Consider the following 288,358-nt stretch of genomic DNA (forward strand, 5'->3'; position numbering starts at 1 on the left):
AAAAAATCGCAGTATAATACCGTTATACAAAAACCCGGAGCCTGAAGAGTATATGGCTGAATACAATATGCTTCAAATATGAAGAGACTCAGAAAGGTAAATCCAGTTGATACTAAATATAATTAAAGCAGATTTATAGACACATTTGTTGCATTCACAATCATTTCTAATGACACTTCTGTAATGGAAACATTGACGTACAAACTGTAACTCAGGGGCAGATGTATTAAGCCTGGAGTAGTGATAAAGCAGTGATAAGTGCAAGGTGATAACGCACCAGACAATCGGCTCCAATATGTAAATTAGCTGATGCATTATCACCATGCACTTATCACTGCTTTCTCACTTCACCGGGCTTAATATATCTGTCCCACTGTATCAAAAGAGTCCTGGTGTTAGCAATTAATTAATTCCTTTTGTGTGATAGCAAGTGATACTTTGTATCTGAGGTAACTGATTATGTGTCAGGATATAAATGTGGTGTGAAACAAATGTGAAACATTGCTACTTATTGGAAATGAATGAAATGCTCAGGATGCCACACTCAGGAGCGGTTCTTGGTGCGGGCAAGCAGTGCCTTCGCCTGGGGCGCGGCCGCAGTCACCCTGCAGGCACCGCCGCCTACCCCGCTCCCCACTCCCCGGCTGCAGCAGACGCCGTGGGCTGTGTGGCCGTCCGCTGCAGCCGGCTCCAGGGACAGACACTAGAGGTCAGTATTGACCTATAGTGTATGTACGGCGCTGCTATGGGAGAGACGTCATGACGTCTCTCTCATAGAGAGGAGCCGGCGGCCAGGCGGAGCAGCAGCAGCGGTCGGGAAGCAGGAGCGGGGCAGTGGTAAGTATTGTTTTTTCTCTATCGTCCTAGTGGATGCTGGGGTTCCTGAAAGGACCATGGGGAATAGCGGCTCCGCAGGAGACAGGGCACAAAAAGTAAAGCTTTTCCAGATCAGGTGGTGTGCACTGGCTCCTCCCCCTATGACCCTCCTCCAGACTCCAGTTAGATTTTTGTGCCCGGCCGAGAAGGGTGCAATCTAGGTGGCTCTCCTAAAGAGCTGCTTAGAAAAAGTTTAGCTAGGTTTTTTATTTTACAGTGATTCCTGCTGGCAACAGGATCACTGCAGCGAGGGACTGAGGGGAGAAGGAGTCAACTCACCTGCGTGCAGGATGGATTGGCTTCTTGGCTACTGGACATCAAGCTCCAGAGGGACGATCACAGGTACAGCCTGGATGGTCACCGGAGCCGCGCCGCCGGCCCCCTTGCAGATGCTGAAGTCAGAAGAGGTCCAGAATCGGCGGCTGAAGACTCCTGCAGTCTTCTAAAGGTAGCGCACAGCACTGCAGCTGTGCGCCATTTTCCTCTCAGCACACTTCACACGGCAGTCACTGAGGGTGCAGGGCGCTGGGAGGGGGGCGCCCTGGGAGGCAAATGTAACCTATATAAAGGCTAAAAATACCTCACATATAGCCCCCAGAGGCTATATGGAGATATTTAACCCCTGCCTGATTTCTCTAAATAGCGGGAGACGAGCCTGCCAGAAAAGGGGCGGGGCCTATCTCCTCAGCACACGGCGCCATTTCCTCTCACAGCTCCGCTGGTCAGGACGGCTCCCAAGTCTCTCCCCTGCACTGCACTACAGAAACAGGGTAAAACAGAGAGGGGGGGCAAATTTATGGCGATATTTTGATATAACAAAGCAGCTATAAGGGAGCACTTATTATAAGGCTATCCCTGATATATATATATATAGCGCTTTTGGTGTGTGCTGGCAAACTCTCCCTCTGTCTCCCCAAAGGGCTAGTGGGTCCTGTCTTCGTTAGGAGCATTCCCTGTGTGTCTGCTGTGTGTCGGTACGTGTGTGTCGACATGTATGAGGACGATATTGGCGTGGAGGCGGAGCAATTGCCAAATATGAGGATGTCACCCCCTAGGGAGTCGACACCAGAATGGATGCCTTTATTTATGGAACTACGGGATAGTGTCAACACGCTAAAGCAGTCGTTTGACGACATGAGACGGCCGGACAATCAATTAGTGCCTGTCCAGGCGACTCAAACACCGTCAGGGGCTGTGAAACGCCCTTTGCCTCAGTCGGTCGACACAGACCCAGACACAGGCGATGACTCCAGTGGTGACGGTGACGAATCAACCGTATTTTCCAGTAGGGCCACACGTTATATGATTTTGGCAATGAAGGAGGCGTTACATTTAGCTGATACTACAGGTACCACTAAACAGGGTATTATGTGGGGTGTGAAAAAACTACCTATAGTTTTTCCTGAATCAGAAGAACTAAATGACGTGTGTAATGAAGCGTGGGTTGCCCCTGATAAAAAGCTGATAATTTCAAAGAAATTACTGGCATTATACCCTTTCCCGCCAGAGGTTAGGGAGCGCTGGGAAACACCTCCTAGGGTGGACAAGGCGCTAACACGCTTATCAAAACAAGTGGCGTTACCCTCTCCTGAGACGGCCGCACTTAAAGATCCATCAGATAGGAGGATGGAAAATATCCAAAAAAGTATATACACACATGCAGGTGTTATACTACGACCAGCTATAGCGACTGCCTGGATGTGCAGTGCTGGGGTAGTTTGGTCAGAGTCCCTGATTGAAAATATTGATACCCTGGACAGGGACAATATTTTACTGTCGTTAGAACAAATAAAGGATGCATTTCTTTATATGCGTGATGCACAGAGGGATATCTGCACACTGGCATCACGGGTAAGTGCTATGTCCATTTCGGCCAGAAAGTCACTCCCCAACAGAAAAAGGCACCGACCTTTCAACCGCAGCCCTTTCGTTCCTTTAAAAATAAGAGAGCAAAGGGCTATTCATATCTGCCACGAGGCAGAGGTCGAGGGAAGAGACAGCAACAGGCAGCTCCTTCCCAGGATCAGAAGCCCTCCCCGGCTTCTACAAAAGCCTCAGCATGACGCTGGGGCTTCTCAAGCGGACTCGGGGACGGTGGGGGGTCGTCTCAAAAATTACAGCGCGCAGTGGGCTCACTCGCAAGTAGATCCCTGGATCCTGCAGATAATATCTCAGGGGTACAGGTTGGAATTAGAGACAGATCCACCTCGCCGTTTCCTGAAGTCTGCTTTACCAACGTCCCCCTCCGAAAGGGAGACGGTTTTGGAAGCCATTCACAAGCTGTACTCTCAGCAGGTGATAGTCAAGGTACCTCTTCTGCAACAAGGGAAGGGGTATTATTCCACTCTTTTTGTGGTACCGAAGCCGGATGGCTCGGTAAGGCCTATTCTAAATCTGAAGTCCTTGAACCTGTACATAAAGAAGTTCAAGTTCAAGATGGAGTCACTCAGAGCAGTGATAGCGAACCTGGAAGAGGGGGACTTTATGGTATCCTTGGACATCAAGGATGCGTATCTCCACGTTCCAATTTACCCCTCACACCAGGGGTACCTCAGGTTCGTTGTACAAAACTGTCACTATCAGTTTCAGACGCTGCCGTTCGGATTGTCCACGGCACCTCGGGTCTTTACAAAGGTAATGGCCGAGATGATGATTCTTCTTCGAAGAAAAGGCGTATTAATTATCCCATACTTGGACGATCTCCTAATAAGGGCAAGGTCCAGAGAACAGCTAGAGATGGGATTAGCACTGTCTCAAGAAGTGCTAAAACAGCACGGGTGGATTCTGAATATTCCAAAATCCCAGTTAATGCCGACAACTCGTCTGCTGTTCCTAGGGATGATTCTGGACACGGTTCAGAAAAAGGTTTTTCTCCCGGAAGAAAAAGCCAAGGAGTTATCCGAGCTTGTCAGGAACCTCCTAAAACCAGGAAAGGTGTCTGTACATCAATGCACAAGAGTCCTGGGAAAAATGGTGGCTTCTTACGAAGCAATTCCATTCGGCAGATTCCACGCAAGAATTTTCCAAAGGGATCTGTTGGACAAATGGTCAGGGTCGCATCTTCAGATGCACCTACGGATAACCCTGTCTCCAAGGACAAGGGTGTCTCTTCTGTGGTGGTTGCAGAGTCCTCATCTATTGGAGGGCCGCAGATTCGGCATACAGGATTGGATCCTGGTGACCACGGACGCCAGCCTGAGAGGCTGGGGAGCAGTCACACAAGGAAGAAACTTCCAGGGAGTATGGACGAGCCTGGAAACGTCTCTTCACATAAACATTCTGGAACTAAGAGCAATATACAATGCTCTAAGCCAGGCAGAACCTCTGCTTCAAGGAAAACCGGTGTTGATCCAGTCGGACAACATCACGGCAGTCGCCCATGTGAACAGACAGGGCGGCACAAGAAGCAGGAGTGCAATGGCAGAAGCTGCAAGGATTCTTCGCTGGGCAGAGAATCATGTGATAGCACTGTCAGCAGTGTTCATCCCGGGAGTGGACAACTGGGAAGCAGACTTCCTCAGCAGACACGATCTTCACCCGGGAGAGTGGGGACTTCATCCAGAAGTCTTCCACATGCTGGTAACCCGTTGGGAAAGACCAATGGTGGACATGATGGCGTCTCGCCTCAACAAAAAACTGGACAGGTATTGCGCCAGGTCAAGAGATCCGCAGGCAATAGCTGTGGACGCGCTGGTAACGCCTTGGGTGTACCAGTCGGTGTATGTGTTTCCTCCTCTGCCTCTCATACCAAAAGTATTGAGAATTATACGGCAAAGAGGCGTGAGAACGATACTAGTGGTTCCGGATTGGCCAAGAAGGACTTGGTACCCGGAACTTCAAGAGATGTTCACGGAAGATCCGTGGCCTCTACCTCTAAGGAGGGACTTGCTTCAGCAGGGTCCCTGTCTGTTTCAAGACTTACCGCGGCTGCGTTTGACGGCATGGCGGTTGAACGCCGGATCCTAAAGGAAAAAGGCATGCCGGAAGAAGTCATTCCTACTTTGATTAAAGCAAGGAAGGAAGTAACCGTGCAACATTATCACCGAATTTGGCGAAAATATGTTGCGTGGTGCGAAGATCGGAGTGCTCCGACGGAGGAATTTCAACTGGGTCGATTCCTACATTTCCTGCAATCAGGATTGTCTATGGGTCTCAAATTGGGATCTATTAAGGTTCAAATTTCGGCCCTGTCGATTTTCTTTCAAAAAGAATTGGCTTCAGTCCCTGAAGTCCAGACCTTTGTTAAGGGAGTGCTGCATATACAGCCTCCTGTGGTGCCTCCAGTGGCACCGTGGGATCTCAATGTGGTTTTGGACTTCCTAAAATCTCATTGGTTTGAACCACTAAAAAAGGTGGATTTGAAATATCTCACATGGAAAGTGACCATGCTTCTAGCCCTGGCTTCGGCCAGGAGAGTGTCAGAACTGGCAGCTTTATCTTACAAAAGCCCATATCTGATTTTCCATTCGGACAGGGCAGAACTGCGGACTCGTCCGCATTTTCTCCCTAAGGTGGTGTCAGCATTTCATCTGAACCAGCCTATTGTAGTGCCTGCGGCTACAAGTGACTTGGAGGACTCCAAGTTACTGGACGTTGTCAGAGCATTAAAAATATATATTGCAAGGACAGCTGGAGTCAGAAAATCTGACTCGTTGTTTATATTGTATGCACCCAACAAGATGGGTGCTCCTGCGTCTAAGCAGACGATTGCTCGTTGGATCTGTAGCACAATCCAACTTGCACATTCTGTGGCAGGCCTGCCACAGCCTAAATCTGTAAAGGCCCACTCCACAAGGAAGGTGGGCTCATCTTGGGCGGTTGCCCGAGGGGTCTCGGCATTACAACTCTGCCGAGCAGCTACGTGGTCAGGGGAGAACACGTTTGTAAAATTTTACAAATTTGATACTCTGGCTAAGGAGGACCTGGAGTTCTCTCATTCGGTGCTGCAGAGTCATCCGCACTCTCCCGCCCGTTTGGGAGCTTTGGTATAATCCCCATGGTCCTTTCAGGAACCCCAGCATCCACTAGGACGATAGAGAAAATAAGATTTTACTTACCGATAAATCTATTTCTCGGAGTCCGTAGTGGATGCTGGGCGCCCATCCCAAGTGCGGATTATCTGCAATAATTGTACATAGTTATTGTTAACTAATTCGGGTTATTGTTGAAGGAAGCCATCTTTCAGAGGTTCCGCTGTTATCATACTGTTAACTGGGTTTAGATCACAAGTTGTATGGTGTGATTGGTGTGGCTGGTATGAGTCTTACCCGGGATTCAAATTCCTCCCTTATTGTGTACGCTCGTCCGGGCACAGTACCTAACTGGAGTCTGGAGGAGGGTCATAGGGGGAGGAGCCAGTGCACACCACCTGATCTGGAAAAGCTTTACTTTTTGTGCCCTGTCTCCTGCGGAGCCGCTATTCCCCATGGTCCTTTCAGGAACCCCAGCATCCACTACGGACTCCGAGAAATAGATTTATCGGTAAGTAAAATCTTATTTTTTATTTGTGTGTGTGTGTGTTTGTAAGCTGCGACAGGGGGCACAGCGACAGGGGGCAAAGCAACAGGAGGCACAACTACTGGGGGCAAAGAAAGAGGGGGCACAACTACTGGGGGCAGTGGCGGATTTAGCGGGGGGCGATCAGGGCGAACGCCCCCTACATATACCGGCAGCGGGATGGAGGCCGGGTCCCGCTGCGGTATTGGGAACGGGTTGGAGAGCGGTGCAGCGCGGCGGCAGACGAGGAGAGAGAGGAGCGTCCTGACGCGCGTACAGTGACCTCTGATCTGAGCACGCCCCCTCCTTCCTGTACGCGCGTCAGGAGGACGCTCTCTCTCTGTCTTCGTCCTCCGCCTCGCTGCACCGCTCGGCACCCGTTCCCAATATCGCGGCGGGACCCGGCCTCCATCAATGATTAGGTGTGTGTGTGTGTGTGTGTGTGTGTTGTGTGTGTCCCATTTCTCCCCCCTCCTCTCTTCTCCCGGCATTATGTCCCTGCATTCTGTTGCCTCATTCAGCGTGCTATAATGTGCACTTCGGCTCATACAGTGTGCTATAACATTGGCTCATACAGTGTGCTATAACATTGGCTCATACAGTGTGCTATAACATTGGCTCATACAGTGTGCTATAACATTGGCTCATACAGTGTGCTATAACATTGGCTCATACAGTGTGCTATAAAGTGAATTTTGGCTCATACAGTGTGCTATAACATTGGCTCATACAGTGTGCTATAACGTTGGCTCATACAGTGTGCTATAACGTTGGCTCATACAGTGTGCTATAACGTTGGCTCATACAGTGTGCTATAAAGTGAATTTTGGCTCATACAGTGTGCTATAAAGTGAATTTTGGCTCATACAGTGTGCTATAAAGTGAATTTTGGCTCATACAGTGTGCTATAATGTGCACTTCGGCTCATACAGTGTGCTATAACATTGGCTCATACAGTGTGCTATAACGTTGGCTCATACAGTGTGCTATAAAGTGAATTTTGGCTCATACAGTGTGCTATAAAGTGAATTTTGGCTCATACAGTGTTGTATAAAGTGAATTTTGGCTCATACAGTGTGCTATAACGTTGGCTCATACAGTGTGCTATAAAGTGAATTTTGGCTCATACAGTGTGCTATAACGTTGGCTCATACAGTGTGCTATAATGTGAATTTCAGCTCATACAGTGTGCTTCAATGTTGAATTTCTTTGTAAGAATATCCTTGTGTCTATCCCATGCATGTTTAAATTGCCCTACTGTCTTATCCTCTACCACCCCTGATGGAAGGAATGGCGATTTGGCAGTCTGTATCACCAGTGCGCAGGGTTCTCTCCACTAACTGGCAACATTTTATTAGTAATGGCAACAATAGGAAATTTTAGAAGCGAACGGGAAGGGCATTACTAAGTGGGAGGGGCTATGATTAGGGGGAGGAGTCATAATTCTTAAACCGCCCCCCCTAAAAGTTAAGTCTAGATCCGCCACTGACTGGGGGCAAAGAAACAGGGCACAACTACTGGGGGCAAAGCAACAGGGGGCACAACTACTGGGGGCAAAGCAACAGGGGGCACAGCGACGGGGCACAACTACTGGGGCAAAGCAACAGGGGGCACAACTACTGGGGGCACAGCAATGGGGCACAACTACTGGGGGCAAATCTACTGGGGGCATAGCTATAGGGGGCACAACTACTGGGGTAAATCTACAGGGGCATATCTAATGGGGCACAGCTACAGGGGGCATATCTACAGGGTGCATAGCTACAGGGGTCATATCTACTGGGGGCACAGCTACAGGGGGCATATCTACTGGGGGCACAGCTACAGGGGGCATATCTACAGGGGGCATAGCTACAGGGGGCACAGCTACAGGGGGCATATTTACTGGGGGCACAGCTACAGGGGGCACAGCTAGTGACCACACAAATCTGCTGTTGATAAATGTCTATTATGCACACAAGAAAATGATTGAGCCTCAGTGTTTGGAGCTATAAAGTATCATGATGACATAAAAAAATCATTGGGGGTAATTCAGAGTTGATTGCAGCAGCAAATTTGTTAGCAGTTGGCAAAACTATAGAGGTCATTCCGAGTTGATCGCTCGCTGCCTATTTTCGCAGTGCAGCGATCAGGTAAAAAAAAACTGCAAACCTGCACATGCGTATGTACCGCAATGCGCAGGCGCGTCATATGGGCACAAAGAGCATCGCTGCTGTGCACGGGATCTAGCGATTCCATTCGCAGTCGATCACAAGGAGATTGACAGGTAGAGGGCGTTTATGGGTGTCAACTGACCGTTTTCTGGGAGTGTTTGGGAAAACGCAGGTGTGTCCAGGCGTTTGCAGGGTGGGTATCTGACGTCAATTCCGGGACTTTCATTGCTGTAATCATCGCAAAGAATAAGTAACTACAGGGCTGGTCTTGTTTTGCACAAAATGTTTTTGTACCACGCAGCTGCACAGGCGTTCGCACACTTGCAAAGAGAAAATACACTCCCCCGTGGAGGGTGACTATGCGTTTACACGGCTGCTAAAAGTAGCTAGCGAGTGATCAACTCGGAATGACCCCCTGTGTGCCCTGCAGGTGGGGCAGATATAACATATGCCGGGAGAGTTAGATTTGGGTGGGTTATTTTGTTTCTGTGCAGGGTAAATACTGGCTGCTTTATTTTTACACTGCAAGTTAGATTTCAGTTTGTACACCCCCCACCCAAATCTAACTCTCTCTGCACATGTTATATCTGCCCCCCTGCAGCGCACATGGGGCCTAATTCAGACCTGATCGGTGCTGTGTGTTTTCACACAGCAGCGATCAGGTCTGAACTACGCATGCGCCGGTGCCGCAGTGCGCCGGCGCATGCCAGACAGTTGAAGGCTGTCTCAGGCCTGCGATCGCCTCTGCCTGATTGACAGGAAGAGGCGGTCGCTGGGTGGGAGGGGGCGAGCTGGCGGCGATTGGCCGCTGTTTAGGGGGTGCAGTACGGGCAACGCAGGCATGCACAGACAGTTGAGGAGGCAGGCCGCAGCGGCTGCGTGACATCACACGCAGCCGCTGCGACCCTCACAGCGACGAGTAGCTCCCTGCCAGCGCACATGAGCTGCACTGGTGGGGAGCTACTCTTCAAGTACAAAAGCATTGCCGCTGTGACGGGGCAGGGACTGACATGTGGGGTGGACTAGCTCTGTGCTGGGCGTCCCCCCGCATATCAGGGAAGCTGATCGTAGATGTGCTAAATTAGGCACATCTACGATCAGGTCTGAATTAGGACCATGGTTTTGCCCAACTGCTAACAAATTTTCTGCTGCGATCAACTCTGAATTAGGCCCTCAGTCACTAATGAGGTGCAAGAAATGTTACAACAGGTCATTTACCATTTTTATATACTGTATCATTTACTTATTCTGGTGTGCCAAATGTAACAGATATATAAGCAGGCACCTAATAACTGCTTCCAAAGCAAAGGTATAGCTACCGTAAATGCAGGGGGTTTGGCTGCTATGGGGTATGTCGCCCGAACCACGCCTACCCTAAACCAGTCGTTCCTCTCACATATGTATATATGTATATATATATATATATATATATATATATATATATATATATACATAAAAATGAACCCTAGTGTGAATGTGTGTGCGTGTAAATGTGTTAGGGAATCTAGATTGTAAGCTCCACTGGGGCAGGACTGATGCGAATGGACAAATATTCTCTGTAAAGCGCTGCGGAATATGTGTGCGCTATATAAATAACTGGTAATAAATAAATAAATAAATAAAGGGAACACATTTCATCCAGATACCTTCATCTTTACATTCAACATGCACATCGCCATCTAGTGATAACAAAATATGTTGCAACTTTAAACAAGCAATGTGGCCACTATAACATCTAGGAATATGGGTCCTCATTCTAAGTTGATCGCTCGCTAGCTACTGTTTGCAGCCGTGCAAACGCATAGTCGGCACCCACGGGGGAGTGTATTTTCGCTTTGCAAGTGTGCGATCGCATGTGCAGCCGAGCGGGACGAAAACGTTTTTTGCAGTTTCAGAGTAGGTCTGAACTTTTCTCAGCCCTTGCGATCACTTCAGCCTGTTCTTATCCGGAATTGACGTCAGACGCCCACCCTGCAAACGCCTGGACACGCCTGCGCTTTCCCTACCACTCTCAGAAAATGGTCAGTTGACACCCATAAACGCCCTCTTCCTGTCAATCTCCTTGCGATCACCCGTGCGAATGGATTTGTCGCTAGAAGCATTGCCCGGCAACAATGCTGTTTGTACCCGTACGACGCACGTGTGCATTGCGGTGCATACGCATGCGCAGTAGTAACCTGATCGCTGCGCTGCAAAAATCGGCAGCATGCAATCAACTCGGAATGACCCCCATAGGACCTTATTCAGAGGTGGATGCAGATCTCAGCCAGATCTGCGTCCAGCTCCTCACATGCTGGGGGCGGGCCAGCACAGGGCAAGGCCGCCCAGCATGTGTGACAAGCCACCTCCCAATGCATCTATAATGACATTGCGGACACATGAAATTAAGATTGACCATTGGCAGCGTATCCTGCGCTGCCAGAGGCCATCCAGCCTCTCCAAAAATGCTCCCAGCCCGCCACTGTTCGGTCTGCCCCCCCCCCCCCCCCCTGCCAATGCTGCATCACCTCCCTGTGAACACCCGCCGCTGTCAATCCCGGAAGGATGCGGCCACAATGTGTGAGCTCGCGCAGGCATAATGCAGTCACAGCGCATGCGCAGTTTGACGAAGCAGGCAAACTGCACTGAATTGGCCCCATAGTTTTGTGTGTGTGTTTTCTAGAAAAGGACTGGTGTCATTATTTTATTGCTCTTGTTATTCCTAGCCCCCCATCCAGGCTATTTGTGTTGCCTTTTAAAAATGGCTACATTTATTAAACATGTATGCCAAAAGCTGGATACAATTCTCATTTGCAACTATCCTATATTATAATAGTCTAATGCTGCTCCTCACCTCTATGGGGGAAATCAAGTGTTCTGTGCAACTGGTGCTCCATTCTGGCGCGCACAGCCGCCTGCACTGACAATACTGTTATGTTGTTCTGTCATTTTGATGGACTGGCAACTAGTCACATATATTTTAGTATAACAGAATTGCTTAGAACTGTGGTTCTCAATCATTTTTTGAATCACGGCGCCCTAGAGTATCAGAATTTTTTTCACGCCACTCCTAGGCCAAAAGTTTCATAATAAGAAATTTAGAAAGAAATATTAAATTAAGTAAAATTGTGTTTATATGTCATCCTTAGGGTCAGTTATGTGGTGAGGGACAGGATTCACTTCTGTTTGTCCACATATTTTATGATTGACAGCCACCGGCACTGGTTTTAACTATTGGCTTGACCATCAATAATTGTAAGTGGTCCTAGTGGACCACCAACCCAGAGGACCCCTGCAAATGTCCTGAGGCACCCCAAGGTGCAGCAGCACACAGTTTGAGAATCACTCGCTTAGTGTAAGAATGCTCCTTCAGCCTTTATATTATCTTTGTTGTGACATTAATGTTTTATCTTTGTTACAGGCAAATGTTAGTGGCAGCAAACAGCCAGCTGGAGACTTTGGAGAAGTGCTGACCTCTGCTGCCAACGCCAGTGCTACAGAAGACCTGACAGAAAAGGATCTCGAAACCCAGTGAAATCACCATTGTATTCAGCCAACACTCAAAGATGCTGCAAGAAAATTGAAAGCACACCCAGAGCGCCCTCTTGTGTTCCCAATGGACATATCCCATGTCTTTAGTTCTCTTTGCCTTGTGTTTTACATTTGACATGTACTCATCACCTATTCTCAATAGAGGCAGGTATCTGTCAATTCACTTAATATATATTATCAGTGTTAACTGTTCTGCTTCTGTTATCATTCTTATGTGGATATCTCTTACCTTATAATAATTGACATACAGTATATCATAACCTCCCAACTGTCCCGATTTCAGCGGGACAGTCCCGCTATTCGCACACTGTCTCGCATTCCCTCCCGCTGTTCGCAGTGTCCCGCTGGTGGGGGGGGGGGGGGCAGTTGCGGGAGGCTTTGTTCACCCGCTGCTTTGCTCTGCAAAGCAGCTGGTGATCATTGAATAGATGCCGCGCGCGGCATCTATTCAATGCTGGGAGGGAGCAGGAGGCTGCCCAGCTGCTCGGGAAGCGCTGGGCATCCAGCTGCTCGGGAAGCGCTGGGCATGCCCCAAAAATGCCGAAAACGGGTCCATGGCGCTCGACCACGCCCTTCCACGGCAAGCCACGCCCCCTTTTTGGGTCGCGCAGGGGTCCCTCTTCCTCCCCTTTCAAAGTTGGGAGGTATGGTATATACTGTATTTGTGCAGATACATATGGTTTTTTGTTTCTTTTAAATGATTATCTGACCCCCAAATCTATATATTTAAATGTGAAAGCCCTCACTCACACAGTCATTCACAGTCACTCACTCACTCACTCACACAGTCACTCACTCACTCACTCACTCATCACTAATTCTCTTACTACCAATATGTTAGGAAGCTGAAATTTAACATAGGTATTCTTCAGGTGGGAAATAGGAAAACTACGTACAGTAATTCGAATTTTAACAAACCTCCCCTAAGGGTATGAAAAGGAGGTTGAAATAATGACATCAGCGATGCATGGCTTGCGTTGCATGAATTACACCCAAACAGACAATCGGATCAAAATTTGGATTGCAACCACAGTGTGTAGAATATAATAAACTACAAAAATGCTCCTGTCGATTTTTACCGTATCAGCTAAGGTGCTCCTTGGGTAGCGCCAAGAACCATGGATTAATATTTACTTACAGTAAGACGTTTCAAATTTACATCCCTATAGATTTACCAAATTTTTAGTACTCCTGTATATTGACAACCGTGAAAATCAGAAACTCTCGTGTGAAGAACGGGTAGAACAGCTAGTGTGTAATATATGGAAGGGAGATTTATAGGGGAAAAGATACTACAGTTTTGAGTATAATTTGTAGGAAAACGTCTTCTGCTCTAGTCTTCTTCTTATCTAATAGACACAATGTAAGCAAGCTGGTTAGTTTGTCAAAGATCAATAAAATCAATGTACCCCAAACAGTATTATTTCTGAGGGGCCAATAATTCATCATCATTAATGGGCCCATTTCAGTGTGTTTTCTGTAAGGGATGGGGCCCATTCATTATTAGGTGTTTCATGGGGCATCCTAATATTCTACGAACTGAATGTTTTCAGAAATTTCCTGTGAGAACAAACGCCATCTTCAGATGGCGCTGGTTCCCAGAACCCAGCTCTTTCCAATTGGAAGGAGGCTCTGAGTTAAAAAGAAGGATCTGATTGGATCCCTACACTTCCTCCGCACTGCATACCATCCGGCAGTGTACAGTGTGAACTCAGATCACGTACTGCGTACTAACACTCTACAGCATGTAGAAAATGGAGTGGACAGACTTTAAAAAGTTTCAACAGAGCAACAACAGCCAGATTGTCGGTAAGTATGTATATATTATATATATGGCACCCCTAAACATGGGCCCCTACAACTGCATTGTCCCGATGGGCTCTTCATGCCCCAGTCGAAGACTGCATCTGTCCCACCTGCAGCGCAAATGGTTTTGCCCAGTTGCTTTATTTTTTTTGTTTACTTCCATACATGAATCAGTCCCTTCATTTGATTGTGAAAACATTCCTCAAATACTCCTTTCTTACCCCTAACAAAAAGCAATGACCTATCTGAATTGCTCCAGTAATATGGTCTCCGATGCTGCAAATCACATCAGATACCAAACTATCAGGGCACGTTTAAGGCACATTGATGCATATGCTCCTTAATGCGTAAACGGGAGAGATTGTACATGGGGTAAAGAGATTGTACATGGGATAAGATCACTTTTCCAGTATCCCTATGACTACAGCTCATCCGTTCCCTAGTTCCTACCCGAGAATCTGCACATTTATGAATATTGCGTAGCCACTTCACTGATGATTTTCCCCCACAAAACCGCTCATAAATTGTCGGCTTTTATTATTACTTATTAAAGATTAAAAAGTATTTTTCATATTATATTATAATTTTTTATTAAAAAGTAATATGTCTAGGGGGTGTTTAACTCCTCATGTCCATAGGCCCCCATTATAAAATAACTTCCCACCCACAGTGGTTATAAAATCTAATAATAGTACCCCCCACACACCCTTTGTTGCACAAAAAAAACGTTTAATAACCCCCCACCATGTAAAAAGCACCTTTTTTTACACACCCCTACCCTGTGCCATGTATTTTTTTCTTATTATTTTAACCCCCTTACTTCATATTCCCCCTCCCCAACCCCCAATTGTTATTGATCCCCCACCCCCACAGGCATATACTACCCTCCCTCCCCCACATGCAGAGAGCAGCGGAGCATGTGTCAGATCCCACCTGTTGCAGCTGATCTCTGCACATGCAGAGATCAGCCAAATTGTGCTGGGAGAGGAACTATGTTCGCCTCCCCACATTGTGCTTCCCCGGAGCTGGTCGCACGGCATTCCGGTGCGCGATTCAAGAAGTGATAACGGCGGTCATAGACCACCTAAGCAATGCGACCGTAATAACCCCTTCTTTGGTGGCCGAGCGCATGCACAGCTACCGTCCTGTGCGTGCATGGCTGCCGAATGCATTCGGGCAGCAGCAGGTGCAAAAGCCTCTGCCTGATTGAGAGGCAGTTGTATTCATACGCAGGCAAGGGGCCGTGCCGGAAAACGTGGGGTGGGCCAACTTTTTTGGGGGGATAAAATAGGATTTTACTAACCTACCAGTAAATCCTTTTCTCGTAGTCCGTAGAGGATACTGGGGTCCATTTAGTACCATGGGGTATAGACGGGTCCACTAGGAGCCATGGACACTTTAAGAATTTGATAGTGTGGGCTGGCTCCTTCCTCTATGCATCTCCTACCAGACTCAGTCTAGGAAACTGTGCCCGAGGAGACGGACATACTTTGAGATATAAAGGATATAAAGGATAGTGGTGAGATTCCAAACCAGCACACACATACAAGATGAAAGCCAAGCTAACCAAACTTAAAACAGGAACCGCAATGGCTGAACCAACATTACTTAACCAAGTAACAGTGCAGGAAGAACGAAGCACTGGGCGGGCGCCCAGTATACTCTGCGGACTAAGAGAAAAGGATTTACCGGTAGGTAATTAAAATCCTATTTTCTTTTACGTCCTAGAGGATACTGGGGTCCATTTAGTACCATGGAGATGTACCAAAGCTCCCAAATCGGGTGGGAGAGTGCTGAGGTTCCTGCAGATCTGATTGACCAAACTGAAGGTCCTCAGAGGCCAAAGTATCGAACTTGTAGAACTTAGCAAACATGTTCGAACCTGACCAAGTAGCTGCTTGGCAGAGCTGTAAAGCCGACACACCCCGGGCAGCTGCCCAGGAAGAACCCACCGACCGAGTAGAGTGGGCCTGTACAGATTTTTTACGTGGCAAATTTGCAGTGGAATAAGCATGCTGGATAGTAAGTTTGAACCAGCGTGCAATAGTCTGCTTAGAAACAGGACACCCAATCTTATTGGGATCATAAAGAACAAACAGGGAGTCCGTCTTTCTGTGACGAGCTGTTCTTTTCACATATACCTTCAAAGCCCTCACAACATCCAAAGACTTTGAAGTAGCAGAGGTGTCATTGACAATTGGAACCACAATAGGTTGGTTAATGTGAAACGCAGGCACCAACTTAGGAAGAAATTGCTGACGAGTTCTGAGTTCAGCTCTGTCCTCCTGGAAAATCAAATAGGGACTTTTGTGAGACAAAGCTTCCAGCTCCGACACACGTCTTGCTGAAGCCAAGGCCAACAGTGTGAGTCTTCCACGTAAGATATTTTATGTCCACCTCCTGTAACGGCTCAAACCAGTCCGATTGGAGGAAATTAATGCACATCGAGATCCCAAGGTGCCGTGGGAGGCACGAAGGGAGGTTGGATGTGTAGAACACCTTTCAAGAACGTCTGGACCTCAGAGAGAAGCCAACTGTTTCTGAAAGAAAATGGACAAGGCCGAAATCTGGACATTTATGGAGCCCAGACTTAGGCCCACATCCACTCCAGCTTGTAGAAAAAGCAGGAAACATCCAGGATGGAATTCCACTGCAGAAAATTTTCTGCTCTCACACCAAGAGACGTATTTCTTCCAAATACGATGGTAATGCTTAGACGTTACCCCTTTCCTGGCTTGGATCATAGTCAGGATAACCTTGTTAGGGATCCCTCTCCTGGCTAGAATCAGCCATTCAACTTCCATGCCGTCAAACATAGCCACGGTAAGTCCTGATAGATGAACTATCCCTGTTGCAGAAGATCCTCACGAAGAGGTAGAGGCCACGGATCTTCGAGGAGCATCTCCAGAAGGTCCGCGTACCAGGCCCTTCTTGGCCAGTCCGGAGCAATTAGAATTGCTTGAACCTTTTCCCTTTTTATTCTTTTTAGAATTATTGGGATCAGAGGAAGTGGAGGAAACATGTACACCATCTGATAGACCCATGGAGTCGTCAGGGCGTCTACAGCCACTTGTGGGTCTCTCGACCTGGAACAATACAGCTTGAGCTTCTTGTTGAGACGAGAGGCCATCATGTCGATCTGTGGATATCCCCATCGATTTATCAAGCACCTGAACATTTCCGGGTGAAGGCCCCACTCCCCCGGGTGCAGGTCGTATCTGCTGAGAAAGTCTGCATCTCAGTTGTCTACTCCCGGAATGAAGACCGCTGACAACGCCACAGCATTTCTCTCTGCCCAGAGGAGAATTCTTGACACCTCTGACATTGCTGCTCTGCTTTTCGTTACGCCCTGTCGGTTTATGTACGTTACTGCCATCACATTGTCCGACGGTACCTGAATGGCCCGATCTTGTAGAAGATGTGAGGCCTGCAGAAGGGCATTGCATACAGCCCTGAATTCCAGAATGTTGATTAGAAGGACGACTTCCTGACTTGACCATCTTCCTTGAAACTGCACCCCCTGAATGACTGCTCCCAAACCCCTGAGGCTTGCGTCTGTGGTTAGCAGAATCCAGTTCTGAATTCCGAACCACCGACCCTCGACCCTCGACTACAGAGAAGTCTGTAGCCACCACAGAAGGGAGATCCTGGCTTTTGGCGACAGACGGATCCTCTGGTGCATGTAAAGATGCGATCCAGACCATTTGTCCAACAGATCGAGCTGGAAGGGTCTTGCGTGAAACCTTTCGTATTGAAGAGCCTCGTAAGAGGCCACCATTTTCCCCAGAAGGTGAATGCACAAATGCACTGATATCCGGGTTGGCTTCAAACATCCCGAACCATCAACTGGATTACTAATGCCTTTTCCAACTGAAGCAACACCTTCTGCGACTACGTATCCTGTATCATTCCCAGGAATGGAAGCCTCCATGTTGGCTCTAGGTGAGATTTCGGAAGGTTCAGAATCCACCCATGATCCTGGAGAAGTTTGGTTGAGAGAGCAATGCTGTCCAGCAACCATTCCCTATACAGTGCTTTTATTAGCAGATAGTCCAGGTACGGAATTATGTTCACTCCCTGTTTGCAGAGTAGAAATATCATCTCTGCCATCACCTTGGTGAACACCCTCGGTGCCGTGGAGAGACCAAATGGCAGGGACAGTCCTGCAGTGCAAACCGTAGATAAGTCTGATGAGGCGGCCACAATGGAATATGAAGGTACGCATCCTTGATATCCAGAGACACTAGAAATTCCCCCTCCTCCAGACCTCAGATCACCTCTCTCAGAGACTCCATCTTGAATTTGAACACACGTAAGTACGGGTTTAACGACTTGAGGTTCAAAATTGGTCTTACCGAACCGTCTGGTTTTGGCACTACAAACAAGTTGGAATAGTGCCCCTTGTTTAACTGATGAGGTGGAACTGGAACAATGACGTGAGTCTGTACCAGTTATTGGATGGCATGTTGTAAAGTTATTCTTGCCTCTTGTGAAACTGGCAAGCCTGATTTGAAGAATCTGTGAGGTGGGAGCACTTGGAACTCCAGTCTGTAGCCCTCGGAAATAAGATTTATGACCCAGGGATCCTGGCACGAATTTGACCAGATCTGACTGAAGAATTGTAGGCGTGCTCCTACCTGACAGCCTTCCAGGCATTGCGGTCCACCGTCATGCGGAAGTCTTTTAGGAAGCAGAGCCTGAGCTCTGTTCCTGAGCACCTGCTGTTGCTGGTTTGCGTGGTTTACAGAAAGGACTGTAACTTGGAAGCTGAATAAGTCTTCTTGGTTGGGGGGGCTGCGGAAGAAAGATACGTAGACTTACCCGCAGTAGCTGTGGAGATCCATTTGTCTAATCCATCTCTAAACAATGCCTCTCCTGTGAATGGTAGGCCTTCCACGCCTTTCCTGGAATCAGCGTGAGCAGTCCACTGGCGTGGGTGTGGCTCATTAGATCGACAGTGTCTAGGTCGACAATGTTTAGGTCGACCACTACAGGTCGACAGTCACTAGGTCAACAGAGTTTGAAGGTCGACAGGATTTCTAGGTCGACATGTCAAAAGGTCGACATGAGTTTTTCATGTTTTTTTGGTGTAGTTTTCTCCGTACAGTGACTGGGAAGCCCAATTAGTGCACTGGGTGGCCGGACTGACATGCGGGGTGGACTAGCCCTGTGCTGGGCGTCCCCCCGCATGTCAGGGAAGATGATCGGAGCTGTGCTAAATTTAGCACAGCTATGATCAACTCGGAATGACCCCCTTGCTGCAGGAGTAAGATAACATTCTCCCAAGATAAGGAATCCAACCCCTCAATTAGGCTACCTGACCATTTAGTGATGGCTTTGGTGATCCACGTACATGCAATTGTGGGTCTTTGGGCCACCCCAGCAGCTGTGTACAATGATTCGAGTGTAGTCTCAATTTTACGATCAGTCGTGTCTTGCAGGGAGGCTGCACCAGGAACAGGCAATACAATTTTATGTGACAGCCTAGAGACTGATGCGTCCACTATTGGTGGATTTTCCCATTTTTTCCTATCCTCCAGAGGAAAAGGAAAAGATGAGAGCAACCTTTTAGGGATCTGATACTTCTTATCAGGATTAACCCATGATTCTTCGAACATGGTATTCAATTCCTTTGACTTAGGAAAAGTGACTGAGGACTTCTTTTTTACATTAAAATAAGATTCCTCACTCTCTTCTGACACCTTATCGGGAATATGCAGAACATCTCTGATAGCCTCTACAAGAGCCTCTATTCCCTGTAGCAGAGCTGCATCACCCCCCCCTCCCCCCCCTGAGTCCACCCCTCCCTCCTCCATGTCTGACAGGGGCGTCTTAAGAGAGGAGGGGGTCTGTGTGCACACTCCGGGTGGGCCCCCTCCTCTCCACCTCACCGTAGGCTCCGGCAATATGCCGGAGTCTACTGCGCATGCGCAGGTCTCCCGAAACATGGTGCACGCCATGTTTTGGAGACAAAAATTGAACTGCGCATGTGCGGCGGCCATTTTTCATGTGTTCTTTGGCCGTGACGGCTGCCGCTGCAGCGCCTGTCGGAGGACTTCGGACAGGTGAGTATGAAATATGGGTGCAATATGTGCTGTGTGGGCCCCCCCTGGACCGCACACATTGCACCCATGATAGAAACGCCAGTGATGTCTGACCTGTCAGCGTTAGAGTCAGACTGCAGGATATGGGTCAGAGATCGCTTTTGTGGACAAATGGGAGGTGACGAGACACTGTTTTGGGGACTGAGTCTGTTCATAAACTCATCCACAGTTTGTTTTAAGTATTGCGTCTCTTTCTCATTGCGGGACAATGTTGTAGAAAGAGATGAGATCATTCCCTTAAGAGAATTAACCCATTCTGGTTCAACCCCGCTAGCCTGTGAACCCTGAGTACCCAGTAGTGAGCCCCCCGGTGAAGAACACTCTGCGGTACAAGACACACACTCTTTGCCTGACATCAAGTACATCAAGTAAATGTGACAGCACACACACAGAGGAAAAAGTTAAGTACAATAACAAAGAGCCCTTCAGTGAGACACAGAGTTGTTTGGAGCCAGCCCGTACCGCGCCCTTATCGCTAATGCCGAGCTTAGCCGGATCGCAGACCAAGTACCCTGATAGGGGACTTAGTACACCAATAATCGCTCCCCCCCTGCTATGACCCCCTGGTACCACTGAGGTAATCTGGAGTCACACTGGAGGAGCTGCGCATCCCTGTCCTGTCAGCGTCTGTGTCCACTGCAGAGTGAAAATGGCGCTGGTGAGCTGCTGGATCCTCTCATAGTGAAGCCCCGCCCATTCAGTGGTGTGCGGTCTTCCCGTCTTTTTTATACTGGCTGAGGAAACTGGTGCTTAAAATGGAGAAAACCGTTTTAAGGCTGTTGTGCCAATATGGGTACTGTGTACATTGAATGAGGACGCAGTCGTGTACTGTGTCCAGAGACGCATTCCGCCCCGTGTAGAAGCCGTGCGTCTCCATACCCTATTGCCGCCATAATGGCCGGTGCACCGCTAGCCAGGGCGCCGGCTCAGTACTCACCACTCTTCATTCTTCTGGCTCTGTTAGGGGTGGCGGCATGCTGCAGGACTATACTTGCCGTGGTGGGCTGCGAATAGGTCCCTCAGGAGCTCAGTGTCCTGTCAGTGGGGAACAGGACCATTAACCCTTCAAAAGGTTGGGCCGTTCCCCCCCTTAAGTCCCATGAAGCAGGCAGGTTGGTGCCAACCAGTCCCACCTGAAAATAACAAACAGATAAAATACTGTAAATGCAGAAAATTTCCATAACCGTGACCGGCTCCTCCTGGCACATTTTCTAAACTGGTAGGAGTGGTATAGAGGGAGGAGCCAGCCCACACTATCAATTTCTTAAAGTGCCCATGGCTCCTAGTGGACCCATCTATACCCCATGTTACTAAATGGACCCCAGTATCCTCTAGGACGTAAGAGAAATGACGGCTGACCGCCTGCATACGCAGCCTAGCTGCGGCTGCAGTGGGTCATCCACAATTGCTGTAACCACAATAGAAATTGCGGTCGCAGCTGGTGGCTGCCATTTAGCATACTGGATGACCTTGCTCTATGATGGGCGGCCCCCAGCATGCGAAAGAACGGATTGCAAATACTGAATTTTAGTAGAATTGTAAAGTGTGAGTGGTTTTCTGGAAAAGTACTAAATAGTATATTTCACCAAGATCTGAGATAGATAGATAGAGAGAGAGAGAGAGAGAGAGAGAGACATATCATGCGGACTAGGCGCCCCAGGCAAAGTGGAGGGATTGATGCCACCCCCATCATCCATACATAATTTTTGTATATAACCTGCCCATCCATTCCCTATAGGGCATATTATGAAGACCCTGGGTGGTGTTGGGGGGGGGCTTTTTGTTCCTCAGGGAACTGAAGAGGATGAGACTGTGCAGTAATAGTGGTAGGAAGGGTAGGGTGCTGGACAGCAAGGATAGGTAAGAGAGGAAACATCAGAGGGGTAGTAGGATGGCGCGGGAGGAAGGGGGGAGGAGTGAGGGGAAAGATGAGGCCTTGAAGGATATACGCAAACATGTGGCAAATTATAGAGAATATCAGGAGAGCATGAACCTGATTTAAATTGTGGAAAGGTGAGCTAGACCTGAAGCAGAATCAGTAAAGATGGAGCATTACCTAGTGGAGTCCATTAGCTCCAAGCAACATGAAGGCTGTACTGCACCAGTCAGTATTGCTTTGGAGGGAGAGGGAATATTCTAAACTTAGCACTTATCACATGCCTCCAGGGGTATATCTAGGGGCCCAAGTGCCCCTGGCAAAGTAAGGGTCTGGTGTTCCCCTTATCCTCAATAGGGACAGCATTGAAAAAGAGGTATAGCCTTGTGGGGAAGGGGCATGGCCACACAGTAATATCCCCAATACAGATTATGCCCCACAGTAGTACCCCTTACTCACATTAGACTGTATAGTGGTGTCCCTTATTTACATTACACCACACTGTAGTGTCTCTTTATTCACATGACACCGCACAGTAGTGTATCTTATGCCCATTACACCACACAGTAGTGTCCTTTAATTACATTACTCCACACAATAGTACCCCTTATACACATTACGGCACACAGTAGTACCCCTTACACATTATGCCACATAAGTGTCCTTTACACAGTAGTAGTGCTCTTTACACATTAGGCTATACAGAGTAGTGCACACACAATAGTAGTCCCCTTTACACAGTATACCCACTGTAGTGCCCCTTACACATTATGCCATGCAGTACTGCTAATGACACAGTATGCAAAAAGTAGAAGTGCCTTTTACACATTATGCCCACACAGTGGTAGTGCCCCTTACACTTTATGCCCACACAGTAGTAGTGCCACTTACACACTGTGCCACACAGTAGTGCTCATGGGCATAGCCAGAACTTTATGGCCCCCATAGCAATATTTTGAAGGGACCCTTTCCCCAATGCTTCTAGAGAGACACATTATGACATACTGGGGGAAATTCAATGAAATGCGCTATTGAATAGCACTAGGAATGAGTGCCCAAAGCTATCAATTAGCCATGGATTTCTGCTTGCACGCCCACATGAGGGTGTGCCATGATATGAGCTGCCGGCTTACCACCAGGGCTAACAGCATTGTGCCCAACACTTAAATCAGAAAATTCTTTTTTTTACTGCAAACTTACAGCATACTTTAGGGGCAGGAACCTGCATCTCCTAACTGAAGTGTGGGGCGCATGTGGCTAATTGAATAGCTGTGGACACTCATTTATTTATTATTTATTAACAGTTTCTTATATAGCGCAGCAAATTCCGTTGCGCTTTACAATTGGAAATAACAATGATATAACAAACTGGGTGATAACAAACAGTCATAGAGGTAGGAAGGCCCTGCTAGCAAGCTTACAATCTATAGGGAAATAGGCATGTGTACACAAGGAAAGGTGCTATCTATTGCATAGTTGTCCGCCAGATTGCAAAGGTTCTTGGAGGGCTGTATGATATGGTCATACAGCAATGATGAACCGGGTTCAAGAGGAAGGGAAAGGGAAGAATGAGAAGACGTGTGAGGATATGTGTGGACTGTACAGAGTGGATGCAATTTAATAGGAAGGTTTATGAAAGTTATGTGGGCGGTCCTGTAATTTGATATGCTTGCATAAAGAGGTTAATTTTCAGGGAACGCTTGAAGGTTTGGAGACTAGAGGAGAGTCTTATTGTGTGTGGTAGGGCATTCCACAGAGTGGGTGCAGCCCGATGAAAGTCCTGCAATCGTGAGTGGGAGTGAGTAATGGGCCTAATTCTGAGTTGATCGCAGCAGCAAATATGTTAGCAGTTGGGCAGAACCATGGCCCTCATTCCGAGTTGTTCGCTCGCTAACTGCTTTTAGCAGCATTGCACACGCTAAGCCGCCGCCTACTGGGAGGGAATCTTAGCTTAGCAGAATTGCGAACGAAAGATGCGCAAAATTGCGAATAGAAATTTCTTAGCAGTTTCTGAGTAGCTCGATACTTACTCTGCCACTGCGATCAGTTCAGTCAGTTTCGTTCCTGGTTTGATGTCACAAACACACCCAGCGTTCGCCCAGACACTCCCCCGTTTCTCCAGCCACTCCCGCGTTTTCCCCAGAAACGGCAGCGTTTTTTCACACACACCCATAAAACGGCCAGTTTCCGCCCAGAAACACCCACTTCCTGTCAATCACACTCCGATCACCAAAACGATGAAAAATCCTCGTAATGCCGTGAGTAAAATACCAAACTTTTGAGTAAAATAACTAAGCGCATGCGCTCTGCGAACCATGCGCATGCGCAGTAAGCGACTAATCGCAATATAGAGAAAATCGGCAACGAGCGAACAACTCGGAATGAGAGCCCATGTGCACTGCAGGGGGGGCAGATATAACATGTGCAGAGAGAGTTAGATTTGGGTGGGGTGTATTCAAACTGAAATCGAACTTGCAGTGTAAATATAAAGTAGCCAGTATTTACCCTGCACAGAAACAAAATAACCAACCCAAATCTAACTCTTTCTGCACATGTTATATCTGCTCCCCCTGCAGTGCACATGGTTTTGCCCAATTGCGATCAACTCAGAATTACCCCCAATGAGTGTAGATGAGAGACGCAGGTCTTGTGAAGAGCGAAGAGGTCGGGTTGCTAGCACTATTCAATAGTGCGTTTATTAGAATTCCCCCCACGGTATCCTCAGTTTATATTATGCAACATTACAGTGCTTTCCCCATTTTTATATTATGCCACACTGTAGTGCCTCCACTTCATATTTGCCATATTACAGGACACCAGTCCACATTATGTAACATGATAATACTGTCCAGTTCATTTTAAATCACATTACAATGAGCAGATCCAGGGGCATACCTAGATATATTGTAGGCCCCAAGGTAAAAGTTTGTAAGGACCCCTCTGTACCACCCAATGGTGAAAAATGTATATAACCAGGGGCGTCAGAATGTTTTTTGGTTGGGGGGGGCAAGCTAGTATCTCAGTTTGGTGCCCCTAGCTCATGGCCACCTTTGACAGTGGCCATGAGCTTGTGGTGCGGCTAGGCTTGTGAGGAGTCCACTCCTACCTCGAGGAGTTATGGGGGCGGGCACACTGTGGAGGAAGGGGTGGGGCAATAAGAGAGGAGGAGGCAGCACCATGGAGGAGGCCAGGAGTTTTCAACAGCAGGAGATGGAAGGAGGCGGTACAGTGGGAGGAGCAGAAGTGGCCGGCAGAGCACAGTCATAGCACCAAGAGAGAGCAGAGGTGGTGAGTCCACCATCCAGCCACTGGGACCATTGGGAAGCAGGAGGCTGTGCATTATAGGAATAGGCTCTCGCTGCATGGCCCCTGCACTGCAGAGGAGAAGGAGATGTAATGTGCAGCAGCGACATTTCACCTGACCGCCCGCTGCTCCCCTGCTCCTCCCATATTGGCACCTCATGTTTGTCCCATTCCAATGCCCCTGTATATAACACATGTAACTTTGACAGGGAAGGTGGACCCCTCTCAGCTCTGGGCCCTATAGCAGCTGCACTCCCTGTACCTATGATAGCTATGTCCTTGGTAGAGCTCCTTATACATTATGTCGCACAGTAGTGCTCATTACACATTATGCAAACAGTAGTAGTGCCCCTTACACATTATGCCCACACTGTAGTAGTGACCCTTATACTGTACATTATGCCACACAGTAGCGCTCCTTGCACATTATGCCCACAATAGTAGTGCTCCTTACACATTATGCCACACAGTAGTGCTCATTACATATTATGCAAATAGTAGTAGTGCCCCATAAACATAATGACCACACGGTAGTAGTGCCCCTCATACCTTATGCACCACAGTAGTGCTCCTTACACATTGTGCCTACAGTAATAGTGCTCCTTACATATGATGCCACACAGTAGTAGCGCCCTTTATAAATTATGCCGCACAGTAGTGCTCCTTACACATTATGCCCACAGTATTAATGCCCCTTACACATTATGCCACACAGTAGCACTCATTACACATTTAACAAACAGTAGTAGTACCCCTGACACATTATGCCAACAAAAGTAGTGCCCCTTACAAATTATGCCCACACAGTACTAGTGCCTCTTACACATTATGTCCACAGTAGTGGTGCCCCTTACACATTATGCCCACAGTAGTAGTGCTCCTTATACATTATGCTCACACAGTGGTAGTGCCCCTTACCCAATATGCCACACAGTAGTGCTCCTTACACATTGTGCCCCCGCAGTAGTAGTACCTTACCAACAGAATGGCTCCTTGGCAAGGCACTGTGGATGAGAGTCTGGATTCTGCAGAATTGTCATGGTATCCTGATGTCTCTTGCTGCAGACACTGCAGGAGCCAATACTTTTTTCCTGTGTCATTTCACATTCTTACACATTAGTTATTGGCATCTATGGTTTGATTTCTTTACATGTGTGGATTGCATGGGTTGTTGATGACATTTGGTGAAAATGTCCTTACAATAGCCCCATTACAAATATATTTACAGTGAAAAATGTTCATGTGTTCAATACTTATTGTACCCTCTGTATATAATATCTTCATTGTATTTTGCATATGATTTTTATAGACAAAACTTTGGCGTGTACTGGATCATGACAGGTGAGGCTGTGCATGTCACTGATGGAAGGATTGGAAGTCTGACAGTTTTATTCTGAACTTGTGCTCCAGGAAATTCCTTTGGTTATCTATGGGGGGAATTCAATTGGGTATAAGCTTTAGCAAGGTTAAAACCATTGTATACCTCGGCCAAATTTTGGATTACTGTAGGTATGCGCACTCCTGATACCCGCTGGTATCCAATAAAAAAATGGTTGCAGATAAACGCCTCAATAAAAATCAAATTACAAAAAAAACAAAACAGTTGCAGGATTTTCAGCGTGACGTCAGTATGAAAAAGGAAAAAGAAAAGATACTCACCTGTCCGGTGTTCTCCACGGCTCCCGGTGGTTTCCCCTCTATCTTTACACTGGGGAAGGGGCTCCTGGGAATCCCTGTGGGCTGGTGAGAGGCACAAGGGCTGCTGGAAGATATAGTTCTCCCAGCAGCTGGCTCCGGGGGCGTGGGGTCACACAACCTGAGGGTCACTCACATACATTCACACAACACTTCATACTCACGCTGAGTGGAAGACCTGGCTACCGATGTTGGATGCAGATGACACCGCTTTGGAAGGTGAGTAATTACTAAATAAGGGGAGGGGGAGGGGTGCGCTGCCAGGGTGCCAGAGCAATACCCAGTGAGTTTTCCAAAAATTAACAATTTTAGGAAAAATCAGACTTGCTCTAGAGATGTGTGAAAAAATACGTGATTTCTATAGAAAACACCCTGTCCCATTTTCTGTCCTCTAATTGAATAACAAAACCCAGCAGCTGCGGGAAAAACAAAAAACAAACTGAAATTTGTACTTTGGACTGTTAAGTGTGTCCTTGTTTCATAAATTGCCTCCCAGCATTTAAGTTAATGGACAGATTGTGACATACAGTAGAGGCCCATATAGACGGGAGAGATGTGTGCTGAGCGAACTGCTCAGCACACATCTCTCCCGCCGCTCAGCACAGCGCGATGTGTGCTGAGCGTGCGGGTGGAGACGGGGGGGGGCGCTCATTTCACCCAGCGGGTGAAATGAGCGACCTGCTAGATTGGCCTGCATGCAGGCCAATCTAGCACCGGCGATAGCGATGTGCGGGGCCGCGCATCGCTATCGCTGAGGGGGGTACACACGAGTGATCTGTGCTTAAAATTTAAGCAATCTAGTCAGATTTCTTAGATTTTAAGCATGGATCTCTCCGTGAGTAAGTACCCCCCTTAAAAATGAGCATACAAACTCTAGATACTGTGCATTTTGTGATCTGATCCTCTTTGCAGAGCATGAAGCTGTAAAAACACATCTGTTTCGGAAGAGAAAGTACTGTAAGTATGCAGTTATTTAGTGTGCTTGTATCTCTCCCTATGGCCCAAATGTAATAACCTATGATTTGCAGGCACAGGCACAATATAGCTGTTAGATTTAAAGCACAATTAGTTTTTAGGCAAAACCAAGTGCCTTGTGGTTCAACAAGTATCAGCATGCCATTACAGTTAATGGCTGTACACAGCTACTGGGGACAGTATCTACTGCTAAAATTTATTGGGCCCAGTTCTCTGTTATGCACACCAGTGCCAGCAGGAAAGTACTGGTGTCAGAACTGTTATGCACTCCAGTGTCTGCAGGAATGTACTGGTGTTTGAACTGTTATGCAAAACAAATGGACTCACAGACAAACTGGGGGATATGACATAACGTACACAGAAGGTGATAGGGTAACAAAATACACACAAAGTGAACAGAGAAGCCCAGAGGCTAAGGAACTGGGTATCTCCCTTGTATTAGAACTGCTAAGATGGAAAAAGCAAGATGTTGTGTTTTAATACGTAGAGTACCCGAAATGCTGTTGCTAAGGGCAACAGCAAAACCCTAAAGGGTTACCAACGGGTGTGGCAGTAAACTCCTTGGTCAGAGATGGAATGATAGACACAAGGAGAATCTCCACAATCCAAATTCTCACTTGCAGTGCACAGGTTTTAGCTTACTGCCACTAAACTGACCCCTGACACCTAGCACAGTGAGACAGGATTAGACAGGCAAGTCTTAGAATACAGCCGCAAACTTGCTAAGTTCACAGAGTAGTAACAGAACCCCAGCAAGCTAAACGACTGACTCCAGTCTTACTGCTAGGTCTGGATTGGCAGAGTGTAATACCAAATTCCCAGGCCTATTTGCAGTAAGCAACAAACAAATACAAAGCTACACAGTACTGGCTAACGTTCATGAACTGACTAACCAACAAAGATTCAGCAGCATCTGCTTACCCTGAAAAGAGGCCTTATAAAGCAGGTGCTGTCCACGCCCCACTCAGACCTCACAGACTGTGAGCACAAAAACCAGCACCGGATCCCCTGCCGTGCACAGAGCCTATAACCACTGCACAGCAAAAGACCCGAACCGGAGTATCAGCTGCGCTCAGGTTACTCCACTAGCACTTGTCTCCCGGTTGCCATGACGACGTGGCAGCACAGGGCAGGAGACCCTAACATTCTCCTGTTTGCCAAACCCTGCGCTTTTCACTTAAAGTCCAGTGAGAAGACACTTTGATTTAATTAGGGCATACTTGCCGACTTTTGCAAAGTCCGCCCCTGGGAGAGCCATGTGGGAGCATGGTGCCGCAGTTGGGTCATTGTGGCTCTGCCCACTGTTGGTCAAAGCTGCAAACTGCATCATCAAACTCCCTGCAGCCCACTTTACTCAGGACGTGGACATCATAAGGGAGACTGGTCCACCCTTTCAGAAGTCGATGAGCGCTCCCTTCCCTGAAATTGGGGACTCTCTTGGACATTCGGGGAGAGTTGACAAGTATGATTTAGGGATTGCCTTGGCCATGATAAGTGGAGCTTTGTGCATGAATGGACTCACTACTTTCATATCCTCAAAGAGGTCTACATATAACATTACAGTGTCAGCTGCGCTCAGGTTACTCCACTAGCACTTGTCTCCCGGTTGCCATGACGACGTGGCAGCACAGGGCAGGAGACCCTAACAGTACCCCCCCTCTGACGAGGGGTCAAAGAACCCCTACCACCGGGTTTATCGGGGAACTGCGAGAAGAAAGAGCGTATCAGTCTGGGGGCATGAAGATCACAACTGCGCACCCACGACCGCTCCTCCGGGCCATACCCCTTCCAGTGCACCAAAAATGACAGCCGACCCCGAACCACCTTGGAGTCAAGAATCCTTTCAACAACAAACTCCCTCTGGCCACGTATCAGAAGAGGGGAAGGTCTTCCACTGGTAGAAGGATTACTAATCGCCCGTTTTAAAAGGGAACAATGAAATGTTTTATTGATACCCAAAGAACGGGGCAGATCTAACTGAAATGCCACCGGATTGATAACCCTGGTGATCTTATAAGGGCCGATGAACCGGGGCCCTAACTTATGAGATGGCTGTCTCAACTTCAAATTCTTGGTAGACAACCAGACGAAGTCTCCTAATTTGAAGCTGCAGGGTCTTTTCCGCTTATCAAAAACCCTTTTGGTCACTAATGACACAGACACAAGGGCTTTCTTCACTTTCCGCCAAATACCTCTAAGGACCGAAACCACAGAGGAACCACCAGGCGTGGAGTCCACGGGGTCAAAAGAATTGGCCTTAGGATGATGCCCATACACACAAAGGAAGGGAGAGATCCCTGTAGCAGAGTGAGCCGCGTTGTTATAGGCAAACTCCGCCATGGACAGATGAGCAACCCAGTCAGTCTGACACTTGGAGACATAACACCTGAGGAACTGCTCCAAGGACTGGTTCACCCTTTCAGTCTGCCCATTAGACTGCGGATGGTAGCCTGACGACAAGCTGACAGAAATCTGGAGATCGGAACAAAATGCCCTCCAGAATTTGGCCACAAACTGGGATCCGCGGTCAGAGACCACATCAAGTGGCAACCCGTGGAGACGCACAACATGCAGCATAAATAATTCAGACAGGCGTCTGGCTGATGGCAGCCCAACCAGTGGAACGAAGTGCGCCATCTTCGAAAACCTGTCAACGACAACCCAGATGGCTGTCATCCCCGAGGATTTGGGCAAGTCCACCACAAAATCCATTGAAATGTGGGTCCATGGCTTAGATGGGATAGAGAGTGGATGTAATGGGCCAACAGGAACCCCTCTAGGAGTCTTATTTCGGGCACAGATGTCACATGCCCGAACCCACTGATCCACATCCTTAGCCACCGAGGGCCACCACACCGCCCTAGATAGCAACTCCCGAGTTCTGGCAATACCCGGGTGACCTGCCGACTTCTTGGCATGGAATTCCAGGAACACTCGCTGTCTTAACCTAGGAGGCACAAACAAAAGACCTACCGGAAGGTCTGGAGGAGCCTGCTCCTGTGCTCTAAGGACTAATGATAAGAGGTCCTGGGTAATGCCCACTTTAATACATGATGGGGAAACAATGGGCAACGGCTCCTCGGTGGTCTCCTGGATTGGAGCAAAACTCAGCGAGAGCGCATCAGCCTTGATGTTTTTTGACCCAGGGCGATATGTTATCAAAAAATTAAAGCGAGCAAAAAACAAAGCCCATCGTGCCTGCCTGGCATTGAGACGCTTCGCTGACTCTAAATATGCCAGATTCTTATGGTCAGTGAGAATTGAGACCACAAACTTAGCCCCCTCAAGCCAGTGTCTCCACTCCTCGAGTGCATCCTTAATAGCCAACAATTCCCGGTTACCCACGTCATAATTCATCTCGGCAGGCGAAAATTTACGGGAAAAGTAAGCACAGGGATGAAGGCGATTATCAGACACTCCCATCTGAGAAAGCACTGCCCCAATACCCATCTCAGAGGCATCCACCTCCACCACAAAAGGACGCTCTGGATCTGGGTGTCGCAGCACCTTGGCCGAAACAAATGCCCTTTTGAGACGGGCAAAAGCCGCTTTAGCCTCACAAGACCAGTGAGCAACATCCGCCCCTTTCTTAGTGAGTGCCACCAAGGGCGCCACTATAGACGAAAATCCAGCGATAAATCGTCTATAAAAATTCGCAAAGCCCAGGAAACGCTGAAGCGCCTTCAAACTAGTGGGCTGCACCCAATCCAGGACTGCCTGTACCTTGGAACCCTCCATTTGGAAACCTTCTGGGGAGATAATATATCCTAGAAATGCGATTTGCTGAACTTCAAATTCGCACTTCTCCAGCTTTGCCCCAAGCCGGTGGTCTCTGAGTTTCTGGAGGACTAAGCGTACATGCTTCCGATGTTCCTCCAGGGAATGGGAGAAGATTAGGATGTCATCTAAGTATACAACTAAGAATCTATCCAAATATTCCCTGAGCACATCATTCATGAAATCCTGGAAGACTGCCGGGGCATTACAGAGCCCAAAAGGCATCACCAAATATTCATAATGCCCTGAGTGGGTATTAAAGGCAGTCTTCCATTCATTCCCCTCTCTTATTCGGATTAGATTGTACGCACCGCGTAGGTCAATCTTAGAAAAAATGGTGGCAGTACGAAGCTGGTCAAACAAGACCGAAATGAGAGGCAGTGGGTATGAGTTTTTAATCGTGATACGGTTCAATTCCCTGAAGTCGATGCAGGGTCGCAACGAACCGTCCTTTTTACCCACGAAGAAGAACCCCGACCCAACTGGAGACTGTGAAGGTCTGATAAATCCCTTAGCCAAGTTCTCCTGAATGTACTCTGCCATAGCCTGAGTCTCAGGACGTGACAGGGAGTACAACCTGCTCTTGGGAAGCTTAGCATTTGGCAACAAATCAATGGCACAGTCATAGGGGCGATGGGGAGGTAGTACCTCTGCAACTTTTTTGGAGAACACGTCCGCAAAATCTGCATAACACCCTGGCAATCCTGGCAAACTTAGCTGCGAGAGCCTGACTGGAAGGCTCAAGCAACTCCTGAAACAATCAGTACCCCAACTAAGAATCTCCCCAGAGACCCAGTCAAATTGAGGATTGTGGGCCCTTAACCAGGGTAACCCCAACACCAATGGGGCAAAAGTACAGACAGTCACATAAAAGGACAATTTTTCAGAGTGTGTGGCTCCAATAAACAAAGAAATCTGGCTAGTGCAAGAGGTAATTTTACCTTGGGATAATGGTTCCCCGTTTAACCCACAAATCTCAATTTCCGATGCCAAGGGTACTAAGGGAACAGAGTGTTTCAGGGCGAATTGGCGGTCCATAAAAACCCCGTCGGCCCCACTGTCCACAAAGGCCTCAGTCTTGACAGTTTGACCGAGGATCTTCAAGGTCACCGGAATGATAAAAGTCTTCTTGGGAAATTCTGACTTCTGGCCTGACAGGATATTTCCCATCACCCTCAGGCCCTGAAGTTTTCCGGCTTTTCTGGGCATGATACTACCACATGACCTTTATTCCCACAGTACAAACACAACCCCTGCTGTCTCCTCCGCGTCTTCTCACGCGAGGAGAGGCGGGTAGCCCCAATCTGCATAGGCTCCTCAGAAAATTCCTCAGAGTCTGAGGTTCCCTTGGGAAGGAAGGAAATCTCAGTCTCCCTTTCAAGCCTACGCTCTCTCAGCCGTCTATCCACCCGGATGGATAACTGCATGAGCTGATCCAAGCTATCAGGCAAGGGATATTGTACCAGTTGGTCCTTTATCTGGTTAGAAAGACCTCTTCGGTACTGGTGTCTCAGGGCTGGGTCATTCCACTGGGTATCATGGGCCAACCTCCGAAACTCCGTACAGTAAACCTCAACTGGCCTGCGCCCTTGCTTAAGGATCGAAATCTGAGCCTCGGCTGAGGCCGTCTTGTCAGGGTCATCATACAACATGCCCAGTGCTGTAAAAAAAACATCAACACTTTTAAGCGACGGACAGTCAGGCTGCAACCCATATGCCCAGACCTGTGGGTCTCCTTGTAGCAAGGAAATCACTATGCCCACCCGCTGAATCTCCGACCCAGAAGACTGAGGCCTAAGCCGGAAGTATAGCTTGCAGCTCTCCTTGAAACAAAAGAACTGCGAGCGATCTCCAGAAAAACGATCCGGGAGATTTACTTTCGGCTCCTTAACCCCTGCAGGTGCTGCTGCGGGAGCTCCGCCAGCAGCCTGGGAGGTGTGCATTTTAATGGACAAATCATTAAATTGTCGAGTCAGGACCTGCACCTGATCGACCACCTGTTGCAACGTATTTTGAGGGGTATGCTCCATATTCCCACAAAATTTCAACAGGAGTATTTGGCATGCAGGCCAATCTAGCACCGGCGATAGCGATGTGCGGGGCCGCGCATCGCTATCGCTGAGGGGGGTACACACGAGTGATCTGTGCTTAAAATCTAAGCAATCTAGTCAGATTTCTTAGATTTTAAGCATGGATCTCTCCGTGAGTAAGTACCCCCCTTAAAAATGAGCATACAAACTCTAGATACTGTGCATTTTGTGATCTGATCCTCTTTGCAGAGCATGAAGCTGTAAAAACACATCTGTTTCGGAAGAGAAAGTAAGTATGCAGTTATTTAGTGTGCTTGTATCTCTCCCTATGGCCCAAATGTAATAACCTATGATTTGCAGGCACAGGCACAATATAGCTGTTAGATTTAAAGCACAATTAGTTTTTAGGCAAAACCAAGTGCCTTGTGGTTCAACAAGTATCAGCATGCCATTACAGTTAATGGCTGTACACAGCTACTGGGGACAGTATCTACTGCTAAAATTTATTGGGCCCAGTTCTCTGTTATGCACACCAGTGCCAGCAGGAAAGTACTGGTGTCAGAACTGTTATGCACTCCAGTGTCTGCAGGAATGTACTGGTGTTTGAACTGTTATGCAAAACAGATGGACTCACAGACAAACTGGGGAATATGACATAACGTACACAGAAGGTAATAGGGTAACAAAATACACACAAAGTGAACAGAGAAGCCCAGAGGCTAAGGAACTGGGTATCTCCCTTGTATTAGAACTGCTAAGATGGAAAAAGCAAGATGTTGTGTTTTAATACGTAGAGTACCCGAAATGCTGTTGCTAAGGGCAACAGCAAAACCCTAAAGGGTTACCAACGGGTGTGGCAGTAAACTCCTTGGTCAGAGATGGAATGATAGACACAAGGAGAATCTCCACAATCCAAATTCTCACTTGCAGTGCACAGGTTTTAGCTTACTGCCACTAAACTGACCCCTGACACTTAGCACAGTGAGACAGGATTAGACAGGCAAGTCTTAGAATACAGCCGCAAACTTGCTAAGTTCACAGAGTAGTAACAGAACCCCAGCAAGCTAAACGACTGACTCCAGTCTTACTGCTAGGTCTGGATTGGTAGAGTGTAATACCAAATTCCCAGGCCTATTTGCAGTAAGCAACAAACAAATACAAAGCTACACAGTACTGGCTAACGTTCATGAACTGACTAACCAACAAAGATTCAGCAGCATCTGCTTACCCTGAAAAGAGGCCTTATAAAGCAGGTGCTGTCCACGCCCCACTCAGACCTCACAGACTGTGAGCACAAAAACCAGCACCGGATCCCCTGCCGTGCACAGAGCCTATAACCACTGCACAGCAAAAGACCCGAACCGGAGTATCAGCTGCGCTCAGGTTACTCCACTAGCACTTGTCTCCCGGTTGCCATGACGACGTGGCAGCACAGGGCAGGAGACCCTAACATTCTCCTGTTTGCCAAACCCTGCGCTTTTCACTTAAAGTCCAGTGAGAAGACACTTTGATTTAATTAGGGCATACTTGCCGACTTTTGCAAAGTCCGCCCCTGGGAGAGCCATGTGGGAGCATGGTGCCGCAGTTGGGTCATTGTGGCTCTGCCCACTGTTGGTCAAAGCTGCAAACTGCATCATCAAACTCCCTGCAGCCCACTTTACTCAGGACGTGGACATCATAAGGGAGACTGGTCCACCCTTTCAGAAGTCGATGAGCGCTCCCTTCCCTGAAATTGGGGACTCTCTTGGACATTCGGGGAGAGTTGACAAGTATGATTTAGGGATTGCCTTGGCCATGATAAGTGGAGCTTTGTGCATGAATGGACTCACTACTTTCATATCCTCAAAGAGGTCTACATATAACATTACAGTGAATGGACTGCTTATCTGCAGATCAGATTCCCTACAATACAGTATTTGACTCTTCTTGATCACTGAAACTAGGGCATTCTTGCTTCTATAGATACCAATTATTACATAGTTCTAGAAATATAAGTCTATTGAAAACTCTTGCCAGCAATATTACCTGAAGCAACCTGCCATACTGTAATTGTGTCATTGTCAGTGCAAGCAACAGAGAGCCTAATCCAGACCTGATCGCTCCATAGAGAGTGATAACCCACACCGTGCAAGTGTGCGAATGCATGCGTACTCATCATCGAATGATTTTTCCAGTCTGTGCAATCTGCTTAGCCTATGACTTACTCCTACAGTGCGATACAAATAGGCTGTTCGGCGCCGGAGCTGACATCACACATCCTCCCTAAAAACGCCTGCATTTTTCCAGATCCTCCCAGAAAATGGGCAATTACTACCCCCAAAATGCCCGCTTCTTGTCAATCAGCCTGCGTTCACCTAGCGATAAAAAAAAGCAGGATTTTTTGGCTGTTTGGCATCACGCCTGCACATTACAATCCGTATGCACGCGCAGTCATCGATAATCGTCCGATTTCAAACAACAGTGATCAGGTCTGATTTAGGCCCAGAATTCTATGCACTTTGTCCACAGTAACAAGAAAATAAAGATATATGTACAGGAAGTGATTTGTATCATATTCAGCAAGTCATACATTACATATGTGTGCAATTTATATTTCCCATATGTTTTTACAATCACTGTCAAAGCAAAATACAGTACTATCTGATCAGCTGTCACCAGGAAGTTTTTGACAGACAAAACAGTATGAAACCTCCTTGTTCCAGTAAAGGGATGGGAGGAGGGAACGGCCAGTGCTAGGCGGGACTGTACCCTGTATAATGGTCATTGTTTCCTCTAATATCCCAATGACAGCTCTCATCTCCAGAAGCAAGAGACAAAGGGGCTAGTCAGGTAATTGGATTTTGTACTCTCTAATTATTACAAAGCATCTCCTACATCTATTGCCTTTATGTTTACTCATGTCCTCTGCTTTCTATCATTCTTTTATGTGTTATTTATAGCTAATTTTAATATTTATTAACATAAATCTACTGTTATATATTTGTTTAGAGAAAATTAATGTTCATACAATTAAAATCTGAATAGAATATACAGTATTAATCCATGGTCACAATGAAGCTAAAAATAGCCAAAAATACTGGTTATTTTTACAAATAAATCCTTAGAAATTACTTAGTTACTTTGGAGGTTGTTCAATGCGTTCACTAAAGAAATTGTAATTATGTGCATAAGCGAAGTGGAAAGTATTGCAGAATACATGTAGGTTGGCTCCAGTAGCACATGCGCCAGGTTTATATTAGATGTATGTTTGATTTGTGAAACTCACATTGTAAACCTTTGAAATAGAAGTGTGTAATACAAATAAACAAACAAAACATAAATCGCTAAAACGCATAAATTCATAACAGGATCAATTGAACACTACTGGTCTGACGCAGAAACAGCGATGTAGGGGTTCCGTAATGTGCCATTCATGGAAAGCGATGTACGGTACATCACAACTAATTGAATTGACCCCAATATACGCACAAGCCAGGAAAGAACCTATCAGCATAAGTGAGTGATGCATTCACAATCAGCCAATCACAAGCATCTTACTAGTGCTGGAGACCATCATCATTGTTGTGCATTTGCCCCTGCCCTCAACCACACCTCTGACCTGATGTATATGTGTTTCTGTACAAGTCTGCATCAGCTTACCACTGTGCAAGCACGCCACTGCCTATGCTAGTCTGCCCCTTCACATCACTGCCACAATTCTCTAGATGTAAGAGGTCATAGTCACACAAATCTGCATAGATGTAGGCAGCGTCGGACTGGGGCATGTAGGGCCCACCGGGGGAATGCAGTGGTAGGGGCCCATGTTTAGGGGTGTGGCCAGTCCGCAGAGGGGGTGTGGACTGCCACCACATTGGTTTGACTAACCATTAGAGAGTGCAACACCTGGACCCCTTCATTAAATTCAGTAAATTCAGCTGCTGCATGCATGATAATGTACCAGATTAATGCCAGTTTAATAACAGCAATGCACTGTAGAAAATACACCATAGTACAGTATAAGGTAACATATGTATAATGTATAATTCAGGTGCACAGTCTGGAACCTGATCCTTAGAGCAGGAGGTGGGCCCCCCAGGCAGTGGGACCCACCGGTGGTTTCCCCTGTACCCCTGTGGGCCAGTCCAAGCCTGGATGTAGGGGTCTATTTTCATTAACCTTGGATGGTGATAAAGTGGACGGAGATAAAGTACCAGCCAATCAGCTCCTAACTGTCATGTCACAGGCTGTGTTTGAAAAATGGCAAGATCTGACTGGCTGATACTTTATCTCCGTCACTTTGTCTCCATCTGACGCTTATTAAATAGACCCCTCAGTGTGCTATTGTACATATTTTAATTTCCCCAGCCTGACCTCAGTGTCACTGTGCATAAGCGCCTCTGTTGGTAGTTTACATGGTTCTAATCTACAATTCATAGAATTGCCTTATTAATAAAATTATGTAGCATGACAGGGCAGCCATCTTTAACATATAACAATATAACTTATAGCATATCAATCAAATGGCCGTGTATTTAAAGCAGCGATCATTTACAAGGTAAAACCAGGTTGCTTTTGTCTTGTAAATGATTGCTGCTTTAAAAAAACAGGCAGACTCACACAAAGTCCAGCACCTCTGAATTTGACTAATGAAGTGCTCTCTCCATGTCCATGTAACTCAGTTCACGCATGACATGTGCGGTGACATTGCCTTGTCAAAGCCAGCAGTGTAAACTATCGCAGCTACGAATGAGCAGTGAAAATAGCAGTGACAGGGCCCATGGGGAAAGCTGCTTTTCAAAATAGTTAACCCCACACGAACAATACTGAATTGCTCTGGTAGTATGCCTCCCAACTGTCAGCGGGATTGTCCCGTTTTCCTAGGACTGTCCCGCTGTCCCAACCGTGGGCCGCAGTGTCCAGTGGTGGTGGTGTGGGGGGTTGTTGGGGGTAGCAGACATAGCAGGTATAGTAGCATACTTGTTTATCAGGAAGGGGAAAGAATTGGTTTTGGGTGGCGCACAAAAGTAAATAATCAAATACATAAAATATAACTTTTATTCTATTTCATTTAAGAGACCTATAACTGTGAAATATTAAAACCAACATACATTGACAAGACAAAGTGTAACATATATTTGTATAAAAACACACGCTGTACTCAGAATATCGTGCACTGCTCTTTTAATTATTGGGTACAGTGACCTCTAAAAGTTTTGTGTGTATTGTCCGATGGTACGTGAATAAAAATATCCAAGTTGCAAATGGTCTTTTTTTATTTCAGTTACTTTTAACCAAGCTCACCACTGTAATCCAAGATCTTATATCTCACAAGGAGTTCTCAATGTGTCTACGTTTTTATGCTCAATCATTGAGGATTTTATTAGCTGCTGGCTAGTAATCCCCTTTCTCACCTGTCCATTTAATATACTCTGCCAGATACATGCATACAGTCTTAACCGATTATATTTGACTCAACTGTACTTTAGCAGGTAAGATGGTGTCAAGTGATTGTCACCCTAAACAGTCAGTTGGGATTCTATCTTATTGACTAACGCTCTCAATCCTAGTAGTCCCCCTGAACAATTTCTCACAAAAATTATTATTCCCTGACAATAATTAAGTGTGCCATAAAGGAGTATACCTAGCACACCAGGGATAATATATGCATAATAAGTGGATGTCACTCAAACTGGGATTCTGTGTGGTGACCACTGTAACACAAGGTGGAAGGTACCAATAATGAGATACAAAATATTTTTCATGATAATAAATTAAGACATTTTACTGACAGTGCTGACTACTAGGATTGAGAGCGCTAGTCAATAAGATAGAATCCCAACTGACTGTTTAGGGTGACAATCACTTGACACCATCTTACCTGCTAAAGTACAGTTGAGTCAAATATAATCAGTTAAGACTGTATGCATGTATCTGGCAGAGTATATTAAATGGACAGGTGAGAAAGGGGATTACTAGCCAGCAGCTAATAAAATCCTCAATGATTGAGCATAAAAACGTAGACACATTGAGAACACCTTGTGAGATATAAGATCTTGGAATACAGTGGAGAGCTTGGTTAAAAGTAACTGAAATAAAAAAAGACCATTTGCAACTTGGATATTTTTATTCACGTACCATCGGACAATACACACAAAACTTTTAGAGGTCACTGTACCCAATAATTAAAAGAGCAGTGCACGATACTCTGAGTACAGCGTGTGTTTTTATAAAAATATATGTTACACTTTGTCTTGTCAATGTATGTTGGTTTTAATATTTCACAGTTATAGGTCTCTTAAATGAAATAGAATAAAAGTTATATTTTATGTATTTTATGTATTTGATTATTTACTTTTGTGCGCCACCCAAAACCAATTCTTTCCCCTTCCTGATAAACAAGATTCCTAACATTGGTACCACCAAGGTGTGTGGCAGCACCGCCATAATCAATTCAAATTTATGAAAGAGAAAATAATATGGGGTTCGTAGAACAATAAATAAATATACTATAATACTAGTGCAGTAGTTTTCCCATTTCCCCTTCCCAAGAATAGTGATAGTAGCATACTTGCCTACTCTCCTGGAATCGCCGGGAGGCTCCTGAAAATCGGGTGACCCTCCTGGCCGCCCGGAAGAGCAGGCAAGTCTCCTGATTTCTGGGGTCACCCCTGCCCGGCCGCCCACTTAGTGAGTAACATGAGCGGTCCGGGCAATCGATGACGCGATTCTTGTTGAATCATGTTATCATATCCACGCCCCCTGCAGTATAATGCTGGTAATAACGGCATTACACAGCGGGGGGCGTGGCTTACATGATGCGATACATCAGCCATGCCCCGTTCCACCTCCGCTATGCCCCCGTTCCGCCCCCTCTTCACGTCATGTCACTGCCCCGCCCCCTGCTTAGCCGACCTGGCTGCTCTCTCCTGGAGAGAGCAGCCATAAAGTCGTCAAGTGTGGATAGTAGGGGGTGAATAGATCTATTCACAGTGTAGGGGGAGCCTGGGGGCTGCCCAGCATCTCGTGGCAGCGTGTAGTCGGTGATAGGTATTTGCACAGCAATCAGATGTTGTTGCTGTGCAAATACCTATCACCGACTACACGCTGCCTGTTTTGTGCCTGGACCAACTGGACCTTAATCCAACTTTTGCAGTATCACTGTTTGGTGAACGGAATCGCTTCCTTGGATCATTTCCCACGTATATTCCACTAAAAGGCTCCGCAAACTGGTGAGGACTCAGGACCTCGATACCAATTACCGTCTAAGGAATTCCTTCAAGGGACTTTGCCTCCAGTGCGTGTGTGGTAATGTTAACATTGGACTGTGCCAACAGCCATTAATACAGATTCCTACACCTATCTGCAGTCCAGTAAACTTAATAAAGGAACGGACACGTAAAATTAAGAAGTCTATGTCGTTGTCATATTAATTTTTTAACTGTTGTTTTATGAATTGTTTTTATTAAATTTATATATTTTTCATCCAATCCATCTGTTTTTAGATATTTCAAAATCAGCGCTGCAGCGCTGCTATCTGTGTTGTATGTATAATGCCTTGTCACCATCCTGCATGCCACAGTTTGTGCCACCTGTCCCGTGGCATCACTTTACTCCATCGGCCAATCGAGTTTCAGCAGCCCCAATAAAAGTGCTTCCTGTACACTGGCTCATTGCCAGTGCACAGTCATTTCCCAAGACACCATCCTGGTTTTGAGCACCGAGTTAATACTGGTTCCAGTCCAATTTCTCTGGTTCTTCTGATCCAGTTACCTCTCTGGTTCCAGTCCGGTTACCTCTCCAATTACAGTCCATTTGCCTCTCTGGCTCCAGTCCAGTTTCCTCTCTGACTACAGTCCGATTGCCTCTCCAGTTCCAGTCCAGGTTTGCTGCTCCAGTTCCAGTCCGGTTGTCTCACTGATTTCAGACCACCTACAGTGCCTTGCTAAAGTATTCACCCCCCTTTGCATTTTTCATGTTTTATTGCCTCACAACCAGGAATTAATATGGATTGTTTGAAGTTTTACATCATTTCATTCACAGAACATGGCTACAACTTTGAAGATGTTTTTTTATTTATTGTGCAGCAAATAACAAATAGGACAAAATAACAGAAAACGTCAGCGTGCATAACTATTCACCCCCTAAAGTCAGTACTTTGTAGAGCGACCTACTGCGGCAATTACAGCTGCAGGTCACTTTCGATAGATCTCTATGAGCTTGCCACATCTTGTCACTGGGATTTTTGCCTATTCCTCAAGGCAAAACTGCTCCAGCTCCTTCATGTTGGATGGTTTCCGCATGTGAACAGCAATCTTCAAGTCTGACCACAGATTCTCAATTGGATTGAGATCTGGGCTTTGACTAGGCCATTCCACCACATTTAAATGTTTCCCCTTAAACCACTTGAGTGTTGCTTTAGCAGCATGCTTCGGGTCATTGTCCAGCTGGAAGGTGAACCTCCGACCCAGTCTCAAATCACAGGCAGACAGAAACAGGTTTTGCTCAAGAATATCCCTGTATTAAGCACCATCCATCTTTCCCTCGACTCAAAACAGTTTCCCAGTCCCATGGTGTTCTTGGGGTGATGGGATGTGTTAGGTTTGCGCCAGATATAGCGTTTTCCTTGATTACCGAAAAGTTCAGTTTTAGTCTTATCTGACCAGAGCACCTTCCTCCATACATTTGGGGAGTTGTCCACATGCCTTGTGGCAAACTCAAAACGTGCCTTCTTATTTTTAACACTAAGGGGGAATTCAAATGTTTGAAAAGTCAGTTGGGTGTCTGTTTTTTCCTATCTAATAGACAGGAAAAAAACAGACACCCAACCGACTTTTCAAACATTTGAATTTCCCACTTTGTAATGTCTTTTTTTCTGGCCACACTTCCATAAAGCCCAGCTCTATGGAGTGTACGGCCTATTGTGGTCACATGCGCAGATACACCAGTCTCTGCTGTGGAACTCTGCAGCTCCTTCAGGGTTATCTTCGGCCTCTGTGCTGCATCTCTGATTAATGCCCTCCTTGCCCGGTCTGTGATTTATGGTGGCCGGCCCTCTCTTGGCAGGTTTGTTGTGCTACCATGTTCTCTTTTGGCAGGTTTGTTATGGTACCATGTTCTTTCCATTTAAAGATGATGGATTTTATAGTGCTCCGGGAAATCATCAAAGATTTGGATATTTTTTTATAACCCAACCCTGACTTGTACTTCTCAACAACTTTGTCCCTGACTTGTTTGGAGAGTTCCTTGGTCTTCATGGTGTGATGCCTCTTGCTTAGTGGTGTTGCAGCCTCTGGGGCCTTTCAGAAAAAATGTGTTTATACTGACAGATCATGTAACACTTAAATTGCACACAGGTGGACTTCATTTCATTAATTATGTGACTTCTGAAGGTAATTTGTTGCACCAGAACTTTTGAGGGGCTTCATAGCAAAGGGGGTGAATACATATGCATATGCCAATTTTCAAATTTTTATTTATAAAAATAATTTTTTATATAAATTTTTCTCATTTTACTTCACCAACTTAGATTATTTTGTGCATATCCATCACATTAAAAAAATAATAATAATTACAGGTTGTAATGTAACAAAATAGGTAAAAATCCAAGGGGGGTGAATACTTTACCAAGGCACTGTACACTACTAGAACCAATTCAGTTATAATCCTGGTGCCCACTTTATTATTGATCTCAGTTCAGCTATATTATCGGATCCAGTCCAGCTTAATAAGGACTCCAGTCATATTTGGGCCAATCAGATCAGTCCCAGTAAAGGCTAATCCTAAACTAGTCTGGTCCTCATACCCTTATGCAGTGACTCTAATTCCTGGTCTCTACTCATATTGTTCTATAACTCTACGTCACATTAGTTCCATGATTAGGAAATGGATCAGGCCTCCCAGTTTCCCACATACTACCACCAATCCTGTTCCAGCCACGTAACCAATTCCCGACCAAACCAAGCCCTCAGTCGTGACACAAATTTGTGTTATTTATGTTATGATATTTTACCTCATGCTCTGTTCGCATCATTATTGTGTGTGTGTGTGTGTGTGTGTGTGTGTGTGTGTGTGTGTGTGTGTGTGTGTGTGTGTGTGTGTGTAATGCATTGCTGCATGTATAACATATTAAAACAATGCAGGTCTGTATATATAGATGGGTAAAGGGTAAAGTACAGGGTGATTCAAAAGTCACAGTACACCCTTTATTTTCCAAAACTGTGCAGAAAATGGGAAAACTGACTTAGGAGGTCATTACGAGTTGATCGCTCGCTAGCTGTTCTTAGCAACCGTGCAAACGCTAAGCCGCCGCCCTCTGGGAGTGTATCTTAGCTTAGCAGAAGTGCGAACAAATGGATAGCAGAGCGGCTGCAAAATAATTTTGTGCAGTTTCAGAGTAGCTCCAGACCTACACAGCGCTTGTTATCACTTCAGACTGTTTAGTTCCGGATTTGACGTCACAAACACGCCCTGCGTTCGGCCAGCCACGCCTGCGTTTTCTCGATCACTCCCTGAAAACGGTCAGTTGACACCCAGAACAGCCCCCTTTCTGTCAATCACTCTGTAGCCAGCAGTACGACTGAAAAGCTTTGCTAGACCTTGTGTGAAACTGCTTCGGCTGTTGTGAAAGTACATTGCACCGCATACGCATGTGCAAAAGTGCCTATTTTTGCCTCATCAGAGCGCAGCGAACATTTTCAGCAAGCGATCAACTCGGAATGACCCCCTTAGATTCAAGATGACCAATTTCAAGATGGCGTCCATGTTCAGTACATACCCTTAAAAGATGGCCCACCTCACCCATACCTTACTGGAGTATTCTGTTTTCCCATTTCCTGCACAGGTTTTGAAACAAAAGTGTGTAATGTGACTTTTGAATCACCCTGTACAGTAGCTTCTGTGTCAGCCTCTGTGTGTCCTAGGAAGACAGTATGCCCACTGTCTGGGGGACTATTCTTATGGATTGCTTGACCAAGGTGACCCTAATATTTTCTGAGTCAAACTGAGTCAAACTGAAAATCGTACACAGCCCTAACATCATACAACATACTAATTCAGACACCAACTCTAAGGGGGCCATTTAATATTTATCGGGTTTTAGACCTTATAAATAGAATTTCTTATCGTTGCTAATTGCTATACACAGCAATAATAAAATTCATTTCCGCCCAAATGTGTTACAAATCACATTGAGATACAGGGGCTCAAATAAAAGCTGGTCCTTCTGATGTGTAAAGTAAAAGTGATTGTATCACTGATCCAAGGGTGTAGCTACCATAGGTGCAGGGAGTGTAGCTGCTATAGGGTCCAGAGCGGAGAAGGGCCCTCCTTCCCTGTCAAAGTTACATGTGTTATATACATTTTCCACCACAAAAATGGGGGCGTGGCATAGTTTTCACAAAGCCACACCCCATTTTTATGCGCACACCTTTCGGTTTGACGTTTGTACGAGTATGACCTTGTGTCATAACCCCATTTTTTTTAGTCATGTTGTACAGTGCCACATACATATAAAAACACCAAAAAATGGGTGCCTCCACAGTACCAAATATATATATGCCCCCACAGTGCCAGATACATATATGTCCCCACAGTGCCAGATACATATATTCCTCCACAGTGCCAGATACATATATGTCCCCATAGTGCCAGATATGCCCCCACTGCCAGATACACATCTCCCCAGTGCCAGATATGCCCTAGTGCCAGAAACACATGTCCCCCCAGTGCCAGATATGCCCCCACTGTCAGCTACATGTCTCCCCAGTGCCAGATATGACCCCAGTGCCAGATACACGTCCCCCCCAGTGCCAGATATGCCCCCAGTGCCATAAACACATGTCCCCCAGTGCCAGATATGCCCGCAGTGCCAGAAACACATGTCCCCCCAGTGCCAGATATGCCCCCAGTGCCAGAAACACATGTCCCCCCCAGTGCCAGATATGCCCCCAGTGCCAGATACACATCCCCCCAGTGCCAGATATGCCCCCAGTGTAGGATAGACATGTCCCCACACTGCGCGCCCCCCCCCCCCCCCCCCCCCCCAAGTGCTGCTCTGCTCAGTCTGCTACTTGTGAGGGGAGGAGAGAGCAGCATGCGCTTCTCCTGTCCCTCAGTCTCCACTCTCCGGCGGCATTGATTTTCTCTAATTAGGTGCCGGTCCGTGAGCCAATCAGAGTTTGCAGACCGGCTGCTAAGACTCCTGATTGGCTGCATTTTCCTGGGAAATTGTGTGATATGTAGCCCATAGACTCCAATAGCTCACGTCATCTTAATATGGTGTTATTTAATGGGACCAAACTCTTGGTAAAACTCACAATATAGCAGCCCTTAAAGAAACCTGTTACTGAGATTGGAAACAAGCTAATAGCTGCTGTGAAACCCCAGAAATACAGTCAGGGGATACATACATTTTCCTGGAATCCCCCCCAAAATGGTTGCTTTCAGCAGATATTACCAGCAAAATGTATGTATCCCCTGAATGATGATTTCCCACAAAATGTGTATAATATACAGTAAGTATAAATAATATGAAGTGCTTTGAAAGGATTGTATTGGCGCACATAAAAAGTAAATTGTCAACTATTGCATCAGCTCTCTCCTTCCATCTAGAAGACGCTTCAGGTGTATTAGAACTAGAACATCTCATTTTGACATCTGTCATCATTAGTCTTAATTTGACTGGTGATTTGTAACCTATATGTGGATGACCTGGATCTAAATTTTGTTGTGCTTTTTTAAGCAATGACAATAAAAATATCTATTATATGTATAATAATATGGTCCTAAGTCCTGACCATAGGCCTTTAACACTAATTTAAGCATTATTTCTATATCCACAAAGTCTGAAAATGTAGCTTAAACACACACATAGCATACCAGCAGAATGTAATGCTCTCTAGAAACCTTGGTGTCCTCTATGTACCATTAACACTAGGGAGACAGTATTGGGCCCACTAATGTAATGACCGTTGGTGGAATTGTAAGTGTGTTGTGTAGGTATTTGTTGGAAGATATTATACTGTGACCTTTTCTTATGTTCCACAGACCATGAAAATAGATACACAAGGAAATAGTTGCCTGGTAAGTCATCACTGGTCATTTTTCCCAACAGCTGAAGACTTGGCCAGTGGGCAAAGACATTCATACATAACGATCTGATATTAACAGTATGTCATGCCATCATTACTTAGTGAAATGTTTATTGGGGGTAATTCCAAGTTGATCGCAGCAGTAAATTTTTTAGCAGTTGGGCAAAACCATGTGCACTGCAGATACAGTATAACATTTGCAGATAGAGTTAGATTTGGGTGGGTTATATTGTTTCTGTGCAGGGTAAATACTGGCTGCTTTATGTTTACACTGTAATTTAGATTGCAGATTGAACACACCCCACCCAAATCTAACTCTCTCTGCACATATTATATCTGCCTCCCCTGCAGTGCACATGGTTTTGCCCAATTGCTAACAAAAATCCTGCTGCGATCAACTCAGAATTACCCCCATTGTCAGTTACTAAAACAGTGTGCAAACCCTGTAACATAGTCCTACCTGAAGCACTGCAGCTTTTATTGTATTTACACTAACTTTAAAAATAAAACTATTAATGTCAACTTTTGTTGTTCATTTTCAACTGTTTTCTGGTAGAGATACTGTACACTAATGATAGATAGATAGATAGATAGATAGATAGATAGATAGATAGATAGATAGATAGATAGATAGATAGATAGATAGATAGATAGATAGATATGTATATAAATAATATGATGAATGCAAATAATATTCCTGACAACAGTCCTAATTGTCCCGGGGCAGTTCTAATTTTCATTATTGAAAGTGCAGTGGCTTGTCCAAAAAAAAAGGTGTGGCCCTGTGTGGAGTGAGGTGAGGATGTATTACTGAGGTGGACTGGGTATACAGTATATGTTAGCTGATATATATATATATATATATATATATATATACTTTTCAGCCATCATCCCTTTCTTTACTCAGCGCCTCTGACTGTCCAACTACAGTACCTAATTTCCAAGTTCACCCTCCTAGTTACACCCCTCCCTCTTAGCCTTCAAAGGCAGGGCCCTCCCTCTGGCACAGTTCTCACCTCCTGTTATCAGTTCTGTATTTGTTCTTTGGTCTTCATTTTTTCAAATGGTGACTCTGATCCTGTCTGCCCACAGGCTTAGTAGATACATGGTTTCTGTTTGCTCCCTGCTCCCCCATGTGTGCATCAATTTCAAGCCTTAGTAGTGGTCTCTCTATGCTACCACCTACCCCCCCACCCTTCGTCACCACTGTGATAGTTTATTTGTATTATGGGGCGGGATGTACTAAGCGGAAAATGCGGTAAACCCCCTGTTTACCGCATTTTCCTGATGTACTATCCCCCGGCTGTCAGGCAGCGCCGCGGCGGGGTTCGCCAGCTTTAGCTGGCGATAGTCCATAGAAGCCTATGGGCTTCTCTCCGCGGCGCTGTGTGAGGGATCCGATCGGATCCCTCCCAGCATGCCCTGCGGCCGCCCCCGTCACACCGCACATGCGCAGACTGACTCCTGGGGCCGAATCACGGAAGTCAGGCTGCCGCTGTGCATCGCGGAGGACAGCTCTTATCGGAAAAGCTGTCCTCCGCAATGCTGATCGCATATGTTAGTACATATGCGATCAGCATCGTGGCGCAGGGCGGCGATGGGCGGCGATGTACATTAGTACATGGGAGGGATGTACATCGCCCCTGTACATCGCCGCCCATCGCCGCCCTGCGCCACGATGCTGATCGCATATGTACTAACATATGCGATCAGCATTGCGGAGGACAGCTCTTCCGATAAGAGCTGTCCTCCGCGCTGCACAGCGGCAGCCTGACTTCCGTGATTCGGCCCCAGAAGTCAGTCTGTGCATTCGTGGGGTGACGGGGGCGGCCGCAGGGCATGCTGGGAGGGATCCGATCGGATCCCTCACACAGCGCCGCGGAGAGAAGCCCATAGGCTTCTTTGGACTATCGCCAGCTAAAGCTGGCGAACCCCGCCGCGGCGCTGACCTGGCGGCCGGGGGATAGTACATCAGGAAAATGCGGTAAACAGGGGGTTTACCGCATTTTCCGCTTAGTACATCCCGCCCATGGTGTTTTATCTTAATTCTTCTGATATCTGGTCATCTCAAAGTGCAGCCGACACCTCATGGTACCCTGTAAAAGTTATCTATCTATCTATCTATCTATCTATCTATCTACATACACTATTTTGGTCCTGATTACGGGTATCATCCCCCAAAACATTGAAAAATGAACCACCCATTTTTTTTAGCTTCTTATCTTGGTGTGCCGCCCAGCACTATTCAGGCATACAGGGGTGTAATTTACACCATGGGAGGCCACCCAGGTACAGTAAAATACAGGGCACTGCTTACCCAGGAAGTGCCCAAACTACAAATTGCCTCCCAGCCTGCAGCCAGACAAGTAATGCTGATTGATTGATTGATTGATTGATTGATTGATGGATGGCTGGAAGAGAGAGTCTGCGCAGGAACACAGTATAGGTAAGTTATGATATTTTTATGTATTTATTCCTGTGAATGGGTGCATTGCTTTGCTCAGGGCCTACATTGCTGTTAAGACGGCCCTGGGGGGAGGGAAAATAAGAGGTGGGGAGAAATTGATGTGGTTGTAAAGAAGGAAAAAGGCCAGAGAAAGAGAGTGTGTGTGTTGGGTGGTGACGTTCGGGGGCATACTTGCCTACTCTCTTGGAACCTGTGGGAGATACCCGATTTTCTGGCTAATCCCCCTACTGAAGTGGGCAGAATGGAGAGATTAATATAGACATATCCTGCAGTGCTTGAGGAGGGGGCGGGGCCTAGTGATGCATTTATTTGAAAATGTGTCATTTTGCCCCTGCCCATATGCAAATATGTGGCAATCGCTGCAATTTTCTTATGAGGGGGTGGGGCCCAATGATATAACTGAAACAGCCCCGCCCCCATCACCACCCACCAGCATCTCCTCTTTGGGCTTTTCACAGGGGAAAGTGGGGGTGGGGGGGGGGAGAAGGTGAAGGGGTGGAGTGGGTGAAGGCGACAAAGAGAAAACAGTTAAGGTTGGGCATTTTATATAAAATATAAAAATATTTTATTATTTTAAATATTTTTTTTTTTAATCAGCTATTCCACTGACTGATTATATTATTATGGGCAGCCCTGCCTTCAACACATTTTCCTCAGCCAGACAGAGTGCTCTCGACTGATATTGTAAGCCTGACAAGATCTATAGTAGGCCTGTTGCAGTGTACTATTGTGTTTTATGTTTTGTGGGACAAGAATATTGTAATCAGAGACAAGAGATGACGAGGGCACATTAACAAAGATGTGGCAAAGATTTTTTTTCCTTTCCAAAAAGGAATATGATTTGAACTTGCGTGGGTATCATCTTATACTTTTAGTGGAGCACATTATGAATTTTCTGACATCTAATTTATACCAACAATGAACACAGTCAGCGCTGTTCCTCTGTTATGACGTATGTTTCGCCCTGGAGGGCTTGTTCACATATTCAAGCTGGTGACCTTTTAATTTAACCTCCATTTATGGAGTACTGGTGTACCAATATTATATGAGAATTTATTATATGAGTGCAACACTTAAACAGAATATCCAACATATTATAAAAAGTTTGTTTTTCTCATATATTTAAATGCTACATGGAATGTTACACATTATATTTTATTGTGACCACTCGGAGCTTTCAGACAAATTAAATTTCTAAACACTGAGTTGTAAGACAGGACATATCTATATACCTCCTCCTTTTATTCCTGTGCCTACAAAAATCTTGGTACCAACACAATATGGATGATGTTATATTATCAAGGGTGTTATTATACTGAGATTTAATATTTTGCCCTATATTTCTTTCTTTTCTTGGGACTGTTAGTCCTCAAGGGCCACAATATTCAGGATTGTGATTCAGGATTTTGATAGTAAAATAAAGTGCCTCTGTCTGAGACTGACTGTTTTTCCACAGTCATGTTTGTCACTTTATTCTAATGGGGCTATAAAGCCCTTCCACGGTGTACATCTGTGCATCCGAAATGCAAGGATGGAGACATTAATTTAGAGTGTCCATAGGTGCTGTATTACCAACAGTCGCACCATCAAAATTTGAACAGTAATATAGAATGGCAGCTGCTCAATCAATTTAGTAATACTTCTATAGAGCATGAGAGGGAGGGGTTATTCTAAACATGAGAAAAAAGTTTTCCTCCAGCACACCAAAAAGTATCAGCAATAACACATGAACCAAACATGATAATAGAAAATTCAGAGATCCTAGTTTCATATATTTGCAAATATATGGTTAAGCCACAAAGCTGCATCAAGGCTTCTCTGATACTGGTGGCCCCTAATGCTATATGATAATAGTGTTAGACAGTGGATCACTCTGTGGTCTGTATCTGTTCCCAGCACTAGAGGCAGCTTCCCTGCTCTAGTGTTTTCCCTCCTAGTGTTAGCTCAGTGCACGAGGAGGTGCTTAGTGCACAGTCTGAGAGAGTTCTTCCTGAGAGAGACAAACTGCACAGACGTGCAGCTTCTATTCTCTTGAGCAATAACACATGAACCAAACATGATAATAGAAAATTCAGAGATCATAGTTTCATATATTTGCAAATATATGGTTAAGCCACAAAGCTGCATCAAGGCTTCTCTGATACTGGTGGTCCCTAATGCTATATGATAATAGTGTTAGACAGTGGATCACTCTGTGGTCTGTATCTGTTCCCAGCACTATAGGCAGCTTCCCTGCTCTAGTGTTTTCCCTCCTAGTGTTAGCTCAGTGCACGAGGAGGTGCTTAGTGCACAGACTGAGAGAGTTCTTCCTGAGAGAGACAAACTGCACAGACGTGCAGCTTCTATTCTCTTGAGCGTGGGACCTTGTCTACCCCACAACAGCATCCTGTGTGTACTGGGATGCTGTGTTACCGCTGTACTGCTTCACATGTATACTGTGAGTTCCTGCTGCTGCAAAATATCTTCTGTATACTACAAGCTGTTATACCAATCATCCTGGTTAAGTGCATTTGTGTGGACTAACATCCCTATCCGACACTGCGACACTCTGCCAACAGGTTATGGGCCCAGGACCCCAAGTCAGAAAAGCATTCTAAAACAGAGGTACATAAGAAATAAAAGTGCAGCTGATTAAAGAAGGAATACTTTTATTAAATATAGAGAAGAATGTACAGTACAGGGAACAGCGTGAACTTTACAAAGCTAAAAGGCTCAGATAATTACACAACATGGAAATTCGCCATGGAGATGCAGCTTAAACGGGAAAAGTTGTGGAAAACACAATTGAGCCAGGAGCTGACTCAAACCCAGTTAAAGTGGATAGAGCCATTGGGACGATAGGCTTGGCCATGAAACAACACCTCTACTCCATTATCAGTGGGAAAGAGACAGCCAAAGACATGTGGGCAGCTCTGCAAATGGCGTATGAGGGCAAAGGTGTGATGAGAAGAATAAACTTGAGGCATACAGTATGCTATACAGGACAAAGTTAAGTGCCTGTAAAGACATGAACAATTATATTGATAAAATACTGCCAATAGCTCAGCAGTTGACATCTGTGGGGACAAGGTGGATGACAAGGAAGTGGTGATGGCGTTGTTACAAAATCTGACACCAGAATTTGATTTCCTGGTAGTAGCTTTGGAGTCTAACAATACCAAGCTGACAAAAGAGCCAAGCTGCTGCATTTCCAAGAACATATTCCTGTCGAGACACATGCTGAGGGTTCTGCCTTATTCACAAAAGGTACTAAGTCCAGATAGCTCAAGTTCAAGTGCTTTATATGTCACAAGGTGGGACACAAGGCCTAAGACTGCAGACTGAGAAATTGCAGTGGTACGCAAAAGAAGCATGACAAACCAAATGAGTCAGCATTGTATGTAGCAGATAGTCGCAATAAGGATTGCCGGTACATGGACTTGGGGGCGACGAGGCATTTCAGTTGTGTTCAGGAATGGTTCAATTCACTGACAGCATGTGAACCCATTACTGTAAAAGTGATTGGAGACAAAGTCCTTACTGCTTCAAAATTTGGGACAATCACAGTGCGTCTAGAAATTAAAGGTGAAACTGTTAGTACAGACATCTAAAATGTCTTGGTCATGCCAGAATTGGGAAGCAATATCATTGCTATAAGGATCCTGGAGAGAAAGGGTTACAGAGTCCAGTTTGCAAAGGGCAAATGTATGGTGAAAATGAGAAAGTGACTGTAATTGCTTCAGCAACCCGGTGCAACCAATTGTATGTCCTGGAGACAGAGCAGTGTTCTGCAAATGGCAGCCTCTGATTCAAACCAGTCGATGGAACTGTGGCACAGGCTATGGATATGGGATATGATAACGTCCAGAAACTACTTGATGGAATGGCAACTGGAATCACTGTGCGTAATGCTGAGAGACCTGTGTGTGAGAGTTGTATAAAAGGAAATCAGACTCGCACCCCATTTCCTAAGTCTACTAGTAAAGTGGAAATACCACTAGCCCTAGTGGAGATGGAATCAATGAGTGGCTATGAGTATTTTATAACATTTATTGATGATGCCACAAGGATGACACGTATATTTCATGAAAGCTGAACGTGAAGATGTCAATAAAATTGTTGAATACAAGAACCTGATGGACTCAGATGGGTCTGAAATTAAAAGTCTTGAAATCCGACAATGGCGGAGAGTATGACAACAGAGTTTTAGCACAGTTCCTGAAAAAATATGGCATATAGCATCAACTAACAATTGCTTACACGACAGAACAAAACGGTGTGTTTGTACAATTGTTGAGATAGCACGGACTATGTTGAGTGATGCAGGCCTGGAGAAAAGCTTTTGGCCAGTAGCAGTGTCTACTGCGGTATATCTTAAAAACTGTGTGCCCACAGTAGCTGTAAAAGGTAAAACGCCACTGGAGGCATGGTCCAAGAAAAAGCCAGCTGTCAATCATCTCCGAGTCTTTGGCGGTAAAGCTTATACACATATACCTAAGGAGAAAAGACGGAAATTAGAACCAAAGTCAGTGGAAGGTATTATGCTAGGAAGAATGCAAAGGATACAGGCTTTGGGACATTACTAACAAATGTCTTCTAAAGTCAGGAGATGTGGTGTTCCATGAGACAGCACCAATCACTGGAACAGTGGAACAAGAATCACAGCAGCAATATGTATCACTGGATGTACAGGCAGCGGAAAGCATGTCTGAACCTGAAAGTGTTAATGGAGATACCCAATCAGGAAACAGAAGTTCCATGAGAAGAAATAAAGGTGTTCCATCCGAAAGATACAGTGAGGATTATGCAAATATAGCTTACTGTGAACCCCAAAATATACAGGAAGCAAAATCAAGTAGCAACTGGAAGAAATGGAAGTCAGCAATAGATACAGAGCCATCAGTTCTGGATGATAACAGTACATGGACTGTAGTTGACAGGCCAAATAACCATAAGACAATCAAGCTGAATGCGGATGGGACTATTGCTCGTTACAAAGCCCGCCTTATTGCTGAAGGATACACACAAAAATCCGGGATCGACTACAGAAAGATCTTTTTGCCTGTCGCAAGGTACAGCACCTTGAGGTTAGTCATTGCCATTGCTACACTTCATGATTTATTGTTATAACAGTTAGATTTTGATTCTGCATTCCTAAATGTATAATTAATTGAGGAGATTTATATGGTCCCACCTGAACATTATGATGAGAAGGGTATGGGACTCAGGGTCGACACCCATTAGGTCGACACCTATTGGTCAACAGTGACAAGGTCGACATTATAAATAGGTCAACACTACCATTAGTGCAACATGAACAAGGTTGACAATAAAAAAAGGTTGACATGAGTTTTTCATTTTTTTTTGGTGTTGTTTTCTTTGTAAAGTGACCGGGAACCCCAATTAGTGCACAATGTCCCCACATATGGCGAGTGAGCTTCGGGCAAGGTGCCTCACTCCGCTACCACTGCGCTCGGCACAGGTTACCATTCCCAATCATAGTCCATGTGAATCATAAAGCATGAAAAAGAAAAAAAACACAGCTAAAAACTCACGTCGCCCATTTTGCATGTCGACCTTGTTTATGTCGACCTATTTCTAGTGTCGACCTATTTACTGTCGACCAATGGGCGTCAACCTAATGGGTGTCGACCTAAGTGGTGTCGACCCAGAATCCGGATACCGATGAGAATATGTTCCAAGAGGGAAATGTTTGCCTTTTAAAGAAATCTTTGTACAGCCTAAAGCAAAGTGCTCATTGTTGGTATGTAAAGCTGGATGCTGTGCTGCTAGAGATGAACTTTATTAGGTCAAAGACTGATCACTGCTTTTATTAAAAAACCTATAGAAGAAAAGCGGTTCATCATAGTTATGTATATGGAGGATCTATAACTAGCAGGACAAGAAGAGCACATTACTGATGAAAAAAAGCAGCTGAAACAAAGATTCAAGCTAATGGAATTAGGCCCTGCAAATCATTTGTTAGGAATGAGAATTGTACAAAACCTGAAAGATGGGACTGTTACAATTGATCAACAGATATATACGAATTTGCTGCGCTATATAAGAAACTGTTAATAAATAAATAAATATTGAACCAATACTTCGCAAGTATGGAATGTCACATGCAAAACCAGTGAGCACTCCTACTGACAAAAGCATAAAGATGGTAAAGGCCATGTCACCAACCAGCCAGGAGGAGACAGAGTAAATGAGAGAGATTCCTTATCAAAATGCTGTTGGTAGCTTGATGTATGCAAGTATTGGGACTCATCCCGATATCACGTATGCAGTGAGCCGGGCAAGCCAGTTTGCAATTAACCCTGGGAGGCAACGCTGGATTGCAGTCAAAAGAATCTTAAGGTACTTAAATGTACAAGTTCATTAAAGTTGGCGTTTACAAAGTCAAAAGGTACGACTTTGGAAGTTTTTTGTGATGCCATTTGGAGATCAGATGAGGATGACAGTCGATCCTATATGGGATACTTGTTAATTTTGGCAGGTGCAGCCGTCAGCTAGGCGTGCAGAAAGCAACCCACTGTTGCCCTATCCACCACTGAGGTGGAGTACATGGCACTTACAGAAACTGCACAAGAAGCTTTATGGATAAAGGAGACTTTATGTGAGCTTAGCCTACTTTACTACAGTGAGACTACCAACATTGCGTGTGATAACAAGGAAGCAATTGATTTGTCTTCCAGCACCAAGCATTATGGACGGTCCAAACACATTGCCATTACACATCACTTTATTCATGAGTTAGTGGAGAACAAGGCTGTCAATGTGGATTACATAGCAAGCAAGAGCAATGCTGCTTTGTGCTCAGCGCGCCAAGTAGCAGCTGGGTTAATCAGGGTCTGGGGGGGCTGGGCTGCGTGGTTCGCCCATGATTGGTCGGCAGGGCCGTTTCATATGAGGTAAAGGACAGTGCAGCCCCGCCGGTGATAGCTTCTTGTGAGACAGTCTGCCAGCCTCTGGTTACTCTCCAGTTCCAGCTCGTACTCAGGTATTCCTGTTCCCCGCATCAAGTCAGAGGGATAGAGCTCAGCTTGTCTCCTGTTCCGCTTCCAGTGGAAATAAGTTTGATTCCAGAATACCTCAAAAATCCGGTTGTCTCTGTTTACACCTCTCGTGGCACCGTGAGTCCAATGGCTCTGCCGCACTTTGTGACAGATGCCGCATCCTCAGTTTCTATTTCAGTTGTGTTGTTTCTGCGTTGGTTTCTGCACAGCCTTTATTGCTTGTTCGCGATGGAGTTGCATCCTGTAGTTCGACCGCTTGCCTTTCTGTGTTTGGGTTTGGGCAGCAGTGTCACACATAATCTGTTTGTTATTTTCTCAGTATTCTCACCCGTTTGTAGTCACGTTAGTCTTAGCTAGCTTACTCGAATTCACTCTCAGTCTCGGTTGATGCCTTGTTACCTTGTAAGACCTGGGGGCATCGGAGTCTGGGAGGACCTAATTCGCCCATTCAAACGTGGCTGCTAAAGGAGACTAGCTCTGCAGGCACCAATCGACTACCGGGAGGAATAATGGAGTTAGTGGCTACAGTAGGTGTAGCTGCAATTATCTATATCCAGCTGCAGCTCCACATGTGAGTACTGGAACTCTCAAGAGTTCCAGATACTTAGTTCATAACACTGTCATCACACTTGCTGAATATGTTCATGACAAAATGTGGACTGGAATACTTTTGAGAAATGTTGTTTTACTGTTTCTTACCATGCTTTATTAATGTGTTTTCGGTTACAGAGTGTTATGCAAATGTATGTAACCGGAGATAGCCTTGAGTGGGGGGAAGGGGGGTGTTAGACAGTGGATCACTTTGTGGTCTGTCCCCGTTCCCAGCACTAGAGGCAACTTCCCTGCTCTAGTGTTTTCCCTCTTAGTGTTAGCTCAGTGCAGGAGGAGGTGCTTAGTGCACCGTCTGAGTTCTTCCTGGGAGAGACAAACTGCACTGATGTGCAGCGTCTGCTCTCCTGAGTGTGTGACCTTGTCTACCCCGCAGCAGCACCCTGTGTGTACTGAGATGCTGTTACCGCTGTAGTGCTTTACATGTATACTGTGAGTGCCTGCTGCTGCATAACATGTTCTATATACTACAAGTTGTTATCTCTGTTATATGAATAAACCAATCAACCTGGTTAAGTGTCATTGTGTGGACTACCATCCCTATCCGACACCGCAACACTCTGCCAACAAATAGCACCCACTCTGAGTCATATAATTGCTTATTGTTATGTTACATGATAATAGCACATGTAGAATATATATAGAATGAGAGCCAGCTCGCCCGGAGTGACCCCTAGATCCTCCAAATAGCACTACAAGGACCAGCATGTCCCCCCAAATGTTGGTTCAATCCATGCCTCTCAAAACAACAATATAAAGTGGTAGCTGCTCAATCAATTGTCTGTTTGTGTGAATGACAGAATAGCGTCGAACTGAGAATCAGATCCAAAGTCTTCTCATTTGTCACTTATCTGAGAGATTTATGGCAAAGCAACATTGCAGTTTCCTGCATGCCTGGCGGACTGTGAAAGAAAATCTGTGATGCTTGCGGCCACTAGGGAAGTATTATGAATGCTGGCAACTAGCGACCTTCCCTAAGAACTGAACTGCCCCCTGATTTTAGGGGTTCTGGCATTATAGGAGAGGCGTGGGTTTTTACATGGCTATGTTGGTATTATCTCAGCTTCAATTCCATGATGCTAAATTGAAGGGTTTACAGGCATGAAAAATGAATCCTGACTGAAAGAGCTTAGGACAGGCTCTGATAAAACCTGTGATTGTGACTAAAGACAATCCCAATCATTACAGGTTTGAAAAATGACAGTTAGGAGCTGATTGGCTGGTGCATTATCACCTTCCACTTATCACTTCTTTATTACTGCTTTATCACTTCTCCAGCTTAATACATCTGCATATGGTTTTTCACTATCAACAGAAAAACCATTGAAAACCAATGGAAAAGAGTCCACGGTGGCACATGTGCACAGTAGGAAACTCTAACTGTGGTCCAACAAGGCCGCAACATTGGTGTTTCTCACATATTATACAGGAATACAACACTTGCTTCGGGGAAATACCAATATAATAGAAGCCACCTTGGGGCCCCGCATCCTGTATAATGGCATGGTTTCCATATGGTAACAATGCCTCACTAACTAATACCGTAACAGTAGATTGTTCATTATATATAGAGTCTCAGTTTATGGAGCACATTTTTATGTCAATGCATGTTATGAGGTTCCCAAACTTGGTCCTCTAGGTCCTAACATTCCAGGCTTTAAGAAAAACCGTGCTTGAGCACAGGTGACTTAATTAGTACCTCAATCAATTTGATTTAACCAACTGTCCTCAACCATGGATGTCCATAGAACCTTGACTGTTAGGGATATATTTACTAAAGTGCGGGTTTAGTTGCGCATAGCAACCAATAAGATTCTGGCTATTATCTTCTAGAAGGTGCTAGATAAATGATAAGTAGTATCTGATTGGTTGCTATGTGAAACATCTCCACTTCAGAAAACAAACACTTTAGTAAATATACCTCTCAGGGTTCCTTGAGACGGTTTGGGAACCACTGGTATATGTACTAATGAGATGTAGTTATGTGACCGGCAGTCAGAAGACCGCTGGTCACAATACTTCCCCCTACATCCTGCCCCCTTACAATCCCAACAGTCGGCATGCTAGGGACTATTCCCACTCGTGGGTGTCCACGACACTGAGCCCGCAAGAGCCTTGTTGCGCTCACGCCCCCCTACCGGCCATCTCGATGCCGGGATACCGGCGTCGGTATGGTGACCGCCAGTCATGCATGCCGAACATGCACTAACAGGGATACTTAGAGAATGTTAATGGAGTTGAGTACACCCAAACACTTAATGACATTTCTCTCACATTGTAGATTTTCATTCATCGATGTCTGCTGTGGATTTGCTGTTTGCAAAGAGGTAAAACTATAATGGCTTTGTCCCTCATTTATGGACGACTCCATTCATATTATAACTAGTAGTACAAGGGATGATTTCTGATATACTAATGGTTGCCTCTGAAAATGTATAGCCAACCTTGTCAAGTGCAAGAGTGAATAGAAAAGTGCATTATTTGACTGAAGTGACCGGGGATGTCCTGTGATGACGCAAAAAACATAATCAAGTACATCCCATATTTGTGTACAGATGACTTCCAAATTAGCGTAATCATACAACTTGGTGGTGCAGATAGTATCAAGTGGTGTCCACCGCTGCTGCTCCCTACCTCTCCCTGGTGGGTAGTACAGCAAGGCCAGTGTAATATAGCGGGAAACTCTGTTAGCAGCTGTCCTTACCGTGAACTTGTAGCAGTCACAACCCACGGTAGGCCTGCAAGCCCCACATACCGTGGATTTCTGTTCACACCCTCCTGGGGTGTGGGAATATAAATCTGTGGTAAATAGGGCTTTTTGCCCTTACCAGGATTGAAGGGATTGCATTAACCAATAGCTTCAGACATTTAGGGGGTAATTCCAAGTTGATCGCAGCAGGAAATTTTTTAGCAGTTGGGCAAAACCATGTGCACTGCAGGGGGGGGGGGGCAGATATAACATGTGCAGAAAGAGTTAGATTTGGGTGGGTTATTTTGTTTCTGTGCAGGGTAAATACTGGCTGCTTTATTTTTACACTGCAATTTAGATTGCAGATTGAACTCACCACACCCAAATCTAACTCTCTCTGCAAATGTTATATCTGCCTCCCCTGCAGTGCACATGGTTTTGCCCAACTGCTAAAAATGTTCCTGCTGCGATCAACTTGGAATTACCCCCTTAACCCGGAGTCTATGGGTATACTTAGAGTAGGAGGAAATGGGCTTAAAATATGAATAGCTCTGGGAGTTAAAGCTCAAGGCTATCTGCCCACAGTAAGCACTGCAGCTAATTGAAGATGCTTCTTAGGGGGAGATGTATCAAACCTTCTAAAGAGGCCAAATCGAGAAGTTGCCCATAGCAACCAATGAAATTCTAGCTATTATTTTATAGAATATACTAGATAAATGATAGCTAGTGGCAACTTCTCCACTTGTCCTCTTTAGAAAGTTTGACGCACCTCCCCCATAATCTAGCATATCTCTTACTATTAAAATGTATTAAATCTATTAATAGATAAATAGCATTCAAAATCACACATGTTCTTTCCCTACCCCAGAGGTTCCCAAACGCGGTCCTCAAGGCACGCCAATGGTCCAGGTTTTAAATGTATCTATGCTTAGCCACAGGTGACTCTGACCCTCCAACATGACCCGTTCCACTAGGTACAAAATGCTCTGTTCCTGGACTTCCCTCTTAATTTACGATTTCCATCACCTGTGTTGAACTAGTTAAATGATAAGAAAGCTGTTTCTTCACAGGTGATGGCAATCATAAGTTAAGAGGGAAGTCCAGAAACAGAGCATTTTGTACCTAGTGGGGTGGGTCATGTTGGAGGGTATGGTGACTTAATTAGCACCTCAGTCAATTTGATTTAACCATCTGTGTTGAGCCATAGATATACCTAAATCCTGGACTGTTGGGGTGCCTTGAGGAGCGCGTTTGGGAACCTCTGCCTTACCCTGTTAAGTTCCTGTCTAAGATGTGTCAATGTGATCTATGTAATCCAGGGCTGGCCAAACCAGTCCTCGAGATCTACCAACAGTACACATTTTCCAGACTACCTAGCTGGTGCACAGGTGTAGTCATTACTAATTAAGATGTGCTGCATTCATTCCTAACTGACAAATCTACAGATCTCCAGGAGGCCTAGAAAACATGAACTGTTGGTAGATCTCGAGGACTGGTTTGGCCAGCCCTGATGTAATCTGATGAACATCGGAGGTATTTTAGTTTGTGTGGTGAACCTGGAGCATATTTTCCATTAAATCCAATATTAAGCAGAAGCCATGGGGGTTGTAATTCAAGCACATGTCTGACTGCTATGTGCACACAGTTCAATTATTTTACTGAAATCTTGGAAATATGAAACAGTAAAAATATGTTTGGTTATTGTTTTTTTATTTTAATTATAAAAAATGTATTAAACAAAGTAATGTAAATGACAAATACGTGAAGAGTTATAATAAAACAGAACAGAATGTTTCTGAGATAACTGTGCACCTGTAACATAACATACACAGCAGGTACAGCATTGAGGTCATCCATGTTTTTTCCCCCAACAGATGATGACAATACAAGTACAACCAACAACGTCTCCCAGAGGGGGAGAAATGATGACTTCCATGTAACTATTTGTCTTTATTTCTTTATACTCTAACATGATAATAAGATGTAAGTGACTTTTATTCCCCTATGAACTAAGCCTTGGAGAGAGATAAAGTGGACAAAGTACCAATTAACCAGCTCCTGTCATTTTTAAAACACAGCCTGTAACATGACAGTTAGGAGCTGATTGGCTGGTACGTTAACTCTCTCCACTTTATCTCTCTCCAAGGCTTAGTAAATAGACCCCATAGTACCAAGCGACCAGCTCCTTTCTGTCATTTTTGAAACACAGCCTGTAACATGACAGTTAGGAGCTGATTGGCTGGTACGTTAACTCTCTCCACTTTATCTCTCTCCAAGGCTTAGTAAATAGACCCCATAGTACCAAGCGACCAGCTCCTTTCTGTCATTTTTGAAACACAGCCTGTAACATGACAGTTAGGAGCTGATTGGCTGGTACGTTAACTCTCTCCACTTTATCTCTCTCCAAGGCTTAGTAAATAGACCCCATAGTACCAAGCGACCAGCTCCTTTCTGTCACTTTTGAAACACAGCCTGTAACATGACAGTTAGGAGCTGACTGGTTGGTACTTTAGCTTCATCCACTTTACCTCTCTCCAAGACAAAGTACATAGACCCCTTAGTCCAGGGAAATTTTGCTGAAAGGTGGTATTGCTGGGGGTTTAAAGCACCGCACTTCTCTGGAGTTTTTGACTTTTAAACCACTGGATTTTCTATTCTCAGCCCTGTGTTGATCAATCCTGCCTGTGTTTGCTCAAAACCGCCAGAAAGAAATGCAGCAAAACCACTATGTCTTTCTGGCCAATGAGCAGACGAGGGAAACGAATACCCTTACTGTATAATGGGCCTAATTCAGACCTGATTGTAGCTGCAAATTTGTTAGCAGATGGGCAAAACCGGGTGTAGTATGGTATGCCGGCGGCTGGGCTCCCGGCGACCAGCATACCGGCGCCGGGAGCTCGACCGCCGGCATACCGACAGCATGGCGAGCGCAAATGAGCCCCTTGCGGGCTCGCTGTGCTCTCCACGCTGCGGGCACGGTGGCGTGCAATGCGCGCCATGCTATTTATTCTCCCTCCAGGGGGGGTCGTGGACCTCCACGAGGGAGAAAATCTGTCAGTATGCCGGCTGTTGGGATTCCGGCGCCAGTATACTGTGTGCCGGAATCCCGACAGTCGGCATACTGAAGACCACCCGGCAAAACCATGTGCACTGCAAGGGGGGCAGATGTAACATGTGCATTTAGAGTTAGATTTGGGTGGGTTATTTTGTTTCTGTGCAGGGTAAATACTGGCTGCTTTATATTTACACTGCAATTTACATTTCAGTTTGAACACACCCCACCCAAATCTAACTCTTATAACACACCTTTCTACTATTAGCAACACACCTGAGAGATTCCCATAACCAGTGGCGTCATGAGGGTGGTGCGAGGGTTGCGGGCCGCACCCAGGTGTCACCCTTCCATGGGGTGACACCAAATAGAGCCACACACTCACACCCGCACCCCCATCAGCACATCCTCACACACAGACCCGTCCACGGCGAAAGTCCACAGCGGTGTCCACCCCCACCCCAAGCACCGAAATCATGCCCACACCCCCGCAAGCTAGTTTAAAATCCAGCTACTCCCGTCTGGTGCCTGCAGCCCTGCACAACACCGCCGCGGCCGGGACTGTCCGTTGCGCACACAGCGTGATGACATCATCATGCACGCCAGTGCTGCTTGCGATGCGGGGAAGTGGAAGGAGACTGTGAGACCTGCAGCCGCTGCGTTACTAGAGGGAGGACCTGTTCTGCAGTCAAGTGCGCTTGACTGTCAAGTCTTTTGCTGTTACTCCCTGGCTGGCTGCCAGTTGTTTTAGCTGGCCAGTTAAGGTACGTTTGAAAAGTGCGATCAAAAGTTAGCATTTACAGTAAAAAAAAAATAATATACTGTCACTTAATTATGTGTATTCGGATTGCTGCACATTCTGGTCTTGAAAAAGGTCCGGCTTGGGACCGAAACGTTGACCAACCACGATTATGCTGCTGATGTGAGGTTTGATAAAAGATTATCTGCAATTTACCATAAGTCTGGTGAGTGCCTACCTTATATAAATTTGATTATACATTGCTCAAAAAAATAAAGGGAACACTTAAACAACACAATGTAACTCCAAGTCAATCACACTTCTGTGAAATCAAACTGTCCACTTAGGAAGCAACACTGATTGACAATCAATTTCACATGCTGTTGTGCAAATGGAATAGACAACAGGTGGAAATTATAGGCGATTAGCAAGACACCCCCAATAAAGGAGTTGTTCTGCAGGTGGTAACCACAGACCACTTCTCAGCTCCTATGCTTTCTGGCTGATGTTTTGGTCACTTTTGAAAGCTGGTGGTGCTTTCCCTCTAGTGGTAGCATGAGACGGAGTCTACAACCCACACAAGTGGCTCAGGTAGTGCAGCTCATCCAGGGTGGCACATCAATGCGAGCTGTGGCAAGAAGGTTTGCTGTGTCTGTCAGTGTAGTATCCAGAGCATGGAGGCGCTACCAGGAGACAGGCCAGTACATCAGGAGATGTGTAGGAGGCCGTAGGAGGGCAACAACCCAGCAGCAGGACCGCTACCTCCACCTTTGTGCAAGGAAGAACAGGAGGAGCACTGCCAGAGCCCTGCAAAATGACCTCCAGCAAGCCACAAATGTGCATGTGTCTACTCAAACGATCAGAAACAGACTCCATGAGGGTGGTATGAGGGCCCGACGTCCACAGGTGGGGGTTGTGCATACAGCCCAACACCGTGCATGACGTTTGGCATTTGCCAGAGAACACCAAGATTGGCAAATTCGCCAATGGCACCCTGTGCTCTTCACAGATGAAAGCAGGTTCTCACTGAACACATGTGACAGACGTGACACCGTCTGGAGACGCCAAGTAGAACGTTCTGCTGCCTGCAACATCCTCCAGCATGACCGGTTTGGCAGTGGGTCAGTAATGGTGTGGGGTGGCATTTCTTTGGGGACCGCACAGCCCTCCATGTGCTCGCCAGAGGTAGCCTGACTGCCATTAGGTACCGAGATGAGATCCTCAGACCCCTTGTGAGACCATATGCTGGTGCGGTTGGCCCTGAGTTCCTCCTAATGCAAGACAATGCTAGACCTCATGTTGCTGGAGTGTGTCAGCAGTTCCTGCAAGACGAAGGCATTGATGCTATGGACTGGCCTGCCCGTTCCCCAGACCTGAATCCAATTGAGCACATCTGGGACATCATGTCTCGCTCCATTGCACCACAGACTGTCCAGGAGTTGGCGGATGCTTTAGTCCAGGTCTGGGAGGAGATCCCTCAGGAGACCATCCGCCACCTCATCAGGAGCATGCCCAGGCGTTGTAGGGAGGTCATACAGGCACGTGGAGGCCACACACACTACTGAGACCCATTTTGACTTGTTTTAAGGACATTACATTACAAGTTGGATCGGCTTGTAGTGTGTTTTTCCACTTTAATTTTGAGTGTGACTCCAAATCCAGACCTCCATGGGTTAATAAATTTGATTTCCATTGATAATTTTTGTGTGATTTTGTTGTCAGCACATTCAACTATGTAAAGAACAAAGTATTTAATAAGAATATTTCATTCATTCAGATCTAGGATGTGTTATTTTAGTGTTCCCTTTATTTTTTTGAGCAGTGTGTGTATATATATATATATATATATATATATACTAGGTGATTCATCGCGCCCTATGGGCGCTCTTCACACCGTCGCAAGGGGCTACGCCCCCTTAACCTCTGCACGCCTTTCTGGTGTTCAATATTTGTATTATATGGAGAATTACCAGCATTCCTGGTTTTGTTAGTGATGAAATATTGCACAACAAAAGAGCGTGCGATGGTGAAGGGGGCGTAGCCCCTTGCCACGGCGTGAACAGCGCCTGCAGGGCACGATATACAGAATTTAGGTGTAAGTTCAGTGTGGGAATGGGGGGGGTCTGGAAAAGAGGGTGGGTGCAGTGAGGTGGAGGTGCCTCTCCGTGCCGCTGATCACCCCTGATTCAGGGACTCACTGGTAGCGGCTGCGGATGGTGTCCAAGGTGCTGCGTGTGGTGGACAGGTGGGCTGTAGATGTTGGAGGGGGTCCAGAGGTACTGCGAGTGGGGGAGATGTGGGCTGTGGATGTTGGAGGGGGTCAAGAGGTGCTGCGGGTGGGGGAGAATTGGGTGTGCAGATGGTGGAGGGGGTCCAGAGAGACTGCAGGTGGAGTGGGGGGAGGGGGCTGATGGGGGAGGGGGTCTGTGGATGTTGCTGGTGGGTGAGGGACAGGTGTGGGGGACCGTAGATGAAGGAGGGGGTCTGGAGGTGCCGTGTATGGGGGAAGGGCAGGTGAAGGTGGGGGGGGGATGCAAGGGGGTGCGGTTGGGTGAGGGGTTCCAAAGGTGCTGCGGATGGGGAAGGGGTGGTTGCAGGGTGCCGCGAAAGGGGTCTGTAGATGCTGTGGGTGGGGGATGAGTGGCTGTGGGTGGGGCGCGGATGGAGGCGGTGGTCCGGAGGTGCTGTGGGTGGGGGAGGGTACTGCGGACTGGGGGGTCTGGAGGTGTTGCGGCTGGGGGAGGGGTGGGGGCCGTGGATGAGTTCTGGAGGCGCTGCGGGTGGGGGGGTGTCGGTGGGGGGGTAGGTGCAATGGGGAGGGGTTCCGGTGGCGTTGTGGGTGGGGAAGGTTCGGATGCTGGGGTGCCGCGAGTGGAATAGGGGGTCAGGAGGTGCCAGTTTTGGGGGTATCGCTGATGGTGGATGGGGACCATAGGCGCTGCGGGTGGTGGAGGAGCGGGTGCGGTGGTGCCGCGGGTGGAGTAGAGGGTCTCGATGCGCCACGGGTGGGGGGCGCTGCGGGTGGAAGGGGTGCTGCGGATGGGGGAGGGTGGAGGGAGGTGTTGCTACTGGGGGAGGGGTGGGGGAGTGGGGGCCATGGATGGTGGAGTAGGTCAGGAGGCTCTGCGGGTGGGGGAGGGGAGGGGGTGTTGTGGGTGGGTGAGGTGCTGTGGTGGATGGAGGAGGGTTTCCGGTGGCGCTGCGGGTGGGGGGGTGTTGTGAGTGGGATAGGGGGTCAGGAGGTGCCGTGGATGGGGGAGGGGCAGGGTTGATGCGGGTGGGGGAGTGGCAGGTGCGGGGTTGTGGGCAATGGGGGATGGGGTCCATAGGCGCTGCGAGTGGTGGAGGAGCGGGTGCGGTGATGCCGCGGGGGTGGGTAGGGGGTCTGGAGGCGCCAGGGGTGGGGGAGAATGGCGGGATCGGGGGTGGCGTGAATGGGGTCCATAGGTGCTGCGGGTGGTGGAGAAGCGGGTGTGGGTGTGCTGTGGATGGGGGATGGGGTCCGGGAGAGCTGCGGGTGGGGGAGTGGCAGGTGCGGGGTTGTCGGCAATGGGGGACGGGGTCCATAGGTGCTGCGGGTGGTGAAGGAGCGGTTGCGGTGATGGGGCAGGTTGTGTAGGGGGTCTGGAGGTGGTGAGGGAGGGGCGGGGGTGCCTTGGATGGGGGAGGGGGTCCATAGGTGCTGCGGGTGGTGTAGGAGCGGGTGCGGTGATGCCGCGGGTGGGGTAGGGGGTCTGGAGGCGCCACGGGTGGGGAACGGGCGGGTGCGGGGGTGCCATGGATGGGGGAGGGGGTCCATAGGTGCTGCGGGTGGTGGAGGAGCGGGTGCGGGGGTGGTGTGGATGGGGGAGGGGGTCCGGGAGAGCTACAGGTGTGGGAGGGGCTGGTGTGTGACGGGACTGTTTTGGCCAACAATAAATTTAGCAACGTGGAAGTAAGCTCCATAGGCTGGCCTGTCGATACTGTACCTTTACTTTTTTATTTTTTTGGGTGCGTTTGGGGGAGGGGCGGGTGCAGGAAGAGGTGCGGTTGGGTGAGGGGTTTCAGACGTGTTGCAGGTGGGGGAGGGGTAGTTGCGGGGTCTGTTGATGCAGTGGGTGGGGGATGAGTGGCTACGGATGGAGGCGGGGGTCCAGAGGTGCTGTGGGTGGGGGACGGGTGGGTGCTGTGGATGGAGGAGGGGTTGGGGAGGTGTTGCGGCTGGTGGAGGGGCGTGGGAGTGGGGGCTGTGGATGAGTTCTGGAGGTACTGTGGGTGGGGGAGGGGCGGGGGTGTCACGGGTGGGTGCGGTGGAGGTGCTGTGGTGGATGTGGGAGGGGTTCCGGTTGGCTGCGGGTGGTGGAGGGGTGGGTGCGGTGATGCCGCGGGTGGGGTAGGGGGTCTGGAGGCGCCACGGGTGGGGGAGGTGCGGGGGTGCCGTGGATGGGGGAGGGGGTCCATAGGTGCTGCGGGTGGTGGAGGGGTGGGTACCGTTATGTCGCGGGTGGGGTAGGGGCCTTGAGGTGCCACGGCTGGGGGAGGGGCGGATGGGGGGGTGCTGTGTATGGGGGAGGGGGTCCGGTAGAGGTGCAGGTGGGGGAGGGGCTGGTGTGTGATGGGACTGGTGTGGCTAGCATTACATTTAGCCACGTGGGAGTGAGCGCCATAGGCTGGCCTGTCTATACTGCACCTTTACTTATGATGTAATTTTTGGTTTGATTTTGGATTTGGCATTGTGGTAATCTGGTAAGTGCAGTTATGTCACCAGCTCCCATCCCAACATAGGGGGGTCATTCCGAGTTGATTGTAGCTGAGCAAAATTTTGCACAGCTACGATCATCTTTCCTGACACGCGGGGGGACGCCCAGAACAGGGCTAGTCCGCCCCGCATGTCAGACCGGCCCCCCCTCGCAGAAGTGCAAAGGCATTGCACAGCGGCGATGCCTTTGCACTTCAGGAGTAACTCCCGGCGATCGCAGCTTTAGCGTGCTGGCCAGGAGCTACTCCTCGCTCCCCAGCCTGCAGCAGCTGCGTATGACATCACGCAGCCGCTGCGGCCCGCCCCCCGTTCGGTCCGGCCACGCCTGCGTTGGACAGACCGCGCCCACGAAATGGGGGCCAAACGCCGTGTTTTGCCCCCTCCCGCCCCTCGATCGCGTCTGCCTGACAATCAGGCAGAGACGATCGCTGTCCTGCCATGGCCGTCGGCCGTGTCGCATGCGCACAAAGGGGCTGGCGCATGCGCAGCAGGGACCCGTTCGCTCTGCTGCGTGAAAACGCAGTGAGCGAACGGGTGGGAATGACCCCCATAGGACGTGGGAGCCTGCTAGTAACATGGTGCTGAGTGCATGGGGTCTGTGCTGCAGCCCCCTCCTCTCTGTCCCTCTCCCCCCTGATGTGCTGCGCAGGCGCAATGGCGGCAGGTAGGTGTGTGGGCCGGATGGAGACGAATAGGAGGTCATAGACCCCAGCATCGGCCGCACGGGGACCCCGCCGCCTCACCACCCGGCACTGACAGTTGCGCGCCCCACTGCCTCCCTGAGCAGAGCCGCCCGCCTGGGGGAGGGGCAGGTGGCGGTGCGCAGCAGCAGTTCTGCCCTGTATACCGCTATCTGGCGGCTCCTGCGGCTCTCATCATGCCGGCATCCACGTGAGGGAGGGGCCCTGGGGGCAGAGAGTGGCAGCCCTCACCCCAGTACCCGCCGTGTGCAGGAGTCAGGGGGAGCGTGCCGGGACGGGGAGTCGCAGGCAGGACGTGTAATAATTATGACCTGCACAGCTAACTCCTGATCCTGCCCTACATCCAGCCTCCGTCCTCTCCTCGATCTGTGACTCCGCCCAGATCTGTGACTCCGCCCAGCGTTACGGCCAGGCACAGAATCACAGAGTTGGGCTAATATATAGGATATATATATATATATATATATAATTTTATTTTTTTCCTTACGTAAATATGGATTGTATTGAAATAAGTACCATTTATTTGTACAAAATAAATTGTTAATTTATATTTTTTTTATTTTTATTTTTTATTTTTTTTGTATGTTTTTATCTCAGTTACTGGTATCCAAATACAGATGTGTTCTCCTAGAAAGTTGCCTGCGATCATAGGGGTGAGCAGACGCAGACACGGTGGTGCCGCTCCGGACTCCCCCCTACCCCCCTCCGCCCCATTATGGTCTACTCCCCCCACCCTCCAGTCAGAGCCGGCCCTAACCAATATGATGCCCTAGGCAAGATTTTGGCTGGTGCCCCCTAGCACCACCGCTAGTTTTGCCTCTGACCCTGCAACCCTTTCCCAGCACCATCACCCCCCACCATTAGCAGTCCTTTTTTTTTTCTACCCCCTGTAATTTAAATAAGAACAGTGTACACACTGGGCGCACAGCCCAAAAAGGTATGTGTTTTTGCTGGCAAGCGGCATGCCCACACAATAGTAAACCTAATTCAAATTATGCCTCACAGTAGTGCAACTTTATTCACAATTTATCATGTGATAGTGTCCCTTATTCACATTACATCACACAGTAGTACCACTTTACCTTATATACGTTACTCCTCACAGTAGTGCCCCTCATTCACATAACATCATACTGAATTGTTCCTTATTTACATTACACCACACCATATTGCTCTTTATTCTCATTACACATCACCATATTGCTCCTTATTCACATTACACCATACCATATTTCTCTTTATACACATTAGACCACACAGTAGTGCCCTTTCTATATGTTACGCCACACAGAAGAGCACCTTATACACATAATGCCACACATTGGTAATGCATTTATACACATATTACCACACAGGAATGCCCCTTACACATATGACACACATTACTAATGTCCTTATAAACATAATGCGCCTTACACATTATGCCAAACCTTATTAATGCCCTTATACACATAATTTCCCTTACACATATGCTGCACATTGTTAATGCCCTTATACACATAATGACACACATAGTGCCCCTTACACATTTGCCACACATTATTTGTGCCCTTATACACATAATGACACATAGTTCCTGGCGTGAGTCAACTGGCAGCTCTGCTAACGTCGGGTGCCTATTTTTTATGAAAATGCATTTTATTTGCATTGCTATGTGGCTAGGATGCACAAGCAGCTTCTGCTGATTAAAATGATATGCCTATATACTGTGTGCGACGGTGGCTGTATCTGCATACGAAATGCTACACACAGAATATAGGCATGCCGCATATCATTTTAATCAGCAGAATCTGCTTGTGCCCCTAGGCATACCAGATGCCCTAGGCAATTGCCTAGTTTGCCTATACCTAGGGCCGGCTCTGCCTCCAGTCCAGGACATAGTCTGCTTACCTGGCGGCCCAGGTGAGCTGTCTTATGTCCCAGGGCAAGGGGTGGAGGAGGTACTCCTTTACCTGGCGGAGGGGGAAAGTCTGGAGCGGCACCCCCATGTTGTCATCTGCGCACGCCTATGCCTGCAATGTGTATGAATCGCAGGCTGTGTATCCCAGGAGAGCATACCGTAGCGTTACACAGAAACCTCCTCAAATGCGGACGCAGGCAGTGGGAGAATGATGCTCCAGCTGCCCAGAATTGTAAGGGGGAGCCAGCGGATAGGAATAAGCAGGGGTAGTGGGAAGCAATGCTCCTGCTACCCATAGTTATTGCAGTAATGTTCGGGCCGCTGGCAGGTGTGTGCATATGCACACATCTGTGACTACTTGCATATCAATGGATTTTGTTAGTTGCGGGAGGCTGAGGCATGCTGTGATGTGGCAGCACCAGGATAATACCTCTTTCAGACCACCTGAGGCGGGTCGCACCCAGGAGCACCGACGTCGCTGCCTGCATCCCGGCATATTGCCGAGTTGGTGACGTCAGCAGCGAAGCGGCGGGGGCATCGCTTGGAGATCACATAATATTCACGCGCCGCCTGTACACACACAGTGAACGGGAAATGGGTCGCATCGAGCCGGTGTGGAACACAAGTTCAATCCTGCTTGCTCCCTGGGTTGAAATATCGGTTTGCTCGACTCTGTATATTTTCCCTGGCACCTTTCAGACCACACATGGGTTATGCGCATTTATGTGCCAATAACCCGTGTTCATAGCTGGCGGTCTGAAAGGGGTATTATCTCCCTCCCGCAGCAAGAGTGTAAGAGGACAAATCTGTAAGTACGAGTCTGCAAATGCATTTTTTTTGTAATGAAACAGACTTCCGCATGAATGTACATACCTGAAGGTGGCCATACAACAGAAAGATGAATTGCATGTGATCATTACATGCGATTTCCCTTGAACTCTCCAGAAGCTCCCTGGCAGTCCTGGACTCATGATATCGTACACAAGCGCTCATTAGCACTCACGACCTACTCACGATTGATCGCTAGCGATCTAACTATGTGCACCTCATCACATGTGACATTGACAGATCTTACCTGCAGTACATAAGAGCTGAAAACCCTACTTACAACCCGCGGGACCGCACCTCAGATCGTAATCGTAAGTAGAATACTTATGATGTGGCATAATTACTTGCAATACATCTGTCCAATGTGTCTAAATCACACCAAAAAGACTCGAGTCGTTCTGATGTATGGGCACCTTTAGAAATGTGAGATCCAATTAAAAATGCCAAATTGCAGTACTCGCAGAGTGAGGTTGCAAAGTTTCTAAAAAATTTGACTTGGGAGAAGTGAATTATCTAGCCCAGTGGTTCTCAAACTTTTTTGAAGCACGGTGCCATAGAGTATCAGAATTTTTTTCATGGCACCCCTAGGCCAAAAGTTTCTAATTGAGAAATTTAGAAAGGAATATTACATTAAGTAAATTGTGTTTATAGGTCATCCTTAGGTTCAATTGTGTGGTGAAGGACAAGATCTGCTTCTGTTTGTCACACATTGTATGATTGCCTATGACATTGACCATAAATATTTTTAATTGGTCCTGGACCACCAATCCAAGGCGCCCCTGAAAGTGTCCTGAGGCACCCCAGGGTACCATAGCACACAGTTTGAGAACCACTGATCTAGGAGATACTTTCCATAGAGTAAATTTGACTTAAAACACGTGGGAATAAAGTATATGGCTATGACACATTTTATTATTATAGATATCATTTTTTTTCTTTTTAGTTTCTTACATAGCGCAGCATATTCCATTGCACTTTATAGTTGGAAACAACAATGATAAGACAAATCGGGTAATAACAGACAGACAGACATAGAGGGAGGAAGGCCCTGCTGCAAGCTTACAATCTATAGGGAAATACAAGTGTCATATACTGTATCATTAACATTGGCCCTCATTCTGAGTTGTTCGCTCGCAAGCTGCTTTTAGCAGCTTTGCACACGCTAAGCCGCCGCCTACTGGGAGTGTATCTTAGCTTATCAAAATTGCGAATGAAAGATTAGCAAAATTGCGAATAGACACTTCTTAGCAGTTTCTGAGTAGCTCCACACTTACTCGGCAACTGCGATCAGTTCAGTCAGTTTCGTTCCTGGTTTGACGTCACAAACACACCCAGCGTTCGGCCAGACACTCCTCCGTTTCTCCAGCCACTCCCGCGTTTTTCCCAGAAACGGTAGCGTTTTTTCGCGCACACCCATAAAACGTCCAGTTTCCGCCCAGAAACACCCACTTCCTGTCAATCACATTACGATCACCAGAACGAAGAAAAAACCTCGTAATGCCGTGAGTAAAATACCTAACTGCATAGCAAATTTACTTGGCGCAGTCGCACTGCGGACATTGCGCATGCGCATTAGCGACTAATCGCTCCGTTGCGAGAAAAATATAACGAGCGAACAACTCGGAATGACCCCCATTAATCAGTACAGTCTCCTTTTGTGTCCTAGTCACATTGTGCTCAGTGATATACAAGAATTATGATTTACAAGTAAAACTAGTACAAAAACATTACTAAGGGTTCCGTGAGGTTTGATATGGAAGGAGGTCCATGGGGGTGACACCAACCCTAGTGACGCCTCTGCCCATAACACTTCCATAAGATGAACCATCTCCGGGCGTCTGCTTAGCCACCTTACTGTCATCGCTCAGGAATGTCCAATATTATTATTAGTAACATTATTATACTGTTTGGGACATGAAATCAGAGCAAACTTATAATAACTGAAGTTTTCTATATACCTTCCCTACTTGCCATGTTGTTTAGTTACTGGAAGAAAAACAAAGAATATTTGAGCGGTTATGCATGGTGAGCACTGGCTGCTGGAGTATGGAGGATATACAAGAAGCTGTTTCCTCTTGCCCGGACTACACATCTGCTCTCCAATACCTATCACACGAGTGCCAGATATGCAGGGAACAATTCCCATATTCAAAGGTAATACAATATGCAATATGCATTACATTGGAGTATTATGAAGAGCAACCACCGGCCGGTTTTCACATCCACAATAAAAAGAATGATAAAACAATGAAATACAGCAAGCTATTATTCTGCCAGCAGGTGCAACATATTTAGCAACAGTTCCTTTTAACTTGCTATTCTGTAGTCTACTTGTATATGAGGGCAGTATGACCAATTAGTATCAATTTGCTTGACACAAGTTGATTTAGAAGCTGCACTTGTAGCGTGTATGAGACAAAGCTGGTAGAGTCAATGTCGTAGTCACAATATATTTTCTATAAAGTTTGACGTCCAGCAGAAAGTCCAGTAATGTAACTCAGTGCACTATTTAAATGGTCTGGCCAGACAAATGAATATGCAACAGTGGTCTCAGCACTCTGCACACTCCTCTGCTGCAAATGATCCTTCCCGGTTGCTGGTGCTTTATCTGTTTATTGCAGCCTTCTACGGGGGACCGCTGGAGAAAGGTTCCAGTGCTGTATGCTGCAGGGTGCTGCTGTACAGGGTATCTGATTGGGTGGTACACATCTGGTATATTAAAAGCTTGACGAGTTTCCCCGCCTCCTTACGGTGTCAGCGGCTTCCTCTAAATGCATCCGTGCTGCCCACATCAAGGGAATAGTGTGCTTCGCTAGTCGCTATCCATTGTTGAGCGTCATGCCAAGCATTTTGCGCCATATAGCATACCTCCCAACATGACCCTCTCCAGGAGGGACAGAATGCTCTGCTCCTTGTGTTTCCTCTTAATGTATGATTGTCATCACCTGTGCTGAAACACCTTTCTTATCCATTCACCTGTTCAACACAGGTGAGGGCAATCATAAATTGAGAGACAAGTCCAGGAGCAGAGCATTGTGTCCCTCCTGGAGAGGGTCATGTTGGGAGGTATGATTTAGCGAAAAGACGCTAGGTGTATCAGGACACAACTGTCCATTTCAACTTACAGTACTTTTAAAGAAATCATTTGTTTTGTATATGACACCCACTAATTCATCATAGTACACTGATAATCAAAACACTAAGGAGTTATACCCTTTCATTAAACTTTCTAGAAGCCACTTTCAATATGTAGACTCTTAAGTGTGAAATTAGATAACTTGCCTTGGCAGGGCCGTTTCTAGACAATTTGGCTCCCAGTGCGAGATTTCAAAATGCGCGCGCTCCCGACGAGGGTGTGTGGCCTGGTTAAAATGGGCGTGGTCTCATTAAAGTGGGCGTGGCCTCATCTGATATCATCACACCCACCACAGGGGAAAAAAAATAAAAATAAAAAAGTCCCCTTTTTACACATTACAGCAGGCAAGTGTCCCCATATTACACAGTACGGCAGGTAGGTGTCCCCATTTTACACAGCGCGGCAGGCAGGTGTCCCCATTTTACAAAGTGCGGCAGGCAGATATCCCCATTTTACACAGTACGCAGGCGCCCCCATTTTACACAGTGCGGCAGGCAGGTATCCCCATTTTACACAGTACGGCAGGCAGATATCCCCATTTTACACAGTATGCAGGCAGGTGCCCCCATTTTACACAGTGCGGCAGGCAGGTATCCCCATTTTACACACTACGCAGGCAGGTGCCCCCATTTTACACAGTGCGGCAGGCAGGTATCCCCATTTTACACACTACGCAGGCAGGTGCCCCCATTTTACACAGTGCGGCAGGCAGGTATCCCCATTTTACACAGTACGGCAGGCAGATATCCGCATTTTACACAGTACGCAGGCAGGTGCCCCCATTTTACACAGTGCGGCAGGCAGGTATCCCCATTTTACACAGTACGGCAGGCAGGTATCCCCATAGGCAGGTGTCCCCATTTTACACAGTGCGGCAGGCAGATATCCCCATTTTACACAGTACGGCAGGCAGATATCCCCATTTTACACAGTACGCAGGCAGATATCCCCATTTTACACAGTACGCAGGCAGGTGCCCCCATTTTACACAGTGCGGCAGGCAGGTATCCCCATTTTACACAGTACGGCAGGCAGGTATCCCCATAGGCAGGTGTCCCCATTTTACACAGTGCGGCAGGCAGATATCCCCATTTTACACAGTACGCAGGCAGATATCCCCATTTTACACAGTACGCAGGCAGGTGCCCCCATTTTACACAGTGCGGCAGGCAGGTATCCCCATAGGCAGGTGTCCCCATTTTACACAGTGCGGCAGGTAGGTATCCCCATAGGCAGGTGTCCCCATTTTACACAGTGCGGCAGGCAGGTATCCCCATAGGCAGGTGTCCCCATTTTACACAGTGCGGCAGCGGCAGGCAGGTTTCAAGTGGGGGGGGAGAGAGAGAGAGAATACTTACGTCTTCCCGCTCTTCGGTCCCGCCGACTCACGTCCCTTGCGCCGGCCGCCTCCTCCTTCCAGGCTTATCTCCTTATCGCCTCTGCCCGAGCGCTCCTGCTCGGGGGGCGGGGCTTCGCGGAATGACGCGTTTGCGTCGTGACGTCACAACGCAAATGCGTCATTCTGCAAAACTCCGCCCCCCGAGCAGGAGCGCTCGGGCAGAGGCGATAAGGAGTAACAAAGTGCCGCGGCGGGCGCCCCGTGCGGTTGCACGGCTCGCCCGCCGCTAGAAACGGCACTGTGCCTTGGATACATTAAATGAACAATGATTTTATATATATATATATATATATATATTTACAGTGGTGAATGCAGGATTTCTAGAGGGGGGGTTCCAGATGCATTCCACAATCTCCCACTTGGCGGAACATGGAATACAGTATTAATATTTAACACAATATATGGTCTATAGTGTAGGCTGCATTAAACATATTTAAATAATCTAAATAAGAAAAGTAATCAGGAAAAGGTTAAACATACTATAATAAATAAATACATAAACATAATAGAACAAGTACTTTGCTTTCTTTGCAAACATTCTCCCACCTCATGGTAAGGCTCCTGTCTCTTCTTCCTGGTAGCTACTCTCTGGTCCAGTGCACTGATGGAGGACTTAGAAACACACACAGCAAACTTGGTAGAAGAAGCTGTTGAAGCTGTTACCACTGGGCATGTGCAGCAGCTCTGCTCTGTACCTTAAACTGCATGATGTTGCGGCAGCTCTAATAATCTGAATATATATCATTGCTATTGTTGTTATAATTTGCGCCACTTGCCAAGAGGAGAGGGGTTTCTGGGCAACCAGAAACCCCCCTTGCGTTTGCCTATGATTTACAGTAGCTGTTGCCCACCTCTTCCCCCATGATGAAATCGCTTCTCCAACATTTCAGGTGTTATAGTTGTATTGCTTTGCATAGGAGCCCTGTCGTGGTAGTGGCCCACGTGACCAGCATTGCTATACAGCCTGGTGGCAGCCATGCCTTCTCCCACCACTCACACCAATGTCACTGTGTGCCTTATGCACAGACTGCTATGTAGCCTATACTATTCAAGTGAACGTGGGCCCAAAGCACCTGTCCCCCCACCCCTTACCAGCCATACTCATGGTGCCTCTCGTTTCTCTTGCATTGGTGACTCCAAACTGTTTCATTCAAATTCAGGGAATGTTGGTTACAAAATATTGCAGTAATTTGTTATGTGGGCCAGCTACTGTATGTCAGAGTCACTCCTACTAACCAGTCCCTACACTGACTCACACAAACAAGAGAACTGCTCTGTATCATTTGCCATCAGGTATCACACAGATTATATGCACAAATTATGCTTTTTCATGGGTTTAGGTCTGCTAGCCCACTGGCTTAAAGAGACAGAACCTCACCCAAGCACATCTATTAAAGAACACCTGGCCAATGAGCTAGTGGACCTAAGCCCATGAAGGATGTTATAGTGGATTCCAGAGGTGCTGCTTTTAGGCTAGGCAAGATTTCACGCAGAAAGTGGAAAGCAGACTTATAGAATAAGAATAGAGCTTTAGGCACTGCAGAGGGGTTATTCTGAGTTCAATAAATGTATTTATTTTAGTTTAGTAAAAACAAAAGTGAACATACTCTGGAACATCAGTAAGAGTGCACACGATTCTAAAAGCGACATATTTTATTCTCAGTTTGTGAAGATGACACACTGCAATTGTTCCTTCTGTGAGCTGTGTTTCATTCACCACTTCTCCTCTGTGATCAAAGAGAAGAGTGTCATAAACTTTATGTGTCCGATCTGCAAGAAGCCGGAGCTGGGGAATGAGGGCAACGCAGAAGAATCCATGGAGTTTTTCAGCTTATTGGATACACAGGTTGTATATTATAATGTATATTAATAAATATATTTTGTGTATGCTACTCTCTCACCTGGATGGTAGAGCACCTTTTTACAGTGTATTAGTACCTACATTATATCTACAATTTCTGTTTTAAAAACACACTTCTGTCAACAAATTTCTCCCCAAATTCCATTTTGTCTGTACCCTGTAGTATATCAGAAACACAGGGCTGAAGAGAGCTAGTCTGGGCACAATACTGAAGGGGGCGTGGTCTCATTATGGAGGCGTGGTCATGCCCAGCATGCATAGGGCACTCTGCTTAGGGGGGTGATCAGTGCAATCTGGGGGATTGCACTGATCATACAGTGATTAGCACATTGGGCCTTATTCAGATCTGATCGCAGCAGCAAATTTGTTAGCAGTTGGGCAAAACCATGTGCACTGCAGGAGGGGGGGGGGGGGGGGCAGATATACTGTAACATGTAAAGAGAGAGTTAGATTTGGGTGGGGTGTGTTCAAACTGAAATCTAAATTGCAGTGTAAAAATAAAGCAGCCAGTATTTACCCTGCACAGAAACAAAATAACCCACCCAAATCTAACTCTCTCTGCACATGTTATATCTGCTACACCTGCAGTGCACATGGTTTTGCCCAACTGCTAACAAATTTGCTGCTGCGATTACCTCTGAAGTACCCCTATCATACAGCCAGAGGAGAATGCTGCTGCTCTGCACATGTGCTGGGCTTGGGAGAGAGGTTGCTGCCATTGATAGGTAAGAAGCGTATGTGTGTGTACAATGACGAACCCGGGCCCCTCTAACAAGCCCTGGTAAATGTAATTAGTACCTGCTCCCCTCCCTGCCTCCCTGTATAAAATGTGAGGTCCATAATCTTGGGTTTCTTTGACCTGTATAAAAACACTTGGCCTAAACCCTATTGCTTTTATATGATTACAGAACACTTCAGTGACTTATAACAAGACCCATAATAATCTGCAGCACTGAGTGCATTATATTATACTGTATATAAATTATCGCATTGTTCTAGTAGACGTAAACTTCATATCAAATTAGTAACTTTACGGCTTTCCTGTCATTGACAGACAGTTTAATACATGTAACCTTATGCACGATTTAGCTTCAACAAAAGTCTAGTTTTAGTCATCCAATTCCAAATCCTGATTTCCTTAAAACTTTTGAGGCGGTAACTAAACTTCTGCTATTATGATATTAATTTGCTTACTGTTAATACAGGTATAGCAATTTATTAAAACTTTTATATTCTGACAAATCCCTACAAAAATCTATTAAATGCTTCCCTATATGAAACAATGTCTCATTATTATACCTATCACTATGTTTCCGCATTATGCTCACATACCGTATGCTTTCTTGCTTTTGTAGATCCATCACTATCTTGACCAAGAAACCTATGAATTATTTCAAAGAAAACTGAGAGACAGAGCATTACTGAAGATGCCCAATTTCCGCTGGTGTAGCCATGTAAGCAACGATTGTACATGTCTAATGTGCTGGCGCTGGAATGCCAAATAGCTCCTCCATCATGTCTCCCCAAGGATTTCCCTAGTCTTTCTCTTCATGTAAATTACCCAATAAACCGCATTTCCTTGCTAATCCCTTGGAGGTGGCGACAGTATCACTGGAGAATCAGGGGCAGATGTATAAGCCTGGTGAAGTGATAAAGTGGAAGGTGATAACGCACCAGGCAATCAGCTCCTAACTGCCATGTTACAGGCTGGGTTTGAAAAATGACAGTTAGGAGCTGACTGGCTGGTGCGTTATCACCCTCTACTTTATCACTTCACCTGAGTTAATACATCTGCCCCTAAATCACACGGGAACTGTTTTTTCTATATCGAAATGGCTAGTCATTCACTTTAAGTGGTCTATTTATGAAGCAGTGAAAACAGTGGTGAAGTTATGCAAATTGTAAATGTTACATCAATGCTGATTGGTTTCCATGGGCAACTTCTCCACACTTTTCACCGCTTCACGAATAGACCCCTAAGTCTTGCAGCTAAATTGCGGAAACTGGCACTTTCTGCAGCCTGCAGGGTATTATTACATGTGACCCAACTCAGAGCAGAGAAGCAATTCTAGGGTAAACTAGGAACTTCCTTTAGTGCAACTGTGTTATTAGTATGTATGGTTTTCCTGTACTGGTTATATGATCTTGTAGATGTCTGACAGGTTTTCTCCCCCCCCCCCCATATGTTTATTATACTTTTATACCACTCAAATGCAAGCAAGGGAAATGCATCTTTCTCTAACGTCCTAGTGGATGCTGGGGACTCCGTAAGGACCATGGGGAATAGACGGCTCCGCAGGAGACTGGGCACATCTAAGAAAGATTTAGGACTATCTGGTGTGCACTGGCTCCTCCCCCTATGACCCTCCTCCAAGCCTCAGTTAGATTTCTGTGCCCGGCTGAGCTGGATGCACACTAGGGGCTCTCCTGAGCTCCTAGAAGAAAGTATAGTTTAGGTTTTTTATTTTCAGTGAGACCTGCTGGCAACAGGCTCACTGCAACGAGGGACTAAGGGGAGAAGAAGCGAACCTACCTAAGTGGTGGTAGCTTGGGCTTCTTAGGCTACTGGACACCATTAGCTCCAGAGGGATCGAACACAGGACCCGACCTCGTCGTCCGTTCCCGGAGCCGCGCCGCCGTCCCCCTTACAGAGCCAGAAACAAGAAGGTGGCCCGGAAAATCGGCGGCTGAAGACTTCTGTCTTCTCCAAGGTAGCGCACAGCACTGCAGCTGTGCGCCATTGCTCCTCATGCACTCCACACACTGCGGTCACTGATGGGTGAAGGGCGCTGGGGGGGGGCGCCCTGAGCAGCAATAATAACACCTTGGCTGGCAAAACTAACACCATATATAGCCCCAGAGGCTATATAGGTGTATATTAACCCCTGCCAGAAATGATAAAATAGCGGGAGAAAGCCCGCCGAAAAAGGGGCGGAGCCAACTCCCTCAGCACACTGGCGCCATTATTCACTCACAGCTTCGCTGGAAGGAAGCTCCCTGGCTCTCCCCTGCAGTCCTGCACTACAGAAAGGGTAAAAAAGAGAGGGGGGGCACAATTTAGGCGCAATATATATATATTATAGGCAGCTATAGGGGAAAACACTCTGTATAGTGATATCCCTGTGTTATATAGCGCCCTGGTGTGTGCTGGCATACTCTCCCTCTGTCTCCCCAAAGGGCTTTGTGGGGTCCTGTCCTCTGTAAGAGCATTCCCTGTGTGTCTGCTGTGTGTCGGTACTGCTGTGTCGACATGTATGATGAGGATAATGATGTGGAGGCGGAGCAAATGCCTGTGAATGTGATGTCACCCCCTGCGGGGTCGACACCAGTGTGGATGGACTTATGGAAGGAATTACGTGACAGTGTCAGCTCCTTACATAAAAGGTTTGACGACATAGGACAGCCGGCTACTCAGCTTGTGCCTGTCCAAGCGTCTCAAATGTCATCAGGGGCTATAAAACGCCCGCTACCTCAGATGACAGATACAGATGTCGACACGGATACCGACTCCAGTGTCGACGATGACGAGACGAGTGTACCCTCCAATAGATCCACCCGTTATATGATTGAGGCTATGAAAAATGTATTACACATTTCTGATGATACCCCAGGTACCACAAAAAAGGGTATTATGTTTGGTGAGAAAAAACTACCAGTAGTTTTTCCTGCATCTGACGAATTAAATGAGGTGTGTGAGGAAGCGTGGACTTCCCCAGATAAGAAATTGATCATTTCTAAACGGTTAATGGCTGCGTACCCTTTCCCGCCAGAGGATAGGTCACGCTGGGAAACACCCCCTAGGGTAGATAAAGCATTGACACGCTTATCAAAAAAGGTGGCACTACCGTCTCCGGATACGGCCGCCCTAAAAGAACCTGCTGATAGAAAGCTGGAAAGTACCCTAAAAGCTATATACACACACACTGGCATTATATTGAGACTAGAGATGTGCAATTTTTCGGGTTTTGTGTTTTGGTTTTGGGTTCGGTTCCGCGGCCGTGTTTTGGGTTCGACCGCGTTTTGGCAAAACCTCACCGAATTTTTTTTGTCGGATTCGGGTGTGTTTTGGATTCGGGTGTTTTTTTCATAAAACACTAAAAAACAGCTTAAATCATAGAATTTGGGGGTCATTTTGATCCCAAAGTATTATTAACCTCAAAAACCATAATTTCCACTCATTTTCAGTCTATTCTGAATACCTCACACCTCACAATATTATTTTTAGTCCTAAAATTTGCACCGAGGTCGCTGGATGACTAAGCTAAGCGACCCTAGTGGCCGACACAAACACCTGGCCCATCTAGGAGTGGCACTGCAGTGTCACGCAGGATGGCCCTTCCAAAAAACACTCCCCAAACAGCACATGACGCAAAGAAAAAAAGAGGCGCAATGAGGTAGCTGTGTGAGTAAGATAAGCGACCCTAGTGGCCGACACAAACACCTGGCCCATCTAGGAGTGGCACTGCAGTGTCACGCAGGATGGCCCTTCCAAAAAACACTCCCCAAACAGCACATGACGCAAAGAAAAAAAGAGGCGCAATGAGGTAGCTGTGTGAGTAAGCTAAGCGACCCTAGTGGCCGACACAAACACCTGGCCCATCTAGGAGTGGCACTGCAGTGTCACGCAGGATGGCCCTTCCAAAAAACACTCCCCAAACAGCACATGACGCAAAGAAAAAAAGAGGCGCAATGAGGTAGCTGTGTGAGTAAGCTAAGCGACCCTAGTGGCCGACACAAACACCTGGCCCATCTAGGAGTGGCACTGCAGTGTCACGCAGGATGGCCCTTCCAAAAAACACTCCCCAAACAGCACATGACGCAAAGAAAAAAAGAGGCGCAATGAGGTAGCTGTGTGAGTAAGCTAAGCGACCCTAGTGGCCGACACAAACACCTGGCCCATCTAGGAGTGGCACTGCAGTGTCAGGCAGGATGGCCCTTCCAAAAAACACTCCCCAAACAGCACATGACGCAAAGAAAAAAAGAGGCGCAATGAGGTAGCTGTGTGAGTAAGATAAGCGACCCTAGTGGCCGACACAAACACCTGGCCCATCTAGGAGTGGCACTGCAGTGTCACGCAGGATGGCCCTTCCAAAAAACACTCCCCAAACAGCACATGACGCAAAGAAAAAAAGAGGCGCAATGAGGTAGCTGTGTGAGTAAGATAAGCGACCCTAATGGCCGACACAAACACCTGGCCCATCTAGGAGTGGCACTGCAGTGTCACGCAGGATGGCCCTTCCAAAAAACACTCCCCAAACAGCACATGACGCAAAGAAAAAAAGAGGCGCAATGAGGTAGCTGTGTGAGTAAGATAAGCGACCCTAGTGGCCGACACAAACACCTGGCCCATCTAGGAGTGGCACTGCAGTGTCACGCAGGATGGCCCTTCCAAAAAACACTCCCCAAACAGCACATGACGCAAAGAAAAAAAGAGGCGCAATGAGGTAGCTGTGTGAGTAAGATAAGCGACCCTAGTGGCCGACACAAACACCTGGCCCATCTAGGAGTGGCACTGCAGTGTCACACAGGATGGCCCTTCCAAAAAATACTCCCCAAACAGCACATGACGCAAAGAAAAATTAAAGAAAAAAGAGGTGCAAGATGGAATTGTCCTTGGGCCCTCCCACCCACCCTTATGTTGTATAAACAGGACATGCACACTTTAACCAACCCATCATTTCAGTGACAGGGTCTGCCACACGACTGTGACTGAAATGACGGGTTGGTTTGGACCCCCACCAAAAAAGAAGCAATTAATCTCTCCTTGCACAAACTGGCTCTACAGAGGCAAGATGTCCACCTCATCATCATCCTCCGATATATCACCGTGTACATCCCCCTCCTCACAGATTATCAATTCGTCCCCACTGGAATCCACCATCTCAGCTCCCTGTGTACTTTGTGGAGGCAATTGCTGCTGGTCAATGTCTCCACGGAGGAATTGATTATAATTCATTTTAATGAACATCATCTTCTCCACATTTTCTGGAAGTAACCTCGTACGCCGATTGCTGACAAGGTGAGCGGCGGCACTAAACACTCTTTCGGAGTACACACTTGTGGGAGGGCAACTTAGGTAGAATAAAGCCAGTTTGTGCAAGGGCCTCCAAATTGCCTCTTTTTCCAGCCAGTATAAGTACGGACTGTCTGACGTGCCTACTTGGATGCGGTCACTCATATAATCCTCCACCATTCTTTCAATGGGGAGAGAATCATATGCAGTGACAGTAGACGACATGTCCGTAATCGTTGTCAGGTCCTTCAGTCCGGACCAGATGTCAGCATCAGCAGTCGCTCCAGACTGCCCTGCATCACCGCCAGCGGGTGGGCTCAGAATTCTGAGCCTTTTCCTCGCACCCCCAGTTGCGGGAGAATGTGAAGGAGGAGATGTTGACAGGTCGCGTTCCGCTTGACTTGACAATTTTCTCACCAGCAGGTCTTTGAACCCCAGCAGACTTGTGTCTGCCGGAAAGAGAGATCAAAGGTAGGTTTTAAATCTAGGATCGAGCACGGTGGCCAAAATGTAGTGATCTGATTTCAACAGATTGACCACCCGTGAATCCTTGTTAAGCGAATTAAGGGCTCCATCCACAAGTCCCACATGCCTAGCGGAATCGCTCCGTGTTAGCTCCTCCTTCAATGTCTCCAGCTTCTTCTGCAAAAGCCTGATGAGGGGAATGACCTGACTCAGGCTGGCAGTGTCTGAACTGACTTCACGTGTGGCAAGTTCAAAGGGCAGCAGAACCTTGCACAACGTTGAAATCATTCTCCACTGCGCTTGAGACAGGTGCATTCCACCTCCTATATCGTGCTGAATTGTATAGGCTTGAATGGCCTTTTGCTGCTCCTCCAACCTCTGAAGCATATATAGGGTTGAATTCCACCTCGTTACCACTTCTTGCTTCAGATGATGGCAGGGCAGGTTCAGGCGTTTTTGGTGTTGCTCCAGTCTTCTGTACGTGGTGCCTGTACGCCGAAAGTGTCCCGCAATTCTTCTGGCCACCGACAGCATCTCTTGCACGCCCCTGTCGTTTTTTAAAAAATTCTGCACCACCAAATTCAAGGTATGTGCAAAACATGGGACGTGCTGGAATTTGCCCATATTTAATGCACACACAATATTGCTGGCGTTGTCCGATGCCACAAATCCACAGGAGAGTCCAATTGGGGTAAGCCATTCCGCGATGATCTTCCTCAGTTGCCGTAAGAGGTTTTCAGCTGTGTTCGTATTCTGGAAACCGGTGATACAAAGCGTAGCCTGCCTAGGAAAGAGTTGGCGTTTGCGAGATGCTGCTACTGGTGCCGCCGCTGCTGTTCTTGCGGCGGGAGTCCATACATCTACCCAGTGGGCTGTCACAGTCATATAGTCCTGACCCTGCCCTGCTCCACTTGTCCACATGTCCGTGGTTAAGTGGACATTGGGTACAACTGCATTTTTTAGGACACTGGCGAGTCTTTTTCTGACGTCCGTGTACATTCTCGGTATCGCCTGCCTAGAGAAGTGGAACCTAGATGGTATTTGGTAACGGGGGCACACTACCTCAAGAAATTGTCTAGTTCCCTGTGAACTAACGGCGGATACCGGACGCACATCTAACACCAACATAGTTGTCAAGGCCTCAGTTATCCGCTTTGCAACAGGATGACTGCTGTGATATTTCATCTTCCTCGCAAAGGACTGTTGGACAGTCAATTGCTTGGTGGAAGTAGTAAAAGTGGGCTTACGACTTCCCCTCTGGGATGACCATCGACTCCCAGCAGCAACAACAGCAGCGCCAGCAGCAGTAGGCGTTACACGCAAGGATGCATCGGAGGAATCCCAGGCAGGAGAGGACTCGTCAGAATTGCCAGTGACATGGCCTGCAGGATTATTGGCATTCCTGGGGAAGGAGGAAATTGACACTGAGGGAGTTGGTGGGGTGGTTTGCGTGAGCTTAGTTACAAGAGGAAGGGATTTACTGGTCAGTGGACTGCTTCCGCTGTCGCCCAAAGTTTTTGAACTTGTCACTGACTTATTATGAATGCGCTGCAGGTGACGTATAAGGGAGGATGTTCCGAGGTGGTTAACGTCCTTGCCCCTACTTATTACAGCTTGACAAAGGCAACACACGGCTTGACAAATGTTGTCCGCATTTCTGTTGAAATACTTCCACACCGAAGAGCTGATTTTTTTGGTATTTTCACCAGGCATGTCAACGGCCATATTCCTCCCACGGACAACAGGTGTCTCCCCGGGTGCCTGACTTAAACAAACCACCTCACCATCAGAATCCTCCTTGTCAATTTCCTCCCCAGCGCCAGCAACACCCATATCCTCCTCATCCTGGTGTACTTCAACACTGACATCTTCAATCTGACTATCAGGAACTGGACTGCGGGTGCTCCTTCCAGCACTTGCAGGGGGCGTGCAAATGGTGGAAGGCGCATGCTCTTCACGTCCAGTGTTGGGAAGGTCAGGCATCGCAACCGACACAATTGGACTCTCCTTGTGGATTTGGGATTTCGAAGAACGCACAGTTCTTTGCGGTGCTTTTGCCAGCTTGAGTCTTTTCATTTTTCTAGCGAGAGGCTTAGTGCTTCCATCCTCATGTGAAGCTGAACCACTAGCCATGAACATAGGCCAGGGCCTCAGCCGTTCCTTGCCACTCCGTGTGGTAAATGGCATATTGGCAAGTTTACGCTTCTCCTCCGACAATTTTATTTTAGATTTTTGAGTCCTTTTTTTACTGATATTTGGTGTTTTGGATTTTACATGCTCTGTACTATGACATTGGGCATCGGCCTTGGCAGACGACGTTGCTGGCATTTCATCGTCTCGGCCATGACTAGTGGCAGCAGCTTCAGCACGAGGTGGAAGTCGATCTTGATCTTTCCCTAATTTTGGAACCTCAACATTTTTGTTCTCCATATTTTAATAGGCACAACTAAAAGGCACCTCAGGTAAACAATGGAGATGGATGGATACTAGTATACTTATGGATGGACGAGCGACTGCCGACACAGAGGTAGCTACAGCCGTGGACTACCGTACTGTGTCTGCTGCTAATATAGACTGGATGATAATGAGATAAAATTAATATATATATATATATATATCACACTAGTACTGCAGCCGGACAGGTATATATTATGTAATGACGGACCTGCTGGACACTGTCTGTCAGCACTGCAGACTCCTAAAGTAAGCTACTAGTATCAAGAAGATAGAAAAAAAAAATAAACCACGGGTAGGTGGTATACAATTATGGATGGACGAGCGACTGCCGACACAGAGGTAGCTACAGCCGTGGACTACCGTACTGTGTCTGCTGCTAATATAGACTGGATGATAATGAGATAAAATTAAAATATATATATATATCACACTAGTACTGCAGCCGGACAGGTATATATTATGTAATGACGGACCTGCTGGACACTGTCTGTCAGCACTGCAGACTCCTAAAGTAAGCTACTAGTATTAAGAAGATAGAAAAAAAAATAAACCACGGGTAGGTGGTATACAATTATGGATGGACGAGCGACTGCCGACACAGAGGTAGCTACAGCCGTGGACTACCGTACTGTGTCTGCTGCTAATATAGACTGGATGATAATGAGATAAAATTAAAATATATATATATATCACACTAGTACTGCAGCCGGACAGGTATATATTATGTAATGACGGACCTGCTGGACACTGTCTGTCAGCACTGCAGACTCCTAAAGTAAGCTACTAGTATCAAGAAGATAGAAAAAAAAAATAAACCACGGGTAGGTGGTATACAATTATGGATGGACGAGCGACTGCCGACACAGAGGTAGCTACAGCCGTGGACTATCGTACTGTGTCTGCTGCTAATATAGACTGGATGATAATGAGATAAAATTAAAATATATATATATATATATATATCACACTAGTACTGCAGCCGGACAGGTATATATTATGTAATGACGGACCTGCTGGACACTGTCTGTCAGCACTGCAGACTCCTAAAGTAAGCTACTAGTATCAAGAAGATAGAAAAAAAAAATAAACCACGGGTAGGTGGTATACAATTATGGATGGACGAGTGACTGCCGACACAGGTAGCTACAGCCGTGGACTACCGTACTGTGTCTGCTGCTAATATAGACTGGATGATAATGAGATAAAATTAAAATATATATATATATATCACACTAGTACTGCAGCCGGACAGGTATATATTATGTAATGACGGACCTGCTGGACACTGTCTGTCAGCACTGCAGACTCCTAAAGTAAGCTACTAGTATCAAGAAGATAGAAAAAAAAAATAAACCACGGGTAGGTGGTATACAATTATGGATGGACGAGCGACTGCCGACACAGAGGTAGCTACAGCCGAGGACTACCGTACTGTGTCTGCTGCTAATATAGACTGGATGATAATGAGATAAAATTAAAATATATATATATATATCACACTAGTACTGCAGCCGGACAGGTATATATTATGTAATGACGGACCTGCTGGACACTGTCTGTCAGCACTGCAGACTCCTAAAGTAAGCTACTAGTATCAAGAAGATAGAAAAAAAAAATAAACCACGGGTAGGTGGTATACAATTATGGATGGACGAGCGACTGCCGACACAGAGGTAGCTACAGCCGTGGACTACCGTACTGTGTCTGCTGCTAATATAGACTGGATGATAATGAGATAAAATGAAAATATATATATATATCACACTAGTACTGCAGCCGGACAGGTATATATTATGTAATGACGGACCTGCTGGACACTGTCTGTCAGACTCAGCACTGCAGACTCCTAAAGTAAGCTACTAGTATCAAGAAGATAGAAAAAAAAAATAAACCACGGGTAGGTGGTATACAATTATGGATGGACGAGCGACTGCCGACACAGAGGTAGCTACAGCCGTGGACTACCGTACTGTGTCTGCTGCTAATATAGACTGGATGATAATGAGATAAAATTAAAATATATATATATATCACACTAGTACTGCAGCCGGACAGGTATATATTATGTAATGACGGACCTGCTGGACACTGTCTGTCAGCACTGCAGACTCCTAAAGTAAGCTACTAGTATCAAGAAGATAGAAAAAAAAAATAAACCACGGGTAGGTGGTATACAATTATGGATGGACGAGCGACTGCCGACACAGAGGTAGCTACAGCCGTGGACTACCGTACTGTGTCTGCTGCTAATATAGACTGGATGATAATGAGATAAAATTAAAATATATATATATATATATATATATATCACACTAGTACTGCAGCCGGACAGGTATATATTATGTAATGACGGACCTGCTGGACACTGTCTGTCAGCACTGCAGACTCCTAAAGTAAGCTACTAGTATCAAGAAGATAGAAAAAAAAAATAAACCACGGGTAGGTGGTATACAATTATGGATGGACGAGCGACTGCCGACACAGAGGTAGCTACAGCCGTGGACTACCGTACTGTGTCTGCTGCTAATATAGACTGGATGATAATGAGATAAAATTAAAATATATATATATATATATCACACTAGTACTGCAGCCGGACAGGTTTATATTATGTAATGACGGACCTGCTGGACACTGTCTGTCAGCACTGCAGACTCCTAAAGTAAGCTACTAGTATCAAGAAGATAGAAAAAAATAAATAAACCACTGGTAGGTGGTATACAATTATGGATGGACGAGCGACTGCCGACACAGAGGTAGCTACAGCCGTGGACTACCGTACTGTGTCTGCTGCTAATATAGACTGGATGATAATGAGATAAAATTAAAATATATATATATATCACACTAGTACTGCAGCCGGACAGGTATATATTATGTAATGACGGACCTGCTGGACACTGTCTGTCAACACTGCAGACTCCTAAAGTAAGCTACTAGTATCAAGAAGATAGAAAAAAAAAATAAACCACGGGTAGGTGGTATACAATTATGGATGGACGAGCGACTGCCGACACAGAGGTAGCTACAGCCGTGGACTACCGTACTGTGTCTGCTGCTAATATAGACTGGATGATAATGAGATAAAATTAAAATATATATATATATCACACTAGTACTGCAGCCGGACAGGTATATATTATGTAATGACGGACCTGCTGGACACTGTCTGTCAGCACTGCAGACTCCTAAAGTAAGCTACTAGTATCAAGAAGATAGAAAAAAAAAATAAACCACGGGTAGGTGGTATACAATTATGGATGGACGAGCGACTGCCGACACAGAGGTAGCTACAGCCGTGGACTACCGTACTGTGTCTGCTGCTAATATAGACTGGATGATAATGAGATAAAATTAAAATATATATATATATCACACTAGTACTGCAGCCGGACAGGTATATATTATGTAATGACGGACCTGCTGGACACTGTCTGCAGAATGCGTTTATAAAAACACCACACGACGAGTGTTTAACTTTTTCAGGCAGACAATCACAATATACTGGTGGTCAGCAGACAATCACAATACTGGTGGTCAGTGGTCACTGGTCAGTCACACTGGCAGTGGCACTCTGGCAGCAAAAGTGTGCACTGTACTTAAAATATGTACTCCTGCTATAACTGCTCCCCAGTCTCCCCCACAATTAAGCTGTGTGAGCAGTGAGCACTCAGCAGTCAGATAATGATATACAGTATATGATGCAGCACACTGGGCTGAGCACAGATATGGTATGTGTGACTGTGTCACACTGTGTATCGTTTTTTTTCAGGCAGAGAACGGATTCATTAAACTGGTGGCACTGGTCACTGCCACTGGTCACACTATCAGCAGCAAGTAGTACTCCTCCTATATTATGCTCCCCAAAATTTGTGTCTCTCTCTCTCTAGTACTATTAGTCACTCTAAACGGAGAGGACGCCAGCCACATCCTCTCCCTATCAATCTCAATGCACGTGTGAAAAATGGCGGCGACGCGCGGCTCCTTATATAGAATCCGAGTCTCGCGATAGAATCCGAGCCTCGCGAGAATCCGACAGCGGGATGATGACGTTCGGGCGCGCTCGGGTTAACCGAGCAAGGCGGGAGGATCCGAGCCTGCTCGGCCCCGTGTAAAAAAAGCTGAAGTTCGGCGGGTTCGGATTCAGAGAAACCGAACCCGCTCATCTCTAATTGAGACCCGCTATTGCATCAGCTTGGATGTGCAGTGCTGCTGCTGCGTGGTCAGACTCCCTGTCGGAAAACATTGATACCATGGATAGGGACAATATTTTGCTGACGATTGACCATATAAAAGACGCGGTCTTATACATGCGTGATGCACAGAGGGATATTTGCCGGCTGGCATCAAAAATAAGCGCTATGTCCATTGCCGCCAGACGGGGGTTATGGACTAGGCAATGGTCAGGTGATGCCGACTCCAAGCGGCACATGGAAGTTTTACCCTATAAAGGGGCGGAACTTTTTGGGGAAGGTCTTTCAGACCTCGTTTCCACAGCTACTGCTGGGAAATTGACTTTTTTGCCACAGGCTACCCCACAGCAAAAGAAAGCACCGTATTATCAAGTACAGTCCTTTCGGCCCCAGAAAAATAAGCGGGCTAGAGGCTCATCCTTTCTGCCGAGGGGCAGAGGAAGGGGGAAAAAGCTGCAGCACACAGCTAGTTCCCAGGAGCAGAAGTCCTCCCCTGCGTCCGGTAAGTCCACAGCATGACGCTGGGGCTGCTCAGGCGGAATCGGGAACGGTGGGGGCACGTCTCAGGTTTTTCAGCACACAGTGGGCTCTCTCACAAGTGGATCCCTGGGTCCTTCAAGTAGTATCTCAGGGGTACAGGCTAGAATTCGAGACGTCTCCCCCCCGCCGTTTCCTAAAATCTGCCTTGCCGGCAACTCCCTCTGCCAGGGAGGCAGTGTTGGTGGCTATTCAAAAACTGTATTCACAGAAAGTGATCGTCAAGGTACCCCTCCTTCAGCAAGGAAAGGGTTACTACTCCACAATGTTTGTGGTACCGAAACCGGACGGTTCGGTGAGACCCATCTTAAATTTAAAAACCTTGAACACTTATATCAAGAGGTTCAAGTTCAAGATGGAATCGCTCAGGGCGGTTATTGCGAGCCTGGAGGAGGGGGATTACATGGTATCCCTGGACATCAAGGATGCGTACCTGCATGTCCCCATTTACCCTCCGCACCAGGAGTACCTCAGATTTGTGGTACAGGACTGTCACTATCAGTTCCAGACGCTGCCGTTCGGGTTATCCACGGCACCGAGGGTCTTTACCAAGGTAATGGCCGAAATGATGATACTCCTTTGCAAGAAGGGAGTTTTAATTATCCCGTACTTGGACGATCTCCTGATAAAGGCGAGGTCCAAAGAACAGTTGATAGTGGGGGTGGCACTTTCTCAGGAAGTGCTACAACAGCACGGCTGGATTCTAAACATTCCAAAGTCACAGCTGGTCCCGACGACACGTCTTCTGTTCCTGGGAATGATTCTGGACACAGACCAGAAAAGAGTGTTTCTTCCACTGGAAAAAGCCGAGGAATTGTCATCTCTGGTCAGAGACATTCTAAAACCAGGAAAAGTGTCGGTACATCAATGCACACGAGTCCAGGGAAAAATGGTAGCTTCGTACGAAGCAATTCCATTCGGAAGGTTCCACGCAAGGACGTTCCAGTGGGACCTGTTGGACAAATGGTCCGGGTCCCATCTCCAGATGCAACAGCGGATAACCCTATCGGCCAGAACCAGGGTGTCGCTGCTGTGGTGGCTGCAGAGGGCTCATCTACTAGAGGGCCGCAGATTCGGAATACAGGACTGGGTCCTGGTGACCACGGATGCCAGCCTTCGGGGCATGGGAGCAGTCACAAAGGGAAGAAATTTCCAAGGACTGTGGTCAAATCAGGAGATTTCTCTTCACATAAATATCCTGGAGCTAAGGGCCATTTACAATGCCCTAAGCCAGGCAAGACCCCTGCTTCAAAACCAGCCGGTACTGATCCAGTCAGACAACATCACGGCGGTCGCCCATGTAAACAGACAGGGCGGCACGAGAAGCAGGATGGCGATGGCAGAAGCCACAAGGATTCTCAGATGGGCAGAGAATCATGTGTTAGCACTGACGGCAGTGTTCATTCCGGGAGTGGACAACTGGGAAGCAGACTTCCTCAGCAGGCACGACCTCCACCCGGGAGAATGGGGACTTCATCCAGAAGTCTTCCAAATGGTGGTCAACCGGTGGGAAAAACCACAGGTAGACATGATGGCGTCCCGCCTCAACAAGAAGTTGAAAAGATATTGCGCCCGGTCAAGAGACCCTCAGGCGATAGCGGTGGACGCTCTAGTGACACCATGGGTGTACCAGTCGGTTTATGTGTTTCCTCCTCTACCTCTCATACCCAAGGTACTGAGAATAATAAGAAGGCGAGGAGTGAAAACCATACTCGTGGTTCCGGATTGGCCAAGAAGAGCTTGGTACCCGGAACTTCAAGAGATGCTTACAGAGGACCCTTGGCCTCTGCCGCTCAGACAAGACCTGCTGCAGCAGGGACCCTGTCTGTTCCAAGACTTACCGCGGCTGCGTTTGACGGCATGGCGGTTGAACACCGGATCCTGAAGGAAAAAGGTATTCCGGAGGAAGTCATCCCTACCCTGATCAAAGCAAGCAGGGGTGACGTTGAGCCTCAAATTGGGGTCCATAAAGGTCCAGATTTCGGCTCTGTCGATTTTCTTCCAAAAAGAACTGGCTTCACTGCCCGAGGTTCAGACTTTTGTCAAAGGAGTACTGCATATTCAGCCTCCTTTTGTGCCCCCAGTGGCACCTTGGGATCTCAATGTGGTTTTGGCATTCCTGAAATCACATTGGTTCGAACCACTTAAGACTGTGAATTTAAAATATCTCACGTGGAAAGTGGTCATGCTGTTGGCCTTGGCGTCGGCCAGGCGGGTTTCAGAATTGGCGGCTTTGTCTTGTAAAAGCCCTTATCTGATTTTCCATATGGATAGGGCAGAATTGAGGACTCGTCCTCAGTTTCTCCCAAAGGTGGTCTCAGCTTTTCACTTGAACCAACCTATTGTGGTGCCTGCGGCTACTAGGGACTTGGAGGATTCCAAGTTGCTGGACGTAGTCAGGGCCCTAAAAATTTATATTTCCAGGACGGCTGGAGTCAGAAAGACTGACTCGCTGTTTATCCTGTATGCACCCACCAAGCTGGGTGCTCCTGCTTCTAAGCAGTCTATTGCGCGCTGGATTTGTAGCATATTCAGCTGGCGCATTCTGCGGTAGGCTTACCGTAGCCTAAATCTGTAAAAGCCCATTCCACATGGAAGGTGGGCTCATCCTGGGCGGCTGCCCGAGGGGTCTCGGCTTTACAACTTTGCCGAGCAGCTACTTGGTCGGGGGCAAACACGTTTGCAAAATTCTACAAATTTAATACCCTGGCTGAGGAGGACCTGGAATTCTCTCATTCGGTGCTGCAGAGTCATCCGCACTCTCCCGCCCGTTTGGGAGCTTTGGTATAATCCCCATGGTCCTTATGGAGTCCCCAGCATCCACTAGGACGTTAGAGAAAATAAGATTTTACTCACCGGTAAATCTATTTCTCGTAGTCCGTAGTGGATGCTGGGCGCCCATCCCAAGTGCGGATTGTCTGCAATACCTGTACATAGTTATTGTTACAAAAATCGGGTTTTGTTGTGAGCCATCTCTTCAGAGGCTCCATTTGTTATCATACTGTTAACCGGGGTTCCTATCACGTGTTATATGGTGTGATTGGTGTGGCTGGTATGAGTCTTACCCGGGATTCAAAAATCCTTCCTTATTGTGTCAGCTCTTCCGGGCACAGTTCCTAACTGAGGCTTGGAGGAGGGTCATAGGGGGAGGAGCCAGTGCACACCAGATAGTCCTAAATCTTTCTTAGATGTGCCCAGTCTCCTGCGGAGCCGTCTATTCCCCATGGTCCTTACGGAGTCCCCAGCATCCACTACGGACTACGAGAAATAGATTTACCGGTGAGTAAAATCTTATTTTTTTATTTACTACTAAAACTGTCAAGTCACTTTGATATGCTACCTCTCTGCTGTCTGCTACTCCTATGATTTTTGGTGTGGGTGTGGGCACTGGCGTCACAAGGTGGGTGCGGGGGGTGCGTCCTGCACCCAGGTGTCACCCGCCGAGGGGTGACACCAAAGTACCAGCTCCTGTTCAGTGACAGGAGTTGGGTTCTGCACTGTAACATTATGTGCAGCAACCCGGCTTCTGTCACTGTGTAGGAGAAGGCAACAGAGACACGCTAGTCTCCAGGGGCAGCCTGCACTTCCCGGACCCCCAGAGTGACGAAAATGCGGGTCGGGCGCAAAGCCACACCCCCTCCCAGGAAACCATGCCCCCTCCAGAGGGTCACTTTCGTAGTCATGCCCCCTCCCACTAAGCCACGCCCCTTTCTCTGCCACAGCCACACCGGTGGGTGTAAAGGAGGTGAGTGACGCCTCTGGGTGTGGGTGCGGGTGGGGGGATACTAATTACCTAGGCTCTGGGAAGGCATCCATGTGGCTCTTTACTACATCTTGAAGGCTTGAGTGCTTGTGAGTGGGGCCTCACTCCTTCTGGGACAGATTTATTAAGCCATACCTCCCAACATGACCCTCTCCAGGAGGGAGAGAATGCTCTGCTTCTGGACTTTCCTCTTAATTTGTGATTGTAGGCACCTGTGTTGAACAGGGTAATGGATAAGAAAGGTGTTTCACCACAGGTGATCGCAATCATCCATTAAGAGGGAAGTCCAGGAGCAGAGCATTCTGTCCCTCCTGGCGAGGGTCATGTTGGGAGGTATGATTAAGCTCGGTGAAGTGATAAAGTGATAAAGTGGAACACAAACACAGCCTGTGACATGCGTACCTCCCAACATGACCCTCTGCAGAGAAAATTCAGGAGCAGAGCATTTTGTCCCTCCTGGAGAGGGTCATGTTGGGAGGTATGGACATGGCAGTTAATTGCTGATCATTGGCTGGTACTTTATCACTGTGCAATTTATCACTTCACCAGGTTTAATAAATCTGCCCCTCTGTCCCTAGCAGCCACTGAGAGCTATGAGTAGGGCGTGGTCTCCCACTGCTCTACTGAGCAGACTGACATAGCCTGGCTACTATTTAAATAATGCTCAATTTTAACACTTCCAAGGACGTTGCAAGGAGTATTTTAAAATGTCAATGTTTATGTCCTGTAAATGTAATGTCATTCTTGTAGTGCTCATTTGGCATTGTGCATGAAGTAGACACATTAAAAATGGATTGTCCAGCCTGCAATAAAAGCACCTGTTTCAGCTGCAAAGAGCAAGTAAGTGCTGATGTTATATGAGCCAGGGCTATAATACTGTCAATTTTCCCTAATGTCCATTTATATGTGCATTCTTCCCAACATGACCCTCTCCAGGGGGGACACAATGCTCTGCTTCTGGACTTTTCTCTTAATGTATTGTGATACCCCACGGGTATCTGGTATGCATAATCTGCAGTCACTGTGTATAGTACATCACACTTACTTTACCCCGGCTAGTCATGTGTTCAGGCACAGTTACCAGAGGGTCCCCTGAAGAATCAGGTCTTTAACTACAAGTACATTGTGGGTGTGGACTACAGGTGTCGGTGCAGCGCATAAAGAATTGGGCGCCAGGCCATCTCAGAAAAACAGCATAAAGTTTATTTCAACATCAAACGGATATTTCAGGGATAACTTGTGAACACTCCTCCAGCACAAAGCATATCAGTTACAGTGGATCCCATATCAGGGCACCTCCTCCAGCGCATCGCTTAGTCGCAGCGGCATATATATAGCGAACATCAGTACATACCAGGGCATTCTGTGACCAGTAGTGCTACACATCAGGTTACCGTCTCTCTCTCTCTCTTACTGAGCGAGGATTCTTTTCCTTGGGGGGCTTCTAATCACGCCACGTGGCTTTCCGACCACTTCACCCAGATACCTCTCGAGATACTTTTCCATGGGGGCTCTTACTCACGCCGCGTGGCTTCCAACCACTTCACCCAGATACTTCTTGAGACTCACACCTTGAGCACACTTTTCTCCTGGCATCACCCTTTCACTGGATTCTGCATACTGCTGCTCTCACACTGCGATGTCTCCCTCTGTCAAATGCTTTGCTGTGGCTGGCATCACTCCCCACCTAAACATGGGGGGAGCCCTCACTGGGGCTACATCTTTCTGGTTAATCCACCACACTTCAGCTAGCTAAAACATGTGCTTCTCCTCACTGTCTGTCTGCTCTCTGCTCTGCTGCTGCTGCTCTCATTCTGTTGTAGCTGAGTTGTGTCTGACTGCAGGACAACCTTTTTATAACTTTGCATTCCCAGGGTCACATTCTAAATCTGGGATTTCCCGCTCTGTCTTTCCCGCTCTCAGTTTCCCGCTCTGAGTCTGCAAATGAGTGAGTCATGCCCTTTGCATTTTGCAGACTAATCTGTATAGCTATGAGCTGTGCTGTTAACTCCTTCTGTGCTGCAAGCTGTAGGCTGCTGGCACAGTGCTTATGCAACTCCAGCAAACATTTTACTTTTATTAAAGTCATGCTGGCACCTGTAGTGCCACAGTTGATTTGGGCTGCAGTTTCAGGGTATCACAGTATGATTGCCGGCACCTGTGTTGAACAGGTTAATGGATGAGAAAGGTGTTTCAGCACAGGTGATGGCAATCATACATTAAGAGGGACGTCCAGGAGCAGAGCATTCTGTCCCTCCTGTAGAGGGTCATGTTGGGAGGTATTTATGTGTGGTGTCTAGCATGGTTGTAAATAGTACATATTTATTTTATACAGGTTGAGTATCCTATATCCAAATATTCCGAAATACGGAATATTCCGAAATACGGACTTTTTTGAGTGAGAGTGAGATAGTGAAACCTTTGTTTTTTGATGGCTTAATGTACACAAACTTTGTTTAATACACAAAGTTCTTAATAATATTGTATTAAATGACCTTCAGGCTGTGTGTATATAAGGTGTATATGAAACAAATGAATTGTGTGAATGTAGACACACTTTGTTTAATGCACAATGTTATAAAAAATATTGGCTAAAATTACCTTCAGGCTGTGTGTATAAGGTGTATATGTAACATAAATGCATTCTGTGCTTAGATTTAGGTCCCATCACCATGATATCTCATTATGGTATGCAATTATTCCAAAATACGGAAAAATCCCATATCCAAAATACCTCTGGTCCCAAGCATTTTGGATAAGGGATACTCAACCTGTATATGTATTTCTATGTATATTATTTGTATAACTCTACATATATTAATTTCATGGTCAAACTTACTTTCACTTTCTCACATTAATGAATAAGGGTTATGAACACAGAAATACCCTCACCTTATGAGAATGTCATTATCAGCAAATTAATGTGTAGAAGGATTAATGCACCTTCTATAGACCCATAATAATTTTCAATGTTTTCATTATTTAATTTCATTAACCAAACTACACCAATGTACATCGGGAGGCTTTTGATATGATGGCTGTCGGGATCCCGGCACTCACTATACCGACACCGGAATCCCAACAGCCGGCCTACCGACAACTATTCTCCCTCTTGGATTGTCCACGACACCCCTAGAAGGAGACTAAATAACGTGGCACCATACCCACAGCGTGGCGATGTTTGCAGCGGGGCTCTTTTGCGCTCACTCCGCTGCCTGCATGCCGGTGGTCGGGATCCCGGCACCGGTATGCAGGGCGCCTTGATCCCAAGTGCCAACATAACATACTACACCCACGTACATCACTTTCGATTATCTCAAATATCTCCCATCCCGACCTCTTCGCTCTTCACAAGATCCACACTCATTACTCGCTCCCACTCACGATTGCAGGACTTTCTCCAGGCTGCACCCACTCTGTGGAATGCCCTACCACGCACAATATGACTCTCCACTAGTCTCCAAACCTTCAGGCGTTCCCTGAAAACTCACCTCTTCAGGCAAGCTTATCAAATTCCAGAACCGCCCACATAACTTTCATAAACCTTCCTATCAAATTGCATCCACTCTGTACAGTCCACACATATCCTCACATGTCTTCTCATTGTTCACTTTTCCTTCCTCCCGACCCCGGTTCATCATTGCTGTGTGACCATATCATACAGCCCACTAAGAACCTTTGCAATCTGGCAGACAACTATGCAATAGATAGCACCTATCTTTGTGTACACATGCCTATTTCCCTATAGATTATAAACTTGCGAGCAGGGCCTTCCTACCTCTATGACTGTTTTGTTATTACCCAGTTTTGTCATATCATTGTTATTTCCAATTGTAAAGCGCAACGGAATTTGCTGCGCTATATAAGAAATTGTTAATAAATAAAATAAATAATAAATCATTTATCTATATAGATTATACATGTCATCATTAATCCCTGTTGAAATTCAATTATTTTTACTTGTATGTTTAAAAATGTTTCTACTGCCATCTAGTGACTAAAGTTATTAATTACTTTTATAGTAATTCCATATTGTATGATGTTGGAATGAGGTGCTGCTTGGCTATAGTAATATACAGTAGTAGAACACCGATGTCTGAGGATGCTTCTTAGAATAGAGAGAAGTTTTAATACTGCTTGCATCACTTATTATCTGCCTAGTAAATAAATTGTTAAATATTAACATTGCAAATTGTATGCCAAAACTTATTGAGTGTTTCATTATCTGTTACACAGTGGGAGGACGCACATGAAAATCTAAGGTGTGAAGAGTTTAGACTGTTAAAGCTGCAGCACCAACCACAGGAACTGGACACCTATCTTTTGGAGCATGGGATTGGTAGTACTATTACAGTTATTCATTTTTGCATCAATGGGTGGTAGGATAAATACAAATAAGTTGTTTAAAAATCATACAATGTGATTTCCTAGTTTTTATTTCCAGATTCTGTCTCTCACAGTTGAAGTGTACCTATGATGGAAATTACAGACCTCTCTCATCTTTTTAAGTGGGTCAACTTGCACAATCGGTGGCTGTCCAAATACTTTTTTGCTCCAATGTATATGTGTGTGTATATATATATATATATATATATATATATATATTTTCTAAACCAATTTTATATAATTGTTGACCGCGCCTGTGTATATAAAAAAGCAGCTCTGTGAATATTAGTTAATAATGAGTATCGGTAAACAAAGCGTTATAATTATATAAATTACAATACCATAAGAATAGTTTGAAGAACAAGGGGGGAAGGAAGAGAAAAAAGGAAAGAGAAGAAAACAGGAAGTATCAGTATTTTATTTTACTTTTACTTCCTTTTTTCTCCTATTTCCTTCCTTCTCTTCCTTCCCCCTTTGTTCTTAAAACTATTCTTATGGCATTGTAATTTATTTAATGAAATAGCTTTGTTTACCGATACGCCTTTTTTTCAAAACCGTTGTGATATATTTTACTGATTAGACATAACTTCTGTGAAACATTCTACTTTGGAAATTCTACTTTAAAAAACTTTTAACTTTTGTAATGTCAGCTGAAAGTGGTGATGGCCTAGCAGTTGAGTTTACATGCAGTGACAAGCAGATGTAGAGGACCTTCTTGAAGACCGTTGAGCTGCTTTCTAGTCACGGACTGCAGTGGCGAATAGCCTTTGTCTTGCTACTTACCAGCTCCATTGCGCCTGCTCAGTGGATGTGGCAGGCACAGTGGACTGGTACGTGCATACAAACACCAGTGCATGCACACAAGCCTGGCTTCAAGGAACTGCGTCAGCTGTAGCTCCTTAGGAGCTGGGTAAGGCTTAGGGCAAGACAGGGGAGTGGCTTCCCACTGGAAACACTCTCTCTGTTAACTGCATTCTGGAATAGCAGTGCCAGGGAGAGAAATCATCCCCATGGGACTTCCTGTTCTGTGTGATTAGCAGACACTGCCAGTGTAGCCAGTCCATATGAACTGCAACTTGCTCACTGGAGGTAGCAGATGTTACTGGGCATACTTGCCTACTCTCCCGGAATGTGCAGGAGGCTCCTGACAATTGGGTGACTCTCCTGGCCCCCCGGAAGAGCAGGCAAGTCTCACGGTTTTTAGGTCCCCCCCCTGCCCGGCCGCCCACTTAGTGAGTAAAGTGGGCGGTCCGGGCAGTCGATGACGTGATTCTTGCTGAATCGTGTCATCATAGCAACGCCCCCTGCTGTATAATGCCGGTAATTGCGGCATTACAGTGCAGGGGCCGTGGCTTAAATGATGTGCCATGATAACCCCCGCTCCACCCCGGCCCCACCGACTATTCACGTCACAGCCCTGCCCCGCTCCCTTGCTGAGCCGACCTGGCTGCTCTCTCCGGGAGAGAGCAGCCGGGATATTGGCATGTATGTACTGGGGGTGCTGATTTCGAGTGGGGTCAAATGTAAAATGTGCAGAGACATAGAATTGGGAGGGGCGTGTCCAAACTCTAATCTAAATTGCAGTGTAACAATAAAGCTGTCCAGCATTTGTGGACTACATGGAAATATATCCATTACCCTGCATGCAAAAAAATAATAAGTGTATTTGCACCCCTCACAGTGCAAAATACTTGCAAGTTTTTGATTTGCTCCCAACTCCTAATTAGCCCCAAACACAGTATTTTTAACAAAGTACAGCAGAAGCAAATGTACAAGCTTAATGCTAAGGATGGAATTTCCGCCACAATGCTAATAGTAAAATATGTTACATTAGCAATCATTTCAGAGCAGACAGGAGCAAAATTTTCAAAACTATTTATGCAGCTGTGAAATTATCAACGTTTCACCGGCTGAATTAAGCCATAAATATTGTCTGTCCTAACACAGCTATACCACACAGCAGAATGCACGAACACCACTATACCACACAGCAGAATGCACTAACACCGCTATACCACACACCAGAATGCACTAACACAGCTATACCACACACCAGAATGCACTAACACTGCTATACCACACAGCAGAATGCACTAACACTGCTATACCACACAGCAGAATGCACTAACACCGCTATACCACACACCAGAATGCACTAACACCGATACACCACACAGTAGAATGCACTAACACCGATGCACCACACAGTAGAATGCACTAACACCGCTATGCCACACAGTAGAATGCACTAACACCGCTATGCCACACAGTAGAATGCACTAACACTGCTATACCACACAGCAGAATGCACTAACACTGCTATACCACACAGCAGAATGCACTAACACCGCTATACCACACACCAGAATGCACTAACACCGATACACCACACAGTAGAATGCACTAACACCGATGCACCACACAGTAGAATGCACTAACACCGCTATGCCACACAGTAGAATGCACTAACACCACTATACCACACAGCAGAATGCACTAACACTGCTAAGCTACACAGCAGAATGCACTAACACTTCTATGCTACACAGCAGAATGCACTAACACTGCTATGCTACACAATAAAATGTACTAACACCGCTATACCACACATTCGAATGTACTAACACTGCTATACCACACAATAGAATGCACTAACACCGCTTTACCACACAATAGAATGCGCCAACACCGCTATACCACACAATAGAATGCACTAACACCGCTATACCACACAATAGAATGCACTTTCACCGCTATACCACACACCAGAATGCACTAACACCGCTATGCTACACAGCAGAATGCACTAGCACCGTTACACCATACACAAGAATGCACTAACACCGCTACGCCACACCGCAGAATGCACTAACACCGCTATACCACACAGCAGAATGCACTAACACTGATACAACACAGTAGAATGCACTAACACTGATGCACCACACAGTTGAATGCACTAACACCGCTGTGCCACACACCAGAATGCACTAACACCACTATACCACACAGCAGAATGCACTAACACTGCTAAGCTACACAGCAGAATGCACTAACACTTCTATGCTACACAGCAGAATGCACTAACACTGCTATGCTACACAATAAAATGTACTAACACCACTATACCACACAATAGAATGCACTAACACCGCTATACCACACAATAGAATGCACTAACACCGCTATACCACACAATAGAATGCGCTAACACCGCTATACCACACAATAGAATGCACTAACACCGCTATACCACACAATAGAATGCACTAACACCGCTATACCACACAATAGAATGCACTAACACCGCTATACCACACACCAGAATGCACTAACATCGCTATGCTACACAGCAGAATGCACTAGCACCGTTACACCATACACCAGAATGCACTAACACCGCTATACCACACAGCAGAATGCACTAACACCGCTATACCACACAGCAGAATGCACTAACACCGCTATACCACACAGCAGAATGCACTAACACCGCTATACCACACACCAGAATGCACTAACACCGATACACCACATAGTAGAATGCACTAACACCGCTATGTCACACACCAGAATGCACTAACACCACTATACCACACAGCAGAATGCACTAACACTGCTATGCTACACAGCAGAATGCACTAACACTTCTATGCTACACAGCAGAATGCACTAACACTGCTATGCTACACAATAAAATGTACTAACACCGCTATACCACACAATAGAATGTACTAACACCGCTATACCACACAATAGAATGCACTAACACCGCTATACCACACAATAGAATGCGCTAACACCGCTATACCACACAATAGAATGCACTAACACAGCTATACCACACAATAGAATGCACTAACACCGCTATACCACACAATAGAATGCACTAACACCGCTATACCACACACCAGAATGCACTAACACTGCTATGCTACACAGCAGAAAGCACTAGCACCGTTACACCATACACCAGAATGCACTAACACAGCTACGCCACACCGCAGAATGCACTAACACCAAAAACTGGTAATGATATCATTAATGTTATTTATATATATATATATATATATATATATATATATATATATATATTTTTTTTTTTGGTATGATTGTCTAGATTGCCCATCTTGTACATTTCGATTTGACTTGTGGAAAGGTGGATGTCTACACTTCAAGTGCACGCAGTGTCAGTATGAATTCTGTGGTGGCTGCGGACAACCGTTTCACCAGGGATCTGTAAGTGTAGTGTTTTATTCTCTTTGCTGTATCATCCAACAAGTTCTACCACTACTACTGAAACCAAAACAGATCTTGGAAGGAATGTAATAGGATGCAAGTTAAGTTGCGAGAACAAACTCACATTATCTTGCTGCGAGTATGATGCAAGCTTGTTCTGTAACTCACATTATGTGATAGCCTGCGAGTTGGAGAGCTTGAGGCTATTACAAATGCTTGTCCATTTGTGTTTATTTGTGGGTAAACTTTTACCTAGTAATGACAGTTTCATTACATGGTGCTAGTTTGACTGAAGCATGCACAGTTTAGCGAGATCCGTACAGCCTTCTGGCTCACTGGTACCTATAGTCCCACTATGGAGACGAGGACTGAATTCACCAGCAATAAGGTGATTATACAGTAGGTGACTGTGAGTGCATGAATGTATTAAAGTTATACTGTCACAGTGTGTGTGTCTTGTGTTATACACACTGAAGCATGCACTGATTTGTGCATGCTTCAGTCAGACCCGCCTATTTGAAGCATTTTTTTTAAAAGTAAGTCTTTATGAGGTAACAATGCGCATCATATTATATTTACGTGTTCTAAAAAAGTGTGAGTTTAGCACTAAACTTGCAAATTTTTAGAACTCACTCCATATTACATTTAGCCCCTTATTTAAAGAACTGATTAATAGCAACTGGTTCAGATAAATAAGAATAGGCAAGCACTGACTACGGGTGTAGTATTGTATGCCGGCGGCGCCGGGATCCCGACCGCCAGCATACCGACAGTGTGGCAAACGCAAATGAGCCCCTTGTGGGCTCACTGCGGTCACCACGCTGCGGGCACGGTGCCACGCAACGCGCTCCATGCTATTTATTCTCCCTCCAGGGGGGTCGTGGACCCCCAAGAGGGAGAAAAATTCCGGTATGCCGGCTGTCGGTATTCCAGCGCCGGTATACTGTGCGCCGGGATCCCGACAGCCGGCAAACTGACCACCCCTGACTACAAGTGTTACTACAGACAGCAGACATGCTGCATTTTACCCCCATTATGCTGGAGGATTTCCGGTATAATACTATGACAAATGTAACACCCAAGTTATCCAGCAGAACCAGTTTGGAAGTTAAATTTATACATTCTGCTTAAGCCGACCCAGAGAGATTTTAGGGCAGAGGCAAAGTGTATTGTGGTAGGAGTGAGGAATGTGTCAGAACCAGAGTACCAGGAAGCATTTGAGGATGGTGGTAACGGAAGGTTCATCAGGCTAGTTACAGACATGTTTGTGGAGATAATTGAGATTCAACAAGGGTATCTGGGAAAAGCTTCATCAGAAAATCGGTTGGTATCAGAGCCAGGTGAGGTTCAGGTAGAAGGCCAGGAGAGAGTTTGCTGTTGACTCCATAGGAAGCATTGAGCAGGATAATAGATGATGAAATGGGTTATGCTTGTTAGGTCCTGTGCTGGTAATGTCCCTGACTTGCCCTGCTGTGAGAGCCTTGTATGCTGTAATAATTTAATATCAAAATGTTGTCCAGGTAGGCTGCGATTACTGCACATATCAGAGAAATAACGGTTCCAGCAGTATTTCTAAAAATGTTTTTTTTTTTAACCATAACTCTAAAGTAGGCATACCAGCAAGCAGATACTGTAACAGTCCAACTGTAGCAATCACCCAACATGGCCGCTTCATCAGCATAATGGTAGCTTAGAACTCCACTAGTGTTGCCCAGCCAGATCTGTGTCCATCTCCTCATACGCTGGGGGCGGGCCAGCACAGGGCAAGACCGCCCAGCATGTGACAGGCCGCCTCCCAATGCATCCAAAATTACATTGCGGAAACAGGCAAACTGCGCTGTGTAACGGAATAACGGCCAACTCTGAATTAGCCCCAATGTGTTTCCAACATTTCCAGAGAGGCTATATACATACAAACCAGTTACATTGGCCAGCATGGCTTAGTGTGGGCAATACAGTTGGAGCTAATGGATAGTGTTACTGGCTCACAGCACTGAGGTCTTGGGTTTAATTCCCACTGTAGGCCTAATTGTGAGGAGTTGTGTTATGTGCTTGCTTGGGTTTGTTCCAGTAATACCACAATCCAAAATTATACAGTAAAGTTGACTGACTCCCAACAAAAAGGAACCCTAGTATGTGTGTGTACATGTACAGGTGGTCGGGAACAGCGACTGCAAGCTCCACTGAGGCGGGGGCAGATGTGTGTGGTATAGGACATCTACATTTATTAGGTCCACAGTCATTCGGTCAACCCCATATGGTCGACAGACACAAGGTCAACAGGTACAAAAGGTCAACAGGGTGAAAAGGTCAATATGACAATGGTCAACGCACTTTTTTTTTGCATTTTTGCGATTAGTTTGGACAGTTTTGTCATCTGGGACCACCATTTCTACAAACGCGTCCCCTCGCAGGCTCACGAGGTTGGTAAAGGTTATGATTTGTGACATGGATAGTGAAGGAAGGAACAAGTCCAAAGACATAAAAAAATACCAAAACATGTGTCGACCATATGTGTGTCAACCATATGAACCTGTTGATCCTTTTTTAGAGTTGACCTTTCATATGGTCGACATTTTGTACATGTCAACCATATGGGGTTGGCCTAATGACTGTCGACCTAATAACTGTTGCCCTATAGTCTAGATCCCATGTGACTGGGCAAACATTCTCTGTAAAGCACATATCCTATCTTTCTTCTTACTTCACCTTTTATAATATGCGCAAAATCAACCTGGGTTTGTCTTTTAAATTACTGCCACTTTAAACCTATGGGCTAAATCATCAGAAATGCACCAGTTCCTGCAACTCGCAGGCTACTAGTGTACATAAGGGCCGTAGTATATGACGTGACTGATATTATATAGACATGCACATGAACCAATTATAAATACCATGAGGTATAGAATAACGAAGCGGCGGCTTGCTCTTGGTGAGACTGATCTCAAAATTGACAGTGATACTTAATAATAAGTGGCAGTACACTCCAAGCAGGGGCGGCTCCGGAGGTGAGGCTGCAGCTTAGTTCAAAATTTAAATATAGGAGCCACACCAACTGCCAGTGAGTCAGTTTGAAATGGCAGTTGGTGGCAGTTGGTGTGGTTCCTTTATTTGAAATTTGAACTGACCTGCAGCCCCTCCTCTGGAGCCGCCACTGACACCAAGTATTCATTTAATATCAGTGCCACTTTACATTTTGAGGTCAAACTTGCCAAGAAGCTTAGTAAATACACCCCCATATGTCAGTTCAACAAATTATCTGTTCTTGTCATTGTGATTTCCCAGGGGTGTAACTTCTCAGATGAATGTCATGCGAAGGGATTAAACGCTCATCACACTCGTGACTGTTTCTATTACTTGAGGGACTGGGACATAGAAAGACTTCAGCAGCTGCTGCAGGTAACTATATCCTCGGTAATACCTCCTTGAGAGCAAAGCAGGAAATATCTTAATGTTATTTGTTACTTACAGGAAAGTGGAATAAAGTACAAGAGTGATCTCAACAGAGAGCCGCCAGGCCCACTGGAAGGTTAGTGCGTCAGTCACATTTATTCTACAATGTTGCGCAAAAGTTTTAGGAATGCTGCAAAGTAAGTATGCTTTCAAAAATAGAAGCATTAATAGCTTATTTTTATCAATTAAGAAAATGCAAAATGAATGAACTGTAGAGAAATCTAAATCAAATCAATATTTGATATGACCACCCTTTGCCTTCAAAACAGCATTAATTCTTCTAGGTACACTTGCAGAAAGTCAGGTATTTTGTGGGATTATAGTCAGGTGTATGATTAACCAATCATACCAAACAGGTTGATAATGATCATCATTTTCATATGTAGTTTCAAATACAGTCATCAACTGAAACAGAAACAGCTGTGTAGGAAGCCTCAAAACTGGATGAGGAACAGCCAAACTCTGCTACAAAGGTGACGTTGTAGAACACAGTTTCATGTCACAGGTCATACATTATGGGAAGACTGAGCACAGCAACAAGACACAAGGTTATTCTGCATCAGCAAGGTCTCTCACAGGCAAATATTTCAAAGCAGACTGGGGTTTCAAGATGTGCTGTTCAAGCTCTTCAGAAGAAGCACAAATAAACAGGCAACACAGAAGACTGGAGACGCAGTGGTCGGCCAAGGAAACTTAGTGCATCAGATGAAAGACACATCATGCTTACTTCCCTTAAAATCAGAAGATGTCCAGCATTGCCATCAGCTCAGAACTGGCAGAAACCAGTGGGACCCAGGTACACCCATGTACTGTTTGGACAAGTCAGGCCAGAAGTGGTTTTCATGGAAGAATTGTGGGCAAAAAGCCATACCTCCAACATGGAAACAAGGCCAAGAGACTAAACTATGCACAAAAGTATAGGAAATGGGGTGCAGAAAATGGCAGCAGGTGCCCTGGACTGATGAGTCAAAATTTTAAATATTTGTCTGTAACAGAAGGAAGCTTATTCGCCGAAGGGCTGGAGAGTGGTACAATAATGAGTGTCTGCTGGCAGCAGTGAAGCACAGTGGAGGTTCCTTGCAAGTTTGGGACTGCATTTGAGTAAATGTAGTTGGGGATTAGGTCAGGATTAATGGTGTCTTCAATGCTGAGAAATATAGGCAAGTACTTATCCATCATGCAATACCATCAGGGCTTCTGATTGGCTCCATATTTATTCTGCAGTAGGACAACGACCCGAAACATACAGCCAATGTCATTAAGAACGATCTTTAACGTAAAAAAAGAATGAGTCTTGGAAGTGATGATATTGTCCACTAGTGATGAGCGGGTTCGGATCCTCGGGATCCGACCCGCCCGAACTTCACCTTTTTTTTACACGGGTCCGAGCGACTCGGATCCTCCCGCCTTGCTCGGTTAACCCGAGCGCGCCCGAACGTCATCATCGCGCTGTCGGATTCTCGCGAGATTCGGATTCTATATAAGGAGCTGCGCGTCGCCGCCATTTTCACACGTGCATTGAGATTGATAGGGAGAGGACGTGGCTGGCGTCCTCTCCGTTATATTAGAAAAGAACAGAGTAAACTGAGTGACTTAGTTATGTGGGGAGGATTGGGGACGGGGAGCAGCTGTTAGGGAGTACAGTGCAGGGTTTACCACCAGTGAGTTAGTTTAATCCTTTTTTTCTCTGCCTTAAAAAAAACGCTCCACCATATCTGTGCTCAGTGTGCTGCACTGCAGCATGATATATCTGTGCTGAGTGCACTGCTCACGCTATATGTACAAGAAGAAAAAGTATGACTCTTGTTTGGGTGCACTCTTATCGTATTATCATTAATGATGGTCAGTAAGAGATAGGTCTACCTTACCTACTACTTTTTTCTTCCCTATAGTAAAAACGCCAACAGCAGTATCACCACTTATACTTAATCCAACTACTCCTTTAATCTTCAATTGTGACTATTTACCTACCAATGATAGTGGCAAATTAATAGAATTGTTAACAGTGTGTGGGCTCTCCCACTCGCGTATTTAACCCAACCAGGGCCGCATTAATACAAACCAAGTTTGTACAGATCTTCAGCAGACGGAGGCAGCTTGAGATGTAGCTACTTTTCCTATATGCATTTATCCAGGCATAAATAAGATCTGAACATTCCATATACTCCTTGAAATCTAATAAGTTTCTTCATCCAGACATATTTCCCGCATTGTATAATCATGGCTATGTTGAACTTATTTTGTTTTGAGTTTTTTATGTGTGGAGAAGGGTACTAACTAAAGACGACTTCATTAAAACTATAGACCTATCTCTTACTGACCATCATTAATGATAATACGATAAGAGTGCGCCCAAACAAGAGTCATACTTTTTCTTCTTGTACATATACCTTTGCTTATTTATGACTCCGGGCGCACCACCACACGGACAGACAGGAATTTCCAAATAGTATTGTCCATTTCTGGTTTTCAGAATATTCACTGTGTAATTTTGAATCTAGGTCTGTGCAGGATCCAAAACCTTTTGTTCCTGCACTGCTCACGCTGCCTAATTGTGGGGACTGGGGAGCAGTTATAGCAGGAGTACAGTGCACAGTTTTGCTGACAGTGACCACCAGTCCAGTATACGTTTGTCTGCCTGAAAAACACTCCTGTGGTGGCTTTTTTTTCTTCTTCATACTAGTTTAGCAGTCTGCTGACAGTGTCCACCAGGTCCGTTATATACAGTATATTATATATATAAGCAGTACGGTAGGCCACGGCTGTACCTACCTCTGTGTCGTCAGTGCACTCGTCCTCCATAAGTAATATAATACTATACTATCCATCCATCCATCTACATTATTGTATACCTACCTGTGGTGGGTTTTTTTCCCTTCATACTAGTTTAGCAGTCTGCTGACAGTGTCCACCAGGTCCGTTATATACAGTATATTATATATATAAGCAGTACGGTAGGCCACGGCTGTACCTACCTCTGTGTCGTCAGTGCACTCGTCCTCCATAAGTAATATAATACTATACTATCCATCCATCCATCTACATTATTGTATACCTACCTGTGGTGGGTTTTTTTCCCTTCATACTAGTTTAGCAGTCTGCTGACAGTGTCCACCAGGTCCGTTATATACAGTATATTATATATATAAGCAGTACGGTAGGCCACGGCTGTACCTACCTCTGTGTCGTCAGTGCACTCGTCCTCCATAAGTAATATAATACTATACTTACTATCCATCCATCTACATTGTATTGTATACCTACCTGTGGTGTGTTTTTTTCCTTCATACTAGTTTAGCAGTCTGCTGACAGTGTCCACCAGGTCCGTTATATACAGTATATTATATATATAAGCAGTACGGTAGGCCACGGCTGTACCTACCTCTGTGTCGTCAGTGCACTCGTCGTCCATAAGTAATATAATACTATACTTACTATCCATCCATCTACATTGTATTGTATACCTACCTGTGGTGGGGTTTTTTTTCTTCATACTAGTTTAGCAGTCTGCTGACAGTGTCCACCAGGTCTGTTATATACAGTATATTATATATATATATAAGCAGTACGGTAGGCCACGGCTGTACCTACCTCTGTGTCATCAGTGCACTCGTCCTCCATAAGTAATATAATACTATACTTACTATCCATCCATCTACATTATTGTATACCTACCTGTGGTGGTTTTTTATTTCTTCATACTAGTTTAGCAGTCTGCTGACAGTGTCCACCAGGTCCGTTATATACAGTATATTATATATATAAGCAGTACGGTAGGCCACGGCTGTACCTACCTCTGTGTCGTCAGTGCACTCGTCCTCCATAAGTAATATAATACTATACTTACTATCCATCCATCTACATTGTATTGTATACCTACCTGTGGTGGGTTTTTTTTTTCTTCATACTAGTTTAGCAGTCTGCTGACAGTGTCCACCTGGTCCGTTATATACAGTATATTATATATATAAGCAGTACGGTAGGCCACGGCTGTACCTACCTCTGTGTCGTCAGTGCACTCGTCCTCCATAAGTAATATAATACAATACTATCCATCCATCTGCATTGTATACCTGTGGTGGCTTTTAGTTGTGCGCATTAAAATATGGAGAACAAAAATGTGGAGGTTAAAAAAATAGGGAAAGATCAAGATCCACTTCCACCTCGTGCTGAAGCTGCTGCCACTAGTCACGGCCGAGACGATGAAATGCCAGCAACGTCGTCTGCCAAGGCCGATGCCCAATGTCATAGTACAGAGCATGTAAAATCCAAAGCACAAAAGATCAGTAAAAAAATGACCCAAAAATCAAAATTAAAAGCGTCTGAGGAGAAGCGTAAACTTGCCAATATGCCATTTACGACACGGAGTGGCAAGGAACGGCTGAGGCCCTGGCCTATGTTCATGGCTAGTGGTTCAGCTTCACATGAGGATGGAAGCACTCATCCTCTCGCTAGAAAAAAGAAAAGACTTGCGGCAAAAGCACAGCAAAGAACTGTGCGTTCTTCGAAATCCCAAATCCCAAAGGAGAGTCCAATTGTGTCGGTTGCGATGCCTGACCTTCCCAACACTGGACGGGAAGAGCTTGCGCCTCTTTTTTTCTTTGCGTCATGTGCTGTTTGGGGAGTATTTTTTGGAAGGGCCATCCTGCGTGACACTGCAGTGCCACTCCTAGATGGGCCAGGTGTTTGTGTCGGCCACTAGGGTCGCTTAGCTTAGTCACACAACGACTTTGGTGCAGCTCTTTTTTTCTTTGCATCATGTGCTGTTTGGGGACTATTTTTTTAAGTGCCATCCTGTCTGACACTGCAGTGCCACTCCTAGATGGGCCAGGTGTTTGTATCGGCCACTAGGGTCGCTTAGCTTAGTCGTCACACAGCTACCTCATTGCGCCTCTTTTTTTCTTTGCGTCATGTGCTGTTTGGGGAGTATTTTTTGGAAGGGCCATCCTGCGTGACACTGCAGTGCCACTCCTAGATGGGCCAGGTGTTTGTGTCGGCCACTTGGGTCGCTTAGCTTAGTCACACAACGACTTTGGTGCAGCTCTTTTTTTCTTTGCATCATGTGCTGTTTGGGGACTATTTTTTTAAGTGCCATCCTGTCTGACACTGCAGTGCCACTCCTAGATGGGCCAGGTGTTTGTGTCGGCCACTAGGGTCGCTTAGCTTAGTCGTCACACAGCTACCTCATTGCGCCTCTTTTTTTCTTTGCGTCATGTGCTGTTTGGGGAGTATTTTTTGGAAGGGCCATCCTGCATGACACTGCAGTGCCACTCCTAGATGGGCCAGGTGTTTGTGTCGGCCACTTGGGTCGCTTAGCTTAGTCACACAACGACTTTGGTGCAGCTCTTTTTTTCTTTGCATCATGTGCTGTTTGGGGACTATTTTTTTAAGTGCCATCCTGCCTGACACTGCAGTGCCACTCCTAGATGGGCCAGGTGTTTGTGTCGGCCACTTGTGTCGCTTAGCTTAGCCATCCAGCGACCTCGGTGCAAATTTTAGGACTAAAAATAATATTGTGAGGTGTGAGGTGTTCAGAATAGACTGAAAATGAGTGGAAATTATGGTTATTGAGGTTAATAATACTATGGGATCAAAATGACCCCCAAATTCTATGATTTAAGCTATTTTTTAGGGTTTTTTGAAAAAAACACCCGGATCCAAAACACACCCGAATCCGACAAAAAAAATTCGGTGAGGTTTTGCCAAAACGCGTTCGAACCCAAAACACGGCCACGGAACCGAACCCAAAACCAAAACACAAAACCCGAAAAATTTCAGGTGCACATCACTATTGTCCACACAGAGCCCTGATCTCAACATCATCGAGTCTCTCTGGAATTACACGAAAAGACAGAAGGATTTGAGCAAGCCTACATCCACAGAAGATCTGTGGTTAGTTCTCCTAGATCAGGCATTCCCAACCTCGGTCCTCAAGGCACACTAACAGTGCGGGTTTTAGTGATATCCAGGCTTAAGCACGGATGGTTGAATCAAAATAGCTGAAGTACTAAATAAGTCCCCTGTGCTCAGGCATGGATATCACTAAAAGTTAGTGTGCCTTGAGTGTTTGGGAATGCCTGTCCTATATGTTTGGAACAACCTCCCTGCCGAGTTTCTTTCAAAAACTGTGTGCAAGTGTACCTAAAAGAATTGATGCTGTTTTGAAGGCAAAGGGTGGTCACACCAAATATTGATTTGATTTAAATTCCTCTTCTGTTCATTCACTTTGCATATTGGGCCTAATTCTGAGTTGATCGCAGCAGTAAATTTGTTAGCAGTTGGGCAAAACCATGTGCACTGCAGGGGGGACAGATATAACATGTGCAGAGAGAGTTAGATTTGGGTGGGGTGTATTCAAACTGAAATCTAAATTGCAGTGTAAAAATAAAGTAGACAGTATTTACCCTGCACAGAAACAAAATAACCCACCCAAATCTAACTCTCTCTGCAAATGTTATATCTGCCCTCCCTGGAGTGCACATGGTTTTGCCCAATTGCTAACAAACTTGATGCTGCGATCAACTCAGAATTACCCCCATTGTTAATTGATTAAAAAACAACAACTATTAACACTTCTATGTTTGAAAGCTTTCTTACTTTGCAGCATTTTTTCCACACGTGCCTAACACTTTTGTACAATACTGTATCTAACCAGGGCCGCTGAGACTCAGGTGGGCCCATGTCCTAGGGGCGTTGCTGCTGGAGGGTGCTGAACTTTGCCCCTCATTGTATACATAATAGTGCGCACACCATGGGCCATGATTTCAGCATTGCGGTGAGGCATGGTTTGTCACCCCTGCACTTATCTGTAACTGCTCCCCCTACCCTTCTGCACCCCTGCAACTAGTTATATACACTGCATCATTCTCCAGAAATGTTCGCCTTTTTATTTATCTTGTACCTATTTGCTTTCTTGGAGTAGTAGAAGTGCTACTGACAGGAAAAACTAAAGGCAAGATTCCTACACTATAGATAAGCGTTTCCCAACTTTTTGTCTCAAGACACACTAACTGTCCAGGTGACTTTATTAGCGTCTGTTATTTTGATTTACACATCTGTGCTCAAACATGGATATCCTGAAGACTTGGACTGTTAGTGTGCATTGAGGGCTGAGGTTCGTAAACACTGATATAGATTCTGTTTTCTATAATTATTTACTGGTCTTACTTTCATAACAAAAACTAACAAAAAAAGTTATTAACCTGCATTATAATCTCAGCCATCATCTCCGAGAAGTACTGATCAGTACAATGTATGTAGGCTACAAGTGGCTATGTAAGATTATTTAAACTGTATTGTTGTTATGCTTTACTAAGATAGCAAATAACATTCATATTCACTTAAGTTATTGAATGACAATAATTATCTATAAGAAGTGATAACATTATTCCCCACAGATGAGTCAAGTTCTACAAATCTGACTTTCACTTTCAGGAACCCTTAGTTCAGAGAAGAAGAGTCACGATGACCAGACAGGACAGAAAGACGATAATAGTGTCAATAAGTAAGTCATGAAGCCTTTATCTTTGTTTCTGAGGGTTATTAACAGACACAGACCCCCAGGTTTTGTGTTGGCTCTGTATTCTGGGGCTGATTCAGATGGATCTGTATACAGAGACGCAAATGGCGTATGTCCATCCTACTGTGATCCGCATAGAACTTGGCCATATATCTTTCAGTGAAATTGGGCATTTCTAATAAATAGGCTGAGGCAGTGCACAGAACCACCCTGACTTTAGGAGAGTGTTATAGGGGTATAGTCACGCTCCATGTGATTCATGTGTAGGAGTAAGGGAAGCTGGTTTCTGATGGATCACTTGCTCCTAGCATTAGGTTCATGCCGATATAAATAAAGCTGGTAATGGTGGCTGGCATAAGATCAATGGACGACACTGCCTTATGCTTGCAGACATACAGACCCTAGCTATTCAGCTCAAATCGCGTCATTGGTTCCCCTTGGCCTGCTCACTTGTGGGCATCCGAGGGGACGGTGCGATGGTTGGAGGGGTATGCAGGATACTTGCCCGCCTTTCTGGGGGCTGGGCGCACCACCCAATTTTTTCAGGAGTCTCTCAGATTTATAGGCCCCACATGAATTATTTATTTATTTAGAAGGCTCTTCCAAATAACATACCACCAATTGTTGGATTACACATATACTTCAAGCTTTGTCAGGAATAGTGGTCCACGACCCAGCTACAGGTCCCTTAGCCGCTGCACCCCTGGCGTCTATGGTAGTTACAGTTGTGTGATGTTGAGTACTATGATTGCTTTCATAATTAAAGATTATGGCACCATAATTTCCAGAACACAGAATTTACAGTTTTCACAACTATTCCAGGTGCATTTTATCAGAATAGGTGGCCCAAGTGCATTCTCCATGCGGGCTCCACCTGGTGTATGTGCAGAAAAGACTGTGGGCCTAATTCATGCTTGTACACAAATGCAATTGCGATATTCTAGGCTATGGAGCTGCTAATGCTAGCATGTGAAGCTGCCGCCCAGAAATGAACAAAAGACGCCCACCGGAGCCATCCCAAACTCAACTGTATACATATTCGCAGAGTATACGCAAAACAGACTGTGGACCCAGCAGTCATGATGCAGCCACCATGTTTTTGCACTTACAAGCTCACAGCCAACAGCAGATGCATGCCCTGAAAATGACAATGACATACCTACACTTTTTCAACCACTCCCCATTAACACCTCCAAACAGGCACTTCCTGTCAATAACTTCTCCATGAAATCCTCATTGCAAGCGAGATCGCAGTGACACTTTGACAGTCTGACGATAATTGCTTCGTTGTGTGAACATTAGGGATGAGCGGGTTTGGTTCCTCGGAATCCGAACCCGCCCGAACTTCATGTTTTTTTACACGGGGCCGAGCGACTCGGATCTTCCCGCCTTGCTCGGTTAACCCGAGCGCGCCCGAACGTCATCATCCCGCTGTCGGATTCTCGCGAGGCTCGGATTCTATCGTGAGACTCGGATTCTATATAAGGAGCCGCGCGTCGCCGCCATTTTCACACGTGCATTGAGATTCATAGGTGTCACGATCCAGGTAATTCCTTATCAGTATTTACCTTCCAAATGCCTCCTGAGACTGTCCCAGTGTTCCAAGCCTGGATTCCATCTGCACTGTCTGCATGCAGCATGCTGCATCTCATTGTCTCAAAACTCTTCACTGTGATTCTGGCAGCTTCATGGTTAAAGCTCACATGCAAGTTACAAACAGTCTTTCCCTCCAAGTTCAAACATGGGCGCAGCCATGTTTGTTTTCATCTCATGTTACTTTTCAGCCTATCAGCTGCACTCTGGTTTCTACCTAATTACCCAGCAGCTGCACTCTAGACTCTGCTTAATCAGCCAGCCAATCCCTGTTTCCCAGCTGGTATAAATATCTTGTTCCTGGGGCTGGAAAGAGGTCAGTGCTTCAATTGTCTACAGTGATTCCAGTGTGCAGTTCTTCCATGGACTTTCTCTGCTGTACAGCCTGACTCTGCAGTGTCTACATTGCTCCCTGTGACTGGCAGTTACCTGAGACCGGCTTCCAGCTTCTAGCTTCCAGCGGTGCTCTGCCCTGCCAGTAACCATCGGTGTTCCGCCATCGATCCCCAGTAACCATCGGTGCTCCGCCATCGATGCACAAGTCTCCATCGGTGCTCCGCCATCGATGCCCAAGTCTCCATCGGTGCTCCGCCATCGATGCCCAAGTCTCCATCGGTGCTCCGCCATCGATGCCCAAGTCTCCATCGGTGCTCCGCCATCGATGCCCAAGTCTCCATCGGTGCTCCGCCATCGATGCCCAAGTCTCCATCGGTGCTCCGCCATCGATCCCAAGTCTCCATCGGTGCTCCGCCATCGATCCCAAGTCTCCATCGGTGCTCCGCCATCGATCCCAAGTCTCCATCGGTGCCCCGCCATCGATCCCAAGTCTCCATCGGTGCTCCGCCATCGATCCCAAGTATTTCTCTGAACTGTGATTCCTGTTACCTGTACCAAGTCATCCGTATTCCTCTGAACTGTGTTTAATAAACCTTTGAACTTTCCTTCGTTGTCTTGGTCACGCCTTCGGGCATTTGTTCTAAAGGTTCCCTGCTTGTCTAAGAACCCTGTACTGCCTCCCAGGTACACATATACCTCAGCCCCTACAACTGAGGCTCCCCCTGGTCAGCACCAGCCCTCAGTTGTGACAGTAAGCACTGACCCCTAATGGATCCGTCCGGAGACCAGGTCCAAGCGACCAGGCCGATGCAAGAACTTGCAGCCTGCCTTGAACGTCAGGAGACTGCACAGGGCCATGTGATTCGCTGTCTCCAGGATCTCTCCTCTCGGCTGGATGGAATACAAGTAACCCTCCGTGGTTCAGGGGCGTCCAGTGTGCCGACTGCAGTACCTTTGGTGGTATCCCCACCCACCATTCCTGTTTCTGCTCTATGTCTCCATTTACCGACACCTGCCAAGTTTGATGGTTCCCCAAAAGCCTGTCGGGGTTTCCTAAATCAGTGTGAGATATATTTCGAGTTACAGCCTGGCAGTTTCCCAACTGACCGCACCAAGGTTGCTTACATCATCTCCCTCCTCAGTGGCTCCGCCCTCGATTGGGTATCACCTCTATGGAAGAAGTCTGATGCCCTGCTCTCTTCATATGCAGATTTCGTGGCAACCTTCAGGCGCATGTTTGATGAACCAGGTCGTGTGACCTCTGCCTCCTCTGATATCCTCCGGCTACGTCAGGGGACACGAACAGTCTGTAAATATCTGGTACTGTACCAGATCCTAGTGTCCGAACTTTCCTCAGCCCTAGAAGGGGCGTCTGTGTCTACAGCCCAAGAAGGGGCGTCTGTGTCTACAGCCCAAGAAGGGACGTCTGTGTCTACAGCCCAAGAAGGGACGTCTGTGTCTACAGCCCAAGTTGGGGCGTTCGTTTCTGCAACCCCAGGAGGGGTATCCAATGTTCAAGCTCTAGTAGGGGCATATGAGTCTTCTCAAAAAGGAGTTTCTGATCTGTCAGCCCCAGGAGGGGTGCTGGAGAAAACAACCCTGAGAGAGGTGTCTGATTCGTCAACCCCAGGAGGGGTCACCAAAGTTTCAGCCCCAAGGGAAGTATCCAGAGCCAAGTTCCCAGATGGAAATTTTTGTGCTACAGATGCAGTTATGAACTCCTGTTTGCCGTCTTCAGAGAGCACCACCCTGTTGGCATCCAGCATGGACCAGGTCCAGGATGGTCTAACTGAACACTCGGATACCACTCATTCCGGTTCTAACCGGATTCTGACTCTTTCAGTTCCAGCTGATTCAACAGTCTCCGCCGGTCTCAGCCGGTTCAAGTTTGTCTGGACTCAATCTGGTCTCGTCCATAGGTCCAGTACAGTCTCCTCTGGTTCCAGCCAGTTCAAGTTCATCAGGATTCAATCTAGATTCTTCCATTTGTTCAGGTAAAGAATTTATAAGAAGTGTCCTGGGGCCACTCCTAAAGGAGGGGGTGCTGTCACGATCCAGGTAATTCCTTATCAGTATTTACCTTCCAAATGCCTCCTGAGACTGTCCCAGTGTTCCAAGCCTGGATTCCATCTGCACTGTCTGCATGCAGCATGCTGCATCTCATTGTCTCAAAACTCTTCACTGTGATTCTGGCAGCTTCATGGTTAAAGCTCACATGCAAGTTACAAACAGTCTTTCCCTCCAAGTTCAAACATGGGCGCAGCCATGTTTGTTTTCATCTCATGTTACTTTTCAGCCTATCAGCTGCACTCTGGTTTCTACCTAATTACCCAGCAGCTGCACTCTAGACTCTGCTTAATCAGCCAGCCAATCCCTGTTTCCCAGCTGGTATAAATATCTTGTTCCTGGGGCTGGAAAGAGGTCAGTGCTTCAATTGTCTACAGTGATTCCAGTGTGCAGTTCTTCCATGGACTTTCTCTGCTGTACAGCCTGACTCTGCAGTGTCTACATTGCTCCCTGTGACTGGCAGTTACCTGAGACCGGCTTCCAGCTTCTAGCTTCCAGCGGTGCTCTGCCCTGCCAGTAACCATCGGTGTTCCGCCATCGATCCCCAGTAACCATCGGTGCTCCGCCATCGATGCACAAGTCTCCATCGGTGCTCCGCCATCGATGCCCAAGTCTCCATCGGTGCTCCGCCATCGATGCCCAAGTCTCCATCGGTGCTCCGCCATCGATGCCCAAGTCTCCATCGGTGCTCCGCCATCGATGCCCAAGTCTCCATCGGTGCTCCGCCATCGATGCCCAAGTCTCCATCGGTGCTCCGCCATCGATCCCAAGTCTCCATCGGTGCTCCGCCATCGATCCCAAGTCTCCATCGGTGCTCCGCCATCGATCCCAAGTCTCCATCGGTGCCCCGCCATCGATCCCAAGTCTCCATCGGTGCTCCGCCATCGATCCCAAGTATTTCTCTGAACTGTGATTCCTGTTACCTGTACCAAGTCATCCGTATTCCTCTGAACTGTGTTTAATAAACCTTTGAACTTTCCTTCGTTGTCTTGGTCACGCCTTCGGGCATTTGTTCTAAAGGTTCCCTGCTTGTCTAAGAACCCTGTACTGCCTCCCAGGTACACATATACCTCAGCCCCTACAACTGAGGCTCCCCCTGGTCAGCACCAGCCCTCAGTTGTGACAATAGGGAGAGGACGTGGCTGGCGTCCTCTCCGTTTATAGAGAAGAGAGTGAGACAGTAGAGAGAGACACAGTAGTAATTTTGGGGAGCATTAGGAGGAGTACTAGTTACTTGCTGAAGTGATAGATAGTGTGACTGTATATTATCTGACTTGTGGGGGAGACACTGACAGTGGGGAGCAGTTAGAGTCTGAGAGCAGGACTCAGGAGTACATATAACGTACAGTGCACACTTTTGCTGCCAGAGTGCCACACTGCCATTGTGACCACACTGACCACCAGTATAATATATATTGTGATTGTCTGCTTAGGAGTACTACTTGCAAGTTGCTGATAGTGTGACCAGTGACCTGACCACCAGTCACCACCAGTTTAATATATATATATATATATAATTGTATATAATATATATATATATATAATATTGTATACCACCTACCCGTGGTTTTTTTTTTTTCTTTCTTCTTTATACATACTACTATAGTAGCTTACTGTAGCAGTCTGCGGTGCTGCTGAGCTGACAGTGTCCAGCAGGTCCGTCATCAGTCATTACATAATAAATATATATACCTGTCCGGCTGCAGTACTAGTGATATTATATATATATATATATATATATATATATATTGATTTCATCTCATTATCATCCAGTCTATATTAGCAGCAGACACAGTACGGTAGTCCACGGCTGTAGCTACCTCTGTGTCGGCAGTCGCTGGTCCATCCATAATTGTATACCACCTACCCGTGGTTTTTTTTTTTCTTTCTTCTTCTTTATACATACTACTATAGTAGCTTACTGTAGCAGTCTGCGGTGCTGCTGAGCTGACAGTGTCCAGCAGGTCCGTCATCAGTCATTACATAATAAATATATATACCTGTCCGGCTGCAGTACTAGTGACATTATATATATATATATATATATATTGATTTCATCTCATTATCATCCAGTCTATATTAGCAGCAGACACAGTACGGTAGTCCACGGCTGTAGCTACCTCTGTGTCGGCAGTCGCTGGTCCATCCATAATTGTATACCACCTACCCGTGGTTTTTTTTTTTCTTTCTTCTTCTTTATACATACTACTATAGTAGCTTACTGTAGCAGTCTGCGGTGCTGCTGAGCTGACTGTGTCCAGCAGGTCCGTCATCAGTCATTACATAATAAATATATATACCTGTCCGGCTGCAGTACTAGTGATATTATATATATATATATATATTGATTTCATCTCATTATCATCCAGTCTATATTAGCAGCAGACACAGTACGGTAGTCCACGGCTGTAGCTACCTCTGTGTCGGCAGTCGCTGGTCCATCCATAATTGTATACCACCTACCCGTGGTTTTTTTTTTTTTCTTTCTTCTTCTTTATACATACTACTATAGTAGCTTACTGTAGCAGTCTGCGGTGCTGCTGAGCTGACAGTGTCCAGCAGGTCCGTCATCAGTCATTACATAATAAATATATATACCTGTCCAGCTGCAGTACTAGTGATATTATATATATATATATATATATATATATATTGATTTCATCTCATTATCATCCAGTCTATATTAGCAGCAGACACAGTACGGTAGTCCACGGCTGTAGCTACCTCTGTGTCGGCAGTCGCTGGTCCATCCATAATTGTATACCACCTACCCGTAGTTTTTTTTTTTTCTTTCTTCTTCTTTATACATACTACTATAGTAGCTTACTGTAGCAGTCTGCGGTGCTGCTGAGCTGACTGTGTCCAGCAGGTCCATCATCAGTCATTACATAATAAATATATATACCTGTCCGGCTGCAGTACTAGTGATATTATATATATATATATTGATTTCATCTCATTATCATCCAGTCTATATTAGCAGCAGACACAGTACGGTAGTCCACGGCTGTAGCTACCTCTGTGTCGGCAGTCGCTCGTCCATCCATAAGTATACTAGTATCCATCCATCTCCATTGTTTACCTGAGGTGCCTTTTAGTTGTGCCTATTAAAATATGGAGAACAAAAATGTTGAGGTTCCAAAATTAGGGAAAGATCAAGATCCACTTCCACTTCATGCTGAAGCTGCTGCCACTAGTCATGGCCGAGACGATGAAATGCCAGCAACGTCGTCTGCCAAGGCCGATGCCCAATGTCATAGTACAGAGCATGTAAAATCCAAAACACCAAATATCAGTAAAAAAAAGGACTCCAAAATCTAAAATAAAATTGTCGGAGGAGAAGCGTAAACTTGCCAATATGCCATTTACCACACGGAGTGGCAAGGAACGGCTGAGGCCCTGGCCTATGTTCATGGCTAGTGGTTCAGCTTCACATGAGGATGGAAGCACTCAGCCTCTCGCTAGAAAACTGAAAAGACTCAAGCTGGCAAAAGCACCGCAAAGAACTGTGCGTTCTTTGAAATCCCAAATCCACAAGGAGAGTCCAATTGTGTCGGTTGCGATGCCTGACCTTCCCAACACTGGACGTGAAGAGCATGCGCCTTCCACCATTTGCACGCCCCCTGCAAGTGCTGGAAGGAGCACCTGCAGTCCAGTTCCTGATAGTCAGATTGAAGATGTCAGTGTTGAAGTACACCAGGATGAGGAGGATATGGGTGTTGCTGGCGCTGGGGAGGAAATTGACAAGGAGGATTCTGATGGTGAGGTGGTTTGTTTAAGTCAGGCACCCGGGGAGACACCTGTTGTCCGTGGGAGGAATAGGGCCGTTGACATGCCTGGTGAAAATACCAAAAAAATCAGCTCTTCGGTGTGGAAGTATTTCACCAGAAATGCGGACAACATTTGTCAAGCCGTGTGTTGCCTTTGTCAAGCTGTAATAAGTAGGGGTAAGGACGTTAACCACCTCGGAACATCCTCCCTTATACGTCACCTGCAGCGCATTCATAATAAGTCAGTGACAAGTTCAAAAACTTTGGGCGACAGCGGAAGCAGTCCACTGACCAGTAAATCCCTTCCTCTTGTAACCAAGCTCACGCAAACCACCCCACCAACTCCCTCAGTGTCAATTTCCTCCTTCCCCAGGAATGCCAATAGTCCTGCATGCCAGTGGCGGATTTAGGGGGGGGGCACCAAGGCACGTGCCCCCCCTGTCATTTTTAGTGCAGACTGACATGCGGACGAGTGTCCGCATGTCAGTCTGCGGTCTCGTTTCGTCCCCTGCTGTTAGGAGGGACACGGAGGGCACAGTGCACGCCTCTCCTGTGTCCCTCCTGTGTCTCCGGCGGCCGCTGGTCTCATAAAGGAAGTGCCGTTCGTGAGCACTTCCTTTATTACAGTGACCCGCGGCCGCCGGAGACCCAGGAGGGACACAGGGAGGCGTGCACTGTGCCCTCCGTGTCCCTCCTAACAGCAGGGGAGTGGGGGGAGCAGCGGCGGCGGCGGAGGAAGGGGGGGGACGGGGGACGCACTGGGGGGAATATCTGGCACTGGGGGCATATTTGCAGGGAGGGGGGGGGGGCGAATTTCTGGCACTGGGGACATATATGGCACTGGGGGGAATATCTGGCACTGGGGGCATATCTGGCACTGGGGGGGGGGGTATCTGGCACTGGGGGCATATGTGGCACTGGGGGGGGGGATATCTGGCACTGGGGGGAATAACTGGCAGGGAAGGGATATCTGGCACTGGGGCATTGTCTGGCACTGGGGGCATATGTGGCACTGGGGGGGGGAATATCTGGCACTGGGGCATATGTGGCAATGGGGGCATATATAGCACTGGGGGCATATGTGGCACTGTCGGGAATATCTGGCACTGGGGGTATATGTGTACCTGGCACATGGGGGGGGCTATATTTGGCACTGGGGGCATGTGAGTACCTGGCACCGTGGTGGAATATCTGGCACTGGGGACATATGTGGCACTGGGAGCATAGACTACCTCCTAGCAACGAGCATGACACCCAGTGCATGAAACCCCTGGCAACGAGCATGACACCCAGTGCATGAAACCCCTGGCAATGAGCATGACACCCAGTGCATGAAACCCCTGGCAACGAGCATGACACCCTGAGCATGAAAACCCCTGGCACCGTGCATGGAACCAAGAGCATGAAACCCCTGGCAACGAGCATGACACCCAGTGCATGAAACCCCTGACAACGAGCAGGTATTTGAAAAGTAATTAGAAGCCTTACTGTAGGACTTAATGTGTAATGGGCATTACGGTGTGTGGCATAATGTATCACGGACATTGCGGTGTGTGTCATAATGTGTCGCAGGCATTACGGTGTATGGTATACTCTATCGCTGGCATTGTGATATGTGGTATAATGTCTCAGGGTCATTGCAGTGTGTGGCATAATGTATCACGGACATTGCGGTGTGTGTCATAATGTGTCAGGCATTACGGTGTGTGGTATACTATATCACGGGCATTGTGGTATGTGGTATAATGTCTCAGGGTTATTACAGTGTGGCATAATATATAACGGGCATTGCGGTGTGTGGCATAGGGTATAACGGGCATTGCGGTATGTGTCACAGGCATTACGGTGTATGGTATACTATATCACGGGCATTGTGGTATAATGTCTCAAGGTCATTGCAGTGTGTGGCATAATGTGTCCCAGACATTGTATGTGCTATAATGTATCAGGGGCAGTGCAGTGTGTAGCATAATGTATAACGGGCATTGCGATTCCTGTCATAATGTGTCACAGGCATTACGGTGTGTGGCATAATGTGTCTGGGGCATTACAGTGTGTGCATATTGTGTCATGTGCATTATTGTGTGTGGAATAATGTCTAAGGGCCATTGCAGTATGTGGAATAATGTATACTGGGCATTACTATAAGGAGGAAAAATGACAAATAATGTAAGGGGCATGAATCAGGATTATTTTTCTTTTCTGTGGTGGCCAACGTCTGGGCGTGCAGGTTGCAAAACTGGGGTATAAGGTAGTCTTTTCCTGCAATACCACGCCCATTCCAACGAAGCCACGCCCATTCCAACGAAGCCACGTCCCTTATGGTGCCCCCCCTGTAATTTTTTTCTGGATCCGCCCCTGCTGCATGCCATGTCACTGGCAATTCTGACGAGTCCTCTCCTGCCTGGGATTCCTCCGATGCATCCTTGCGTGTAACGCCTACTGCTGCTGGCGCTGCTGTTGTTGCTGCTGGGAGTCGATGGTCATCCCAGAGGGGAAGTCGTAAGCCCACTTTTACTACTTCCACCAAGCAATTGACTGTCCAACAGTCCTTTGCAAGGAAGATGAAATATCACAGCAGTCATCCTGTTGCAAAGCGGATAACTGAGGCCTTGACAATTATGTTGGTGTTAGACGTGTGTCCGGTATCCGCCGTTAGTTCACAGGGAACTAGACAATTTATTGAGGCAGTGTGCCCCCGTTACCAAATACCATCTAGGTTCCACTTCTCTAGGCAGGCGATACCGAGAATGTACACGGACGTCAGAAAAAGACTCACCAGTGTCCTAAAAAATGCAGTTGTAACCAATGTCCACTTAACCACGGACATGTGGACAAGTGGAGCAGGGCAGGGTCAGGACTATATGACTGTGACAGCCCACTGGGTAGATGTATGGACTCCCGCCGCAAGAACAGCAGCGGCGGCACCAGTAGCAGCATCTCGCAAATGCCAACTCTTTCCTAGGCAGGCTACGCTTTGTATCACCGGTTTCCAGAATACGCACACAGCTGAAAACCTCTTACGGCAACTGAGGAAGATCATCGCGGAATGGCTTACCCCAATTGGACTCTCCTGTGGATTTGTGGCATCGGACAACGCCAGCAATATTGTGTGTGCATTAAATATGGGCAAATTCCAGCACGTCCCATGTTTTGCACATACCTTGAATTTGGTGGTGCAGAATTTTTTTAAAAACGACAGGGGCGTGCAAGAGATGCTGTCGGTGGCCAGAAGAATTGCGGGACACTTTCGGCGTACAGGCACCACGTACAGAAGACTGGAGCACCACCAAAAACGCCTGAACCTGCCCTGCCATCATCTGAAGCAAGAAGTGGTAACGAGGTGGAATTCAACCCTCTATATGCTTCAGAGGTTGGAGGAGCAGCAAAAGGCCATTCAAGCCTATACAATTGAGCACGATATAGGAGGTGGAATGTACCTGTCTCAAGCGCAGTGGAGAATGATTTCAACGTTGTGCAAGGTTCTGCAACCTTTTGAACTTGCCACACGTGAAGTCAGTTCAGACACTGCCAGCCTGAGTCAGGTCATTCCCCTCATCAGGCTTTTGCAGAAGAAGCTGGAGGCATTGAAGGAGGAGCTAAAGGGGAGCGATTCCGCTAGGCATGTGGGACTTGTGGATGGAGCCCTTAATTCGCTTAACAAGGATTCACGGGTGGTCAATCTGTTGAAATCAGAGCACTACATTTTGGCCACCGTGCTCGATCCTAGATTTAAAAACTTCCTTGGATCTCTCTTTCCGGCAGACACAAGTCTGCTGGGGTTCAAAGACCTGCTGGTGACAAAATTGTCAAGTCAAGCGGAACGCGACCTGTCAACATCTCCTCCTTCACATTCTCCCGCAACTGGGGGTGCGAGAAAAAGGCTCAGAATTCCGAGCCCACCCGCTGGCGGTGATGCAGGGCAGTCTGGAGCGAGTGCTGATGCTGACATCTGGTCCGGACTGAAGGACCTGACAACGATTACGGACATGTCGTCTACTGTCACTGCATATGATTCTCTCACCATTGAAAGAATGGTGGAGGATTATATGAGTGACCGCATCCAAGTAGGCACGTCAGACAGTCCGTACTTATACTGGCAGGAAAAAGAGGCAATTTGGAGGCCCTTGCACAAACTGGCTTTATTCTACCTAAGTTGCCCTCCCACAAGTGTGTACTCCGAAAGAGTGTTTAGTGCCGCCGCTCACCTAGTCAGCAATCTGCGTACGAGGTTACTTCCAGAAAATGTGGAGAAGATGATGTTCATTAAAATTAATTATAATCAATTCCTCCGTGGAGACATTGACCAGCAGCAATTGCCTCCACAAAGTACACAGGGAGCTGAGATGGTGGATTCCAGTGGGGACGAATTGATAATCTGTGAGGAGCGGGATGTACACGGTGATATATCGGAGGATGATGATGAGGTGGACATCTTGCCTCTGTAGAGCCAGTTTGTGCAAGGAGAGATTAATTGCTTCTTTTTCGGTGGGGGTCCAAACCAACCCGTCATTTCAGTCACAGTCGTGTGGCAGACCCTGTCACTGAAATGATGGGTTGGTTAAAGTGTGCATGTCCTGTTTATACAACATAAGGGTGGGTGGGAGGGCCCAAGGACAATTCCATCTTGCACCTCTTTTTTCTTTCATTTTTATTTGCGTCATGTGCTGTTTGGGGAGTGTTTTTTGGAAGGGCCATCCTGCGTGACACTGCAGTGCCACTCCTAGATGGGCCAGGTGTTTGTGTCGGCCACTAGGGTCGCTTAGCTTACTCACACAGCTACCTCATTGCGCCTCTTTTTTTCTTCTTTGCGTCATGTGCTGTTTGGGGAGTGTTTTTTGGAAGGGCCATCCTGCGTGACACTGCAGTGCCACTCCTAGATGGGCCAGGTGTTTGTGTCGGCCACTAGGGTCGCTTATCTTACTCACACAGCTACCTCATTGCGCCTCTTTTTTTCTTCTTTGCATCATGTGCTGTTTGGGGAGTGTTTTTTGGAAGGGCCATCCTGCGTGACACTGCAGTGCCACTCCTAGATGGGCCAGGTGTTTGTGTCGGCCACTAGGGTCGCTTATCTTACTCACACAGCTACCTCACTGCGCCTCTTTTTTTCTTCTTTGCGTCATGTGCTGTTTGGGGAGTGTTTTTTGGAAGGGCCATCCTGCGTGACACTGCAGTGCCACTCCTAGATGGGCCAGGTGTTTGTGTCGGCCACTAGGGTCGCTTATCTTACTCACACAGCTACCTCATTGCGCCTCTTTTTTTCTTCTTTGCGTCATGTGCTGTTTGGGGAGTGTTTTTTGGAAGGGCCATCCTGCGTGACACTGCAGTGCCACTCCTAGATGGGCCAGGTGTTTGTGTCGGCCACTAGGGTCGCTTATCTTACTCACACAGCTACCTCATTGCGCCTCTTTTTTTCTTCTTTGCGTCATGTGCTGTTTGGGGAGTGTTTTTTGGAAGGGCCATCCTGCGTGACACTGCAGTGCCACTCCTAGATGGGCCAGGTGTTTGTGTCGGCCACTAGGGTCGCTTAGCTTACTCACACAGCTACCTCATTGCGCCTCTTTTTTTTTCTTTGCGTCATGTGCTGTTTGGGGAGTGTTTTTTGGAAGGGCCATCCTGCGTGACACTGCAGTGACACTCCTAGATGGGCCAGGTGTTTGTGTCGGCCACTAGGGTCGCTTAGCTTACTCACACAGCTACCTCATTGCGCCTCTTTTTTTCTTCTTTGCGTCATGTGCTGTTTGGGGAGTGTTTTTTGGAAGGGCCATCCTGCGTGACACTGCAGTGCCACTCCTAGATGGGCCAGGTGTTTGTGTCGGCCACTAGGGTCGCTTAGCTTACTCACACAGCTACCTCATTGCGCCTCTTTTTTTCTTCTTTGCGTCATGTGCTCTTTGGGGAGTGTTTTTTGGAAGGGCCATCCTGCGTGACACTGCAGTGACACTCCTAGATGGGCCAGGTGTTTGTGTCGGCCACTAGGGTCGCTTAGCTTAGTCATCCAGCGACCTTGGTGCAAATTTTAGGACTAAAAATAATATTGTGAGGTGTGAGGTATTCAGAATAGACTGAAAATGAGTGGAAATTATGGTTTTTGAGGTTAATAATACTTTGGGATCAAAATGACCCCCAAATTCTATGATTTAAGCTGTTTTTTAGGGTTTTTTGAAAAAAACACCCGAATCCAAAACACACCCGAATCCGACAAAAAAAATTCGGTGAGGTTTTGCCAAAACGCGGTCGAACCCAAAACACGGCCGCGGAACCGAACCCAAAACCAAAACACAAAACCCGAAAAATTGCAAGTGCACATCCCTAGTGAACATGTCCCAGAGTGCCATGCGCATATCTCCGGGAAAATGGTACTTGTGCCTTTTTTCCCAGTGATCTCTCTACAGCGTATATCTCACAAGATAAGTATAGTCAGTGGTTACAGGGTGAGTGTTGGAAAATATGACAAAAGGAACGTAAAATCTATTCTTCTATAATCTATAATACAACATCTGTAAAAGGAGATCAGAGGAAATCTGAAAATGCTGCCAATTTCATTATTATAGTTCGTTATGGAATTTATTAACAGTGTAGGATGATCTGATTTTGTTTGTGTTCTACAGACATTTGTTTCCATTGTTTCTCGCAGTGTGGACAAAAAAGAATTCTTAGTGAGAATAATAAAGTCTAATTGCCTGGATCCGGCCGATCTGTACACCGAGGAAGAAATGGAAGTAGAACTTCGGCGATGGCACGTAACCATTCCAGAAAATAGCGAAGACTATAGTAAGGAAACACATCTGCAGAAAATGAAAATGGTAAGAAATAACACATATATATATATATATATATATATATATATATATATATATATATATAAAATGTGCCATACGCTCCTTTAGTGCTGATAGTATTTTTTGGGTTATGGGGCCGCCCTTCTCACTGGGGTTTCTGTTAGCCAGAACATGAATAAAATATACAAAAATAGTGAGCTGGCGCCTCTATAGAATTATTGAGAATAGACCAATCATATGCTCTATCAAGTGTAGCTCCTCCGGAGTCTGCATAAACAATTTGTAAAATGCTCCAATTTACATATATTTATTTTAGAGATGAGCAGGTTCGGTTTTACTTGGTTCTCAAAACGGCATCTTATTGGCTATCCAAAACACGTGACATCCGTGAGCCAATAAGATGCCGTTTTGAGAACCGAGTAAAACCGAACCCGCTCATCTCTAATTTATTTAAAACTTTGACAATAATTTTTTTTTTCAAACATGACAATACAGTGTCCATTGTGTACAGATATCCTTTTCTCCTCCTCCTGTTTATGAAGATCGGAAATCAAAATAATAACAATTATCCAACGCGTTTCATCTCTTGTTGAGACTTCATCAGGGGTATATATTTTATTGTACAACAAATCTATCGTCAACCAGACATAAATTTTGGTATGGACACTCAGGCCTGAGTAATTAGGCTTAAGGTTCTTTATTCATTGCCCATTACCTGGGTTAATGTTCAAAACGACATGTAACAGATCAGAAAATTAATTAATCAGGGGTGGGAAGAAGTCCGCAATCGGATCAACCCTCCAATCTACTGGTATGTCACTTCCTGTGAATCCATTGTGTATTGATGTGGGTTAGGTATTCAAGTTTTGAAGTGAATGAGGTTACTAAGGAGAGTGCTGGGTTCTATGTATGTGCAGGCTTGGACTGGCCCACAGGGGTACAGGGGAAATCACCAGTGGGGGCCCTCCTCCTGCTCTAAAGATTAGGTTCCAGACTATGCACTTGAATTATACATATGTTACCTTATACTGGACTATGGTGTATTTTCTAGAGTGCATTGCTGCTAAGTAATCTGGTACATTATCATGCATGCAGCAGCTGAATTTACTGTATAAATTTATGAAAGGGCCCAAGTGTTGCACTCTCTAATCGTTGGTCAAACCAATGAGGTGGCAGGCCACACCCCCTCTGCAGACTGGCCACACCTCTAAACATGGGCCCCTACCACTGCATTCCCCCGGTAGGCCCTACATGCCTCAGTCCGACACTGTGTGTGTGTGTGTGTGTGTGTGTGTGTACATATATATCAGGAGCGTCGGAATAGGGGGGCAAGGGGGCAGCTTGCCCCCCCCCCAAATATGACAGAGGCGCAGGGGAGCCGGCGATGCTCGCTCAGCAAGGGTATACAAAGCAGGAAGGCGCTCTCCCTGCTTTGCTACCCTGCTGCTGCCGCTGCACCTGTCAAACTGGATGACAGCTAGTGGCAGCGCTGGCCCCGTGTAGCGCCGCTCCCTCCCTCAGTGTGCGGCCTCTGCCCACACACTGCTACCGCTGCTGCCACAGACTTCCCCTGCTGCCGAGACGTTTTTGGGGAGTGGCCGAAACGCGGGAGGCGTGGCCACGCCCCTTTATGGGAAAAGGTGGTGATGGTGGAAAGGGGAAACTGTGCAGTGCCTGACCCCTGAGTCCCTAGCCCTGACTCAGCCCCTCAGCCAGGGTCAATTCGAGGGGGGGAATGTGATCAGTGTGATCACCCCCCCCCCCCTCCCACCTGTACAGGAAAAGGCAGGGGCTGAGAAAGAACAGCAGCCTACCTGCCTCACTGCAGCACAGCACACTGCAGCATGTGCTGTGCTGCCAACATGAGAGCTTATGCTGCTGCCCAGTAAGGAGGGAGAGGGGTGGGAGTGCAGTGCACCAGGGGCCCAGTCAGGTCCCAGGTCTGGGTAATTACATACCCTCCAACTGTACCTTTTTCATAGGTACAGTACCTTTTTTTTATGGTCTGTACCGATTTTTGGCTCTCCAAACTTCCATTGAATATGTAGGAAAAGTAGCGTGACCACGCCCCTTTACCCGTGACCACGCCCCCTTTTCTACTTTGTACCATACTTGCCGACTTCTAGGCTGCTCTCTCCGGGAGAGAGCAGCCAGGTCGGCTCAGCAGGGGGGCGGGCAGTGAGGTTACGTCCAGAGGGGGGCGGGCCAGAGGCGAGATGGGGCGTGGCGGAGGCGGGATGGGGGCGTGGTGGCGGAAATAACGTTGTGTAAGCCACGCCCCCCGCTGTCTAATGCCGCTATTACCGGCATTATACATGATGACGCGATTCAACAAGAATCGCGTCATCTCCTGCCCGGACCGCCCACTTTACTCGCTAAGTGGGCGGCCGGGCAGAGAGGACCCCTGAGATCGGGAGACCTGCCTGCTCTTCCGGGGGGCCGGGAGGGTCTCCCGATTTTCGGGAGCCTCCCGGCCATTCCGGGAGAGTAGGCAAGTATGCTTTGTACCGATTTTTATGTGTAAAATGTTGGAGGGTATGTAATTAGTACCTGCCCCCCCCCCCCTCCTCTCGGCATCACTGACGACAAAGAATGGAGCCGCTGCTGCTGGAGTAATGGAGCCTGCGAGATACCGGAGGTGGAGAAGAGAGAGGAGAGTCAGCGCCTGAGCCGGGGCCTCCTGCAGGTACTGGGGCCGCACAGGGAATGAGGGCTGTACCTGGCATAGGGGGTTATTCAGAGATGATAGCAGATTGCTGTATACGCAGCCATATCTGCATTCATCCCTGCACATGCTGAGGGCCGCCCCGCACAGGGCAAGGCCGCCCAGCATGTGTAAGGCCGCCTCCCGATGTATCCGCAATTATATTGCAGACACATCTGATCTAAGGTTGTGTAGGCTGGCTGCGCTGTCTGGCGCTCAGCAGACATTTTTTTTGGGGGGGGCGTCTGTGTGTGACGTCATGCAGATGCCCCAAAAATGGTCCCGGCCTGCCCCCGTTTTTCCGTCACCACCCTGCCTTAACCTTGCTACACTGTCACCTATCAATCACATTGTGGTCGCATCCATCGGAGAAGCGACCACAATGTGTATGGCCTCACGCCCACTGCGCAGTTTGCTGCCACCAACAAACTGCGCTGCGGGCCGCTTTCGCGGCGGGGTGTGAATGACCCCTATAATGTGTATAATGGGCTGTACCTGGCATAATGTGTATAATGGGCTGTACCTGGCATAATGTGTATAATGGTCTCTACCTGGCATAATGCGTATAATGGGCTCTAGCTGGATAACTTGTATAAGGGACTCTACCTGGCATAAGTGTATAAGCAGCTCTACCTGGCATAACGTATAAGGTCCTCTACTGTGGCGTAATGTGTATAAGAGGCTTTTACTCTGGCATAACTTGTATAAGCAGCTCTCCTGTGTGGTGTAACGTGTATAAGGGTACTACTGTGCAGTGTAATGTGAATAACGGTGTTAGGGTCTCCTGCCCTGTGCTGCCACGTCGTCATGGCAACCGGGAGGCAAGTGCTAGCGGAGTAACCTGAGCGCAGCTGATACTCCGGTTCGGGTCTTTTGCTGTGCAGTGGTTGCAGGCTCTGTGCACGGCAGGGGATCCGGTGCTGGTTTTTGTGCTCACAGTCTGTGAGGTCTGAGTGGAGCGTGGACAGCACCTGCTATATAAACCCTCTTCTCAGGTTAGACAGATGCTGCTGAATCTTTGTTGGTTAGTCAGTTCCTGAAAGTTAGCTAGTACTGTGTAACTTTGTATTTGCTTGTTGCTTACTGCAAATAGGCCTTGGGATCTGGTACTACACTCTGCCCATCCAGACCTAGCAGTAAGACTGGAGTCAGTCGTTTAACCTGCTGGGGTTCTTTTGCTACTCTGTGAACCTAGCAAGTTTGCGGCTGTATTCTCAGACTTAGAAAAAAAGCAATTGTTTCCCCAGCACACTGAATGGATAACAGTAACCAGATATAAATCCCACATGATAATAGAATTCAGAGATCTTCGTTACACATATTTGCGCAAATGTGTGGTTAAGCCCCAAAGCCGCATCAAGGCCTCTCTGTATATTTGGGGTCCCTAGCGCTATATCTAGGTGCAGGGTGTGGCACCCCAAAACACCAGAATGAGCCAGAAAGCACAGCGTGACATACCAGTGTAAAAAACTATAGTGTTAATAAATTAGTATTTAGGAAGCCGAAGCTATAGAGGGGGTGATACAAACATGAAATGTAATTAAAATAGAGAAATAGTGTTAGAAAATTAATAAGTGAAAAGTGTTAATAGAATGTAAAGGTATGCCACACTAAAGCCATCCAGCTCAGCCAGTCCAGAGGCACCACACCTCACACCTCCATTACCCCAATCTGGGTCTAATATTAACCAGCAAGGAGTCACATGATAATGGCTCCTTACTAAAATATGTCTAAGCTAAGAGCTACTTACCTTGGAGCAACCCCATAATGCTCCATGTGGCATGTCAGGGCCTGCACCTCCTCCTAATGCAGAAACCTCTCTGCCTCGCACAACAGACATATAGATTGGTAAATGCTCAATTAGCTTAGTGATATCATTCAGGTGCTCGAAAGGAAGGGGTATTTCTGAGCAAGAAAAAAAGCAATTGTTTCCCTAGCACACTGAATGGATAACAGTAACCAGATATAAATCCCACATGATAATAGAATTCAGAGATCTTCATTACACATATTTGCGCAAATGTGTGGTTAAGCCCCAAAGCCGCATCAAGGCCTCTCTGTATATTTGGGGTCCCTAGCGCTATATCTAGGTGCAGGGTGTGGCACCCCAAAACACCAGAATGAGCCAGAAAGCACAGCGTGACATACCAGTGTAAAAAACTATAGTGTTAATAAATTAGTATTTAGGAAGCCGAAGCTATAGAGGGGGTGATACAAACATGAAATGTAATTAAAATAGAGAAATAGTGTTAGAAAATTAATAAGTGAAAAGTGTTAATAGAATGTAAAGGTATGCCACACTAAAGCCATCCAGCTCAGCCAGTCCAGAGGCACCACACCTCACACCTCCATTACCCCAATCTGGGTCTAATATTAACCAGCAAGGAGTCACATGATAATGGCTCCTTACTAAAATATGTCTAAGCTAAGAGCTACTTACCTTGGAGCAACCCCATAATGCTCCATGTGGCATGTCAGGGCCTGCACCTCCTCCTAATGCAGAAACCTCTCTGCCTCGCACAACAGACATATAGATTGGTAAATGCTCAATTAGCTTAGTGATATCATTCAGGTGCTCGAAAGGAAGGGGTATTTCTGAGCAAGAAAAAAAGCAATTGTTTCCCCAGCACACTGAATGGATAACAGTAACCAGATATAAATCCCACATGATAATAGAATTCAGAGATCTTCGTTACACATATTTGCGCAAATGTGTGGTTAAGCCCCAAAGCCGCATCAAGGCCTCTCTGTATATTTGGGGTCCCTAGCGCTATATCTAGGTGCAGGGTGTGGCACCCCAAAACACCAGAATGAGCCAGAAAGCACAGCGTGACATACCAGTGTAAAAAACTATAGTGTTAATAAATTAGTATTTAGGAAGCCGAAGCTATAGAGGGGGTGATACAAACATGAAATGTAATTAAAATAGAGAAATAGTGTTAGAAAATTAATAAGTGAAAAGTGTTAATAGAATGTAAAGGTATGCCACACTAAAGCCATCCAGCTCAGCCAGTCCAGAGGCACCACACCTCACACCTCCATTACCCCAATCTGGGTCTAATATTAACCAGCAAGGAGTCACATGATAATGGCTCCTTACTAAAATATGTCTAAGCTAAGAGCTACTTACCTTGGAGCAACCCCATAATGCTCCATGTGGCATGTCAGGGCCTGCACCTCCTCCTAATGCAGAAACCTCTCTGCCTCGCACAACAGACATATAGATTGGTAAATGCTCAATTAGCTTAGTGATATCATTCAGGTGCTCGAAAGGAAGGGGTATTTCTGAGCAAGAAAAAAAGCAATTGTTTCCCCAGCACACTGAATGGATAACAGTAACCAGATATAAATCCCACATGATAATAGAATTCAGAGATCTTCGTTACACATATTTGCGCAAATGTGTGGTTAAGCCCCAAAGCCGCATCAAGGCCTCTCTGTATATTTGGGGTCCCTAGCGCTATATCTAGGTGCAGGGTGTGGCACCCCAAAACACCAGAATGAGCCAGAAAGCACAGCGTGACATACCAGTGTAAAAAACTATAGTGTTAATAAATTAGTATTTAGGAAGCCGAAGCTATAGAGGGGGTGATACAAACATGAAATGTAATTAAAATAGAGAAATAGTGTTAGAAAATTAATAAGTGAAAAGTGTTAATAGAATGTAAAGGTATGCCACACTAAAGCCATCCAGCTCAGCCAGTCCAGAGGCACCACACCTCACACCTCCATTACCCCAATCTGGGTCTAATATTAACCAGCAAGGAGTCACATGATAATGGCTCCTTACTAAAATATGTCTAAGCTAAGAGCTACTTACCTTGGAGCAACCCCATAATGCTCCATGTGGCATGTCAGGGCCTGCACCTCCTCCTAATGCAGAAACCTCTCTGCCTCGCACAACAGACATATAGATTGGTAAATGCTCAATTAGCTTAGTGATATCATTCAGGTGCTCGAAAGGAAGGGGTATTTCTGAGCAAGAAAAAAAGCAATTGTTTCCCCAGCACACTGAATGGATAACATTAACCAGATATAAATCCCACATGATAATAGAATTCAGAGATCTTCGTTACACATATTTGCGCAAATGTGTGGTTAAGCCCCAAAGCCGCATCAAGGCCTCTCTGTATATTTGGGGTCCCTAGCGCTATATCTAGGTGCAGGGTGTGGCACCCCAAAACACCAGAATGAGCCAGAAAGCACAGCGTGACATACCAGTGTAAAAAACTATAGTGTTAATAAATTAGTATTTAGGAAGCCGAAGCTATAGAGGGGGTGATACAAACATGAAATGTAATTAAAATAGAGAAATAGTGTTAGAAAATTAATAAGTGAAAAGTGTTAATAGAATGTAAAGGTATGCCACACTAAAGCCATCCAGCTCAGCCAGTCCAGAGGCACCACACCTCACACCTCCATTACCCCAATCTGGGTCTAATATTAACCAGCAAGGAGTCACATGATAATGGCTCCTTACTAAAATATGTCTAAGCTAAGAGCTACTTACCTTGGAGCAACCCCATAATGCTCCATGTGGCATGTCATTATCATGTGACTCCTTGCTGGTTAATATTAGACCCAGATTGGGGTAATGGAGGTGTGAGGTGTGGTGCCTCTGGACTGGCTGAGCTGGATGGCTTTAGTGTGGCATACCTTTACATTCTATTAACACTTTTCACTTATTAATTTTCTAACACTATTTCTCTATTTTAATTACATTTCATGTTTGTATCACCCCCTCTATAGCTTCGGCTTCCTAAATACTAATTTATTAACACTATAGTTTTTTACACTGGTATGTCACGCTGTGCTTTCTGGCTCATTCTGGTGTTTTGGGGTGCCACACCCTGCACCTAGATATAGCGCTAGGGACCCCAAATATACAGAGAGGCCTTGATGCGGCTTTGGGGCTTAACCACACATTTGCGCAAATATGTGTAACGAAGATCTCTGAATTCTATTATCATGTGGGATTTATATCTGGTTACTGTTATCCATTCAGTGTGCTGGGGAAACAATTGCTTTTTTTCTTGCTCAGAAATACCCCTTCCTTTCGAGCACCTGAATGATATCACTAAGCTAATTGAGCATTTACCAATCTATATGTCTGTTGTGCGAGGCAGAGAGGTTTCTGCATTAGGAGGAGGTGCAGGCCCTGACATGCCACATGGAGCATTATGGGGTTGCTCCAAGGTAAGTAGCTCTTAGCTTAGACATATTTTAGTAAGGAGCCATTATCATGTGACTCCTTGCTGGTTAATATTAGACCCAGATTGGGGTAATGGAGGTGTGAGGTGTGGTGCCTCTGGACTGGCTGAGCTGGATGGCTTTAGTGTGGCATACCTTTACATTCTATTAACACTTTTCACTTATTAATTTTCTAACACTATTTCTCTATTTTAATTACATTTCATGTTTGTATCACCCCCTCTATAGCTTCGGCTTCCTAAATACTAATTTATTAACACTATAGTTTTTTACACTGGTATGTCACGCTGTGCTTTCTGGCTCATTCTGGTGTTTTGGGGTGCCACACCCTGCACCTAGATATAGCGCTAGGGACCCCAAATATACAGAGAGGCCTTGATGCGGCTTTGGGGCTTAACCACACATTTGCGCAAATATGTGTAACGAAGATCTCTGAATTCTATTATCATGTGGGATTTATATCTGGTTACTGTTATCCATTCCGTGTGCTGGGGAAACAATTGCTTTTTTGCTTGCTCAGAAATACCCCTTCCTTTCGAGCACCTGAATGATATCACTAAGCTAATTGAGCATTTACCAATCTATATGTCTGTTGTGCGAGGCAGAGAGGTTTCTGCATTAGGAGGAGGTGCAGGCCCTGACATGCCACATGGAGCATTATGGGGTTGCTCCAAGGTAAGTAGCTCTTAGCTTAGACATATTTTAGTAAGGAGCCATTATCATGTGACTCCTTGCTGGTTAATATTAGACCCAGATTGGGGTAATGGAGGTGTGAGGTGTGGTGCCTCTGGACTGGCTGAGCTGGATGGCTTTAGTGTGGCATACCTTTACATTCTATTAACACTTTTCACTTATTAATTTTCTAACACTATTTCTCTATTTTAATTACATTTCATGTTTGTATCACCCCCTCTATAGCTTCGGCTTCCTAAATACTAATTTATTAACACTATAGTTTTTTACACTGGTATGTCACGCTGTGCTTTCTGGCTCATTCTGGTGTTTTGGGGTGCCACACCCTGCACCTAGATATAGCGCTAGGGACCCCAAATATACAGAGAGGCCTTGATGCGGCTTTGGGGCTTAACCACACATTTGCGCAAATATGTGTAACGAAGATCTCTGAATTCTATTATCATGTGGGATTTATATCTGGTTACTGTTATCCATTCAGTGTGCTGGGGAAACAATTGCTTTTTTTCTTGCTCAGAAATACCCCTTCCTTTCGAGCACCTGAATGATATCACTAAGCTAATTGAGCATTTACCAATCTATATGTCTGTTGTGCGAGGCAGAGAGGTTTCTGCATTAGGAGGAGGTGCAGGCCCTGACATGCCACATGGAGCATTATGGGGTTGCTCCAAGGTAAGTAGCTCTTAGCTTAGACATATTTTAGTAAGGAGCCATTATCATGTTACTCCTTGCTGGTTAATATTAGACCCAGATTGGGGTAATGGAGGTGTGAGGTGTGGTGCCTCTGGACTGGCTGAGCTGGATGGCTTTAGTGTGGCATACCTTTACATTCTATTAACACTTTTCACTTATTAATTTTCTAACACTATTTCTCTATTTTAATTACATTTCATGTTTGTATCACCCCCTCTATAGCTTCGGCTTCCTAAATACTAATTTATTAACACTATAGTTTTTTACACTGGTATGTCACGCTGTGCTTTCTGGCTCATTCTGGTGTTTTGGGGTGCCACACCCTGCACCTAGATATAGCGCTAGGGACCCCAAATATACAGAGAGGCCTTGATGCGGCTTTGGGGCTTAACCACACATTTGCGCAAATATGTGTAACGAAGATCTCTGAATTCTATTATCATGTGGGATTTATATCTGGTTACTGTTATCCATTCAGTGTGCTGGGGAAACAATTGCTTTTTTTCTTGCTCAGAAATACCCCTTCCTTTCGAGCACCTGAATGATATCACTAAGCTAATTGAGCATTTACCAATCTATATGTCTGTTGTGCGAGGCAGAGAGGTTTCTGCATTAGGAGGAGGTGCAGGCCCTGACATGCCACATGGAGCATTATGGGGTTGCTCCAAGGTAAGTAGCTCTTAGCTTAGACATATTTTAGTAAGGAGCCATTATCATGTGACTCCTTGCTGGTTAATATTAGACCCAGATTGGGGTAATGGAGGTGTGAGGTGTGGTGCCTCTGGACTGGCTGAGCTGGATGGCTTTAGTGTGGCATACCTTTACATTCTATTAACACTTTTCACTTATTAATTTTCTAACACTATTTCTCTATTTTAATTTCATTTCATGTTTGTATCACCCCCTCTATAGCTTCGGCTTCCTAAATACTAATTTATTAACACTATAGTTTTTTACACTGGTATGTCACGCTGTGCTTTCTGGCTCATTCTGGTGTTTTGGGGTGCCACACCCTGCACCTAGATATAGCGCTAGGGACCCCAAATATACAGAGAGGCCTTGATGCGGCTTTGGGGCTTAACCACACATTTGCGCAAATATGTGTAACGAAGATCTCTGAATTCTATTATCATGTGGGATTTATATCTGGTTACTGTTATCCATTCAGTGTGCTGGGGAAACAATTGCTTTTTTTCTTGCTCAGAAATACCCCTTCCTTTCGAGCACCTGAATGATATCACTAAGCTAATTGAGCATTTACCAATCTATATGTATTCTCAGACTTGCCTGCCAAAATCCTTTCTCACTGTGCAAGGTGTCCAGGTGTCAGTTTAGTGGCAGTAAACTGAACCGGTGCACTGCAAGTGAGGACTAGGATTGTGGGGACTCTCCTTGTGTCTATTATTCCATCTCTGACCAAGGAGTTTACTGCCACACCCGTTGGTAACCCTTTAGGGTTTTGCTGTTGCCCTTAGCAACAGCATTTCGGGTTCTCTACGTATTAAATCACAACATCTCGCTTCTTTCCATCTGAGCATTCCTAATACTAGGGAGACACCCAGTTTCTTAGCTTTTGGGCTTCTCTGTTCACTTTGTGTTTATTTTGTTACTCTATCACCTTCTGTGTATGTAATGTCATATTCCCCAGTCTGTCTGTGAGTTCATTTGTTTTGCATCCCTCTCCGTTCAGACACCAGTACATTCCTGCTGGCACTGGTGTGCATAACATATTCAGCAGCCTTATACTCCTGTTGAAATTTTGTGGGAATATGGAGCATACCCCTCAAAATACTTTGCAACAGGTGGTCGATCAGGTGCAGGTCCTGACTCGACAATTTAATGATTTGTCCATTAAAATGCACACCTCGCAGGCCGCTGGCGGAGCTCCCGCAGCAGCAGCAGTAGCAACTTCAGGGGTTAAGGAGCCGAAAGTAAATCTCCCGGATCGTTTTTCTGGAGATCGCTCGCAGTTCTTTTGTTTCAAGGAGAGCTGCAAGCTATATTTCCGGCTTAGGCCTCAGTCTTCTGGGTCGGAGATTCAGCGGGTGTGCATAGTGATTTCCTTGCTACAAGGAGACCCACAGGTCTGGGCATATGGGTTGCAGCCTGACTGTCTGTCGCTTAAAAGTGTTGATGCTTTTTTTACGGCACTGGGCATGTTGTATGATGACCCTGACAAGACGGCCTCAGCCGAGGCTCAGATTTCGATCCTTAAGCAAGGGCGACGGCCAGTTGAGGTTTATTGTACGGAGTTTTGGAGGTTGGCCCATGATACCCAGTGGAATGACCCAGCCCTGAGACACCAGTACCGAAGAGGTCTTTCTAACCAGATAAAAGACCAACTGGTACAATATCCCTTGCCTGATAGCTTGGATCAGCTCATGCAGTTATCCATCCGGGTGGATAGACGGCTGAGAGAGCGTAGGCTTGAAAGGGAGACCGAGGTTTCCTTCTTTCCCAAGGGAACCTCAGACTCTGAGGAATTTTCCGAGGAGCCTATGCAGATTGGGGCTACCCGCCTCTCCTCGCGTGAGAAGACGCGGAGGAGACAGCAGGGTTTGTGTTTATACTGTGGGAATAAAGGTCATGTGGTAGTATCATGCCCAGAAAAGCCGGAAAACTTCAGGGCCTGAGGGTGATGGGAAATATCCTGTCAGGACAGAAGTCAGAATTTCCCAAGAAGACTTTTATTATTCCGGTGACCTTGAAGGTCCTCTGTCAAACTGTCAAGACTGAGGCCTTTGTGGACAGTGGGGCCGACAGGGTTTTTATGGACCGCCAATTCGCCCTGGAACACTCTGTTCCCTTAGTACCCATGGCATCAGAAATTGAGATCTGTGGGTTAAACGGGGAACCATTATCCCAGGGTAAAATTACCTCTTGCACTAGCCAGATTTCTTTGTTTATTGGAGCCACACACTCTGAAAAATTGTCCTTTTATGTGACTGTCTGTACTTTTGCTCCATTGGTGTTGGGGTTACCCTGGTTAAGGGCCCACAATCCTCAATTTGACTGGGTCTCTGGGGAGATTCTTAGTTGGGATACTGATTGTTTCAGGAGTTGCTTGAGCCTTTCAGTCAGGCTTTCGCAACTAAGTTTGCCAGGATTGCCAGGATGTTATGCAGATTTTTCGGACGTGTTCTCCAAAAAAGTTGCAGAGGTACTACCTCCCCATCGCCCGTATGACTGTGCCATTGATTTGTTGCCGAATGCTAAGCTTCCCAAGAGCAGGTTGTACTCCCTGTCACGTCCTGAGACTCAGGCTATGGCAGAGTACATTCAGGAGAACTTGGCTAAGGGATTTATCAGACCTTCACAGTCTCCAGTTGGGTCGGGGTTCTTCTTCGTGGGTAAAAAGGACGGTTCGTTGCGACCCTGCATCGACTTCAGGGAATTGAACCGTATCACGATTAAAAACTCATACCCACTGCCTCTCATTTCGGTCTTGTTTGACCAGCTTTGTACTGCCACCATTTTTTCTAAGATTGACCTACGCGGTGCGTACAATCTAATCCGAATAAGAGAGGGGGATGAATGGAAGACTGCCTTTAATACCCACTCAGGGCATTATGAATATTTGGTGATGCCTTTTGGGCTCTGTAATGCCCCGGCAGTCTTTCAGGACTTCATGAACGATGTGCTCAGGGAATATTTGGATAGATTCTTAGTTGTATACTTAGATGACATCCTAATCTTCTCCCATTCCCTGGAGGAACATCGGAAGCATGTACGCTTAGTCCTCCAGAAACTCAGAGACCACCGGCTTGGGGCGAAGCTGGAGAAGTGCGAATTTGAAGTTCAGCAAATCGCATTTCTAGGATATATTATCTCCCCAGAAGGTTTCCAAATGGAGGGTTCCAAGGTACAGGCAGTCCTGGATTGGGTGCAGCCCACTAGTTTGAAGGCGCATCAGCGTTTTCTGGGCTTTGCAAATTTTTATAGACGATTTATCGCTGGATTTTCGTTTATAGTGGCGCCCTTGGTGGCACTCACTAAGAAGGGGGCGGATGTTGCTCACTGGTCTTGTGAGGCCAAAGCGGCTTTTGCCCGTCTCAAAAGGGCATTTGTCTAGGCCAAGGTGCTGCGACATCCAGATCCAGAGCGTCCTTTTGTGTTGGAGGTGGATGCCTCTGAGATGGGTATTGGGGCAGTGCTCTCTCAGATGGGGGTGTCTGATAATCGCCTTCATCCCTGTGCTTACTTTTCACGTAAATTTTCGCCTGCCGAGATGAATTATGACGTGGGTAACCGGGAAATGTTGGCTATTAAGGATGCACTTGAGGAGTGGAGACACTGGCTTGAGGGGGCTAAGTTTGTGGTCTCAATTCTCACCGACCATAAGAATTTGGCATATTTAGAGTCAGCGAAGCGCCTCAATGCCAGGCAGGCACGATGGGCTTTGTTTTTTGCTCGCTTTAATTTTTTGATAACATCACCCTGGGTCAAGTAACATCAAGGCGGATGCGCTCTCGCAGAGTTTTGCTCCAATCCAGGAGACCACCGAGGAGCCATTGCCCATTTTGTCCCCATCATGTATTAAAGTGGGCATTACCCAGGACCTCTTGTCATTAGTCCTTAGAGCACAGGAGCAGGCTCCTCCAGACCTTCCGGTAGGTCTTTTGTTTGTGCCTCCTAGGTTAAGACAGCGAGTGTTCCTGGAATTCCATGCCAAGAAGTCGGCAGGTCACCCGGGTATTGCCAGAACTCGGGAGTTGCTATCTAGGGCGGTGTGGTGGCCCTCGGTGGCTAGGGATGTGGATCAGTGGGTTCGGGCATGTGACATCTGTGCCCGAAATAAAACTCCTAGAGGGGTTCCTGTTGGCCCATTACATCCACTCTCTATTCCATCTAAGCCATGGACCCACATTTCAATGGATTTTGTGGTGGACTTGCCCAAATCCTCGGGGATGACAGCCATCTGGGTTGTCGTTGACAGGTTTTCGAAGATGGCGCACTTCGTTCCACTGGTTGGGCTGCCATCGGCCAGACGCCTGTCTGAATTATTTATGCTGCATGTTGTGCGCCTCCACGGGTTGCCACTTGATGTGGTCTCTGACAGCGGATCCCAGTTTGTGGCCAAATTCTGGAGGGCATTTTGTTCCGATCTCCAGATTTCTGTCAGCTTGTCGTCAGGCTACCATCCGCAGTCTAATGGGCAGACTGAAAGGGTGAACCAGTCCTTGGAGCAGTTCCTCAGGTGTTATGTCTCCAAGTGTCAGACTGACTGGGTTGCTCATCTGTCCATGGCGGAGTTTGCCTATAACAACGCGGCTCACTCTGCTACAGGGATCTCTCCCTTCCTTTGTGTGTATGGGCATCATCCTAAGGCCAATTCTTTTGACCCCCTGGACTCCACGCCTGGTGCTTCCTCTGTGGTTTCGGTCCTTAGGGGTATTTGGAGGAAAGTGAAGAAAGCCCTTGTGTCTGTCTCATTAGTGACAAAAAGGGGTTTTGATAAGCGGAAGAGACCCTGCAGCTTCAAATTAGGAGACTTCGTCTGGTTGTCTACCAAGAATTTGAAGTTGAGTCAGCCATCTCATAAGTTAGGACCCCGGTTCATCGTCCCTTATAAGATCACCAGGGTTATCAATCCGGTGGCATTTCAGTTAGATCTGCCCCGTTCTTTGGGTATCAATAAAACATTTCATTGTTCCCTTTTAAAACGGGCGATTAGTAATCCTTCTTCCAGTGGAAGACCTTCCCCTCTTCTGATACGTGGCCAGAGGGAGTTTGTTGTTGAAAGGATTCTTGACTCCAAGATGGTTCGGGGTCGGCTGTCATTTTTGGTGCACTGGAAGGGGTATGGCCCAGAGGAGCGGTCGTGGGTGCGCAGTTGTGCTCTTCATGCCCCCAGACTGATACGCTCTTTCTTCTCGCAGTTCCCCATTAAACCCGGTGGTAGGGGTTCTTTGACCCCTCGTCAGAGGGGGGTATTGTTAGGGTCTCCTGCCCTGTGCTGCCACGTCGTCATGGCAACCAGGAAGCAAGTGCTAGCGGAGTAACCTGAGCGCAGCTGATACTCCGGTTCGGGTCTTTTGCTGTGCAGTGGTTGCAGGCTCTGTGCACGGCAGGGGATCCGGTGCTGGTTTTTGTGCTCACAGTCTGTGAGGTTTGAGTGGGGCGTGGACAGCACCTGCTATATAAACCCTCTTCTCAGGTTAGACAGATGCTGCTGAATCTTTGTTGGTTAGTCAGTTCCTGAAAGTTAGCTAGTACTGTGTGACTTTGTATTTGCTTGTTGCTTACTGCAAATAGGCCTTGGGATCTGGTACTACACTCTGCCCATCCAGACCTAGCAGTAAGACTGGAGTCAGTCATTTAACCTGCTGGGGTTCTTTTGCTACTCTGTGAACCTAGCAAGTTTGCGGCTGTATTCTCAGACTTGCCTGCCAAAATCCTTTCTCACTGTGCAAGGTGTCCAGGTGTCAGTTTAGTGGCAGTAAACTGAACCGGTGCACTGCAAGTGAGGACTAGGATTGTGGGGACTCTCCTTGTGTCTATTATTCCATCTCTGACCAAGGAGTTTACTGCCACACCCATTGGTAACCCTTTAGGGTTTTGCTGTTGCCCTTAGCAACAGCATTTCGGGTTCTCTACGTATTAAATCACAACATCTCGCTTCTTTCCATCTGAGCATTCCTAATACTAGGGAGACACCCAGTTTCTTAGCCTTTGGGCTTCTCTGTTCACTTTGTGTTTATTTTGTTACTCTATCACCTTCTGTGTATGTAATGTCATATTCCCCAGTCTGTCTGTGAGTTCATTTGTTTTGCATCCCTCTCCGTTCAGACACCAGTACATTCCTGCTGGCACTGGTGTGCATAACAAACGGAAACTACTGTGCGGTGTAATGTGACTAACAGACACTAATGTACAGGGTAATGTGAATTGATACTATTCTTTGGCCCTCTATTTTTTTCGCGCACCTTCGGCGCACACTGTCCATGTTTTCAGCATGGCGGGTACCAAAGGAAACTTTCGCCCTGAGCTCCTCAAGGTCTAGAACTGGCCCTGTCATCGATTTTATTTATTTTTTTAACTATCGTTTTCTTTTCAAATGCAAGATGCCTCCAATTCAATACAAAGGAGGTGGCGCTGAAACATACCTTTGCTCAGGGCACCATGGCACCTAGCTATACCTCTGATAAGGGGCACTACTGTATGTGGGCATTGTGTATAAGGGATAGTACTGTGTGGCGTAACATGTATAAGGGGCATTACTGTGTGACGTAATGTGAACAAGGGGCACTATTTTGTGGCATAATATAAATCAGGTGCACTACGTTTGGGGTAATGCGAATAAGATTGTAATACTGTGTGGCATAATTTGAGTTACCTGCAGATCCACGCGGGCGGCATCTCTTTTAAAAACAGCCTGCTACCGCAGGGTGCTGTGTCCTCCTATCTTCGTTCGTTTTGTCCTAGCCACCGCCAGCTGTCTCTCCTTTACAGTTGCATTACTGGGAGGAGGCGTGGCTATGGTCCCGGGATGTCCCAGCCTGGCCACTCCTCCTCCCAGTAATGCATCTGTGAAGGAGAGACAGCCGGCGGCGGCTAGGACACAACGAAGATAGGAGGACACAGCACCCTGCGATAGCAGGCTGTTATTAAAGGAGATGCCGCCCGCATGGATCTGCAGGTAAGCGCTCATCCACACAGCGGTGGGGGGCTAAAAAGGTAGAGGAGGCCGGCACCAGGGGGCGCCAAAATATTTTTTTTCTATGCCCCCCCAACCTAAAAACATTCCAGCGCCCCTGATATATATATATATATATATATATATATATATAAAAAAAAACGTTAATATAGTCCCCTATACTATATTAACGTTATTTCCTGCATTTGAAGGCACCCCGGTGGTTGATTATACTGAGAGTGCCGGCTGTTTTACTTCTTGCTATATATATATATATATATATATATATATATATTACATGTGCGGACCCCCTTGTGTTGGTTCTGATTAATCATTGTGTTTTAGTTTTGCCAAAACCACCGTCAAGGGTTTTTTGGATCTGATTTTTTTATTTTTTTATTTATACAAACAGCTAAAATCATGTAATTTGAGCCTGATTTTGTTCCTACAGTGTTTCTAACCTCAGCCACATCAAGGCCACAAAAAAAAATGGGGGACTTCATGCACCCTGGGTGCAGGATTTAAGGGGGCGCAGAGGAGTTACAGAGGAGCATGTTTTTTGTTTTTTTAACCTTCAGTGCTGTTCTGCTCCAGTGAGACAGTAGACGGCTCCCGGGGTAGTGTCTCTGACCCACCTGTCTGTCCGTAGCTGGCTCCGACATTGTGTGGGTGAGCTCCAGTACCTGGGTTCTCGTCTATGCCGACTACTGTCTTAAACTCTCTTCTTTGCCAAGCAGCGCAGCGACTAGCATGCGGTGCACCGTGCAAGCTATAGAAGCGAGCTGTTGATGCTGTGTTTATCAGCAGACTATGATCCCGGCTGCCTGCCCAGCATCAACCGATAACAAGCTGCCGGCTACACACCAGGCTTTTGCTTGTTAACAGGTGCAGTCAATGATGTTACAGAAATCAAAGGCTCACTATGCTAGTTATTCACTTGACAGTGGAAACCATGTGCACTGCAGGGGGGGTAGGGGCAGATATAACATGTGCAGAGAGTTAGATTTGGGTGGGGTGTGTTCAATCTGAAATCTAAATTGCAGATTAAAAATAAAGCAGCCAGTATTTACCCTGCACAGAAACAATATAACCCACCCAAATCTAACTCTCTCTGCAAATGTTATATCTGCCCCCCCTGCAGTGCACATGGTTTTGCCCAACTGCTAACAAATTTGCTGCTGCGATCAGATCTGAATTACCCCCTAAGAGCCTGGACAACCTACAAATCTCACCGATTATCGCGGCAGCAGCTTTGTTGTGAGTTTAAAAACAAACTTTATTATCGGCACTGTGCTCCCAGGTAGCAGTATCAACCTTCGTTTTGCCTCCCAGATGGGGGGATTTGGTGTAACTTGTAGGGGGATGTAGTGTAGTGCTGTAGTGTACCTTGGGGGTCATTCCGACCTGATCGCATGCTGCACTTCTTCGCAGCTACGGGATCGGATCGGAACTGTGCATGTGCGGCGGCCGCATGGCGCAGGCACATCATTGCCCGATGACGGCCGTCACCGGGCAGCTATGCTGCTATTCGAAGAAAGCGGTCGCAGTGGCGTCTGCAAGAAGATTGACAGGAGGAAGGGGTTTTGGGGCGTCAACTGACCGTTTTCTGGGAGTGGTTTGGCAACGTCAATCCCGGGACCTGCATCGCTGAAATCATCGCACCAGGTAAGTATGTCTAGGGCTAGTCTTGTTTTACACAAAACGTTTTTAGCATAGCAGGTCTGCACAAGCGATCGCAGCCCTGCTATGCTAAAATACACTCCCCCATAGGCGGCGTCTAGTTGATCGCACGAGCAGCAAAAAGTTGCTATGTGCGATCAACTCTGAATGACCCCCCATATAGGGTATGTAGTGTTGTTATGTATTGCAGTATATAGGATCATGTAGTGCACTGATGTGGTGTAGCATATAAGGGGATGTATTGTAGTGACATTGGGGGTCATTCCGAGTTGATCGCTAGCTGCCGTTAGCTATCAGTGAAAAAAATGGCTAATCTGCGCATACGTATGCACCGCAATGTGCACGCGCATCATACGATTATGAAGTTCTTTGTGGTTTTGCACTGGTTCTAGCGACAATTACAATCGCACAGCCGAACGCAAGGAGATTGACAGGAAGTGGGAGTTTCTGGATGGCAACTGACCGTTTTATGGCAGTGTTTGGAAAAATGCAGGCATGGCAGGCGTTTGCTGGGTGGGTATCTGACATCATTACAGTGCCACTCGTCACTAGGGAAGCCAATCCCGGGCCATTTTTTCAATCCCGGGTATCGGGATTGAAAAACGGGCAATCCCGGGATAGGCTTTTACCTAGGTGGCCGCCCCCTCGCCCCACCCCGCCCCGCACATTTAACTCACCATATACCGGGGGCGAGCAGGAGGGGAACATCATTTGAACACTGCTGCCAGCTCCCACCAGCAGCTGACGGCGCAGCGTGACCTCTCACACTGCGCTGGCGATACGGAAGGAGGAAGCCGGGCAGCATTTGAGCATCCTGTGGATGCTCAACGCTGATCCCTCAATCCCCAGGATTGGAGCTTCCAATCCCGGGATTGAATCCCGGCCATTTTTGGGCCTAAATACCGGGATCCCGCCGATCCCGATCCCGGGATTGGCCACCATACTCGTCGCAGCAATCATCGCACAGAATAAGTAACTACAGGGCTGGTCTTGTTCTGCACAAAATGTGTTTGCTGCCGCGCGGCTGCACAGGCAATTGCACTTCTGCAAAGCGAAAATACACTCCCCCATGGGCGGTGACTATGCGTTTGCATGGCTGCTAAAAGCAGCTAGTGAGCGATCAACTCGGAATGACCCCCATAATGTAGCATATAGGGCAGCGGTAGGCAAGTAATTTTTAATGGAGTCCGGATGTTTCTAATTATTTTGATCGAGGTCCACAAAATCAAATATCTGGAATGTAAATAATAACAAGTTTTTATTTTGGTGCTGAAACAAGTAATATACCACATTCCTTAAAAGGAATTTTAAGGTTTAACTTTACTAGACATTACGAGTCTTTATGTTACTCTGACTTAGGCTGCGATTCAGGTTGGTTTGCAAAAGCAAACTCCTTCTTTAATGAACAAACCCATGGGGGTAATTCAGAGTTGATTGTAGCAGCAAATTTGTTAGCAGTTGGACATATCACTGGCCCTCATTACGAGTTGATCGCTTGCTGCCGTTTTTTGTAGCGCAGCGGTCAGGTTACTACTGCGCATGCACCGCAATGCGCATGCGTGTCATATGGGTACAAACAGCATCGTTGCTGTTCAATGCTTCTAGTGACGAATCCATTCGCACAACTGATCGCAAGGAGATTGACAGGAAGAGGGCGTTTATGGGTGTCAACTGACCGTTTTCTGGGAGATGTAGGAAAAACGCAGGCGTGTCCAGGCGTTTGCAGGGTGGTTGTCTGACATCAATTCTGGGACCGGACAGGCTGAACTGATCGCAGCGGCTGAGTAAGTCCAGAGCTACTCAGAAACTGCAAAAAACCTTTTTGTCCCGCTTGGCTGCACAAGCGTTCGCACACTTGCAAAGCGAAAATACACTCCTCTAGAGGCGGCGACTATCTGCTGCTCTGCAAAAAATAGCTAACGAGCGATCAACTTGGAATGAGGTCCTATGAGCACTGCAGGGGGGGCAGATATAACACGTGCAGAGAGAGTTAGATTTGGGTGGGTTATTATGTTTCTGTGCAGGGTAAATACTGGCTGCTTTATTTTTACACTGTAATTTAGATTTCAGTTTGAACATACCCTAACCAAATCTAACTGTCTCTGCACATGTTATATCTGCCCCCACTGCAGTGCACATGGGCCCTCATTCCGAGTTGTTCGCTCTGTAAATTTCATCGCATCGCAGCGATTTTCCGCTTAGTGCGCATGCGCAATGCCCGCACTGCGACTGCCCCAAGTAAATTTGCTATGAAGTTAGTATTTTTACTCACGGCTTTTTCATCGCTCAGGCGATCGTAGTGTGATTGACAGGAAATGGGTGTTTCTGGGCGGAAACAGGCCGTTTTAAGGGCGTGTGGTAAAAAACGCTACCGTTTCTGGGAAAAACGCGGGAGTGGCTGAAGAAACGGAGGAGTGTCTGGGCGAACGCTGGGTGTGTTTGTGACGTCAAACCAGGAACGACAAGCACTGAACTGATCGCAGATGCCGAGTAAGTGTGGAGCTACTCTGAAACGGGTGTGGTATTGAAAGTCGACAGTAACTAGGTCGACAATGTCTAGGTCGACCACTATTGGTCGACAGGGTGTCTAGGTCGACAGGGTCTTTAGGTCGACATGTTCTAGGTCGACAGGTCAAAAGGTCGACATGAGTTTTTAATGTTATTTTGGTGTCGTTTTCGTCGTAGAGTGACCGGGAACCCCAATTAGTGCACCGCGTCCCCTCGCATGGCTCGCTTCGCTCGCCATGCTTCGGGCATGGTGCCTTTGCTCCGCTACCGCTTCGCTCGGCACACTTTACCGTTCCAATCGTAGTCCACGTCGATCGTTAAGTATGAAAAGGTTCAAAAAAAGAAAAAATTGTGAAAAACTCATGTCGACCTTTTGACCTGTCGACCTAGAACATGTCGACCTAAAGACCCTGTCGACCTAGTTACTGTCGACCAATAGTGGTCGACCTAGACATTGTCGACCTAGTTACTGTCGACTTTCAGTCCGGATCCCTCTGAAACTGCTAAGAAGTTTGTAATCGCAATATTGCGAATCTTTCGTTCGCAATTTTAAGAAGCTAAGATTCACTCCCAGTAGGCGGCAGCTTAGCGTGAGCAACTCTGCTAAAATCGCCTTGCGAGCGAACAACTCGGAATGACCTCCATGGTTTTTCCCAACTGCTAACAAATTTGCTGCTGCGATCAACTCTGAAGTAGGCCCCATGTGCACTGCAGAGAAACTTACATTTTGTTGAATTATTTTGTTTCTCTGCAGAGTAAATATTGGCTGCTTTAATGTTACACTGCAATTTAGATTTCAGTTTGAACACACCCCACTCAAATGTAACTCTCTCTGCACATGTTACATCAGCCCCACCTGCAGTTCACATGGTTTTGTCCATTAAAGAAGTAGTTTACTTTTGCAAACCAACTTGAATCACTCCCTTAATGCGAGAAAGTGCACTTCCGATCCTGAGACAGTTTTTTAAAGTTTGGAACTCTTGGAGAACAACTAATACGCAGAGTGTCTTCAAGGCGGGCATCTGTTAACCTTGATCAATTGTCTGTTTTAAAGAAAAATTATCTTGGCAAAAGAGGTCTCACATACAGTATGTATGTGGAGACAGACATGGTAGTTATGTTGATAGCTAGTTTTTTTACAATTTGCGTACTTGTCCAAAAAATGCTTAGCCCAAAATTCTTCATTGCGTGCAGTTTTGTACATTTTCAAGGAAACATCTTCTTGCATGATAATTATTTCCATTTGAAGGGTAGGTTTTGAAAGTTCGAACAACTTCTCAGGTACATCAGTCCATTCTCCGGCTGGAAAAACTTCACAGGGAGTTTTTATAAAACGCGACAGTTTCCCTATCTCTGCAAATTCTTGGAATCTTGCTGCGAATTCCTTCCTAAGATCTGAGACGAAACTTGAAAATACTGCAGTGTCCATTTCAGAATAATTTTTTCTTAAATCAAGAGTAGTTGGAAAATGAATAAATTCTTGCTTTTCAATGTCTTATTTATTATTATTTATTACGTTTCTTAAATAGCGCAGCAAATTCCATTGCACTTCACAACTAGACACAATTAGAAGACAAAACTGGGTAAAAACAAACAGTCATAGAGATAGGAGGGCTCTGCTCACAAGCTTACAATCTATGGGGAAATAGGCATTGATACACAAGGATAGGTGCTATCTATTGCATAGTTGTCAACAAGATTGTAAAGGTTCTTGGTGAGCTGCATGATATCACATCACAGCAGTGATGAACCAGGGTCAGGAGGAAAGGAGACTGAAGAAAAAAAATATGTGAGGATATGTGTGGACTGTACTGTGGGGATATAGGCCCTCATTCCGAGTTGATCGCTAGCTGCTTTCGTTCGCAGTGTGGCGAGTAGTTGAAAAAGCGGCACTTCTGTGCATGTGTACGGGCCGCAGTACGCACGCGCAAAGTACTTTCACACAAAACTATGCAGTTTTACACAAGGTCGAGCAACGCTTTTCAGTCGCACTGCTGATCGTTGTGTGATTGACAGGAAGTGGGTGTTTCTGGGCGGAAACTGAGCATTTTCAGGGAGTGTGCTGAAAAACACAGGCGTGGCAGATAAAAACGCAGGTGTGGCTGAAGAAACAAGGGAGTGGCTGGCTGAATGCAGGGCGTGTTTGTGACGTCAAAGCAGGAACTAAACAGTCTGCAGTGATCGCAAGGTAGGAGTAAGTTTCGAGCTGCTCAGAAACTGCATGAAAATTTTTACGAGCAGTTCTGTAATCCTTTCGTTCGCACTTCTGCTAAGCTAAGATACACTCCCAGAGGGCGGCGGCCTAGCGTTTGCACTGCTGCTAGAAGCAGCTAGCGAGCGATCAACTCGGAATGAGGGCCATCATTGGATAGGAAATCTATGAAGGTAATGTGAGCGGTTCTGGAATTTGATAAGCTTGTCTGAATAGGTGAGTTTTCAGGGAACGCTTGAAGGTTTGAAGACTAGTGGAGAGTCTTAATGTACGTAGTAGGGCATTCCACAGAGTGGGGGCAGCCAGAAGAAAGTCCTGTAATCGTGCATGGGAGAAAGTAATGAGTGTGGATGAGAGACGTAGATCTTGTGAAGCGTGAAGGGGCCGGGTTGGGAGATATTTTGAGATAAGCGAAGATATGTATGTTGGTGTAGTATGGTTAACAGCCTTGTGTGTAAGTAACAGTATTTTATATTGAATTCGGTAGAATACTGGTAGCCAATGGAGGGACTGATAAAGTGGGTCTGCAGACAATGAACGTCTAGCGAGGAATATTAGCCTTGCAGCTGCATTCAGAATGGATTGTAATGGTGAGAGTTTCTTCTTACTAAGACCAGTAAGAAGATTATTGCAATAATCAATGCGGGAGATAGTGAGAGCATGTCTTTTTCAAATATATCGAGCTTGTGACAGAAAGCAGAGACACTTTGTATCAGATCACATATTAACTTTCCGTTCCCTTGCAACTCGGTATTACGCTCATTTAAAAATATGAGAATGTCTTTCAGAATAGACAAAGCTAGCATATTGCACTTGTTGGCTAGAAACTCCATGTACTTCCTTGCTTCTTCAGTATTCACATTTTCCAGGAATGCTGTCACTTCGTCTTTTATGTGCCAGAATCGTTCAATAACTTGGGGCCTAATTCAGATCTGTTCGCTCGCTAGCATTTTTCGCAGCACAGCGATCAGGTAACTACTGCGCATGTGTATGTACCGCAATGCGCAGGCGCATAACGGTTACAAAGCGGATCGTTATTGTGCACTGATTCTAGCGAAGAAACCATTCGCACAGCCGTTCGCAAGGAGATTGACAGAAAGAGGGCGTTTGTGGGTGGCAACTGACCGTTTTCTGGGAGTGGTTGGAAAAACGCAGGCGTGTCAAAGCGTTTGCAGGGTGGGTGTCTGACGTCAATTCCGGGCTCGAATAGGCTGAAGCGATCGCAGCGGCTGAGTAAGGTCAGAGCTACTCAGAAACTTCACAAGCTGTTTTTGTACAGGGTGGCTGTACACTTGCAAAGCTAAAATACACTCCCCTATAGGCGGCGTCTATCTGTTCGCAGCGCTGCAAAAAATAGCTAGCGAGCGAACAGATCTGAATTAGGCCCTTGGCCTTTACTCAGCCAGCGAACATTGTTGTGTTGTAATAAATCGGAATAGGGCGAATGACATTCAGACAAGAACTCTTTCAACTTTCTGTGCCGAAGAGCAGAGCGAGACCTCATAAAATTGATCAACTTAATCAAGGTGTCCATTACGTCCTTCACTGTAGCACTGAGTTTGCCACAAAGGGATGTCTGATGAATTATGCACTGATAAGATAATGTCCCAGCATTCTTATCCCTGATTCTCTTTACCAAACCCTTTTCTTTGCCTATCATGGCCGGGGCACTGTCAGTTGAAATGGACACAATTTTATCATAACTGTTTGATTTTGTAATGAATTCATCAAAAGTCTTGAACAAATCTTCTCCGCGAGTCTTGACTTTAAATGGCAATATTGCTAGCAACCAGCGACGGACTGGGGCTCTAAATCAACCTGAGCATTTGTGAGCGAGCACACGTCACGGGGGTGCGCCGCCACGATGTACGGGGGCGTGCCGTGAGTCCAGGGGCGTGGACTCGCGGCATGCCTCCATTTCCATGGAGACCGGTGGGGGCAACTGAAACAGGGAGCCGGAGGCTGCGCTGGGCGCAGCCTTCCCGGCTCTCTGAGGGACCGGATCAGCCCACCTGCCCATCGGCCCTTCTGGCATGTGCAAGAAGTGCCAGATGGCCAGTCCGGCCCTGCAAGCAACTCATCTCTAAATAGTTTACTTTCAACGTCATAAAATCGCACAAAAATGGACATTTGTGCATTGTCAACAATGTTGCAAAATTTGCCAAGTCCGAAAATGGCTTCTGGTGCTTACTAAGCATCCAGCATATGTGCAATGCTGCTTCTGAAGATTTTTGTTGTTCGCTCATGCACCGGACTAGTATAGCCGTACTATTTTTGTAAAAAGACAGAGAAGACTGCAGTTTGTCTTTACACGCTGCACTACCAGGAGGAAACTTTTTATGAAAATTCTGATAATTTGTTTCGTAGTGTCGCTTTACATTTCCACTTTTAATAATAGCGACCATCTTGTTGCATATGAGTCAAAGTGGAGCAGCTCCAGTTTTTTCAGGCAGCGTAAAACAGTATAGGGGGTAATTCCAAGTTGATCGCAGCAGGAATTCTGTTAGCAACTGGGCAAAACCATGTGCACTGCAGGGGAGGCAGATATAACATGTGCAGAGAGAGTTAGATTTGGGTGTGGTGTGTTCAATCTGCAATCTAATTTGCAGTGTAAAAATAAAGCAGGCAGTATTTACCCTGCACAGAAATAAAATAACCCACCCAAATCTAACTCTCTCTGCAAATGTTATATCTGCCCCCCCTGCAGTGCACATGGTTTTGTCCAACTGCTAAAAAATTTCCTGCTGCGATCAACTTGGAATTACCCCCATAGTTCAGTCCACTCCGACAGAAACGTCCTATTTTCACTGTCAACTTTACGCTTTTTATAAAACATGTTTATCCGCAGCATGATGTTTGAGTAACTTAGTAATTCGTACTCACGGATGCTCCACATATACTGCAGCGTCACCGGGTGCCCTTTGTGCCGTTCCAGGCTCGGTTACACCGGTGCCCGCATGAGTTCCAGTCCGGATGCAGGATTCACCTGATTTACAATAAGCAACTGTGTGACCAAAGGGGTGTGCTCTTAAGTAGTGTAGGACCAATACAGACACATGGGGGGTCATTCTGACCCATTCGCTCGCTGCATTTTAACGCAGCAGAGCGAACGGGTCCCTGCTGCGCATGCGCCGGCGCATGCCAGACGGCCGAAGGCCATAGCAGGAATGCGATCGCCTCTGCCTGATTGACAGGCAGAGGCGATCGCTGGGCAGGAGGGGCGGAACGGCAGCGTTTGGCCGCCATTTCATGGGTTTGGTCCGGCCAACACAGGCGTGGCCGGACCGAACGGGGGGGCGGGCCGCAGTGGCTGCGTGACATCACACACAGCCGCTGCGGGCCGGGGAGCGATGAGTAGCTCCCGGCCAGCATGCTAAAGCTGCGCTGGCCGGGAGCTACTCTTGAAGTGCAAAGGCATTGCCGCTGTGCGATGCCTTTGCACCTCTGCGAGGGGGGGCCGGACTGACATGCGGGGTGGGCTAGCCCTGTGCTGGGCGTCCCCCCGCCTGTCAGGGAAGAAGATAGTAGCTGTGCTAAATTTAGCACAGCTACGATCAACTCGGAATGACCCCTATGATGCAATATATATATAGAACAAAATACTTCGCAGGAGAGGGGAGCAGCAAGATATTTAAACAGATGTTATCCAAGAGATCCGTGCGAACATATACATACAATAGATTCTTAACAAGAGATGAAATTAGCACAATATCAGAATTGCGCAATAGAAAGGACTACAGATACACCACTCCACAGGGGGGGAAAAAACACCAATTCCCTGGCTTAGAATATGTATACAAATGAAAAAGTGTAGTATCAATGGCGCTAGGACTGACCTTAAAGATGTGTAATCGCCCATTAGTGGGGAAATATCACAGCGCAGGGTTTAAGTTCAAACACAATGGGATGAAAATCAGAAATAAAATATAAAATCAATTTATTATCATAAAACACACATACAAGTGGTAAATTCACAAGAAAAAAAACACACACACTGCACTGAGAAGCTTGTGTATTTGTTCTTGTGAATATACCACTTGTGTGTGTGTTTATTTTATTGCTGATTTTCATCCCATTGTGTTTGAACTAAAACCCTGCGCTGTGATATTTCCCCACTAATGGGCGATTACACATCTTTAAGGTCAGTCCTAGCGCCAGTGATACTTCACTTTTTCATTTGTATACATACAGAATAGAATCTATTGAATAGATAGAAAGATACTTCGCTCCACTGTAGAGGTCTGGGACACAATAAATTCTTTACCCTCAGGGTGTAAGAATTCATCGCGCCCCAGACTCCTACAGTGGCGCTCAGTATCTTTCTATCTATTCTTGTAAGCAATACAGACACATGCCATATGTTTGCAAAAATGACTTCTCACCCTTATGTACAAAGCCCGCGTACATGGGGACGGGCAGGCCGCAACCCGCAGGTGCACTAAAAAGTGCCTCCCAGCTCTGCCGCCGGCACCGCTTGGTTAGGTAGCTTGGTTTCCGCTTGAGAGGGTGAGTCCCCTTGGTGCGGGGGCCGGGTCCAATCGGGGCTCCTCCACACTGTGGTGCATGGGATCCACTCAGCGCCTCAGCCTCCATCAGTCCCGTGATGCCGCGTCAGCCCGCTCACATGGGATGTCGCGTCGGGCCATTCACGTGGGATGCTGCGTCAGCCCGTTCGGCAGGGGAAGGAAGATGGACGCTCTTGCTTCTCTGCGTCATTACAGCGCGACTGCCATCTTTCATCCCCTGCCAGTATTTATTAATTAGACTCTATCTTCAGTAGACGGTCCGCTGTTCTGTCCTTTGCAGTCCGGTGATGGACCGCGGTCCACCAGTTGCCGGTTCCTGATATACGGTATGAAGTGCAGTGTATTGGGGCATGTAGTGTAGCGATGTATTTCATTGTGTAGGGGATGTAGTATAGTGATGTAGTGCAGTGATGAAGCATTCTGATATAGTGCAATGTATGGAGACAAACAGTTGCTTGCGGGGCATGTGGCGCATAGGGTATTTGAGGCATATAGGGGAATATTGTCCAATAGTAACCCCTTTTTTTAAAATTTTTGATAATCTGATTACTTTAGCCTGACAGGGTTTCTTTATATATATATATATATATATATATATATATATATATGTATATATATATATATCTATATATAAAAATTTTATTTTTTTTTTTTGGGGGGGGGGGGGGGGGGGGGGAGATAAATAATACAATGGTAATAGCCAAAGATTGAAAGAGAGGCCAAAGAAAATAATAGTTCACTTCAGAGCTGCAAGCTCCTAATCATCCTTACACAAATAAATATTCCGAAGCAGAAAAAACAGGGTGGATTTTGCAGCACAGGATCACTCCTAGCCCTATTAACCCTCTAGGGTGAGTAGGAATGCTTAGAATTGCATAAGGAGATAGACGTACAAATGAATAACCAAATTCCTTTTATTTGATGGCTGATGTTACGTCAGCAAAGTCAATAATACAGGGATGGGTGGTGCTCCCCAGAGACAGAAAAAACGTATTTTGGTGTGAGGGAAAAAGAAGACTCAATACTGGGGTCACTCTTAACTATAATAGGAAAAAGAATCCAGAACGGTCTGAATGCTGATCGGTCTAAAATCTACTTTTTATTAGATATGCATTAAAATAAAAGGAACAACACAGACACACATACACACAAAAAAGGGAAAACTATGTTCCTGAACAGCGAATAAATAATGTACAGGTTTCAATAATTTATAGATTAAACCTATGCAGGTACATTATAAATAATGCGTGGATTTTATGGACCAAAATATTATTCGGACTGTAATGAGTCCTGATTATTAGACTAATTGCATGCTCTTAGAGAGGACACTCTAATATTATGTAATAATCACTAGAACGCCCATTGGGCTTGTCCAATATACACCACAGATAAAGAAGTCCCTGAAAATGCTATTTTGCAAATAAGATAGGGAAATGTTACCAGTATCAGACACATGTAATGAGTATTGTTATGGTTCCATCTAGAACAACATTCAACTTAGAAACAAAGGGGTATATTTACTAACATTCGTAATTCTCCCGATTTGGTGGGAGAATAATCACGAATGACATCGAAAGTGTAAAACTGCAACTTTTTGAATTTGTTACGACGGATTTACTAAGCTGTCGTATTCGGGTTTTTCTTTTGTTCCGATGTCGATGTCATTAGTGTTTTTTTGTTTTGTTTTTACGGCAGTGATTATCAAAACACTGCCGACTTTTTTACAATGAATCTCGGCCGGATCTGTGTGATCCGTGCTGGGGTTCATTTTTTTTTTTTTTTTTTTTAAATTAAACACTGTAAAATCCCCAAAAAAAATTGCGTGGGGTCCCCTCTCCTAAGCATAACCAGCCTCGGGCTCTTTGAGCCGATCCTGGTTGCAAAAATATGGGGAAAAAATTGACAGGGGTTCCCCCATATTTAAGCAACCAGCATCGGGCTCTGCGCCTGGTCCTGGTTCCAAAAATACGGGGGACAAAAAGAGTAGGGGTCCCCTGTATTTTTAAAACCAGCACCGGGCTCCACTAGCTGGACAGATAATGCCACAGCCGGGGGTCACTTTGATATAGTGCCCTGCGGCCGTGGCATCAAAAATCCAACTAGTCACCCCTGTCCGGGGTACCCTGGGGGAGTGGGGACCCCTTCAATCAAGGGGTCCCCCCCCCCAGCCACCCAAGGGCCAGGGGTGAAGCCCGAGGCTGTCCCCCCCCCATCCAATGGGCTGCGGATGGGGGGGCTGATAGCCTTTTGTGATAATGAAAAGATATTGTTTTTAGTAGCAGTACTACAAGGCCCAGCAAGCCTCCCCCGCATGCTGGTACTTGGAGAACCACAAGTACCAGCATGCGGCGGAAAAACGGGCCCGCTGGTACCTGTAGTACTACTACTAAAAAAATACCCAAAAAAAGACAAGACACACACACCTTGAAAGTAAAGTTTTATTACATCCATCCACACAAACATACATACATACTTACCTTATGTTCACACGAGGGTCTGTCCTCTTCTCCAGTAGAATCCAAGGGGTACCTGTTGAATAAATTCTACTCACCAGATCCAGGGTCCCAGGCTCCTCGTAGCATCCATTTGTAATCCACGTACTTGAATAAAATAACAAAACGGATACCCGAGCCACGAACTGAAAGGGGCCCCATGTTTTCACATGGGACTCCTTTCCCCGAATGCCAGAAACCCACTCTGACTTCTGTCTAAGTGGGTTTCTTCAGCCAATCAGGGAGTGCCACGTTGTAGCACTCTCCTGATCGGCTGTGTGCTCCTGTACTGAGTGACAGGCGGCACACGGCAGTGTTACAATGTAGCGCCTATGCGCTCCATTGTAACCAATGGTGTGAACTTTCTGCTCAGCGGTGACGTCACTTTAGGTCAACCGCAGGGCAGAAAGTTCCCACCATTGGTTACAATGGAGCGCATAGGCGCTACATTGTAACACTGCCGTGTGCCGCCTGTCAGACAGTACAGGAGCACACAGCCGATCAGGAGAGTGCTACAATGTAGCGCTCCCTGATTGGCTGAAGAAACCCACTTAGACAGAAGTCAGAGTGGGTTTCTGGCATTCGGGGAAAGGAGTCCCATGTGAAAACATGGGGCCCCTTTCAGTTCGTGGCTCGGCTTTCCGTTTTGTTATTTTATTCAAGTACCTGGATTACAAATGGTTGCCCCGAGGACCCTGGGACCCGGGATCTGGTGAGTAGAATTTATTCAACAGGTACCCCTTGGATTCTACTGGAGAAGAGGACAGACCCTCGTGTGAACATAAGGTAAGTATGTATGTATGTTTGTGTGCATGTATGTAATAAATCTTTACTTTCACGGTGTGTGTGTCTTGTCTTTTTTTGGGTATTTTTTTAGTAGTAGTACTACAGGTACCAGCGGGCCCGTTTTTCCGCCGCATGCTGGTACTTGTGGTTCTCCAAGTACCAGCATGCGGGGGAGGCTTGCTGGGCCTTGTAGTACTGCTACTAAAAACAATATATTTTCATTATCACAAAAGGCTATCAGCCCCCCCATCCGCAGCCCATTGGATGGGGGGGGACAGCCTCGGGCTTCACCCCTTGCCCTTGGGTGGCTGGGGGGGGACCCCTTGATTGAAGGGGTCCCCACTCCCCCAGGGTACCCCGGCCAGGGGTGACTAGTTGGATATTTGATGCCACGGCCGCAGGGCACTATATAAAAGTGACCCCCGGCTGTGGCATTATCTGTCCAGCTAGTGGAGCCCGGTGCTGGTTTTAAAAATACGGGGGACCCCTACTCTTTTTGTCCCCCGTATTTTTGGAACCAGGACCAGGCGCAGAGCCCGATGCTGGTTGCTTAAATATGGGGGAACCCCTGTCAATTTTTTCCCCATATTTCTGCAACCAGGATCGGCTCAAAGAGCCCGAGGCTGGTTATGCTTAGGAGGGGGGACCCCACGCAATTTTTTTAAATAAAATAACCACTTTCCCACCCCTTCCCACTGATATACATGCACGGATCTCATGGATCCCTGCATGCCTATACAATCACGGATTAAAAAAGCAGGTCTGTTTTTTTTTAGCACTTTTTTACGAGTTGTAATTTTTCACGGCAGTGTTTGTTTGTTTTTTGCTTTGCACTTCTTAGTAAATTACCGAGATTCATACTTAAGCAGCCGCGTTTTGACCGATGGTGTATTCATTTGTATTTTTTTTGTTGGACTTCCATAAAATTACGAATGCCCTCATCACTGCCGTGATTATTGCTTAGTAAATTACAGAGATGACACTTTGATGAAAAAACGGCATCTCGGTCAAAATCGGGACCTTGGTAAATTTACCCCAAAGTGTCAAATCCCATATAAGTAACACAGAGACAAAATTGTCTCACTCCTTGAATACCAGAGAATAAGGAGATTTATGGTAAGACTTACCATTGTTAAATCTCTTTCTGCGAGGTACACTGGATTCCACAGGGAATACCATCGGGGTGTAGAGTTGGATCTTGATCCAAGGCACCAAAAGCTTAAAGCTTTGACTGTTCCCAAGATGCACTGCACCGCTTCCTCTATATCCCCGCCCCCAGGCACTGAGGCTCAGTTTTGTTAATCAGTCCAATGCTGTAACAGGTAAAAGAGACAGTAGATGTTAGCCACATAGAACCACATTCTCACGACAGGAGAAGGTACCAACGGCTAATGCCATACAAACCCAAAGAAGCTAAGTGCGTCAAGGTGGGCGCCATGTGGAATCCAGTGTACCTCGCAGAGAGATTTAACAATGGTAAGTCTTACCATAAATCTCCTTTTCTGCAGTGGGGTACACTGGGATTTCCACAGGGAATAACATCGGGGATGTCCTAAAGCAGTTCCTCATGGGAGGGGACGCACTGTAGCAGGCACAAGAACCCGGCATCTAAAGGAGGCATCCTGGGAGGTGGAGGTATCAAAGGCATAAAACCTGATGAACATGGTAACTGAAGACCACATAGCCGCCTTGCACAATTGTTCAAGTGACGCGCCATGGCGGGCCGCACAAGAGTAGAATGGGCCTTAATAGCAGTAGGAGCTGGAAGTGCAGCCTGCGCATAAGCTTGTGCAATCACCATTCTAATCCATCTGGCCAAGGTCTGCTTATTCGCAGGCCAGCCACGTTTGTGAAAACCAAAAAGGACAAAGAGAGAATCAGATCTCCTAAGGGAGGCGGTTCTTTTCACATAGATACGGAGAGCCCGTACCGCATACAAAGACCACTCTTTGGAGGACAAATCAAGGCCTGAACCACAATCTCTTGGTTAAGGTGGAAAGATAACACCACCTTAGGTAAATAACCAGGGCGAGTTCTCATCAGAATCAGAAAAGGTGACCGACAAGACAAGACACCCAAGTCTGAAACCCGTCTAGCAGAGGCAATAGCAAGCAAAAATAAGACCTTAAGTGTAAGCCATTTAAGGTCCACAGACTCAAGGGGCTCAAATGGAGACCCTTACAGGGCATTCAGAACAACAGACAAATCCCATGGAGCTACAGGAGGGACATAGGGACGTTGAATCCATAAAACACCCTGAGTGAAAGTGTGAACATCAGGAAGAGATGCACTCTTTCTCTGAAACCACACCGACAAGGCAGATATATGAACCCTGAGGGAGGACAGACGAAAGCCTAAGTCCAGGCCCTGTTGCAGAAAAGCCAAACGTGTGGCAGTACTGAACTTGTATACATCATAATTCTTAGCTGCACACCAGGTGAAGTAAGAATTCCAGACCCTATAATAAATCTGAGCAGAAGCTGGTTTACGGGCTTTCAACATAGTTAGCTAGTTGGGCCAGATCCTGGTAGACTCAAGGGCCCTGAACGAGGAGGTCTAAGCATTGCAGAAGAGGGCGCTCTATCAAGAGACCCTGCAGCTCTGAGAACCAATGCCATTTGAGCCACGCTGGAGCCATTAGAAGTAGTATTCCTCCTTCTTGCTTGAACTTCCTTATTACCCTGGGCAGGAGTGACACCGGAGGGAACACGTACGACAGCCAAAAGTTCCATGGAATTGACAGTGCGTCCACAAATGCTGCTTGAGGATCCCTTGTCCTTGCTCCAAAGACCGGAACCTTGTGATTGTGTCAAGACTCCATCAGGTCTACATCTAGTAGGCCCCACTTGTCCACTAGGCGTTGAAATACTTCTGGATGAAGGCTCCAGTCTCCAGTGTGTACGTCCTGATGACTGAGGAAGTCCGCTTCCCAGTTGAGGACCCCCAGAATGAACACTGCCGTTATGGCTGGCAGATGGTGCTCTGCCCATTGAAGAATCTTTGACACTTCCAACATTGCCATGCGGCTTCACGTGCCGCCTTGATTTATGTACGCCACCATGGTGGCATTGTCCGTCTGTACTGAAACAGGCCTGTTCTGTACTGGAGGCAGGGCAAGTTTCAGAGCATTGAACACTGCCCGCAACTCCAGAATATTTATTGGGAGAGATTCCTCCCTGGACCCTGAAGAGAGTGTTGCTCCAACACCGCACCCCAACCCCGCAGACTGGCATCTGTTATTAGGAGGACCCAGTTGGAGATCCAGAAGGGACGACCCCTGCTCAATTGTTGGTCCTGTGGCCACCAGCTCAGTGACAGACGAACCTCCGGAGTCAAGGAGATCATGTGAGATCTGATCCGGTGAGGCAGGCCATCCCACCTGGCAAGTATTAGCTTCTGCAGAGGGCGAGAGTGAAATTGAGCATACTCTACCATGTCAAAAGCCGACACCATGAGGCCTAGTACTTGCATCACCGAGTGTATTGACACTCGTGGGCGATAGAGGAAGCATCTTATCCTGACCTGAAGCTTCAGGACCTTCTCTGGAGACAAATGTTGGTTGTGTATGTCCAGTAATGCCCCTAGGTGCACCATGCTCTGGGCAGGGACCAGTGAGGATTTCTTCCAATTGATGAGCCACCCGTGTGCTTGTAGGAATTGGACCGTCAGTTACAGATGACAGATGAGAACCTCTGGGGAGTTCACCAGGATCAGCAAGTCGTCCAGATACGGCAGGATCCTGATACCTTGCCGACGGAGAATGGCAGTCATGACTGCCATGACCTTGGTGAAGATCTGAGGAGCTGTAGTCAGTCCAAAGGGCAAGGCTTGGAATTGATAATGTAGGTTGCCAAAAGCAAACCGCAGATACTGCTGATGCAATACAGCATTAGGTATGTGTAGGTAAGCATCCTGTATGTTCAGGGATACCATATAATCCTTGGGCTCCAAAGCCAGAACAACAGAGCGAATTGCACCACCAAACGTAGAGTTTTTGCCTTTAACAGATCCAAAGGGATAACAGATCCAAAGGGATAACCATTGAGCAAAATCTTTGAGGAGGACTTGTCTTCAAAGAGATGGCGTATCCATGAGTGACGACTTCCCTCACCCAGGCGTCCAAAGTGGTCTCTAACTATACCTGGGTGAACTGCAGAAGTCGGCCTCCCACCCTGGGATCCCCCAGGGGGAGGCCCACCCCGTCATGCAGCAGGCTTGTCTGGTTTGGAAGCAGGCTGACGGGCAGCCCAAGAACGTTTAGGCTTGGGCTTAGAAGTTTTGGAAGTGCAAGCCTGTTTCGGGGACTCCTGACCCTTTGCTTTACTTGGAGGTTGAAAGGAACGAAAAGAGGTACTTTTAGCCTTTAGAGCCGAAGGATTAGTACTTGGTAGACATGCAGTTTTAGCAGACGCTAAATCAGCAACAATCTTGTTCAAATCTTCCCCGAATAGGATGTCTGCCTTAAAAGGGATCACCTCCAAGGTCTTTTTAGAGTCCAGGTCTACCGACCAGGACCACAACCACAGAATCCAGCGAACCAGAATGGACACAGTAGATGATTTGCCCGCCAGAACACCAGCATCACAGGCCGCCTCCTGAATGTAATGAGAGGCTGTGGTAATATATGAAAGACACTGTCTGGCATTATCAGAAAAATTCAGGGGTAGCTCTTCCTCAACAGCTTGAACCCAGGCTTTAATACCTTTTGCAGCCCAAGAAGCAGCTATAGTGGGTCTATGTACAGCACCCGCAAGAGTGTAAATAGACTTCAAGCAACCCTTCACGCGTTTATCTGTCGGTTCCTTCAGAGAGGTGACGGTAGTGACAGGCAAGACACCACAAGACGAGCTACATGTGAGTCCACCGGTGGTGGTGTTTCCCAGTTCTTACTCTGCAGAGGGGGATAACGAGCTAGCATCTTTTTAGACAGGGAGAATTTCTTACCTGGAGACTCCCAGGATTCCTGACATATGTCAACCAAATGGTCAGAATGTGGCAAAACTAATTTAGTAACCTTCTGACGTTTAAACTTATCAGGTTTCCTAGACGTATCTGGAGGATCAGTTTTATCCTCAATCTGAAGAATCAGTTTGACAGCCTCCAATAGGTCAGGAACATCAACCTGCATTGTAGATTTCTCATCAGAAGCATCTGCATCAGTGTCTGATAGATCAGTATATACCCCATCTTCATCGGCTGAAGTATCCAAAACATGAGTGGATTGTGAGGAAGAAATGGCCCGCTTAGATGACACCTTGGTCCTAGGAGGGCAAGGGTTAGGCTTTTGTTTAACCAAAGACTGATTTAATAGCTGTAACTGAGTAGACAGAATATCCGCCTCTGGCGGATTAACTACAGGGACAATATGTGGCTATAATGGCACAGGAGGTCCCACAGGGGGCGTAAGTCTTGTTACTAGTGTAGTCAATAAATTAGAAAAAGCAGCCCAAGGTGGGTCTTGGTGTGCCACTGGTGCTGCAGACTGACTGAGGGGTTACCTGGACCCTCAGCTGGAATATTTTCCTCAGATAAATCCATGGTGTCAGCAATGCATGATGCCGGATCAGCCACGGATCTACCCCCGGTGTAGCAGACATTATATGGAAACATAGGCTTACGGCGTAATAGTACAATATAGCCAGACACAGCTATACTTGACAAAAAACCCCTGTGGAGTGTGACTACCAATGCAGAACACAAACAGAGGATTTAAGTGGTATATGGTGACTGAATACACAGATAAAAATACAAAAAAAAGTATATCCTGTGAAATACTATATATCTACTATATAAAACTAAAAATCTGTAATTCTGTCCTTCTGTCCTGTCTGTTTTTCTATACAAATCCACAGTTTACAAGCGAGGATCGTGAAATGTCACATACATGCGTATTAAAACATGGCGGACGCAACTAAAACAATTTGAAATCCCTAGCACCCCTAGGGGGGCAGACAGCAGCACAAAGTATATCAGGAGACAGCATAACTCTGGAATTGCTGGACACATGTACTCAAACATTGGTACACATATGCCTTCCAATCTGCCAACAAAAACTGTGGGAGGAAGACACCCCAGCACCCTTAGGGGTGAGGCAGCAGCACTGAGTATTTCAGCAGACAGCATAACTCTGGAATGCCTGCAGCAATTTACAACAAACCTGGTACACATATGACTTACACTCTGGAAACAAACACTATGGGGGTCAGACACCCCGAGCACCCCTACGGGTGGGACAGCAGCACAGATTATGTCAGCTGCCAGCAAAACTGTGGAAGGCCTGGAGCAATTTACACCAAACTTGGTACACATCGGACTTAAATTCTTGGAACAAACTCTGTGGGGGATAAACACTCCTATCACCTAAGGGGTGTGACAGCAGCACAGAGTATTTCAGGATACAGCAAAACTATGGAAGGCCTGGAGCAATTTACACCAAACTTGGTACACATCTCACTTAAAATCTGGGAACAAACTCTGTGGGGGTTAGACAACCCTAGCACCCCTAAGGGTAGCACAGCGCCATAGAGTATTTCAGGATACAGCATACATCCCGAATGGCTAGACCAATTTACAACAAACTGGGTACACATATGACTTACACTAGGGAAAAAACAATGTGGGGGTCAGACACCCCTAGCACCACTAGGGGTGGGACAGCAGCACAGAGTATGTCAGCAGACAGCATTACTGTAGAAGGCCTGCAGCAATTTACACCAAACTTGGTACACATTTGACTTACAATCTGGGAACAAACTTGGTGGGGGTTATACACCCCTACCACCCCTAGGGGTGGGACATCAGCACAGAGAATTTCAGGAGACAGCATAACTCCAGAATGCCTAGACCAATTTACAACAAACTTGCTAAACATATGACTTACAAGCTGGGAACAAACACTGTGAGGGTAATACGCCCCTAGGGTTGAGGCAGCAGCACAGAGTTTTTCAGCAGACAGCATAACTCTGGAATGCCTGGAGCAATTTACCCCAAACTTGCTACACATATTACTTACACTCTGGGAACAAACACTGTGGGGGTAACACACCACTAGCACCTCTAGGGGTGGCCCAGCAGCACAGAGTATATCAGGACATGCATGATATGTCAGTGATGACAGGGCTGCATGGGACAGGGGCTGTGACATGATGTGAGGAGGGGAATGGAGGTAGCACGAACCCACACACTGAGAGTTATATAGTGGAAGTAGCACGGTCCCCCAGCAGCACATTGGATTTTCAGTGTATTGATGTGTATAACATTTTACATGCTTTTTTTATACTATGTTATTTATACTGTGTGTTTAATATTTACATTCATTTTTGTAAACAAACATTCTTAAAATCCTGGCCAACGCCGGGTACTCCAGCTAGTGTATATATATATATAAAAAAATTTGCACAGCTACGATCGTCTTTCCTGACATGCGGGGGGACGCCCAGCACGGGGCTAGCCTGCCCCGCATGTCAGTCCGGCCCCCTTTGCAGAAGTGCAAAGGCATTGCACAGCGGCGATGCCTTAGCACTTCAGGAGTAACTCCCGGCCAGCGCAGCTTTAGTGTGCTGGCCGGGAGCTACTCCTCGCTCCCTGGCCCGCAGCGGCTGCGTATGACATCACGCAGTCGCTGCGGCCCACCCCCTGTTCAGTCTGGCCACGCCTGCGTTGGCCGGACCACGCCTACGAAACGGCTCCCAAACACCGCTGTTTCGCCTCCTTCCGACCATTGATCGCCTCTGCCCGTCAATCAGGCAGAGGTGATCGCTGCCCTGCTACGGCCGTCGGCTGTTCCGCATGTGCAGCCGCACAAAGGCGCCGACGCATGCACAGCAGGAACCTGTTCGCTCTGCTGCGTGAAAACGCAGCGAGTGTACGGGTCGGAATGACCCCCTAAGCCCCCTCAGGGTACAGAATATAGTGATAGCAAGACGTGATACACGGAATGGATCCCACACAGCAGCTATAGGCACACACAGTCACATGTACAATGCAGAAATGATTACACACAACTATAAGACTGCACCGGACTAGTAATACTACATAAAACTACGTATGTAACAATGCACAGTAAACACTGGATGTATATATCACAGAATACTTGTACTAAATATTCCTGTAGTTATGCATTTGTTCTTAACTAACACTGTCTAAACGACATGTAGAATACTTAAGTGTCCTGAAAATGCACAGCGCTGATGAGGCAGGCGGCTTTACAGAGGAGACAGTGCCCAGCAGTCCCAGAATCAGCACAGCTTTTTGTAATGGTGCCCAAACGCTGACAGGGAGTGAAGGAGAGAGAGATGCAGCTCCAGGGCAGAAACATCTGCTGTAGATGGCGCCTGGGGCTGGGGGAGGGGCTACAGGTCAGAACTTTATCCCCTCTGCTTGGCTTCACCACCGGGTACTATGGAGCCTGTAATAAATGGATTTTACTAAATCTGACCTGTGCTCCTTGCCCTGGTGGATATAGTAGGGTCCCTGCACGGCCACAGTGTTCACACCAGCGGCGCAGTCCATCACTTAGGACCGCATTTTTTGGTGGGTCCCACCTGAGGGACCCTCTTACCTCCTCCCTGTAAGTGCGGACACATGATCTAGGGGAGCTGCAGCAGTGATGTGTGCCTGAGGAGACCGGAGTACCTCCACTGTAATTACCCGGCAACCAGGGCACGGGAGTATACAGCGCCGCTGGGGGAGGTAATGGAGCCGCAGCAAGATATGTCTGTATGACATATAGCATCTAGTGCCTATGCTGCGGCGCTTGAATTCTTTATTCTCAGAAAAGCTCCTTTCAGGGCTGGCTAACGCAGCCCTCCCTGTTAGCTGCCTGCACTGCAGGCACCAACTTACAAACTGAGCTCCAGTGCCTGGAGGCGGGGATATAGAGGAGGTGGTGCAGTGCATCTTGGGAACAGTCAAAGCTTTAGCCTGTCGGTGCCTCGGATCAAGATCCAACTCTACACCCCGATGTTATTCCCTGTGGAATCCCAGTGTTCCCCGCTGCAGAAAATTCCCTTTAGTAGTAGAATCACTGCTCCTGTATCAGATAGCAATGTATCAAGTATACCTTCAAATTGTAAGGTACAGCAAAACAGTATAAGTACAAAATCTTTAACTGACACTGTACCTCTTTGGGCCCTTATCCAGTGCAATCTCAAATAGTAATTGAAATGATAGAGCATTAAAGGGCACAGAAATCATTTGCAAACCTGGTGGCTGTGTAGAAAATAAATATCACATATATTGATCAATTCAGAAAAATCTCATAGCATTGCTTATAATCCAAATATCATGTGAGCATCCAGGAAATAATGGGGGTCATTCCAAGTTGTTCGCTAGCAGATTTCGGTTGCAGCGCAGCGATCAGGCAAAAAATGACACTCCTGCGCATGCGTATGCGGCGCAGTGCGCACGCGCATCGTACTATTACAATGAACGATGTAGTTTCACACAAGGACTAGCGAAGCCGCAGAGTGATTGACAGGAAGTGGGCGTTTCTGGGTGTCAACTGACCGTTTTCAGGGAGTGTTTGTAAAAACGCAGGCGTGCCAGGAAAAACGCAGACGTGGCTAGGCGAACGCAGGGCGCGTTCGTGATGTCAAAACAGGAACTGAATGGTCTGAAGTGATCGCAAGCGCTGAGTAGGTCTGGAGCTACTCTGAAACTGCACAAAATTTTTTGTAGCCGCTCTGCAATCCTTTCATTCGCACTTCTGCTAAGCTAAAATACACTCCAAGTGGGCGGCGGCATAGCGCTTGCACGGCTGCTAAAAACTCCTAGCGAGCGATCAACTCGGAATGAACCCCAATATCACCAGCAATATAAGCTTAATGACCTCAATGCAAATGGAATCACATAGGCAATATCAAAGAGAGATTGATTAGAGAATAGTTCAGCAGATCTTGTCGCCGGGCGTCGCATAACTAGTTAGCATGTGGGAGTCTCGTTTGTTATCGGAATTAACACGGGAAACCTCATCCGGCCCGGACACGGAAAGGATTGACAGATCAACAGCTCTTTCTCGATTCTGTGGGTGGTGGTGCATGGCCGTTCTTACGCGACACCGGGCGACAAGATCTGCTGGACTATTCTCTACTATTCTCTACTCAATCTCTCTTTGATATTGCCTATGTGATACCATTTGCATTGATGTCGTTAAGCTTGTATTGCTGGTGATATTACTTGCTGGATGCTCACATGATATTATTTGGACTATAAGCAATGCTATGAGATTTTTTTGAATTGATCAATATATGTGATATTGATTTTTTACACAGCCACCAGGTTTGCAAATGATTTCTGTGCCCTTTAATGCTCTATCATTCCAATTACTATTTGAGATTGTACTGGATAAGGGCCCAAAGAGGTACAGTGTCAGTTTAAAGATTTGGTGTTTAATACTGTTCTGCTGTACCTTACAACCTGAAGGTTTATATGATACATTGCTGTTGAATTAGGAAAGAGATTGCACCGGATCAGTGCCCCAAGAGGTACAGTGTCAGTTAAAGATTTTGTACTTATACTGTTTTGCTGTATCTTACAACTTGAACGTATACTTGATGGGTGTGGTTCATCAAATCGACAGTGTCTAGGTCGACAATGTTTAGGTCGACCACTATAGGTCGACAGTCACTAGGTCGACATGGATGGAAGGTCGACAGGGTTTCTAGGTCGACATGTGCTAGGTCGACAGGTCTAAAGGTCGACATGAGGATTTTTTTTGTTTTTGTGTCGTTTTCTTCGTAGAGTGACCGGGATCCCAAATTAGTGTACCGCGTCCCCTCGCATGGCTCGCTTCGCTCGCCATGCTTCGGGCATGGTGCCTTCGCTCCGCTACCGCTTCGCTCGGCACACTTTACCGTTCCAGTAGTAGTCCACGTGGATCGTTAAGTATGAAAAAATTCAAAAAAAAGAAAAAAATGTGAAAAACTCATGTCGACCTTTAGACCTGTCGACCTAGCACATGTTGACCTAGAAACCCTGTCGACCTTCCATCCATGTCGACCTAGTGACTGTCGACCTATAGTGGTCGACCTAAACATTGTCGACCTAGACACTGTCGATCTTCAGACCGGATCCCATACTTGATACATTGCTATCTGATACAGGAGCAGTGATTCTGTTACTAAAGGGAATTATTCTCTGGTATTCAAGGAGTGAGACAATTTTGTCTCTGTGTTACTTATATGGGATTTGACACTTTGTTTCTAAGCTGAATGTTGTTCTAGATGGAACCATAACAATACTCTTTACATATGTCTGATACTGGTAACATTTCCCTATCTTATTTGCAAAATAGCATTTTCATGGACTTCTTTATCTGTGGTGTATATTGGACAAGCCCAATTGGCGTTTTAGTGATTATTACATAATATTGGATTGTCCTTTCTAAGCGCATGCAATTAATCTAATAATCAGGACTCATTACAGTACGAATATTTTGGTCCATAAAATCCATGCATTATTTATAATGTACCTGCATAGGTTTAATCTATAAATTATTGAAACCTATACGGCATTTATTCGCTGTCCAGGAACATAGTTTTCCCTTTTTTTTTATGTGTATGTGTGTCTGTGTTGTTCCTTTTATTTTAATGCATATCTAATAAATAGTAGAATTTAGACTGATCAACATTGATACCGTTCTGGATTCTTTTCCCTATTATAGTTAAGAGTGACCCCAGTATTGAGTCTTCTTTTTCCCTCACACCAAAATACAAATAAATATTAGGAAGCTGACATGGTGGCCATACTACACCCCCTCCCATTCTTTCCTAATTGGGTAACCTACCCGTGTAGTTCTGTACATATGAGCTGCACTAGGAAGTCTGAGTATCAGGGATGATACCATGTTATTTTCCTAAATCTAGGCCACAAGCAAAGAGATGTTCTGCTTATCCATGATCTGTAAGCTTGCAGTCATTTCTGAGGATTGATTTCTCTTATGCATATTACTGAATACTAAACATGCTCCATAATTCTGTAAAGGTTTTTTGGTGAGGTGCATTGTTTCGGATTAAAAATGTGTTGCAAATTTAGTAATATATTAGAGCAATAATCAGTAAAAATGTTTGTCTCTCCAAAAAACACAATTACCAATACCCCCCAAAAAATACAGGCCATAATGAAAAGTGGTGCATGATAGAATTGTCCTTGGGCCCTCCCACCCACCTTTATGTTGGACATGCAGAGTTTAACAAACCAAGCATATTTTGTGGCCGAAGTGCTTGTCTTGTTTGGGCTCCCACAAAACAACCTACCAATGGGCAGAAGAAACCTAACAGTGTTGTTAATCATCTCTACAGTTGGAAGGTGTCATTATCATCCTTATCAGTGTTAACATCATCACATAATATTAGATCATCCCCACTGGAATCCACCATTACAGAAGTCACTGTACTTTGACGTCATTGGCAGAAAATTTCTAGTCCATTTTTCTGAACATCAGCTTTTCCACATAGGAAGTAGCCTTCTACGATGAATGCTCACAAAGTTTCCTGGCTCTTCTAAACACTCAGTACACACTGGAGGGTGGGCATCTTAAATAAAGCAAAGCTAGTTTGTACAAGGGACTTCAAATTGCCTTATTTTTCTCCCAGTATTCAAAGGACTGCCTGACATGCTAATTTGTGCATTGTCATTAAAGTAATCCTCCACCACTCTATTGATAGTATCAGATTGAGTCACGGTAGAGTTGTCAATAATTCTGGGCAATTCTTTTAAGCCTGATCAGATGGTATAATAATGTTGTTTCATTCTGGTGCGTGGACCTGACTCTTACTCATCACCAAAGAGTCTCTTGGAAAAAGTAATTTTTTTTTCCTAGCAGCAGCTGCAGCACTAGTACTGGGTTGCTGTTCCTGCTTGATGATGTCTAATTATTTAAAAGAATTGGGGAGTCTCCATTGTGATGATATTCAGCATATAGAATTTATTATCAAAGAGGCTACGCCTATTTTTACTGCGCAGAGACACGTGACCCAAGACAGACTTCATCAATGATGCCCGCCCCTTCAGGGGAATTCAGGCTCACATATATAGTACAGAATTATACAATAATTCATAACTGATTAATCAATGGGGCGTATATTCAGATAACAAGGGGATTATTGATTGGCTCATGGTCACAAACAGGAAATCCCAATATGGTCAGCTGGGCTTAGATGAAATGGCTGATCTTTTCCTGAAGATGGCAGATTGGTTCCACAAGTCCTGGATCTCCCATTCAAACCAATGGAGTTTCTTAATATGTCTTGTAAGCAGAAAGGTCATCTCTGTTCATGTGTCATGATGCTCTTTTCCAAAACCGAAGGTTCATCTGATATGTACTTATCAAAACCCATAAAATGTCATTAAGTTCTGGTCATCTAAATAAGAGGGTCTTTATCTAAGCACCACGTACAGTATGTGCTTATGTTCTTAGTCACAAGCTAGGACAAAGGTTGGCAGAAACTTTCCACTGGAAGAAAACTGATCATTATTGGAATTTAAAGGAGCCCTTTACGATATCTACTTATAAGTCTAAGGCAATACAGATATATCTATATATTTGATTTTTCTTCATCATTCCTATCTCTTGTTTAATCTCTAAACACAACATATAGTAAATTAAATATTCATTATCTTCAAAATTTCCTTCAAATGAATGTGATATGAGATGTGAGATAGTAAAAGGAAAACCCATTTTCTGGATGCAATCGTTGGCTCGAGTCCATTGAGTATCGATGCGAAAAGTCTCAATCCTCCAGAAAATTTGAATAGATAAGAGAAATGAAAGGGGTAGCGACAGGATTTATTCTTGTCTTCTTCAACCTGGCTATATAGGTTGAGGTTCCTTCTTACTAAGTGTACATATGATGCATGAGCGTGTAAGCACCTATTAGGGTATATTTCTGATAATCTGACTATGTGTAATAAACTACTGATTCACTATGTGTGGGCTACTGCAGTGTAGGTAACGGGAGTCATTAAGCTTGGTTCTTGGCTTCCTTTCAGGCCATGAGAGTATTCTCCCATATGACCGTCCAAGAATAGGCAGGCATTTGATTGGTACATAAATTATAAAAATTAGAAGTATTATTATCAAAGCATAGTGTAGTATGTGGTAAAGCCATTTTGAAATTTCGGCTCCCATCCATCCAAAGGGGTCCCAATCAGCCGATTGGGTCATATGTTCTTGTATATCCTGCAACAACTTAACCTTTTGTTCAATGGGATTATAATTATCTGAGATGTTAAAACAACACATTCCTTTGAATTGTTCACAACTCTATTTTGTATCATACCATCTCTCACTTCTCTGAGTTCTTCATTTATGAGAGCTATAGCTGTACTTGGTGCATTGATAATTGTAGCTAGTCTAAAAAGGTTAAACTTCCCGGGTCTATCACAGGTCTATATAACAAGCCAAAAGGCATATCAGTACGGGTATGGTTTTATAGTAGTTTAATTGTAAATAATTTTATTTTAGCTCTATAAACATGGGATATAAATACTTTTGATAAGCGTGTCTCAATTGATAGGTGATTATATTTATCAGTATCTTATTTTTACATCATTTAGTACATATTCCTAGCGTTGTTTATTATGTTTTCATATGCCATGGTCAGTGTGGGGAACATACTGTATGTTATTTTCCTTAAACCATTATGGACCATGATGTAGGGAAAAATGTTGTCAGTCACATAGAACCCACAAGTGAATTGTTACCATACTTGCCACATCACCAGGAACCTGGTTCCGCTCCACATCCTGTGTCCCCCCCTCGTTCAATCTTGTGTGAAATATATTATCTGCCATCCAATCTATCATGGACAGGTCTATTCCTAAACTTAATACACCTTATAGGGATTTGTGATTCCTTTTTATTTATCAGGTTCAGGGTAGCAGGACATTCTCATCTGTCCCACTTTTTTTTTTTTTTTTTCATTTTACCATCCTTACCAAACAAGGCATTAAACTATTTACTGTCCTTTGAACAGTTCCTCCAAACCTAGGGTGAGATCAGCCCCCCTCGTTGGTGCTTTTAGCTTCTCCAGGTGGGTTTCTCTCAGCAACTTTCCTAGGTGGAGGTAGTCCTTGACCTGGTCCTTCCCCAGTGATCTACTTCTGTCAACTGATCCATGATCAGTTTTATTTTTGACACCAGCCAAGAATAATTTTTTTTTCCCCACTGGAGAATTATTTTGGGAGGTAGGTGATGGGGGACACCACCACGCACAGAACAGTAATACATGCTGTGTCACTCTAATGAACACATACTAAATAAATACACTATCATTTTTAAAGACTACATTTTTCCTGTTTTAGACAATAGTAAAACATGTTATACACCTGGGACTTGTCAAAACAAAGCGGTCTAATGATTATACTATTTTTTGGACAAATGATAAACAATATCGTATACATTAGTATACTGCAGTGATAGATTTCCTAGGGGAAAAAAGGTGTAGGTTCACTTTAATGACACCCTAAAATGAAGTTATATTTTTAAAGCACAATGCCTCACAGTGCAGCAACCACATCCTGGCCACCAGAAAATACAGCACAATCTGGCTAAGGAACAAGTAACATTAGGAGTAACTGTTCGATAACTATGTTATAGCTATCATATATATACGGCCTAGAGCTTGTCACTATGGTTTTCAAACAAACATTGTAGGACAAATTCTCAGGTAAGAGGAGGAGAGGATCTGCACTAGGGTATAGATGCAAATCTCAAAGTCTACCCTTTTGTAGGATCCATACATTCTGTATCATGTTCCAGTATTTAGAGTAGGGGTGGGCAACATGCGGCCCGCGGACCGATCCTGCCTGGCCCGCTGTGCCCCACCAGAGTGCAATGACAAGAGGCCCGACAGGCCGCTTGTCATTACACTGCTCTCAGACAGGGTCAGCTGACCGGGATTTCCTCTATCATGCGCTGGGCGGCGCTGGGCGTCACGGGGGGGCGGCGCTGGGCGGGCACTGCAGTGGGGACTCGGAGCAGAAGCGGCCAGTGGGGAGCACAAGCGGAGGCCAGTGGGGAGAAGAAACGGCGGCCAGCGGGGAGAAGAAGCGGCGGCCAGCGGGGAGAAGAAGCGGCGGCCAATGAGAAGCGGTGGCGGCAGCAGCAGCGCGGATCATCAGACAGCGGGGATCGTCTGCCACTGACAAATAGGTAAACCCCCTGTCCTGGATAAAGCTAAAGCTGCCATATAAGTTCAGGGGAGGGGAGTTAAAAACGGTTATATGGGTTTAGGGGAGGGTAAGGACTGCTATATAGGTTTAGGGGAGGTGGGGAAAGGGGGGTAGGGACTGCCATATAGGTTCAGGAGAGAGGGGAGGATAGAATGCTATATGGGTCCAGGGGAGAGGGGGGGGGGGGGGGTAGAGGCTGCAGCATTACACAGGGTGCTGTTTGTTTTCAGCCCTGTGGTTTTTTTATTTTATTACTGGATTACTGTGTTTTTTGGACATATGTGTTGTGCCTGTAAAAAAAAATATGTATTCTACGTAATGTATATTGTATTGTGGTGTGTGTTTTTATAGTTATATACATAACTATGGGCCTTATTCAGACCTGATCGCTAGCAGGCGATTTTTGCACTGCTGCGATCAGGTAGTCGCCGCCTACAGGGGGAGGGGGTAATCGCTGTGCAGGGGTGCGATCGCATGTGCAAGAGAGCTACACAAACAGAACTTTGTGCAGTCTCTGCGCAGCCCAGGACTTACCGCTGCGATGATCAGGGCCGGAGCTGACGTCAGAAACCCTCCCTCGAAATGCCTGGTGCCTCCTGCGTTTTTCCGGACACTCCTCTAAAACGGTCAATTGCCATCCACAAATGTCCTCTTCCTGTCATTCGGCTTGCGATCGCCTGTGCAATTGCTTTGTTCGCACCATCCCGGCGCTGCAGACTGACGTGCCTGCACATTGCAGTGTATGCACAGTTCAAATCCGATCGTCTGCTGTGCAAAAATGCACAGCAGTGATCGTGTCTGACTTGGGCCCTATAACGGGTCTTATTTTAAGTTGGTTGCATTTGCATTTTGCTGCAACTGCTGATTAAGGGGCTGATGCAGACTTGATCACTGTGCTGCTAATTTTGCTGTCCTGCATTCGGGTAGTCGCCGCCCCCAGGGGGAGTGTAAATTCGTCTGTGAAAGTGTGCGATCGTATGTGTACGCAGAGCTGCAAAAATCTACTTTGTGCAGTCTCTGCACAGCCCAGGACTTACTCAGCCGCTGCGATGATCAGGGTTGGAGCTGACGTCAGAAACCCTCCCTCGAAATGCCTGGTGCCTCCTGCGTTTTTCCGGACACTCCTCTAAAACGGTCAATTGCCATCCACAAACGTCCTCTTCCTGTCATTCGGCTTGCGATCGCCTGTGCGATCGCTTTGTTCGCACCATCCCGGCGCTGCAGACTGACGTGCCTGCACATTGCAGTGTATGCACAGTTCAAATCCGATCGTCTGCTGTGCAAAAATGCACAGCAGTGATCGTGTCTGACTTGGGCCCTATAACGGGTCTTATTTTAAGTTGGTTGCATTTGCATTTTGCTGCAACTGCTGATTAAGGGGCTGATGCAGACTTGATCATTGTGCTGCTAATTTTGCTGTCCTGCGTTCGGGTAGTCGCCGCCCCCAGGGGGAGTGTAAATTCGCCTATGCAAGTGTGCGATCGTATGTGTACGCAGAGCTGCAAAAATCTACTTTGTGCAGTCTCTGCGCAGCCCAGTACTTACTCCTACAAATATTTGTCATTCATATCAGTCCCCTCCCTTTTGACGCTTACAGTATGAATTCCGCAACACCTCCCAGTATATTTTTGTGGTGTGGGAGGAAAGCCATACAAACATCGGAGAACATAAAAACATCATACAGATGTCAGTAATGCGCACCACTGTGTGAGTCTTGTTTATATTTATTGCCTAAATTTTGATTTTGATTTAAAATCAACAGACTAAGAAATGAGTTTCACAAAGAAAAGAAAGATAGACGGTGAATGCAGAAAATTCAACAAAGAATGGACTCCTAAATATTTTTTTTTCCTTGTTGGTGAAAAAGCAGTGTGCTTAGTTTGTAAGAAATTCGTGGCAGTATTCAAAGAATATAATTTAAATCGCCATTTCGAGACAAAGCATGCTTTGAAGTATAAAAATTTATCTGCTGAAGACAAATTGGAGAAAGCCAATGAGATGGTTGCTCGAATCCAAAAAGAGCAAACATTTTTCACAAAATTGTCATCTGCACAGGATGGAATTACAAAGGTGAGCTATTTAATAGCACACAAAATCGCCAAGAACAGTAAGCCGTTCACTGAAGGAGAATTTATAAAGGAATGTATGGTTGACTCTGCTGCAATATTGTGCCCAGACAAGAAAAAAATGTTTGAAAATATTAGCTTGTCACGGCGAACTGTTGTGAGGCGCATCGAGGACATATCCGAGAATATGGAACTGCAATTAAAAAAGAAAGTCAACAATATGTCAGATTTTGCGTTAGCACTGGATGAAAGTTGTGATGTCAAAGACACAGCCCAGTTGATGATTTTCATTCGAGGTATGAATGAAAATTTTGATATTACAGAAGAGCTGGCATCAATGCAGTCCATGAAAGATACAACAACTGGAAAGGATTTATTGGAGGCTGTAAATCAGTGTGTGTACAAACTTGGAGTGGAGTGGGAAAAATTGGCTGGTGTGACAACTGACGGAAGCCCCAATCTAACAGGAAAAAATATTGGATTGCTAAAAAGAATTCAAGACCAAGTCAGTGAAAAGAATCCAGAACACAAAATTGTCTTTCTACATTGCATCATACATCAAGAGGTCCTTTGTAAAAGTGTTTTAAAATTAAGCAACGTTGTGGACACAGTTACAAAAGTGGTCAACTACATTCGCGCAAGAGGATTAAATCACAGACAATTTGTAGCTCTGCTAGAGGAGACTGAAGCTGAGCACACAGATATCCTGTATCATACCAATGTGAGATGGCTTAGCTTGGGGAATGTTTTGAAAAGAGTGTGGGAGCTGAGAGAGCAGATTGGGGTGTTTCTAAACATGAAAGGAAAAGAACCCGATTTTCCCCAGCTGAAAAATAAGGATTGGCTATCTGATTTTGCATTTTCTGTTGATGTTATGGGCCACATGAATGAATTAAATCTAAGACTGCTAGGGAAGGGGCTTTTTGCTCATGATCTGCATTTCAGCGTGAAGTCATTTATGACCAAATTGCTGCTTTTCTCCCGTCATTTAAGGAACAAGCAGTTCACTCATTTCTGCACTTTGCATCAAGTTGCTGTTTCAGATGAAAATCTGGAAAAATATGCATCATCAGTACTCGATTTACATGGGGAGTTTTCACGGAGATTCAATGATTTCAAAACAATAGAAAAAGATTTATCTTTGGTCTCCTCACCTTTCACATTTGATGTCGACAATGCTCCTTGTGATCTTCAACTTGAGCTTATTGACCTGCAGTGTGATGCTTTGCTTAAAGAGCAATTCAAATCAGAACCTCTTCCACGGTTTAATGCCTCTCTCAATGGTCAAAACTTTCCAAAGATCAAGGCTCATGCGCGGAAGATGCTTGTGCTATTTGGTTCAACCTACATATGCGAGCAGGCATTTTCTGTGATGAAATTTAACAAGTCAAAACACAGATCTTCCATGAATGATGAGCACCTTGCAGCTGTGCTTCGGATTGCGACAACAGAGATGATGCCTGACTTCGCTTCTCTGATTAATGCGCATCAGAGGTTTCAATCATCTCACTGACTCTTATGTAATTGTTAATTCCACTTTTGATTGTTAGTCTTTTTTTTTTAAACGGACACTCCATTTGATTGTACGAAGGCTTGAGTGTTTGTTATTTATTTATTTTTTCTCTCTCTTATTTTCTGTCTTCTTTCTGTCTTCTCCTCCTCTTCCTCCATTTCTGTTCCTTGTACTCCTACCTAGACATTTACTGTTTTCTATATTGTATCAGTGTTCATTTTCTTATTCTGTTTGCTTTGTATAATAAAATATTTTTTTATAAAAATCTAACAGCATTTTTGTGATATTGTATATACAAGATATTTTGTGTGTGGCCCTCGAATATTCGCTGGAAGTGTTAAGCGGCCCCCCAGCTGAAATAATTGCCCACCCCTGATTTAGAGTATTGGTAGAAGGCCATCCAGCTGTTTAGTTATATCAGAGAGAGATGTGTGCTGAGCGGTCTGTGCTAAATCGCTCAGCACACATCTCTCCCCGTGTGCATGGGGCTTTACACAAACAGATGTTCATTTAACCTTCATTAACATCAAACAAGAATTACTCTTGTAAGTCTTTGAAATAATGCAAATTAGGAATTTATGTTGTATTTTTTTTTTCAGTTCCACAAGAGTAGGTTCTGTGAGATGTCACTCTGAGGCAATATTCCACTGCTCCACATGCAAAGCCATGATTCCTGAGAGCGAGCTGTAATGATAGTTAACTACTGCCTCAGGTCTGCTTGTGGGTTGATTGCAGATCTGTAATTTAATCGGGATGCGGTCAAGATGCCGCCGGCCGGCATCCCGGCGGTCGAAATCCCGACGCCGAAATCCCAACCGCCACAATCCCGACATATTCTCCCTCCGTGGGTGTCCACGACACCCATAGAGGGAGAATATAATAGTGTGCCGAGCGTAGCGAGGCACCGTGCCCGCAGCGTGGCGAGCCCGCAAGAGGCTGCGTTCCGCTCGCCACCCCTGTCGGGATTGTGTGGTCGGGATTCCGGCGTCGGTATTTCGAACGCCGGGATTCCGGCCGGCGGCATTTAGTACTGATCCGATTTAATCACATTGGGTACTTTAAGTGCAAGAATAGACCACATAACTCAGTCCCCAGCTTCTCTAACTGATTCTGTCCCAAAACGTGTATTTATTTTCTATGTGCAATTACAAGAAATATTTAATAATGTTGTAACATGTTACATCTGTGCTTTTCCCCCCCCAGATATTAAAGAAAGAAATACCTCTGTCCCTGTATCCAGATTAATACGGAGAGTTCTCATAAAGCGAAAACGTAATATTTAAAAGTATAACTAGCAGTAGCGAATTTGCTGTTGACTGACAAGGGGACGGTCTATCATCTACTTGACTTAAATATAAAAACACATTACTAAAGAAGCAGCACAATAACACCATTGCAGGCAAGAAGTAATAAATGCTGTATGTATCCATGCGGGAGAGATCTGCATACACAAGGACAGAGGACTGAAATTCCAGGGAATTAGCTACTGACGCATTTCGCTCACCATCATACATTTTCACATTTCTAATTTTTACTAATGTGTCACAGTTAAACAAGAATTGTGTATTCAGAGAACCCTATTGAAGACTACTGGACCAGGCTTGGTAACACTATAGTACAGATATCTTTAGTCTGGAATACAGTACCCGGCAGACACACAAATGGTCTACCTCCATAATGTAGAGTTTTAAAAAGGTACATGAACTTAGGTTAAAAACGCCAGGCTCTGAAGACATGAAAGGGATATACATAAATCTGCATATAGGCATACTTAGGACTTAAGCGCAATGGACACACATTATTGTAAATGTGCAGGAAACTGTAGCAAACTCATCGCTAATCACTCGCCTTGCAAGTAGCTGCAAAAGAAAAGTATAATCAAACTGTATTGAAGCCATGAAGTCAAGTGTAACCAAAGGTGTAATCTCTGTATGCATTGTATGAAACAGGAAATATGGAGGACAGTGTTAAGAGCAAAATTATAGGCAATTATAGTGCAGCCATTTTCACTATTGTATCCTATAGATTGTCTAGGAGTGGGTGCAAGAAGACAAGGCAACCATTCCCAATCACTAGCTATTTCACTAAAGCCTTGCAGCCTTTGTACTCATATTTGTTTATCATATACAGTAAAGGGGGGTACACACGGAGAGATCAGTGCTTAAATTGTAAGCAATATGACTAGATTACTTAGAAGTTAAGCACGGATCTCTCCTTGTGTACCCCCCACAGCGATAGAGATGCGCTGCCCCGTGCGTCCCTATCGCCGGTGCTAGATTGGCCTGCATGCAGGCACAATCTAGCAGGTCGCTCATTTCACCGCTGGGTGAAATGAGCTGCACCCCCCTTGCTCAGCACAGATGTGTGCTGAGCGGTCACTGATAGATTGCTCCGCACAAATCTCTCCCCGTGTGTACGGGGCTTAAGTAGTACTTGGTACTGCATAACAATACTATAGCAGCACCACAATGCTCCCTTGTCAACAGTATACTTTAGAAGTGAATGTAACACCTAGGAAAAGGAGTGTGGAGATGAAAACAGAAACCACATGGTGAATCTCTGCATTCTGATTGGCTAGTTTGTTTTGGTATTCGATTTTTTTGTAACATTCAGTTCTGGGGAGTTTTAAGATTCTGCTAATTAGAATGAAGTACAAGAAGGAAACATTTAAAAAAATGTAGGGTGAAGACAGCAACTCGCTAACAATGCAAAATTTAACATAAGTTACAGCAGAAACGTGTGTACCTGTATTTACTTGAACACTAAAATAAGTATTTATTTGTAACATGTTACATATTATACTACCGGTATTTCTATATTGTACAAAATATAACTATGTAAGTTGTTGGTCTCTATGTCTGAACATCTGGTAAACACAAAATAAACTTGTGATAAGTGTTTTAATACAACGTTTTTTTATTTTTACACACATATGAAACATGTAATTTAAAGGAAGCTGTTTAAGGGGAATGAAGTCACCATGACGACACCAGAATGTTGACAGTATTAATCGACATGGAACAGGATAACATATGCAGAATATCGTCACTTTTAACAATGTCAGAATCTGAAATGTCTTCATGTGAAATGCCAACATTCTGCAGAATGTGGATATTTGGGTGTGCGGCAAGGATTAGGACCAGTGTACCGGAACACCGCATCACCTGGCACTGCCGGACTAGGAAGACACCGCTGCACTGCTGGAGCTGAGGTGATTGCCACACTGCTGTAACCCACTGTTTGCTGACATTCTGAGCATGTTGACATGGTAAATGTTGACATTATAAAAGGTGACAAAACATACCAAAGTTACATTTTGAAAAGAAGGAGCATGGTGGCAATGATCCAAACGTTCTATTATATTCAGCGGGATAGATATGTTCAAACGGGATCCGGTCTTTAGGTAGACTGCACTTAGGTCGACCACTGTTTGTCGACATGCATTAGGTCGACATGGTCACTAGGTCGACATGAGTTTTCCAAAACAAAAACTTGGAACTTTTTGATACTGTACGATCCACGTGGGCTACGACTAGGAATAGTAACCTGTGACGAACGCAGCGGAGCAAGGCACTAATTGGGGTTCCCCATCACTTTACCAAGAAAACACACAAAAAAAAAAGTAAAAAATTAAGTAAAAAACTCATGTTGACCTTTTCCCATGTTGACCTAGTGACAGCTTCAACCTATTTCAGGTGTCGACCTAGTCATTGTCAACCTAATGACAGAGTCGACCTATTTCAAGTGTCGACCTAGTCATTGTCAACCTAATGACAGAGTCGACCTATTTCAAGTGTCGACCTAGTCATTGTCGACCTAATGACTGTCAACCCTATGATCCAAATCCGGTATGAATGGTCGACTATGTTATGGTCGACAGTCATTAGGTCGACCACTATTGGTCAACATTGGCTGTGGTCGACACACGGAAATGTCGACATGAGTTTTTCACTTTTTTGGTGTAGTTTTCTGCGTAAAGTGACGGGGAACCCTAATTAGTGCACTGTGTCCCCTCGCATGGCTCGCAGCTTCGGGCAAGGTGCCTCGCTTCGCTACCACTGCGCTCGGCACAGGTTACCGTTCACAATCGTAGTCCACGTGGAACATAAAGTATGGAAAAGTTCTACAAAAGAAAAAAAATTTGAAAAACTCATGGCGACCTTTTCATGTGTCGACCATGTGTCCATGTCAATGTCGACCAATAGTGGTCGACCTAATGACTGTCGACCATAACATAGTCGACCATCCAAACGGATACCCTATGATCCACACCCGTTCATACACATGTAAGATCATGTAATATGAGAGCTAGAGGTATTACAGATTTATCATATATATCAAATGTCATAAATATCAACTAAAAGCAAATAATTTTTTTTTAAACATCACCAATATATAGTTTGCAATTCATACTTTGGCATCAATACATTTTCCAAAACAGTAAGACAAAGCATTCGGCAAACAGGTTTTTTTCAAGAAAATCTGCACTTGAATATGAAAATGCATATAGAGATATTATCTTTTTGATAGTTTGCACTATTGGCCGAGTTGCTGGTTTATAATAGTGATTTCCTGGTTGGGAGCTCCCTGGTCTGTTTGGAAGCTCCCACCAACCCATACGCTTTCTTGCTGGCTTTATAGTTTTGCAGGAAGATTATAAAAGTGACAGCCTTGCTGTAGGGTCTGTAGGTCTCGAGGTGCTCTCCCCGCCAACACACGGGTTCAGACTGATTCTACCCTACTGGGGTGAGTGACACCACCAGTCCTTGTGGGCATCTTTGTGTCATTGGGAGGGAAGTTTGGATACCTTGAGTTGTTGTTGATGGGCAGGCAGGTGGCCCTATTTAAGCATGGCGTTATTGGTAATGGGCTGGCAGTTGGTCACCATCTGAACCTTGAGCTGAGTTATTGGTAATGTGCTGGTAGTTGGCCACCTTTTTTTGGATTATATGGCCAAGCTGAAGACACTGGGTGTAGGTCCTAGTGTGGAAATGTAGGCTGACATAAGCGTATAGGAATTTATGAACACTTGCAATGTGCCCAACCAATCCCTTGACTCTTGTAATACTTATGTAGTGTAGCGTGATATTGTCTGGTAATCACCAGACAATTACTACTAAATGGGCACACTATTACTACATACACAAAACCCATTAGAAAGCCACACCTGTTTTTTTATTATTCCATCAACAACTTTCTATCTTAAAGCCCCTCTATATGTGACAGCAGCAGAACATATTTAGCTTCTCACATTGTAATTTATATAGGGGATTAATGAATCAAACAAATATTTTGTAAATGGAATATAGGTAGTTATATGTAAATGAAAAAAAAAGAATTAAGATTAATATTTATATAAAGATACTTATTCTGTGGTGCACCCTCGTTAATCCCCCCCCCCCAAAAAAAAAAAAAAAGAATGAAAGAAATCTAAAGAACTGTTAAGAGCTAAAGTAATAAATATCCCAACTGCTCCCCAGCGTGGATTGGTCTGAATTCGTTTGCCAACCATTATACAGTATACTAACATATAATGTCCTTACTTTCATTACCACTGTGTAAATCATTGCCTCCAAAATCGATGACCTGTGTCATCATCTGAACACTAAGTGGGTACTGGCCTGTACACACATGCCGTGATGAGCGATGTCACAAGTGACACTGTCATATTGAGCTGCATGCACGGCCGATCCGCGACCTGCTCTTAACGAGCACGGGTGCGCACATCGGCCGTCGGGGGGACCATACACACTAGACGACTTGAACGATATATCGTTCAAAATCGTCTATATCATTCAATCCTTTCAAAAAAGTCGTCTAGTGTGTATGGCCCTTAACACATGTTACACTGCCTGTCTTGGGCCCCGCCTCTTCTGCACAGGAATGGCTTATCTGCAATGTCACCATTGAACTGAAGCGGACTACTTTCTTGCGTGTGTAAAGTTTAGTGGCACGCCAAAGCTCTGCCATTATGCTCCGAGTTCTTCTTTTGCATTTCCATTCTGAGCTGTATTTGAACATTTGCTTTTCGTTGAATGAAAACAGCTAGAGTGATGCCTGTCAATTCATTATACTGGGTGGTGTGGTCAGCATATAACTGGGTAACACAGAAATTCTGCTGGCAAAACGCGCAAGTTATCCACCAAATATTTTATCTGCATAGCTTGTGGAATAACGAAGAATTTCTCTAATTTTAACCTGAACCTTTTTATTATTTTCATTTTCTATTAGCTGTGTCGCCACTTTCCATGCAGCTCATTCTACTGTACGGGAAGCAGTTACTTTCCCGGCGGTCAGGATACCGATGCTGGAATCCCGACAGCCAAGCAAATCCTGGCGGTTGGAATCCCGACTGGGGGGTGGTCCACGCCACCCCCACAAGGGATAATAAATAAGTGTGGTGAGTGTAGCTCGCCACCGGGCCCAAAGTGTGGAAAGTGCAGCGATCCCGCAAAGGGACAAGCTGTGCTCGCCATCAGGATCCCGCCTGTCGGGAATCCGGCCTTGGTCTTATGATACCGATTCTGCCTGTACATACTAACAGCTAGCGCAAAAAATTTATGGTGGAAAAATGTTATGTATGATGTGGCCATGCACTGCTTCACTTATTCTGTTGCCACAATATTGTGGATGAGGACTTCAGCACAGGTTACAAGAATGAAACCGCAGTATGAAACCTCTGTAAACTGTGCTTAAAACTTTAGAAATAGAAACAGATGTGACAAATGAATTACATTATGGAAGTTTGTTTTACTAGGTGTTAAATACGCAGCCATAGTCCTGGATAACGGTCACTTTTCAGTTACAATTCATGACAAAGTTTATCAAAATGTTTATTCCTTGAAACAAGATAGACGTTGGATATTTTAAATAGCGTTGTCACCAGTATATATAAAAGTTGACTGACATTACATGGCCATTGTTATTTTTTATCATTCCTAAAACAAACGTAATGACATCTAGTGGGCAGTGATAAGAACCCTGCTGAGACTGGGGTGGGGTATGTTTTGTGTAGTCTAGTAGTGTCAGTAAGGCTCTGTATTTCGACAAATGTTTTTTTTCCTACTAACAGGCAAACTCAATTAAAGTTTACAGATGTCAAATGTTGGTGCACGTTTTGCTTTTCGATTAAAAACTAAAATAATATTTTCAGTTTTAGCAAAATTGCTGAAAAAGATCACATCACTAAAATGAAACGTATAACCAGCCAATATTGGGTTAAACATCCATGCATGGATGTAAACAAAGGTAAAAAAAAACTGTTTGCTCAAAATCATTCCTCAAACTAAAGCCCCATCTCCTTGGTTACTTCTTCTCTTACCGGTGGGGCACCTCCTCGGAGATCCTTATCCTCTGCAACTTAGAAGTACATGAAGACATTTGTTCCAATTTCACACTGCAATAGGGCCCTATGTCGGCCTCGACTCCTCTTCCTGTCTACACAGGACATCAAAGAAGTAGTACTGGGGGATGGGGTGGGGCTAATGGTGTGTAAGATTTTCCAGCCACTGGCATACAGTTGGAATTGGCATACAGTTGTATGCTAAAACCGAGGAATGTGGTCACTGCTTCCGGCCATCATCCCGCACTAACGGTATAAGATGGAGTTCTTTGGAGATTCTCTCTCCAATTTCCTTGCTGCTTGCTGCAATCACTCTACAGGACATCAGGTCAAAGGGCCCCCCTGCAAACACAGACAAACAAATTACTGAGTCTCCTCTCATATGTATAAGAAACACCGAAATAGCCACATAAAAAATTGTGGTTCTTTGCAATTATTAAAAGAAGAGCACATGGTTTTATAGCAATTATTCATACTGGATGCAGTCCTGGCACATACTGGATACACACTGGCTGCCTATAGACGGTGCTATGCAGTTTGTGGAATTTTAAAGTAAAGACTGCATACAAGTAAAGCAAGTTACTGCACCATAAGGACGGCCAGATTGGTCATCTCGCACTTCCTGGCCTGATGGTCCCCATTTTTGCCTAAATAGGCCTGGCTAAGCCGCTCCGCCTCCCAACGACCTGCTCTGTCGTTATGATGAGAGGTGGCGCGTTACTAGGTCACCCCCATGTGACGTGTTTTCATTCCACCTTTTCCCATGCGCATAAAGCATGCACCCCCCGATCTTGCCCATAAATCACATAATCTGCCAGATGGCTGATCACGTCCCTAACAACTCTTCCATTTGTAAGTTTTATTGGACAAAAATAATAAATGTAGAATGCTTGATAAGTTGTTGATTCCCCCCCCCAAAAAAAAACCAACACATTTTTCAGCTTCTAGTCATTGATTAAGAAGTTTTAGTATTGCTGATGAACTATGCATTAAAAACCGAGGAGAAACATCTGCAGACACTCTTGTCTGTCTATAATCCTAATTACACACATGTGGAACAATTTTGTTTATTCAGTTTTGTCTATCTGTCCAAACTAAGCAGCAGTTGTAAGCATTATTATACAGGTTGAGTATCCCTTATCCAAAATGCTTGGGACCAGAGGTATTTTGGATATCGGATTTTTCCGTATTTTGGAATAATTGCATACCATAATGAGATATCATGGTGATGGGACCTAAATCTAAGCACAGAATGCATTTATGTTACATATACACCTTATACACACAGCCTGAAGGTAATTTTAGCCAATATTTTTTATAGCATTGTGCATTAAACAAAGTGTGTCTACATTCACACAATTCATTTATATTTCATATACACCTTATACACACAGCCTGAAGGTCATGTAATACAATATTTTTAATAACATTGTGTATTAAACAAAGTTTGTGTACATTGAGCCATCAGAAAACAAAAGTTTCACTATCTCACTCTCACTCAAAAAAGTCCGTATTTCGGAATATTCCGTATTTCGGATATTTGGATATGGGATACTCAACCTGTATTGCACAACAGAATATGCTGGCGCTATATAAGTAACTATTGATAAATAAAATTGTCGGTGGATGGGAATTTGTATTAAAGTCTATGGTAAATACCTATACACCTGCACAGCAATCCTGGTGCGGAACTTGAACAGCTGAATGCGATGGGATTTTATTAGATGACTATATGGAAGAAATCCACATAAATCCTAACATTCAGGGGTCTATTCATGAAGCAGTGAAAAGAAGAGTGTAGAAGTGAGCCTGTGGAGAAGCTGTCCATGGCAACCAATCAGCTGCTCCGTAAAATTTTACAGTATGCAAATTCTAAATCTTACTTCAAAGCTGACTGGTTGCCATGGGCAACTTCTCCACACTTTTCACCGCTTCATGGATAGACCCCTTAGTATTGAGAGGAGTTATCAGAGCTGAAGTGACATGCTTGAGGACAAACCTTTTGCATCCAAAATAACCCCTCCGGCCTCTGTAATGATGACAGACGCTGCAGCCATGTCCCAGCAATGGATGCCCATCTCATAATAAGCATCAGCGCCTCCTGTAGCCACTAGACACATGTTCACAGCTGCCGTGCCCACTGCCCGGATCCTAGGTGCAAATATTGGTAAAACATTGAAAACATTGCTTAAACGTAATCTTATGTGATTTATTATTACAGAACGTAAATTTAATAAACTACTACCAGGAATATTTTTCATTAGATTAAGCCCCTCTATCAATAAACAGATGTGTCCTCCTACATCTATTCCTTCAGCTCCATGTGGTGTGAGAGGCCTGGTGTGATTACTGTACTGTGTACTTTTTCCTCAGTTAGTGTACTTGGTTAGGTGTTTGTCGCAGAGTAATTGGCATACAGTTGTACAGTATATTAAGCATTACAATGAATGCTGTAGGTCTCTCTTTATCGGGGATATTCAGAGTTGTTAGCTAACCAAAAATGTTAGCAGTTGGGCAAAACCATGTTGCACTGCAGGTGGGGCAGATATAACACGTGCAGAGAGAGTTAGATTTGGGTGGGTTATATTGTTTCTGTGCATGGTAAATACTGGCTGCTTTATTTTTACACTGCAATTTAGATTTCAGTTTAAACACACCCCACCCAAATCTAACTCTCTCTGCACATGTTACATCTGCCCCACCTGCAGTGAAACATGGTTTTGCACAATTGCTAACAACTTTAAATAACACCCCAAATGTTTTGTTGCTTTAACCTGGATTGTGTACCTTTTCCTCAGTTTTGCCACTTTTTAATCAACTAGTTATTTTTTCCTCTATTGCGCTGTTTACTCAATGTTGGGTCTTCTAGTTTACTAGGTACTTAGGATCAGTGTTTGTTAGGAAGCAGACTCTGAGGTGGGCTAAATGGTGCTATTTGGCGCATTTTGAGGATTGGTGTTATGTGGACACATCTATAGAAGAACTGATCTCTATTTCAGCAATCTAACTGAAATCATAGTGCACAAGTTATGAGCTGTAAGTACTCAAGCATTAAATAAATGCACCTTTTCTAGGTTCTAGAACAAAGTTATATACTTTGTAAGTAATTACTTGTACCTTCCTGCACAGCAGAGGTTATTACTGTATATTACCGAGAAAGATTTTTTTCACTTCTGTCTCTGACTTGAGCATACACTCATTGGACACTTTATTAGGCACATTGCTCTATAATGCACATATACAATAAGCCAATCATGTGGTGGCAACACAATGCATAGAAGAATGCAGACATGGTCAAGAGGTTCAGATGTTGAGACCAAACACCAGTATGAGGTAGAAATGTGATCTATGGAACTTTGACCATGGAATGAGTATTGGTGTTAGACAGGGTGGTCTGTGTATCTCCAAAACTACTGATCTCCTGAGATATGCACACATAAAAGTATACAGAGAATGGTGTGAAAAGCCAATCACATCCAGTGAGCGGCAGTTCGCTTGACAAAATTGCTTGGTTAATAAGAAAGATCATAGCTGAATGGACCTGCTGCTTCAAGGGAGCAAGAATACAACAGTAACGCTCATAACCAATCGTTGGAACAGTGGTATGCAGAAGAGCATGTCGATCCTTGAAGTGGATGGGATACAGCAGCAGAAGACCGCACCGGGTTCCATGCCGTCAGCCAAACTGAGGCTACAGTAGTCACAGGCTCAGCTAAACTTGATGACTGGAAAAATGTTGCCTGGTCTGATGAATCCCGATTTATGGTGCACTATGCAGGTGATAGGATATCCTGCTTGTGACTACCGATAGTCTGGTAACGGTGTTACGGTGTGGAGAATGTTTCTTGGCACTCATTAGGCCTCCTAATACCAACTATTCATTGCTTAAATGTCACAGGGTACCCACGTACTGTTGCCGATGATGTGAATTCCTTTATGGCCACAGTACACCAATCTTCTAATGGCTACTTCCAGCAGGATGACACCCCATGGCACAAACCACCCATCATCTAAAGCTGGCTCTGGCTTTCACCAGATCTCAATCCACGATTCACAGCATGAATGTGCAACCGACAATTCCACGGCAGCTGCTTGATGCCATCAGGTCACCGTGGACCCATATCTCTAAGGAAGGTTTCAGCACCTTGCTGAATCCATGCCATGAAGAATTCAGGATGATCTGGGAGAAAAGGGGAGGGGGTCCTGTACTAGAAAGGTCTATCTAATAAAGTGGCCACTGGTTGCATAAACTGCTGTATGGCAGGGTCATGTACTGTAAATGACAGTAGGGTTTTATTCTTCATACAATTATTCATTTTTCTCACAAAATGTTTATAACAAAAGCATAAAACAGAGTATTACCCATGGATTGGAATACACAATAGTCTCTCCATGTTAGACAGAACAGTAGCAATAACGTCTGGGTTACGATTTGATCCCAATTCTGTAATAATCATGGATTTTGTTATATCTGAAAAATAAAGAACAGTGTCAACTAAGGTAATTTACCAAAATACATCAAATGTAAAACTGGATTATTCTGCGGCATGTTCTTCATGCATATACTGTACTTCCTCAGCCTAGGCAGCAGCGACATAAGAGAGAAGGCAGGGATATAGTATAATAGGAGGGTATGTAGAATGTACCCTCTTTCCTTGCACTCTCCTTATCAGTGCTCCTTGTCTTTTGCCTCCTTCAGCAACTCAGGCACTGTCTGCTCACCCTGCGATGGGTAAGGGATCAGTGAGAGGTGTTGTGCCTTCCTCCTGCCCGCTGACTAGAACCTTACCATTGCCCCTGCACTTGTCACTCCTTGTCTATAGGGTTACTGGAAAGCTTGGATTCCCCCATGGTGTCACTGTTATGCATTGTATTTACGTGGTTTCCTGTATTTGTTTTTCTCAGTGCTGTATTCACCTTGTGGCAGCTAACAAATATAAAAATATTAATGTGCTGAGAATCATAGGGATTTTATTGTTAGAGACCCTACTGTTAACACTACACTGTATCAACTTTTATATTAAATGTTAAAGATGTATTGTTGCTATAGGTTATAACTTTTCAATAGATCATATAATGGGTTATTTACATATGTACGAGGCACATGCGACATCATAGATCCGTCCGATTTGGCGCTCTTATTTGCAAGTTGCACAACATCTGACTGTTTCTTTAGGCACGTTTACAGTAAAGGACAGGTAACACAAGCAAGTGGTGTACAAGGACTATGGGGTCCTATTTCCTAAGCCTTGGAGAGAAATAAAGTAAACGGAGCTCCTAACTGCCATGTTACAGTTACTGTGTTAGAAAAATGACAGTTAGGAGCTGATTGGCCGGTACTTAATATCCGTCTACATTTTCTCTCTCTACGGCTTAGTACATAGACCCCTCCCTAAGGGGTCTATTTACTAAGCCTTGGACGGAGATAAAAGTACCATCCAATCAGCTCCTGTTATTTTTCAAACACAGTAACTGTAACATGCAAGTTAAAGTTCCAGCCAATCGGCTCCTAACTGCCATGTTACACTTACTGTGTTCGAAAAATAACAGGAGCTGACTGGCTGGTACTTTATCTCTGTCCACTTTATCTCCATTCAAGGATTAGTAAATAGACACTATCACTAGTATGAAAATTCAGCGATACAGGTTGAGTATCCCATATCCAAATATTCCGAAATACGGAATATTCCGAAATACAGACTTTTTTGAGTGAGAGTGAGACAGTGAAACCTTTGTTTTCTGATGGCTCAATGTACACAAACTTTAATACACAAAGTTATAGAAAATATTGTATTAAATGACCTTCAGGCTGTGTGTATAAGGTGTATAAGGTGTATATGAAACATAACTGAATTGTGTGAATGTAGACACACTTTGTTTAATGCACAAAGTTATAAAAAATATTGGCTAAAATTACCTTCAGGCTGTGTGTATAAGGTGTATATGTAACATAAATGCATTCTGTGCTTAGATTTAGGTCCCATCACCATGATATCTCATTATGGTATGCAATTATTCCAAAATACGGAAAAATCCCATATCCAAAATATCTCTGGTCCCAAGCATTTTGGATAAGGAATACTCAACCTGTAGTAGGCAGACTGTTTCCGATAAATTCAGTTCCATTTTTAAACTACTGTGTTTTGGGTCACATCTGCAACATTTGCTGCCAAGATCCAGTGGCTGCAATATGCAAATTAAAGTATACAGTATATTGTGTGAACAGAAAGATGATTCCTCCACAGTAATTACAGGATGGAACAAATAAGGAGAGACATTTTGTTTTTTAACATTAACTAAAAATGCGGGTAAATTCCAGTGTTTTATGACAAAATTAGAGAAAATTAAGCTTTTGTTTACTAAAACAGGGATCAGTATTGATAAAAAAATAAGAATTTACTTACCGATAATTCTATTTCTCGGAGTCCGTAGTGGATGCTGGGGTTCCTGAAAGGACCATGGGGAATAGCGGCTCCGCAGGAGACAGGGCACAAAAGTAAAGCTTTTACAGGTCAGGTGGTGTGTACTGGCTCCTCCCCCTATGACCCTCCTCCAGACTCCAGTTAGGTACTGTGCCCGGACGAGCGTACACAATAAGGGAGGATTTTGAATCCCGGGTAAGACTCATACCAGCCACACCAATCACACCGTACAACTTGTGATCTAAACCCAGTTAACAGTATGATAACAGAGGAGCCTCTGAAAGATGGCTTCCTAAACAATAACCCGAATTAGTTAACAATAACTATGTACAAGTATTGCAGATAATCCGCACTTGGGATGGGCGCCCAGCATCCACTACGGACTCCGAGAAATAGAATTATCGGTAAGTAAATTCTTATTTTCTCTATCGTCCTAAGTGGATGCTGGGGTTCCTGAAAGGACCATGGGGATTATACCAAAGCTCCCAAACGGGCGGGAGAGTGCGGATGACTCTGCAGCACCGAATGAGAGAACTCCAGGTCCTCCTTTGCCAGGGTATCAAATTTGTAAAAATTTACAAACGTGTTCTCCCCTGACCACGTAGCTGCTCGGCAGAGTAGTAATGCCGAGACCCCTCGGGCAGCCGCCCAAGATGAGCCCACCTTCCTTGCGGAATGGGCCTTAACAGATTTAGGCTGTGGCAGGCCTGCCACAGAATGTACAAGTTGAATTTTGTTACAAATCCAACGAGCAATCGACTGCTTAGAAGCAGGTGCACCCAACTTGTTGGGTGCATACAGTATAAACAGCGAGTCAGATTTTCTGACTCCAGCCGTCCTTTAAATGTATATTTTTAAGGCTCTGACAACGTCCAACAACTTGGAGTCCTTCAAGTCGTCTGTAGCCGCAGGCACTACAATAGGCTGGTTCAGGTGAAACGCTGATACCACCTTAGGGAGAAAATGCGGACGCGTCCGCAGCTCTGCCCTATGTCGAATGGAAAATTAAATAAGGGCTTTTATAAAACAAAGCCGCCAGTTCAGATACTCTCCCGGCCGAAGCCAGGGCCAGTAACATAGTCACTTTCCATGTGAGATATTTCAAATCCACCTTCTTTAGTGGTTCAAACCAATTTGATTTGAGGAAATCTAAAACTACATTTAGATCCCACGGTGCCACCTTAGGCACCACAGGAGGCTGTATATGCAGTACTCCTGTGATAAAAATCTGGACCTCAGGGACTGAGGCCAATTCTTTTTGGAAGAATATTGATAGGGCCGAAATTTGAACCTTAATAGATCCCAATTTGAGACCCATAGACAATCCTGATTGCAGGAAATGTAGGAAAACGACCCAGTTGAAATTCCTCCATCGGAGCACTCCGCTGCTCGCACCACGCAACATATTTTCGCCAAATACGGCGATAAAGCTTCGCGGTGACTTCCTTCCTTGCCTTTATCAAGGTAGGAATGACTTCTTCTGGAATGCCTTTTCCTTTTAGGATCTGGCATTCAAACGCCATGCCGTCAAACGCAGCCGCGGTAAGTCTTGAAAAAGACAAGTACCCTGCTGAAGCAGGTCCCTTCTCAGAAGTAGAGGCCACGGATCGTCCGTGACCATCTCTCGAAGTTCCGGGTACCAAGTCCTTCTTGGCCAATCCGGAGCCACTAGTCTTACTCCACTTTGCCGTATAATCCTCAATACCTTTGGTATGAGAGGCAGAGGAGGAAACACATATACCGACTGGTACACCCAAGGTGTTACCAGCGCGTCCACAGCTATTGCCTGCAGATCTCTTGACCTGGCGCAATACCTGTCCAGTGTTTTGTTGAGGCGAGACGCCATCATGTCCACCATTGGTTTTACCCAACGGTTTAATAGCATGTGGAAAACTTCTGGATGAAGTCTCCACTCTCCCGGGTGAAGGTCGTGTCTGCTGAGGAAGTCTGCTTCCCAGTTGTCCACGCCCCGGATGAATACTGCTGACAGTGCTATCACGTGATTCTCCGCCCAGCGAAGGATCCTGGCAGCTTCTGCCATTGCCCTCCTGCTTCTTGTGCCGCCCTGTCTGTTTACATGGGCGACTGCCGTGATGTTGTCCGACTGGATCAACACCGGTCTTCCTTGAAGCAGAGGTTCCGCCTGGCTTAGAGCATTGTAGATTGCTCTTAGTTCCAGAATGCTTATGTGAAGAGACTTTTTCAGGCTCGACCACACTCCCTGGAAATTTCTTCCCTGTGTGACTGCTCCCCAGCCTCTCTGGCTGGCACCCGTGGTCACCAGGATCCAATCCTGCATGCCGAATCTGCGGCCCTCCAATAGATGAGCCTCCTGCAACCACCACAGAAAGGATACCCTTGTCCTCGGCGACAGGGTTATCCGCAGGTGCATCTGAAGATGCGACCCTGACCATTTGTCCAACAGATCCCTTTGCATGGAATCTGCCGAAAGGGATTGCTTCGTAAGAAGCTACCAGTTTTTCCCAGGACTCTTGTGCATTGATGTACAGACACCTTTCCTGGTTTTAGGAGGTTCCTGACCAGGTCAGATAACTCCTTGGCTTTTTCTTCGGGAAGAAAAACCTTTTCTGAACTGTGTCCAGAATCATCCCCAGGAACAGCAGACGAGTTGTCGGCATTAATTGGGATTTTGGAATATTCAGAATCCATCCGTGCTGCTTTAGCACCTCTTGAGATAGTGCTAAACCCATCTCTAGCTGTTCTCTGGACCTTGCCCTTATTAGGAGATCGTCCAAGTATGGGATAATTAATACGCCTTTTCTTCGAAGAAGAAATATTATCTCGGCCATTACCTTTGTAAAGACCCGAGGTGCCGTGGACAAACCAAACGGCAGCGTCTGAAACTGATAGTGACAGTTTTGTACAACGAACCTGAGGTACCCCTGGTGTGAGGGGTAATTGGAACGTGGAGATACGCATCCTTGATGTCCAAGGATACCATAAAGTCCCCTTCTTCCAGGTTCGCTTATCACTGCTCTGAGTGACTCCATCTTGAACTTGAACTTCTTTATGTACAGGTTCAAGGACTTCAGATTTAGAATAGGCCTTACCGAGCCATCCGGCTTCGGTACCACAAAAAGAGTGGAATAATACCCCTTCCCTTGTTGTAGAAGAGGTACCTTGACTATCACCTGCTGAGAATACAGCTTGTGAATGGCTTCCAAAACCGTCTCCCTTTCTGAGGGGGACGTTGGTAAAGCAGACTTCAGGAAACGGCGAGGTGGCTCTGTCTCTAATTTCAACCTGTACCCCTGAGATATTATCTGCAGGATCCAGGGATTTACCTGCGAGTGAGCCCACTGCGCGCTGTAATTCTTGAGACGACCGCCTACCGCCCCCGAGTCCGCTTGCGAAGCCCCAGCTGAGGCTTTTGTAGAAGCCGGGGAGGGCTTCTGTTCCTGGGAAGGAGCTGCCTGTTGCTGTCTCTTCCCTCGTCCTCTGCCTCGTGGCAGATATGAATAGCCCTTTGCTCTCTTATTTTTAAAGGAACGAAAAGGCTGCGGTTGAAAGGTCGGTGCCTTTTTCTGTTGGGGAGTGACTTGAGGTAGAAAGGTGGATTTCCCGGCCGTAGCCGTGGCCACCAAATCCGATAGACCGACCCCAAATAACTCCTCTACGCATCGCCTGTCCACTGTCGTGTCCATAAAGCTCTTCTGGCCGAAATGGACATAGCACTTACCCGTGATGCCAGTGTGCAGATATCTCTCTGTGCATCACGCATATAAAGAAATGCATCCTTTATTTGTTCTAACGACAGTAAAATATTGTCCCTGTCCAGGGTATCAATATTTTCGATCAGGGACTCTGACCAAACTACCCCAGCACTGCACATCCAGGCAGTCGCAATAGCTGGTCGTAGTATAACACCTGCATGTGTGTATATACCTTTTTAGATATTTTCCATCCTCCTATCTGATGGATCTTTAAGTGCGGCCGTCTCAGGAGAGGGTAACGCCACTTGTTTTGATAAGCGTGTTAGCGCTTTGTCCACCCTAGGAGGTGTTTCCCAGCGCTCCCTAACCTCTAGCGGGAAAGGGTATAAAGCCAATAACTTCTTTGAAATTAGCAGTTTTTTATCGGGGCACCCCACGCTTCATCACACACGTCATTTAATTCTTCTGATTCGGTAAAAACTACTGGTAGTTTTTTCACACCCCACATAATACCCTGTTTAGTGGTACCTGTAGTATCAGCTAAATGTAACATCTCCTTTATTGCCAAAATCATATAACGTGTGGCCCTTTTGGAAAATACGGTTGATTCGTCACCTTCACTACCGAAATCAGTGCCTGTGTCTGGGTCTGTGTCGACCGACTGAGGCAAGGGGCGTTTTACAGCCCCTGACGGTGTTTGAGGCGCCTGGACAGGCACTAAGTGAGTGTCCGGCCGCCTCATGTCGGCAAACGACTGCTTAAGCGAGTTGACGCTATCCCGTAATTCCACAAATAAGGCATCCATTCTGGTGTCGACCCCCTAGAAGGTGACATCCTCATATTTGGCAATTGCTCCGCCTCCACACCAATAACGTCCTCATACATGTCGACACACACGTACCGACACACAGCAGACACACAGGGAATGCTCTATACGAAGACAGGACCCACTAGCCCTTTGGGGAGACAGAGGGAGAGTCTGCCAGCACACACCAAAAAAGCGCTATATATGACAGGGATAGCCTTATGATTAAGTGCTCCCTTATAGCTGCTTTTATATTAATATATTGCCATTTATTTTGCCCCCCCTCTCTGTTATACCCTGTTTCTGTAGTGCAGTGCAGAGGAGAGACCTGGGAGCCTTCCTGACCAGCGGAGCTGTGACAGAAAATGGCGCCGTGTGCTGAGGAGATAGGCCCCGCCCCTTTTCCGGCGGGCTCGTCTCCCGCTATTTAGTACATTTAGGCAGGGGTAAATATCTCCATATAGCCTCTGGGCTATATGTGAGGTATTTTTAGCCTTTTTAAAGGTTTACATTTGCCTCCCAGGGCGCCCCCCCCCAGCGCCCTGCACCCTCAGTGACTGCCGTGTGAAGTGTGCTGAGAGGAAAATGGCGCACAGCTGCAGTGCTGTGCGCTACCTTAAGAAGACTGCAGGAGTCTTCAGCCGCCGATTCTGGACCTCTTCTTGCTTCAGCATCTGTGAGGGGGCCGGCGGCGTGGCTCCGGTGACCATCCAGGCTGTACCTGTGATCGTCCCTCTGGAGCTTCATGTCCAGTAGCCAAGAAGCCAATCCATCCTGCACGCAGGTGAGTTCACTTCTTCTCCCCTCTGTCCCTCGTTGCAGTGATCCTGTTGCCAGCAGGAATCACTGTAAAATAAAAAACCTAAGCTAAACTCTCTAAGCAGCTCTTTATGAGAGCCACCTAGAATTGCACCCTTCTCGGCCGGGCACAAAAATCTAACTGGAGTCTGGAGGAGGGTCATAGGGGGAGGAGCCAGTACACACCACCTGACCTGTAAAAGCTTTACTTTTGTGCCCTGTCTCCTGCGGAGCCGCTATTCCCCATGGTCCTTTCAGGAACCCCAGCATCCACTTAGGACGATAGAGAAATATATATTAAAATCATATTAAAGCCAAAACTTATACAGCCAACAATTAAAAATTGTAAACTGTCCAATTGTATGCATTATGCACAATGTAGCTATTATGGTGCTTTGCAAATCAATGATAACACATGCTGCACTATTCCAAAGTCACTTATCATAAGTATACTTTATGAGCTAGAACGTTGCTTACAGTATATAGGGGTCTATTTACTAAGCCTTGGAGAGAGATAAAGTGGATGGAGATAAAGTACCAACCAACCAGCACCTGTCATTTTTCCAACACAGCCTGTAATATGGAAGTTAGGAGCTCTATTAAAGGCTTAGTAAATAGACACCATTGTGACTTATGACATCTATATATTAATAGCGTAAGGACAATTTTTGTGAGTGACTTATTTCTATGATGCAGTTGCCAAATCATATACCAGCTCTTGGTCTGTAGATGTGCAGAATTATATTGGCACCGCAATTGCACACAGAATATAGGCATGCTGCATTTCATTTTAATCAACAGACGCTGCTTTTGTGTCCTATTACATTACTTTGCGTCCAAGACGCATTTTCGCGGGAAAAATGCAAAAATAAAAAAGACACTCGGCACTAATGAGTCACACGGCACTCACGCGTTATGTGTAACACGACTTGTAGCGCACGAAGCAAAGATGTAAGAGGACATATCTGTACTAGACTTTTTTTTTTTTTATATCAAACTTGGAGTGTCGAGTAAAACTGAACATTGTGTGTCGCTTCACATGTGATGATTTCCACTCGCTAATGTCTTTAGATCCAATACGCTCAGCCTGTTTAGTATGGAGTAGAGGCACTGTTAACAAAAGCACGCTGTGAGGTGGAACTTACCCTTCTGCCCAGAGACCTGTAATTTCTGGCCATTACAATACGCCCCTTTTCCCCTTCTGCCAGTGTACATCTTGTCTTCTACACAACTGTACACCACTCCAAATTCAACCTGACCAAGAAATAAAATAAATGGTCACATTTTTGTTCGGATAACGGAAAGGCTCATTCTCAGGGGGATATGATTCAAACTTTCTAAAAAGGACAAGTGGAGACGATGCCCATAGCAACCAATCACATTTTATCTGTCATTTTATAGAATAATGATAGCTGCATGTGTAATGGTTGTCCGCTTTAGAAGGTTATACCCCATCGTACCCCAATATCCCTTATGGATGTTAGAGAAAAGCAGCTTTATTGGATGTGCTTCAAGCAGAGGCAGTCCCACAAGACACACAAATGAAAAGGCTGCATTTGCAGCCCTTACATAACATGGGCCCTCATTCAGAGTTGTTCGCTCGCAAGCTGCTTTTAACAGCTTTGCACATGCTAAGCCGCCGCCTACTGGGAGTGAATCTTAGCTTATCAAAATTGCGAACGAAAGATTAGCAGAATTGCGAATAGACACTTCTTAGCAGTTTCTGAGTAGTTCCAGACTTACTCGGCAACTGCGATCAGTTCAGTCAGTTTCGTTCCTGGTTTGACGTCACAAACACACCCAGCGTTCGGCCAGACACTCCTCCATTTCTCCAGCCACTCCCGCGTTTTTCCCAGAAACTGCAGCGTTTTTTCACACACTCCCATAAAACGGCCAGTTTACGCCCAGAAACACCCACTTCCTGTCAATCACATTACGATCACCAGAACGAAGAAAAAACCTCGTAATGCCGTGAGTAAAATACCTAACTGCATAGCAAATTTACTTGGCGCAGTCGCACTGCGGACATTGCGCATGCGCATTAGCGACTAATCGCTCCGTTGCGACAAAAAAATAACGAGCGAACAACTCGGAATGACCACCATGGTGTGTCCAGGTGCTCATTTACCCCCCTTAGCTGGATCTGCCCCTAACTCTGAAAGAGGCCAGTAATGTTCCCACTGACAGAAACTGTTTCTGTAACATTTGAAGTACTTTATAAATGTACAGTACTTGACATTTTAATGACTGCAGCACTGGGACTTGTAGGTATAACATATAATTATTGATAGCAATTAGCTATATATAGAAGATCTTTTTTTTTTTTTTTAAACGGTCTTGTAAGTCACATAATTTATGGGTGTATGCTGGGGTTCTGATTTTTTTGTTAAAATATTTTTTCCCCCCAAAATATCAGTATAAGTCCTCTACAGAAATGGCATATTAAGCCTGTACAGTTCAGTAGTGGTCGGTACCTAGAGCAATTCACTGCTGGTTTTTAAGGCTGGCAATGGGTGCATTTTATTGGCTGGTGGCTCATGTATTTTGTAGATGAGATTTGTATAGGTCACTGGAGAAATACGGCCTTAAGGATGCCCCGTTCGACCCCACCCACACAGCAGATTGACTGGTCTGTCCTTTCCCAGCTCTGTACGGTCAATCAATGCCATGGGAGGCATTAAGTAGACAACCTGGCAAATTTTGGGGGTCTATGGCTGAGCTCAGGTAACCTGTGACAAGGTGGTCTCCTCTGTTCATACCTTGCACTAACAATAACATTCTTTGAATTTGAACCTGCAATGTAATACATACACTGTTTAGCCATGCTATGGTCTCACATCATGAGTTGGAGAGAGCGTAACTGTAAAATCCCCTATATTCATTATAATATATATATATATATATATATATATATATATATATATATATATATATATATATATATATATATATATATATATATATATATATATACACACAGACATTATATATAATGTCTGTGTATGTACAATAACCTTGTTAACGTTGGGTCATTTTCTCTACATAGGATTGTTTAAAATAAGGTAAACTGGTAGTAAATAAAGTCCATGGGGGAGATGTATCAAATCTTGGAGTGGTTCAAAAGGACAGAAGCTGATTGGTTGGTACTTTATCTCTTTCCAATGTTTGATAAATTGCCCCATGTCCTGTAAAATTTTCTATAATGTCAGAAACCTTATGTGAAACTGAACCCCCGATCCAAGCAGAGGCACAGCCAAGGCCTAGTGGGTAGGTGCCCATCATGCAGACGTGTGAAGATTGGTTGCCTGCTTTATTGCAGACCAAGCTGAAAAAGTGAGAGTGCATCTGCAAGATTAGCTCAGACCATTTTTTAATTGCCTTATTTACCAAACTGGAGTGGATATGGCTCTAGAGACACCAGTTAAGGGATGCAGGATTCATAAGTGGAAATGTGTGACCTTAAGAAACTGAGCTATGAAAGCATACAGAGTAGTTGTAGATTCCCAGTTTTTTTTTTTTTTGTTTTTTTTTAAGGGACAGCCAAGAAAGGAAATTTAAATACCAGAGTCCGATACTAACGAGCCTTTATACCCCCTGGTCAAGTGCCCCCACAGGACGAAAGGGGAGTTTAATTCACATTACCTACCTGTTTATTCACTGCAAAGCCGATGGATATTGCCACAAACGGAAACCTTAAATAAGACACATTAAAAACAAAACATTAAAATAACATACTGTAGAATGAGACAATGATTGGTGCAAATGGGAGATACTACAGCAGATAGAAGGTGGTGTTTGAGCCTCTATTTGAAAAAATAAGAATTTACTTACCGATAATTCTATTTCTCGGAGTCCGTAGTGGATGCTGGGGTTCCTGAAAGGACCATGGGGAATAGCGGCTCCGCAGGAGACAGGGCACAAAAAGTAAAGCTTTAGGATCAGGTGGTGTGCACTGGCTCCTCCCCCTATGACCCTCCTCCAAGCCTCAGTTAGGTACTGTGCCCGGACGAGCGTACACAATAAGGAAGGATTTATGAATCCCGGGTAAGACTCATACCAGCCACACCAATCACACTGTACAACCTGTGATCTGAACCCAGTTAACAGTATGATAACAGCGGAGCCTCTGAAAAGATGGCTCACAACAATAATAACCCGATTTTTGTAACTATGTACAAGTAATGCAGATAATCCACACTTGGGATGGGCGCCCAGCATCCACTACGGACTCCGAGAAATAGAATTATCGGTAAGTAAATTCTTATTTTCTCTATCGTCCTAGTGGATGCTGGGGTTCCTGAAAGGACCATGGGGATTATACCAAAGCTCCCAAACGGGCGGGAGAGTGCGGATGACTCTGCAGCACCGAATGAGAGAACTCCAGGTCCTCCTTAGCCAGGGTATCAAATTTGTAGGATTTTACAAACGTGTTTGCCCCTGACTAAATAGCCGCTCGGCAAAGTTGTAAAGCCGAGACCCCTCGGGCAGCCGCCCAAGATGAGCCCACCTTCCTTGTGGAATGGGCATTTACATATTTTGGCTGTGGCAGGCCTGCCACAGAATGTGCAAGCTGGATTGTATTACACATCCAACTAGCAAAAGTCTGCTTAAAAGCAAGAGCACCCAGTTTGTTGGGTGCATACAGGATAACAGCAAGTCAGTTTTCCTGACTCCAGCCGTCCTGGAACCTATATTTTCAGGGCCCTGACCACATCTAGCAACTTGGAGTCCTCCAAGTCCCTAGTAGGCGCAAGACACCACAATAAGCTGGTTCAGGTGAAACACTGACACCACCTTAGGGAGAGAACTGAGGACGAGTCCGCAGCTCTGCCCTGTCCGAATGGACAAACAGATATGGTCTTTTTTGAGAAAAAAACCACCAATTTGACACTCGCCTGGTCCAGGCCAGGTCCAAGAGCATGTTCACTTTTCATGTGAGATGCTTCAAATCCACAGATTTGACTGGTTTTAAACCAATGTGTTTTGAGGAATCCCAGAACTACGTTGAGATCCCACAGTGCCACTGGAGGCACAAAAGGGGGTTGTATATGCAATACTCCCTTGACAAACTTCCGGACTTCAGGAACTGAAGCCAATTCTTTCTGGAAGAAAAATCGACAGGGCCGAAATTTGAACCTTAATGGACCCCAATTTGAGGCCCATAGACACTCCTGTTTGCAAGAAATGCAGGAATCGACCGAGTTGAAATTTCTTCGTGGGGCCTTCCTGGCCTCACACCACGCAACATATTTTCGCCACATGTGGTGATAATGTTGTGCGGTCACCTCCTTTCTGGCTTTGACCAGGGTAGGAATGACCTCTTCCTGAATGCCTTTTCCCTTAGGATCCGGCGTTCCACCGCCATGCCGTCAAACGCAGCTGCGGTAAGTCTTGGAACAGACATGGTACTTGCTGAAACAAGTCCCTTCTTAGCGGCAGAGGCCATAAGTCCTCTGTGAGCATCTCTTGAAGTTCCGGGTACCAAGTCCTTCTTGGCCAATCCGGAGCCATGAGTATAGTTCTTACTCCTCTACGTCTTATAATTCTCAGTACCTTAGGTATGAAAAGCAGAGGATGGAACACATACACCGACTGGTACACCCACGGTGTTACCAGAACGTCCACAGCTATTGCCTGAGGGTCTCTTAACCTGGCGCAATACCTGTCCCGTTTTTTGTTCAGACGGGACGCCATCATGTCCACCTTTGGTAATTCCCAACGGTTTACAATTATGTGGAAAACTTCCCCATGAAGTTCCCACTCTGCCGGGTGGAGGTCGTGCCTACTGAGGAAGTCTGCTTCCCAGTTTCCATTCCCGGAATGAAACACTGCTGACAGTGCTATCACATGATTTTCCGCCCAGCGAAAAGTCCTTGCAGTTTTTGCCACTGCCCTCCTGCTTCTTGTGCCGCCCTGTCTATTTACGTGGGCGACTGCCGTGATGTTTTATCCCACTGGATCAATACCGGCTGACCTTGAAGCAGAGGTCTTGCTAAGCTTAGAGCATTATAAATTTACCCTTAGCTATATTTATGTGGAGAAAAATCTCCAGACTTGATCACACTCCCTGGAAATTTTTTCCTTGTGTGACTGCTCCCCAGCCTCTCGGGCTGGCCTCCGTGGTCACCAACATCCAAAACTGAATGCCGAATCTGCGGCCCTCTAGAAGATGAGCACTCTGTAACCACCACAGGAGAGACACCCTTGTCCTTGGATATAGGGTTATCCGCTGATGCATCTGAAGATGCGATCCGGACCATTTGTCCAGCAGATCCCACTGAAAAGTTCTTGCATGAAATCTGCCGACTGGAATTGCTTCGAAGGAAGTCACCATTTTTTTTACCATGGCCCTTGTGCAATGATGCACTGATTTTAGGAGGTTCCTGACTAGCTCGGATAACTCCCTGGCTTTCTCTTCCGGGAGAAACACCTTTTTCTGGACTGTGTCCAGAATCATCCCTAAGCACAGGAGACTTGTTGTCGGGATCAGCTGCGATTTTGGAATATTTAGAATCCACCCCTGCTGTTGTAACAGTATCCGAGATAGTGCTACTCCGACCTCCAACTGTTCCCTGGACTTTGCCCTTATCAGGAGATCGTCCAAGTAAGGGATAATTAAGACGCCTTTTCTTCGAAGAAGAACCATCATTTCGGCCATTACCTTGGTAAAGACCCGGGGTGCCGTAGACAATCCAAACGGCAGCGTCTGAAACTGATAGTGACAGTTCTGTACCACGAACCTGAGGTACCCTTAGTGATAAGGGCAAATTTGGGACATGGAGGTAAGCATCCCTGATGTCTCGGGACACCAGATAGTCCCCTTCTTCCCGGTTCGTTATCACTGCTCTGAGTGACTCCATCTTGATTTGAACCTTTGTAAGTGTTCAAATTTTTTTAGATTTAGAATAGGTCTCACCTAGCCTTCTGGCTTCAGTACCACAATATAGTGTGGAATAATACCCCCTTTTCTTGTTGTAGGAGGGGTAATTTAATTATCACCTGCTGGGAATACAGCTCGTGAATTTTTTCCCATACTGCCTCCTTGTCGGAGGGAGACCTTGGTAAAGCAGACTTCAGGAGCCTGCGCAGGGGAAACGTCTCGACATTCCAAACTGTACCCCTGGGATACTACTTGTAGGATCCAGGGGTCCTGTACGGTCTCAGCGTCATGCTGAGAGCTTGTCAGAAGCGGTGGAACGCTTCTGTTCCTGGGAATGGGCTGCCTGCTGCAGTCTTCTTCCCTTTCCTCTATCCCTGGGCAGATATGACTCTTATAGGGACGAAAGGACTGAAACTGAAAAGACGGTGTCTTTTTCTGCAGAGATGTGACTTAGGGTAAAAACGGTGGATTTTCCAGCAGTTGCCGTGGCCACCAGGTCCGATGGACCGACCCCAAATAACTCCTCTTCCTTTATACGGCAATACACCTTTGTGCCGTTTGGAATCTGCATCACCTGACCACTGTCGTGTCCATAAACATCTTCTGGCAGATATGGACATCGCACTTACTCTTGATGCCAGAGTGCAAATATCCCTCTGTGCATCTCGCATATATAGAAATACATCCTTTAAATGCTCTATAGTCAATAAAATACTGTCCCTGTCAAGGGTATCAATATTTTTAGTCAGGGAATCCGACCAAGCCACCCCAGCTCTGCACATCCAGGCTGAGGCGATCGCTGGTCGCAGTATAACACCAGTATGTGTGTATATACTTTTTATGATATTTTTCCAGCCTCCTGTCAGCTGGCTCCTTGAGGACGGCCCTATCTATAGACGGTACCGCCACTTGTTCTGATAAGCGTGTGAGCGCCTTATCCACCCTAAGGGGTGTTTCCCAACGCGCCCTAACTTCTGGCGGGAAAGGGTATACCGCCCATATTTTCTATCGGGGGGAACCCACGCATCATCACACACTTCATTTAATTTATCTGATTCAGGAAAAACTACGGTAGTTTTTTTCACATCCCACATAATACCCTCTTTTGTGGTACTTGTAGTATCAGAAATATGTAACACCTCCTTCATTGCCCTTAACGTGTGGCCCTAATAAGGAATACGTTTGTTTATTCACCGTCGACACTGGATTCAGTGTCCCTGTCTGTGTCTGTGTCGACCGACTAAAGTAAACGGGCGTTTTAAAACCCCTGACGGTGTTTTTGAGACGTCTGGACCGGTACTAATTGTTTGTCGGCCGTCTCATGTCGTCAACCGACCTTGGCGCGTGTTGACATTATCACGTAATTCCCTAAATAAGCCATCCATTCCGGTGTCGACTCCCTAGAGAGTGACATCACCATTATAGGCAATTGCTCCGCCTCCTCACCAACATCGTCCTCATACATGTCGACACACACGTACCGACACACAGCACACACACAGGGAATGCTCTGATAGAGGACAGGACCTACTAGCCCTTTGGAGAGACAGAGGGAGAGTTTGCCAGCACACACCAAAAACGCTATAATTATATAGGGACAACCTTATATAAGTGTTTTCCCTTATAGCATCTTTTTTATATATTTCTAACGCCAAATTAGTGCCCCCCCTCTCTGTTTTAACCCTGTTTCTGTAGTGCAGTGCAGGGGAGAGCCTGGGAGCCTTCCCTCCAGCCTTTCTGTGAGGGAAAATGGCGCTGTGTGCTGAGGAGATAGGCCCCGCCCCTTTTTCGGCGGCCTCGTCTCCCGCTCTTAACGGATTCTGGCAGGGGTTAAATATCTCCATATAGCCCCCGGAGGCTATATGTGAGGTATTTTTAGCCAAAAAAGGTTTTCATTTGCCTCCCAGGGCGCCCCCCTCCCAGCGCCCTGCACCCTCAGTGACTGCCGTGTGAAGTGTGCTGAGAGGAAAATGGCGCACAGCTGCAGTGCTGTGCGCTACCTTAAGAAGACTGAGGAGTCTTCTGCCGCCGATTCTGGACCTCTTCTCGTTTCAGCATCTGCAAGGGGGCCGGCGGCGAGGCTCCGGTGACCATCCAGGCTGTACCTGTGATCGTCCCTCTGGAGCTAATGTCCAGTAGCCAAGAAGCCAATCCATCCTGCACGCAGGTGAGTTCACTTCTTCTCCCCTAAGTCCCTCGTTGCAGTGATCCTGTTGCCAGCAGGACTCACTGTAAAATAAAAAACCTAAGCTAAACTTTTCTAAGCAGCTCTTTAGGAGAGCCACCTAGATTGCACCCTTCTCGGCCGGGCACAAAAATCTAACTGAGGCTTGGAGGAGGGTCATAGGGGGAGGAGCCAGTGCACACCACCTGATCCTAAAGCTTTACTTTTTGTGCCCTGTCTCCTGCGGAGCCGCTATTCCCCATGGTCCTTTCAGGAACCCCAGCATCCACTAGGACGATAGAGAAATATGTCTTGGTTTTGTAAAAGTATGCACAATCGTCTGCCTGCACGATGCCAATTATATAAATGAGAATATCAGACCGTCAGAACACCTGAGGGCGATCCAGGCAATCAGATACCCGGCGGCAGGGGGGTGGGGAGCGAGCGACCACAACTGTCAGGATTGTGATTGGGGCAGGATGTAGGTGCTGGTATTGTGACCGGTTAGAAGAAAGGAGCAGAGTGCAGTCCCAAGGACAGCACTTCATAGTTTGCAGTGTCAGCAAACATAGTGGTTCCTCACCAGAACATGAAAGTAAAAAGTCTGTCTGCAGCAAGCTTTATGATAGACAGTAATATGTGTTACTGACAGCAGCATCACAGGCAAGACCAGCATAGGCTGGTTTCCCATGTTTTGAAGCCATGAACACCACCAAGTGAACCCTTTTAACCAGAATCTGGAGGCCAGGCCCTAGACTGCCTTAAATGAAGACCCTAGCACCCGTCCTGCCCCCGAGAAGACACTGAGTGCCCATCCTGCCCCGAGAAGACACTGAGCGTCCGTCCTGCCCCCGAGAAGACACTGAGCGCCCGTCCTGCCCCCAAGAAGACACTGAGTGCCCATCCTGCCCCCAAGAAGACACTGAGCGTCCGTCCTGCCCCCGAGAAGACACTGAGCGCCCGTCCTGCCCCCGAGAAGACACTGAGCGTCCGTCCTGCCCCCAAGAAGACACTGAGCGCCCGTCCTGCCCCTGAGAAGATAGTGATAGCTTGTCCTGCCTCTGAGAAGATAGTGATAGCTTGTCCTGCCTCTCACAATTACTGGCTTCAGAACTCCTTTCCCGTGTTTTACACAAGACACCTTTTCCTACCTAAACACAAACGTTGTACTGAAGCTTTCACTATCACAGGCTCTGTTTTGGGGACTCTAAGCCTACGGGTCTCTGATACTGAAAGGTACGTAGTGTTCCATGAAGAATAGATTTTGCAGCCCAACAAATATGTTGGAGAAGGACTGTTAGTCATGTGATTTCATTCTCTTTCCTTTAATTTACAGCCGGATTCACAAAGAACCTACCTGTGCACAAAGTTAGTGGTGCCATCGATGGGGTCAATGATCCAGGTTGGGTTATCGGTCAGAGTACATGCCTGACCCGCTGCCACAGATTCTTCCCCGATGAAGCTGAAACAGGGAATAGAACATATTACCCATTTGTAATGTTAATATGTTCCCAAAGACAAAGCATCATGAATGGATATAGTGGGGGGTAGTCAATTGTTTGAAAAGTCAGTTGGGTGTCTGTTTTTTCCTATCTAATAGACAGGAAAAATGAGACACCCAACCGACTTTTCAAACATTTGACTTCCCCCCCCAATATATGTAACCACTGATCTCTATGGGAAGCTCACACTTACAGTATGCCCTTATTTATCAATGAGTGATAAATTTCACTGTGAGTGATAAATTGCACCAGTCAATCAGCTCCTAACTTCCATGTCACAGGCTGGGTTTGAAAAATGACAGTTAGGAGCGGATTGGCTGGTGCAATTTATCACTCACCAGTGAAATGTATCACTCATTTATAAATAAGGGCATTAGTACACATTTCCTTCAAGCGCTGACTGAGCCTGAGAGCAGCCTATAAATTCTTCTGAAAAGTTGCTGCGATTTAAAAATGTTTAAAAATAGTATTTTGGTTATCTACCGGTAAATCCTTTTCTTGTAGTCCGTAGAGGATGCTGGGGTCCACATTAGTACCATGGGGTATAGACGTGTCCACCAGGAGCCATTGGCACTTTAAGAGTTTAATAGTGTGGGCTAGCTCCTCCCTCTATGCCCCTCCTACCAGACTCAGTCTAGAAACTGTGCCCGAGGAGACGACAAACTTTGAGAGAAGGAATTACACAGATAGTGGCAAGATTTATACCAGCTCACACAACATGCACATCCGGCCAACATGCCGGAAAAACTCAGCAACAGCTGAAAACCGTGAACAACGCAGAACTTACCTAGGAACCAGGTAGAACTGAACTATAAAACCAAAAGCAGGAAAACGCAGCGCTGGGCGGGCACCCAGCATCCTCTACGGACTACGAGAAAAGGATTTACCGGTAGGTAACCAAAATCCTATTTTCTCTTACGTCCTAGAGGATGCTGGGGTCCATATTAGTACCATGGGGATGTACCAAAGCTCCCAGTACGGGGAGGGAGAGCGCAGAGGCTCCTGCAACGCTTCTTGACCAAACTTGAGGTCATCAGATGCCAAAGTATCGAACTTGTAAAACTTGGCAAACGTGTTTGACCCAGACCAAGTAGCTGCTCGGCAGAGTTGTACCGCCGAGACACCCCGGGCAGCCGCCCAGGAAAAGCCCACTTTACGAGTAGAGTAGGCCTTTACAGATTTCGGACACGGCAATCCTGCCGTGGAATAGGCATGCTGGATAGTGAAGCTGATCCAGCGCGAAATCGACGGCTTAGAGGCAGGACATCCAATTTTCTTGGGATCATAGAGGACAAACAGAGTCACTTTTCCTATGACGAGCCATCCTCTTCACGTAAATCTTCAAAGTCCTCACTACATCCAAGGCCTTTGAAGTAATTGAGTCAGTAGCCACTGGCACCACAATAGGTTGGTTGATATGGAAAGCCGACACAACCTTAGGCAGGAACTGTGGACGAGTCCTAAGTTCCGCCCTGTCCTCATGGAAGATCAGATAGGGGCTTTTACAAGATAAAGCCCCCAATTCCGACACGTGTCGTGCAGAAGCCAAGGCCAACAAGGTGACCGCCTTCCACGTGAGAAACTTGAGATTGGACTCCTGTAGAGGCTCAAACCAAGCAGACTGCAGGAACTGCAACACCACATCAAGATCCCATGGTGCCGTAGGCGCCACAAAGGGAGGCTGGATGTGCAGAACCCCTTTCAAAAAGGTCTGAACCTCAGGAAGAACAGCCAATTGTTTTTGAAAGAAGATGGACAAAGCAGAGATCTGGACCTTGATCAGTCCCATATCCACCCCTGCTTGCAGGAAAAGGAGAAAACGTCCAAGTTGAAACTCCACCGCCGGAAACTTCTTGGCCTCACACCAAGAAACATATTTCTTCCAAATGCAATGGTAATGTTTAGACGTTACCCCCTTCCTGGCCTGTATCAGGCTAGGAATGACCTCACTCGGGATACCTTTCCGAGCTAAGATCTGGCGTTCAACCGCCATGCCGTCAAACGTAGCTGCGGTAAGTCTTGATAAGCGAACGGCCCCTGCGGGAGCAGATCCTCCCGAAGAGGCAAAGGCCGTGGATCTTCCAGCAGAAGATCCAGCAGATCCGCGTACCAAGCCCTCCTTGGCCAGTCCGGAGCAATGAGGATTGCCAGAACCTTTGTTTTTCTCACGAGCTGAAGAACCTTTGGAATCAGAGGAAGTGGAGGGAACACATACACTGACTTGAACACCCACGGTGTTACCAGTGCGTCCACCGCCACTGCCTTTTTGTCTCTTGACCTGGAACAGTACCTCCGTAGCTTCTTGTTGAGGCGGGAGGCCATCATGTCTATGTGAGGAACCCCCCACCAACCTCCTCGAACACCTCCGGATGGAGGCCCCACTCCCCTGGATGGAGATCGTGTCTGCTGAGGAAGTCTGCTTCCCAGTTGTCTACGCCCGGAATGAAGATTGCCGACATGGTCACCGCATGCCTTTCTGCCCAGATGAGGATTTTTGACACCTCTGACATGGCAGCCCTGCTCTTCGTTCCGCCTTGTCGGTTTATGTAGGCCACTGTGGTCACATTGTCCGACTGCACCTGAACAACCCGATCCTGTAGAAGATGTGCTGCTTGCAGAAGGGCGTTGTACACGGCCCTGAGTTCCAGGATGTTTATTGGGAGAAGTGATTCTTGATCCGACCATCGTCCCTGAAAGGTTTCCCCCAGAGCGACTGCTCCCCAACCTCTTAGACTTGCATCTGTGGTTAAAAGGATCCAGTCTTGAATTCCGAACCTTGCCAGAGGAGTGAAATCCTGGCTTTCGGAGACAGGCGTATCCTCTTGTGCATGTGTAGGCGAGAGCCCGACCACTGGTCCAAGAGGTCCAGCTGAAAAGGTCGAGCATGAAACCTGCCGTACTGCAGAGCCTCGTAGGCGGCAACCATCTTCCCCAGAAGGCGTATGCACTGATGAATTGATACCCGGGTAGGCTTTAGGACATCCCGGACCATTGTTTGAATCACCAATGCTTTCTCTACCGGGAGAAATACCCTCTGTACTTCCGTGTCGAGGATCATTCCCAGGAAAGATGACGGCTCCAGATGAGACTTTGGAAGGTTCAGGATCCAACCGTGCTTCCTGAGCAGCTGTGTCGTGAGCGCGATGGACCGCAACAACCTTTCCCCAGACGACGCCTTGTCCTGTTTGCGGCGGAGAACCATCATCTCCGCCATCACCTTGGTGAAGATCCTCGGTGCTGCGGAGAGGCTAAACGGCAGCGCCTGGAACCGATAGTGATCGTCCATCAGCGCAAACCTGAGATATGCCTGATGCGGCGCCAAAATGGGAATGTGGAGGTAAGCATCCTTGATGTCCAGAGACACCAGGAACTCCCCCTCCGTTAGTCCTGAGATGACAGCTCTCAGAGATTCCATCTTGAATTTGAACTCCCTGAGATAAGGGTTCAAAGACTAAGTTTAGAATAGGCCGTACCGAACCATCCGGTTTTGGTACCACAAAAAGGTTTGAATAATAACCCTTGTTCCACTGCTGAAGTGGGACCGGAACAATGACCTCCGACACCACCAATTTTCTGATGGCCTCCAGAATTGTCCTGTCTGCCAGCAGGGCTGGCAAGCCTGACTTGAAGAAACGGTGAGTCAGGGGATTTTGAAACTCCAGTCTGTACCCTCTGGACACTATATCCAGGACCCAGGGGTCCAGACCCGACGACACCCAGACATGGCTGAACTGCCGGAGTCTTGCCCCCACCTGACCCTCCTCCAGGCCTAGCTGTCCACCGTCATGCGGAGGACTTAGGGGAATCAGAAGCGGGCTTCTGGGTCTGGGAACCTGCGGGAGCAGGTTTCTTTGCTTTGGCACGACCACCTCTGTAGAAGGTGTGCGAAGGCTTATTCTTTCTAGGCCTCGCGGGCCGAAAGGACTGTGATGTGGTTGATGAAAAAGGCTTCTTCGTAGCCGGTGCAGCTGAGGGGAGAAAAGGAGACATATCCGCGGTAGCTGTGGCAATCCACGCATCCCGCGTCTCCCCAAAGAGAGCCTGACCTTTGTATGGTAGGTCCTCCATACACTTTCTGGATTCCGCGTCCACAGACCAGTTACGCAGCCAGAGACCCCTGCGAGTCGAGACGGACATGGAGGAGATCCCCGCAGCCATGGAACCCAGGTCCTTCATGGAATCCACCAGGAACCCTGCAGAATCCTGAATATTACGTAAAAATAAATCAACGTCACCTTTATCCAGCGTAGTCGATTCCTCCTGCAGAGTGATTGACCACCTGGCAATAGCTTTAGCAATCCAAGCACAGGCTATAGTAGGCCGCAATATAGCCCCTGAAGCCGTGTAAATGGATTTCACCATAGCATCCACGTTGCGATCTGCCGTGTCCTTTAACGCGGTAGATCCCGGGACCGGTAACACCACCTGTTTGGACAGCCTGGAGACAGAGGCGTCGACTATCGGTGGGGACTCCCATCTCTTCCTATCTTCCTCTGGGAAGAGAAAAGCCACCAAGACACTCTTGGGAATATGGAATTTCTTTTCCGGAGTTTCCCATGCCTTTTCAAAGATAGCATTTAATTCTTTGGATGCCGGGAAGGTGAGGGGGGGGGGCCTTCTTCTTATCTGTAAAGAAGGCCTCCGCCACTTGTTCCGGAGCCGTGTCCGAAATGTGTAAAACATCCCTAATAGCCTCAATCATCAACTGCACCCCCTTGGCAAGTGATGCTGACCCCCTCAACACATCCCCGTCACCGTCTGCAGCATCAGAGTCGGTTTCCGTGTCATCCTGCATAATTGCAAGTGCACGTTTGTGAGAATGTATCGCAGGGGACCCCGAGGAGGCAGTATCAGACCATACAACCATAGAGGACTGGAGGACCTGAGTGGCATGCTCAGTCCTAGCAACTCTATCAGAAATGTGAGAAATAGTCCCTAGACATGTTTTCACACACCCACCAAACACCCCGCAAACACACAGGGTATTATGTAGACAGAGTTCCCCCCCAAGAATGGCAGAGAGACACAGAGATTGGAGCAAACCCACACACAGTGCTATTAGAGGTATAGGGAGTCCCTAACCAACGCTGTGTCCCTTAATAGGTGACACAGCCTCCCCCTCCTTCTACAACCCCCTGGTACCGTACAGATAGCTGGAGATTGCTCTGAAGGGACCTGGATCCACTTAGTAGTGAGTGCAGGCAGGAAAAATGGCGCTGAACGCTGCAGGGTCGGCTCGGAGGAGACGCTCCGCCCCCTCAATGGCGCTGTCTTCCCGCTCTTTGAAAGATTATACTGGCCAGAGGATTTGTGCTGGCCTGGATCCACAGACCCCGACAGGCTTGTAGTGGTCAGTGTAGGGTCCGGAGCTGGCCCAGGGCACCCCTCCCAGCGCCGCACCGTAGTACCGCTGAGCCTTCCAGGAGCGTGGTTAAGACCGTGCTCCTACCCTCTAGCCGCCCTCTTCACACTGTCCCCCCGCTTGCAAGGGGGGGGCAGTGACTCACTCGCCACACTTCAGCTCCCTGAGGGGGTGGCGGCTGGCTGCCGGGTCGAGCGTTCCCCCTGTGGCGGGGCGCGATCGGACCCCTCTGGAGCTCAATGTCCAGTCAGCGGGGGCAGTGGCTCAAGACCCCGCAGGGCAGGGGCAGTGGCTCAAGACCCCGCAGGGCGGACACTGCTCCCCCCCCTCAGTCCTTCGCTGCAGGGAGACTGTCGCCAGCAGCCTCCCTGTAAAATAACAAACTCTGAAAGAAGAAAGAAAAAGTTTTTCTAAGAGAACTCTGTAGATCTCCCCTAGCTGTGACCGGCTCCTCCAAGCACATTTTCTAAACCGAGTCTGGTAGGAGGGGCATAGAGGGAGGAGCCAGCCCACACTATTAAACTCTTAAAGTGCCAATGGCTCCTGGTGGACCAGTCTATACCCCATGGCACTAATATGGACCCCAGCATCCTCTAGGTAAGAGAAAAAGCCTTATTGTCACAATTTAACACTAAACAAACAAATATCGCCGTGACCCCTGAGCAATACTCAGTGGTAACTTACTTCTGCAGTGTAACATCCAAAAAAACATACTAAATATACTATGCTTGCTGAAAATCAGATTGTACATCATATAAATAGCATATTACGCAGTGTGTATTTAGTCTACAACTATATTTATTCACCCGACACATTTACATACAGACTTGCCTGTGAGAGGGGTATTTCTCTCTGACTGATGAGATTATAATTTCTTCTACTTTCTGGTCTGTAACCGTCACCAGGTCTGCCGGAGAGCTCTTCTCCATCACCGAAATTTCCTCCTTCATTGCAGCGCACACCACCTGCCGAGCATCAGGGCGGTAAGATTAGGATGGCATTTACTAATACTTTATTAAGCTCTTTAACAACCACCACCAAACAATCCATGTGAGATCTGTGACTCACTCAGGGCAATGGAGGAGTGTGATCTCTTCAGCAGCAAACTATACACAATACATTGGCAGGGATAACATAGCAGGCCCCTAATCCTACAAGGTATTGAGATGAAAGATCCACGGTGTCTAGGTCGACACCATATAGTCAACAGGTACAAAAGGTTGACACATTTTGTTTTTTTGTTTTTTACATGTTTTCCCAACATTTGCTTGATTCACTATCCACGTGGACTATGATTGAGAATATTAACCTGTGAGGGTAAACGTTTCGACTGATGGTGGTGACATTATCAACCATTTAAGATTTGACCAAAAAGACCGGAATAAGTTGTGTCGACCTGCCAACCTTACCCACTGTTGACTAACTGCATGCCAACCATTTGGTGTTGACCTAAACACACCCATCCTACAAATACAGCATAAGAGGCAGCCGCTGTGGGGTCTACTGGCTGCCGTTATATAATGCAAAGCCAATAACACCTTTTAAGCACTTTCTTTTGAAAGTAACTTGCAATGCAAATCTTAAGAGAACAGAGCAGAGGTTCCCCCAAACGTGGAGCTGCACTATTTTACCAAGAAACTAGGGAGCATTACTTATTCTTCTTACACAGTATATTATTTAACGTTTCCAAAACTCCTAATCAGCAATTGTTTTGCTATTTCTATTTTCATTTGAAAGACATGGGGTGGGTGGGGGTATTTACACCTAGAGGGGTCAGAGAAATCTGTGTACTTGACTGCAGGAAGATAGGCAGCATCCGGAGTATGAATGAGTGGAATGCAGGATGACTAGTTTCTCCTAATGTACTTACAGGTCTATTTAATACACAAAAGTATGTCTTTTCTCCAGCATTTTAGCTTGAGAAAGCCATACTCCTGTTTTCTCTGTATTTAGTTACGGTTCATGAGACGTGTGTGGAGAAATCCTTTTCATTTCTTCTTATACATTCCTGCAGATCCCATTATATATAATGCATATAATGGGGAAGGGGTGTGTATGAATGGTATTTATATAGGTGAGAGAAGCAAAACATCTCATCTTTATGAGAAACATAGCACCATCTCTGGATGACGTTATGTGCCTTCTTACCTGTAGAAATGGAAGAAGCAGGGAATGGGTAATCTCTTCCCGCTTTCTTCCACCGTCCGGGCGACTCAATCTGCTACCCCTGGCCGTTTCTCCGATCAGTGTTGGGCTGATGGCACCGATGCGGATCTGCACATGCGCAGCCGCAGACCATGCTAACATCTTTTGCAAATGCGAAAGTCATCATGACCCACCCACATTGCTAGAGAAGTAAACAGTATCCCGGCGGGTGGACATAATTTGGGAGTCTCCGAGGCACTCATTGTGAGTCAGCCAGGATGATCCATCATGTAAGTGCTCCTAGAGAATTGATTAGCTACATTCTAAATAATAGTTCAGTCCATAAAATAGCTACCCCTACTGTGTGCCGTTTACAGGTACACCTGCACTCTAGTGGGGCGGGTGACAACAGGGAGGCGAGAGTCACAGGCACGTACACTAGGAAAAAAGTGAAAATGATGAAAAGCAAAGCGCAAGGAAAAATAAGATTTTAAACCTACCGGTAAATCTATTTCTCCTAGTCCGTAGAGGATGCTGGGGACTCCGTAAGGACCATGGGGTATAGATGGGCTCCGCAGGAGATAGGGCACCTAAAAGAACTTTGACTATGGGTGTGCACTGGCTCCTCCCTCTATGCCCCTCCTCCAGACCTCAGTTAGAGAACTGTGCCCAGAGGAGATGGACACTACAAGGCAGGATTTGGAAATCCAAGGGCAAGATTCATACCAGCCCACACCAATCATACCATGTAACCTGGATCATACATAACCAGTTAACCGTATGAACAAAAAACAGCAACGGTCCAAGACCGATTCCAACTGTAACATAACCCTTATGTAATCAACAACTATATACAAGTCTTGCAGAGTTTCCGCACTGGGACGGGCGCCCAGCATCCTCTACGGACTAGGAGAAATAGATTTACCGGTAGGTTTAAAATCTTATTTTCTCTTACGTCCTAGAGGATGCTGGGGACTCCGTAAGGACCATGGGGTTTATACCAAAGCATCCAATCGGGCGGGAGAGTGCGTATGACTCTGCAGCACCGACTGAGCAAATGCTAGGTCCTCATCAGCCAGGGTATCAAACTTGTAGAATTTAGCAAAAGTGTTTGACCCCGACCAAGTCGCCACTCGGCAAAGTTGTAATGCCGAGACGCCTCGGGCAGCCGCCCAAGAAGAGCCCACCTTCCTAGTGGAATGGGCCTTAACCGAATTTGGTACCGGCAATCCAGCCGTAGAGTGAGCCTGCTGAATCGTATTACAGATCCAGCGAGCAATAGTCTGCTTCGAAGCAGGTGCGCCAATCTTATTGGCCACATACAGGACAAACAGGGCCTCTGTTTTCCTAATTCTAGCCGTCCTGGCTACATAAATCTTTAAGGCTCTGACTACGTCCGGGGATCTGGAATCCTCCAGGTCACTTGTAGCCACAGGCACCACAATAGGTTGATTCACATGGAATGAAGAAACCACCTTAGGCAAAAATTGCGGACGTGTCCTCAATTCAGCTCGATCCACATGAAAAATCAAGTAGGGGCTTTTGTGTGACAAAGCCGCCAATTCTGACACTCGCCTTGCCGATGCCAAGGCCAACAACATGACCACCTTCCAAGTAAGAAATTTCAACTCAACCTTGTTAAGCGGTTCAAACCAGTGTGATTTTAGGAACTGCAACACCACGTTGAGGTCCCATGGTGCCACTGGAGGCACAAAAGGGGGCTGGATGTGCAGCACTCCCTTTACAAACGTCTGGACTTCTGGAAGAGAAGCCAATTCCTTCTGAAAGAAAATCGAGAGGGCCGAAATCTGCACCTTAACAGAGCCTAATTTCAGGCCCATATCCACTCCTGTTTGTAGGAAGTGGAGAAAACGACCCAGATGAAAATCTTCCGTAGGTGCATTCTTGGTCTCACACCAAGACACATACTTTCGCCAGATACGGTGATAATGCTTAACAGTCACCTCCTTCCTGGCCTTTATTAAAATAGGGATGACCTCTTCCGGAATTCCCTTTTTTGCTAGGATTCGGCGTTCAACCGCCATGCCGTCAAACGTAACCACGGTAAGTCTTGAAATACACAGGGCCCCTGTTGCAACAGGTCTTCCCTCAGCGGAAGAGGCCAGGGATCTCCTGTGAGCATCTCTTGTAGATCTGAGTACCAGGCCCTTCGAGGCCAGTCTGGGACAACGAGTATCGTCTGTACTCTTCTTCGTCTTATGATCCTCAACACTTTTGTGATGAGAGGAAGAGGAGGAAACACGTAGACCGATTTGAACACCCACGGTGTTAGAGCGTCTACTGCTACTGCCTGAGGGTCCCCGAGACCTGGCACAATACCTCCGAAGTTTTTTGTTGAGGCGTGACGCCATCATGTCTATTTGAGGAGTTCCCCAAAGACGTGTTATGTCTGCAAAGACTTCTTGATGAAGTCCCCACTCTCCTGGATGGAGATCGTGTCTGCTGAGGAAGTCTGCTTCCCAGTTGTCCACTCCCGGAATGAAGACAGCCGACAGAGCGCTCACGTGATTTTCCGCCCCGCGAAGAATCCTGGTGGCTTCCGCCATCGCGACTCTGCTTCTTGTCCCGCCTTGGCGGTTCACATGAGCCACTGCTGTGACATTGTCTGACTGAATCAGAACCGGTAGGTTTCGAAGAAGACTCTCCGCTTGTCGAGTTCCAACACATTGATGTGTAGACATGACTCCTGGTCTGACCAAAGTCCCTGAAAATTTCTTCCTTGTGTGACTGCTCCCCATCCTCGGAGGCTCGCGTCCATGGTAACCAGGATCCAATCCTGAATTCCGAATCTGCGACCCTCCAGTAGGTGAGCACTTTGCAACCACCACAGGAGAGACACCCTGGCCCCTGGGGACAGAGTAATTTTTCGATGTAAGTGTAGATGGGACCCGGACCACTTGTCCAGAAGATCCCATTGAAAAGTCCTTGCATGGAACCTTCCGAATGGAATGGCCTCGTAGGCCGCCACCATCTTTCCCAGAACTCGAGTGCACTGGTGAACAGACACCCTTTTCGGTTTCAGCAGGTCTCGGACCATGTTCTGGATGTCCTGGGCTTTCTCCATTGGAAGGAAGACCTTCATTTGTTCCGTATCCAGTATCATACCTAGGAACGGTAGTCGAGTTGTCGGAATCAACTGTGACTTCGGTAGATTTAGAATCCAACCGTGTTGCTGGAGCACTTTCAGAGAGAGCGCCACACTGCTCAGCAATTTCTCCCTTGATCTCGCTTTTATCAGGAGATCGTCCAAGTATGGGATAATTGTGACTCCATGCTTGCGCAGGACCACCATCATTTCCGCCATTATCTTAGTGAAAATCCTCAGGGCCGTGGAAAGTCCAAACGGCAACGTCTGAAATTGGTAATGACAATCCTGTACAGCGAATCTCAGGAGTTCTTGATGGGGAGGGGGGGGGGGGGGATATATGGGGACATGAAGGTACGCATCCTTTATGTCCAGAGACACCATAAACTCCCCTTCCTCCATATTGGCTATTATCGCTCTTAGTGATTCCATTTTGAATTTGAATCTTTTTATGTACAGGTTTAGGGATTTCAGATTCAAGATAGGTCTGACCAAACCGTCCGGTTTCGGGACCACAAAGAGGGTTGAGTAGTAACCTCTTCCCTGCTGGTTCATGGGAACCCTGATTATCACTTGCTGTATACACAGCGTTTGAATTGCAGCTAACACTACATCCCGTTCCGACGTGTAAACTGGTAGGGCCGACTTGAAAAATCGGCGCGGGGGCACCTCCTCGAATTCCAGTTTGTAACCCTGGGAAACTATTTCTAACACCCAGGGATTCAGGTCTGAGCTGACCCAGACCTGGCTGAAAAGTCGAAGACGTGCGCCCACCGGTGCGGACTCCCTCAGGGGAGTCCCGGCGTCATGCTGTGGGTTTTGGAGTAGCCGGGGAGGACTTTTGTTCCTGGGCGCCTGCCGAAGCAGGTGCTCTTTTGCTTCTGCCCTTACCTCTGGCAAGGAAGGAGGATCCCCAACCTCTTCTGGACTTGTGCGACCGAAAGGACTGCATCTGATAGGGTGGCATTTTCTTTTGCTGTTGGGGAATATATGGTAAAAAATTCGATTTACCTGCTGTAGCTGTGGAAATCAGGTCCGTCAGCCCATCCCCAAACAATACATCACCCTTATAGGGTAGTACTTCCATATGCTTTTTGGAATCCGCATCACCCGTCCAATGGCGAGTCCATAAGGATCGTCTCGCTGAGATCGACATGGCATTGGCCCTAGAAGCCAGCAATCCAATGTCTCTTTGAGCATCCCTCATAAATAAGACTGCGTCTTTTATATGGCCTAGATTTAAGAATATAGTATCCTTATTCATATTTTCAAAATTATCTGTCAGCTCATCTGCCCAAGCTGCAACTGCGCTACACACCCATGCCGACGCAATCGTCTGTCGTAGTACAGCACCCGTATGAGAATAAATACACTTTAAGGTAGTTTCTTGCCTGCGATCTGCAGGGTCCTTAAGGGCAGCTGTGTCAGGAGACGGTAGCGCCACCTTCTTGGACAAGCGCGTCAGTGCCTTGTCCACAGTGGGAGGTGATTCCCAAATCTCCCTGTCCTGTTTAGGGAAGGGGTATGCCATATAAATTCTTTTGGAGATCTGCGGCCTCTTCTCCGGAGTCTCCCAAGCTTTTATAAAGAATTCATTTAATTCATGAGATGTGGGAAAATTAATAATCTGTTTCTTTTCCTTAAACATGTGTACCCCTTGTGTCGGGGACCGAGGGTTCATCCTCAATATGCAAGACATCCCTAGTAGCCACAATCATACATTGAATGGTTTTAGTCACCCTAGGATGCAATTTTACTTCGTCATAGTCGACACTGGAATCAGAGTCCGTGTCGGTAGTAGTGTCTTGTGTTAAGGGACGTTTTTGAGACCCCGACGGGCCCTGTGAATCGGTCCAATCCGAGGAATGACCCCCTGATGTTCCCCTTAATTCAGCCTTATCAAGCCTTTCATGTAAAGATGTCACACTTGCATTTAACCTATGCCACATGCTCATCCAATCCTGAGTCGGCACCAGCGACGGGGACACACCACTCATTTGCTCCACCTCCTCCTTGGAGAAGCCTTTCGCTTCAGACATGTCGACACACACTTACCGACACCCCACACACACAGGGGGTTACCTATAAGGGGACAAAACCCCAACCAGGCCCTTAGGGGAGACAGAGAGAGAGAATGCCAGCACACACCCAGCGCCCAAACACTGGAATATATGACCAGATAGCGCTTTTATATATTTATAATGTTAATCTCCACTCACTGCGTCGCCAATGTGCCCCCCTCCTCTTTTTTTCCAGCCTGTGAAGCTCAGCAGGGGAAAGAACAGGGAGCCAGCGTTTTCTCATGCAGCCTCTGTGGAGAAAATGGCGCTGGTTAGTGCCGAGGATCAAGCCCCGCCCACCCGACGGCGGGCTTCGGTCCCCTCATGATATTGTAAGAAAATGGCGGGGGTCCGTGGATTTACTGTCCCACAGCCTAATCCAACATATTTATGCCCAAATATAGGTTTATTGCTGCCCAGGGCACCCCCCCCTGCGCCCTGCACCCTACAGTGCCTCTTGTGTGTGTGTGTCTGGGAGCAATGGCGGGCAGCTTACCTCATGAAGATCTGATGTCTTCTGCCGCCTGAAGTCTTTTCCTCAATACTCACCCGGCTTCTATCTTCGGCATCTGTGAGGAGGACGGCGACGCGGCTCCGGGACGAACCCCAGGTGAGACCTGTGTTCCGACTCCCTCTGGAGCTAATGGTGTCCAGTAGCCTAGAAGCAGTGCCCAACCTTACAAGCCAGCTCTGCTTCTCTCTCCTCAGTCCCACGATGCAGGGAGCCTGTTGCCAACAAAACTCCATGAAAATAAAAAACCTAACAAAATTCTTTAAAACAGCAAACTCTTGAGAGCTCACTGCTTTGTACCTTCTCCTCTGGGCACAGAATCTAACTGAGGTCTGGAGGAGGGGCATAGAGGGAGGAGCCAGTGCACACCCATAGTCAAAGTTCTTTTAGGTGCCCTATCTCCTGCAGAGCCCGCCTATACCCCATGGTCCTTACGGAGTCCCCAGCATCCTCTAGGACGTAACAGAAAGTAAGAAGGACTGTTAAAGAAAGCAGTATGCAAGAGTGGTGCCAATGCAGAGTTGCATGCCAGTCTGCTGCATCTCCATTCACCCTGCATGCATGAAAATAAATGTGGATATTTGTCTGCGTGCCGTTTTGTAGGCATCTATGTGACCACACCTCTTGGTGGAAGAGATTTCTGCTTACATGCCTTCACTAAACATAGCTTATGTGTGAGCATCGCACTGCAGCCAAGTTACGTCCGCAAACGGCTATGACACTAAGATGTGTACGACTGGGAATCGCCTGTAGATGTGTCCGCTCGGCTACCGAGCATGCCCTTTGCTAAAAATTGCAAGACACATCCTGAAAACAGACTTACAAGCAACACTGAGTGGGCCCCACTGAGCGCTCTAAATAGGCATGCCATAATAGCCCTTTGGACAACTATGATTTACACAGGTTCTGTGGCTGATTAAAACCAGGTGAAATGCATGCTTGATTTTAGGCAGCCGCAGAACCTGTGAAATTCATACTGTAGGTGTCATGGATTAAAGGGCTATTATGGAAAGACTAGCTATAAAGTCTACAGAAACTAAAAATAAACTGTACAAAACTGGCAGAAGTACAATCAATACTATAACCCAGGGACTGCTATTATGGTGACAGCTAGCGAGAAATCCGCGCTGTATGCTATGAAGAAATTCTTTCATAATGTTCCACCGATATTGTTGTGTAACTATTTCTGCACCAGTGCTTCATAAGAACCTTTTATTCTGCTTTTCACCAACGTCACCCATTTAGCCAGTATCCAAAATATTGAATACCAAAAGGACTAAGCTGGTATAAATCATACGGATAAACTAACAATTATCTACTGGATATAAAATGAAACTCATTGTGGTTTGGAAAGTTCATCCTTTATACATGAGGATGGAAAGTAATAGCAAAATTTCTGACACCAGTGCTGAATTATTAAACATATAGGCCCAGATTTATCAAGCCTTGGAGAGTGATAAATTTCCCGGTGATAAAGTACCAGCCAACCAGCTCCTAACTGTCATTTTTCAAACACAGCCTGTAACATGGCAGTTAAGAGCTGGTTGGTTGATACTTTGGGGTCCATTCATGAAGCAGTGAAAAGTGTGGAGAAGTGAGTCAGTGGAGAAGTTGCTCATGGCAACCAATCAACATTGAAGTAACATTTATAATTTGCATACTATACAGTTGTACAGAGCAGCTGATTGGTTGCCATGGGCAACTTCTCCACAGGATCACTTCTCCACTCTTTTCACTGCTTCATGAATAGACCCCTTTATCACCGTGCAATTTACCACTTTCCAAGGCTTGATTAATCTGGGCCACTAGATTCTTCCCCAACGATACGTACTGCGCCAGCTTTTCTTGCAAGCTGAACAGCGAAATCCAGACATTCTTGCCACGGATCGGCCATTTTTACCTAGGAAAAACAAAATACAAATTATTATCAAGTTTGAAAACACAACCTATGATTAAACCTGTATCAGAGGATTCACAAAGATTGGATTTTTAAAATGATTTTTTTTTTTTTTTTTTAAGTGGCAGAAAATAAGAATTTACTCACCGGTAATTCTATTTCTCGTAGTCCGTAGTGGATGCTGGGACTCCGTAAGGACCATGGGGAATAGCGGCTCCGCAGGAGACTGGGCACAACTATAAAGAAAGCTTTAGACTACTGGTGTGCACTGGCTCCTCCCACTATGACCCTCCTCCAGACTTCAGTTAGGATACTGTGCCTGGAAGAGCTGACACAATAAGGAAGGATTTTGAATCCCGGGTAAGACTCATACCAGCCACACCAATCACACCGTATAACTCGTGATACAATACCCAGTTAACAGTATGCTAACAACTGAGGCTCTCAACAGATGGCTCAATAATAACCCTTTAGTTAAGCAATAACTATATACAAGTATTGCAGACAATCCGCACTTGGGATGGGCGCCCAGCATCCACTACGGACTACGAGAAATAGAATTACCGGTGAGTAAATTCTTATTTTCTCTGACGTCCTAAGTGGATGCTGGGACTCCGTAAGGACCATGGGGATTATACCAAAGCTCCCAAACGGGCGGGAGAGTGCGGATGACTCTGCAGCACCTAATGGGCAAACTCTAGGTCCTCCTCAGCCAGGGTGTCAAACTTGTAAAATTTAGCAAACGTGTTTGACCCCGACCAAGTAGCTGCTCGGCAAAGTTGAAGAGCCGAGACCCCTCGGGCAGCCGCCCAAGAAGAGCCCACCTTCCTCGTGGAATGGGCTTTCACTGATTTAGGATGCGGCAGTCCAGCCGTAGAATGTGCAAGCTGAATCGTACTACAGATCCAGCGAGCAATAGTCTGCTTTGAAGCAGGTGCACCCAACTTGTTGGGCGCATACAGGATAAAGAGCGAGTCAGTCTTTCTGACTCCAGCTGTCCTGGAAACATAGATTTTCAGGGCCCTGACTACGTCCAACAACTTGGAAGCCTCCAAGTCTTTCGTAGCCGCAGGCACCACGATAGGTTGGTTCAGATGAAAAGCTGATACCACTTTGGGGAGAAACTGGGGACGAGTCCTCAATTCTGCCCTATCCATATGGAAAATCAGATAAGGGCTTTTACATGACAAAGCCGCCAATTCTGATACACGCCTGGCCGAAGCTAAGGCCAACAACATGACCACTTTCCACGTGAGATATTTCAAATCCACAGTTTTCAGTGGCTCAAACCAATGTGACTTTAGGAAATCCAACACCACGTTGAGATCCCAAAGTGCCACAAAAGGGGGCTGAATATGCAGCACTCCCTTAACAAAAGTCTGAACTTCAGGTAGTGAAGCCAGTTCTCTCTGGAAGAAAATCGATAGAGCCGAGATCTGGACCTTAATGGAACCCAATTTAAGGCCCATAGTCACCCCTGACTGTAGGAAGTGCAGGAAGCGGCCCAGCTGAAATTCCTCCGTTGGGGCCTTCCTGGCCTCACACCACGCAACATATTTTCGCCATATGCGGTGATAATGGTTTGCGGTTACTTCTTTCCTAGCTTTAATCAGCGTAGGAATGACTTCCTCCGGAATGCCCTTTTCCTTCAGGATCCGGTGTTCAACCGCCATGCCGTCAAACGCAGCCGCGGTAAGTCTTGGAACGGACAGGGCCCCTGCTGCAGCAAGTCTTGTCTGAGCGGTAGAGGCCATGGGTCCTCTGAGATCATTTCTTGATGTTCCGGGTACCAAGCTCTTCTTGGCCAATCCGGAACAATGAGTATAGTTCTTACTCCTCTTCTCCTTATCCTCAGTACCTTTGGTATGAGAGGAAGAGGAGGGAACACATAAACCGACCGGTACACCCACAGTGTTACTAGAGCGTCCACAGCTATCGCCTGCGGGTCTCTTGACCTGGGGCAATACTTTTCTAGCTTTTTGTTTAGGCGGGACGCCATCATGTCCACCTGTGGCTTCCCAACGGTTTACAATCATTTGAAAGACTTCTGGATGAAGTCCCCACTCTCCCGAGTGGAGGTCGTGCCTGCTGAGGAAGTCTGCTTCCCAGTTGTCCACTCCCGGAATGAACACTGCTGACAGCGCTAACACGTGATTTTCCGCCCATCGGAGAATCCTTGTGGCTTCTGCCATCGCCGTCCTGCTTCTCGTGCCGCCCTGTCGGTTTACATGGGCGACCGCCGTGATGTTGTCTGACTGGATCAGTACCGGCTGGTTTTGAAGCAGGGGTTTTGCCTGACTTAGGGCATTGTAAATGGCCCTTAGTTCCAGAATATTTATGTGCAGGGAAGTCTCCTGACTTGACCATAGTCCTTGGAAGTTTCTTCCCTGTGTGAATGCCCCCCAGCCTCGAAGGCTGGCATCCGTGGTCACCAGGACCCAGTCCTGTATGCCGAATCTGCGGCCCTCTTGAAGATGAGCACTCTGCAGCCACCACAGCAGAGACACCCTTGTCCTTGGAGACAGGGTTATCAGCCGATGCATCTGAAGATGCGATCCGGACCACTTGTCCAACAGGTCCCACTGAAAGGTTCTTGCATGAAACCTGCCGAATGGAATCGCTTCGTAGGAAGCTACCATCTTTCCCAGGATTCGCGTGCAGTGATGCACCGACACCTGTTTTGGTTTTAGGAGGCCTCTGACTAGAGATGACAGCTCCTTGACCTTCTCCTCCGGGAGAAACACTTTTTTCTCTTCTGTGTCCAGAACCATCCCCAGGAACAGTAGACGTGTCGTAGGGACCAGCTGTGACTTTGGAATGTTTAGAATCCAGCCGTGCTGTTGTAGCACCTCCCGAGATAGTGCTACCCTGACCAACAACTGCTCTCTGGACCTCGCCTTTATCAGGAGATCGTCCAAGTACGGGATAATTAAAACTCCCTTCTTTCGAAGGAGTATCATCATTTCGGCCATTACCTTGGTAAAGACCCTCGGAGCCGTGGATAGACCGAACGGCAACGTCTGGAATTGGTAATGACAATCCTGTACCACAAATCTGAGGTACTCCTGGTGAGGATGGTAAATGGGGACATGCAGGTAAGCATCCTTGATGTCCAGTGATACCATGTAATCCCCCTCGTCCAGGCTTGCAATAACCGCCCTGAACGATTCCATCTTGAACTTGAATTTTTTTATATACCGTATTTTTCGGACCATAAGACGCACTTTTTCTCCCCAAAAATGTGAGGGAAAAAGTATGTGCGTCTTATGGAACGAATAAGACATGTTTGCGGGTAGCGCCGGCGGCCGGCGGGTAGCGGCGGGTCCTGGATGCTGCTGCTGCGCCGTCATCAGCAGAGCGCAGAGCGCCCGCATCTGAGCCCATCTCAGCAGCAGAGCCGGCATCATGTGACTCCCCCGCTCCCCCCCACCTCCTCCCTCTTCAGGAGTGCACCGCGGGCAGCGTTAGCTGAGAGCCTGGACACGGGGAACCACTGGTACTGTCAGTGTGTGTGTGTGTCTATGTGTATGCTGGCTCTGATGTGTGTGTCTCTGTATGCTGGCTCTGACAGAAGGCTGCACTGTACAGAATCCTTGTAGGAGTCTGAGAAATCACACAGAAATATCTCTTAGAGGTTGGTGAAAACTAGGGAGGCAGCGCAAGGATGATAAAGCAGAAATGGTTCAGAATATTTTTTTTTCCAGTTTTCCTACTCTAAAAACTAGGTGCGTTTTATGGTCAGGTGCGTCTTATGGTCTGAAAAATACGGTATGTGTTCAAGGATTTCAAATTTAAAATGGGTCTCACCGAACCGTCAGGTTTCGGTACCACAAACATTGTGGAATAGTAACCCCGTCCTTGTTGAAGTAGGGGTACCTTTACCATCACCTGTTGTGAATACAGCTTGTGAATTGCCTGTAACACTGCCTCCCTGCCTGAGGGAGTGGTTGGCAAGGCAGATTTGAGGAAACGGCAGGGGGGAGACGTCTCGAATTCCAGCTTGTACCCCTGAGATACTATCTGAAAAATCCAGGGATCCACCCGTGAGCGAGCCCACTGATTGCTGAAATATTTGAGACGGGCCCCCACCGTACCTGGCTCCGCCTGTGGAGCCCCAGCGTCATGCTGTGGACTTAGAGGAAGCGGGGGAGGACTTTTGCTCCTGGGAACTGGCTGTATGCTGCAGCTTTTTTCCCCTACCTCTGCCTCTGGGCAGAAAGGACGCGCCTTTAACCCGCTTGCCCCTATTGGGCCGAAAGGACTGTACCTGATAATACGGTGCTTTCTTTGGCTGTGAGGGAACATGGGGTAAAAATGTAGACTTCCCAGCTGTTGCTGTGGAAACGAGGTCCGAGAGACCATCCCCGAACAACTCCTCACCCTTATAAGGCAGAACTTCCATGTGCCTTTTGGAATCTGCATCTCCTGTCCACTGCCGAGTCCATAACCCTCTCCTGGCAGAAATGGACATTGCACTAATTTTGGATGCCAGCCGGCAAATATCCCTCTGTGCATCCCTCATGTATAAAAGTGCGTCTTTTATATGCTCTACGGTTAGCAATATAGTGTCCCTGTCTAGGGTATCAATATTTTCTGACAGGGAATCTGACCATACAGCTGCAGCACTGCACATCCATGCTGAAGCAATAGCTGGTCTCAGTATAACACCTGTGTGTGTATATAAAGATTTCAGGATAGCCTCCTGCTTTCTATCAGCAGATTCCTTCAGGGCGGCCGTATCCGGAGACGGTAGTGCCACCTTCTTTGACAAGCGTGTGAGCGCTTTATCCACTCTAGGGGATGTTTCCCAACGTGATCTATCCTCTGGCGGGAAAGGGTACGCCATTAGTAACCTCTTAGAAATTACCAGCTTCTTATCAGGGGAAGCCCACGCTTCTTCACACACTTCATTTAACTCCTCAGATGGAGGAAAAGCTACTGGTAGTTTTTTCTCTCCAAACATAATACCCTTTTTTGTGGTACCGGGGGTAACATCAGAAATGTGCAACACATTTTTCATTGCCTCAATCATGCAACGTGTGGCCCTACTGGAAGTTACATTAGTCTCATCGTCGTCGACACTGGAGTCAGTATCCGTGTCGACATCTGTGTCTGCCATCTGAGGTAGCGGGCGTTTTAGAGCCCCTGATGGCTTTTGAGACGCCTGGGCAGGCACAGGCTGAGAAGCCGGCTGTCCCACATTTGGTATGTCGTCAAACCTTTTATGCAAGGAGTCGACACTGTCGCGTAATTCCTTCCACAGCACCATCCACTCAGGTGTCGACCTCGCAGGGGGTGACATCACATTTACAGGCATCTGCTCCGCCTCCACATAAGCCTCCTCATCAAACATGTCGACACAGCCGTACCGACACACCGCAAACACACAGGGAATGCTCTGACAGAGGACAGGACCCCACAAAGCCTTTTGGGGAGACAGAGAGAGAGTATGCCAGCACACACCAGAGCGCTATATAACACAGGGATCACACTATAAATGAGTGTTTTCCCTTATAGCTGCTATATATATATATATATATATATATATATATATATATATATATATATATATATATATATATATATCTATCTATCTATCTATCTCCTGCGCCTAAATTTAGTGCCCCCCCTCTCTTTTTTACCCTTCTGTAGCTTGCAGACTGCAGGGGAGAGCCAGGGAGCTTCCTTCCAGCGGAGCTGTGAGGGAAAAATGGCGCCAGTGTGCTGAGGGAGATGGCCCCGCCCCTTTTCCGGCGGACTTCTCTCGCTTTTTCTGGAATACTGGCAGGGGTATTTTTACATCTATATAGCCTCTAGGACTATATATGATGTAGATTTGCCAGCCAAGGTGTCTTATATTGCCCTCAGGGCGCCCCCCCCCAGCGCCCTGCACCCATCAGTGACCGGAGTGTGAGGTGCACATGAGGAGCAATGGCGCACAGCTGCAGTGCTGTGCGCTACCTTGGTGAAGACCGAAGTCTTCTGCCGCCGATTTTCCGGACCTCTTCATGCTTCTGGCTCTGTAAGGGGGACGGCGGCGCGGCTCCGGGAACGAACACCAAGGTCGGGTCCTGCGGTCGATCCCTCTGGAGCTAATGGTGTCCAGTAGCCTAAGAAGCCCAAGCTACCACCTGTTAGGTAGGTTCGCTTCTTCTCCCCTTAGTCCCTCGCTGCAGTGAGTCTGTTGCCAGCAGATCTCACTGTAAAATAAAAAACCTAAATAAACTTTCTTTCTAGGAGCTCAGGAGAGCCCCTAGTGTGCATCCAGCTCAGCCGGGCACAAGATTCTAACTGAAGTCTGGAGGAGGGTCATAGTGGGAGGAGCCAGTGCACACCAGTAGTCTAAAGCTTTCTTTATAGTTGTGCCCAGTCTCCTGCGGAGCCGCTATTCCCCATGGTCTTTACGGAGTGCCAGCATCCACTTAGGACGTCAGAGAAATTAAATAATAAATTGATTGGACAATGTATATCATGAGAAAGGAGCGAATAGGGGTATATTCAATAAGAGTCGGATCCATTCCGACATGCATTTGTCGGAATGGAACCGACAACCCCTATTCAATAGAGTGGCCATATCAGACTGTCAGATTTGGGCGGTGTCCGTGCAGCTGTCAGCAGCTACCTGTGTGTGAGAACACAGGGAGCTGCTGGAGGCACACATCACGGCCGCCCAGTGCCGCACTGCAGGGAGAGAGGTGCCTGGCCGGGGGACGGCCGTCAAGGTACCACTCATCCCCGCTCCCCATCTTCTCACCTCAATCCGACTTTTTTTAAAGTCGGATTGAGATTGTCGGAAAGGGGGACAAAACCTGCTGGATTTGGCCTCGTATCTGACAGAAGCACGCGGATCAGCAGCTATTCCGCCGATCCACATGTTTTCCAACAAGTCGGGAATTCCAGACTTGTCGGAAAAAAACTGCACTTTTTGAATAGGTCGGAACCCCTTCCGACCAAAATCTGTCGGAAGGTGCCGTCTCTCCGGCAAGACAGCAGTTTCCGACAGCTATTGAATGTACCCCATAATATATAATTCATGATTATTTTGCTCCTTGCTATGGTTTGATTTTTAAAACTGGAATAATCGACTTTAATGTAACATAAAAACATAGTTGTTATAACTGATGGAGAGAAAATGTACAGGATTTAGGCCATGGGTCTTCAACCTGCGGCACTCCAGCTGCTGTGAAACTACACATACCAGCATGCCCTGTCTCAGTTTTAGAATACCTTAATAGCAAAACTGTGGCAGGGCATGCTGGGATGTGTAGTTTCACAGCAGCTGGAGGGCCACATGTTGAAGACCCATGATTTAGCCAATTGTTAGGCCTCAGGGTGCAGCAGCGGAAACAGTAAGGCGCTTTAATGATCCCCCCACAAAAACTAGTGTGAGTGCAGCATTTCAGTAGCAGAGGTCAAGACAAAGCCAATTAAGGTATCCGGCAGCCCTAGGCTGACACACTTGTAGGATACCCCTGCACACCCCATGTCAGACCTCACATTTTAGAGTCTCCCCCAGGCCACATCAAACGCAGCTCCTGAAGTCAATTTACAGCAAGTGTGAAGGCTGCTATGTGATTGTGCAGAATACCAGCTCCTTTGCTAATGCGAGAGCACTGCAATGTCATTAGATGTCTAAAGGGTAGGAAGCTAATGATAAACAGGCCTGGTAGTGTATAGACACTGAGTGCCAATTGTGGAGGTTACAGCGTCAGGACACACATTCAACTGTACAAATGCTGCTGCATAAGTGTAATATGTGGCTAAATGGGTGAATATGTGCCTAAGGAGAAGCCAAGCAGCGAAGAACATAACATGTAGTAGAACAGGCAGGACCCCTATTTTCTGTTCCCCATGAAGCACCCACAGCTTATCATTCTGGGTGCCAGTTGTCGGCCCTGGGAGAAGACATCACAAACGCAGAGTGCCGGGATCACTGCAGCAACAGCACAGGGAAGGCCATTGTGGTCGCTACGGATTGGCTACTGGTCCGCAAGCTCCGATTGGCTCGCGGTTGGTGCCAAATTCAAAATACTGCCGATGCTGTCCCTCTATGGCTGCCTGTGGTGCGTGCCAATCCGCTTTACAATCTGGGCCCGGGACACAAACCCCAGCAGTTCCCCCGTAATGGCAGCCCTGCTTGTGAGCAGTCATCAGCCAACATGGAAGTGGATGAAAATCCACAGAGTGAACAGACTATTCATTATTCAGTGTGATCCCACTTGGATGTCCACATCATATACAGCTGTTTGGATATTGAACAGTTTATACTTATTTGTTACACAGCAAGTAACTGTGAGAGGAAGAGTTTATACAGAGGCTGCATAACAACGTGGAAAATGGTACGGCCTCCTAAGATGAAATTCTGAAATAGACACATGGCAATTACAGGGTTGTACCACATGATGGAGCATGATTAGGCACAAGAAAATTACATTTACAGTCATATGCGCGCTGTCCTTATGGTAGCCTCAAGATAGCGTATTTTAATGCACACCCCTACGGGGCTGCAAACACAGATCCACTATTTCTGGGCGATTCAGTGTGCCATTGCTGACATGCCAATGCCACTACAAGGGCACATCATGGGCATTGCCCACAATTTGCCACTAATTGCATTAACCCCTAAAGGATCAATTCAAATAAGAGTGAAGCTGGCACCGTCCACAATATAGTAGTGACATCCATAGGGTAGCCAATAAATCGCATATTTTTATCAGCACAAACTAAAATGCATGGTTTAGTGGAGATGAAGGTGATGCCCACAATATACCCTTTTCACAATGTTGGAACAGTGCGGTATATCGTGGGCAGCGCCAGTACATGAACTCTCCTATTCGAATCAACCCCTATGTGTTGATGGTTCTTTGTAAAATGTACCACACAGTAGAGAAGATTATAGAGTTGGAATCATCAACAAACAGAAAGTCGATTCAATTGGGGTTGATATCATATGATAAACGAGCGATGCAATCAGTGTGTGTAGCTCTGCCGGCAGCGATGCTGCAATGAGGGGAATACTGACCGTGCAATGCGGGGCCTCAACTGCACAGTACCCGGGCGAGCTCAGCTCCTGTCTGTGACACTGTCACCGGCGGCAGCTGCTTCCTGGTGCACGGCGCGCACTGTCACCGGCCACCCGCTCCTCCCCGCACAGTATCACACCTATAGCGGGCGGCTGGAGGTGGGCTGCTGCGTGTGACGTGCCTGGGACTGTTGCCTCGGATAATGGTTGATTCTATATCGGAGTGGGAGAAGGGACCTTCTGACGTATCTAGGGGAGGAGACACGTCACCAGGGGGAGGAGCTACGGACGAACAGGGTACCCGAAAAGTACCACGCTTCGCTCGCCACCTGTATACTAAAGGTAATAGTTGGTGGCGTGGATAGTAAAGGAACTATCCCGCTGGCCTAGCTCCTCCCTCTTGTGTTGTGACTCCTCCCCCAGACGGAAAAGGTCCCTTAGGCCACTTGATTCTAGCATCTACCCTCGGATAATGAGACGACTGCTGCTGCTGCTGCTCTGGTAAATAAATAATACACTGACAGTTCGCCACCATGCTAGTCTGCTGGGAAGCTGGAGATCTGAGCTCATTAATAACACCTGTAGACTTACTGCATGCTTGTCGAAAAACAAACACATTCACAATGACCCCCTAAGAATCCGCAATATTTGATCCATACACCCAAAATAAGAATTTACCGGTACTTACCGATAATTCTATTTCTCGTAGTCCGTAGTGGATGCTGGGGACTCCGTCAGGACCATGGGGAACAGCGGCTCCGCAGGAGACAGGGCACAAAAAGTAAGCTTTTAGGATCACATGGTGTGCACTGGCTCCTCCCCCCATGACCCTCCTCCAAGCCTCAGTTAGGTACTGTGCCCGGACGAGCGTACACAATAAGGAAGGATATTGAACCCCGGGTAAGACTCATACCAGCCACACCAATCACACCGTATAACTTGTGATCTGAACCCAGTTAACAGTATGACAAACGTAGGAGCCTCTGAACAGACGGCTCACAACAAATAACAACCCGATTTTTTTGTAACAATAACTATGTACAAGTATTGCAGACAATCCGCACTTGGGATGGGCGCCCAGCATCCACTACGGACTACGAGAAATAGAATTATCGGTAAGTAAATTCTTATTTTCTCTAACGTCCTAAGTGGATGCTGGGGACTCCGTCAGGACCATGGGGATTATACCAAAGCTCCCAAACGGGCGGGAGAGTGCGGATGACTCTGCAGCACCGAATGAGAGAACTCAAGGTCCTCCTCAGCCAGGGTATCAAATTTGTAGAATTTTACAAACGTGTTTGCCCCTGACCAAGTAGCAGCTCGGCAGAGTTGTAATGCCGAGACTCCCCGGGCAGCCGCCCAGGATGAGCCCACTTTCCTTGTGGAATGGGCCTTGACAGATTTAGGTTGTGGCAAGCCTGCCACAGAATGTGCAAGTTGAATTGTGCTACAAATCCAACGAGCAATCGTCTGCTTAGAAGCAGGAGCACCCATCTTGTTGGGTGCATACAATATAAGCAGTGAGTCAGACTTTCTGACTCCCGCCGTTCTTGAAATATATATTTTCAATGCCCGGACCACGTCCAACAACTTGGAATCCTACAACTCGTTAGTAGCCGCAGGCACCACAATAGGCTGGTTCAGGTGAAACGCTGACACCACCTTAGGCAGAAAATGAGGACGCGTCCGCAGTTCTGCCCTGTCCGTATGGAAAATCAGATATGGGCTCTTATATGATAAAGCCGCCAATTCTGATACTCTCCTGGCTGAAGCCAGGGCCAGTAGCATGGTTACTTTCCATGTAAGATACTTCATCTCCACCGATTTGAGCGGCTCAAACCAATGGGATTTTAGAAAATCCAAGACTACATTAAGATCCCACGGTGCCACTGGGGGCACAACCGGGGGCTGTATATGTAGTACTCCTTTTACAAAAGTCTGGACTTCAGGAACTGAAGCCAATTCTTTCTGGAAGAAAATCGACAGGGCCGAAATTTGAACCTTAATGGACCCCAATTTGAGGCCCATAGACAATCCTGTTTGCAGGAAATGTAGGAATCGACCCAGTTGAAATTCCTCCGTGGGGGCCTTCCTGGCCTCACACCACGCAACATATTTCCTCCAAATGCGGTGATAATGTTGTGCAGTCACCTCCTTCCTGGCCTTTACGAGTGTAGGAATGACCTCTTCCGGAATGCCTTTTTCCTTTAGAATTCGGCGTTCAACCGCCATGCCGTCAAACGCAGCCGCGGTAAGTCTTGGAATAGACACGGTCCCTGCTGAAGCAGGTCCCGTCTTAGAGGTAGAGGCCACGGATCCTCCGTGAGCATCTCTTGAAGTTCCGGGTACCAAGTTCTTCTTGGCCAATCCGGAGCCACTAGTATCGTTCTTACTCCCTTTTGCCGTATAATTCTCAGTACTTTTGGTATGAGAGGCAAAGGAGGGAACACATACACTGACTGGAACACCCACGGTGTTACCAGAGCGTCCACAGCTATTGCCTGAGGATCTCTTGACCTGGCGCAATACCTGTCCAGTTTTTTGTTGAGGCGGGACGCCATCATATCCACCATTGGTTTTTCCCAACGGTTCACAATCATGTGGAAGACTTCTGGATGAAGTCCCCACTCTCCCGGGTGTAGATCGTGTCTGCTGAGGAAGTCTGCTTCCCAGTTGTCCACTCCCGGAATGAATACTGCTGACAGTGCTATCACATGATCTTCCGCCCAGCGAAGAATCCTTGCAGCTTCTGCCATTGCTGTCCTGCTTCTTGTGCCGCCCTGTCTGTTTACGTAGGCGACTGCCGTGATGTTGTCCGACTGGATCAACACCGGCTGACCCTGAAGCAGGGGTTTTGCCAGACTTAGAGCATTGTAAATCGCTCTTAGCTCCAGTATATTTATGTGAAGAGACATCTCCAGGCTTGACCATACTCCCTGGAAGTTTCTTCCTTGTGTGACCGCTCCCCAGCCTCTCAGACTGGCATCCGTGGTCACCAGGACCCAGTCCTGTATGCCGAATCTGCGGCCCTCTAACAGATGAGCACTCTGCAACCACCACAGAAGAGACACCCTTGTCCGTGGCGATAAGGTTATCCGCTGATGCATCTGCAGATGCGATCCGGACCATTTGTCCAGCAGATCCCACTGAAAAGTTCGTGCGTGGAATCTGCCGAATGGAATCGCTTCGTAAGAAGCCACCATCTTTCCCAGGACTCTTGTGCATTGATGCACAGACACTGTCCCTGGTTTTAGGAGGTTCCTGACAAGTTCGGATAACTCCCTGGCTTTCTCCTCCGGAAGAAGCACCTTTTTCTGAACCGTGTCCAGAATCATTCCCAGGAACAGCAGACGTGTCGTCGGGGTCAACTGAGATTTTGGAAAATTCAGAATCCACCCGTGTTGTTGCAGCACTAGTTGGGTTAGTGCTACTCCGTCTTCCAGCTGTTCTCTGGATCTTGCCCTTATCAGGAGATCGTCCAAGTAAGGGATAATTAATACGCCTCTTCTTCGTAGAAGGATCATCATTTCGGCCATTACCTTGGTAAAGACCCGAGGTGCCGTGGACAATCCAAACGGCAGCGTCTGAAACTGATAATGACAGTTTTGCACCACGAATCTGAGGTACCCTTGATGTGAAGGGCAAATTGGGACATGCAGGTAAGCGTCCTTTATGTCCAGGGACACCATAAAGTCCCCTTCTTCCAGATTCGCTATCACTGCTCTGAGTGACTCCATCTTGAACTTGAATTTTTGTATGTACAGGTTCAAAGATTTGAGATTTAGAATAGGTCTTACCGAGCCGTCCGGCTTCGGTACCACAAATAGCGTGGAGTAATACCCCTTTCCCTGTTGTAGGAGGGGTACCTTGACTATCACCTGCTGAGCAAACAGCTTGTGAATGGCTTCCAATACCGTCGCCCTGTCCGAGGGAGACGTTGGCAAAGCAGACTTTAGGAACCGGCGAGGGGGAGACTTCTCGAATTCCAACCTGTAACCCTGAGATACTACCTGTAGAATCCAGGGGTCCACCTGTGAGCAAGCCCACTGTGCGCTGAAATTCTTGAGTCGACCCCCCACCGTTCCTGAGTCCGCTTGTAAGGCCCCAGCGTCATGCTGAGGGCTTTGCAGAACCCTGGGAGGGCTTCTGTTCCTGGGCAGGGGCTGCTTGCTGCCCTCTCTTACCCCTTCCTCTGCCCCGAGGCAGATATGACTGTCCTTTTGTCCGCTTGTTCTTATAGGAACGAAAGGACTGCGGCTGAAAAGACGGTGTCTTTTTCTGTTGGGAGGGGGTCTGAGGTAAAAAAGTGGATTTTCCGGCAGTTGCCGTAGCCACCAGATCCGATAGACCGACGCCAAATAATTCCTCCCCTTTATACGGCAATACTTCCATATGTCGTTTGGAATCCGCATCACCTGACCACTGTCGCGTCCATAAACTCCTTCTGGCAGATATGGACATCGCATTTACTCTCGATGCCAGAGTGCAAATATCTCTCTGCGCATCTCGCATATAAAGGAAAGCATCCTTTAATTGCTCTATAGTCAATAAAATACTGTCCCTATCCAGGGTATCAATATTTTCAGTCAGGGAATCCAACCAGACGACCCCAGCACTGCACATCCAGGCTGAGGCGATGGCTGGTCGCAGTATAACACCAGTATGAGTGTATATACTTTTCAGGGTAGTTTCCAGCCTCCTATCAGCTGGATCCTTGAGGGCGGCCGTATCAGGAGACGGTAACGCCACTTGTTTCGATAAGCGTGTGAGCGCCTTATCCACCCTAGGGGGTGTTTCCCAGCGCGCCCTAACCTCTGGCGGGAAAGGGTATAATGCTAATAACTTTTTTGAAATTAGCATTTTTCTATCTGGGTTAACCCACGCTTCATCACATACATCATTTAATTCCTCTGATTCAGGAAAAACTACAGGTAGTTTTTTCACCCCCCACATAATACCCCTTTTTGTGGTACTTGTAGTATCAGAGATATGCAAAGCCTCCTTCATTGCCGTGATCATATAACGTGTGGCCCTACTTGAAAATATGTTTGTTTCATCACCGTCGACACTAGATTCAGTGTCTGTGCTGGGTCTGTGTCGACCGACTGAGGTAAAGGGCGCTTTACAGCCCCTGACGGTGTCTGAGACGCCTGGGCAGGTACTAACTGGTTTGCCGGCCGTCTCATGTCGTCAACTGATTTTTGTAATGTGCTGACATTATCACGTAATTCCATAAACAAAGCCATCCATTCCGGTGTCGACTCCCTGGGGGGTGACATCACCATTATCGGCAATTGCTCCGCCTCCACGCCAACATCGTCCTCATACATGTCGACACACACGTACCGACACACAGCAGACACACAGGGAATGCTCTTATCGAAGACAGGACCCCACTAGCCCTTTGGGGAGACAGAGGGAGAGTTTGCCAGCACACACCCAAGCGCTATAATATATATGGGAACAACCCTATATAAGTGTTGTTCCTTATAGCCGCTTAAATATATAAAAATATCGCCAAAATATGCCCCCCCTCTCTGTTTTACCCTGTTTCTGTAGTGCAGTGCAGGGGAGAGTCCTGGGAGCCTTCCTCACAGCGGAGCTGAGCAGGAAAATGGCGCTGTGTGCTGAGGAGAATTAGCCCCGCCCCCTATTCCGGCGGGCTTTTCTCCCGGAGTTTTAGACATTTGGCATGGGTTAAATACATACATATAGCCTTAATGGCTATATGTGATGTATTCTTTTGCCATTAAAGGTATTATATATTGCTGCCCAGGGCGCCCCCAGCAGCGCCCTGCACCCTCCGTGACCGTCTGGTGTGAAGTGTGTGACAACAATGGCGCACAGCTGCAGTGCTGTGCGCTACCTTCATGAAGACTGAAGAGCCTTCTGCCGCCTGTTTCCGGACCTTCAATCTTCAGCATCTGTAAGGGGGGTCGGCGGCGCGGCTCCGGGACGAACCCCAGGGTGAGACCTGTGTTCCGACTCCCTCTGGAGCTAATGGTGTCCAGTAGCCTAAGAATCCAATCCATCCTGCACGCAGGTGAGTTGAAATTCTCTCCCCTAAGTCCCTCGATGCAGTGAGCCTGTTGCCAGCAGGACTCACTGAAAATAAAAAACCTAAAAAACTTTTTCTAAGCAGCTCTTTAGGAGAGCCACCTAGATTGCACCCTGCTCGGACGGGCACAAAAACCTAACTGAGGCTTGGAGGAGGGTCATGGGGGGAGGAGCCAGTGCACACCATGTGATCCTAAAAGCTTACTTTTTGTGCCCTGTCTCCTGCGGAGCCGCTGTTCCCCATGGTCCTGACGGAGTCCCCAGCATCCACTTAGGACGTTAGAGAAATATGGTTACTGTACGAAACAAATGAAAAATCATTTTATTTAAAAAATTTTGCTGAAGTTAGCTTCTTATTCGGCCAGCTTCTTATTCGGTTCTTATTCAAGCTCCAGCTTCTTATTCACTTCTTATTCGAGCTTCAGCTTTTTATTCAGATCATTCAGTTTTGCAAGGTTTAATGAGTCTTGGGCAACAAATTTGACACCTGAAATTCACAGAGGAGGGTCCCTTTCATATGACCCACCTGTATTTTGGCTTGCTCAAAGCTGGTTTGGGCATGAAATACGCTGGCAAAGTGGGCACATACACTATAATTTACCATTTTGAATAAGTAGCTGTAGTTTTGCAAAGGTTAACGAGTCTCGGGCAACAATTTTGACACCAGAAATGAATAGAGTCGGGTCACTTGCATATGACCCACATGGATTTTGCCTTGCCCAACACTGGTTTGGGCATGAAATACGCTGCCCAAGTGGGCACTTTAACACTATCATTTTCTATTATGAATAAGTAGCTGTAGTTTTGCAAGGGTTAACGAGTTTCGGGCAACAATTTTGACACCTGAAATCAATAGAGTCGGGTCACTTGCATATGACCCACATGGATGTTGCCTTGCCCAACACTGTTTTGGGCATGAAATACACTGGCAAGGTGGGCACATGCACAGTATTATGAATTACTATTTTGAATAAGTAGCTGTAGTTTTGCAAGGGTTAACGAGTGTCAGGCAAAAATTTTGACACCTGAACTCAACTGAGTCGGGTCACTTGCATATGACCCACATGGATTTTGCCTTGCCCAACACTGATTTGGGCATGAAATACGCTGCCCAATTGGGCACCTTAACACTATTATTTTCTATTATGAATAAGTAGCTGTAGTTTTGCAAGGGTTAACGAGTCTCGGGCAAACATTTTGACACCTGAACTCAACTGAGTCGGGTCACTTGCATATGACCCACATGGATTTTGCCTTGCCCAACACTGGTTTGGGCATGAAATACGCTGCCCAATTGGGCACCTTAACACTATTATTTTCTATTATGAATAAGTAGCTGTAGTTTTGCAAGGGTTAACGAGTCTCGGGCAACAATTTTGACGCCTTAAATCAATAGAGTCGGGTCACTTGCATATTACCCACATGGATTTTGCCTTGCCCAACACTGGTTTGGGCATGAAATGCGCTGCCCAAGTGGGCACCTTAACACTATAATTTTCTGTCAATCAGGCAGAGGCAGTCGCGGGGTGGGGGGCGTCGACGCTTCCTTTCCAGGGGGAGACAGAATGTTGCGGGGCAGCGCAAACGGCAGGCAGGGCGCCGCAAATGGGGGTGGTGTCATAGGCATGATTGCGGCAGCTGTGTTATGTCACATGCAGCCGCCGCAATGGGTAAGATGGCATCGGTTCTCCTGCGGGCGCATCTAAGCTGTGCCTGCAAGAGGCATCAATAGTTTTTACGATGAAGCAGAAATTGCGAGGTGATCGCAATTTATTTTACATCCTAGAGGATGCTGGGGTCCACATTACTACCATGGGGTATAGACGGGTCCACCAGGAGCCATTGGCACTTTAATAGTTTGAGAGTGTGGGCTGGCTCCTCCCTCTATGCCTTTCCTACCAGACTCAGTTTAGAAAATGTGCTCGGAGGAGCCGGTCACAGCTAGGGGAGCTCCATAGGAGTTCATTAGTTTTATTTTTTCAATAGAGTTTAGGCACAAGGAGGCTGCTGGCAACAGCCTCCCTACTACGTGGGACTAAGGGGGGGGGGGGGGTAGTAGTGTCCGCCCTGCGGGGTCTGAGCCACTATCTCCACTGACAGGACACTGAGCTCCTGGGGGGATTGAACGTTTACCGCCACAGGGGATCGCTCACCCCAGCAGCATACCGCCAACCCCCTTGCAGAGCCAGAAGACTTCGGTTGCGAGTTACTTACCAGCCCCCCTGACAAGCGGGGACCAGGTATGAAGATGGCGGCATTAGGGTAGGGAGCGCAGTACTAACTGCGCTCCAAGGCTTAGAGATACTTAGTGCGGCGCTGAGAGGGGCGTCCTGAGCCAGCGCATACACCCTACACTGTTTAGAAAGCCGGTCAGGGTCCCAGGATCACCGCCAGCACATACCTCAGGCCAGTATAAAATTCAAATCAGAGCGGGAAGCAGCGCCATGAAAGGGGGCGGAGCTTCTCCTCAGAGCGGACCCAGCAGCGTTCAGCGCCATCTTTCTTGCATGCAGGGACGCTGACAGGGGAGAGCTGTTCCTCCACATCAACTCCAGCTATCTGTACGGTACCAGGGGGTTGTAGAAGGGGGGGAGGCTGTGTAATAGACTTTGTAACCTATTAAGGTGCACAGTTAGCGCTGGTAAGGGGTATCCTTTATCTTAAAAAAGTGCTGTGTGTGGGTTAGCTCCAAACTCTGTGTCTCTCTTGGCATTCTCAGTGGGGAAACTCTGTCTGCCATTTCCCTGTGTGTGGGGGGGTGTTTGCTGTCTCACAAAAAGCCATGTCTAGGGACTCTGTGTCATATGCTGCAGAGGATATGTCCTCTCAGGATGATCCCATTCCATGTAATAAGGATTGCTGTGGTTTAACACAGATTCCAATAAGAGAAACTGGGTGGTTAACCTCTATTAAGAGTATGATCTCTCAGATTTCAGCTAGGGTAGCACAGAATGAAACTGCAACTCAGGTTTTACAGAATTCTATGGCTGTTTGGTCCAGGTTGGCACCTTCAGGGCCCCCTGGCACTCACTCTCAAAAGCGTGCTCTTGCTCAGATTATGCAAGACAACACGGATACCGACTCTGACACGGTAGGCGGTGATGGGGACGTGCTGAGGGGGGCGGCATTTCTTGCAAAGGGGGTGCAGTTGATGATTGAAGCCATTAGAGATGTGTTAAATATTGCTGACACAAAACCTGAGTAGGTTGAGGAGGCTTACTTCACAGATAATAAGAAAGCCTCGCTAACCTTTCCTGCGTCTAAAGAGTTAAATGCTATATTTGAAAAATCCTAGTAAAACCCAGATAAAAAATGACAGATCACCAGAAAGGTTCTGGTGGCATTCCCCTTCCCTGAGGAGGATAGAAAGAAATGGGAAAACCCACCCATAGTTGACGCATCGGTGTCCAGACTGTCAAAGAATGTGGTTTTACCTGTCCCGGGATCTGCCACGTTGAACGAACTAGCTGATCACAAAATTGACACTGCGCTCAAATCCATATACATGGCTTCGGGGACGATACTACGGCCTACCATTGCTTGTGCATGGATTTCTAAAGCTATAGTAAAGTGGTCTGGCACGTTACTTGAGGACTTGGAACAATGGATAAAAGTGAAGTTGAATTGTTCTTACGTAACATACAGGATTCTGCAGTATTTACCGTGGAATCCATGAAAGACCTGGGTTCGATGGCTGCTGGGATATCTTCCATGTCGGTCTCGGCTCGTAGAAGACTCTGGCTGCGCCAATGGTCTGCCAACACGGAATCCAGGAGAGGCGTGGAGAACCTGCCCTACACAGGTCAGGCTCTATTTGGGGAAGCGCTAAATGCGTGGATTTCAACGACAACTGCGGGTAAGTCACCTTTTCTTCCTTCAGCTGTGCCTGCTATGAAGAAGCCCTTTTCTTCAGCTACGTCAAAGTCCATTCGGACTCCTAAATCAAGAAATAACAAGCCGCATAACACCTTCTTTAGAGAAGGGCGGGAAAATCCCCAAAACCTGCTACTGCAGGCTCCCAGGACCAGAAGCCTCCTTCTGGTACATCAAAATCCTCAGCATGACATGGACCACACGGCCTGGAGGAGTGGCAGGTGGTGGTGAGGCTAAGACGATTCAGCCATGTGTGGGTGTCATCTGGTATGGACCCTTGGGTACAGGACTTTGTGTCCCAGGGGTACAGGCTGGAGTTTCAAAAACTCCCGCCTCCCCGATTCTTCAAATCAGGCTTACCAGCTTTGCTGGCAGACAGGGCTATCCTACAGGAAGCCATCCAAAAATTGGAAGGGTCACAGGTCATTGTCCCAATTCCACCTCATATGCACAACAAGGGTTACTATTCAAACCTTTTCATGGTACCAAAACCGGACGGTTCGGTCAGGCCAATTTTGAATTTGAAATCGTTAAACCCCCTATCTGAGGGAGTTCAAATTCAAAATGGAGTCTCTGAGAGAGGTGATCTCAGGCCTGGAGGAGGAGGAGTTTCTGGTATCCCTGGATATCAAGGATGCGTACCTCCACATTCCAATTTGGCAGCCACATCAGGCTTATCTCCGTTTCGCACTGTTGGACATTCACTTTCAGTTCCAGGCACTGCCATTCGGTCTCTCCACGGCACCGAGGGTGTTCACCAAGAGGTGATGTCAGAGATGATGGTTCTCCTCCGCAGGCAGGGAGTGAACATAATTCCATACCTGGACGATCTACTGGTAAAGACAGTGTCCAGGGAGAGGTTACTGCAGTCCATTGCTCTTACGACTCAACTGCTCAGGAATCACGGTTGGATCACCTTCCAAAATCGCATCTGGAGCCGACAAGGAGATTGTCTTTCTCTTACGTCCTAGAGGATGCTGGGGACTCCAAAAGGACCATGGGGTATAGACGGGATCCGCAGGAGCTTGGGCACACTGAAAAGACTTAACACTGGGTGTGCACTGGCTCCTCTCTCTATGCCCCTCCTTCAGACCTACTTTGTGCCCAGGACTGACTGGACACTCACTAGGGGAGCTCTCCTGAGTTTCTCTGGAAAAGACTTTGTTAGGTTTTTTATTTTCAGGGAGACCTGCTGGCTACAGGCTCCCTGCATCGTGGGACTGAGGGGAGAGAAGCAGGACCTACTTCTTCTTAGTTTAAAGGCTCTGCTTCTCGGCTACTGGACACCATTAGCTCCAGAGGGTTCGATCACTTGGTGCGCCTAGCCGCTCGTTCCCGGAGCCACGCCGTCACACCCCTCACAGAAGCCAGAAGACAGAAGTCGGGTGAGTATGAGAAGACCAGAAGACTTCAGGACGGCAGAAGACTTCAGTAAAGGTACAGCGCAGTGGCAATGCTGCGCTCCATGCTCCCACACACATTTCCTCCAGCACTCACAGGGGGGGCGCCCTGGGCAGCATGTTACTGGGTCTTCTGGGGCCGGCAGATGTTTGTTCGGTGCATCTGCACCATTTTCGTGACCCCCGCCGGCATTTTCGTAAGTTTGAATTTGGCGGGCTGAAGCGCGCCGGGAGGTGGCGGAGCTTAGCCGCTCGGCTCACAGGCGCCATTTTCTCCGCGTGTGCAGGCAGGAGACGCTGGTCCGGGACCTCCACGAGCTCCATCAGAGTAACGGGGAGCTTATCGGGAGGGGGGGACACAGTAGCTGGTGCATATTTGGTTAATTGGGCAGCGCTGGTACATATATTTTTCCTTGGTGGGATATATGGGCGCTGGGGTGTGAGCTGGCATACTCCCTCTGTGTTTCTCTGTCCGGGTTTCCTTGTGGACCTGTCCCCTACTGAGGCATTGTATGTGTGTGTCGGTGGGTCGATACTAGGTGTCGACATGTCTGAGGCTGAATGTTATTCACCGGAGGAGGTTTTGGGGGATGCAGATGCGGGTATGGAGTTGGGTCTGTCGACGCAGCCGACACCTGACTTACTTGCACTGTTGAATACAATTAATTCTAATGTCACTTCTTTATCGAAGAGATTAGATAAATCTGAATCACAGACACAGGTGTGGAAAAAAATCCATGGAGGATGCTTTATCTCAGGTACAGACCCCGTCGAGGTCGATAAAGAGGCCGTTCACTCAAGTGGTAGATACGGATACCGACACAGATTCTGAATCCGATGTCGACTTCACTGAGGCTCCTTTACACCCTAGATTAGTTAAGAGTATTCAGTACATGATTGTGGCTATAAAAGATGTGTTACGCATTTCTGAGGAACCTGCAGTACAGGAAACAAGGATTTGCTTGTTTAAGGAGAAAAAAAACCCCTCTCATGAGATGAATACTCTTTGTGAAAAGGCTTGGGAGTCGCCGGACAAGAGGTGGCAGATTCCTAAGAGGATTTACATGGCGTATCCTTTTCCATCAGTTGATAGGGGAAAATGGGAGGCGTCTCCTAATGTTGATAAAGCTTTATCTCGGTTGTCTAAAAAGGTGGCGCTTCCGTCTCCTGACACGGCAGCTCTCAAGGATCCGGCGGATCACAAGCTGGAGACGTCTCTAAAGTCCATTTTCGCTAATACGGGTGCATTGCTCAGACCTGCTGTGGCGTCGGTATGGGTGAGTAGTGCTATTGCTAAATGGGCTGAGAATTTAGCTTCTGATATGGATACCCTTGATAAAGATACTGTTCTTTTAACTCTTGGTTATATCAAGGACGCTGCAGATTACCTGAAGGATGCGGCGAGGGATGTTGGTCTCTTGGGATCAAGAGCCAATGCCATGTCGATTTCGGCCAGAAGGGCGCTGTGGATACATCAATGGAATGCTGACGCGGATTCCAAGAGAGCTATGGAAGCGTTACCCTTCAAAGGTAATGTCCTTTTTGGGGAAGGCTTGGCGGACCTGGTGTCTACCGCGACGGCGGGTAAGTCCTCGTTTCTTCCCTATGTTCCCACACAACACAAAAAGCCACAACATCAGCAGATGCAGTCCTTTCGTCCAAATAAATACAGGCGAGGAAAGGGTTCGTCCTTTCTCGCTTCAAAAGGTAGAGGAAGGGGAAAGAAGTCGCCTGCGGTGTCAGGCGCCCAGGACCAGAAGTCCACCCCTGCCGCTACCAAGTCCACCGCATGACGCTGGGGCTTCCCTGGGGGAGTCCGTCCCGGTGGGGGGCCGTCTGCAGTTCTTCAGTCGGGTCTGGGTCCAATCAGACTTGGATCCGTGGGTTCTAGAGATTGTATCTCAGGGCTACAGGCTGGAGTTTCAGGAGACGCCCCCTCACCGGTTTTTCATGTCGACCCTGCCAGTGTCTCTTCCCGACAGGGAGGTCGTGCTGGCAGCAATACAAAAGTTGTGTCTTCAGAGGGTCATTGTTCCCGTTCCCCCGTCTCAACGGGGGGAGGGGTTCTACTCGAGCCTCTTTGTGGACCGATTCTGAACCTAAAATCCCTCAATCCATACTTGAAAGTTTTCAAGTTCAACATGGAATCTCTTCGAGCGGTGATTGCCAGCCTAGAAGGGGGGGATTTTATGGCGTCAGTGGACATAAAGGATGCCTACTTACACGTCCCAATTTATCCTCCACATCAGGCTTTCCTAAGGTTTGCGATACAAGATTCTCATTACCAATTTCAGACGTTGCCGTTTGGGCTTTCCACGGCCCCGAGGATTTTCACCAAGGTCATGGCGGAGATGATGGTGCTCCTTCGCAGGCAAGGGGTTACAATTATCCCATACTTGGACGATCTCCTGATAAAAGCGAGGTCCAAGGAACGTTTGCTGAGGAGTGTGAGTTTGGTACTGTTGGTGCTCCGGCAGCACGGTTGGGTGCTGAATTTGCCGAAATCTCAGTTGATTCCGGCCACTCGGCTGTCGTTTCTGGGCATGATTCTGGACACGGAGTTACGAAGAGTATTTCTTCCAGAAGAAAAAGTTCTAGAACTGCAGTCAATGGTCAGGGAACTTCTGCGGCCGAAGTCTGTGTCCATCCATCAATGTACTCGGGTTCTGGGGAAAATGGTTGCGGCGTACGAAGCCATTCCGTTTGGCAGGTTTCATGCCCGGGTGTTTCAGTGGGATTTGCTGAGCAAATGGTCCGGGTCTCACCTGCACATGCACCGGAAGATAAGTCTATCTCCGAGAGCCAGAATTTCTCTCCTGTGGTGGATGCAAAGTTCTCACCTCCTGGAAGGTCGCCGGTTCGGTATCCTGGACTGGGTGCTTCTGACAACAGATGCAAGTCTCCGGTGCTGGGGCGCAGTCACCCAAGGAAGGAACTTCCAGGGGAAATGGTCGCTCCAGGAAGCTTGTCTTCACATCAATGTTCTCGAGTTAAGGGCCATTTACAACGGCCTGCAACAAGCAAGAAGCCTTCTTCAGGGTCGACCTGTCCTGGTACAGTCAGACAACATCACAGCGGTAGCACATATAAACCGTCAAGGCGGAACAAGGAGCAGAGCGGCAATGGCGGAGGCCACAAGAATCCTTCACTGGGCGGAACAACACGTTAGTGCTCTGTCAGCAGTCTTCCTACCGGGAGTGGACAACTGGGAATCAGATTTCCTCAGCAGACACGATCTCCATCCGGGAGAGTGGGCTCTTCACCAAGAGGTGTTTGCAGAGGTGACAAAGCGTTGGGGAATTCCGTTAATCGACATGATGGCGTCTCGTCTCAACAAGAAGCTTCAGAGGTATTGTTCCAGGTCCAGAGACCCCCCAGGCAAGTGCAGTGGACGCCCTGGTGTCTCCGTGGGTGTTCAGGTCGGTGTATGTGTTCCCTCCGCTTCCTCTCATTCCAAAGGTACTGGGGATCATTCGACGAGCAAGGGTTCAGGCGATTCTCGTCGTTCCAGATTGGCCAAGAAGGGCCTGGTACCCGGATCTTCAGGAGTTACTGGTGGAAGATCCTTGGCCACTTCCTCTAAGAGAGGACCTGTTGTTGCAGGGTCCATGCGTGTTTCCAGACTTACCGCGGCTGCGTTTGACGGCATGGAAGTTGAGCGCCAGATCTTAGCTCGTAAGGGTATTCCTGGGGAAGTCATTCCCACTCTCATTAAGGCTAGGAAGGAGGTTACGGCGAAACATTATCACCGTATTTGGAGAAAGTATGTTTCCTGGTGTGAGACCAAAATGGCTCCTGCGGAAGAGTTTCACTTGGGTCGTTTTCTCCATTTTTTGCAGGCAGGTGTAGATGCGGGCCTAAAATTAGGCTCCATCAAGGTACAGATCTCGGCTTTGTCTATTTTCTTTCAAAAGGAATTAGCTGTCCTCCCAGAGGTTCAGACTTTTGTGAAAGGAGTAATTCATACCAATCCTCCGTTTGTGCCTCCTGTGGCTCCATGGGATCTTGACGTGGTCTTACAGTTTCTCATGTCTTCCTGGTTTGAGCCTTTGCGTAAGGTTGAGTTGAAGTTTCTCACTTGGAAGGTAGTCATGCTGTTGGCGCTGGCGTCTGCCAGGAGGGTGTCAGAATTGGCGGCTTTATCTCATAAGAGTCCGTATTTAATTTTTCATTCTGATAGGGCAGAATTGCGGACTCGTCAACAATTTTTGCCGAAGGTGGTGTCTTCGTTTCACATTAACCAACCTATTGTGGTGCCGGTGGCTACGGAGGCTGGGGCGGTTCCAAAGTCTCTGGATGTGGTGAGAGCTTTGAGGATCTACGTCTCCAGAACAGCTGTTGCCAGGAAAACTGAGGCACTATTTGTCCTGTATGCTTCTAACAAGATTGGTCATCCTGCTTCAAAACAGACTATTGCACGCTGGATTTGTAGTACGATCCAGCAGGCTCATTCTTCGGCTGGGCTACCCGTGCCGAAGTCAGTAAAAGTTCATTCTACCAGAAAGGTGGGCTCGTCTTGGGCGGCTGCCCGAGGCGTATCGGCTTTACAGCTTTGCCGTGCAGCCACCTGGTCTGGGGAAAACACTTTTGCCAAGTTCTATAAGTTTGATAACCTGGCTGATGAGGACCTTACGTTTGCTCAGTCGGTGCTGCAGAGTCGTCCGCACTCTCCCGCCCGGTCTGGAGCTTTGGTATAGACCCCATGGTCCTTTTGGAGTCCCCAGCATCCTCTAGGACGTAAGAGAAAATAGGATTTTGGTACTTACCGATAAATCCTTTTCTCCTAGTCCGTAGAGGATGCTGGGCGCCCATCCCAGTGCGGACTGTTACTGGCAATGTTTTCGTATTGGTTAACTTGGTTTGTACACGGTTAGTGTATTTCTGGTTTTCAGCTTGTTGCTGTTGTTATTTCATACGGTTATCTGGTTTACTATTACTCCGGTGATACGGTATGTTTGTGGTGTGGGCTGGTATGTTTGTAGCCTTAGTTTACACAAAAATCCTTTCCTCTAAATGTCCGTCTCTCCTGGGCACAGTTCCTATAACTGAGGTCTGGAGGAGGGGCATAGAGGGAGGAGCCAGTTCACACCCAGTTTAAGTCTTTTCAGTGTGCCCAAGCTCCTGCGGATCCCATCTATACCCCATGGTCCTTTTGGAGTCCCCAGCATCCTCTACGGACTAGGAGAAAAGGATTTATCGGTAAGTACCAAAATCCTATTTTCCTGGGGATGGTCCTCGACACGGAAGTGCAGAGGGTGTTTTTTCCAAAGGAAAAAGTGTTGGCGATTCAATCCATGTTCTGGGATGTCTTGAAACCTGCCCGGGTATCGGTTCATCAGTGCATTCGCCTTCTGGGGAAGATGGTTGCCTCCTACATGGCTCTACAGTACTGGAGATTCCATGCTCGACCCTTCCAGTTGGATCTCCTAGACAAATGATCAGGATCTCATCTGCACATGCAGCAGAAGATATGTCTCTCACCAAAGGCAAGGATTCTTCTCCTCTGGTGGTTGCAAATGCCTCACCTTGTGGAGGGCCGCATGTTCAGAATCCAGAACTGGATCCTTCTGACCATGGATGCAAGTCTCAGAGTTTGGGGAGCGTTCACCCAAGGAGAAACCTTCCAAGGCAGATGGTCAAATCAGGAAGACATTCTTCCAATAAACATTCTGAAACTAAGAGCCGTGTCTTCTCCAAGCGGCTCATCTTCCACAAGATCGGGCCATTCAAGTACAGTCGGACAATGTGACGATGGTGGCATACATAAACAGACAGGGAGGAACAAAAAGCAGGGCTGCAATGTCAGAGGTGACAAGAATCCTCCTCTGGGCAGAAAGGCACGCGTTGGCGCTGTCAGCGATCTTCCTTCTAGGAGAGGACAACTGGGAAGCAGATTTCCTCAGCAGACACGATCTCCATCCAGGAGAATGGGGCCTCCATCCAGAGGTGTTCACAGATGTGACCAGTTATTGTGGCGTGCCTCAAATAGACATGATCGCCTCATGTCTCAACAACAAACTTCTGAGGTACTGTTCCAGGTCAGGAGACCCACAAGCAGTGGCGGTGGATGCCCTGGTAACTCCATGGGTGTTCAAGTCAGTGTATGTGTTCCCTCCACGTCCACTCATTCCAAGAATTCTAAAGCTCATAAAGAGAACAAGGGTTCAGGCAATTCTCATTGCTCCGGACTGGCCAAGGCGAGCTTGGTACGCGGATCTTCTGGACCTACAGCTGGAAGATCTGTGGCCTCTTCCTCTTTGCGAGGACCTTCTGCAACAGGGGCCGTTTGCCTATCAGGACTTACTGCGGCTACATTTGACGGCATGTCGGTAGAACGCCAGATCTTAGCCCTAAAGGGTATTCCAAGCAAGGTTATTCCTACCCTGATACAGGCTAGGAACGGGGTAACGTCTAAACATTACCATTGCATTTTGAAAAAATATGTGTCTTGGTGTGAATCCAAGAAATTTCCTACGGTGGAGTTTCAACTTGGACGGTTTCTCCTCTTCCTGCAAGCAGGTGTGGATATGGGTCTGCGTTTGGGATCCATAAAGGTCCAAATTTCGGCCTTAAGCACTTTCTTTCAGAAACAATTGGCTGCCCTCCCTGAGGTCCAGACCTTTTTGAAATGGGTTCTGCACATCCAACCTCCCTTTGTGTCGCCTAAGGCACCCTGGGATCTTAACATGGTGTTGCAGTTCCTGCAGTCGGATTGGTTTGAGCCTTTACAGGAGGCTGAAATTAAGTTTCTCACATGGAAGGCTGTCACTTTGTTGGCCTTAGCTTCTGCTCGACGTGTGTCGGAATTGGGGGCTTTGTCCTGTAAGAGCCCCTATTTAATCTACCATGAAGATAGAGCTGAGCTCAGGACATGTCAGCAGTTACTTCCAAAGGTTGTGTCGGCTTTTCATATCAACCATCCTATTGTGGTGCCAGTGGCTACTGACTTCTCGTTAACATCAAAGTCCTTGGATGTTGTGAGGGTTTTGAGGATCTATGTGAAGAGGACTTTTCGTCACAGTAAATCGGACTCTCTGTTTGTCCTGTATGATCCCAAGAAAATTGGGTGTCCTGCTTCTAAGCAGACGATTTATTGCTGGATCAGGTTCACTATCCAGCATGCATATTTTACGGCAGGATTGCTGTGTCCGAAATCGGTTAAGGCCCACTCTACTCGTAAGGTGGGGTCTTCCTGGGAAGCTGCCCGGGGTGTCTCGGCTTTACAGCTTTGCCGAGCGGCTACTTGGTCGGGTGGAACACGTTTGCTAAGTTCTACAAGTTCGATACTTTGGCCTCTGAGGACCTGAAGTTTGGTCAATCAGTTCTGCAGGAGCCTCCGCGCTCTCCCTCCCGTTCTGGGAGCTTTGGTACATCCCCATGGTACTAATGTGGACCCTAGCATCCTCTAGGACACAAGAGAAAATAGGATTTTAATTAGCTACCGGTGAATCCTTTTCTCGTAGTCCGTAGAGGATGCTGTGAGCCAGCCCAGTGCTTAGTTTTCCTGCAGTGGTTATTTGGTTCAGTACTGCTTTGTTTTTAGTTAAGTACTGCATTGTTACTTGGTAAGTAATGTTTCAGCGGTTGCTGAGTTTCAAGCTACAGTAGTTAGCTGACGGGATGCGATCACAGATTGATTGACAGATGATGGGCATTTATGTGCATTTTCAGGGAGTGGTTAAAAAAATGCAGGAGTGTCATGATGGTTTTCAACGCATGCATCTGACGTCAGCTGCTATTGATGTGACTTAAAACATAATGTCTAATGCAACTGCATACTCAATATTCTGAGTAGCCCGGGGTCAACCAAAATTTTCAAAGGTACAGTACTTATTATTTGTGATGAAACTGTGACCGTCTTGGTGGGTGGATTGTCCTGTGCTGGACATCGTTTTTACATGCTGTGTGCTGACTGGGGAGAGAGGGAGTGTCCTCTCTCTGCCTGATGTGCGCCCCTTGTAGCGGTCATGGGCGTACCCCTTCCCCTCCCTTCCCCCTCCCCCAATCCCTTCCCTACACATTGTTATGGGGGAATGGAATAAATCTGGTCAAGAGAGGGATTACCTACAGATTGAGGGAACAAGGGGGGCTGAGTATGGTCAACCCTGTAGTGTTTTTCGCTACAACTTTTTTAAAGTTAAATCTAGGGAGTTTGTTTCTAGAAACTCCCCCTCGATGGGTAGAAAGTTTTAGGGCCTGGGTGTCTCCCTTCCTCGGGTTATGGATGTATGGTGTCCGAGTAAAAACCCTTGGAGTCCGGCATGGCTACATCCCGATCTACGTTATACTGTGCTTGAAGATGATGAGGCTTTGGGGGCTGGAGGTGGTTGAAGTCAAAAACTTCTCTAGAAGGGAGTTGGAGAGAAGAATTTTATAGACTCACTTCTATGCTCCGCTGTCGTTAAGGGACTGCCCGCAGGACCGGCGCCACCACTAGGCAGCTTTAGGCAGCTGCCTATGAGCGCTGGCCACTGGAGGGCGGCGCTGCACGCTACCGATGAAAGAGTGCTTAGTTTATTGCCCTAGCTCAGCTGAGCTTCACAGCTGAGCAGAGATGCTGCACCTTCCTCCCGCCCTCCGCGATGATACCCTGCATATTCCCGGCGAACACCATGACAGCACCTTCCCGCATGTTACCAACCCTCTCTCCCGCGATTGCATCCCACCCGCACTCTTCTCGCGATTACATGATGCCCGCTCGCGATTACATGCCGCCCGCCCACGATTACCCGCCTCGGCCGCGATTACATCCCGCCCCCCTCTCCCGCATGTTACCCACCTCCCTCCTCCCCATGCTGGTAGCGGCAGGAGTGAGCAGGCAACGGAGGGCGGAAATTGTTCGCGGTGGAGCACATCAAGGAGCCAGAGGTGTTGCAGAGCCGACGGTGTGTGAGGCCGCGATCTGCACATGCCTGCCTCCACTGCTGCTGCCTCCCCGCGCTTCCAGGTCCTAGACTCCTTCTCAGCCTACAGGGGCCGTGACTGTTGAATATCTCCAGCCGGGTGAGTGGTGTGGAGGGGGTGGGGGTTGCAATTGTTAGTGTTACAGAGTGTTACAGAGACTGGCTATGTAACAGGGCCATTATGTCTGTTACGTGTATAAGGGCATTTTATTAATGTGGGGCATATGTCTAGTAGTGGATGGCTGAAACAACCACTGAGGTCTGGCCACAAGCAGAAGTAGCGGGTGCACCACAGGTAGCAGCAGTGCCTGCACAATAGGTTCATGTTGTATTCTCATAGATCCTTAGCTTGGTCTAGTTGGAATATCAGGGCAGCGCCACACTCACAACTAGACCAAGCTAAGGATCTATGAGAATACAACATGAAGCTATAACGGTGTGCTCTACCTGGTGCAATGTGTATAATGGTGTGCTCTACCTGGTGCAATGTGTATAAAGTTGTGCTCTACCTGGTGCTATGTGTATAACGGTGTGCTCTACCTGGTGCTATGTGTATAACGGTGTGCTCTACCTGGTGCTATGTGTCTAACGGTGTGCTCTACCTGGTGCTATGTGTATAACGGTGTGCTCTACCTGGTGCTATGTGTATAACGCTGTGCTCTACCTGGTGCTATGTGTATAACGCTGTGCTCTACCTGGTGCGGGTTCACTATGGTATGCCGGCGGTCGGGAGCCCGACCGCCGGCTTACCGACAGTGTAGCGAGCGCAAATGAGCCCCTTGCGGGCTCGCTGCGCTCGCCACACTACGGGCACGGTGGCGCGCTACGCACGACACGCTATTTTATTCTCCCTCCAGGGGGGTCGTGGACCCCCACGAGGGAGAATAAGTGTCCGTATGCCGGCTGTCGGGATCCCGGCGCCGGTATACTGTGCGCCGGGATCCCGTCAGTCGGCATACTGAAGACCACCCCCTGGTGCAATGTGTATAACGGTGTGCTCTACCTGGTGCAATGTGTATAACGGTGTGCTCTACCTGGTGCAATGTGTATAACGGTGTGCTCTACCTGGTGCAATGTGTATAACGGTGTGCTCTACCTGGTGCAATGTGTATAATGGTGTGCTCTACCTGGTGCAATGTGTATAACGGTGTGCTCTACCTGGTGTGTGCTCTACCTGGTTTCAATGTGTATGATGGGCTGGAGAATGGGTACTGGTGTGTGCTTTTGGTCGCTGGGGGGTTACGAGCAGGCTGAAGTTTTGCCTAGGGTGACGAGAAACCTTGCACCGGCCCTGACTGCCTGGGCAGTGTCTGCTCAGTTGGGTTGTCTCTGATTAATTCTCTGAGAATCCCACTGAAGTTCAGGGATATTGCCTGGCTTTCCTTCCAAGGGAGACTTTATGTGCGGGGTAATCTCAAGTGCCAAAGTACCGATGATCGTGGTTGCCCACGTGAGGAATGTCTAGGGGAGGAGGAGACAATGGACCACTTCCTCCTTGAGTGTCCCTACAATATAAAGGTTTGTAAAGTGGTTTCATCCCGTGCCTTTCGGGGCATAGTTACCCTGAGTGGGTTTATGGACGTTCAAAGGGTATAAAGGATATGATTTAACCACAATTTTTTAGTTAGTTTAGCAATTAGGTTTCACACATGGAGTGCACGGTGTCTGGTTTCCCTCAGATCAAAGGTCCTCTGTGAAGTGGTGGTGGGAAATATTCTACACGAGATTAGGAGGATGATGGATATGGACAGGAGGAGGTTGGATGCTGTCGGGTGGTCCAGGCTCTGGCACCACTTGAAATCCCCTTGAGAATCCTTTTCTTGTTCATCTTCTGGCTTTCTGTTCTTCCCCTCCCCGTAGATTTTCTTTTTCTGTTTTTTTTGTTGTAACGGTTTACATGTGGCTAAAAGGTTTCATTCATTTTTTCATTGCTTGTGGTTATGATGTTTATTGTTTGTATAGTAGGTTGGTTTTGTCTAGATAAGGCATGTCCAAACTGCGGCCCTCCAGCTGTTGTGAAACTACATATCCCAGCATGCCCTGACACCGTTTTGCTGTCAGGGAATGCTAAAGCTGTGTCAGGGCATGCTGGGATGTGTAGTTTCACAACAGCTGGAGGGACGCAGTTTGGACATGCCTGGTCTGTGTCACGATCCGGGTATCTGGACGCCATTTCTTACCTATCAGATGCCTCCTAAGGCTGGCTCAGCGCTCCAGGACCGGATCCCATCTGTTATCCTGATGTGCACATTCCCGCATCCTCTCCTGTCTCTCTGGACGCAGTCACAGTAACGCCTTATACATCTGGCATGACGTCTCCCGCGGCCTCCGCCGCCGTCCCTGAGCTTCTGCATTCAGAGTGGCGATTACGTCAGCCGCGGCCTCCGCTGTGTCCGCGTGGTCGGATGTGCATCTGTCAGCCTGGCGTCTCCTGTCTCCGGTGGCCGGCGCCGCCATTACTGTTTTCCAGACCACATGGATTACAATCCAAACTTCCCTCCAAGTGTCTGCATGGGCGCAGCCATCTTGGATTCTGTCAGCTGATCTTTCCTACCAATCCGTTGTCAGTATTATTAATTTGCATAATTGCCTAGCCAATGCCTTCCTTGCTGCAGGTATAAATAGGTTGTGCCTGAGCAAGGAAGGCGTCAGTGCTTTGGTTGTCAAACCTAGTTCCAGTTTGTCTCTCTCCTGTGATTGTCTTCCAGGTTCCAGCTCCTGTCTCCAGACTTCTGCTATAGAGACCCGCACCAGCATTCCATCTGCGGTGTAGCCTGACTCTCCGATCCATTCTGGACTCACCTGTTTCCAGCTACAACATCACCTGCTTCCAGCTCAGCTTCCAGCAGTGTACAGCTTCTCTTAAAGGGCCGGTGTCCTTTCTGCAGTTTACCACTCTCCACCGGTATTATTATTTCTCCGCTCTCAAATTCTACATTTCATCTATATTGCATCGCTCTCAAGCTTTATTTATTATTTAACTGGTTCCAGCCAGTATCCACTCCGTGCCAACACCTGTCTGGTTCTAACCAGTACCCACAGCAGCATTTTATCTACAGCAGTCCAGCTTTCCCTGGAACACCAGCTGGTACGACCCTGGGCTTTCCTCATTGCTACAGTTGAGCCTGGTAAGGACTTTCCAACTTGCAGATAATAAGAACTGTCTCATACCACCAGAGCTCTGTGGCCCCTGCCACCCTGTAGTACCCAGGAACTGTATTATAATTTCTCTGCTGATTTTTATGTTTCTTTTTACTGCTACTGTGATGCATGGAGTTTGTCATAAATAAATATCATTGACTTTTACTCAAGTTGTCGTGGTCACGCCTTCGGGCGGTTTCTCTTCATGTTACTTACATGTCCAGGGGTCTGATACAACCTCCCAGGTTCCGGTACGTCTCAGCCCCTACAACTGAGGCTGCCTTCCGTCAGCTCAGGCCCTCAGTTGTGACAGTAAGCACTGACCAAATGAATCCAGCCGGAGACCAGGATCAAGCGGCCAGGCCGATGCAAGAACTGGCAGCCCGACTTGAACATCAGGAGGCTGCACAGGGCCACATCATCCGCTGTCTCCAGGATCTCTCTACTCGGCTGGATGGGATTCAGACAACTCTCCGTGGATCAGGCGCATCTGGGGCATCAACCACAGTGACTCCAACTATAACCCCACCCACCTTACCCGTTTCTGCTCCACGTCTTCATCTTCCAACGCCAGCAAAATTTGACGGATCTCCAAGATTCTGCAGGGGATTTCTCAACCAGTGTGAGATTCAGTTTGAGCTACAACCTGGCAATTTTCCCAGTGACCGTACAAAAATTGCCTACATCATCTCTCTTCTCAGTGGCTCAGCCCTCGACTGGGCATCACCGTTATGGGAGAGGTCCGACACCCTGCTATCTTCTTACACTGCATTCGTGTCAACATTCAGGCGCATCTTCGACGAGCCAGGCCGGGTAACTTCAGCTTCGTCTGAGATTCTCCGTTTACGCCAGGGATCACGTACTGTAGGACAATATCTTATACAGTTCCAGATTCTGGCATCTGAACTGGCATGGAACGACGAGGCCCTGTATGCTGCATTCTGGCATGGTTTATCCGAGCGTATTAAAGATGAGTTAGCTACCAGAGACTTACCCTCCAAGTTAGATGAGCTAATCTCACTTTGTACGAAAGTTGACTTACGTTTCAGAGAGAGAGCAACTGAGCGTGGAAGATCATCTGCTCCAAAATCTTCTGCTCCTCCTCCTCGCCAACTGTCACCAACTAAAGATGAACCCATGCAAATTGGCCGTTCCCGTTTAACTCCTGCTGAGCGCCGAAGACGTCTCTCTGAGTCTCTCTGTCTGTATTGTGCAGCTCCGTCTCACACTATTAATGCCTGTCCCAAACGTCCGGGAAACTCCAAATCCTAGCTCGCCAAGGAGAGGGCCGGCTAGGAGTAATGATCTCCTCTCCATCTCCTCAAGATGGTAATCTCCCAGTCTCGCTTCAAGTTGCTCAACGTTATCAGAACGTCATTGCCCTCCTGGATTCCGGAGCAGCTGGGAACTTTATTACCGAAGCCTATGTTAAACGGTGGTCCCTACCCACCGAGAGACTTCCTTCCTCCTTTTCCTTAACTGCCGTGGATGGCAGTAAAATTTTTGATACAGTTATTGCTCTAAGGACTCTACCAGTTCGTCTGAGAGTGGGAGTTCTTCATTCCGAACTTATTTCACTTTTAGTGATTCCAAGAGCCACACATCCTGTGGTCCTGGGCCTTCCATGGCTCCGTCTTCACAATCCTACAATTGATTGGACGACTACGCAAATTCTGGCATGGGGTCCCTCCTGTGCTGAGACATGTTTGTTTAAAGTGTTGCCTGTCTGTTCTTCCTCCCCCAGGTCGTCTGATGTTCCACCTCCTCCATATCAAGATTTCACGGATGTGTTCAGTAAAGCTTCTGCTGATATCCTTCCTCCTCATAGAGAATGGGACTGCCCGATTGATCTCGTTCCAGGGAAGGTTCCACCTCGAGGCCGAACTTATCCGTTGTCTCTGCCTGAGACGCATTCTATGGAGGAATACATTAAAGAGAACCTAGCAAAGGGGTTCATTCGACCTTATTCTTCTCCAGCCGGCGCAGGCTTCTTTTTTGTAAAAAAGAAAGATGGTGGTCTGCGGCCGTGCATCGACTACAGAGGTTTGAACGACATTACCATCAAGAACCGCTATCCTTTACCCCTGATTACTGAGCTCTTTGACAGAGTTAGCGGAGCTACCATCTTTACAAAGCTGGACTTGAGAGGTGCATACAATCTCATCCGGATCCGTGAGGGTGACGAGTGGAAGACCGCATTTAACACCCGTGACGGACATTATGAGTACCTCGTCATGCCCTTCGGATTGAGCAATGCTCCAGCTGTCTTCCAGCATTTCGTCAATGAGATTTTCAGAGACATTCTATACCGTCATGTCGTGGTCTATCTAGATGATATTCTCATTTTTGCCAACAATTTAGAGGAACATCGTTTTTGGGTAAAGGAGGTTCTGTCCCGTCTCCGTGTCAATCATCTCTATTGCAAATTAGAGAAATGCGTCTTTGAAGTCAAGTCCATTCCGTTTCTAGGGTACATTGTGTCCGGTTCCGGACTAGAGATGGATCCTGAGAAACTACAAGCAATCCAGAATTGGCCGGTACCCTTAACCCTCAAAGGGGTCCAGAGGTTCTTAGGGTTCGCCAATTATTACCGAAAGTTTATACGAGACTTTTCCACCATTGTGGCGCCTATTACTGCTTTCACCAAGAAGGGTGCTAACCCGTCCAAGTGGTCTGAAGAAGCTATGCAAGCTTTTCATCTTTTAAAACAGAGGTTCATCTCTGCGCCTGTCCTGAAACAGCCTGACATCGACTCTCCTTTCATCTTAGAGGTGGATGCCTCCTCCGTTGGAGTAGGAGCGGTGTTATCTCAGAGGGCTAAAGATGGCCATTTACATCCTTGCAGTTTCTTCTCACGGAAGTTCTCCCCAGCGGAGCGCAACTATGCCATTGGCGACCAGGAGTTGCTAGCCATCAAGCTCGCTCTAGAGGAGTGGAGATATCTGTTGGAGGGAGCTTCTCATTCAATCACCATCCTTACAGACCACAAGAACCTTCTATATCTGAAAGGCGCACAATGTCTCAACCCTCGTCAGGCCAGATGGGCACTTTTCTTTTCCAGGTTCGACTTTAAACTCCAGTTCTGTCCGGGCTCTCAGAATCGCAAGGCCGATGCCCTTTCCCGCTCATGGGAGCAAGAAAATGAGTCAGAGTCTTCAGACAAGCATCCTATTATAAATCCGTTGGCATTCTCCACGGTAGGGATGGACTCTACGCCCCCATCAGGGAAAAGTTTTGTGAAGCCGACACTAAGGAAGAAGCTCATGCATTGGGCCCATGCTTCCCGCTTTGCCGGACATACAGGTATCCAAAAAACCCTGGAGTTTATCTCTAGGTCCTATTGGTGGCCAACTCTGAAAAAGGACGTTTTGGAGTTTATTGCATCTTGCCCAAAGTGTGCTCAACATAAAGTATCCCGCCAGTCGCCTGCGGGGCAACTGGTTCCACTATCTGTTCCCCGTCGACCATGGACCCATTTGTCGATGGATTTTATTACAGATTTGCCCATGTGCAACAAGTTTAATACCATCTGGGTGGTAGTTGACCGGTTCACCAAGATGGCACACTTCATTCCTGTTACCGGTCTTCCGTCAGCTTCCAAGTTGGCTCAAGTATTCATACAAGAGATCTTTCGACTTCACGGTCTTCCAGAAGAAATTATCTCAGATCGAGGAGTTCAATTCACAGCCAAATTCTGGCGAAGTTTATGTCAAGTCCCCCAAGTCAAGCTAAAGTTTTCCACGGCTTACCATCCTCAGACCAATGGTCAAACTGAGAGGGTGAATCAGGACTTGGAGTCCTTCCTCCGCATCTATGTGTCCTCCTCTCAAGATGACTGGGTTCAATTACTTCCCTGGGCCGAGTTCTGTCATAACAACCAGTATCATTCTTCATCTTCTTCAACACCATTCTTCACCAACTTTGGATTCCACCCTAAAGTCCCTGAGTTCCAACCGCTTCCAGCAACTTCTGTTCCCGCAGTGGATATCACCTTGCATCAGTTTGCCAATATCTGGAAGAGCGTACGATCAGCTCTGCTCAAGGCATCGTTCAGGTACAAGAAGTTTGCGGATAAGAAGCGTCGAGCAGTTCCTGCTCTCAAGGTGGGTGATCGGGTATGGTTATCCACGAAGAATTTGAGGTTAAGAGTTCCCAGTATGAAGTTTGCACCTCGCTACATCGGTCCTTTTAAAATTGATCAAGTCATCAATCCTGTTGCTTACAGACTCCAGTTGCCTCCCTTCTTAAAAATACCCAGGACATTCCATGTTTCCCTGTTGAAACCGCTAATCTTGAATCGGTTTCATTCCTCACTTCCTCCAACTCCGAAAGTCCAAACTCAACGAGGCGTTGAGTATGAAGTAGCCAAGATCCTGGACTCACGTCACCGTTACGGTCAACTTCAGTATCTTATTGACTGGAAGGGTTATGGCCCTGAGGAACGTTCATGGACCAATGCTTCTGATGTCCATGCTCCTGCCTTGGTCCGGAGATTCCATTCCAAGTTTCCTCAAAAGCCAAAGAAGTGTCCTGGGGCCACTCCTAAAGGGGGGGGTGCTGTCACGATCCGGGTATCTGGACGCCATTTCTTACCTATCAGATGCCTCCTAAGGCTAGCTCAGCGCTCCAGGACCGGATCCCATCTGTTATCCTGATGTGCACATTCCCGCATCCTCTCCTGTCTCTCTGGACGCAGTCACAGTAACGCGTTATATATCTGGCATGACGTCTCCCGCGGCCGCCGTCCCTGAGCTTCTGCATTCAGAGTGGCGATTACGTCAGCCGCGGCCTCCGCTGTGTCCGCGTGGTCGGATGTGCATCTGTCAGCCTGGCGTCTCCTGTCTCCGGTGGCCGGCGCCGCCATTACTGTTTTCCAGACCACATGGATTACAATCCAAACTTCCCTCCAAGTGTCTGCATGGGCGCAGCCATCTTGGATTCTGTCAGCTGATCTTTCCTACCAATCCGTTGTCAGTATTATTAATTTGCATAATTGCCTAGCCAATGCCTTCCTTGCTGCAGGTATAAATAGGTTGTGCCTGAGCAAGGAAGGCGTCAGTGCTTTGGTTGTCAAACCTAGTTCCAGTTTGTCTCTCTCCTGTGATTGTCTTCCAGGTTCCAGCTCCTGTCTCCAGACTTCTGCTATAGAGACCCGCACCAGCATTCCATCTGCGGTGTAGCCTGACTCTCCGATCCATTCTGGACTCACCTGTTTCCAGCTACAACATCACCTGCTTCCAGCTCAGCTTCCAGCAGTGTACAGCTTCTCTTAAAGGGCCGGTGTCCTTTCTGCAGTTTACCACTCTCCACCGGTATTATTATTTCTCCGCTCTCAAATTCTACATTTCATCTATATTGCATCGCTCTCAAGCTTTATTTATTATTTAACTGGTTCCAGCCAGTATCCACTCCGTGCCAACACCTGTCTGGTTCTAACCAGTACCCACAGCAGCATTTTATCTACAGCAGTCCAGCTTTCCCTGGAACACCAGCTGGTACGACCCTGGGCTTTCCTCATTGCTACAGTTGAGCCTGGTAAGGACTTTCCAACTTGCAGATAATAAGAACTGTCTCATACCACCAGAGCTCTGTGGCCCCTGCCACCCTGTAGTACCCAGGAACTGTATTATAATTTCTCTGCTGATTTTTATGTTTCTTTTTACTGCTACTGTGATGCATGGAGTTTGTCATAAATAAATATCATTGACTTTTACTCAAGTTGTCGTGGTCACGCCTTCGGGCGGTTTCTCTTCATGTTACTTACATGTCCAGGGGTCTGATACAACCTCCCAGGTTCCGGTACGTCTCAGCCCCTACAACTGAGGCTGCCTTCCGTCAGCTCAGGCCCTCAGTTGTGACAGTCTGGGTGGTATTCATGTGTCCGCCGGTCAGCTGACCGACAGTCACATGACCTCCTCCATGAGCCCGACGGCTCACTATCCCGATGGTCGGCATGCCGACCAAAAGGGACTATTTCCACTCGTGGGTGTCCACGACACCCATAGAGTGGGAATAGAACCCGTGGCTTGCTGCACTCGCCCCTCCCCGCCGGGATCCCGGCGTCGGTATGCTGCCGGGATCCCGGCGTCGGTAAGGTGACCGGCGGTCAGGAAACCGCCGGTCACCAGTACTACACCCGCCTGGTCTAGATGATTTGTGTTAATCTGTACTGGCAGTGTGTGCAGCCATACAAGCTTTGTTGCTTTCTTTTTGGTTAGCTAGACAACAATTCAGTGTATATTGTGTGTCTTGTTTTGTGAATTTTACCATATTTATCATATAAATGTAGCAATTTTCTTATTAAAAAGATACCCACTCTATTGATTTCAGGTGTCAAACTTTTTGCCCGACACTCGTTAACCCTTGCAAAACTACAGCTACTTATTCATAATAGAAAATGATAGTGTAGGAGGCTTGGGCTACCGGGAGGAAGATATCCTCACCACGACACCGCAGCGGGGTGTGCGGCTGCCTGCGAATCTACTGCCTGCGGGGTGGGGGAGCCCCCTGTGAAGGACCTTACCGCTTCTCTCGGGGATTAGAGCGCGGCGCGGGCTGTCCCCCTATCACTCCTCGGACCCGCCGCTCTGCGGGTGCCTCGCTGGGACCAACGCGTCGGCCGGGACCTCCGTAACCCGCCCGAGTCTGTGCTGCTGGGGGTGCCTGCAGGGATAGCCGCGGCTGTGTGCCCGTCCCTGCTGCTGGCACTTTCCTTGTGCAGACCGTCGGGACTGCTGTTATCTGCCCCTGCCTGTACCTTAGTGAGTGAAGGCTGGAGCCGGCAGGCCTGTGAATACACTGTGTGGCTGAGTGTTCACCCCTGCATGGATCTACGGGGTGCACAATAACTCATCCCTATTCGTGCCGCTGAGGGTGGCTGTTGGGACTGTTCCTGCTGCCGACATCCAGGAGACCTCGGGGTTGCAGTTTACCGGGACCTTCTGCTGACTGGTGATCCTGGGGGAGCCACGCTACCTACTACCACTATCTACGTGAATGACCCTACTAGTGGATTCGGACCTGCTGCTTCTACCCGCTCCATGCTGCTGCTGTTTCGGTGAGGACGGATGCCGGGGCTGGCGGGCGAGCAAATCGGCTATAACACCTTCAGCCCGGAAAGGAAGGTGCTGACCCCCCTCCCTTCTTTGTCGACCTGCTGGGGCTTGCAGCCTTCTACTGCCAACACCTGAGGGAGTCTGTGGCTGCACTGTCTGGATCTGCTCCCTGGCTGGTGTCCGGGGGCACACCACTACCATCCTCCACTCACATGCAAGGCCCTCTGGACACACCAGGTACTAATATTGTTTGTCCCCCCCCCACACTTTTTACTAATACATACCCCTTTCCTCCTTTTTCTTACCCCACACTTGAATCCTTCCCCCCTATTGTGTGGACCATTCCCTCCCTTGCTGCTTAATTATCCTTCACAGTCATACCTACCCTTCTACTTCCACACTTCACTCTCCCCCCCCCCCCTGCACCTTACTCGTGCACGCACGGGAGTCTCCTGTATACCCATAGGGGGAACTAGCTGCTGGAGGCTTACTGGATCTCACCCTCTGGTTTCACAGGGTTGGAGACGGATCAGTACTTTCCACTAACTGTCCCCTAGCCTACGCCTGCTGTTTTCTATTCACTATTGCTGGGAGGTTTTTTGTCAAAAAGGATACTACGTGACACCGGCTGGGGCTGCTCCGGCGGTTTCTACCCTCAGACGAGGACTTTACACTTGGTATATTTGACCCCTGGCCATAGCCTTTCTCCGCTCTCTTGGATCCACTTTTCAGTATCCTGATACCATCCCACCTTCTGCTGTTCCTATCGGAACCTTCTTAAAATGTTTGTTATTTTTCATATATAGCTCACATGTGACGTTTGTTATTTTCATTTCAGTATTCCATTCTGTATTGCTTGACATAACATACTGTTTTTGATGCATAGTATATTGTCTCTAGATATATGCTTATACTCTAGTTAAAAAAATTGCTGTGGTTTGCTGCTGGGACTGCTTCATAAGTCCCCCTGCGGGTTGCGGTATGCTCTAGATATTAGGCTTGGCTTAGCACCTCCGCCCGAGCTCTGTATGTAACTGCTTCTGTATTTTTGCCACTGTCCATATTAGGGGAAACAGTACTTAGAGGTGACGTTGATTGCCCCATTTTTCACCCTTTGGGGTATGGACAAATACCTCGACAAGACCATGCCCCCGAAACAATCCAACACTTCCTGTAAGGGGGGAAAGGGGAAAGAGCCCCTCCCTAAATCAGGTCCACCCTCCCCGGTTGGACACGGGCCGGAACCACCTAATTTGCCCAGTGACAAAACCCCTCCTCTAACGGCTAAAGAGATTTCTGATTTTCTCATGCCCTTACTTGATAGGCGATTTGACGACCTTCAGGCCCGCTTAGAATCGGGCCTGGCTCGCATAGACTCTCATGCAACGCGTCTTACCGCGTTGTAAACGAGACTGGGAGACACTGAGGACCTGGTCCAATCCTGTCAGGCGGGGATAGCTTCCCAGCATACCTATATACAGCAACTGCAGGATAAAGTCGAGGACCTGGAGAATAGATCTCGTAGGAATAACCTTCGATTTATAGGTGTTCCGGAGTCCTTGGTGGGCCAGGCCCTCTCCTCATATCTTTCTGTAGACCTCCCAAACTCGTTGGGAATTATAGACGATATGGAAATCCCACATCTCGAAAGAGTCCATAGGTTGGGTGCGATGCAAGACGGAGCGCGGCAGCGCTCGCGCCCGGTCATTGCTCGCTACCTTGATTATAGAGCCAAAGAACAGGTTCTCTCAGCCTACCGTAAAACTAGAGAACTGTTGGTGAAAGGTCACAAAATCTTGATATTCCAAGACTTCTCAGTTGCAGTGGCTCAGAAACGAAAGGAATTCTCTGAAGTTTGCTCCTATTTACATAGTAAAAACATCAGGTTTGCTCTGTTGTACCCAGCTAAATTACGGGTCACAGAGAACGGTAATCAGGTGTTTTACACGGACCCGGAAGTGGAGAGATCTCGTTTTCTGACTCATAAATCCCCATCAAAATCACCTGATGGATAGAGTGTTGGTCGGGAGGGAACAACGGGATGATTGTATCGGGAACTCCCGCCTCGGGCGGATATGTGCTAGCCATTGATTGGCGTTGTCTTCAGTTTATAAGATAATATAGTACTATACTATAAGTGTTCACCTTAATAATTTAATAATTATTTTGTTGGTTTTTTGTGTGCGCACCACTGGACCCAGTTGGTGCCCACTATGGTTTTGGAAGTTGAGAAAATGTTGGAAAAAGGAGTTGTGAGTCATCATGGTTCATTATTGTTGTTTCTCACATTAAGACTGTGTAATAGATTTTATGTCATGCTGGTGTTTGTATGGTTGAAATTGCTGATGTCTTGGCGACCTTGGTGTGGGAGGGGGGCCGCCGCTGTCCGCCAGAATTTATTGATTACCAGTCAAGTTTCACATTGCCCTGAGGGGATTGGGTAGCCATGCCGTCTGTAGTTCCTTCCTTAGATGAGGTACTACCCCCGAAACCGATACAATTCATTTCCTGGAATGTAGGGGGACTTAACTCCCCAATCAAGCGACGACGTGTGACCGCACACCTCAAACGTTTCCACCCAGATGTTATTTTCTTACAGGAGACCCACTGGCTGGTGGGGGAGGAAAATGTCTTGAAGGCACCATGGCTTGGCCCCTGTATAGCTGCCCCCTTTCGAACGAAGACCAGAGGGGTAGCGATACTTTTTCAGAAAAACCTACCTGTTACTATCCTGTCAGAAATCATAGATCCCGAAGGCAGGTATATTATTATGGACATAGAGCTTTTTCATACTAAATAAACACTTGTCAATTTATACGCCCCCAATGTCAATACACAAGCCTTTATTCAGGACATTGCCCACATTCTTTTAAGCAGAACTAACTATTCCTTGATAGTGGGGGGGGGGACTATAACATGGTGGACGACCCCACAGTTGACAGATCACCAAGTGTGCCGAGAACTACTGACTCCCAGAGCAGGCATCTACTGGCCTTTCGAGACTCACTGGACCTCTCTGACCCATGGAGACTGCTGCACCCGACTGATAGGACACATACCCATTTGTCGCTAGCACATGGAACCTTGTCTCGGATTGACAGGTTTTTAATAGCTGATGACTTAGTATCCCAGATCGCGGGGGTAGACATACTCGATATATTGATCTCTGATCATGCCCCTGTCACGCTAGTGCTGGCCCATCCCCATATGCACCCGACAGATCGTATTTGGCGGTTCCCGCAATATTTGGCAAATTCAGAGGATTTTAAATCATACCTAACCTATCATTGGACCAATTACGTTGATGACAACATAGAATATTGGGACAAGCCTAGATTTTCTGGAATGCCTCAAAGGCAGTGATGAGGGGTCATATTATTAGTTATGTCTCTCGGAAGAAAAGAGACTCTAAATTGGAATACACAACGTTAAAAGCTACTATGTCCAGGACCTTCCAAACATATACTGCTAACCCTACAGAGACTACTCTTGACGAATACAAACAGGCCAGGCGCCTACTTGAAACCTACTTAGCCACCCAAGCGAAACATTCCTTAGACTACACCAAAAATAAATTCTACAGATGGGGCAATAAGGCTGGAAGATTATTGGCGGTCATCTCTAGACCTCCCCAAAAACGTCATGTTATAACTACCATACATCACCCCAGGACCGGTCGGGTTATCACAAAGTCGCAGGAAATAGTAGAACAATTCCATTCCTACTTTCAGTCCTTGTTCCAATCGACACAAATAGACACTGAAACACAAACACAGTTGCTCACGGATGACGTGCTGCCCCCTTTGACCAGAGAGAAGCCCTTATGGGTCCAATAACGGCGGAGGAAATTAACGCCGCCATCTCTAATTTGCCCCATGGTAAGTCCCCGGGCCCAGATGGTTTGTCGGGTGATTATTACCGCATGTTACAGGCCCAAATTGTCCCCTCTTTACTGGAACTGTTTCATGCAATACACGAACGGAGTTCCCCGTCCCCGCTTTTTAATGAAGCTTTTATTACACTTATCCCTAAACCTGACAGGGACCCAAATTTCCTTTCCTCCTACAGACCAATTAGTCTCCTAAATGTAGATTACAAACTTCTAGCTAAGATTATGGCAACGAGACTCCAATCCATCCTTCCTGATATTCTCACCACGACACAAATGGGTTTTGTGACTGGCAGACATGCGGTTAAGGCGATCCGCACGGCACTGGCGGCGGTGGCGGCATCCCAGTCTCCCTGCACAAACTCTAACATGCTTCTTAGCCTCGACGCCAATAAGGCTTTCGACATGGTACTATGGCCACACTTATTTACTGTGTTGGAGAAAAGGGGGTTTGATGTGAGTTTTATTAACTATATACGATATATCTACAGCACTCCATCCGCCTCGCTCCTAATTAACGGGATCAGAGGTCAACGGTTTTTCTTGGAAAGGGGAACCCATCAGGGATGCCCTTTATCGCCCCTCCTATTTAACTTGGCCCTTGACCCACTGCTTAGAACATTGCAAGACTGATCTGTTTTTAGAGGGATAAGTGGGTAGTCAGGAAATTAAACTATCAGCCTTCGCTGACGACATCCTCCTTTATATTTCGGACCCCGAATGTTCCCTAGCCCAGATCATGGACAGGATTACTTCATTTGGCCGCATATCGGGTTTTAGTATTAATATGGACAAATCGAAGGCCCTGCTGTTGTGCGGCGCTGTAACATGTCCAACTTGGGCCACACGTTTCCCCTTTCATTGGGTGTCCACATATATCACATACTTGGGTATTTGTGTCCCACGTTATATTTCAGAACTCTATAAAATCAACGTACATAAGGCATTACACACCTTGACCGATGATGTCAAGAGATGGGAACGCCTTCCACTGTCATACCTTGGTAGGGCCAATCTTCTGAAAATGGTGGCAATACCTCGCCTACTATACCCCTTGCAAACACTTCCCATACTGTTAACGAAGCAGGACTCACAGCAGATTAATAAACTTATTAGAACCTTCATATGGAAGTGGGGCCGAGCTCGTATCGCGCTACGTAAGCTTACTCAGCCTAAATCCAATGGGGGTATCAATTTCCCAGATGTAGTGGTTTATAACCACGCTGCTCTTTTTAGACACTTGAGGGACTGGTTGCAAAACAGCTCTATTTACACAAATACATCCCTCGAACAAAGCTTCCTTCCGACTGTAGCCTTGACATGTTTCCTCCATCAGCATGACTGGGAAATACCTGAAACATTCGGTCTAACCCTCTTCTATGGTCTACCAGGAAGATGTGGCACATACTGCGACACAATGCAAAACTAAACCCGTATTACTCCTTACATCTACCCCTAATTAAAAACCCAGACTTCTTAGACGGCATGGCTGCTCACCCCTTCCAGATTTGGAGGGGGGAGGGCATAACATCAATTCGCTCACTAGTGGCAGTGGGAGACCGCCGCCCGCTCACCCTCTCAGAGGTCTCAGCGTGGCATGAGGTGATTGTCTCATCTTCCCTTCCATATCTACAGACACAAATCTATGTCAGACATGTCCTCGCACATTTTGCGGATGGGGACTGGACCAACTCCCTGGATAGCATCTTAACACATCTGGTACCGAGATATAAGGCCATTTCTATCCACTACACTTTCTTGAGAAAATATTAGATCACGCTACTGTGAGGGGTGGCATGTCCTCTTGGTTGGCTCACTTTCCTGATCTGACCATACCAACTATGGAAAAATCGCTACTTCACTGCAGAAAGGTCCTCCCGGCAAGCATGTACACTGAGTTGTTTCTTAATGTATATCATAACACCTACTTATCCCCACTACGGTGCTTCCACATGGGAGCGACCGACTCGCACTCTTGTCCAAAATGTCATCAGAGTGAAGCAGACACTTTTCACTGTTTGTGGACATGCCCGATTGTGCAATACTTCTGGCACCTGGTTAGGAGATATGCGGAGGCAAATCTAATTACCCACGTGCCCTTCACCCCTGAATGGGCAGTCTTGGGCATTATCGATCCTGCCCTCCGCATGCCATCGGAATGCAAAAAACTACTGATAGCCCTAAGCGCTGCGGGGAAAAAGACTATACTACAGGGTTGGATAGATAGTACACCGCCACAGATACCACTATTCCTAAACAAGTTGCATCATATATTTAGGATGGACTGGGTGGAGGCCATTGTAGACAGGGGTAAACAAGTGGAACGATTCTTTCACCTGTGGGAATCTTACATCCCCACTCTGCCCCTTACCACACGTCTAAACATTCACAACAGCCTCAAAAACACCACGTGGTACCTAACTAGACTTGCCACACAGGAACAACCGGTACCCCTGGTCTAGGTGTGGATGGCTGTGGCGGCCTCCCTCTGGGTTGCTTATACCATGTGCAACAGCACTAGCATGATTACTGTAAACCTTTCTTTTTGGAAGAATAATGTCTTAACCAATGATCACTGTAGACACTATTGATGTATACTACTTGTTCTTAACGTTTGTGTATTATAACCTTCTGATTTATGTATTCCTTATGACTTTCACGATGACTCAATAGAAAGTTATTTGAAAAAAAAAAAAAAAATGATAGTGTTAAGGTGCCCACTTGGGCAGCACATTTCATGCCCAAACCAGTGGTGGGCAAGGCAAAATCCATGTGGGTCATATGCAAGTGACCCGACTCAGTTGATTTCAGGGGTCAAAATTGTTGCCTGAGACTCGTTAACCCTTGCAAAACTACAGCTACTTATTCATAATAGAAAATGGTAGTGTTAAGGTGCCCACTTGGGCAGCGTATTTCATGCCCAAACCAGTGGTGGGCAAGTCAAAATCCATGTGGGTCATATGCAAGTGACCCGTCTCAGTTGATTTCAGGTGTCAAAATTGTTGCCCGAGACTCGTTAACCCTTGCAAAAGTACAGCTACTTATTCATGATAGAAAATGATAGTGTTAAGGTGCCCACTTGGGCAGAGTATTTCATGCCCAAACCAGTGTTGGACAAGGCAAAATCCATGTGGGTCATATGTAAGTGACCTGACTCAGTTGATTTCAGGTGTCAAAATTTTTGCCCGACACTCGTTAACCCTTGCAAAACTACAGCTACTTATTCAAAATAGTAATTCATAATACTGTGCATGTGCCCCCTTGCCAGCATATTTCATACCCAAAACAGTGTTGGGCAAGGCAAACTCCATGTGGGTCATATGCATGTGACCCAACTCTATTGATTTCAGGTGTCAAAATTGTTGCCTGAAACTCGTTAACCCTTACAAAACTACAGCTACTTATTCATAATAGAAAATGATAGTGTTAAGGTGCCCACTTGGGCAGCGTATTTCATGCCCAAACCAGTGTTGGGCACGGCAAAATCCATGTGGGTCATATGCAAGTGACCCGACTCAGTTGATTTCAGGTGTCAAAATTGTTGCCCGAGACTCGTTAACCCTTGCAAAACTACAGCTACTTATTCATAATAGAAAATGATAGTGTTAAGGTGCCTATTTGGCAGCATATTTCATGCCCAAACCAGTGTTGGGCAAGGCAAAATACATGTGGGTCATATGCAAGTGACCCGACTCGGTTGATTTCAGGTGTCAAAATTTTTGCCCGACACTCGTTAACCCTTGCAAAACTACAGCTACTTATTCAAAATAGTAATTCATAATACTGTGCATGTGCCCAACTTGCCAGCGCATTTCATGCCCAAAACAGTGTTGGGCAAGGCAAAATCCATGTGGGTCATATGCAAGTGACCAGACTCAGTTGATTACAGGTGTCAAAAGTTTTGCCCGAAACTCGTTAACCCATGCAAAACTAAAGCTATTTATTCATAATAGAAAATGATAGTGTTAAGGTGCCCACTTGGGCAGCGTATTTCATGCCCAAACCAGTGTTGGGCAAGGCAAAATCCATGTGAGTCATATGCAAGTGACCCGACTCTATTGATTTCAGGTGTCAAAATTTTTTGCCCGAGACTCGTTAACCCTTGCAAAACTACAGCTACTTATTCATAATAGAAAATAAGTGTTAAGGTGCCCACTTGGGTAGCGTATTTCATGCCCAAACCAGTGTTGGGCAAGGCAACATCCATGTGGGTCATATGCAAGTGAACCGACTCTATTGATTTCAGGGGTCAAAATTGTTACCCGAGACTCATTAACCCTTGCAAAACTACAGCAACTTATTCATAATAGAAAATGATAGTGTTAAGGTGCCCATTTGGGCAGCATATTTCATGCCCAAACCAGTGTTGGGCAAGGCAAAATACATGTGGGTCATATGCAAGTGACCCGACTCGGTTGATTTCAGGTGTCAAAATTGTTGCCCGACACTCGTTAACCCTTGCAAAACTACAGCTACTTATTCAAAATAGTAATTCATAATACTGTGCATGTGCCCAACTTGCCAGCGCATTTCATGCCCAAAACAGTGTTGGGCAAGGCAAAATCCATGTGGGTCATATGCAAGTGACCCGACTCAGTTGATTACAGGTGTCAAAAGTTTTGCCCGAAACTCGTTAACCCATGCAAAACTAAAGCTACTTATTCATAATAGAAAATGATAGTGTTAAGGTGCCCACTTGGGCAGCGTATTTCATGCCCAAACCAGTGTTGGGCAAGGCAAAATCCATGTGGGTCATATGCAAGTGACCAGACTCTATTGATTTCAGGTGTCAAAATTGTTGCCCGAGACTCGTTAACCCTTGCAAAACTACAGCTACTTATTCATAATAGAAAATGATAGTGTTAAGGTGCCCAATTGGGCAGCGTATTTCATGCCCAAACCAGTGTTGGGCAAGGCAAAATCCATGTGGGTCATATGCAAGTGACCCGACTCAGTTGATTTCAGATGTCAAAATTTTTGCCCGACAATCCTTAACCCTTGCAAAACTACAGCTACTTATTCAAAATAGTAATTCATAATACTGTGTATGTGCCCACCTTTCCAGTGTATTTCATGCCCAAAACAGTGTTGGGCAAGGCAAAATACATGTGGGTCATATGCAAGTGACCCGACTCAGTTGATTTCAGGTGTCAAAATTGTTGCCCGAGACTTGTTAACCCTTGCAAAACTACAGCTACTTATTCATAATAGAAAATGATAGTGTTAAATGGGCACCCCATTTGGCAGCATATTTCATGCCCAAACCAGTGTTGGGCAAGGCAAAATACATGTGGGTCATATGCAAGTGACCCAACTCGGTTGATTTCAGGTGTCAAAATTTTTGCCCGACACTCGTTAACCCTTGCAAAACTACAGCTACTTATTCAAAATAGTAATTCATAATACTGTGCATGTGCCCAACTTGCCAGCGCATTTCATGCCCAAAACAGTGTTGGGCAAGGCAAAATCCATGTGGGTCATATGCAAGTGACCAGACTCAGTTGATTACAGGTGTCAAAAGTTTTGCCCGAAACTCGTTAACCCATGCAAAACTAAAGCTACTTATTCATAATAGAAATGATAGTGTTAAGGTGCCCACTTGGGCAGCGTATTTCATGCCCAAACCAGTGTTGGGCAAGGCAAAATCCATGTGAGTCATATGCAAGTGACCCGACTCTATTGATTTCAGGTGTCAAAATTTTTTGCCCGAGACTCGTTAACCCTTGCAAAACTACAGCTACTTATTCATAATAGAAAATAAGTGTTAAGGTGCCCACTTGGGCAGCGTATTTCATGCCCAAACCAGTGTTGGGCAAGGCAAAATCCATGTGGGTCATATGCAAGTGAACCGACTCTATTGATTTCATGGGTCAAAATTGTTACCCGAGACTCATTAACCCTTGCAAAACTACAGCTACTTATTCATAATAGAAAATGATAGTGTTAAGGTGCCCATTTGGGCAGCATATTTCATGCCCAAACCAGTGTTGGGCAAGGCAAAATACATGTGGGTCATATGCAAGTGACCCGACTCGGTTGATTTCAGGTGTCAAAATTGTTGCCCGACACTCGTTAACCCTTGCAAAACTACAGCTACTTATTCAAAATAGTAATTCATAATACTGTGCATGTGCCCAACTTGCCAGCGCATTTCATGCCCAAAACAGTGTTGGGCAAGGCAAAATCCATGTGGGTCATATGCAAGTGACCCGACTCAGTTGATTACAGGTGTCAAAAGTTTTGCCCGAAACTCGTTAACCCATGCAAAACTAAAGCTACTTATTCATAATAGAAAATGATAGTGTTAAGGTGCCCACTTGGGCAGCGTATTTCATGCCCAAACCAGTGTTGGGCAAGGCAAAATCCATGTGGGTCATATGCAAGTGACCAGACTCTATTGATTTCAGGTGTCAAAATTGTTGCCCGAGACTCGTTAACCCTTGCAAAACTACAGCTACTTATTCATAATAGAAAATGATAGTGTTAAGGTGCCCAATTGGGCAGCGTATTTCATGCCCAAACCAGTGTTGGGCAAGGCAAAATCCATGTGGGTCATATGCAAGTGACCCGACTCAGTTGATTTCAGATGTCAAAATTTTTGCCCGACAATCGTTAACCCTTGCAAAACTACAGCTACTTATTCAAAATAGTAATTCATAATACTGTGTATGTGCCCACCTTGCCAGTGTATTTCATGCCCAAAACAGTGTTGGGCAAGGCAAAATACATGTGGGTCATATGCAAGTGACCCGACTCAGTTGATTTCAGGTGTCAAAATTGTTGCCCGAGACTTGTTAACCCTTGCAAAACTACAGCTACTTATTCATAATAGAAAATGATAGTGTTAAGGTGCCCACTTGGGCAGCGTATTTCATGCCCAAACCAGTGTTGGGCAAGGCAAAATCCATGTGAGTCATATGCAAGTGACCCGACTCTATTGATTTCAGGTGTCAAATTTTTTTGCCCGAGACTCGTTAACCCTTGCAAAACTACAGCTACTTATTCATAATAGAAAATAAGTGTTAAGGTGCCCACTTGGGCAGCGTATTTCATGCCCAAACCAGTGTTGGGCAAGGCAAAATCCATGTGGGTCATATGCAAGTGAACCGACTCTATTGATTTCAGGGGTCAAAATTGTTACCCGAGACTCATTAACCCTTGCAAAACTACAGCTACTTATTCATAATAGAAAATGATAGTGTTAAGGTGCCCATTTGGGCAGCATATTTCATGCCCAAACCAGTGTTGGGCAAGGCAAAATACATGTGGGTCATATGCAAGTGACCCGACTCGGTTGATTTCAGGTGTCAAAATTGTTGCCCGACACTCGTTAACCCTTGCAAAACTACAGCTACTTATTCAAAATAGTAATTCATAATACTGTGCATGTGCCCAACTTGCCAGCGCATTTCATGCCCAAAACAGTGTTGGGCAAGGCAAAATCCATGTGGGTCATATGCAAGTGACCCGACTCAGTTGATTACAGGTGTCAAAAGTTTTGCACGAAACTCGTTAACCCATGCAAAACTAAAGCTACTTATTCATAATAGAAAATTATAGTGTTAAGGTGCTCACTTGGGCAGCGTATTTCATGCCCAAACCAGTGTTGGGCAAGGCAAAATCCATGTGGGTCATATGCAAGTGACCAGACTCTATTGATTTCAGGTGTCAAAATTGTTGCCCGAGACTCGTTAACCCTTGCAAAACTACAGCTACTTATTCATAATAGAAAATGATAGTGTTAAGGTGCCCAATTGGGCAGCGTATTTCATGCCCAAACCAGTGTTGGGCAAGGCAAAATCCATGTGGGTCATATGCAAGTGACCCGACTCAGTTGATTTCAGATGTCAAAATTTTTGCCCGACAATCGTTAACCCTTGCAAAACTACAGCTACTTATTCAAAATAGTAATTCATAATACTGTGTATGTGCCCACCTTGCCAGTGTATTTCATGCCCAAAACAGTGTTGGGCAAGGCAAAATACATGTGGGTCATATGCAAGTGACCCGACTCAGTTGATTTCAGGTGTCAAAATTGTTGCCCGAGACTTGTTAACCCTTGCAAAACTACAGCTACTTATTCATAATTGAAAATGATAGTGTTAAGGTGCCCACTTGGGCAGCAAATTTCATGCCCAAACCAGTGTTGGGCAAGGCAAAATACATGTGGGTCATATGCAAGTGACCCGACTCAGTTGATTTCAGGTGTCAAAATTGTTGCCCGAGACTCGTTAACCCTTGCAAAACTACAGCTACTTATTCATAATAGAAAATGATAGTGTTAAGGTGCCCACTTGGGCAGCGTATGTCATGCCCAAACCAGTGTTGGGCAAGGCAAGATACATGTGGGTCATATGCAAGTGACCCGACTCAGTTGATTTCAGGTGTCAAAATTGTTGCCCGACACTCGTTAACCCTTGCAAAACTACAGCTACTTATTCAAAATAGTAATTCATAATACTGTGCATGTGCCCAACTTGCCAGCGCATTTCATGCCCAAAACAGTGTTGGGCAAGGCAAAATCCATGTGGGTCATATGCAAGTGACCCGACTCAGTTGATTACAGGTGTCAAAAGTTTTGCCCGAAACTCGTTAACCCATGCAAAACTAAAGCTACTTATTCATAATAGAAAATGATAGTGTTAAGGTGCCCACTTGGGCAGCGTATTTCATGCCCAAACCAGTGTTGGGCAAGGCAAAATCCATGTGGGTCATATGCAAGTGACCCGACTCTATTGATTTCAGGTGTCAAAAATTTTTGCCCGAGACTCGTTAACCCTTGCAAAACTACAGCTACTTATTCATAATAGAAAATAAGTGTTAAGGTGCCCACTTGGGCAGCGTATTTCATGCCCAAACCAGTGTTGGGCAAGGCAAAATCCATGTGGGTCATATGCAAGTGACCAGACTCTATTGATTTCAGGTGTCAAAATTGTTGCCCGAGACTCGTTAACCCTTGCAAAACTACAGCTACTTATTCATAATAGAAAATGATAGTGTTAAGGTGCCCAATTGGGCAGCGTATTTCATGCCCAAACCAGTGTTGGGCAAGGCAAAATCCATGTGGGTCATATGCAAGTGACCCGACTCAGTTGATTTCAGATGTCAAAATTTTTGCCCGACAATCGTTAACCCTTGCAAAACTACAGCTACTTATTCAAAATAGTAATTCATAATACTGTGTATGTGCCCACCTTGCCAGTGTATTTCATGCCCAAAACAGTGTTGGGCAAGGCAAAATACATGTGGGTCATATGCAAGTGACCCGACTCAGTTGATTTCAGGTGTCAAAATTGTTGCCCGAGACTTGTTAACCCTTGCAAAACTACAGCTACTTATTCATAATAGAAAATGATAGTGTTAAGGTGCCCACTTGGGCAGCGTATTTCATGCCCAAACCAGTGTTGGGCAAGGCAAAATCCATGTGAGTCATATGCAAGTGACCCGACTCTATTGATTTCAGGTGTCAAATTTTTTTGCCCGAGACTCGTTAACCCTTGCAAAACTACAGCTACTTATTCATAATAGAAAATAAGTGTTAAGGTGCCCACTTGGGCAGCGTATTTCATGCCCAAACCAGTGTTGGGCAAGGCAAAATCCATGTGGGTCATATGCAAGTGAACCGACTCTATTGATTTCAGGGGTCAAAATTGTTACCCGAGACTCATTAACCCTTGCAAAACTACAGCTACTTATTCATAATAGAAAATGATAGTGTTAAGGTGCCCATTTGGGCAGCATATTTCATGCCCAAACCAGTGTTGGGCAAGGCAAAATACATGTGGGTCATATGCAAGTGACCCGACTCGGTTGATTTCAGGTGTCAAAATTGTTGCCCGACACTCGTTAACCCTTGCAAAACTACAGCTACTTATTCAAAATAGTAATTCATAATACTGTGCATGTGCCCAACTTGCCAGCGCATTTCATGCCCAAAACAGTGTTGGGCAAGGCAAAATCCATGTGGGTCATATGCAAGTGACCCGACTCAGTTGATTACAGGTGTCAAAAGTTTTGCACGAAACTCGTTAACCCATGCAAAACTAAAGCTACTTATTCATAATAGAAAATTATAGTGTTAAGGTGCTCACTTGGGCAGCGTATTTCATGCCCAAACCAGTGTTGGGCAAGGCAAAATCCATGTGGGTCATATGCAAGTGACCAGACTCTATTGATTTCAGGTGTCAAAATTGTTGCCCGAGACTCGTTAACCCTTGCAAAACTACAGCTACTTATTCATAATAGAAAATGATAGTGTTAAGGTGCCCAATTGGGCAGCGTATTTCATGCCCAAACCAGTGTTGGGCAAGGCAAAATCCATGTGGGTCATATGCAAGTGACCCGACTCAGTTGATTTCAGATGTCAAAATTTTTGCCCGACAATCGTTAACCCTTGCAAAACTACAGCTACTTATTCAAAATAGTAATTCATAATACTGTGTATGTGCCCACCTTGCCAGTGTATTTCATGCCCAAAACAGTGTTGGGCAAGGCAAAATACATGTGGGTCATATGCAAGTGACCCGACTCAGTTGATTTCAGGTGTCAAAATTGTTGCCCGAGACTTGTTAACCCTTGCAAAACTACAGCTACTTATTCATAATTGAAAATGATAGTGTTAAGGTGCCCACTTGGGCAGCAAATTTCATGCCCAAACCAGTGTTGGGCAAGGCAAAATACATGTGGGTCATATGCAAGTGACCCGACTCAGTTGATTTCAGGTGTCAAAATTGTTGCCCGAGACTCGTTAACCCTTGCAAAACTACAGCTACTTATTCATAATAGAAAATGATAGTGTTAAGGTGCCCACTTGGGCAGCGTATGTCATGCCCAAACCAGTGTTGGGCAAGGCAAGATACATGTGGGTCATATGCAAGTGACCCGACTCAGTTGATTTCAGGTGTCAAAATTGTTGCCCGACACTCGTTAACCCTTGCAAAACTACAGCTACTTATTCAAAATAGTAATTCATAATACTGTGCATGTGCCCAACTTGCCAGCGCATTTCATGCCCAAAACAGTGTTGGGCAAGGCAAAATCCATGTGGGTCATATGCAAGTGACCCGACTCAGTTGATTACAGGTGTCAAAAGTTTTGCCCGAAACTCGTTAACCCATGCAAAACTAAAGCTACTTATTCATAATAGAAAATGATAGTGTTAAGGTGCCCACTTGGGCAGCGTATTTCATGCCCAAACCAGTGTTGGGCAAGGCAAAATCCATGTGGGTCATATGCAAGTGACCCGACTCTATTGATTTCAGGTGTCAAAAATTTTTGCCCGAGACTCGTTAACCCTTGCAAAACTACAGCTACTTATTCATAATAGAAAATAAGTGTTAAGGTGCCCACTTGGGCAGCGTATTTCATGCCCAAACCAGTGTTGGGCAAGGCAAAATCCATGTGGGTCATATGCAAGTGACCAGACTCTATTGATTTCAGGTGTCAAAATTGTTGCCCGAGACTCGTTAACCCTTGCAAAACTACAGCTACTTATTCATAATAGAAAATGATAGTGTTAAGGTGCCCAATTGGGCAGCGTATTTCATGCCCAAACCAGTGTTGGGCAAGGCAAAATCCATGTGGGTCATATGCAAGTGACCCGACTCAGTTGATTTCAGATGTCAAAATTTTTGCCCGACAATCGTTAACCCTTGCAAAACTACAGCTACTTATTCAAAATAGTAATTCATAATACTGTGTATGTGCCCACCTTGCCAGTGTATTTCATGCCCAAAACAGTGTTGGGCAAGGCAAAATACATGTGGGTCATATGAAAGTGACCCGACTCAGTTGATTTCAGGTGTCAAAATTGTTGCCCGAGACTTGTTAACCCTTGCAAAACTACAGCTACTTATTCATAATTGAAAATGATAGTGTTAAGGTGCCCACTTGGGCAGCAAATTTCATGCCCAAACCAGTGTTGGGCAAGGCAAAATACATGTGGGTCATATGCAAGTGACCCGACTCAGTTGATTTCAGGTGTCAAAATTGTTGCCCGAGACTCGTTAACCCTTGCAAAACTACAGCTACTTATTCATAATAGAAAATGATAGTGTTAAGGTGCCCACTTGGGCAGCGTATGTCATGCCCAAACCAGTGTTGGGCAAGGCAAAATACATGTGGGTCATATGCAAGTGACCCGACTCAGTTGATTTCAGGTGTCAAAATTGTTGCCCGACACTCGTTAACCCTTGCAAAACTACAGCTACTTATTCAAAATAGTAATTCATAATACTGTGCATGTGCCCAACTTGCCAGCGCATTTCATGCCCAAAACAGTGTTGGGCAAGGCAAAATCCATGTGGGTCATATGCAAGTGACCCGACTCAGTTGATTACAGGTGTCAAAAGTTTTGCCCGAAACTCGTTAACCCATGCAAAACTAAAGCTACTTATTCATAATAGAAAATGATAGTGTTAAGGTGCCCACTTGGGCAGCGTATTTCATGCCCAAACCAGTGTTGGGCAAGGCAAAATCCATGTGGGTCATATGCAAGTGACCCGACTCTATTGATTTCAGGTGTCAAAATTTTTTGCCCGAGACTCGTTAACCCTTGCAAAACTACAGCTACTTATTCATAATAGAAAATAAGTGTTAAGGTGCCCACTTGGGCAGCGTATTTCATGCCCAAACCAGTGTTGGGCAAGGCAAAATCCATGTGGGTCATATGCAAGTGAACCGACTCGGTTGATTTCAGGTGTCAAAATTGTTGCCCGACACTCGTTAACCCTTGCAAAACTACAGCTACTTATTCATAATAGAAAATGATAGTGTTAAGGTGCCCATTTGGGCAGCATATTTCATGCCCAAACCAGTGTTGGGCAAGGCAAAATACATGTGGGTCATATGCAAGTGACCCGACTCGGTTGATTTCAGGTGTCAAAATTGTTGCCCGACACTCATTAACCCTTGCAAAACTACAGCTACTTATTCAAAATAGTAATTCATAATACTGTGCATGTGCCCAACTTGCCAGCGCATTTCATGCCCAAAACAGTGTTGGGCAAGGCAAAATCCATGTGGGTCATATGCAAGTGACCCGACTCAGTTGATTACAGGTGTCAAAAGTTTTGCCCGAAACTCGTTAACCCATGCAAAACTAAAGCTACTTATTCATAATAGAAAATGATAGTGTTAAGGTGCTCACTTGGGCAGCGTATTTCATGCCCAAACCAGTGTTGGGCAAGGCAAAATCCATGTGGGTCATATGCAAGTGACCAGACTCTATTGATTTCAGGTGTCAAAATTGTTGCCCGAGACTCGTTAACCCTTACAAAACTACAGCTACTTATTCATAATAGAAAATTATAGTGTTAAGGTGCCCAATTGGGCAGCGTATTTCATGCCCAAACCAGTGTTGGGCAAGGCAAAATCCATGTGGGTCATATGCAAGTGACCCGACTCAGTTGATTTCAGATGTCAAAATTTTTGCCCGACAATCGTTAACCCTTGCAAAACTACAGCTACTTATTCAAAATAGTAATTCATAATACTGTGTATGTGCCCACCTTGCCAGTGTATTTCATGCCCAAAACAGTGTTGGGCAAGGCAAAATACATGTGGGTCATATGAAAGTGACCCGACTCAGTTGATTTCAGGTGTCAAAATTGTTGCCCGAGACTTGTTAACCCTTGCAAAACTACAGCTACTTATTCATAATTGAAAATGATAGTGTTAAGGTGCCCACTTGGGCAGCAAATTTCATGCCCAAACCAGTGTTGGGCAAGGCAAAATACATGTGGGTCATATGCAAGTGACCCGACTCAGTTGATTTCAGGTGTCAAAATTGTTGCCCGAGACTCGTTAACCCTTGCAAAACTACAGCTACTTATTCATAATAGAAAATTATAGTGTTAAGGTGCCCACTTGGGCAGCGTATGTCATGCCCAAACCAGTGTTGGGCAAGGCAAAATACATGTGGGTCATATGCAAGTGACCCGACTCAGTTGATTTCAGGTGTCAAAATTGTTGCCCGACACTCGTTAACCCTTGCAAAACTACAGCTACTTATTCAAAATAGTAATTCATAATACTGTGCATGTGCCCAACTTGCCAGCGCATTTCATGCCCAAAACAGTGTTGGGCAAGGCAAAATCCATGTGGGTCATATGCAAATGACCCGACTCAGTTGATTACAGGTGTCAAAAGTTTTGCCCGAAACTCGTTAACCCATGCAAAACTAAAGCTACTTATTCATAATAGAAAATGATAGTGTTAAGGTGCCCACTTGGGCAGCGTATTTCATGCCCAAACCAGTGTTGGGCAAGGCAAAATCCATGTGGGTCATATGCAAGTGACCCGACTCTATTGATTTCAGGTGTCAAAATTTTTTGCCCGAGACTCGTTAACCCTTGCAAAACTACAGCTACTTATTCATAATAGAAAATAATAGTGTTAAGGTGCCCACTTGGGCAGCGTATTTCATGCCCAAACCAGTGTTGGGCAAGGCAAAATCCATGTGGGTAATATGCAAGTGAACCGACTCTATTGATTTCAGGGGTCAAAATTGTTATCCGAGACTCATTAACCCTTGCAAAACTACAGCTACTTATTCATAATAGAAAATGATAGTGTTAAGGTGCCCATTTGGGCAGCATATTTCATGCCCAAACCAGTGTTGGGCAAGGCAAAATACATGTGGGTCATATGCAAGTGACCCGACTCGGTTGATTTCAGGTGTCAAAATTGTTGCCCGACACTCGTTAACCCTTGCAAAACTACAGCTACTTATTCAAAATAGTAATTCATAATACTGTGCATGTGCCCAACTTGCCAGCGCATTTCATGCCCAAAACAGTGTTGGGCAAGGCAAAATCCATGTGGGTCATATGCAAGTGACCCGACTCAGTTGATTACAGGTGTCTAAAGTTTTGCCCGAAACTCGTTAACCCATGCAAAACTAAAGCTACTTATTCATAATAGAAAATGATAGTGTTAAGGTGCCCACTTGGGCAGCGTATTTCATGCCCAAACCAGTGTTGGGCAAGGCAAAATCCATGTGGGTCATATGCAAGTGACCAGACTCTATTGATTTCAGGTGTCAAAATTGTTGCCCGAGACTCGTTAACCCTTGCAAAACTACAGCTACTTATTCATAATAGAAAATTATAGTGTAAGGTGCCCAATTGGGCAGCGTATTTCATGCCCAAACCAGTGTTAGGCAAGGCAAAATCCATATGGGTCATATGCAAGTAACCCGACTCAGTTGATTTCAGGTGTCAAAATTTTTGCCCGACAATCGTTAACCCTTGCAAAACTACAGCTACTTATTCAAAATAGTAATTCATAATACTGTGTATGTGCCCACTTGGGCAGCGTATTTCATGCCCAAACCAGTGTTGGGCAAGGCAAAATACATGTGGGTCATATGCAAGTGACCCGACTCAGTTGATTTCAGGTGTCAAAATTGTTGCCCGAGACTCGTTAACCCTTGCAAAACTACAGCTACTTATTCATAATTGAAAATGATAGTGTTAAGGTGCCCACTTGGGCAGCGTATTTCATGCCCAAACCAGTGTTGGGCAAGGCAAAATACATGTGGGTCATATGCAAGTGACCCGACTCAGTTGATTTTAGGTGTCAAAATTGTTGCCCGAGACTCGTTAACCCTTGCAAAACTACAGCTACTTATTCAAAATAGTAATTCATAATACTGTGCATGTGCCCAACTTGCCAGCGCATTTCATCCCCAAAACAGTGTTGGGCAAGGCAAAATCCATGAGGGTCATATGCAAGTGACCCGACTCAGTTGATTTCAGGTGTCAAAATTTTTGCCCGACACTCGTTAACCCTTGCAAAACTAAAGCTACTTATTCATAATAGAAAATGATAGTGTAAGGTGCCCAATTGGGCAGCGTATTTCATGCCCAAACCAGTGTTAGGCAAGGCAAAATCCATATGGGTCATATGCAAGTAACTCGACTCAGTTGATTTCAGGTGTCAAAATTTTTGCCCGACAATCGTTAACCCTTGCAAAACTACAGCTACTTATTCAAAATAGTAATTCATAATACTGTGTATGTGCCCACCTTGCCAGCTTATTTCATGCCCAAAACAGTGTTGGGCAAGGCAAAATACATGTGGGTCATATGCAAGTGACCCGACTCAGTTGATTTCAGGTGTCAAAATTGTTGCCCGAGACTTGTTAACCCTTGCAAAACTACAGCTACTTATTCATAATTGAAATTGATAGTGTTAAGGTGCCCACTTGGGCAGCGTTTTTCATGCCCAAACCAGTGTTGTGCAAGGCAAAATACATGTGGGTCATATGCAAGTGACCCGACTCAGTTGATTTCAGGTGTCAATATTGTTGCCCGAGACTCGTTAACCCTTGCAAAACTACAGCTACTTATTCATAATTGAAAATGATAGTGTTAAGGTGCCCACTTGGGCAGCGTATTTCATGCCCAAACCAGTGTTGGGCAAGGCAAAATACATGTGGGTCATATGCAAGTGACCCGACTCAGTTGATTTCAGGTGTCAAAATTGTTGCCCGAGACTCGTTAACCCTTGCAAAACTACAGCTACTTATTCATAATTGAAAATGATAGTGTTAAGGTGCCCACTTGGGCAGCGTATTTCATGCCCAAACCAGTGTTGGGCAAGGCAAAATACATGTGGGTCATATGCAAGTGACCCGACTCAGTTGATTTTAGGTTCTTAAAATTGTTGCCCGAGACTCGTTAACCCTTGCAAAACTACAGCTACTTATTCAAAATAGTAATTCATAATACTGTGTATGTGCCCAACTTGCCAGCGCATTTCATCCCCAAAACAGTGTTGGGCAAGGCAAAATCCATGAGGGTCATATGCAAGTGACAAGACTCTATTGATTTCAGGGGTCAAAATTGTTGCCCGACACTCGTTAACCCTTGCAAAACTACAGCTACTTATTCATAATAGAAAATGATAGTGTTAAGGTGCCCACTTGGGCAGTGTATTTCATGGCCAAACCAGTGTTGGGCAATGCAAAATCCATGTGGGTCATATGCAAGTGACCCGACTCAGTTGATTACAGGTGTCAAAAGTTTTGCCCGAAACTCGTTAACCCTTGCAAAACTAAAGCTACTTATTCATAATAGAAAATGATAGTGTTGGGGGCGTGGCTGGGCTGCTGAAGGAGACAGATGTGCCCTGAGAAAGCTCCTGAGACCAACAACCATATACTACATATATAATACCTTCCTGCCCTCCTCCAACTACCCCAGTACTTGATCTGCCCCTGCTGTCCCCCCTGCTGTCCCCCCCTGAGGTGCCGCGGAATCGGGGAGCAGTTTTCACTGCTCCTGCGGGTTGCGGCCTGCAGGGAACACAGAGACCGGGACCTCAATTTCCCTCTCATTCTAGGAGTGACACCGGGACCCACAGTTTGGGCTGCTGACTCCCCCTGGAGCTCCCTTACACACGCCGCCGCTGACCGCGGCCAGAAGAAACCTCCCTGCTGCCGGCTGCTTGCCTCTGCACGGCGTGGAGGACTCGCCGCTCGAGAGGCCTGGCGGCCATCACTACTCCGGGTCAGTGTCCCCCATCCTCCCTCCCGCACAGAGCGGTACGCCTGGGAGCTCCTCCGTCCCTGCCCTACCTCCGTGGCACTGCTAGACGAGCCCGACGGGAGACCCTCTGCTTCTGCCCCGCGGTGCGGCCGGGAACGGGGCCCTGGGGATCGGCGCCGGGTGACGGCGGAGCACTGGAACTGGCGCGACCGCGAGTATAGGTGCGCTAGACACAGCCGCCCGCTCACCCTCCTGGTCCTGGCTGCTTGGGGAATATTTAACACTGCCACCAATGCTACGGGCCACTCCAGGGTCACATTAGGCAACACTGACCCGGAGTCCCTATAAGAGAAGCTGACGCCGCCATTTTAGCTTTGGGCTGCATGCCCACTCAGCCCCCTATACGTCCTGGGTGGCATCTATAATACCCTGCTGCAAACCCTCCCTGTAAGCGTGGCTGGACGCCCCACAGCATCCTCAAGGAGCCCCAGTGCCATAGGCAGCCCCACAGAGGGTGAAAAAGAGGAGAGAAGCAGCTTTGTAAATGCTGCGGCGGCCATCTTGAAATCCTGGAACTTCATCTGGAAAAGGCTGTGCACAACACCAACACCCAGCCATCCTGGAACATTGTGAGTACCTGCTGTCGCCACAGCATCTATTTCTTATTTGCACCCCTGCTCCATAGAAGCCCACGACAGGATCCCAGAGTCGCCATTTTACTTTCTGGCACCCAGACAGGGTAAAGAAAAGCCGCACTATACCACACACCCCTCACCTCTGCAGGAGTCCAGATTCTGTTTGCACCACCGCCGGCACTGGCGACGGCCATGGAGGTGCTTTAATACCAACCATGAGCACCCGGGCCACTGAGTAAGGGGCTGGACTGCGACCTGCCCCGATAGCGGAGCTGGCGCCTGGAAGGGACACGGTCTCAGCGTTATGACACCCGGATCTATGCATCTCAGACCTATCCTTAAGATGACCCGCAAGATGATTTAACGCAAAATAATAATATATTACAGGTGCCATAGCTAAATAGACAGACTTCATATATAACTCTCCGGCACCCTACCCCCAGCCCCGCGGTTGGAGGATCGGATCTGACCGGATTGCCTGTTCGTTAGACGGACTTTGGCCTGTGTCCTCCCATCAATAATTTTCTTTCCTTTTTCTTTTTTACCCCCACCCCTACCCTCCTTTTTTGATACATACCACTATGTCCAAAAACAAAAAAGCATCGCAAGCTCCGACTAACTTCTTTGGCTCAAAGTCCAAGGGTTCGCAGAACCCCATCATGGCCGCAAGCTCCCCCCCCTCTCCATGTTCGTCGGAAGTAGGTATCGACCCTCAGATACAGGCGGTCATGTCGAGCCTATTGGAGGGAGTGCAGTCCGCGTTCAAGCAAGAACTCTCGAACGCTATAGCCGAATTTAAATCGGACCTTACAGATCTCGGTAACCGAACGGACGCACTGGAAACAAAGACGGACGATCTCTGTCGCTCCCAACACCGCACTGACAGTGAACTCGCTAGACTGCACGAGGAAATGGAGTCCCTCAAGGAGCGACAAGAGGACCAAGAAAATCGCTCGCGTAGAAATAATCTGCGCATACGGGGTGTTCCAGAAACGATCCTCGGCCCATCACTACCAACATTCTTGAGAGAATTCTTCATACACTTGGTACCAGACCTCACAGCCGAAGAATGCCTTTGCGATAGGGCACATAGAGCTCTCCGGGCAAAACCATCTCCAGCCCAACCGCCCAGGGATGTCATTGTCCGTTTCCATTATTTCCGTTCGAAGGAGAAAATTATGTCCTCCGCTCGAGACACATCGGAGATCCTGTTTAAAGGTACGCAGCTGCAGATCTTTCAGGACCTTGCACCCTCCACCATCCAAAAACGGCGAGACCTCCAACCGGTCACCCGGATACTACGACAACACCAGATCAGATACAGATGGGGATTCCCCTTCCACCTACACGTTTCGGTCAATAACTCTGTTCACTCGGTCAAGACCTTACCCCAAGGACAGGAACTGCTGGCAAAGCTAGATCTCCTCCCAACATCAGCAGTAGATGACATGGCGGCCTCATCATCCCAATCGCCACATCCTCAGTCCCCTCTTCCCGACTGGACCCGGGTGACCCGACAGCGCAATGTGGACAAGGACCCTCCCTGACCTGGGGAAACTCCCCGATATGCATAGTGCATGAACTGTCGGTGCAACGTCTCCACGACTCGAAACGAGTGTGAACAGTGGAAGATTCGACCTCAGTTCAACTACCAGTATCGTAAATATCCTTGGTTAATGCTGTTATAACCTAGTTATAACTGTTTGAATCCCCGTGGTATTTCCCCTCCCCCCCCTCCTCCCTCCCTCTCCTCCCTCCCTATCCTTCAACCCCCCCCCCTCCCCTTTCCTCCTTTCTCCCTCCCCAATTTTTAATTTTTCTCTCGTTTGGGTTTTTTTTTTTTTTTTTTTATTATTTACTTTTTGCCGTTCGTTGTTCGTTTTTATGATTGCAAATTTGTTGTATGGACACAGTTCTCAATGTCCTATATTGTATTATGTTTGCTATA

At 46.6% G+C, this 288,358-nt stretch overlaps 2 protein-coding genes and 1 long non-coding RNA gene across 3 annotated transcripts in view; 2 read left to right on the forward strand and 1 right to left on the reverse strand.

Moving 5' to 3' along the window:
• LOC134929368 (uncharacterized) overlaps nt 1-12,243 on the forward strand; it is a 55,487-nt gene extending 43,244 nt beyond the window's left edge. Inside the window, exon 2 of the long non-coding RNA XR_010178512.1 lies at nt 11,926-12,243. This is a non-coding gene — a long non-coding RNA (uncharacterized LOC134929368). The remainder of the gene's footprint in view (nt 1-11,925) is intronic.
• A 24,158-nt stretch (nt 12,244-36,401) lies between these two features.
• Nucleotides 36,402-183,165, forward strand: LOC134928353 (E3 ubiquitin-protein ligase RNF31-like). The gene is made up of 15 exons (XM_063923998.1): nt 36,402-36,451; nt 46,646-46,681; nt 59,048-59,093; nt 61,330-61,391; nt 73,397-73,567; nt 77,612-77,794; nt 79,165-79,263; nt 95,988-96,077; nt 99,474-99,576; nt 103,744-103,862; nt 107,148-107,261; nt 107,334-107,391; nt 114,750-114,819; nt 129,238-129,406; nt 181,479-183,165. The coding sequence occupies exons 2-15, from the start codon at nt 46,649-46,651 to the stop codon at nt 181,518-181,520; spliced, it is 1,359 nt and encodes a 452-aa protein (XP_063780068.1). The 5' UTR covers nt 36,402-36,451; nt 46,646-46,648; the 3' UTR covers nt 181,521-183,165.
• Nucleotides 183,166-183,173: 8 nt separating this feature from the next.
• On the reverse strand, nt 183,174-234,173 carry IMPA1 (inositol monophosphatase 1). The gene is made up of 9 exons (XM_063923999.1): nt 233,966-234,173; nt 224,878-224,946; nt 216,056-216,189; nt 209,718-209,822; nt 202,963-203,008; nt 200,462-200,570; nt 191,980-192,088; nt 189,617-189,768; nt 183,174-187,959 (listed from the first exon to the last, which is right to left on the reverse strand). Exons 2-9 carry the CDS (start codon nt 224,938-224,940, stop codon nt 187,838-187,840), a joined length of 840 nt encoding a protein of 279 aa, XP_063780069.1. The 5' UTR covers nt 224,941-224,946; nt 233,966-234,173; the 3' UTR covers nt 183,174-187,837.
• Between the last annotated feature and the right edge of the window lie 54,185 nt (nt 234,174-288,358).

The sequence above is a fragment of the Pseudophryne corroboree genome, chromosome 5, assembly GCF_028390025.1.
Source record: "Pseudophryne corroboree isolate aPseCor3 chromosome 5, aPseCor3.hap2, whole genome shotgun sequence".
Taxonomy (NCBI): Eukaryota; Metazoa; Chordata; class Amphibia; order Anura; family Myobatrachidae; genus Pseudophryne; species Pseudophryne corroboree.

Coding starts and splice junctions, on each gene's coding strand:
- LOC134928353 (XM_063923998.1), top strand. CDS start 46,649: ATGAAAATAGATACACAAGGAAATAGTTGCCTG. Junction 107,392..114,749: donor GCCGCCAGGCCCACTGGAAG/GTTAGTGCGTCA, acceptor TTTCACTTTCAG/GAACCCTTAGTTCAGAGAAG. Junction 129,407..181,478: donor ATCTGCAGAAAATGAAAATG/GTAAGAAATAAC, acceptor TTCCCCCCCCAG/ATATTAAAGAAAGAAATACC.
- IMPA1 (XM_063923999.1), bottom strand. CDS start 224,940: ATGGCCGATCCGTGGCAAGAATGTCTGGATTTCGCTGTTCAGCTTGCA. Junction 200,571..202,962: donor GCTTTGCAGTGAATAAACAG/GTAGGTAATGTG, acceptor TTTCTTGGTCAG/GTTGAATTTGGAGTGGTGTA. Junction 192,089..200,461: donor ACAGGTCTCTGGGCAGAAGG/GTAAGTTCCACC, acceptor TTTATTTTTCAG/ATATAACAAAATCCATGATT.